Source organism: Hemiscyllium ocellatum, chromosome 33 (genome assembly GCF_020745735.1).
Source record: "Hemiscyllium ocellatum isolate sHemOce1 chromosome 33, sHemOce1.pat.X.cur, whole genome shotgun sequence".
NCBI lineage: Eukaryota > Metazoa > Chordata > Chondrichthyes > Orectolobiformes > Hemiscylliidae > Hemiscyllium > Hemiscyllium ocellatum.
The window spans coordinates 7,662,148-7,889,789 of NC_083433.1; the positions used below are offsets into that span (position 1 = coordinate 7,662,148).

A 227,642-nucleotide genomic window follows, 5' to 3' on the forward strand; every position below is an offset into this window, starting at 1 on the left:
CATTTTTCAGTGAATAATGAGACTTGGAATCAGAGAACTCCATTAAGCCGAAAGCTCCAATTAATGTCATGGCATCAGAGAGATCAAAGCAATTTTCTGACTTGTCAATTCTTTTTCCAGCTCTGTAATAAGCCATGAAGACTAATTATACTGTCAATGTTCTCACCTTTCGGCAACACTTCAATTAGTGTGTGGGGAGCATGTCTTTCTTACTGTGAAATTTGTTCGTGCAGTGAAAAGATGAAAAAGAAACAAATGCCATCCTCAACCTCAGGCAGGATTATTGCCCTTTCTGTGCCCATGCCATCTGTAGGTGGAGGGGGCGTTTTGTGTGAATGGTAGAAACAAAAATCTGTGCATCTTTTAAATTGTCATTTTAACAACGCAAATAGAAATGGCAGAGCCTGCATTCCTACCCTGACAGGAGAAGATGTGATTGTAATCTCTGGTGTATAAGGTAGTCTTGCGTTGGAGTTTTTCACATCAATTGCAGGCTGGGAGAAGGATGGGAGTGGGAGAGGGAAACAGTTTCTCAGCTTTGGGAATTGAATCAACGAGACAGGAAATGGGAATGGCCAAAGAGCCTCAGGCAGAAATGGTGAAGGAAAGCCAAGTCACGGGGTCCCCAAAGGGTGGGGTAAACTGACAGAGAAAACTTATGAAGACAGTTCGTCAGACTGACAGTGAGAATAAATTGGTGTACGCAGCCTCTTGTGGGGGGTGGGGTGGTGGGAGAAATTTGTGAGCCCAATGTTGGAAAAAGGCTGATGCTGACCCTCACAACAATAATTTGTTATGGATCTAAAGTTTTTTAGTGATTCATTCGTTGGATGCAGTTGCCACTGACTCGGTCCCCCCATTTGTTGCCCACCACTAATTGTCCTTTTGAGAAGGAGGTGATAAACTGCTGAGTTCCAGGGGTTGTTATTAGGGAGGGATTTTAACCCAGTGACAGTGAAGGAATGGCGATATGTTTCCCAATCAGTTTGTTGTGTGACTTGTGGGTGACGGTGTCTTAATCAAAGTTCCAAGATTTGCAGACTGTGACCATTGTTAGAAAGTTAAATAAGTGAGATTTAATGTGAGAGAGGAGCTTAGTGAGTCCATATCTAACAAATCTGTAAATGAGTCTGGCACTGCCGTTAGGCTGATGTGAATCTGAACTGTGAGAAAGCTGTGTCAATGAGTGTGAGAGAAAGTTGTGTAAGTGAGTGTGTAAGAGTGCAAGAGAAAGCTGTGTCAGTGAGTATGAGACTGCGAGAGAAAGTTGTGTCAGTGAGTGTGGGAAAGCTGTGTTAGTGAGTGTGCAAGTGTGAGAAAGCTGTGTTAGTGAGTGTGAGAAAGCTGTGTTAGTGAGTGTTTGCGTGTGAGAAAGCTGTGTTAGTGAGTGTGTGAAAGCTGTGTTAGTGAGTGTGGGAAAGCTGTGGTAATGAGTGTGCAAGTGTGAGAAAGCTGTGTTAGTGAGTGTAGGAAAGCTGTGTTAGTGAGTGTTTGCGTGTGAGAGTGGTAATGAGTGTGCAAGTGTGAGAAAACTGTGTTAGTGAGTGTAGGAAAGCTGTGTTAGTGAGTGTGAGAGTTTGTGAGAAAGCTGTGTTAGTGAGTGTTTGCATGTGAGAAAGCTGTGTTAATGAGTGTGCAAGTGTGAGAAAGCTGTGTTAGTGAGTGTGAGAGTTTGTGAGAAAGCTGTGTTAGTGAGTGTTTGCATGTGAGAAAGCTGTGTTAATGAGTGTGCAAGTGTGAGAAAGCTGTGTTAGTGAGTGTGTGAAAGCTGTGTTAGTGAGTTTGAGAAAGCTGTGTTAACGAGTGTTTGCGTGTGAGAAAGCTGTGTTAGTGAGTGTGCGAGTGTGAGAAAGCTGTGTTAGTGAGTGTGGGAAAGCTGTGTTAGTGAGTTTGAGAAAGCTGTGTTAGTGAGTGTGAGAGATTGTGAGAAAGCTGTGTTAGTGAGTGTGAGAAAGCTGTGTTAGTGAGTTTGAGAAAGCTGTGTTAGTGAGTATGAGAAGGTTGTGTTAGTGAGTGTGAGAGTGTGTGAGAAAACTGTGTTAATGAGCATTTGTGTGTGGGAAAGCTGTGTTAGTGAGTGTGCGAGTGTGAGAAAGCTGTGTTAGTGAGTGTGAGAGTTTGTGAGAAAGCTGTGTTAGTGAGTGTGAGAAGACAATGTTAGCGAGTGTGAGAGTGTGTGAGAAAACTGTGTTAGTGAGCATTTGTGTGTGGGAAAGCTGTGTTAGTGAGTGTGAGAAAACTGTGTTACTGAGTTTGAAAAAGCTGTGTTAGTGAGTGTGAGAGTTTGTGAGAAAGCTGTGTTAGTGAGTGTGAGAAGGCAATGTTAGCGAGTGTGAGAGTGTGTGAGAAAACTGTGTTACTGAGTTTGAAAAAGCTGTGTTAGTGAGTGTGAGAGTTTGTGAGAAAGCTGTGTTAGTGAATGCGAGAATGTGTGAGAGAAAGCTGTGAGTGTGAGAAAGCTATGTTAGTGAGTGTGGGAAAGCTGTGTTAGTGAGTGTGCGAGTTTGTGAGAAAGCTGTGTTAGTGAGTGTGCGAGTTTGTGAGAAAGCTGTGTTAGTGAGTATGAGAGTTTGTGAGAAAGCTGTGTTAGTGAGTGTGCGAGTTTGTGAGAAAGCTGTGTTAGTGAGTGTGAGACGGCAGTGTTAGTGAGTGATGGAAAGCTGTGTTAGTGAGCATTTGTGTGTGAGAAAACTGTGTTAGTGAGTTTGAGAAAGCTGTGTTAGTGAGTGTGAGAAGGCTGTGTTTGTGAATGTGAGAGTGTGTGAGAGAAAGCTGTGAGTGTGAGAAAGCTATGTTAGTGAGTGTGGGAAAGCTGTGTTAGTGAATGTGAGAGTTTGTGAGAAAGCTGTGTTAGTGAGCGTTTGTGTGTGAGAAAGCTGTGTTAGTGAGTGTGAGAAGGCTGTGTTCGTGAGTGTGAGAGTGTGTGAGAAAGCTGTGTTAGTGAGCCTTTGTGTGTGGGAAAGCTGTGTTAGTGAGTGTGAGAAAGCTGTGTTAGTGTGTGTGTGGGAAACTGTGTTAGTGAGTGCACGAGTGTGAGAAAGCTGTGTTAGTGAGTGTGAGAAAACTGTTAGTCAATGTGAGAGTGTGAGAGAGAAAGCTGTGTTAGTGAGTGTGAGAAAGCAATGTTAGTGAGTGTGAGAGTGTGTGAGAAAGCTGTTAGTGAGTCTGAAAAAGTTGTGTTAGTGAGTGTGAGAAAGCTGTGTTAATGAGTGTGGGAAAGCTGTGTTAGTGAGTGTGAGAAAGCTGTGTTAATGTGTGTGAGAGTGTGTGAGAAAGCTGTATTGGTGACTGTGAGAAAGCTGTGTTAGTGAGTGTGCGAGTGTGAGAAAGCTGTGTTAGTGAGTGTGAGAGCATGTGATAAAGCTGTGTTTATGAGATTTCAAGCTGAATTCCTGAGCCCCAAAACCATACCGCTGGCACAGATGCAGCTCACCCTCAGTGCTGGGATTTTCCCACAGACCGTAGCAACTATTCAAGGCAGTGTCATTTCTTTCCTTCTGTTTATTTCTCAGTCAGTGGTAGTCACAATGTACAGATTACATATGGATATTACACTGGGAGGCCCTGACTAACATGGGACAGTGGGAACTCACAGTAATTTTGTTTCCTGTACAAAGGTGCAGGAAACACAGCTGCTTGCCATGTGGGACTGTCTTGCACAGCACAGACTAGATAAGAGTATAATCTCCCAAGTTCTGGTGCTCAGTTTGTAAGCAGCAGCTAAAGTCAGGCTGCACATTTGTTTCACCGTAGTGGAAAGCTGTGCATTTTAACAATACTTTCTCCCCTTCTCAGAAACGTCATAAGGCGAATTATTCTCCCAATGACAAAGATGAGGAAATATTTTATTTTCTCAGCGGTTTGAGACTCTTTGGAACTGCGTTCCATAAAAGATGGCAGCAATAAAGTCTTTGAGTATTGTCAAGGCAGATGTAAGTGGTCTGACGAAACAAGGGTAGATGGGAAGGTGGACTAATCAAATCAGCCATGATCTTATTGAATGGCAGAGCAAGCTTGAGGGGCTGAATGGCCTACATCTGCTCTGAACAAGCCTGATTACAAGTTTCAGCCACTTTTATGCTTGGAGCGACTTAGAGTCATTGAGTTGTTTAGCATGGGAACAGACCCTTTGGTCCAACCAGTCCATGCTGAAAATAATCCCAAGCTAAACTAGTCCCACCTACATGCTCCTAGCCCATATCCCTTCAAAGTTTTGCTATTTTGAACTTATCCAAATGTCTTTTAAGTTGTAACTTGACCTGCATCCACCTTTTCCTCTGGAAGTTCATTCTGTGTAAAAAGGTTGCCCCCATGTCATTTTTAAATCTTTCGCCTCTCAGCTTAAAAATATGCCCCCTAGTTTTGAACTCCCCCATCCTACGGAAAGACCCTTGTCATTCACTTTATCGACACCTGTTATGATTTTATAAACCTAAATAAGGTCACCCCTCAACCTCCTAGTTAAAAAAGGCCCAATCTTTCCAGTCTGTTTTTATATCTCAAACCCTCCATTCCTGACAACATCCTGATAAATTCTTTCCTTCCTATTCCAGGGCACCAGAACAGTACATAGTACTCCAGAAGATGCCTCACCAATGTCCTGTAAGACATCAACATGATATCCCAACTGCTATACTCAAAGGTATAGGACTTACACAACAAGGTCTTGAAGGAAACAAAGATATAAATTGAGAATAAAAAGTCTTATTTGAAGCTTTTTACTTTTAACAAAATCAGGCACCTCCCACCCAATGGATTACATTTGAAGTGCAGTTCTGTGACAATGTAGGAAAGCCAGCTGCCACAGGCGACAATTGAGAAAATGACAGATATTCTGGTTTATTGATGTTGTCTGAGGGTTAATTATCAGCCAGGCCACCAGCAAGAACTCTCTTACCCTTCCGGGGGTTCTGTAACTCCCAGTGGAGAGGGCAGAGAGTGTCTTATTCTATTCTTTCATTTGAAAAATAGCATTTCTAACATGGAAGCACTGACTTGTCAGACCTAGATTTGGTGTTTGAATCTGTAGAAAGTGAAACTTTCTGACTTGAGTGAGAATGCTACCTGCTGATCATGAGCCAACATGGTGACCAAATAACCTGCATTGTAATATTGGTCAAATAATTAATGTTGGCAAGGTTGTAAAGAGAAATGTCTGAGTTTTCAAAAAATGGCATTAATAGTTAAAATCCACCCAAGTCATCTGTCAGTTCTTCAGTTTAACAGCTCACTCCAGGGTAACACTAATGAGGAAACAGAACTGCATGAAGGTCACATTCAACTTGCTTTTTACCTTTATTCATTCAAGAGATGAGGGCATCACTGGCTAGGCAGCATTTATTGCCTATTCCTAATTGCCCAGAGGGCAGTTAAGAGTCAACCATATTGCTGTGGGTCTGGAGTCACATGTAAGCCAGACCAGATTTCCTTCCCTAGAGGACATTAGTGAACCAGATAGATTTATGCTGACAATTGACAATGAATCACAGTCGTCATTAGACCCTTAATTCCAGATTTTGTTTTGTAAAGTTGAACTCAAATTCTGCTGTGACAGGATTCAAGCCCTGGGACCCCAGAAAATTACCTGGTTTCTGGATTAACAGTGCAGCGCTAATACCACTAGGCCATCGCTCCCCCCCCCCTCCCCCCTCCCCCCCCCACGATGTGCGATTTAAATCCATGCATTCTGGCTTAAAAGTGTGTTCGCAACCACTGAGCAAAGTTGTCACCAGTTGGTGTCATCTATGTGCAATGATTTTGGCAACCTGGGAAAACCACAGCAGAATTCACCATAATAACCAGAGGATTATTTTGTACTAATGTTCTAATCACGATCTTATCATTTTCAGTAAATATTTAGATTTGTAGGTTCAGCAGGTTGCTATTCTGAGTGAATTAAAGCTTTCTCTGCCTTGTACATCCAGAACAGATACAAAAATTCCAAATTTTAAAAGGAATAACAATTTTTGCTGCTTTACAATCGGGGTGCTGACTGGTTAGCATGTGAACTTTGATTGGTCAAAGTGCAGAATAGAGAACACATCAGGGCCCCATGTAAGAATGTACATCATTCATTTTCAACTATACACTGTAGTTCTGTAATATTGAGTCACTATAGCTGTGCTCAATATTGGCAAATTATTTTGATTGGCATATGTTTTGTTGGTTCAGCTGCTAGTATTCGTAATACGTTTCTCTAAGTAAGGAGACTCTTGTGATACAGTGGTAATGTCCCTATCTCTGAGGCAGGAGACCTGGGTTTAGCTCCCATCTGCTCCAGAGATGCATAACAACATCCCTTTGAACAAGTTGATTAAGCAAGTAGGTCTGTCTTCTGAGTCTAGACAATTATTAACCAAAATAACATTATCTAAATGTTTAACATCTGCATTTGAATTTCATACATCAGGAAAATGTACCTCTAAATGTTTCAGGGAACTTTTGCACTTGCTGTTTTTTCCCCCAGTGTTGGTGTTTCCCATTCAGGCAAAACTGTGGTAATGTACATTGCCAACAGTACTCCATGGATGCATGTGAATTTCAATGCAGCAAGTGTCAGTTTCAAAGGGACAAGTGTGAGTCTCAAAAGAGGAAGTGTGAGGTTCAAAGGGGCAAGTGTGAGTTTCAAGTGTGAGCTCCCAAGAAGCATGTGTGAATTTCAGAAGAGCAAGTGTGAATATCAAAGAAGAAAACAAGCAATTCAGAGGAGCAAATTGTGAGCTGAAGAGGCAACTTTCAGAAGGACATGTGTGTGAATTCCAGAGTAGCCTGTGATGCATTTGCAAAGGAGTGTGTGCTCCAGGAGGGTTCACACTGCTCCTGTTTTACTGGTTATAAAGCAACGTTGGAGAAGATCTGGAATGTGTAGCTTACCCATTCCCTTAACCAGGAGCTGGTGTAAAGTAAGTGAAGGGAGGAAACAGCAATCATGGCTAATTCAGCTGCATCTCTGCTCTCTGGAGCTTCATCTGGATATTAGTCAGGTTTTTTTAGAAGAGGAACATCCACTGGGGAAACAGTTCTAACCCATTCGGAAAAAAGAAATTTGAGGGGTGACCTGATAGCGATCTTTGGGTTTATGAAAGGTTTTGCTCAGGTAAATGAAGAGATATTTTCACTTGTGGGCCTAGAACTAGGGACCACACATGTAAGGCAATGAACTTAGTAAAAAATTCAGAAGAAACTACTTTGCTTCAAGAGCAGTGATGGATTTGCTACATTTGGGGCAAATAGCATGGATTCAATGGGAAGATGGATAAATAAATGCTGGAGAAGGTTGAGGAAAGATACATTGACAAGCTTACATTGAACATAAAGATAGTCAGAGGGTTAGATAGGGTGGTGAAAATGTGTTTCTGGAAAAGCGCAGCAGGTCAGGCAGCATCCAAGGAACAAAAGAATCGACGTTTCGGGCATGAGCCCTTCTTCAGGAATGGTTCCGGTTAGATAGGGTGGACAGAGAGAGCCTTTTTCTAAGAATGGGGACGGCAAACACGAGGAGACACAACTTTAAAGTGAGGGGAGATAGGTATAAGACAGATGTCAGAGGTAGTTTCTTTACTCGGAGAATAGTAAGGGTATGGAATGCTTTGCCTGCATCGGTAGTAGATTTGCCAAGTCTAAGTGCATTTAAGTCGTCATTGGACCGGCAAATGGACGTACATGGAATAGTGTCGGTGGGATGGGCTTCAGATTAGTATGACAGGGCGGCGCAACATCGAGGGCCGAAGGGCCTGAACTGCACTGTAATGTTCTATGTTCTAGAAAATAAAAGTCAAAAAAAAACTGGCATTCTGAGGAAGGCTAACTGGGCACGAAACGTAAACTCTGATTTTTCTTCACGGACGTTGTCAGACCTTGTTCCTAAGCTTTTTCAGAAGCTTCTGTTTTTGTCTCTGATTTACAGCATCTGCATTGCTTTTGGTTTTTATAAATACTGACATAATTGGCTCAAAAGATGTCCTTCTGGATTATATATTCCAGTTTGAATCAACCTGTTTTGACATATTTCCAGCACAGGTGGGACTTGAACCCAGATATTCTGGCCTGGAGGATTGGGTACCAATCATGCCAATGTAGTTTCTTTAATTAATCTGTTTGGAAATGTTATAACAAATCCCTGATACAGGTGTAACTTAAATATGGACCAGAGGCAGGGACACTACCATTGTGCTACAAGAAAAGTAGTGGCATTATGACTCTCAGAATTAGGGACCTCTATTTGATTCCAGCCTCGGGCGACTGTCTGTGTGGAGTCTGCACATTCCCCCTGTGTGTGCATGGGTTTCCTCTGGGTGCTCCGGTTTCACCCCGCAGTCCAAGGATATGCAGATTAGGTGGATTATGGGAAATGCAGGGTTGTAGGATAGGTAGGTGGGATGCTCTTTGGAGGGACAGTGTGGACTTGATGGGTCAAATGGCCTATTTCCATGGATCAGGAATTTTATGATTCTTTCTGACATCTTATGACACATCCTTGAGATGATGGGTCTTGAACCCGATCCTCCTGGTCCAAATTAAGGGACGTTACAACTACATCTCAAGAGTTTTTAAAGCAACATCCAGACAGGGATTTGAACCCTGGCCCCTCAGTTTAAAATGCTGATGGTCTACCAAATGAGCTACTTAGGCTCCTACCTTCCAGGGTAATTCTATTTAGTTTCAATCAACTGTTCAAAGATGTGGTGTGATTACAAAGGGAGGTGTGTGTATGGAATGAGCTGCCAGAGGGAGTGTTAGAGACTGGCACAATTACAACATTTAAAAGGTATCTGGATGGGCATATAAAAAGGAAGGGTTTAGAGCGATACAGGACTAATGCTGGCAAATGGGACTAGATTTACTTAGGATATCTGGTTGGCAGCCCTTCCAGTGTAATTCCAAGTAAAACAATCTCCTGACAGGAGTCAGAAGCAATTAAAAAGTTAAAATGCTCCAGCAAAAATCAATCAATTTGCCTGAAGCAATACCATATGTTTGATCTTACATGTTAGCTTAGGTGATTTTTTTCTCTTACTAATTATAGTGAGAATGATCTCTGTTTTTTGCGCGCGTGAGTGTGTGTGTGTCTGAGAGAGAGAGAGGGAGAGAGATTACAGAGGTTAGTGTTTAAATGGGCGAATGTTTACACATTTCAATGGACAAGTGTTTTCAAAGTGACTATTTGAAAATGCAGAGCACAGCTGTAATTAATTGTTCCGGTAATTTCCACAATACTGTTTGTGTGTTCGACTGCTTTATACTTGATTGAATTCCAGGGTGTTGATGTGACACACAACTGCTTGGAAGATTATCGCATGTAGCTCGATCATTAATTATCTTGTTTCATTAGTTCCCGCCTGTGGCACACAATGAACTAACTGAAAGTAAAATCCAAACTGCCCAATTTAATCCTTAATTCATCAAGGACAGATTTGGTACAAAATGGGTAAGTATCTATCATGCACTGATTGGAAATGGTAGTAATTTAAACTGAAGTGGTTTTACTGGTGCAGCCAAAAGCACCTTGGAGCCTCATTGTTATTATGAATAAGTTAAAATTGCATTAATGGCAGAGATTATGTATCATTACTAAAAGGCTCCTCCACAACCTGATTTCTTTATTTAAAAGCTTAATATAAAGATTGTGCACTTTTTAAATAAGAGGAATGTATATTGAGGGATCAGTAACATTTTGGTTGTGTTACTCAATGAGCAATCCAGATAGCCAATCTAAAGATCTGGAGGTGAGAGTCTGAATTGTATATTGGAAATTTATATTCAGGTCATGGCATAAATCTAGAATAAAAATAGCTAGCATCAGGAAAGATGATCAAATGGGATTATTGTAAAAACATCTCCCTACTATAGGAAGGATGTTGTGAAACTTGAAAGGGTTCAGAAAGGACTTACAAGAATGTTGCCAGAGCTGGAGGGTTTGAGCTCCAGGGAGAGGCTGAATGGGCAGGGGCTATTCTCTCTGGAGTGTCAGTCATTGAGGGGGTGACCTTATAGAAGTTTATAAAATCATGAGGGGCATGGATAAGGTGACTAGCCAAGGTCTTTCCCCAGATTAGGGAGTCCAAAACTAGAGGGCATGGATTTAAGGTGAGAGGGGAAAGATTTAAAAGGGACCCAAGGGGCAATGTTTTCATGCAGAGGGCGGTACGTGTATGGAATGAGCTGCCAGAGGAAGTATTGGAGGCTGGTACAATTTCAGCATTTATAAGGCATCTGGATGGGTATATGAAAAGAAAGGGTTTAGAGGGATATGGGTCTAATGTTGGCAAATGAGACTAGATTAATTTAGAATATCTGTTCAGTAAGGATGAGTTGGACTGAAGGGTCTGTTTATATGCTGTACAGCTCTGTGACTCTATCACTGATCTTTTTCATTGATGGAAAGAAATTGCTGTCATTTTCTAATCTGTAATGTATTGTATGTGACTCCACACCCTCAGCGATGTCTCTTCCTCTATACTGTTCTTTGATGTGGCCTAACAAACCATTTCTATTGCATTCAAGAAGGTGTCATATTCTTCCCCCACCCTACCCGTCCCACCTCCTAATTCTTGCACCCCCACCAACCCTGTTAAAGATAGGCATCACTATCAAGGCCACCATTGATTGCCTATGTCCTGTGAATGGACAAAAAAATTAAAGAGATCTCTAATCTGGTCTAAACAGAGCAGAATTCCTGGGAGCCTCTACCAATAGTCACAGAGGTTTGTGCATTTCAAGTTACATATTACTTGAGTAATCTCCTGTTTTTTCTGGGATGCTTGACACTCCAATCGATCTGCTGCTGCGGTGGTGAGTGTGTTACAATAGAAGGGCTATGCTATGTGATTATTTAGTACAGTTCACAAGATAGGAGGCAACTTTAATAGCAAGAAAGTCGAAGCCTATTGGGGATGTTTACAGCACCCTAGCAAACATACTGCACATTCCCCCATTGCAAACCAAGTGGTAAACACTTCGAGTTTTGTTCAATAGGCTTTATTGTACATCTCTGATCTGTGCTAATCAGGGATCTTGGATTGTTATAAATAAATTCAACAGGAATTCAAGAGGAATTCGGCACAAAGTGTTGAGCATGTGACATTCACTGTCACTAGGAGTTGAGGAAAATAGCATAGAGTCATACAGCATTGAAACAGACCCTTTGGTCCAACTGGTCCAAATATGCATTTGAGCGGGATGCTAGACTAATACGTTCTCTCCATAGGTCACTACCTTGTTATGGTGGAGGGACCAGTGAACCCCAAGGCCTGAGTGGGATCACGTGCTCCTGCTGGACTCTGTGATTACAGCATCAAACAGAAGCTGGTACTGATGTGAAGGCATTAGGGTGGAGTTGGTTTTCATGGCCTTTTGGAAGATGTTTAAGTCATATTTGTTGGCATACAGCCTGATTTTCTTTAGCTTAATCTTGCCACTGATTGTTCTTGATCTCTGAGAGGACAGAGATTTAAAAAAGACGAGGGGCAATTTTTTTCACACAGAGGGTGGTTCACGTGTGGAATGAACCTTCTGAGGAACTGAAGGTGGATGTGGTTACGATTACAATGTTTAAACGACATTTAGATAGGAATGGTTTGGATGGAAATGGGCCAGGAACAGGAAGTGGGACTAGTTTAGTTTGGCATTTAGTTCGGCATGGACTGGTTGGACCGAAGGGTCTGTTTCCGTGCTGCATGACTCTGTGCTTCTTTGGGAGAAGCTGAGCTTTATGTAACATAACTGTACTCTGCATTGCAGGTGCAATTCTTACCAGTGTACTACTGAAGTGTCCATTTCCAATCCCAGAAACCATTCTCCCAGAATCCCAATGTGGTTTCAGAGCACCATGAAACTCAATGGATTCAATCTTTGACATATGGCAGGTTCAAGAGCAATGCTTTGAAGAAGTCAAAGCTCCATTTGACCTCCATTGATTTAGTGAGAGCTGTCAATTCAGTCAAGCAGGAAACTCTCTGGAAGGTCGTGGGACCATCAGCTGTTTGCAGAAATGCATCATACCTTCTTCATGATGAAAAATGACTGCCCATGATTCTCCAGCACTCCAACTGGATCCTGATGCCTTTCTCATCAGATCTGGTGTCAAGTTGGGTTGTGTTTGCAGCCACCCTTTTCTCCATTTTCCTAGTGGCCATCACTAATGTGGCCCAAGAACACCCTTTCTGCCAGGTTCAAGTTGAGTACAGGTCTGATGGGAAGCTAAAGACTCAATGTGAAGACCAAAGGCATCCAGTGTGTGGATGGCTATTATTCTGGTGCACACTGAAAAAGACCCAGCTGGTCTGTGAAGGAACAGTCAACATCAACATTGTAATACTAATTTGAGTTGATTTGATTAATTGTAGTCCTATGTACCTACATACAGTGAAAAGTTTCATTTTGCGAGCAGTACAGGTAAATCATTGCAAACAAAAGCTTACAGATTATAGGGTGCTTAGACAAAGCAAGCCATACAAGGTCACACTGCACAGGAGGTGCACAAAACAAGATCAACATTATTTGAAGTTAGAGAGGTCCATTCTGCAGTCGAATAACAGCAGAGAAGAAGCTGTTCTTGAACCGTTGGAGCATGTGGTTAAACTTCTGTATCTTCTGCCTGACAGAAGAGCTCGGAAGAGTGCATTACTGGGGTGGGAGAAGTTTTTGATAATTTTGGCAACTTTTCTACAACAATAAGAGGTGTATATGGAGTTCGTGGATGGGAGGTTGGCTTTCATGATGGACTCAGCTGTCCAAACAACTCTCTGTAGTTTCTTCTGGTCCTGGGGCAGAGCAGTTGTTGTACCAAGTTTGTATGCACCCAGATAGAATGCTTTCTATGGTGTATCTGTAAAGGCTACTGCAGAGGCTAGCTACCTTTTGAAGTTTTCCCTTTGGATATTTGATTTGGATGCCATATCTGAAATCCCTCTTTCCCATACCCTTGAGTGTTCCTCAATTTACCAATATTCAGATCCTTTGTTATAAGAACAGAATGTAAAGAGAAACTTCCATCTCTGTGTTTTGAATTATTTTAGCTGTCTTCCAATCATATCCTTTAACTTTTGAAATTGATAGAATAATAGGACCATAGCTTAGCTTATAAACTTCCAAACAAATCTACTGACAAATAAAGTGATAAGTAACAGGAACAATTATATATTGTATATTATCAAGATTAACGATCTCTCTTTGGGAGACATAAAAACAAGAGAGATCTGCTGCACTAAAATGCAATATAAATTGGACTAGACACAAGGAGCTTGAATATTAACATTTACATGGTAATTTATTTTCAATCAGTAACAGAATGTATCTGGCTTAAAACTCTCTGATGGTTTCAGACAAGCTACGTAGTTTGAAGAGTAGTGAGAAATAGTTTGACAAAGGAATTTTATATATCTGTCTCTTAACTCCTAATAAACTGTCAATTCAATGTTTATTCAAATTAAATCCATAAGATGTTTGTATTTGAATCAGACAGCTTTGTCTCTGTTTGGCTTCTTGACCCCATCACCCAGAGTTTGGTACATAAGAGCAAACTGCTCCATTTTCTGGAATGAAGATTTTTAACTCCAGACTTTCAGCCATGCTTCAGTTGGTAACGCTCTGATCTCTGTGTCAGGAGATCATGACTCAAGTCCCATTACAGAGACTTGAGCACATAATCTAAGCTGACAATTCATAGTGCTGAGGGCATCTGCACTGTGAGGGAGGGGTGCTGTCTTTTGTCACGCTAAAGCAATGGTGCTCTTTTACATTGCCACAAAAGAACCTCCTCCGTATTTGAATGAGGGCAAGAGAGTTATCGTAAATGTCCTGGTTAATTCCTCAAGTTATATTAGAGCATTTTTATAGTTGCCATGGGAGCTTGCTCTGTGCAAATTGGCTGCCTTATTCCCTTTCCTTATATTAATTATAATAATTTAAGTGCTTCACTACCTATAACATGTTTTAGAGTGCCCTGATGTTGAGAAAAGTGCTAGCTATATGCTTTAATGCAGCATGGCCATTAATACATAGATACACACATATGTCAGGAACACACTCAAATACAATACAAGTATTCATAGGCACTCCACATTCAGGTTAGCAAATGTTTCTAATGTGTTTTGACCATATTGGAGAATGATAGAAGAGAGATAATGTTACTAGACTAACAATCGAATGGTTTACACCAGTATTCTCATGACATAAATTCAAACCCACTCACAGCACATGAGAGAATTTAGATTCAATCTGCAGATCTGTAAAATGTCATTCACAATGATCATGAAACTATTGGATTGTTGTGGGTTATTACGTGGATCATTGATGGAACTAAGGAAGCAAACTTTATGAAAAGAACTGTGGATGCTGTAAATAGAAACAAAAACAGAAATTGTTAGAAAAGCTCAGCAGGTCTGGAAGCATTTGTGGAGAGAAATCAGAGTCAGCATTTTGGGTCAAGTGACCTTTCTTCAGAACTGTATTCCTTTCCTAGTCTGGAGTACATGAAACTCTAGATGTACGCCAAAGTGGCTGACTCTAAACTGCCCTCAGAAATGGACTAGCAAACCACGTAACTGTATCAAACCATTACAGAAATTTTGCACTGAGGGTGTAATTGTACCACATGGATTGCAGCAGTTCAAAAAAGCACTCCACCACCACCTGCTCAAGGGCTGTGAAGGATTGGTGACCAATGTTTGGCTGTCAAGTGTCTACCTCAGAAATGAACAAAGAAACCTGAGCCACTGATGACACCATGTTTTGGTGACTGTATCCTTTCTTTTTTCTGATAGGTCAGGAGATTAAGTATGATGGCAGAGACTATGACTGAAAAACATGACAATATTTATAAGGTTGGACTGAATAGCTTTCTCTTTTCATCTCGTTTGTTCCATGTTAACAATTCTGCACAAAATTCTGGTTGATAAGTGTGACTAATTCCAGATGATCTGAAATTGGAAATCTGAACTGAGATAATGAAATCACTGCCAAAGTATAGCAGATCAATCAGTGAAAGGGGTAAGACAGGATGATATTTTAGGAGGAGGCAGGTGTTCTGTGGAAGAGGCTGCTTTCGTAGTAAGAACCTGCCCTTTCTCTTTCAGGTTCTGTTGTAACTATTTCTGATTATTTAAGTGTCTTCATCTTTTAGAGGAATAGATTTTCAAGTGGGGAGGATATCAAACTTCAGTTTTATAATCTCTTCATGTGCATCATTGGCAAACCAATGGCAATAATTCCAGCAATTGTATTCTGAAAGGAAAGAAAATAAAAAGCACTGGTTAACTGTGCTTGATCTCTATAACATTATGTAATGCCATCTCTTGGAAGTTGATGTGCTTCAGAAAACAGGTTGCTGCCTTGGCAAGCTGTGAAGAGGGCTGGAGCATCTTTGACAGTCAAAAGGGGGTGGCTTGGCTGTTCACTTTCATTTTTGTTGGCATCGTGAGTTCTTTCCTCCTCCCTTTTCCACCCTCAAGAGGATGGTATGGTCGAAAGGATGAGCTGTGTACACGCTGTCTCCTCCTGGGCTCCCTGCACCACCCTCGAAGGTGATTATTTCTCTGGACGGTACCGTGCCCCACCAAGCGGAATATTTCAGCACCACTCAGCGCTGGACAGCTCCCGCTGAGTGAGCCTCCGCTCAACAGCAGGGGGGAAAGGAGGCATCCTACCTGTAGCGCCAGCCGAGACCGAACAATTCTTTCTAAAGAATTTGTGGCAAGGGCGAGGTGTTTTTTTTTGCTGGGGAGGAGAAAGAACTTCACAGGACCAACCAAGGTAAGAGAAATGGCCCTTCTGTGTTAAATAGCTGCCTAGCAACCTAATTATTAGCAGCTTGTTGTTGGAGCAAACAAGCTCTCATCTCCTGAGGAAGCTTGTCAATGATGCTGTTTGATGGCTTCCACGGGGATACCTTATTTTAAAAGGTGCTTTTTAATCGCCACTCCCTCAACTCAAGAGTCCTTTGTGAGGGGTTTACTTGCCAAAATTGCACGGTCTTCGTGAATCCTGTTACATACCGAGATTTCCCAACGCGACACCGCCCTGCCTCTCCCACTGCTCCTCGTGTCGATTAAGAGATACAATTATTTTAAAAAGAACAGATTTACGCTGAGTGCAATTGTTTTAGGATTCGCTTCCTACCGCATGGGTGGAGCTCTGGTGTACGCACCCTGGGCATTGTTCAGTTTTACTCAAAGTCAAGGCAGCGGCGGAGTAAACTGTTGCGAAAGGTTCAGGTAGAAGGCTGGCCGAGTGGGGAAGCCGGTGGCAGAAACAACAACAACAACTTGCATTCAACTAGCACCTTGCACGCAGTCCCAAAGGGTGCCAAGCTGGATGAGGGCGGTGCTGCTGGCGCGGAAGTGCCCTCAAATAAAAGCTGGAAACCTGGAATTTAGAATAAGATGCTGGAGATTACTGGGGCAGGAGTTGCGCTGGACTGGGGCACTGACTGGGTGGAGGGGAGGGCTGGGGTGCTTTTAGAATCACGTTTTTTTATACTGAAAAAAATCAGAATCATTCGTTAAATAATTCAGTGCCTAATGGTTCGCAGACTCATATTTCTGCTGTCTATAAACTTTGGGACTGAAAGATTAGTGCAACAGGGAAAACTGTGGCTTGAAACACCCCCTGATTCATGGTAGCTTTAATGAATTTTACTAGACAGCAAGTGTCAAGGAGATGGGGTTGTTCAAAGAATTTACTGTCTGGGTTTCTCGATGCCGGGCAGCGCCGCTTCACTCCGGCTTCTGCGTTTTGTCCCTGCATGAAAGGTTTAACCCTTTTGTTGCCGGACTTGTCTTGTACTTTGACAAAGTTTCCTGTCCGCTCTGAATTCACCGCAACAGACCTCTGGAAGGTGAGTGAGCACCGGGCGCCGAGAGAGGGCGAGCAGCAAGGCTGGGACATGAACCTCCCCCCCGCAGTTGAATAGCCTGGACTTCGTGTGATGTCCGGCCACTCAGGGGAGAGGTGATGGAGTGAGACCGAAGCCTCCGGATGGATTGGAGCCTCCAACAGCAGGGAAACACACCCTTCGGTCCAACTGGTCTGTGCCGACCGGATATCCGAAATTAATCTCGTCCCTAACAAAAACAGAAGTGGCTGGAAAAGCTCAGCAGGTCCGGCAGCATCTGAGGGAGCTCAGTGGTTGTTGCACTCATGCCTTACAGCAAAAGGGTCCCAGATTCGATTCAAGCCTCGGGAAACTATCGGTGTGGAGTTTGCTCTGGTTTCCTCCTACAGTCAGATCAGGTGAATCGGCCATTCTAAATTGCCCATAGTGTTAGGTGCATTTGTCAAAGGGAAATGGGTCTGAGTAGGTTACTCTTCAGAGGGTCAGTGTGGACTTTTTGGGCCGAAGGGCCTGTTTCCACATTGTAGGGAATCTAATTTAATCTGTGGAGAGAAAGCAGAGCTAATCGGCGTTCTGAGGAAGAGTAACTGGACCCGAAAGTTAACTCTGATTTCTTTCCACAGATGCTGCCAGACCTGCTGAGCTTTTCCAGCAATTTCTATCTTTGTTTCTGATTTCCACCATCTAGTCCCATTTACCAGCATTTGGCCCATATCCTTCTAAGCTCTTCCTATTCATATACCCATCCATGTGCCTTTTAAATGTTGTAATTGTACTAGCCTCCACCATTTCCTGTAACAGCTTACTCCATACACGCACAATCGTCTGCATGAAACAGTTGCCCTTCAGTCCCTTTTGTATCTTTCCCTTCTCACCGTTAACCTATGCCTTCTAGTTTTGGACTCCCCCATCCTGGGAAAAAATTCACCCTACCCATGCCCCTCGTCCTTTTATAAATCTCTATAAGGTCTCCCCTCAGCCTCAGACGCTGCGGGGAAAACAGCCCCAGCCTATTCAGAGTCTGTCTATAGCTCAAATCCTCCAACTCTAGCAACGTCCTTGTCAATCTTTTCTGCACCATTTCAAGTTTCGCAACATTTTTCCTATAACAGGGAAACCAGAATTGAATGCAGTATTCTAAAAGTGGCCCACTTAAAATGGGAGCACTTACTACATGGTTAAAAACAATAACTGCTGGAAACCAGATTCTGGATCAGTGGTGCTGGAAGAGCACAGCAGTTCAGGCAGCATCCGAGGAGCAGCGAAATCGACGTTTCGGGCAAAAGCCCTTCATCAGGAAGCCCTGATGAAGGGCTTTTGCCCAAATGTCGATTTTGCTACTTGTTGGATGCTGCCTGAACTGCTGTGCTCATCCAGCACTGACTACATGTTTGTCAGAGATCAAGATTCCAGTGTCTTTACAACACAAAAGTCTCTATAGTGATTACAGAAAACCTCAAAAATAATTTTTAAAAGTGTGAACGGAATTAACAAAGAGATAACTGACAATGTAATTCTATTCTTTTCACCTGTAACCAAAACCTGAACAATGTATGTGAATTATTGGGGTCATCCTATGTGTTTGTGATGCAAATGATTGCTTGGTGACCTCGGAGAAAGTGAGGACTGCAGATGCTGGAGATCGGAGTAAAAAGTGTGGCGCTGGAAAAGCGCAGCAGGCCAGGCAGCATCCGAAGAGCAGGAGAGGTGACATTTCGAGCAGAAGTACTTCAGGAATGTGGGGGAGCCCAACGAGCATGAGAGATAAATAGGAGGGGGCTGGGGATGGGGGGAGGTAGCTCGGAAGGCGGTAGGTAGATGAAGGTAATGGTGTTAGTTCGAAGAGGAGAGTGGAGCAGTTAAGTAGGAAGGAAGATGGGCAGGTAGGACAGTTCAAGAGAGTGATGCTGGGTTGAAGGGGTGGAGGGGAGATGAGAAATCTGATGAAATTGACATTGATGCCATGTGGATGGAGGATCTCAAGATGGAAGAGGAGATGTTCTTCCTCCAGGCATCAGGTGGATTGGATTTGGTGTGGAGACTTGCATGTCCTTGGCGGAGTGGGAGGGGGAGTTGAAGTGGTTGGCCACAGGTTGTTTGGTGTTTGTATCCCAGAGATGTTCTCTGAAATGTTCCGCAAGTTGGCATCCTGTTTCCCCAATGTAGAGGAGACCACATCAAGAGCAACAGATGCAGACCTGCCTCTGTGTTCAAGTCCATAGCTTTGACATGTCCCAGCCCTGTATCTCTGAATTTTTTAAAAATTACTTAGATTAGATTACTTACAGTGTGGAAACAGGCCCTTCGGCTCAACAAGTCCACACTGACCCTCTGAAGAGCAACCCACCCATTCCCCTACATTTACCCCTTCACCTAACGCTATGGGCAGTTTAGCATGCCAGTGTATTACCTTGCCCAGGATCTCTGCATTTTTCAATTCTGGTCTGTTCCTCACTGCCATCACTCTATCATTGGTAGCTGCAATTTCAACTCTTTAGGCATCAATCTCTGGAATTTCTTCTCCATCTTCATACCTCTCTCTTAAGTCTCTTAAGAATTAGAATTAAGAATTAGCTCTCTCTCTCTCTACACTCAGAACAAGCACAGTGCACATTGCAGCTCAATGCCTGCCGTGGTATATGTTGAGTGTTCAGGAGATATTAGGAAGTACTTCTACACCAGATGGTAGTGGCTGTTTGGAACTCTCTTTCACAAATGGCAGTGGATGCTGGTTCAGGTATTAATTTTTAAATCTGAGACAGATAAATGTTTGTTGAGCAAAGGTATTAAGGGATGTGCGCCAAAGCAGACATGGAGTTAGGCCACAGATCAGCCATGATCTCATTAAATGGTGGAACAGATTCAAGGGGCTGAATGGCCTACTCCTGTTCCTATGTTTGTTCCTAAATTAATCCAAAACATCAACCTTAATTGACAAGATAGATAAGGTGAAACTGTTTCCACTTGTAAAAGAAACAAGAATGAGAGGGCGTAGATTTTGAAATGATGTGTAAACAAAGCAAGGGTGATGAAAGAAAACATATTTTCACACAGTGAGTAGTTAGGGCATGGAAATGTGGCAGAGGAATGTTCAATTTGAGAGTGTTGCGTTGTTATTTGGTTAGAAATGGGATGTAGAGAAAAAACAGAAGATTGGCACTAGATAACAGAATTGGTGTAGGTACGATGGGCCAAATGGTCTCCATCTGCATAGTAATAATTCTGTGTTTTGTCACAGAATTTAGTCATCAGCTCTAATATCGTATTGGGTGAGCTGATGTCAAATTTGGCCTGATTACATTTTTGTGAAGTCCCTTTGTATATTAGGATTAGTCAGGGTAAACACTGGAAGGACGATGACTGTGGAGCCCAGAACCAGAGCTCACAGTGTAAGGATACAGCGTAGATCATTTAGGACTGAGATGAAGAGAAATCTCAATGCCTAGAGAGTGGGGAGCCTGTGGCATTCTCTATCACAGAAAGCGGTTGAGACCAAAACATTGAATGTTTTCAAGAAGAAGTTAAATATGATTCTTAGGAACAAAGCCATGGGGAGAAGGTGGGAACAGGGCTGTGATTTGGATGATCATCTGTGATCATATTGAATGGTGGAGCAAGCTCAAAGGGCCGAATGGCCTCCTCTTGCTCCTATTTGCTATGATTTGTCTGTTCCTATTATTCAAATATATAAGTGCAAGTTGTTGTTGTTGTCAATGTGCCCATAATATTGTAACTGTATCTCAGACACTTACCCTATTCTTAGAGTTATCCCTATTTGTCCAGCAAGTAATACTATCACCTTGCTTTGCCAATCATAGTAACATGCCCATATTCGAAAGAAAGCTCCTGTGACAAACAGAGCAGTTTGGAGCATGAACCTTCTTACAGAGAGGGTGAAAACTGCAGGGTGAATTACTTCAAGCTACTGTCCCTCTCTTCCTGGGAGTTGGTATCAGGGCAACACTGTTGGAAGTCCTACAATCTGGGGTAAATAAGTGGCACACACAAACCAAAAACAAAAGATGAATCGGCATTGTTAAAAATGGAATCCTAGTCCTAAAATAATTCAAACGGGTGGCACGGTGGTTAGCCCTGCTGCCTCACAATACCAGGACCCTGATTCGATTCCACCCTTGGGTGACTGTCTCTGAGGAGTTTGAACATTCCCTGTAAGTGTGTGGGTTTTTTCTGGGTGCCCTGGTTTACCTCCCACAGTCCAAAGATGTGCAGGTTAGATGGATTGGCCATTGGAAATGCAGGTTTTGAGTATGGATGAAAAATGATAAAGGTAAGGAATCAGTCGTGGGAGTGGTTTATAGGCTTTCCAATACAGTAATATATCTGGTATTATGAACTGAGAAAGGATTAATAAATGAACAAATAAAAGCAGAAAACTGTTGGTAATAAAGACAGAAATTGCTGGAAAAGCACAGCAGGTCTGGCAGCATCTCTGGAGAGAAATCAGCGTTAACGGTTTGGGTCCAGTGACCCTTACCCAGAGCTCAAATTCTGAGGAGGAGCCACTGACCCAGACCTGCTGAGCTTTTCCAGTAATTTCTGTTCTTGTTTCTGATTTCTAGAATCTGTCTTTCTTTGTTTTTTCACTAAAATAACCAATCATTATCACCTCGCACTTGTCGATGGAAACTGGCTGAATCAGAGCTGTGTGATAGTGATTACACTTCAAAAAGTACTTCATTGGAGTTAAAGCAGTTTGGAGGCAGCTTATCATTGTAAATGTCGTAAATAATCAAAAGTTTTTCTTTTCCTTCACTATACACAGTGAATTACACTCATTATAATTAGCTGAATAATTATACAATACTACTCCCTAAAGATCTGTTTCATCTGTAATGAAAATGCTGCATGCTTAATCATTTTAGAATCCCTACGGTATGGAAGTAGGTCATTTGGCCCATTGAATCCACACCAACCCTCTGAACAGAATCCCATGCAGACCCATGCCCCTAGCTTATCCCTGTAATCCTGCATTTCCAGTGGCTAATTCACTTAGTGTACATATCCCTGGACACTACATGTGATTTAGCATAGCCAATCCACCCTAACCTGCACATCTTGGGTCTGTGGGAGGAAACTGGAGCAACCCGGAAAAAACCCATGCAGACTCTGGGAGAATATGCAGACTCCACACAGACTAGGATGGATGGACTTGAGTTTGACGGATTGTGGAGATACTTTGTTTTTCTTTAAATTAAAGGTCAATGAGAAGACACATTGGAACATGTTTTTAACAAGACATTTCTTGGTAGTCACATGTCTTATGAGAACTGTTTGTTTGCAAATGTCCCCCTGTCTATGGTTAGGACAGTCCAATTGCAACTTCTGCTTTGGAGAGTGTTTGTAGCTTTTCAGTATGTGGCCCAGTCCAGTTCTCCTGTTTCTGAAAACCTTCCAGTTGAGGGCCCAGTGTGATACCGAGAGCCCTGGTCACCAGTCTGAGCCCTGAATGTCCTCTTGAAGAGGACCTGGAAAGATCTTCAATATGTGTTACTTGATTCAGCTGTGATGGCAATGATCCTAGGGACATCTCTTTGTTATTGATGATAGCTGTCTTTGTATGCCAGAACATCAGACTGGCAGCCATCTGAACATTCCACACTTTGCCTTCAAGAACTATGACCTATTGGCCGAACTGTTGCTTTTTTCCCAAAGTGAGTCTCCACAGAGAGAAATCCATCTTTCCCCCTCTAGCCTCATGTATGCATATGAATGCTTGTTTGTATGATTGTTTTGGGTTATTTAGAGGGTAAACATTTATATTTTCACATTAAAAAATATGTGTTAATCAATTTTGCATCAACATAGCAGAAGTTTTATTTCATAATGAATCAATGATTTTGTGTTTCTTAAAGAAATCTCATTGATGGATCTTCTTGTTTTAAGACTAATATGGAGAAATATCAGGAACTGTGAAGAACAATTTCATTAATCAGTGACCTGTGGAACAGTGGAAATATAGAAGCAGACAGTGCACTCCTCCCATTACAATCCGAACAGTAATACCAATGAAATACATTATATTTATCACACTTTTTTTGCTGTTCTTTTCCCTTTCCGGTGAAATTTTATGTAATGGATTCAAATCCTGCCATGGCAGGTGGTGGAATTTGAATTCAAGAAAAATCTGGAATTAAAAATCTAATGATGACCATGAATCCATTCTCAATTGTTGGGAAAACCTATCTGGTTCACTAACATCCTTTAGGGAAGGAATCTACTGTCCTTACCTGGTCTGGCCTACATGTGACTCCAATCCCACAGCAATGTAGTTAACTTTTAACTGCCCCTCCTGGGCAATTAGGGATGGGTAACAAATTCTGGCCTGGTCAGTGATGCCCTCATCCTGTGAGTGAATTTTTTAAAAATGGCACTTAGCTGTGAAGATTTGACTTTCAACTATTGGATTAATTTCTAATCTATGCATGTGACAGATCAAGTTATTCACTGGATGTGAGGATGTAGAAATGGCCACCTATTGTCTTCACTTTCAATGCTGGTAGTATCTAAAGATCATAAGAAGATATGATTTTATAGTCAGACAAGGATATGCTTTATTTTGTCACACTTTTGACTCTCCTTCCCCCTCAACTATAAACAGAAATACTGAGCAGATTGTAACAATACAGATGCTTCCACCTCAACGTTGACAAGCCTCAAATCTCCTTGTTTGGCTCCATTTGGAACCACCAGATTAGATTTCAATTCCATTCCCCTTTCAGATGTCCATTGTTCCAGGTAAATCTAACCATTTAGAGCTTGATGACCTTTAACTCAAGGTGTAGCTCATCACCATTACTGCTCTTTTCAAAGATCAGCACATCACCTGTCTGCTGAAACATTAGCCATTCCAATTACCATTTAGTTCCAGCCTCAACATTTCCATTTCTGTATTCCTGAACTGCATCTTATATGAACTCTAGACCTAGCTGGTTGCTTTGGCTCAGCAATAGAAACCTTGTCACTGAGCCAGAATTTTATATGTTTTGGGGGAGATGGTGGCCTAGTGGTATTAATGCTGACATGTTAATCCAGAAACCCAGGTAATGCCCTGGGAGCACAAGTTTGAGTCTGGCAGATAGTGGAATTTGAGTCTAAAAGAAGTCTGGAATCAAGAGTCTAATGACAACCATGAATCCATTGTTAATTGTCAGGAAAATCCATCTGGGTCATTATGTCCATTCAGGATGGAAAATGCCATCCTCATTTGGTCTGGCCTACGTGTGACCCCAGAAATATGGTTGAAACGTAACAGCCCTGTGGGCAATTAGGGATGGGCAACAAATGGTGGGCCTGGCCAGCCATGCCCTCATCCCCTGAATGAATAAAAAAAGTCTCCCTTTCAGGAACTTTGTTCAGAATTTGAAACTTCTGTGCAGGACTGAGGAAGTGCTACACTGTTGGAGCTTTCCTATCATTCGTGAGGTTTTATCTAGAGGTCTTTTTCACTTTCTCAGGCGGATGCAAAGATCACAAGGTGTCCTGAGCAAAGTTAATGCTGCAATCAATCGCATGTCAGAAAAAAACAAGCTTTTGGCCATTTATGACATTGCTACTTACGGGACTATGCTGCGTCTGGATTTATTGTCACACTCCCCCATCTTATCGCAGTGATAGTATTTTTTTAAAAGGTGCTTCTTGGGTTTTAAACTCGAGATTTCAAAATTGCTGGGACTATGAAAGATGTTATGTCATTGCAAATTCTTTCTTGTGTCTTAACCAGATTTCTGCAATCCATGTTCTATCCTGAACAAAATCCTGTTCTCCTCAATTCTTGCTCATTTCCATCAGCTTCCTGTTGTTTACCACATTGATTTTAAAATCTTCATCAGTTTTCAATTAGCCATTAGAGCTTTGCTTTTCCTACATCTGCAACTTGGTCACATTCCTGCCTGCATTCCTCCCACTCTAATCAATTGCACATATCTATCCCACAACTTCCCTACCAACCACTGCACATTTCCATCTCCTTCAGTTATTCAAATTTGCATTGTGTTGTCCCATATTCTGAAATCTCTCAGACCTCTTGATCTGCCCACATCTACCTCCATCATCAATACCATCCTTAAAATCTCATTGACTGCACATTTGGGCCCATCGTCAGACCCTCTCATGCTTCCCTGCTCTTGTTGGTATCCAAGTGGGGATATTTCACTGTATTAAAGACACTGTTTGAACACAAATGGTCATGTGTGAAAATACTTTGGGTGCAACTAACATGTTGGGAAACACTTACTTCAAGTTTGAAATACAAATTACAACCTATCTGGTAGGTGTTCTCCTAACCAACTTGTTATGGTACACATCTAGAGCAAATGGGATTTGAACCCAGACCTCCTGATTCACAGGCAGAGACACTACCATTATACCAGAGGAGTCCTAACTTGGCTACATCTACTGACATCCCCATTCTCTGTTATTTAATTAGCTCTGTTATTTGTAGCCCTTTTTTTCACCACTGTCTCTCCAGAGCACAAAATTGTATCTTCATTGTATTACATGCAGCAGGTTCTGCTTCTCCATAATTACTCGTTACATTTGCCAGTGTACAACAGAGTCATTCTGTCCCTGGGTCATTTGCATAGTAGAAGGTCTGTTTATTATGTGTGAACATATTGTTATCCTGACTTCTCTAGCAAGATCAGTGACGCCTTTAGTCTATGACCTTCCTTTCAACCCATCTGGGTTGGGAATGAGTCATACTTCCTTCAGTACAGTTCTCAGGATCATAATCTTCCCGTTATCTACAGTCCCTTGGGATACTTGTCTCACTGGACACAGCGAAGGTTGCTTAGGAGATACTTGAATATTATGGACGAGCTTAATTCCCCGGAAAGTTATGTCACCAGGGATTTAATTTAGAGAATTTTTCAAAGGGATTCAGAGAAATGGAAGTAATGAGTTAAGGAACAGACAGGATTGACAGATACCTAAACATGAAAAGTTTCAATGAACTGGGTGCTGATTAGCTGGACCTCTCATTGGGTAAAGAGTCACTGACAGGGAAGTTGAAAAAAAATCGCTGAAGCGAAAACAGAGAATGCTGGAGATGCTCAGCGGGTCTGGCAGCATCCGTGGAGAGAGATACAGAGTTAACGCTTCCAATCCAGTATGATTTTTCTTCAGAGCAGTGCATTGTGTGTTCTGAAAAAGAATCATGGATTGGAAACAATGATCCTGTTTCTCCCTCCACAGATTTTGCCTCCTGAGTTTCTCCAGCATCCTCTGTGCTTGTTTCTGATTTCCAGCTTCCGCAGTATTTTGCATTTATTTAAAATAAGTGCTGATTGCCTCTTGGAGTCATCAGTTACATCTGTTTATTTTGATCTATTATAACTCACCGGAAATATTGTCGGAATCCTACTCAAGAGGTTGCTGTTGGTAATTATATTGATCAGATGTTTAATACATTTGTAAGACATTTCACTCTCTGCTATTTTAGAGAAGGCATTAATCCATTTAGAGTATATAGATCCATGTTTGTTTTAGAAACAGGAAATAGATAGTTGCTGTAACTGGAGACTCTTGAAGTAGAAAGTAGCGACAATTAAGGTACCCCAGGAAGGAAAACAGAAAAAATGCTGGAAAAGCTTGGCAGGTCAGGCAGCACCTGTGGAGTGAGAAAACCAGAGTTAGCATTTCAGATCAATAACCTTTCATCACAATGTCAATCAGAACCATTAACACTGACTCCCATATGACAGATGGAACCTGACCTGTAATGCTTTTCCCAGCATTTTCTGTTTTTATTTCAGATATCCAGCATTATTTTGTGTGAATGTACCCCAGGAAATTAGATTAGATTAGACTTAGATTAGACTTACAGTGTGGAAACAGGCCCTTCGGCCCAACAAGTCCACACCGACCCGCCGAAGCGCAACCCACCCATACCCCTACATTTACCCCTTACCTAACACTACGGGCAATTTAGCTTGGCCAATTCACCTGACCCGCACATCTTTGTGACTGTGGGAGGAAACCGGAGCACCCGGAGGAAACCCACGCAGACACGGGGAGAACGTGCAAACTCCACACAGTCAGTCGCCTGAGTCGGGAATTGAACCCGGGTCTACAGGCGCTGTGAGGCAGCAGTGCTAACCACTGTGCCACCGTGCCGAAATTGTGTATCTTCCCCCCAACCCCTATAATTCAATTATTTACATAAATGCTATTTCCATTCAATAATAAATTCTCAGCATCTACGCTGGAACTGGAGGTAGTGGGTCCTGTTTTAACTCTTTAAGAGAATAGGTTTTGAGTGAGTTAAAATCCCACTCATTCTGTTCAATGCTATTGAGGCCAGTTCATTAGATATATTCAACAGGGATTCTGGATCAGCGGTGCTAGAAATGCACAGCAGCTCAGGCAGCATCCAACAAGCAGCGAAATCGATGTTTCAGGCAAAAGTCCTTCATCAGGAATAAAGGCCTTTTATTCCTGATGAAGGGCTTTTGCCCGAAACATCGATTTCGCTGCTCGTTGGATGCTGCCTGAACTGCTGTGCACTTCCAGCACCACTGATCCAGAATCTGGTTTCCAGCATCTGCAGTAATTGTTTTTGCCATATTCAACAGGGAGCTGAATGTGGCCCTTGCGACTAAAAGGATTAAGGAGTATGGGGAGAAAGCAGGAGTGGGAGTCTGAAATTGCATGGTCAGCCATGATCGTATTGAATGGTGGTGCAGACTCAAAGGGTTGAATAGTCTACTCCTGCACTTATTTTCGAAATTTCTAAATTACAAAATGTTTGCTTGATACTGCTTTGGTCTCACTTTCTTTTGATATTTAATGTTGGTGATAAATTTGCAAGCTGAGCAAATAGTAGGAAATGGCTCCAGCAGGATATTTGAGAACAATGTGCTTGTAGATGCAAATATTGTTCAGACTGGGCGGCTTTAAAGCAAAGTAAGTATTGGATTAAATTGAGGAACTGGTGTAGAATAGAGCAGCCACATAGTGTTTTGAGTGAGTAGAATCTACAATACACTGCCTGAGAGTCTGTTAGATGCAGATTCAAAGGTAGCTTTCAACAAGGAATTGGGTAATTACATGAAGAGATTGGAGCTGCAGAGTTATGGAGACAGGGCAAGGAATAGTTGGGCTGCCTTTGTAGAGAGCCAGCAGGGATACAAATGGCCGAGTCACCTCTTTCTGTGTTGTAACCATTGTATAATTCTTTGGTTCTATATTGACCAGAGAAGGTGCTGAATGGGAAAAAAGTCACAAACCTCCAGCCCAGCACGTAGGCACAGTGATAGGCAGACAAACAAAGTACAGACTACGAGCAATTTATCTGATTCGTGACTCCAGCAACTTAAGTTATTCTGCTTTACACACTTTCAATTTTTCCTTTATGTCTTTCGCACTTTACTAACCCATTTATTCGTATTTCTTGTTTGTTGCTTTATTCATCAATTATTGAGTAATTTCCTTTTGATGTTTAACATTGTCATTGTTTTATGCAAATACTGATGTAAATAGAAATTAAGAACTCCAAGCCATTTTCTGTCCTGTAAGTAAACCTGTCTAGATTCACTTCAGGTCCACACCAGCCCCCTCTTACTCTCCTCTTTCATGTGTCAATCTCCACCTACTGTCACTTTTGTACAATCTTCCTGTGCATCTGTGCTGTCATATCAAGGCTTCTTGTAGATCAAGAGACAGAAATAGGGTTTTGTAAAGGAAATTCATTTTCATACAGTTAATTCTTGCTAATTAGGGATTATCACATTTCACTGATTGCTCTGAGAGCTATACTGCCTTTGAAGGCAGAACATTTACAAAAGAGGAGCTCATTGAGATGCCGCACAATGTGCCTCATGTGGGAGCTCCCATCTCTGTTGCTCCTTCATTAATTCATATTATCCTGTGTAGGGTTATTCATTTTATTTAGAACTAGTTGTTCTATCACTCTCTGCTTTCTCTTGTTACTTGGGGAAGTAATGGTCTAGCAGTATTATTGCTTGACTATTAATCCGGAAGTTCAGCTAATGTCCTGGGGACCTGGGTTCGAATCCTGCTGTGGCAGATGGAATTTGAATTCAATAAAAAAAATCTATAATTAAGAATCTACTGATGACAATGAAACCATTGTTGGGAAAAACCCATCTAACTCACTAATCTCCTTCAAGGAAATTAAACAGAGGGATTAAACCAAAGTGTTTATGTGTTTTTTGGTGGATTGGTTTTTAAATGCTTAAAGAAATGGCAACACAAATAGTGGACAATATTTCCCAGAATCAAGTTTAACAATCTATTGACATTATTGTTAGACTATTAATCCAGAGACCCCAGGTAATGTTCTCCCCATGTCTATGTGGGTTTCCCCGCGCGCTCTGGCTTCCTCCCTCAGTCCAAAGCTTTGCAGTTTAAGTGGAATGGCCATGTGAAATTGTCCCATTGTGTCCAGAGATGTGCAGGCTAGGTGGGGTAGCTATGGGAAATGCAAGGTTACAGGGATATGATAGTGCGGTGAGTCTGGTGGCCTGTTGTTTGGAGGGTCGGTGTTAATTGAAGGGACCCGGGCTTGAAGCTCTGCCATGGCTTGGCAGAATTTGAAATCAATAAAAGTCTGGAATTAAGAGTCTAATAATGACCATAAAACCATTGCCAATTGTTTGAAAAAAAACATTTGATTCACTGATGCCCTTTAGGGAAGGAAACTGCCAACCTTATCCAGTCTGACCTACATATGACTCAAAGAGGTTGACTCTCAACTGCCCTCTGGCCAATTAAGGATGGGCAATGAATGCTGGCTTAGCCAGTGATGCCCACATCCTGTGAACGAATAATAAAAAAACACTAAGCATCATTCATTGCTTTGTTGGTCACTGTTGACGATAAAGCCCATAATTAAGAGGGCGCAGCTACCATGGGGCACAAATCCCTTCTGTCCACAACTTCTTTTTTCTTGAGGAAGCCTCCATGTTGGAGTAGAACTTGGTAACTGTATGTTCATGTTCATCTCTTTATCTGGCAGATTGAAGGTGGCACTAAAGGCATGGTCACTTTAAACATCTCACTATTCAATATATCTTGTATTCTGCAATTGACTTTGGCAATTGAATACTGTTTATAGATCCTCAATTAATTTATTCTTGTTCATTTATTTTGTGGCTTGTGTGCTAATCTACTCACTTCCTTTGGATTACAGTCAATGTTCATAAACCAATAATGAGGAAAGTACATGATCAACAGCACAGAGAGGAGATAGCCTTGTGGTCTGGCCTAAATGTGACTCCAGAACCACAGCAATGTGATTGACTCTCAACTTCCCCATAGGAAATGAGGGCTGAACAATAAAAGCTGGCCTAGCCAGTGATACCCACATCCTGTCAATGAGTTAAAAAAAACCCTCAGTGGCTATATGGGAGGGTGAGTAGAGGGGTGCTATATTAAACTCAGGAGTTAAAATATGGGCCGTGTGTTGTCCAGACACTAGATTGTTCCAGGATTACCATTGACCCCAATTAAGTTAGAGCCCAGATGCATTTTCTTTCTTCAGGTTCTGTGAAAGGAGCCTGGAGTCACAAAATCAGCAGTAATTCTGAATTCTGATGACATAAACAAGTTCTCTTTCAACTTGTGAAGCATTCCCACCTTTAGGTTAGCTGCATGCTATTGTAATGTTCAATGTTGACGTTACTTGACAATGTCTGAGATTGACAGGCAACACGGTGGCTTAGCAGTTAGCACTGCCACTTCACAGCGCCAGGGACCCTGGTTTGATTTCAATCTCAGGCAACTGTGTGTGGAGTTTGCATGTTCTCCCCATGCCTATGTGGGTTTCCCCACGCGCTCTGGCTTCCTCCCTCAGTCCAAAGCTTTGCAGTTTAAGTGGAATGGCCATGTGAAATTGTCCCATTGTGTCCAGAGATGTGCAGGCTAGGTGGGGTAGCTATGGGAAATGCAGGGTTACAGGGATATGATAGTGCGGTGAGTCTGGTGGCCTGTTGTTCAGAGGGTCGGTGTTAATTGAAGGGCCGAATGTCCTGTTCCCACACAATAGGGATTCTATGATTAATGTGGGTGCCACTGGCATTTATTGCCCATCCCTAATTGCTCAGAGGGTGGTTAAGTCAACCACATTGCTGTGGGTCTGGAGTCACATGTAGGCCAGACCGGATAAGGATGGCAGTTTCCTTCCCTGAAGGACATTAGTAAATCAGATGTTTTCTTTCAAACAATCAGTTGTCCTCATTAGATTCTTAATTCCAGATTTTTATTCAAATTGTAACAACTGCCACGGCAGGATTCGAACCCAGGGCCATGGACATTATCTGGGACTCTGGATTAATATTTTGAATCATGAAGGGCTTTTGCCCGAAATGTCGATTTTCCAGCTCGTCGGATGCTGCCTGACCAGCTGTGCTTTTCCAGCACCACCCTCTCGACTCCCTGGATTAATAGTCTAGCGATAATATACCAGGTTGTTAAAACTGATTCTGTGAAATATTGTCCATTATTTGTGTTGCCATTTCTTTCAGCATTTAAAAAACAATCCATCGAAAACCCCATAAACACTTTGGTTTAATCCCTCTCCCTGTGGGATGCCAAGAAAGGAAAACGAACAAAAGAAACCAAGAGAAAATGAAAGAGAGCGTTCCTTAAAAGCTTTATCCTAATTGGAGCCACATCCCTGCTGTGAAATAGGATTCAATCTTTCACCCACTTATTGAAGTAATAATGGTGGAAGTTGAGCGGGGGTGCATGGCAGCTGAAGCTGACAGCACCTGGGAGCAGCTTTATTGGAACTGCCTGATGTTCTGTCTCATACCCACCCGTCTAAATGTGACACAAAACAAATTTACACTGAGGAAGCAGATCACTTATCAGCTAAGCAAGCGCTCAATTAGGATGGGAGACAGTGCAGCCAGAAGTATTGGATTATGTAGTGTCTGTTCTATATATCTCTGTTTAATTTCCTTTTCCCACAGAGACGCTGAGGGCTGAAACCTTGTCTGGACAGTCATAGAGTCAAACAGCACAGAAACAGACCCTTCGGTCCAACTCAATCAATATTATCTGTTGTTAAGTATCTACTGTGAATCCATTGCCAATTGTCAGGAAAAGCCCATCTAACTCATGAGTGTCTTTGAGTGAAGGAAGTCTGTCATGCTCTCCTGGTCTGAGACAGAAAAACTGCAGATGCTGGAATCCAAGATAGACAGGCAGGAGGCTGGAAGAACACAGCAAGCCAGGCAACTCAGGAGGTGTAGAAGTCGATATTTCAGGTGTAACTCTTCTTCAGGACTGGGGGTGGGTGTGGGAGGATAAAGGGAGTGGCGGGGGGGGGGAGGGTGATGAAGTGGAGATAGGTAAATACAGGGAGAGGGTACGACCTGGTTGGTCAATGGGAGGAATGAATCCAATTGGTAGCAGGGAACAGTGGGAGGGAGGGGGAGGGGCTGGGAAGGGAGTCAGGGGATGAGAAGGGAGGTTATTTGAACTTGGAGAGTTAAATGTTGAGTCCTCCAGGTTGTAGGGTGGCCACACGGAAGATAAGGTGTTATTCCTCCAATGTTGTTCTCCTGCGACAGTCTCCAGACGAGTGTCTTCTATAAACCTACGACTCCCATAACTACCTGGTGTACACCTCCTCCCACCCAGTATCCTGCAAAAACTCCATCCCATTCTCACAATTCCTCTGCCTCTGAATCATCTGCTCGGACAAGGAGACATTCCACTCATGAGTATCCCAGATGTCCACCTATTTTGAACAACATGCTTTTCCTCTCTCCGTCATCCAGACAGGCCTCTGACAGACCTCTGTTACACCATCTCCATTCCCCACTCCACCACTCTAAATCCCACCCATTCAATAAAGACAGAGTCCCTCTTGTCCTCACCAGTCTCTGCATCCAACGCATCATCCTCAAACACTCCCACCAACTCCAAATACTGTAGACCACCACCAAGAACATCTTCCCCTCCCACCCCTCTTTGTGTTCCACAAGGACTGTTCTCTCCGTCAGTCCTTGTTTCACACCACCATCGCCACCAAACCCCCAGGTACCTTCCCCTACAACCAGAAAAGATGCAAAACCTGCTGGTGCACCACCCCCTCACCTCCATCCAGGGCCCCAAACCATCCTTCCAGGTAAGACAGAGGTTCGTCTGCCCCTCTTCCAACCCAGTTTACTGCATCAGTTGCTCCCATGTGGACTTCTCTACATTGGGGAGACTAAACGTAACCTTAGGGAATGGCTCACCAAGTATCGCAGCCGGGCCCACAGGGGTTGACCGGACCTCCCAGTCACTGCCCATTTTAATTCCCCTTCCCATTCCCTTTTTGACATAATCATCCTTGGCCTCCTCCATTGCCAAAACAAACCACAGCATCTATTGGTGGAATAACACCTTATCTTCCACCTCGGTACCCTACAACCCAGAGGAGTCAACATTGAATTCTCCAACTTCAAATAACCTCCCTTCCTCATCCCTTGACTCCCTTCCCAGCCCCTCCCTCTCCCTCCACTGCTCCCTGCCACCAACCAGATTCATTCCTCCCATTGACCATCCATGTCATACCCTCTCCCTGTTTTCACCTATCCCCACTTCACCATCCTGTCCCTGCCACCCGCTTTATCTGCAGCTCCTCCCACACCCACCCCTAGCCTTGAAGAAGGGTTACACCTGAAACGTCGACTTCTGCACCTCCTGATGCTGCCTGGCTTGCTGTGTTCTTCCAGCCTCCTGCCCATCTTTACCTGGTCTGGCCTCCATGTGACTCCAGACCCACAGCAAAGTGCTTGACTCTCAACTGCCCTCTGGACAATTAGGGATGGGCAATTAAGGCTGGCCTCACCTGTGAATGATTAATGAGAAAGAAAACTGCACTTTATTCATCAGGTTTCCTTAACTAACTAGTCCCATTTGCCTGCGTTTGGCCCATATCCCTCTAAACCTTTCCTGTCATGAACCTGTCCAAGTGTCTTCAAATATTGTAATTGTACTTGTATCAGTTCCTCTGGCAGTTCATTCCACATACAAACCACCCGGGTGAAAAAGTTGCCCCTCAGGTCCCTTTTCAATCTTTTCCCTTTTACCTTAAATCTATGCCATCTAGTTTTGATGTCATACTCTTGATTTTACAAATACCATTGTGGCCACAGATTTAGATTTTTAAGCTCTTAAGTTCTGAGGGTACCAGACAATTGTCCTGTAAACTCTGCATTTTGGGAATTGTAAGGAAATTGCTGAGTTGTTTTTTAAGGGGGAGTGGCAGCATGGGTAAATACCTCCTATTGGATTCAACGTGTGCTGAGTGAACCACAATAAAGGGCAGGGGTCACATTGTTTGTTTTCAGTCATTCAAAAGAATTGCTGGCTCGGGAGTCATTTATTGCCCATCTCTAATTGTTGTTGAGAAGTATGAACTACCTTCTCAATCTGCTAATGTCCCTGGGGTGTAGGAACGGCCACAGTGCTATTAGGAAGGCAGTACCAGGGTTCCATGCAGGCACAAATGGTTGATTTTGCAACTTTCAGGCTAATTTCACAAAGATTTGCTGAATTCAATGCTCAAGTCAGGAGTGTGATTCTATACTCCTCACTTGCCTGGACGGGTGCAGCTCCAACAATATTCGAAGCTTGACACCATCCAGGAGAAAGCATGCCCCTTGAATGACACCACATTACTCTCTTCGCCATTGATGGTAGCAGGGTATACCATCCAAGAAATGGACTGCAATAACTCACTAAAGCTTCCTTCAACAGCGCCTTCCAATCATGATCCATCATCGTACAGTCATAGAATCATACACACGAAAACAGACCCTCCGTTCCTACCAGTCCATGCCAAATATAATCCCCAATTAAACTAGTCCCACTTACCTGGTCCTGGCTTGCTCCTCGCCCATATCCCTCAGACCTTTCCTATTCATGTACCTATCCAAATGTCTTTTAAACATTGCAACTGTGCCCACAGGAGAAGGGATGCAAGGGGAACACCTCTAACTGCAAGTTTCCTTTCGAGCCATGTATCATCCTGGCCAACAAATTACACACCAATTAGCCTAACATTGGTTGTTGGTAAGATCCTGGAATCCATTGTGAGGGATGAGAATTCTGAATAATTGGAAGTGAATGGTAAAATAGGGCAATGTCAGCATGGTTTCGTCAAGGGGAGGTCATGCCTGACAAACCTGCTGAATCCTTTGAGAAAATAATAAGCAGGTCAGACCAAGGAGAGCTAATGGATGTTATCAACCTGGAGGTCCAGAAGGTCTTTGACAAGGTGCCACACAGGAGGCTACTGAGTAAGATAAGGCCCATGGTGTCAGAGGCAAGGTGCCAGCGTGGATAGAAGCTTGGTTGTCTTGCCGAAAGCAGGGAGTGGGGATAACAGGATTGTTCTCAGGATGGTAGCTGGTGACAAGTGGTGTCCCACAAGGGTCGGTGTTGGGATCACAACTTTTCACTTTATACATTAACAATCTAAATGAAGGAAAGTTTGTAGACAATACAAAGCTAGGTAGAGGGACAGGTAGCATTGAGGAAGTGGGGAGGCTGCAGAAGGATTTGGACAGGTTCGGAGAGTGGGCAAAGAAATGGCAGATGGAGTACAATGTGGGAAAGTGTGAGGTGATGCACTTTGGTGGGAAGAATAGAGGCGTGGACTGTTTTCTAAATGGGAAGAAAATTCAGAAGTCTGCAGTGCAAAGAGACTTGGGAGTTCTAGTCCAGGCTTCTCGCAAGGTAAATTTACAGGTTGAGTCAGCAGTTAGGAAGGCAAATGCAATGATGGCATTTATTTTGAGAGGACTTGAATATAAAAGCAGAGATGTACTTCTGGGGCTCTAAGGCTCTGGTCAGACCATATTTAGAGTATAGTGCGCAGGTTTGGGTCCCATATCCTAGGAAGGATGTACTGGCCCTGGAACGTGTTCAGAGAATGGTCCCAGGAATGAAAAGCTTAACATATGAGGAACATTTATACTCAATGGAATTTAGAAGGATTGGCAGGGGGGTGGGGGGTGGGGATGTAGATCTAATTGAAATATACAGAATACTGAATGGCCTGGACAGAGTAGATGTTGGAAAGATGTTTCCATTGGTAGGAGAGACTAGGACCTGAAAGCACAGTCTTAGAGTAAAGGGAAGACCTTTTAGAACGGAGATAAGGAGAAATGTCTTCACCCAGGCAGTGGTGAATCTATGAAATTCATTGCCACAGAAGGCAGTGGAGGCCAAGTCATTAGTATATTTAAGACTGAGATAGATAGGGTCTTGAGTATCAAGGGGATCAAGGGTTATGGGGAGAAAGCAGGAGAAAGGGGTTGAGAAACTTACCAGCCAATTAAGTATGCCAAGAGCAATCATTACTGGAACATAGGCAACTAGGCACCAAGTTCCCATTGAATGGCAGAGCAGACTGGATGGGATGAAGGACCTAATTTCTGCTTCTATGTCTTATGGCCGTATGGTCTTTCTCTAAGCTAATCACTGGGAAATCCCTGCTTGCTAATTGAAATACCAGCCCAATGTTTCTGCCTCCAGAAGCCACTGCCACACAAACCTCGGAGGTCAGTGCAGGAAATTACAGGGAATATTGATCCTGACAGGCCTCACTGTCGCTGGGTCAAAATCCTGGAGCTCTCTCTCTTATAGCACAGTGAGTGTCCTTGCACCACACGTACTGCAGTGGTCCAAGAATGCAGCTCGCCATTACTCTCTGCAGTACAGTTAAGGATGGGCAAAAAATGCCAAAATCCCTGAATGAATAAAAAAAATTTCAAATGAAGACCTGCTACAGTAGGATCTCAACCTGTGGCCTTTGAATATAAAAATATGATACGTACTGTTTTCTTTATTGACGGGTCAAAATCATTCCAAGACTTCTGTTTAGAGAATCAGGTTCATTAAATTTAAAATCTGATTGAAGATTTGTAGCTTGGGTATCCGTTGTTGTGGTTCTGCTCGCCGAGCTGGAAGTTTTTGCTGCAAACGTTTCGTTCCCTGGCTAGGGAACATCATCAGTTGGACCCTCGTGTGAAGCGCTGCTTTGATGTTTCTTCCGGTATTTATATTGGTTTGTTCTTGCCGCTTCCGGGTGTCAGTTTCAGCTGCAGTGATTTGTATGTGGGGTCCAGGTCGATGTGTCTGTTGATGGATGTTCATTAAATTTCCCAATGCAATGTTGTTTGTCTACATAACAACATCCTGTGCTTCAGGATGTAAATCATTACGCAATGGGGGTCAAAGAACTATTTACATAAAGAGTAATTTTTAACAGGTGGATCGAGACATGGGAAATGGGAAAACCCCTTCCTTGGAATGCTGTTGGATTGGAAATGTCTAATTGTGAAAACAGCTGAAAAACATCAACAGGAATAAACATCCCAGGGCAGTTTAGAGTCTAATTAAAAGAAAATTGCATCTTATGTTCTATTTGCGCTACAACCTTCCAAGATCCCTGTGCATCCATTAGTTGGTTTTTTACACGTTCCCAATCATCAGTGCTCCATTTTTGGATGGTTATGTCTTCATTTGCGAAGCTCCTAAGCTCTGAAATTTAGACTCTGACTTAACGTGTCTCACTCCCTTTAAAATGTCTCTTACTTGTTTGGCTGAGCCTTTTGTTCATGTGTCTGAATATTTCCCTGTGTGCCTGGATGTTACAAGCTGTTTGATAGTGTGTTTATCCATCATCTCGCAAGAACGCTAGAGGACCTCAAAATGTCTTTTTTTACTGTGTTAAGGGCACCATACAAATGTGAGCTGTTATTGTTTCCTGTCATCCTTGTAATTTAGAGTGCTGTATGTCCCATGGGAGGGTTTCCTCGAGTCACTAGACGTTCAATGATAAAATAAACATGTTCCGTTAGAAAGAATACTTTGCCCCGGCAAAGTAAAAGCTTTCCTCTCTGTATAAATAGAAGGCCAGGTGGTGTCTGCTGTGAATTGAGTGCTGACTCTGCAGCAACTTTGATTGAGGTAAAGAGCTGATGCTGAGATGTTGTGAGACATCATTCTGGTCATCCCTACGTTGGTGAAACGAAATGTAGGCCGGGCGATTGCTTCGCAGAACACCTACGTTCTGTCCACAAAGAAAGACCCTGAGCTTCAGTTGTCTGCCACTTCAACTCATCACCCAGTTCCCTGGCCAACTCAGGCTTGCTGCTGTTCTCCAGCAAAGCTCAGTGCAAATTGGAAGAACAACACCTCACTTTCCACTTGGGAACTCTACAGCTTTCTGGACTCAAGATTGAGTTAAACAATTTTCGGATTCAAAGCACCTTCTCCCATGTCCTTACCCATATCGCCAAACACCAGGCCTTATTATCACATGGTCTGTGATGACCCATACCCATTGTTAGCCACTGACAATCCCCATTAGTAACTATCCATCCTCTCGGAATGACTGCTATCCACTTCTTTGTCGGGGTGACTGTTTCTTCTTTTTCTTTGGGCTCTGTCTCCACCTATCGTTTACTCCTTAGCCCTGCCTTTACCCTATCTTCTAGATGAAAAACATCACTTTTCTAGCTGTCATCAGATCTGAGGAAGGGTCACTGGACTCGAGATGTTAACTCTGATTTCTCTCCATCAATGCTGCCAGACCTGCTTAGCTTTTCCAGAAATTTCTGTTTTTGTTTGTGATGTGTGCTATCACTTGGGCTAGTAATCCTGACATTCAGGCTAATGCTGTGGGCAAATGGGTTCAAATGCCACCCACTTCAATGGGTGGGATTTACAATCGATTTTAAAAATCTTGAATTAAAACTTTGACTGAGTCATGGTGACCATGAAGTTTTTATTTTTGTGTTTTAAAGCTTTATCTAGTTTACCATTTCTTTCAGGGAAGAAAATCTGCCTTCTCTACCTGGCCTAGGCTACAGGTGACTCCAGACCCACATAAGAAGTAGGAACAGGAGTAGACCATTCAGCCCCCTGAACCTGTTCTGCCATTCAACACGATCACGGCCTGATCTCAGTCTCAACTCCACTTTTCTGCCAGCTCTCCACAATCCTTCAACCCGTTACTAATTAAAAATCTGCCTATCTCCTTCTCAATGTCCCAGCATCCACCACACTCTGAGGGAGTGCGTTCTGCACAAACATGGCACTGGGGAGAAGTAATCCCTCCTCATAGGGCGGCATGGTGGTTCAATGGCTAACGCTGCTGCTTCACCGTACCAGGGACCCGGGTTCGATTCCAGCCTCAGGTGACTGTTTGTGTGGAGTTTGCACATTCTCCCTGTGTCTGCGTGGGTTTCCTCTGGATGCTCCAGTTTCCTCCCACTGTCCAAAGATGTGCAGGTTAGGTGAATTGGTCATGCTAAATTGCCCATAGTATTCAGGGATGTGTAGGTTAGATGCATTAGTCAGGAGAAATGTAAAGTAATAGGGTAGGGGAATGGGTCTGGATGGGACTCTTCAGAGAGTCAGTGTGGACTTGTCAGGCCAAATGCCCTGTTTCCACACTATAGGGATTCTACGATCTCTGTTTTAAATCTGCCGCCCCTTATCCTAAAACTGTGACCCCTCGTTCTAGGTTGGTCCTTAAGGGAAAATGTTCCCTCTATGTTTACTTCGTCCATCCCCTTCAGCAACTCCAATATCAATATGGTTGACTAACCCCTTCGTAAATGGCCAAGCCAACCATTTGCAGCAACAAATACCAGCCTTACCTTCAATACCTGCATCCCGTGAAGGAATAAAGAAATACCATGTGATTCATGGTATTGGCAGAAAAAATCTATTCCTAAACAAAGTGAATTATTACTAAATGGTTCTTTGATGTAGAATCCAAAATTAAAATTCTTCACCTCTTCTCCAACACTCAATATTGTCACAGTTTTCCTGCTGTAGTCACTCACGTGAGGCACTAATTGCAAGAGCGTTCATCCCGTTACAGCCTTCACTAATACCCTTATTATGTTCCCTTACTCTGATTAGCTGAGTGACCACAGATCAGGGTCAGAGCAGTAAATGGAAGAACTTATATTTCAACCATGTGACAGAGAGGAATTGATAAGATGAATGACAAAGAAATTCACCCACTCAGCCTTTCAGATGAAAAGACAAGGAAATGGGGCTGGGAAAGGGGTCAGTGAATGTGCTGTGCAAAGTGAGTTTGTTGTTGCAGCTTAATCCATTTTCAGTTAATCTGCAAGCCATGATTCTACATCAATATGCAGAGTCAGTTACAGCATTTAAAAGGTATCTCGTCTTTTAGATGAGATGTCATACTGAGACCACATTTGCTCTTTTAGTCAGATGTGAAAATTCCTGAGGCTCTACTTTGAAGAAGAGTTGGAGATTTTTTTCCCTGGTGTCCTGGCCAATATTTATCACTCAAACAACACTACCAAAGGCAGATGATCTGATCATTATAAAACTATCATTTGGTGGTACCCGCTGTGGAGAAAATTAGCTGCTACGTTTCCAACATTATAACAGGGACTACATTTCAAAGTGTGCCTCACTGGCCTTGAGATATCCTGAGTTTACCAAAGACCAGTACTTCGAGGAGAAAGTGAGGTCTGCAGATGCTGGAGTATCAGAGCTGAAAATGTGTTGCTGGAAAAGCGCAGCAGGTCAGGCAGCATCCAAGGAACAGGAAATTCGACGTTTCGGGCATAAGCCCTTCATCAGGAAGCCCTTCCTGATGAAGGGCTTATGCCCGAAACGTCGAATTTCCTGTTCCTTGGATGCTGCCTGACCTGCTGCATTTTTCCAGCAACACATTTGCAGCAAAGACCAGTACTTCCCTTTTTCACAGTTCATTCAGCTTGGTCTTTGATACAGTAGGCTCGGGTTAATGGAAGTAATGCTTCTTTGAAGAAGGACAGATGATTGTAGCTGACAATATTCAGAGACTGGGCCATGGATATCCCCAGAGTAAAGTGTGCCCGAGAAAGAGCATGTCACAGGCTTTCCTGCTGCAGTCACTCATGTGACGCACCAATTGCAAGAGCTTTCATCCCATTCCAGCCTTCACTAATACCCTTATTGTGTTCCCTGATTAGCTGAGTGCCCACAGGTCAGGGTCAGAACAGTAAATGGAAGAACTTACAATCGAAACCGAGAGGAATTGACAAGGCGAATGACAAAGGAATTCACCCACTCAGCCTTTCAGATGAAAGGACAAGGATATATAGTTGACAAAGGAGGCAGTGAATGTGTTGTGCAAAGTGAGTTTTGTAGCAGCTTAATCCATTTTAGGTTAATCCACAAGCCATGATTCTACATCAATATGCAAACTCACTTTGGGTTCTTGAATTTATTTCTGGCAAAAATCCCGGACAAGTATTTTTTTGAGAATGGGATTAAGATGCATTGTTGTAATGGCTTTTTCTTTCAATCTGTGGGAGACTTCTTCTAGTGACAAATGTCAGTGAAGCTGTGGCAAAGTGTTTAACGTTAGAGGATACTAAAAAGGAGGTGATAAGCTAAATATTGAGAGGGGTTGGTGGAGATTGAAGACAGATCCAAAGAAAAAGAGGAGGTAATTAATGACAGGGAATGAGTTGCTAAAACTGGACAGAGAGTCATAGAGTCATACAGACCCTTCAGTCCAACCAGTCCATAAGCTTATTATGGGGAGGTTGAGTGGGCAAGGAGATGCTGAAGGATGGAAGGAACATGCAAGGGCATGTGTCAGAGAGAGGTCATCAAGATAGGATGAGGGCAGGGCTAGGGAGAGTTCCAAAAGTAGGACAGTATTTTTAAATTGAACAGTTGAGGGCATAGGGAGCAAACAGAGCTTTAGGAGTGTGAGGAGTAGACACTTTGTGTAAATAACGGACAGTGTCAAATTTGAAAGTGGCAGCAAGACACCATATTAATGAGAAAATGGAACAGTCCTGGAACAGCCCTTAGACAGGGCACATCATAGATTCAACAGAATGCCAACAATCCCCCAAAGGTTCAGTTACCAGGAGAGATTCCAGTAGGTTTAGGGTTAGTTAAGGTTAGGTTATCCAATTGAATTTGTCAAGACATGAAGTAGAACAGATAGAGTAGACAGAGAGAAACTATTTCTGTTGCTTGCAGAATCCAGGACCAGGGGATGTGCTTTAAGAATTAGATTCTGGATTAGTGGTGCTGGAAGAACACAGCAGTTCAGGTAGCATCCGAGGAGTGTATAATCGAAATTTCGGGCAAAATGATGAAGGGCTTTTGCCCGAAACTTCGATTTTACTGCTCCTCGGATGCTGCCTGAATTGCTGTGCTCTTCCAGCACCACTAATCCAGAATCTGGTTTCCAGCATCTGCAGTCATTGTTTTTACCCCTTTAAGAATTTAAGAATCTTTTCAGGAGCGAAATTATGAAACACCCAAAGGATGGTATAAGTTTAAGAATCACTTCTACAGATAGTCACTGATTCCAAATCAGTTGTAAACTTTAAACCCAATATTGATGGGTTGTTGTTAATCATGGGATTTGTGGCAAAGGGAGGTGTATGAAATCGGATCACAGATCAGCCATAAACTTGTTGAACGGTGGTGCTGGCTCAAGATGTTGAATGTTTTCCTCTCATTCCTTCATTGCTTTGGAACAACAGCCGTCTAATGATTCACCAATGGGTACCTTCTGGAGGAGAGAATAAACCCAAGAAACAAGGGAGCTTTGTAGTGTCAGAAATCAGAGAAAAACTATCCCTTGTTTGATGGATAAAGTGAAAAGTCATTTGCCCTCTCATCCCAGAATGGTGGCTATGGACACCATGCATTGGGGTGGACATAATCCACTTTCCATCATCAATCTCCCTGATACATAACCTTGAGCATTAAAAAAATTCAAAAAAAAAGAGCAGTCTGTGGAGAATGGAAAATCATTTCACATTTCAGAAGCTTGCAAGGATGATGCCGGGGTTGAAGGGTTTGAGCTATAGGGAGAGGCTGAACAGGCTGGGGCTGTTTTGACTGGAGCGTTGGAGGCTGAGGGTGAACTTATAGAGGTTTATAAAATCATGAGAGGCCTGGATAGAGTGAGTAGTCAAAGTCTTTTCCCCAGGATAGGGGAGTCTAAAGCTAGAGGGCATAGGTTTAAGGTGAAGGGAAAAGATTTCAAAAGGACCAAAGGAGCAACTTTTTCACGCAGAAGGTGGTGCATGTCGGAAATGAGCTGCCTGAGGAAGTGGTAGAGGCTGGTACAATGATAGTATTTTGAAAGACATATGGATGAGTACATGAATTGGAAGGGTTCAGAGGAATATGGGCCAAATGCTGGCAAATAAGCATAGATTTATTTAGGATATCTGATCGGCATGAGTGAGTTGGACGGAAGGATCTGTTTCCATTTTTTATGACTGTATCATTTGTGTGAGAATTGCATTGGAAATCTACCTCCTTAATGAAGAGAAACTCCATTAGAAGCAAAGGGTCCAATCTTTGAAACACTGAAAATCAAAGCAACACCTTGATCATAGTATCTTTCCAATGTTAAGCAATTCCACAGATCAGAGCCAGTGCCGAGGGTGAACTGAGAGGTCTGCCTGGCTCCATTGTTCTGTAATTTCCCTTCCGCACTCTGTCGCCATGGTAATCTGTGAGCTGCCAACCCACGGCCATGGGGGTGGAATCGAAGCCTGTTATTAAACCCACCTGCTGGGACCAAATGTACCAAAGTGAAGAAATGTCGCTGTCAGCTCAGCTTCAGTGAGTGCCAGCCATCAGAGGAAGACAATCAGCTTCTGTCAGAAATGGAGACAAGAAATGTTGTATTTTGGAATGTCAAATAAATGTGACCACTTAGGTACTGCTACTGCAAAAAAAAAACAGGCCATTGGAAATCGACAGTTATGAGAGGCAAAAAAATTAGTATAAAATTGTTTAGATGACTGGTGATTGAAGTAGCATTCAGCAATCAGAGAGAAAGAGAGAGAGAGAGAGAGAGAAAAGAGACTTTTGCCAAACAGTGAGGGGACATACTTACCAAACTTCACTCACTAGCTAAAAGTAAAAAAACTCATCTGAAAGAGTACAGAAAGAACTTGAGAATCTCAGCAGATCTGGCAGCATCTGTGGAGAGAGAAACCAAGTTAACTCTCTTCAGAATGACATACCAGATATAAAATGTTAATTTTATTTCTCTCACAGATGCTGCCAAAACTACTGTTATCTTTACATTATTTGGAGGTTAATCAAACATATAAACTCAACTATAAAGAGAGCTCTTTGGTGCAGTGGTAATGTCACAACCTTTGAGTCAGGAGACCCAAGTTCTGATGTGAAGTAACTTTTTGAACAGTTTAACCTGAAACAGAAAGTGCTGGAGAAACACACCAAGTCTGGCAGTATCTGTAGACAGGGAAACAAAGTTAATGTTTCAAGTTCAAGATGACTTCTTTAGAACTTCACAGCAGACTCAAACCATTAACTCTGTTTCTCTTTCAACAGATGCTGTCAGATCCATTAGTTTCTTCAGCACTTTCTCTGTTTCATTCGTAGATTAAGTCCATTGATGAAACTGAATTCTCCTTTTTTTAACCAAAGAAACAGACTATCCCAAGTGATTTGTTCCAGTTTTCTTTTATGTAATAAACACATACACCCCTCACCTGGTTGTCCATTGTCCCAGTGCTCACTGACATACTTTGCCTCTCAATCCAGCAGCATCTTGATTTCAAAATTCTCATCTTTCAGATCCCTCCATTATCTTGCCCGCTTGCTTACTTGTGTAACCTCCTTCTTTGCTATAGCCACCTGGGATCTTTGTGGTTCCCCAGTTCTTGCATTTTGCACATTCCCCACTTTGATTGCTCCCACTATAGGTAGCAATGCCTTCAGCCTGCCTCAGTCCTAATCCCTGTCAACCATCTTCACTGCTCTCTCCTCCTTTAAGATTCCTATTAAAACCTATCCATTTAATCAAGTTTTTCCTCATCATCCTGATATCACTGTTCTAATCTCATTGGCCCCTATCCTTAACATCACAAATTCACATCTAAATTTGTTGTAGCACCAAAAATTGATTGATAGAGTTCCTGTAAAGCATCTTTTTACCAAGTAAAAGGTGCTAATAAATGGAATTGGGAGGTTTGATTATTGCTGGCATTAAAATTTGGATCAGGGCAGTCATCTGTGCAGTCAGCAGCACTGAGAGGGGCTGGTGAGTGGAGAACATTGAACCAGGCAGTCAGCAGCACAGAGAGGGGCTGGTGAGTGGAGAACATTGAACCAGGCAGTCAGCAGCACAGAGAAGGGCTGGTGAGTGGAGAACATTGAACCAGGCAGTCAGCAGCACCGAGAGGAGCTGGTGAGTGGAGAACATTGAACCAGGCAGTCAGCAGCACCGAGAGGAGCTAGTGAGTGGAGAACATTGAACCAGGCAGTCAGCAGCACCGAGAGGAGCTGGTGAGTGGAGAACATTGAACCAGGCAGTCAACAGCACTGAGAGGGGCTGGTGAGTGGAGAACATTGAACTAGGCAGTCAGCAGCACAGAGAGGTGTATGAGGACTCCTTGTGTTATGTGCAAATTGACTCAAGGGAAAAATAAGATTAGAGAAATGAATGGCTAGCTTAAAGACTGGTGCAGTAGCAGTGGGTTCCAGTTCATAGGGCACTGGCAACAATAATGAGGAAATTAGGGCTATATCATTGGGATGAGTCTTGACTTGAGCCATCCACGGAGCAGTTTTAAGTGAGCCACATAACTATTGAAGTAGAGAGTGTTTTAAACTAAATGCTGGGGGCAGAGAAGATGTGATAAACCAAACAGTACAGACCATGCCAGGAGTGATCAGAGTGCACTTATCTCAGCCACTCAACAGGTAAGTCTGGAGGTTACAAATATGTTCACTGGGCAAAATGAAAGGCTCTGTATCTGAACACGTGTAGCTCTTAAAAGCAGATGAAATGATTGCACAAATTGAAATATATGTGTACTTTCTGATAGTCAGCATGGCTGCAGGACAACACAGACTGAACATCGAAGGGTATATAACACTTAGGAAGGACAGGAAGCTCAGCATTAGTGGAGGGGTGGCTTTGTTAATAAATCCAGGTATTATCACAATTGAGACTGATGACCTCAGTTCAAGAAACCAGGATGAAGAATACGGTTTAAGTACAGATGAGAAATGATAAAGCCAAGGATCATGGGAGTGGTTTATAGGCTTCCCAATACAATAATAGCTCTGCTATTATGAACAGAGAATGGATTTATTAATGAAGAAATAAAAGCATAAAACTGTCAGTAATAAAAACAGAAAGTGTTGGAGAAACTCAGCAGGTCTGGCAGCATCTGTGGAGAAAACATTTTGGGTTGAAGACCCTTCCTCCAGCAATGTCTATGTTTGTCTCTGATTTACAGCATCTGCAGGACTTTTGATTTTTATTTCGGAGAAACTCAGCAGATCTGGCAGTGTCTGTGGAAAGAGAAACAATGTCCGATGTGACTTTTCAGAATTGTGAGGTTATCTCTTGAGGAAAGAGTGGACAGGCTAGTTTATATCTGCTGGAGTTTAGAAAAGTAAGAGATGACCAGACTGAAACCTACAGATCAATAAACATTTGGCGCATATGGAAAGGACAATCCTCTAGTGGGATAATCTTGAATTAGGGCTCACTGTTTAAAACTAAGCGTTGTCCATATAATGTAAACATTCAGAGGAACCTTTTACTCACAGAAGGCTTTGGAACAGTTTTCCTCAAAGGGCAATGGAAACAGATTCATAGAGATCTACAATTCAAAAAAGGCCTTTTGGGCCATTGCATTCACACCAGTCAGGAACGACCACCTAACTATTCTAATCTCATTGGCCCCTATCCTTAACATCACAAATTCACACCTGAATACTCCTTCAATGTTATGTAGGTTTTTATCTCTATCACCCTGACAGGCAGTCGGTTCCAGATCCCTACCATTCTATGGGTGAAAACGTTTTTCCTCATATCCCCTCAATATCTTCTTACCTTAAATCTATGCCTCCTTGACCATTAATCCCTTCATCAAGGGTAAAAATTCCTATCTGTCTACCCAGATACACCCCTCGTGATTTTATACATCACAATCATGTCCCTTCTCAATTTCCTCTGCTCCAAGGAAAACAATGCCAGTCTATTCAAGCTCTCTCTATAGCATGGAAACAGGCCCTTCAGCCCAACTTGTGCATGCTGTCCAGTTTTTAAAATTAATCTAGTCCCATTTGCCTGCATTTGGTCCATATCCTTCCATACCTATCCCATCCATTGGGTACCTGTCTAAACGTTTCTCAAATGACAAATTTTACTCACCTCCACCACTACCTTTGGTAACCCAATCCAGACACTCACCTCCCTTTGTGTGAAAGAATTGCCAACCTGGACCCTTTTGTATCTCTCCCTCTCACCTATGTCGTCTAGTTGTAGACTCCCCATATCATGGAGAAAAGCTGTTGGCTATCTTCCTCCTGTATGCCTCTCATGATTTTACGGACCTCTATAAGGTCATCCCTCAGACTCCTACATGGCAGGGAAAGAAATCCCAGCCTATGCAACCTCTTCTTATTGACTCAAACCTTCCAGTCCAAGTAGCATCCTAGTAAATCTTTTCTGCACTCTTTCTAGTTTAATAATATCCTTTCTATAATAGGGTGACCAGAACTGCACGCAGTACTCCAAATGTGGCCTTACCAATGTCTTGTAAAGCTGCAACAAGACATCTCAGCTCCTATACTCAATGACTCCTGCTCCTAATTCATATGTTCCTCTATTCATATTGTTTGTTTACCGATCCACTTATCAGGGCATTGTGCGATGGATTGAGAAATGTTTTGTTACCAGTGGCAACTGACTTTATCCATCAATCGTTTACATGCATACGAGATCCCCCCTCGATTTGCAAGTCTATTTTAATACACTGTCCTTGGCTGGACAGGTTGAACTGTTGTATTTGTGTCCCTGTGTTTGATGTGTTAATCTCATCCCCATATAGTGGCAGGTTTTAGGGGCTTTTCGTTTAACTTGCCTCTAATTTGTTGCCATTTGGAAAAAAACTGAAGGTCACGTGCAAAGTTGCTCCTGGGATCCTGCAAAAACTAAGTTGAGCAGAACTGCAGAATGTCTCTCTCATGTTACAACTCACACTATTCAGCTGAAACTTGTTGCCTTCTTTGGTCGTGACATTTCTATGGCTTCAGCAGCCCAGGAACCATCTGTTCCACTTGGCATTTGATTATCAATTTGTATTTATTCGTTATTAGCTGTGATTTTTCTCCTAACCAGATATTCATCTGGCTCTTTGTAAAGGTGCTAAGTAGGATGATAGTCATCACTTTAACATCAAAGTTCAGTTTCTCATATCCAAATTGCAAAGAGATAAAAAGCCCCTGTGAAATTTCTTCTGTTGCCTGAGGCTTGTTCCTTTGACACTCAACTCCTTTAGCTCAATGTTTGCAGCTCCCAGTTAGATAAAATACTTATGCCCTCTCAATCCTGATCTATTCATGAGCAGTTTCTCCCTCTCTATGCTGTCCAGACTCCTCTTGGTTTTATATACCAATATCAAATCTTCTCTCCTTCAAGGGCATCAGTCCAAACTTCGAATCCCTCTAGTGTGGAAGCAGGCCATTCAGCCCATCAAATCTGCACCAACTCTCTGAAGATCATCCCACCCAAACCCCCAACCCTATAACCCTACATTTCCCCTGGTTAAACCACCTAGCCTATACATCCATGGACAATTTAATCCACCTAAACTGCACACCTTTGGACTGTGAGAGGAAACCCACGTAGACTGGGAGAAAATGTGCAAACTTCATGTCGACAGTTACCCAAGGATCAAACCCTGGCCCTTGGTGCTGTGAGGCAGTAGTGCTAACCACTAGCCACTGTGCCCCACTTTTCCAGTATAGGTATATCTCCAAAACTGAAGTTCCTCATCCTTGGAATCATTCTTGTAAAGTTTTTTTTCAATTATCCCCAATGCTTTCACATACTTCTTAAATTTTAGCTCCCTGAACGGGATGCAGTATTCCATCTGAGGTTAAACTTATGTCTTATACAGGTTCAACATAACTTCCTTACTCTTCCAATCTATGCCCTTTGAAGTAAGATTAGAATCCTAAGGTAAAGTCTTACCAGACCTGAGCTGCTCTCTCATCAGAGAGAGATGACTAGTGGTGGTTCAACCTGAGGGTCACCCACACCTCAGGCAAGGGGAGACATTGAGAAGGAGAGTTCTTCATCGCACACTCACCTGAACCCACACTGTTAGTGGTACCCTGCATTGCAACTCAGCTGTCCAGTCAACTGAACTAACCAACCCTCGTCTCAAATGTTATATGCTTTGTTCACCATGCTCTCGTCCTGCCTTTTCATAGAGATATAGAGTCATACAGCATAGAAACAAACCCCTCGGTCAAACCAATCCGTGTCAAACATAATCCCAAACTAAACTAGTCCTACTTGCCCTCTCCTGGCCCATATCTCTCCAAACCATTCCTATTCATGTACTAATCCAAATGTCTTCTGTTTGATGATATATGCAAATATACACCCAGGTCCCTCAGCCCTACTTCTGTCTCTGAATTAAATGCTATTGCCATTCACTTCACTTGGTTTCAAATCCATTTTGATTTCACCATCTATTTCACATTCATTGTTTGGCCACACATTGTTATTAAATCTTACTATTTGCTCAACTACTGCCAATGAAAAGAAATGTCTCACATCTCACAGGCTCGTGCTCCCTCAAGCAAACTTTGTGTCCCACTTGAGTATCTCAATTGTAATTGTTCTAAAATAATGTGCTCAGGAGCAGGCTTGTTGTGATGAAGCACTGAAATCTTTTGTGAGCATAGCATATGGATTATGTATTATATGTTGTGTGTATAGATAAGGAGACCAGAGCAGGGCTCTGTGTTTGCTGACCAGTGTTGATTTTCAGTCTGGCAACACCTTGATTTCAAAAAGCTTAAATAATAAAACAAATAACTGCAGATGCTGGAAATCAGAAACAAAAACAGAAATTGCTAGAGAAACTCAACAGGTCTGGCAGCACCTTGGAGAGGGAGAGAGATACGGAGTTAATGTTTCAAATCCAGTTCTGTAGAAGAGTCATAATGAACTCAAAACGTTAACTATTTTCCTCTCCATAGATGCTGCCAAACCCGCTGAGTATCTCCAGCAAATTCTGTTCAAGCATCTTATCCTTAGTTTCAAATCCTTCCATGCTCCCCCATTCCCTGTCTTTGTGGCTTGCTCCAGCTCTCCGAGATCTCTGCACTTCTCCAGTAATGGTTGCTGGTCACAACAAATTCGTCAGCCATCGAAAGAACAAAGAAAGTTTACAGCCCAGGAACAGGCCCTTCGGCCCTCCAAGCCTGAGCTAATCCAAATGTACTGTCTAAACCTGTCACTCAATTCCTAAGCATCTGTATCTCTCTACTCCCCACCTACTCATGCATTTATCCAGACGCATCTTAAATGAATCTACCATGCCTGCCTCTACCACCTCTGCTGGCAACGCGTTCCAGATGCCCACCACCCTTGGACATGTTTCCAGCAGTCTCAACCTTCTGCATGACCGTTCTTTCCCTCAAACTCTCTGCCTTGCTCTCTCCCTTCAAGATATTCCTCAAAACCCAAATCCATGACCAAGATTCCAGTCACCTAAGATGTCACATTTTAATAGCTAACGCCCCTGTAAAGGATGTCGGTGTCTTTCACTATGTTAAAGGCACTTTACAAATGGAGGTGGTTGTTGTTATTGTGTACTGTCCTTTTTCTATTACTGTGGCATTGACAAGGTTAAAGTGCCGTTGTGAACAAAATCTTGTTCATTTAATATATAGCACACTGGTAATGGGTTTATAAAAATACACTAGCCTGAGGATTGCAAACTTTAATTCACCAGGACCTGACATTTTATGATGTGTTATCTGTGTTATGAGGAGACAGTGACTGACCTCCATGTCTCTAGGCTTAGATTACATATGAATTAGAAGGATCAGTCTCACCGACAGCTGCCCTGAGCACGATTATAGACAAGGAGATGTGTTTGTTTTCCATGCAGCAATGACGTAAAGCCTGGGGGAGGCAGGGGGAGCCAGCTGTGGTTCAACTTGGTCACAGTGATTATGTGATGGGACCCAGAGCCTGTCAGAGACATGTATCTGTGCTCCGGCAGATCTGTCACTGCGTTGACACACAAACTCACAAATTCATGATCAGGGATAGACTGTTGGACTCATACAACTGCATGGAATCCCATCACCTCTGACTCCATTGACTCAGCAGCTTTGAACAAGATCCAAGGTTCAATCTATAAAATGAATTGACTGCTGTGCCCCCATGCTACAGTGTAGTTGGGCATGGTATCACTCCTGATTGTTCTCCAGTGCTTGTTAGTATTGATGAAGGTAAAGTCGCCATAGTCCTACCAGACCATAATCCTGCTCTCTCATTACGGAGAGGGATAACTGGTGGTGGTTTGACCTAAGGGACACCATGCCTCAGGTGAGGGGAGAGGTTGAGAAGGAGAGTCCTTCAAGGCAACCTCAGTCCATGCTGTGGATTTCACGCCTTACTGCAAACCAAAGCATACAGCCGGCCAGCTGAGCTAACACACAGCCTGCTTGTTAGTATAAGCGCTCATGAAATGAGGGGATGACTATTTCAGCTTGTATATCACTGGGAAGGCAATGGTGTAGTGGTTATGCCACTAGCCTAGTAGTCCAGATTACTAATGATCTAACCTAATGATCCCAGGGTATGGCTTCAAGTCCCACCGGGGTTGATAGTGAAATTTGATTTCAATAAAAATTTGGGTTTAAAAGCAAGTCTAATGGCAACCACTGTGACTTTTTACTTAATTCATTCAAGGAATTTGAGCATTGCTGCCTGGATCAGCATTTATTGCCTGTCTCTAGTTGCCCCTTGAGAAGATGGGTGCCTTCCTGAACCGGTGCAGTCCATGTGCTGTAAGTAGATCCACAATGCCCTTAGGGAGGAAATTCTAACATTTTGACCCAATGATTGAAGGATTAGTGTTAAAGTCGTTTGGTTCACTAATGACCTTTAGAGAGAAAAATTGGCCCTGGTATACCTGGTCTGGCCTACATGTGACTCCAGGCCTGCATTAGGATTGGGCAATAAATGCTGGTTTGGTCAGTGCTGCCCATGTCCCATGAAAAGCAATCATAAAAACTTGTAAGAGACTGTGGAAGGCAATGGCTCCTTTGGAACTACACCTGAACAAGGAATCAAAGAGACTGAGGGAAGGTAAAATACTGATGAGGGAAAAAATACTGGTCCCATACTACCACAGTGCAGAAGGAGGCCATTCAGCCCATTGGGCCTGCACTGACCCTCTGAAGCACATACCTCCCCAGACCTAGCTCATCGCCCCATCCCTATAACCATACATGGGTTTTTTTTACCATGGCTAACCCCATCTAACCTGCAAACTATAGGCAATTTTAGCATGGCCAGGCCATCTAACCTACACATTTCTGGACTGTGGGAGGAAGCCAGAGTACCATGAGGAAGCCTACGCAGATATAGGGAGAATGTGCAAACTCCATACAGTCAGTCACCCATTGCTGGAATTGAACTCAGGTCCCTTGTCCTATGAGGCAGCAATGTTAACCACTATGCCACCTACTAGATGCCCATTCCAATCCGCCTGAAGAGGGTATTTGGTATGCTTTCCTTTATTGGTCAGAGCACTGAGTACAGGAGTTGGAAGGTAATGTTGCAGCTGTACAGAACATTGGTTAGGCCACTTTTGGACTATTGTGTGCTATTCCTTCTAAGAGAAGGATGTTGTGAAACTTGAAAGGATTCAGAAAAGATTTACAAGGATGTTGCCAAGGTCAGAGGATTTGGGCTATAGGGAGAGGTTGCATTGGCTGGGGCTGTTATCCCTGGAGCATCGGAGGCTGAGGGGTGACCTTATAGAGTTTTATAAAATCATGAGGGGCATGGATAGGGTAAATAGACAAGGTCTTTTCCCTGGGGTGGGAGAGTCCAGAACTAAAGGGCATAGGTTTAGGGTAAGAAGGGAAAGATTTAAAAAGGAGCTAAGGGGCAACTTTTTCACATAGAGGGTGGTGCATGTATGGAATGAGCTGCCAGAGGAAGTGGTGGAGGCTGGTACAATTGCAGCATTTAAAAGGCATCAGGATGGGTACTTGAATGGGAAGGGATATGGACCAAGTGCTGGTAGGTGGGACTAGATTAGACTGAGATATCTGGTTGGCATGGACAAGCTGGACCAGTCTGTTTCCATGCTGAACGACTCAATGACTTTATGACAGGGCAGTGGGAGCAGCATTAATTGTAACTTTCAAAAGGAAAATGGATAAATACTCAAAAGAGAAAAAAAGTTGAAGAGCTGGGGAGAATAAGCATTGGTGTAGGACTCATTAGGTAGAGCCAGAACAGACTGAGGAGCATTGTTCTGGGCTGTGCAATTTGGCAAGTATCTAACCAGCCACCATAGTAATCATAATGAAATGATAATATATTGGAGGTGGTAGAAGATGTATTTGGCTGCCACAACGCATCGTAACTTTCAATTACCACATTGTCATGTAAGTCTAAATCATTCTGTATTCTGATAGCCAACGTGAACATCAAGCTTGGCAGCATCTTTGGAAAGAGAAACAGAATTAACATTTCTTTTAAAATTTACATCATGTAAATGTCACTGGCTAGATCACCCACAGGGCAGTTAAGGGTCAACCACTTTGCTGTGGGTCTGGAGCCAGGTAAGGATGGCAGATTTCCTTCCCTTAAGGACATCAGTGAATCAAGTGGATTTTTTTCCCCAACAAACAATTGACAATAGTTTCATGGTCATCATTAGACTTTTATCTCCAGATTATTATTGAATTCAAGTTGCCCCATCTACCAATGCAAGATTCAAACTCAGGTCCCCAGAACATTATCTAGATTTCTGGATTAACAGTCCAGTAATAATATTACTGGGCCATCACCTCCCCTTCAAGTCCACTGATCCTTCTTCAGGATGGTAGCTCTGTTTCTCTCTCCACAGACACTGCCAGACCTGATGAGTTTCTCCAGCGATTCTTGTTTTCGCTTGTTTCAGATCTCCAGTATCCATAGGTCTTTGTTTTATTTGGCCATTGAGTATGCTGTTCAAGGTGATAATATATAACTGATTAGAGGTGCCATTGACCAACTGTATTTGCATTGTTGTCATCATAGCATTCAAAATATATCTGCGCATTCTGTATTAAATAATTGTTGGAGTTCCTGAGGTGTATTCCTTTAGCGCTGTACTCTTAACCAACACCTCTCCAAAGACCTGCTCACAGATAAACATGACACCACATTCATACTTTTCTCATTGTTAATCATTTTACAAATTGAAATGTTGAAGGAAGGTGTAACAGACTCTGCAAAGAACAAACTGAAGAAAAACACCCAGCAAACTAACCCTACTCTAACTCTGTGCTGATGAAAAGCAAAATAGAATTGTGTAGAGAGCAGAGGGAGGCCATTCAGCCCATTGAAAGTGCTATCCAATTCCTACTAATTGTCCTGCTACGTTCTTATGGCTGAATGCATTTCTTTTTCTTTTCAACACCCTTTTGAAAAAGATGCTTGAATCTGCATCCTCCAGTCTTTCAGGAACTGAATTTCAGCTCGTGACAAGTGGCTGAGTAACAACTTCCTTCCTTGTCACCTCAGTTGCTTTTTCTCCATCGCATTTGATGCACTGTAGAGGCACTGAGGTGACAGCACCGAAAGAGGCCCTTCGGCCCATCAAGTCTGCACTAGTCACTAAGCACCTATCTACTTGAGCAGGCAAAAGTGAGGATTGCAGATGCTGGAGATCAGAGTCTAGATTAGAGTGGTGCTGGAAAAGCGCAGCAGGTCAGGCAGCATCCGACAAGCAGGAACATCAACATTTAGGGCAAAAGCCCTTCATCAGGAATGGAGGCAGGGAGCCTCCAGGGTGGAGAGATAAATGGGGGAGTGGGGCTGGGGAGAAGGTAGCAAAGATTTGTGAGAAGATTTGTAGCTCAGATACTCGTTGTTGTGGTTCTGTTCGCCGAGCTGGGAATTTGTGTTGCAGATGTTTCGTCCCCTGTCTAGGTGACATCCTCAGTGCTTGGGAGCCTCCTGTGAAGCACTTCTGTGATCTTTCCTCCAGCATTTGTAGTAGTTTGAATCTGCCGCTTCCGGTTGTCAGTTCCAGCTGTCCGTTGCAGTGCCCGGTATATTGGGTCCAGGTCGATGTGCTTATTGATTGAATCTGTGGATGAGTGCCATGCCTCTAGGAATTCCCTGGCTGTTCCCTGTTTGGCTTGTCCTATAATAGTAGTGTTGTCCCAGTCGAATTCATGTTGCTTGTCATCTGCGTGTGTGGCTACTAAGAATAGCTGGTCATGTCGTTTCGTTGGTGTTCATGGATGTGGATCGTTAGCTGTCTTCCTGTTTGTCCTATGTAGTGTTTTGTGCAGTCCTTGCATGGGATTTTGTACACTACATTGGTTTTACTCATGCTGGGTATCGGGTCCTTCGTTCTGGTGAGTTGTTGTCTGAGAGTGGCTGTTGGTTTGTGTGCTGTTATGAGTCCTAGTGTTCGCAGTAGTCTGGCTGTCAGTTCGGAAATTCTCTTGATCGATGGTAGTGTGGCTAGTCCTTTGGGTTGTGGCATGTCCTCATTCCGTTGTCTTTCCCTTAGGCATCTGTTGATGAAATTGCGCGGGTATCCGTTTTTGGCGTATACATTGTATAAGTGTTCTTCTTCCTCTTTTTGCAGTCCTGGTGTGTGCAGTGTGTTGTGGCCCTTTTGAATAGTGTCTTGATGCAATTTCTTTTGTGTGTGTTGGGATGGTTGCTTTCGTAGTTCAGGACTTGGTCTGTGTGAGTGGCTTTCCTGTATACCTTTGTGGTGAATTCTCCGTTAGGTGCTCTCTGTACCATCACGTATAGGAATGGGAGTTGGTTGTCCTTTTCTTCCTCTCTAGTGAATCGGATTCCTGTGAGTGTGGCGTTGATGATCCGGTGTGTATTCTCTACTTCTGTGTTTTTAATGATTACAAAGATGTCATCCACATATCTGAGCCAGAGTTTGGATTGAATTTGCGGTAAGACTGTTTGTTCTAATCCTTGCATTACTGCTTCTGCTATGAGTCCAGAGATGGGTGAGCCCATGGGTGTGCCGTTGATTTGTTCATATATTTGGTTGTTGAATGTGAAGTGTGTTGTGAGGCACAGGTCCAGTAGTTTAAGTATGCCGTCTTTGTTAATAGGTTCAACGTCCTGTTGTCTGTTCTGTATGTCCAGCAGGTTGTTTCTCTGGCTAGGGTTTTGTCAATAGAGGTGAACAGTGCCATTACATCGAATGAGACCATGGTTTCTTCGTTGTCTATGTGTATATGCTGGAGGAAAGATCACAGAGGCACTTCACAGGAGATTCCCAAGCACTGAGGATGTCACCTAGACAGGGGAAGAAAAGTCTGCAACACAAATTCCCAGCTCGGCGAACAGATCCACAATAACGAGCACCCGAGCTACAAATCTTCTCACAAACTTTGAACACCTACGGGCGAGAGACGCTAAGACAAGCCAGGAAAAGGGAATCCTGTGCCAGCTGCCTAAGCACCACATATGAACAACTCCGGTCCCTGCATGAATGCCGAAAGAATCGAATCCTTCCACCATGTGTCAGATACAGACCACCAGTCAACAACCCACAAGCCAGGGACACAGCCAGACAGAACGGATTCAGGATGATCCAGGTAATGATTATAGTTGCTCACAACAGACTTCAAAAATACAGACAAGAAATTGCGCGCCAAAAATCGTTAATTTCAAAAACCACCAATCAGGAATGGACCCGAACCATAGAACATGCCGTCACCATAGGACAGAACAGGACCACACACCACAAAAAAAAGCACTAAAAGAAAAAATGGCTAAACTAACACACAACAGAGAGGACACCACAACACACACCTGAGTTAGAAACCTCTCCCACAGACAGAGGAGGGTGGGGGAAGGTAGCAAAGAGAACAATAGGTGAATGGGGGTGGGGATGGAGGTGATAGGTCAGAGGGGAGGGTGGAGCGGATGGGTGGGAAGGGAGATTGGCAGGTAGGACAGGTCATGGGGACAGTGCTGAGCTGGAAGGTTGGAACTGGGGTAAGGTGGGGGGAGGGGAAATGAGGAAACTGGTGAAGTCCACATTGATGCCCTGAGGTTGAAGTGTTCCGAGGCAGAAGATGAGGTGTTCTTTCTCCAGGCGTCGGGTGGTGAGGGAGCGGTGGTGAAGGAGGCCCAGGACCTGCATATCCTCGGCAGAGATGGAGGGGGAGTTGAAATGTTGGGCCACGGGGTGGTGTGGTTGATTGGTGCAGGGTGTCCCAGAGATGTTCCCTAAAGTGCTCTGCGAGGAGGTGTCCAGACTCCCCAATGTAGAGGAGACCGCATCAGGAGCTACTTGAGTCTCACTGTCCCACTTTTCAGCACTTAGCTTGTAGCTGTTTATGCTGTCGTGTTTCAAGTGTTTGTCGGAATATTTCTTAAACATTGTGAGGGTTCTTACATCTCCATCCTTTCAGATACCCACCTGACCCCCAGATGAAAAAAGTCTCCATAAACCTCCTCTAAGCCTCTTGTCCCCTGATTATTGATTCCTGTACTAAGTTAAAAAGCTTCTTTCTATCTACCCTATCTATACCCTTCATAATTAGGTCCACCTCAATTAGATCTCCCTCAGCCCTCTCTGCTCTAAGGAAAACAATTGCGGCCTATCTAGACTTTCTTAACAGCTCAATTACTCCATCCCAAGGCAACATCCTGGTGAATATCCTTTGTACTCTCTTGAGTGCAATTACGTCTCTCCCATAGTGTTGTAACCGAAAGTACACACTGTAGTCAAGCTGTGACCTAAGTAGGAACATAAGAACATAGGAGTTAAGAGCAGGAGTAGACAATTTAGCCCTTCAACCCGTTCCACTATTTGACATGATCTTATTCTGTTCTCAACTCCACTTTCTTGTCTGCTCCCCTTATTCCGCTTTTCATCAGAAACGTATCTATTTCTTTCTTGAATCTGTTGATTGATTCTGCCTCCACTGCTCTCTGAGGCAGTGAGTTCCTCAGATTCCCAACCCTCTGAGTGAAGTGGTACCTCCTCATCTCAGTTTTGAACCGACCTCCTCTCACTATCAATGCTTTCTTGTTTCAGACTGTCCCACAAAGAGGAACATCTGTTCAACATCCACCTTATCAATCCCCATTAGAATTTATGTACCTCAAACAGATCCCCCCACTTCTTTATTTAAACTAACATCAATCTTATTTATATAATTCCATTATAATCTCTTGCTTTTTTTTAATATAAATTAAGGAAAGTATCCCAAATGGCCTTCTTAATCACCTTATCCAGCCATTCTATGGCTTTCAAGGATCTATGGACATCAACACCAAGATCCCTCTGATCCTCTGTACTTTCTAGTCTTCTACCATTCATGTATTTTTTCAAAAGGCAGCATGGTGGTTAGTGGTTCAGTGGTTAGCATTGCTGCCTCACAGCGCCAGGGACCTGTATTTGATTCCAGCCTTGGATGACTGTGTAGAGTTTGCACTTTCTCCCTGTGAAAGTGTGTGATTTTCCTCTGGGTGCTGTGGTTTCCTCCCACAGTTCAAACATGTGCAGGCCAGATGGATTGACTGTGCTAAATTGCCCTGTAGTCTTCAGGGATGTGCTGGCTAGGTGGGCTAGCTGCAGAAATTGCAGGATAAGGTAGAGGGCTGGGTCTGGATGGGATGCTCTTGGGAGGGTCGGTGTAGACTTGATGGGCCAAATGGTTTGCTTTATGTTGTAGGAATTTCTATGATTCCATTTACAACTGCAAAGCAATATAGCACCACCCATTCCGACACTAGTGTCTTACCCAAAGCCATTCATATCTACCTCTGTGCATCACACATGAGGCTTCCCACCCATCTTGTTGCAATGACAGCCCAACCTTCGATCCCGAGAGACCCAGACCACCAGGCATCAGCTGTTGTCCCAGAGAGCTGACCAGACACAACAAGTCAGAAGGGACAATACTGTGACCAAGAACATGGCAGTGCTGAAGAAGGGTTACACCTGAAACATCAACATTTCCTCCTCCTGATGCTGCCTGGCTTGCTGTGTTCTTCCAGCCTCCTGCTTGTCTACTGGGACCAAGAACACCAGCAGAGATTGAAATTGCACAATGCAATTTACCAAAAAAACAACACACACAGCCAGGCTAATTAGAAAGTAAAAAGGGACTTGAATTAATAAAGCACCTTTAAATGACCACTGGATATCTCAAAGCCCTTTACCAGCAATTAAGAACTTTTGGAATGCAGACGCGATTGTAACATAGGAAACGCAACAGCTGATTCGCACTCAGTAAACTTCTACAAACAGTAATGTGATAATCACCCTGTTTTTGTTTTATGGTGTTGGTTGAGGGATAACTAGGAGACCAGGCAAAGATCTGAAACAGAAATTGTTGGAGAAACCCAATAGCTCTGGCAGCATCTGGGGGAAGAAAGCAGAGTTAATGCTTTGGGCACGGTGACTCTTCATCAGAACATGCTGATGCTGAGTTTCACCAGCGTTTTCTGTTTTCTTCCTTGCTATTCTTCACTGTCCCACCATGGGATTGTTCACATCCATCAATAGAGATAGACAGGGCATCGCATCCCCCCCACCAGTACAGCGGTCCCTCAGTAATACATAGGTGCATCAGCTCCATTTACTGTGCTCAAGATCTGGGAGTAGGCCTTGAATCTGGAACCTTTTGATTCAGAGGTGAGCATAACTGGGCCATAAAGGAAGAACAATTTGTATAAACAGGAGGAAAAATAATCAGTTTAGAAACAAAACGCCTTTACCAGACTGATTCCTGGGATGGCAGGACACATAGTGCAGATTAGGTGCACTGGCCATGTTAAATTGTCCATGGGGTCCAGGGATGTATAGGCTCGGTGGATTAGCCATGGGAAATGCAGGGTTTCAGGAATGGGGTAGAGGGTTGGGTCTGTGTGGGATGCTCTTCATTTGGGCGGCACGGTGGCACAGTGGTTAGCACTGCTGCCTCACAGCGCCAGAGACCCGGGTTCAATTCCCGCCTCAGGTGACTGACTGTGTGGAGTTTGCACATTCTCCCCGTGTCTGCGTGGGTTTGCTCTGGTTTCCTCCCACAGTCCAAAAATGTGCAGGTTAGGTGAATTGGCCATGCTAAATTGCCTGTAGTGTTAGGTATAGGGGAATGTGTCTGGGTGGGTGTGCTTCGGCGGGTCAGTGTGGACTTGTTGGGCTGAATGGCCTGTTTCCACACTGTAAGTAATCTAATCTAAAATATATTGGATTAATTAGGATTACATTCACTGGTGTTTAGAAGAATGGGGGGGTGGGGAATCTCACAGAAAGCTAGAAAATCCTACCAGGACTAGACAGGGTAACCCCGGGAAGGATGTTCCCAATGACCACGGGAGTCCAGAAGCAGGGGCTCACAGTCTAACGATACAGGGTGTGCCATTTAGGACTGAGATGAGGAGTGGGGAGCCTGTGAAATTCTCTGCCATATTTGATGCCAAAATATTTAACGTTTTCAAGAAGGAACTAGGTACAGTTTTAGGATTTTTTTAGAATCCTTACATTGTAGAAACAGACCATTTGGCCCATTAAGTCCACACTGACCCACTGAAAAAGTAACCCACCCAGACCTACTCCCCTACCACTCTACATTTACCCCTGATTAATACACTTAACCTACACATCCCTGAATACTATGGATACTTCAACTAAACTGCATATCTTTGGATTGTGGGAGGAAATCAGAGCACCCAGAGGAACGGGGAGAATGTGCAAACTCCACGCAGACAGCTGCCCGAGGCTGAGATTGAACCCAGGTCTCTGGCGTTGTGAGGCAGCAGTGCTAACCACTGCTGTGCTAACCCCGTTCTTAGGGGCCAAAGGGATCAAAAGGTATGGGGAGAAAACAGGAACAGGGGACTGATTTGTATGACCAGCCATGATCATATTAAATGATAGGGTAGGCTCAAAGGGCTGAATGGTCTACTCCTACTTTCTATGTTCCTAATTCCTTGCTATTCCCATAATGTGTAAGTGGTAACGCTGTTCTCTGTGTTGAGGGGGATCTTTAAGGGGCAGGTGAGTTCCTTGCTCAGGTGCACCAGTGGAAGCTACTCATTTGCATATCTGTGTGGGAGGCTGGATTGAATCGTTTTCCATGACTTCAATGGAAATAAAATCTGTAAGAGATGTACAGCAGCCAGCATCTTACAATATTAGTCAACATCAACATTAACCACCCCCCCAGAGCACCATAGAATGTTAACAAATATTCCAGCGCTGGCTCCGGTACAGCTCTCCTGTAAATTAGGTGAAATTTATTCCAATACTTTGTGAAGTTGATGAAGCTGTATGGGTGATTTGAGAAGCTGCTTTTCATTTCTGTCTCTCCCAGCAATGTGTAAATGCTGCCCTGCTTTCTGATACATACAGTGTCAACTGCTGTACAGTCACTGCACAGCGGGCACCTGATAATCCAGTTCCCTTAGAAATTGTTGTGCTCTATGTGAGTTGAAGCCTGCTTTGTTTAATGCTGCCAAAACACTCTAGGCCATTCTGGATTGGGGACAGTAGCTTAAAACTCTTTCTGAGGAGGACTGGCTCAGCTGTGTAATGTCAACAGTTTCTTAAGCAGCATTATCCGAAAGACAATATAAATAATCAGAGGACAATTACAATCATTATGGCTTGCATATAGAGTCATAGAGATGTACAGCATGGAAACAGACCCTTCGGTCCAACTTATCCACGCCGACCAGATATCCCAACCCAGTCTATCCCACCTGTCAGAGGACTGTTGCATCTTTTGTTCTCGTGTATCTATTGGATAATAGAATCCCAACAGTGTGGAAGCAGGCCATTTGGCCCATCAAATCCACACCTATCCTCCAAAGACCATCCCACCTTATCCCTGTAACTCTGCATTTTCTTTTATTTCAAAAATATACTTTATTCGTAAAATTATCATAAAATAATTTGATGGACTGTACATTAGGTAATGCCATACATATGTCAACATTTACATACACAGCTCAGAATTATCATTATTATATACAGGTCTGTGCATTCCTCGCTCATATGACCATATATTTAACTGAGGCGTCAGCAGAGCCCAAATGACTGCATGGGCCCCCTGTTCTTCTTTAGACAGGCAGATGTTAAACGGTGGTCTTTCCCCACCGCGCCTTGGCAGCAGCTGCCCCAAGCTTCAGCGCGTCCCTCAACACGTAGTCCTGGACCTTGGAATGTGCCAGTCTGCAACACTCAGTCGGGGTCAACTCCTTCAGCTGGAAGATCAACAGGTTTCGGACCACCCAGAGAGCGTCCTTCACCGAGTTGATGATCCTCTAGGCGCAGTTGATGTTCGTCTCAGTGTGCGTCCTGGGGAACAGGCCGTAGAGCACGGAGTCCCGCGTCACGGCGCTGCTCGGGACGAACCTCGACAAACACCACTGCATTCCTCTCCAGACTTCCTCTGCATAGGCACATTCCAGAAGGAGGTGTGTGACAGTCTCGTTCCCCCCCGCAGCCGCTTCGAGGGCAGCGTGCGGTGTGGGAGAGAGTCCGGGCGTGCATAAATGATCTCACAGGCAGAGCCCTTCTCACCACCAGCCAAGCCATGTCTTGGTGCTTGTTGGAAAGTTCTGGCGATGAGGCATTCTGCCAAATGGCTTTGACAGTCTGCTCAGGGAACCGCTTGATAGGATCCGCCCTCTCCTTTTCCCGAAGGGTCTTGAGGACACTACGTGCTGACCACTTCCTGATGGCCTTGTGGTCAAAGGTGTTTTTCTGTAACTCTGCATTTCCCATGGCTAACCCACCTAGCCTCCACATCCCTGGACTCTACAGAGCAATTTGGCATGGCCAATCTATCTAACCTGCACACCTTTGGAATGTGGGAGGAAGCCCACACAGGCATGGGGAAAACATGCACAAACACCCACACAGACAGTTACCAAGGATGGAATCAAACCCAGGACCCTGGTGCTGTGAGGTACAGTGCTAGCCACTGAGCCACCTGTGCCATTGTTGCTGTGTTTCCCATCATTACTTCCCATTTTCTGTGATCTTATGGCACTTGCATTTTATATAACAAGGACAGAAGTTGCTTAAGAAACCTAGCAGGTCTGGCAGCATCTGTGGAGAGGAAGTAGAGTTAACATTTCGAGTCCAATGACCATTCTTCAGAATAGTCAAGCCGCACTTCATGTAACTTACTTTCTCTCGCCCTTTCACTCACACAAGTACTCTTCTCCCCTCAATATTGTACTGTGGCAAAAGCAGGTTTTTGTTTATTATCGGATTGTTTTACAGAGTTTGGATTTAAAATGAACATTGCTACTTCGCAGAATGATGGATAGCAGTTGGCAAGAAAAGGAATTATTATCAGATTAGCAAATAACCAGTTTTCTGATCCTGCATCTAGGTGGGTTGGAACTCATTATTATAAAAGATCTCACCCAGTCTTTTTAGGCTCTTTTAAATTAATACCCACAAAGGGTCTTATGGATGGGCTGTGGGAAGAGAATGGTAGTGTGTTTATTTGCATCATTTGCAAAGTATTGGCACAAACATGATGGACCGAATGCTCTACTTCTGTCTTGTATGATTACAATGAAGCAAATACCAACAATCCTGTCCTCGTGACTAGATTCCCTCCAGCAATCATAGAACATTGGATTAGTACAGTGCAGAAAGAGGCCATTTGGATTATCAAGTTCTGAATGGCAATTTAGATGTCCCTACTTTTCCCCCATATCATCTGAACATTGAACCAATTCTGAGCATCCCTCTTCTTAGGGCTTGGTCCAACTCTCCGAACAAAGCTTGTTCCCATCTGGTTCTTAGTAACCCCAAGTGCAGTCTAGGCACAGAATGGTCCAAATGTAGTGGACCTTTCTCATGGCTGTCTCATGTCACTCTCAGAAGGAGCACTCCACACATTGTGATTATTTTTATCCCCTCTGTGAAAACCATTACACTTCCTCTGAAATTGATCCTTTCTCAACCAGTGGCAACCTTGCTGTGCTCCATATTCCTATTAAATGGTTAAATCTGGTGAGAGGCAGCAAACTGAAAGAATGTTTTTAGTGTGTCAAAAAAAAGCTCTTGATGTTTATTTCATGGTTTGAGGATGTTGCTGACCTTTATTGACTGTCCCATTCCCATGAAAATGTGATGGTAAGCTGCCTTCTTGAACAGTTGCAGTGTTTCAGATGTGGACACAGTGCTGTTAGGAAGGGAGGTTGCAAGATTTTGACCCAGCAACAGTGAAGGAATGGTGATATATTTCCAAGTCAGGACGGTGTGGAGGGAGAGGAACTTGTAGGTGGTGGTGTTTATATGCCCTTGTCCTTCGAGATGGTAGAGATCACAGGTTTGAAAAATGCTATTGAAAGAGTCTGGGTGAGTTACACAGTGCATCTTACTGATGGTACACACTACTGTGCATTGAGGGCGGAAAGAGTGAATGCTGAAGATTGTGGTTGGGCTGTTTGTTCTAGAGTGTGTTGGGCTTCTTGAATATTGTTGGAGCTGCACACATCCAGGGCTGGTGGGGAGTATTCCACTGCAATCCTGACTCATGGCTTGTAAATTGATTGTAGATTCAAAGAGAGAGTTATGGCAGGAAACACAAAATTACACAGTACAGAAAATGAGCAGAGGGTCAACATGTTTCTGAAATCCCAGTTCCAACTCACATCAGCACATTGTCTGTTGAAATTTGTACCCTCTAGTGCAGTTCCTGCCCATAATTGTTATTGCATGGAAGATGGATTTAGTCACAGAGCCATACAGCATAAAAACAGATCCTTCAGTCCAACCAGTCCATGCCGAACATAATCCCAAACTAAACTAGTCCCACCTGCCTGCACTTGGCTCATATCCCTCCAACCATTCCTCATTCATGCACTTATCTAAATGTCTTTCAAACATTGTACCCACATCCGACACTTCCTCTGAAAGTTCATTCCACACACGAACCGCTCTCTGTGTAAGAAAATTGCCCCTCATGCCTTTTTTCAATCTTTCTCCTCTCACCTTAAAAATATGTCCCCTAGTCTTGAAATCCCCCACCCAAGGGGAAAGACATCTACTGTTGACCTAATCTATGCCCCTCGTGATTTTATAAACCTCTATAAAATATACCCTTCTGCCTCCTACACGTCAGTGAAAAAACTCCCAGCCTATCCAGCCTCTCCTTATAACTTACACCCTCCACTCCCAGCAACAGCCTATTAAATCTCTTCTGAACTCTCTCTAGCTTAATAACATCCTTCTTACAGCAGGACAACCAGAGCTGGACACATAACTCGAGAAGAGGTATTTGGTGACGAGCTGGTGTAATAGGAAAAATCAGAAAAGAAATCGAATAATCAAGAATTATACTGAAACCGAGATGAATCATGCAGCACAGTCATTGGTTGATGGTGCCTGTGTCAGCTTATTCAAAGAGATATTCTGTAGTCGCACAGCCCTGCTCTTATGCTACAGCCTTGCAAATTATTCCTTTCAATTTCCTTTTGAACATCTCCACTGAATCCGTCTCCATCATGCAACGTTCAAGTCCTTCGGCAAGTCACTGAATAATTTACCTGTTGCGTTCCTCTGGCTTCCCTCCACCTAGCCCACAATGTCATGACTTGCCATTTTAGCATGCCACACAACAATACAGCTGGGGGCCCTTAGATTGGGTGAGCAAGGATGTAACTCTGGGTTATGCGCAGCAACTGATGCCGTTGGAGGTATAGGGACTGCATGAGGTTGTACCAGTTGCCATGTACTTAGCAATAAAATGAATTGTTTGAGATTGCATATGGCGCTATACAAATGCAAGCTATTTTCCTCTGGAGAAGCAGCAGCAGGCGAATATCTGGAATGAGCAGATTACCTTGTGAAGGATGGATTTGCTGGATCTGCCTTCTCTGGAGTTTAGAAGAGTCAGAGGTGACTGAACTGAAACATAGAAGCGTCTGGTTTGGTCATTTGGTAACTCCCTTATTGAGGAAGAAACCTGGTGGAAAAGCTAAATGCCTCTATTTGCTAGCTAGTCAAGTCAGTTGCCCAGTTGTTCCAAGGCTAGCAATCCAGGACTCTGTGCCAATGCTTTGAGAATGTGGGTACAGAGCCCACCTTGGCAGAGGGTGTAATTTGAATTCAGTGAAAGTCCGGAATGGAAAGCTTGCCTAATAGTGTCCTCTGTCGATTGTTACAAAAACCCACCTGGTTCACTCATGCGCTTCAGGGAAGGGTATCTGCCAACCCTACCCAGTCTATTCCACATGGGACTCCAGACTCACAGCAATGTGGTCGACTCTTATGGCAATCAGGTATGGGAAGTAAAAGCTGGTCCAGCCAGTGATGCACAAACCCCATAAAAAATTATAAAACAAAATTGCAGCAGAAACATTGAAACCAGGGACTTTGTCCATGAAACTTTCCATGGAGTTGGTTTTTAGATATGTCCTAATTTCATTGAGTTCTGAAAGGGTTCACTAACTAGAAATGTTAACTCTGCTTTCTCTCCACAGATGCTGCCAGACCCACTGAGTTTCTCCAATAATTTCTGTTTTTGTCCCTAATTCCATGTTGCCTCTTTGTCATTATGTCACTCCAACATATCTGATTGTTTCTTTCTTTTCTTTCTTATTCTGTGTTTCTCTTGTTCCCTCCACCAGTCTTATTTGACACTTCAATCCCTCCTCTTTATTTACCTCTGCCTGCTTTCTCTTCCTCTCTCTGTCTCTCTGTCGGTTCCTTAGATGCCTCTTCGTTTCCTGTTTTCTATTCTCACAGATTTACATTGCTACCATCCAAGACTATTTTAAAATCCTCTTTGAAGCACATTGGCTATGCTTTAATCTCTTTCATCTATACCAGGGAGAAGGAATTATTGGATACTTGTTGCTAGGCAATGTCTACTCCCTGCTTTCAATGATGTCATCACTAACCTTCACCCAGAATCGATTTGATTAAGCATCTGTGAGTTAACTCCCTATTAGGAAGACCTCAGTTGTGGTCCCTTTAGCCTTTTGTGGGGCAAAATGGCTGCCTCAGTAGCACAAGTCAACAGGTTTCTACAGCACTTATTCAGACACCAGAAAAATGAGCAGGAGTAGATCACACCTTGCACCTACTCTGCTATTCAACATCATCTTGTGGTACCTTTTATAATTCCCATATCCCTTGGTTCCCTGAAAGACAAAGACTCTCTATCCCAGCCTTAAATACACTCAATCATGAAGCAGCCACTATCCTTTAAAAGAAAGAAATTTCTTCTCATTCTGATACTATATGATCAATCCCTTATTCTGAGGCTGCATCTTATGTTTCAGCTCAAGCCAATTACTTCTCAGGTTCTATGTATTTTCTAGTCATCCTCTTCAGGAGTGTTATGAGACACCGCTGAAGAAGGTGGAACTTGTACCTGGATCTCCTGGTTCAGAGGTAGGGCCACTATGACTGTGCCACAAAAGCCCCCTACTCATCAGGTTTTATCCTGTCGCATCCCTTCAGAATCCTTCGGATTAGATAACCTCACTTTCGGCACTGCCTAATGGGCTCACTCTTTGTCACCATCTGATGCAGGGATCATTTTCTGGCACCAGCCAATAGAGGAACATAAGTAAGTACTAACAATGTGAGTAAGCTTTTTAAACTGGGTCAGGGCTGTCCTTCAACCACCACGTCACTTACCCTCACTATCCCCATTTCCTTTGACGGGACAGATCCTGATGATGGGGTCTGTATTGACCAGCATCATCTGATGAGGTTTATTGTTAGTGATATCCATCTCTTCACTATCACCTGATGAAGTTGGAGGTGGGCATCTCTAGCTAGGCAAAAATTAATGCCATCCCTAATTGCCCAGAGGGTAATTAGGAGGAGAAAGTGAGGTCTGCAGATGCTGGATATCAGAGCTGAAAATGTGTTGCTGGAAAAGTGCAGCAGGTCAGGCAGCATCCAAGGAACAGGAGATTTGACGTTTCGGGCATAAGCCCTTCTTCAGGAATGGAATTCTTCAGGTAATTAGGAGTTGACCACATTGTTGTGTGGTCTGGAATCACATATAGGCTGTCATGTACTGTGCATGTGTAAATTAAAGGTGACTGGGTGACAGGTTGCCAACCTTTGTGGAGTTATTTCATAGACCAGACCAAGTAAGGATGGCAGTTTTCTTCCCTAAAAGGCATTAGTGAACTAGATGAGTTTTTGACAAAGATTTCACAGTCATATTAGACTCCTAATTCCAGATTCAAATTCCACCGTCTGCCATGGCAAGATTATGAACCCAGTACCTGGAATGTGAGCTGAGTTTTTGGATTAATGAGGTCTAGTGATAATACCACTAGGCCGTAGCATTCCTGCAGAGAAATGTGGTCCTGGTGGTTGTGTGGGGACATTGAAAAATTCAGCAGGCCCAATGTGTGGTGGACTATCGCATTCATTATCAGGGTCTGTATTTGAGAGGGCATGAACCCACTTATTTCATGATGAGGTGTAAAGTTGCTTCCTCCCTGCAGATTTCCTCACATTCCACTTACAACAACGTGGCACAAAACAGAGATAGATGTAAATGTTGTAAATTGAACATTAACTGGGTGACTGGTCACAGAGCTAATGTTGTCTCACACAATTGTGTTCTTAAGCATTCACACATTTAGGAAAAAAAGAACCAGGAGCAGGAGTAGGCCATTCAGCCCGTCAAGCATGTTCTGTCATTTAATGTGACCATGGCTGATCTCATCTCAGCCTCAATTCCACTTTCCTGCCCATTCCCCATAGCCCAACAGCAGCTCACAGTGCCCAGAACCCGGGTTCAATTCCAGCCTCAGGTGACTGTCTGTGTGGAGTTTGCATGTTCTGCTCGTGTGTGCATGGGCTTCCTTTAGGTGCTCCTGTTTCCATCCACAATCCAAAGATGTGCAGGCTAGGTGGATGAGCTGTGGAAAATGCAGGGTTCTGGGGGTAGTTCTTGGTGGGATGCTGTTTGGAGGGTCACTGTGGGCTGAATGGCCTGCTTCCAAGCTGTAGGGATTCTGTGAACTATTCCTAAATAAATATCCATCAATCTCAACCTTAAATTATTCAATGTCATGGTATCTACTGCACTCTGAGGCAGTGAATTGCACAGATTCATGATCTTTTGAGAGAAGTAATTCCTCCTCATTTCTGTTTTAAATCTCCCTCCCCTTGGCCTAAAATGATGACCTCTCATTCTAGATTGTTCTCCAAGGGGAAACATCCTGTTAACAGGTCAAATTCAACCCTGACTTGAGAAGCTAGGAATCGGGATCTCAGTGCCTCCTCCCCCCACTTCGTCATTGAGGTTTAACATCCCCAATAACAATGGGGTTGAGCCACCTCTTTCAGCACAGTCCACTAAAGAGAAATGTGAACAGTTTCCTTTTCCAAAGGTGAAGCAGTGATGGGGGCAGGTGTGAAATAGACAATGTGGGATGGCCTTTCCAATACATTCTCTACCTGAGTGAAAGGAATGAAAAGGAGAAGCAGGCATAGTACATTGGGAAAGCTCGACACCTTTTGCCCATTTTATGCCTCATTCCTGTGCTGGCCTTACAGCCCTGTAGCCAGATACAGGCCCTTTGGCCCAAACTGGTCCACACTGACCACAATGTCTGTCTATGCTAACCCCATTTCACTACACTTGGCCCATATCCTTCTAATCCTTTCCTATCCACTTACAAAATGAGACTGTGTGTGTGTGTGTGTGTAAAATGGAGATTGGGGGTGTGGTAGGGAGTTGGGAGATGGCATTTCACCTGACTGCTTCCTCCTGTTTGGTAGTTGTGTTCATGCCCAGTTCTCCTTGGAGAGGCTGAAGGACTTAAATCAGCTTTACTTAGTTAATATACTCCATACTCAGCATGTTAGACACTTGTGAAAGATTCTAAGCCCTCGATGAAGTTAGGATCAATTATTAGGATTGAGCTCTGCATTACATTCCTCTCATGTGGGACCAAAGTAAGTAATATATAAACAGGATTAGGCCATTCAGCCCCTGAAACCTGTTCCTGCCATTCAGTAAGATCATGGCTAATCTGAGGCCTAACTCCATCTACTAACCTTTGGCTAATATTTCTTAATACCTTTGCCTAAAATCTATTTATCTCAGATTTAAAATTAATAACTGATTCTGCACCCACTGTCATTTGTGAAAGACAATTCCAAACATTGCTGAAAATGTGTTGCTGGTTAAAGCACAGCAGGTCAGGCAGCATCCAAGGAATAGGAAATTCGACGTTTCGGGCATAAGCCCTTCATTAGGAATTCCTGATGAAGGGCTTATGCCCGAAACGTCGAATTCCCTATTTCTTGGATGCTGCCTGACCTGCTGTGCTTTAACCAGCAACACATTTTCAGCTGTGATCTCCAGCATCTGCAGACCTCATTTTTTACCCGACAATTCCAAACATTGACCAGTCTAACTCCATCTACTAACCTTTGGCTAATATTTCTTAATACCTTTGCCTAAAATCTATTTATCTCAGATTTAAAATTAATAAGTGATCCTGCACCCACTCTCATTTGTGAAAGACAGTTCCAAACATTGACCAGTCTAACTCCATCTACTAACCTTTGGCTAATATTTCTTAATACCTTTGCCTAAAATCTATTTATCTCAGATTTAAAATTAATAACTGATTCTGCACCCACTGTCATTTGTGAAAGACAGTTCCAAACATTGACCAGTCCTGCATAAACATGATTGAAATCACAATTTATTCAACGCACTCTTGATATTTTAACTCAGTCAAAAAGAAGCAGTTTGTGTGTAGAATTATTCCTTCTGAATAGTCTGGACCAAATTTTCAGACCATGCCCCATAGTTACAATCATAGAATCCCTACAGTGCAGAAAGAGGCCATTTGGCCCATCAAGTCTGCACTGACCCTCCGAAGAGCATCCCACCAGACCCAGCCCACATTTATCATGACTAATCCATCTATCCTTGGTACTATGGACAATTTCACCATGACCAGTTCATCTAATCTACACATTTTTGGACTGTGGTAGGAAACTAGAGAACGTGCAAATTCCACACAGGCAGGTGCCCAAGGCTGGCATCAACCCTGGCACTGTGAGGCAGCTGTGATAGCCACTGAACCACCTAATAAACCCTGAATTAAAAACTAATCTAAGGCTGACCAAAGAAAAACTATGAGGGCAGCATGTGCTGTAAATCAGAAACAAAAACCAAAATTGCTGGAAAGTCTCAGCAGGTCTGGCAGCATCTGTGGTGAGAAACCAGAGCTAATGTTCCTAGAAGCTTGGTGATGTTACTGAGCAACGAGTAGAATTTTCCATTTCTTCCACTGACAAGGCATCTCCTGCAGAGACAGCATGCAAGGTGTATCTGACTAAATAACACTGGGTTTCCTGGGAGACAATTGCCTCTCCCAGGAATTCTGTCAGGTTGCATCCCTGTAATGTTGCAAATCCACTGAAGGGGTTGTTGCAAAGCAAGCCAATGGCACCGTGGCAGAAGTACCTGCGTGTGTGTTTAAACAGAAATAATGTAGTGCTGGATGGAATGCTAACACGATAGATTGCCTATATTTAAGAGTGATGAACTGTGAGTGTGTGCGGCAGAGAACCTGGGGAGAAATAAGCCATCTGGAGTCAGAATGAGGAAGAGCGAAAATAAATTGAATCTCAAAAGTACTTTGAGAGAAAAAGCAGAGAATGGAAATGTCAATTTCAGTCGCATAAGCAAGATTGAAATCACAATTTATTCAATGCACTCTTGATATTTTCACTCAGGCAGAGAGACAGAGCAGTTTGTGCAGAAGCCAGAAGTACTGGAGCCCACTTGAGGTAAAATATTGAAAAGCTGCTCTGATAATGCAGCCGCAAATAAGGTGTATTAACCATTTCTTAGAGTCATACAGCATGGAAACAGACCTGTCAGCCTAACTCGTCTATGCTGACGAGCTTTGTTAACCTGAACTAGATCCACTTGCCTATGTTTGGCCCACTATCCCTTCAAACCTTTCCTGTTCATGTACTTACCCTTCTCAGGACATGACATCACCACAATCTGAAAAACACCAGAGAAAGGCCATTCAACCAAACAGCATCATAAAAGCCAACTGCTTAGTTCTTCAGGCAATGGTTTTCCCCCAAGTTGCAAATAGAAAAATACCTCTATCCCATTTATTGCCATCTGACCGTCACACCTTACCCTTCTGACTATTGAAGTAAGATGCCAGCGCCTGACAAGATTGGATCTTTCTGTACAGCAATTGACAATCACATTTGATTCCATAACCGCAGCCATTACATTCCAGAGGAAGTCAGTTCTCTGGGGTGTATTTGGGATGATTCTCAAAGATATGGGATGCTGGAGTTTAATGTTAGGATAGAACTCCAAATTAGATGGAGTGACAAGTGGGGATTAGGCAGAGCCGGGCATGGGTTTTCAGAATCTGTAGGAGGCACTGAATACCAAGGGGCGGAAGGGATTCTGGGTGTTGCAATCCAGGGCGAGATTAGTTTGAGGGAGGAAACAGTGGGAGGAATTGATTCGAACATGGTGAGGATTCTGAAAGCAGAAGAGGGAAGTAAGAGGTATTTTGCAGTTAGGGAGACTGTTCAGCATCGACAGAAGCAGAGATTAACTGTGACACACATGGAAAGCGACTGGCCCGGTTGGAATTCCCAGCCGTGCACTCACATCCTGTGCGGAACAATTGTCAGGAGTTTCGTTGACATCTTTAACCTTCCTTACTATGTTCTGAAGGTCCCATCTGCTTTAAGAAGACTACCATCTTCCCGGTACCAAAGAAAAATCACACAGCATGCCTCAATGACCACCACCCGGTGGCTCTGACCTCCATAACTATAAATGGCTTCAAGAGGTTAGTCACGGCTCACATCAACTTCAGCCTACCAGACTACCTTGATCGTTTGCAATTCATTTACCCACGCAACAGGACCGTAGAAGATACTATCTCTTTGACCCTATACTCAGCCCTGGAACATTGGGAAAACAAGGATATTTACATCAGACTCTGTTGAAGCTCTGTCTTCAACACCATAATTCCAAACAAAATCATCTCTAAACTCCAACACCTCGGTCTCAGCTCCCCACTCCGTAACTGGATCATGAGTTCCTGACCCATTGACCACAATCGGTTTTCCAAGATGGCAGCGACAAGGTCAGCTCCTGAGTGCACAGCTTGGCCGCCCATGGCTCATGCGGCTGGTTCTGCCTCATTCACATGGCTCACATGTTATCATTCCTGCTTGAAAACATTGTTTTTTGTTTAGGTTACCCTCAGGCCCCTTCCAGATGGTCTCCTGCAGGAGGCTGGGCCCTGTGTATCTTCAACCCAGCTCCATCTCAGCTGGTGGCATTGGAAGGCAAGCCAGGACACCTTTGGTCTACTTGGAACAAGGACCCTATTGGTCAACTCAGAGTCAGGACCCTGTCAGTCTACTTGGAGCCAGGACCCCATTGGTCTACTCGGAGCCAGGACCCTGTCAGTGTACTCGAAGCCAGGACCCTGTTGGTCAACTCAGAGCCAGGACCTTGTTTGTGTACTCAGTGCCAGGGCCCCATTTGTCTACTCGAAGCCAGGTTCATGTTGGTCAACTCGGAGCTAGGACCACGTCCGTCTACTCAGAGTCAGAACCCTGTTGATCTACTCAGAGCCAGGACCCTGTTGATCTACTCAGAGTCAGGACCCCGTTGGTCAACTTGGAGCCAGGACCCCATTAGTCTACTCAGAGTCAGAACCCCATCAGTCAATGATCAACATCAGGGGAGGTGTGGGACTCACGCTGTGCTACTGTCTGCAGCTCAGAGGCAATGGAAGCGATAGTTCCAATGGCAGCAGGAAAGGACCCCAATGCCAGCATCCCAGGGACGATGTCAGATAGTGACAACGGGGGAAGGAGAGAGGGTGAAGTCTACGCAGAGGGAAAGATGAACTTTTGAATCTGTTTCAGGTTTCGTAATACTAATTTAATGTTAATTTATTCAGTATTTTACCAATTATACAATGTATTCAGTCATTTATCCTATAATCCAAGATGGTACTGGAATGTACCCACTTTTCACTGGCCCTAGGTACAAGCGACAATATTAAACAAATCTCAATAAATCTATAAAAAGTTGACAATACCTCTCCTACCATAATCCTGAACAACAGTGCCCCATAAGGCTGTGTACTCAGCCCCTATTGTATTCTTTATACACTCACGACTATGTGGCAAAATTCCACCCCATCTCTATTTGCAAGTTTGCCAATGATACCACAGTTGTAGGTCAAATCTCAAACAACAACAAGATGCAATTTGGAAAGAGACTGAGTGCTTAGCAGCATGGTGTAATGCTGAAAATGTGTTGCTGGAAAAGCGCAGCAGGTCAGGTAGCATCCAAGGAACAGGAGATTCGACGTTTCGGGCATAAGCCCTTCTTCAGCATGGTGTAATGACAACAATCGCTCCATCAATGTCAGCAAAAGGAGGGAGCTGGTCATTGACTTCAGGAAGTAGAGTGGAGGGCATGCCCCACCTGCATTAATAGTGCTGAGGTGGAGATGGTCAAGAGCATCAAGTTCCTGGGAGTGATGATCACCAGCAATCTGTCCTGACCCATCCACATCGATGGGATTATCAAAAAAGCACAACAACATCTCTACCTCCTCAGGGGGCTAAGGAAATTCAGCATGTCCACAAGGACTCTGACCAATTTTTATAGATACATCATAGACAGCATCCTGGCTGGATGCATCACAGTTTGGTATGGCAACTGCTCTACCCAAAACCACAAGAAACTACAGAGAGTCATAGAATCTCCAGAGAATCGTGAACACAGCCCAGATCATCACGCAAACCAGCCATCCATCTATTGACTCCATCTATACTTCCCACTGCCTTGAGAAAGCAACCAACATAATCAAAGACTCCTCCCACCCTTTTATACTTTCTTCCACCCTCTTCCATCATGCAGAAGATCTAAAAGTTTGAATACACGCATGAACAGATTCAAGAACAGCTTCTCCCCAGCTGTTAGCAGACTTTTGAACAGACCTCTCAAGTGTTAATTCTGATTTCTCTCTCACTGCTCCTTCTCTGCAGCTGTGATTTGGAGGTGCCAGTGTTAGACTGAGGTGTACAAAGTTCAAAATCACACAACGCCAGGTTATAGTCCAACAGATTTAATTGGAAGGACTAGCTTTCGGAGCGCCACTCCTTCATCACGTGGTTGTGGAGTAGCGCTCCAAAAGCTAGTGCTTCCAATTGAACCTGTTGGACTATAACCTGGTGTTGTGTGATATTTAATTCTGCAGCTGTAACACTGGATTCTGCACTCTGTTCTGTTACCCTGATGTACTTTGTATGGCAGCAAAATAACACTTTTCACAATATCTCAGCACCTGTGACAACACTAAATCAAACTCAAACTCAAATATATCCACATGTACTGCTCGGGCTGTAAGTAAACAAGGTCCTTATCTTGATTTGTGGTCCTTTCGCATATGTGCTATTTTATTCACTTTTGCAGCTTCTTAATAAAAAGAATACTTTACTTTGATTCCTCTTTATCCATTCCAAAGCCTTCGAATAATCCCCACCTGAGCGAGAGAACAGTTTTCCACATCTGGTATAATGCAGAACACCCAACAAGCAAGGAAACCAATTTTAATCGCCCATCAATTGCATCTTAATTGGCAAATAAAACAGAGGTTGAAGAATTAATCTCACTAATTATTGTTCCTCAATTCTAATCATTCCGTGTAACTAACGTCTGTTTTTTTGATCAATTTCCGTCCATCATTCTCTGTCCCTTTCACCCAGCCGTCTCCCTACATCTCCTTGTTTTATTAGCCTAGTCTCCTGGCATTGATTAAGGATTTCAGTATGGTATGTTCCAGAGCTTGCTGTAAGAACTATGCATGAGATACGCAGGAGTATGCTGCTGTACAAAATATAAATGAAATAATAATCAAGAACATCACCTTTATGAACAAGGATGGAAACATGTCTGGAAACTTGCTCATTGTGTCTCATGCTGACCCTATTTCTTTCAGTCCCTGTCGGTGAACATATCTTTCCATTACTATTGTTTCTTATAAGGTCATTTGCTTCGGCAACAAGGAGCTGGTCAGAAGCGGGGGTTGGGGCAGGATATTGGAGAGGAAGAGGTATCTCATGATAAAAGATTTCACTGTCCAAGGAAGGCAATCTCATGTGAAATCCTCTTTCTCCCACACTGTCAATTCCAGTCTGTCACCTGAGACTCCTTGGAGACGCTGATAGAAATTGTGTGTTTGAATATCTCTATTTCAACTCCTTATTCTGAGAATATGCTCTCTGGTCCCAGAATGTCCCACAGGCTGTATACAGACAGAAGCAAACATTGCTGTCTATTTTGGTTAAGCTTCTTTGTGCTCTTTCAATTCTGGCTTCTTGTGCATCCCTGATGCCCACTGCCCCTAACATTAATAGTTGTGTCAAAGGCTTTATATTATGGGGCAATAATGACCTGGAGACACAGTGGCTCAGTGGTTAGTACAATCAATAATACAATGACAACAATCAATAATACAATGACAACAATCAATAATACAATGACAACAATCAATCATAGCCCTTCTGAGGAAGGGTCACTGGACCCAAAAAGTTAACTGTGCTTTCTCTCCGTAGATACTGCCAGATTTGCTGAGTTTCTCCAGAGATTTGTTTTTATTTCTGATTTCCAGCATTTGCAGTTCTTTAGATTTTTTGTAGTAGTTGACACAGTCACTCGGATCACGGTGGCTCAGCGTTGCCTCACAGCGACAGGGACCTTGATACCTGCCTTGGGTGACTGTCTGTGTGGGATTTACACATTCTCCCCATGTCTGGGGGGGTTTCCTCCCAGTGCTCCAGTTTCCTCTCACAGTCCAAAGTTGTACAGGTTACATAGATTGGCCATGCAAGATTGCCCATAGTATCCAGGGATGTGCAGGCTAAATGGATTAGCATCGTGAATGTGGGGAGAAGGTCCCAGGGGGCTGGTCTGGATGAGATGCTCTTCAGAGGATCGGTGTGGACTTGTTTGGCTGAATCCCTCTTTTCGCACTATGGGGATTCTATGTTGATTCTAGGTATTCTGAGTTTTTGGAGAAGGATTGTAGCTCAGGTTGTGGATCAGGTTGTAAATTTGCTCACTGAACTGGTAGATTTGTTCTCAGCTAGACATAGAGTCTAGCAAAGAAACTGCATTGTAAACTGAAACACCTAGAAGACTCAATCCACTCCATCCACTCGACCCAGGAATTCCTTAACAAAGACACCAAGGTAGAGGACGATGAGGTCATTGTGCCCTTTGACACGACAGCCCTACTCACATCAATAAACATCAGCCTAGCCAAGGAAACACTGGCCTCCCTGCTAGATGAAGCAAGGACACAAACACCTGACAGCATCAACTCCATCAGCACAGACAGCATCCTCACACAAGTAGACCTATGCTTCACAACCCCCTTCACCTTCAACGATAAGCCCTACAAACAAGTCAATTGGACATCTATGGGATCACCAATTTCAGGACTTCTAGCAGAACTAGTTATGCAGAGGTTAGAACGCACAGCCCTTCCCACGATCCAGCCCAAGCTTTGGGTCCGCAATGTGGGTGACAACTTTGTCATCACAAAATGCCACAAATTAGAAGAAACCAACAAACATAAAACACAACATCCTTACCTGAAAAAGTTCACCAAAGAGGAAGAGAATAATAACACTTCCCCTTCCTAGACATCATGGTGGAACGCAAAGCCAATGGAGAGCTGCAGACCAGTGTTTACAGGAAAACCATTCACACACTGCCCAGACACTCAGCTACAGGAGCAATCATCCTAACACCCAGAAATGGAGTTGCACCAGGACATTATTTAAATGAGCCACAACACACTGCAGCACCCAGGAACTACGAGATGCCGCAGAAAACCACTTGTAGAACGTACTCAGGAACAATGGGTACTTAATAAGCACAGTCCACTGACTCCTGCGCAACAGACCTAAACAAGAAGACACAACACGCCCAGAGAACTCTAGCTACCCTACCATACATTAAAGACATCTCGGAGATAACCACCAGACTACTCCGGCCCCTAGGCATCACGGTAGCACACAAACCTACCACCACACTATAACACCTCCTGATGAATTTAAAGGACCCCGTATTATCAACAACCACCAAAATACCCTGCAAGGACTGCAACAAACATTACATTAGACAGACAGGCAGGAAACTATCCACCAGGATACATGAGGCACCAACTAGCTACCAAAAGACATGACCAACTATCACTGGTAACAACACACATAGACAGAGAAGGAGACCAGTTCGACTGGGACAATACATCCATCCTTGGACAGGCCAAACAAAGACATACTTGGGAATTCCTAGAGACTTAGCATTCAAACCGGAACTCCATTAACACATAGATTTGGACCCCACTTACCAACCTTTCAGAAACAGAACCGGAAATGATATCCCCGACCACAACAAACCGAGACAAATTAATGGCAAGCAGGACAGAGCACCAGCGCTTCGCCGGACGCTCACTGAAGACGTTACCTAACATGGTGAGGAAATGTCTGAGAACAAACCTACCAGCTCAGCAAGCAAATTTACAACCTGAACTAGGTATTCTTGCCAGGATGTTAATCCAGCGACCCTGGGTTCAAATCTTGCTGTGAAAAGAGTCTAATGGTGACTATGAAACAATTCTCAGGAAAAACACCCATTTGATTCACTGATTCCCATGAGGGGAAAGGAAATCTGCTGTCTTTGCCTGATCAGGCCGACAGCAACGTGGCTGACTCTTAACTGGCCTTGGAGGTGCATAAATGGGCATACATACAGGCTAAGCCAGTGACATCCACATTCGGTGAATGAACAAAGAAACGTTCTGGAACTGCTTCTAACTTTCAGCTCCCTTAAGTTCCTCCTTAAAACATATCTCATTGATTAGCTTTAATTTGCCCATTCTTATACTTTCTTATATGGCCCAGTCAAATTTACTTCGATGCCACTTCTATGAATCTATTTGGGACATTGGCAGTATTAAATGCCTTCATTAAATGCAATTTGTTGTGAATCATAAAATCGCTCGAGTGTGGAAGCAGCCTATTGAGTCTACACCAACCCTTCGAAGAGCATCCCACCCAGACCTATCCCCCTACCCTATCCCTGTAACCTTGCATTTACCATCGCTAATCCACCTGGACTGCACATCCCAAGACATTATGGGCAATTAACGTGACCGATCCACCTGACCTGCACAACTTTGGACTGTAGGAGGAAACCGGAGCACCCAGAGGGAACCTACGCAGAGACAGGGAGAATGTGCAAACTCCACACAGACAGTTGCCCAAGGATGGAATCGAACCCTAGTCCCTGGTGCTGTGAGGCAGCAGTGCTAACCACGGAGCCACTGTGCTGCCTATCTATCTTCTGATATACAACCATAAGATGTAGGAGCAGAAGTAGATCATTCAAGCCCATCTAGTCTGCTCTGTTATTCAATGGGATTGTGGCTGACTTGATAATCTTCAAATCCACTTTCCTGCCTTTTCCCAAAACCCTTGATACCCTTCCTGATTAAAACAAATATCTCAGCTTTGAATATCTTTAGTGACCCAGCCTTGGCAGCCTTTTCTGGTGAAGAATTCTACAGATTCAGTACCCTCTGAGAGAAGGTTTCCTCCTCATCTCTGCCTCAAATGGATGACTCCATATTCTGAGATTATGCCCTCTGGTGCTAGACTGTCCCCTGTGGGGCATATAAAACAGAGACAAACAGAGGTATAACAGTTGTGGCATGTATGATGAATGTGACTACATGGTATGTTCAACTTACATCCAGTTTTCAATGACACCAGCCTGTTCCTGTGTGAGGCTTAGCCTGTAACTGGGAGGCAGCCTGTGTAACCAGGAAGCTATCTTTGTAACCAGGAAACTTCCCATTAGGAATGTTTCTGACCCGCCACCCAATCATTGCAGTGACTGATAAAATAAGCGATTAGTGTGAAGCCACTATGTACTCCTTCATTCCTCTCTGAAAATTGTGTTGCTCTTTTACTCTGCCACATCTGCTACACGGAGTAATCTCAAGGAAACACTTTCGGGTGCCCTGCAAATGTTCACTGGGACAGCATTTAGGAGCGCCATTAGAGCTGCTGAGTACCCACTGATTCAGTGACTGGGACTTCGGTTACTGCAGTGAACAGTCATAGAAACTTTGGAAGATCTGTCTGTGGTGAGTTCTCACATTTTCAAAGTCCCTTCAAATCTTACTTGAAGGAGCAGTTGAGGGGTGATAGAGCATGCTTATTTGCTCAGATCTTTGAGTGTAGGAGTTGGGATGTCATGTTGAGGTTGTACAGGATGTTGGTGAGGTCTCTTCTGGAATACTGTATGCAGTTTTGGTCACAATGTTATAAGAAGGATATAATCATGCTGAAGAGAGTTCAAAAGCGATTTACCAGGATGTTGCTGGGGTTGGAAAGTTTGAGTTATGAGGAGAGGCTGGATGAGACTGGGACTTTTTTCACTGGAGCACAGGAGGTTGAGGTATGACGTTGTAGAGGTTTATAAAATAATGAGGGATACAGATAACATACATTTTCCCTAGAGTGGAGGATTTCAAGATTGGGGGGAATGTTTTTAAGCTGAGAGGAGATTTTAAAAAGGACATGAGGGGCAACGTTTTTACACAAAGAGTTGTTCGTTTGTTGAATGAGCTTTCAGGGGAAATGGTGATGCTGGTACAGTTACAATGTGTAAAAGATATTGGATAAGTACATGAATAAGAATAGTTTGGGTCAAGCAGAGCAGGTGGGACTAGTTTAGTTTGGGATTATGGTCGACATGGACTGGTTGGAGTAAAGGTCTGTTTCTGTGCTGTATGACTCATTCTATGACTCTGTGACTTTGGGTCTATACTGAATGGAGGTTAGAATGTTGAGACATTGAAACTTACCGAACCCTGAGGGGCCTGAATAGAGTGGATGTGGAGAAGATGTTTCCACTAGTAGGAGAGACTAGGATCTGAGGGCACGGTCTCAGAGTGAAGGGATGACCTTGTAGAACTGAGATGAAGAGAAATTTCTTCAGCCAGAGGGTGGTGAATCTGTGAAATTCATTATCAGAGAAGGCTGTGGAGGCCAAGTCAGTGTATTTAAGACAGAAATAGATATGTTCTTGATTAGTGAGGGGGTCAAGGGTTACGAGTAGAAGGCAGGAGGATGAGGATGAGAAACATATCAGCCATGATTGAATAATTGAGCTAACGTGATTGGCCGAATGGCCTAATTCTGCTCTTATATCTTATGGTCTTTATAAACCACTGATGCTTTGGCATAGTTTTGAGGCGATGTTCTGAAACTGACTCAGCATTTTGGGAGGATTAAAGACTGATGCTGGAGGTGGGATTACAATAATTCTATTAGTAATTGCAAGGGTAGTGTCCTAATTCCTTGAGAGTGGATTAGTTTCACATTATCAGTTAGACATGCTAACTCCTCTGAATAAACAGCAGCTCTGTCTCGCTTTCAGTATACTGTCCCCACTTGTTGATTATACACAATTTGCTGCCAGAATTGATTGTTGATGCAGTCAGATCATACAGGATGGTGTCTGCTGTGCCCCTAGCAACCCTAAATTTAAACTGACAATTTCCCCAGTCCAGGTAAAATATGAATTCAATGTATACCTTAACTTTGGAGTGGGTTTGTGCTGTCATTGTGATATTCTTTGATTCAGTGGCCCACTGCTTCCAATATAAAAGCAAATGAAAAATGAAAACGCCACATAAAAGAGACCTAAGGGGCTACATTTTCATGCAGAGGGTTGTGCATGTTTTGAATGAGCTGCCAGAGGAAGTGGTGGCAGCTGGTACAATTACAACATTTAAAAGGCATCTGGATAGGTACATGATTAGGAAGAGTTTTGAAGGATACGGGCCAAGTGCTGGCAAATGGGAATAAATCAATTTAGGATATCTGGTCGGCATGGATGAGTTGGACCGAAGGGTCTGTTTCCGTGCTGTACATTTCTATGACTCTATGTCATACAGCCACAGAGTTCTGCAGCACAGAAGAAACCACTTTGGCCCACTGGGTCTGTGCCCATCAACAACAACCAGCCAGTTCTTCTCACCTTGTTTTCCAGCACTTGGCCCCTAGTCTTGTATGTTTTGGCATTGCAGGAGCACATCTAAACATTTAAATTAGATTCCCTACATTGTGGAAAAGGCCATTTGGCCCAACAAGTCCAGACCAACCCTCCAAAGAGTAACCCACCCAGACCTATTCCCCTAACACTGTGGGCAATTTAGCATGGCCAATTCACCTGGCCTGCACATGTTTGGATTGTGGGAGGAAACTGGAGCACCCAGAGGAAACCCACGCAGATGCAGGGAGAATGTGCAAACTCCACACAGACAGTTGCCCAAGGCGGGAACTGAACCCGGGTCCCAGTGCTAATTACTGAGCCACCATGCCACCCCTTTCTTAAATGTGCTTTCTGCCTCTGCCTCGTAGACAGAGAGTCCCAGATTCGCAACCCCCTCTGAATGAGAAAAAAAATTCTTCACATCCTCCTCTAAGCCCCCTGCCCCTTCCCTAAATGTATGCCCCGATCATTGATCGTTTCATATAAAATTCCAACTTGGTCCCTAGTCTTGGGAAGGAGAAGGCTGGGGCACTACTTCCCTACTCTATGCCTTTGTTTCTCAGTGTTACTCCCAGAAATGTTTACTCACAGTTTGTTAATAACCCAAAAGCAGCCACAAACAGAAAGTCTAGAAATTTATACATAGAGTGTCTGATTTGGAGAATTTCAGGGATGTCCACACACGGCCAATCCTCTCGGTAGATTCTTCAAGTCTCTTCCTGGCCTCATACCCCTATATAAGCCATCCCTTGAATATTCATAGAATCCCTATAGCATTGGAGCAGGCCATTCAGCCCATCGAGTCCATACCGACCCTCCAAACAGCAACCTACCCAGACCTATGCCCTACCATAAAACCCTGCATTTCCCATGCTGATCCACCTAACTGTACATTCCTAGGTACTGTGGGCAATTTGGCATGGCCAATCCACCTTAACCTGCCATCTTTGGACTGTGGGAGGAAGCCAGCGCACCCAAAGGAAACCTATGCAGACACGGGGAGATTGTGCAAACTCCACACAGTCACCTGAGGCTGAAATCGAACCTGGGTTCCTGGCTTTATGGGGCAGCAGTGCTAACCACTGAGCCACCTGGCCAACCCAATGTTGCTCACACATTCTTCTTCTCACTCACAATCCTCTTGTACTCACTTGAGCTCAATCCTTTCTGTTGTACACCCACAAGCCTCTTGCTTGCCCCTTGCTCACTGAAACTCTGTTCACTTACAGTGAATAACACTCATTTACAATTCTCTGTCACTTCTTTCATACAAGCTCAAAGCCACTCTCACTTTGATATTGATGGGATATAGAGAAGTGGATCGGGGACTACAACAACAACAACTCAGGTTTACATAGCACCTTTAATGTAATAGAATGCTACATAGGAGCATTGTCAGCAAAATGTGTTACAGAATTAGTTAAGAGATATTAGGACGAGTTTTAGTTATAGAGAAAGCTGGGACTTCTTTCACTGGAGTGTTGGAAGTTGAGAGATGACCTTTTAGAGGTTATAAAATCATGAGGAGTATAGATAGAGTTAATGATAGGTGTCTTTTTCCCTAGGATAGGGGATTTCAAAATTTGGGGTCACATTTTTAAGGTGAGAGGAGAGAGATTTAAAAAAGACATGAGGGGCAAATGTTTAACATGGTGGATGGTTCATGTGTGAAATGAACTTCCTGAGGAAGTGTGGATGCGGGCACAGTGACAATGTTTAAAAGTCACTTAGATAAGCACATGAATAGAAAAGATTTGGAGGGATATGGGCCAAGATCAGGCAGGTGGGTCTGGTTTAGTTTGGGACGATATTTGACATGAACTGTTTGGAGTGAAAGGTCTGCTTCCATGCTGTAAGAGTTGGCAATGGGATCACTGAGGAAGCAAATGCCATGTTGCCCAGCAGGAATGTTCTGCAAGGATAAACTCAGATTATCAGGAGTTGGCAGTTCAGTCTGTGTGGTAAATTACAGTTAAAAGGCTTTTACAAAGGGATCCTGTGGTGCAGCGGTAGTATCCCTACCTTTTGTCCTACTTGCACTGGAAATATGTCATAAAATGTGTGATGAGGTTAACTGAAAATATCTATTGGGTTATAGATCATTTTATACAAGAATTACCGAAAATAAATAGGACAACTTGTTTTAAAATTGATACAAGCCAATTGCAGCTTGTCTGTCTCACTATAGTTTCTCAGACCTTAAATGAAACAATAGTCATTCCCCTGGCAACTGAATATTTACAAATAATAAAAGACAGATGTGTATTGGTTTAACAATTTCTGACAAGTAGCAATTCTCTGTCAACACTTGCTGTGAGAGAGATTTGTTAATTGTCAGTAATTAGCCTTGTAATGTTACTGTTCCACCCATCAGTTCTGCTTTGACTTCAAGTGACTAGCAGGTGTATCTCAGTATCTCCCACAGTTTGTCACCATTCCCTGACCCCGTGGAAAAACCTTGTTGTTCATTATCAACTCATTGCATCCTTAGAAGTACACAACTGCAATGCTCACTCTATGCTCAACTCCATTGTTACTGAGTATAAAGCAGTAAGAACAGGCCATTCAGCCCTTTGTGTATTGTGTGCAGTTTTGGGCCCCATATCTCAGGAAGGATGTACTGGCGCTGGAGCGTGTTCAGAGGAGGATCACGAGAATGGTCCCAGAAATGAAAAGCTTAACATATGAGGAACATTTGAGGATGCTGGGTTTGTACTCAATAGAGTTTAGAAGGATGAGGGGGGGATCTAACTGAAACTTACAGAATACTGAATGGCCTGGACTGATTGAATGTTGGGAAGATGTTTCCATTGGTAGGAGAGACTAGGACCTGAGGGCATAGCCTTAGAGTCAAGGGAAGACCTTTTGGAATGGAGATAAGAAGAAACTTCTTCAGTCAGAGAGTGGTGAATCAATGGAATTCATTGCCACAGAAGGCTGTGGAGGCCGGGTCATTGAATATATTGAAGACGGAGATAGATAGGTTCTTGAGTATCAAGGGCATCAGGGGTTATGGGGAGAGAGTGGGAGAATGGGGTTAAGAAACTGATCAGCCATGATTGAATGGTGGAGCAGACTCGATGGGCTGAATGGCCTAATTCATGCTCTTATATCTTATGGTCTTATGGTGTCCATCTCATTCAGACCGTAGTTGGCATGCACTTCAAATTCATAAAATGATCTTCATTCATGGAAACACAGAAAATCAGAACATGAATAGACCATTTGTCACATCCACAGTAATTACAACTGATCACATGGAGGCATTGGCCTAGTGGTATTATTGCTGCTTGGTTCTGGGGACCTGGGTTCAAAGGCTGTCATGGCTGATGATGGAATGTGAATTCAATAAAAATCTGGAATTAAAAGTCAAATGATGACTGTAAATCCATTATTGATTGTTTTGAGAAAAAAAACATCTGGTTCACTAATGTCCTTTAGGGAAGGAAACAGCCATCTTTACCCAGTCTGGCCTACATGTAACCTGAAGAAGGGCTCATGCCCGAAATGTCGATTCTCCTATTCCTTGGATGCTGCCTGACCTGCTGCGCTTTTCCAGCAACACATTTTCAGCTCTGATCTCCAACATATGCAGTCCTCACTTTCTCCTACATGTAACTAGGCCAACAGTAACCTGGTTGACTCTTAACTGCCCACTGGGTAATAAATGCTGGCCTAAGCCTTGAATTAATTTTTAAAAAGTCCAAGTCAATACTCTGTTTCCACTTTCTCCCCACACCCTTCTTGAAAATATTAAATATTTTAGCCTCTGTGGTTCACTGCTCCATATCTTGGTAACCTCCTCAATCCTTACAGATTTCAATGCTTGCACATCCCCAATTTTCAATGCCACTCACATCCCCCCTTCTTGCAGCTCCATCAGTGGCACTGATAACCAGAGGCTGACTATGCCCTTCCCAGAACGTCTCTGCCCCTCTCAACTCCTTAAAGATGTTCCTTCAAAACTACGTAATTTAGCAAGCTTTGCCTAAACATGTGTTACATTTTGGAGGAATATGCTCCTTTTACTGAGTTAAAAGTGCTAAAGGAATGCAGTCTGCTGTTGTATTAGCACATTTTCAAATCCCAGAAACACTCTCGGGGAGTGCTATTTAAATGTAATGTACCATCTGAATGTAACTTCTTGTGTTTTCACACTTTCAAATATCGTTTTCTGTGGCAGAAAATTCCACAGGCTCACTGCTCTCTGGGTGAACAGATTTCTCCTCATCTCAGTCCTAAGTGGCCTACTCCATATCCTTAAACTGCGATCCCTTGGTCATCGGGAACGTTCTTCTTGCCTTTACTCTGTCTAGTCCGCTTAGAATTTTATTGATTTCAAGTGAGATCTCCTTTCATTCTTCTAAACTTCAGTGAATATAGTCCTAACTGATCCAGATCCAATTCAATCTTTCTTGGTACCCTGACCCGATAACAATTTGCCAGCCTTGGTCTTGGGAATTTCCATGGGTCCCAGCCTCCACGACCTTTTGAAGGAGAGAGTTGCCAATAGGAGTGACAATCACCAACAATCCATCCTGGTCCACCCACCTAGATGCACAACAATGCCTCTTCTTCCTCACGTGGCTAAGGAAATTTGGTATGACCACAAGGACACTCATCAACGTTTGCAGATGCCCCATAGAAAGCATTCTATCCAGATGCATCATGGCTTGGTACAACAACTACTCTGCCCAGGACCGTAAGAAACTACAGAAATTTGTGAACACAGCCCAGTCCATCATGCAAGCCAACCTTCCATCCATCAACTCCATCTACACTTCCCACTGCCTCAGGAAGGCAGTCAACATCATCAAAGACCCGTCCCACCACGGTTATAATCTCTTCTAAACTCTTCCATCAGGCAGAAGATACAAAAGCTTAAACACACTTACTGATAGGTTCAAGAACAGTTTCTTCCCTTTTGTTATTAAACTTTTGAATGGACCTCTCAAATTTCAAATCTAATGTTGATCTTACATTGTGTGCACCTTCTTTGTAGCTATAACTTTGTTTTCCTCACTTTATTCTATCAACCTATGAACTTCATATCTTTGTATGTATCTGCCTGTACTGCACGCAAAACAAAACTTTTCATTGTGCTTAGGTACAGGTAACAATAATAAATCAAATCAAATTTCCATCACCCTTTGTGTGAAAGGTTTGCAGATGGAGACTGTCAGAACTTTATCAATTCAACCTGACTGAATGATTGAGACCTAACTTATTCTGCAGCAAAGTTTGAGGAAGGTTGATGCACTGAGAGTTAGAGTCTCATACTCCCTGCTGCCTTTTAATTCTCTGGGACTTTTCATCTATGTTGAACTCTCTCACCTTCTTGGAAGGTCCTTGGAGATCAGAATCTGTACCATTTATCTGCCTGCCAGCGTGTCGAAAGCGAATGGTTCCAGCAATGAGGCAAAGCCAGGTTGTGTTTCCTCAGTTTAATAATGCTTGTCATCTCTCATTAGTGAGAAAGACAGGCATGCCATCCACCTTCTGTCCCTTGTTAGTCTCAGGTCTTAGAATTTTTCTGATTTACTGAGCAATGGTGTTTTTCTCCAGTAGTAGCTTGGGAAGATCTGATCAGGCTTGTGCCCACTGACCAATGTTGGTTCACAGTCTGATGATACCTTGAGTTGAAAATTCTCACCCTGGCTTTTAAGTACCTCTGTGATTTACTGCTCTGTGTCTCTGTATCCTCCCCAAGTCTGATAATCCTCACAGATTTCGGTTCTCCACAAATTCTGATCTCTTACGCATCCCCAATTTTCAATGCCCCCTCCACCAATCCCTGCCTTCCCTTTGCTCATTTAGCAGCACTAACAGCCAGAGGCTGAATAATTCCCTCCCTGAACATCTCTGCCTCTCTTCTCTGTTAAGACATTGGCTTCAAACCTAGCTCTTTGACCAAGCTTTGCCTAACATTTCAAGTGGCTATCTTTCATTTTGTAGGATTATGTTCCTTTTACTATTTTCAAAGTGCTATATCAATGCAATCTGTTGTTGTATTAGCACATTTTCAAATCCCTGAGACACTCTTGGGGAAAGCTAAGTAAATGTAAAGAACCATCTGAATGTAACTTATTGTGTTTTCACACTTTTAAATACCACAGGCAGTCTCAGGGAGGGTTCTATAACGGTATGTTGCCATATAAACATACCTTGTTCTTGCATTAACACATTTTTAAATACCGCAGGCACTCTAGGGAGGGGCAAGGGGGGAGCATACAAAGTCAACCTTAACCTACAGAATAAAGGGAGGTACTTCAAGGCATTGGGTTCTGACATGCATCACTCCAACTACAACCTCAATCCAAACACATGATATCTTTCATTTCATTGTTGTTTGTGGCAGCTTTTTGCAGGTTGCTTATCCATTCAAAAGAACAGCAATTATCAAGTTTTGAGAAGATTTGTGGCTCAGGTTGAGGTTCGGGGTGTAGGTTCGCTTGCTAAGCTGGAAGGTTCCTTTTCAGACGTTTCGTCACCATACTAGTTAACATCATCAGTGAGCCTCTGAAGAGGCACAGGTGATATGGCCCACTTTCTATTTATGTGTTTAGGTTTCCTTGGGGTTGGTAATGTCATTTCCTATGGTGAAGACCATCCAAGACACCAAGATAGAAGAGAATGAAATACTGGTCTCCTTTGACGTAACAGCCCTGTTCACATCCTGGCCAAGGAAACACTAACTATACAGTTAGAAGAACCAAAACATATACACCAAAACAGCACCGACTTCATCAGCAAGGACAACATTGTCAAGCCAGTGGACCTATGCCTTACCACCCACTTCACCTTCAACAACAAAACCTACAGCCAAATCAACAGAACACCCATGGGATCTCCGATATCAGGGTTCTTAAATGAGGCTGTAATGCAGAGACTGGAACAAACAGCTCTGACAACTATCCAACCCAAACTTTGGGTCCGCTACGTGGATGACACCTTTGTCATCACTAAATGATACAAATAGAAGGAAACCTTAAAGACCATCAATAATTCCCTGACTGGCATAAAATTCACTAAAGAGGAGGAAAACAACAACAAACTGTCATTCCTAGATGTCACAGTAGAGTGAACAGCCAATGGGGAACTTCAAACCAGCATCTACAGGAAAACAACACATTCTGACCAAATACTGAACAACAGAAGCAACCATCCCAACATCCACAAACAGAGCTGCATTAGAACATTATTTCAATGAGATACCACACACTGCAGCACAGACGAACCACAAAGACCAGAGGAAAATCACCTATACAATATATTCAAAAAGAATGGGTACTGAATGAACATGGTCCACCAACCTCTCAGCAACAAATCCAAACAAACAGACAAAATGTGCCCAGAAACCCGAGCCACTCTTCCCTACATCAAAGATATCTTGGAAATGACTGTCAGACTACTCAACCTCTTGGCATCATGGTAGCCCACAAACCCACCAACGCACGAAAACAGCAGTTGATGAACTTGAAAGATCCTAAACAGGCAACAAGCAAAATGAAGGTCATTTACAAAATACCTTGCAAGAATTGTGGGCGGCACGGTGACACAGTGGTTAGCACTGCTGCCTCACAGCGCCTGAGACCTGGGTTCAATTCCCGACTCAGGCGACTGCCTGTGTGGAGTTTGCACGTTCTCCCCGTGTCTGCGTGGGTTTCCTCCGGGTGCTCCGGTTTCCTCCCACAGTCCAAAGATGTGCGGGTCAGGTGAATTGGCCATGCTAAATTGCCCGTAGTGTTAGGTAAGGGGTACATGTGGGGGTATGGGTGGGTTGCGCTTCGGCGGGTCGGTGTGGGCTTGTTGGGCCGAAGGGCCTGCTTCCACATTGTAAGTAATCTAATCTAATCTAAACTGTAACAAACACTACTGTGGACAAACAGGCAGAAAACTAGTCACCAGGATACATAACATCAACTAGTCACAAAAAGACATGACCCACTAACACTACTATCTTTACATACAGATGAGGAAGGACACCACTTCGACTGGAACAACACATCCACCATAGGACAAGCCAAACAGAAACACGTGTGCGAATTCCTGGAGGCATGGCATTCCAACTGGAACTCTATCAACAAACACCTTGACTTAGATCCCATTTACCACTCACAGAAAAAAGAATGGGAAATGACATCACCAAGGAAACCTAAACACATAAATAAAAAGCAGACTATACCACCAGAGGCTCACTGATGATATTACCTAGTATGGTGATGAAACACCTGAAAATGAACTGTCCAGCTCAGTGAACCGACTTATATCCAGAACAGTAGTTATATTTCAAATAAAGCATTCCAAGAATAAAATCACAACAGAGTAGAAAGAGGCTAGTCAGCCCATTGAGTCTGCACCAACCCTCCAAAATGCAAGCCACCCTATTTCCTGCATTTCCCATGGCTAATCCACCTAGCCTACAAATCTCCAGACACTTTGGGCAATTTAGCATGGCCACTGCACCCTAACTTGCATATTTTTGGATTGTGGGATGAAACCCACACAGGCATGGAGAGAACATAGAAATAAATAGCACAGGAACAGGCCCTTCAGCTCACGATGTCGTGCTAAACATGACACCAAATTAAACTAATCCCTTCTGCCTGCCCTTGCTCCATATTCCTCAGATATTCATTTAAAAGTCTCTTAAATACCTCATCTCATCTGCTTCCATTACCAGCCCTGGCAGCAGCTTCTAGGCTCCTACCACACTTTGTGTGAAAGCATGCAAGTTCCACACAGGTAGTCACCCAAGGCTGGAATTGAACCCAGGTCCCCAGCACTGTAGTTGTGCTAACCACTGAGCCACCATGCCACTCACATTATAGTTGGCTATTGCATTGGCTGAACAGCACCTAGTCATCCTGAGAACATGAAAGCTGTCATTTGCAAATATATAAACAAGAGGAAGACAATGAACCTACAGAATCATAGAATCATAGAGTCTTACAGCCCAGAATGATGCCATTTGGCCTGTTGTGTCTATACCGGCTCCCAAAAGAGTTACTCAGCTGGTCCAATTCTCCAGCCCTATCTCCATAGCCCTCTACCTTCATCCCTTTCGGATATATATATGTGTGTGTATATATATATATATATGTATGTATATATACAGATCTCTGTTGAAACCTCCCATGGAATCCGCCTCCACCATCTCCCAGGCAGCGCTTTCCAAATCCTAACATTCCTAACAAGACAGGTTGATGAGGGTCGAGTGGTGGATACCGTGTATATGGACTTCAGTAAGGCATTTGATAAAGTTCCCCATGGTAGGCTCATTCAGAAGGTCAGGAGGAATGGGATACAGGGAAGTTTGGCTGTCTGGATGCAGATATGGATGGTCGACAGAAGACAGCGAGTGGTAGTGGAAGAAGAATATTCTGCCTAGAAGTCAGTGGTGAGTGGTGTTCCACAGGGCTGTGTTCTTGGGCTTCTACTCTTTGTAATTTTTATTAATGACTCGGATGAGGAGATTGAAGGATGGGTCAGCAAGTTTGCAGACGACACAAAGGTTGGAGGTGTCGTCGACAGTATAGAGGACTGTCATAGGCTGCAGCGTGACATTGACAGGATGCAGAGATGGGCTGAGGGGTGGCAGGTGGAGTTCAACCTGGATAAATGCAAGGTGATGCATTTTGGATGGTCGAACTTGAAAGTTGAGTACAGGATTAAAGACAGGATTCTTGGCTGTGTGGAGGAACAGAGGGATCTTGGTGTGCAGGTACATAGATCCCTTAAAATTGCCACTCAGGTGGACAGGGTTGTTAAGAAAGCATATGGTATTTTGGCTTTCATTAACAGGGGGATTGAGTTTAAGAGCCGTGAGATCTTGTTGCAGCTCTATAAGACTTTGGTGAGACCGCACTTGGAATACTGCGTCCAGTTCTGGTCACCCTATTATAGGAAAGATGTGGATGCTTTGGAAAGGGTTCTGAGGAGGTTTATCAGGATGCTGCCTGGACTGGAGGCTTATCTTTCGAAGAGAGGTTGACTGTGCTCTGATCTTTTTCATTGGAAAAAAGAAGGAAGAGAGGGGACCTAATTGAGGTGTACAAGATAATGAGAGGCATAGATAGAGTTGATAGCCAGAAACTTTTTCCCAGGGCAGAAATTGTTAACAAGAGGGGTCATAGTTTTAAGCTGATTGGCGGAAAGTATAGAGGGGATGTCAGAGGCGGGTTCTTTACACAGAGAGTTGTGGGAGCACGGAATGTGTTGCCAGCAGCAGTTGTGGAAGCGAGGTCATTGGGGACATTTAAGAGACTGCTGGACATGCATATGGTCACAGAAATTTGAAAGTTCATACATTAGGTTTACCTTACATGAGGATCAATGGTCGGCACAACATCGTGGGCTGAAGGGCCTGTTCTGTACTGTACTGTTCTATGTCCTATGTTCTCTGAGTCAAGACTTTTCATGAGCCTGTTCCACTGTTCGGTTAGATTGTGGCTTATCTTCACTTCCATTTCATTCATCCAACTTTTCACCATAACCCTGAATCCAATCTATGTCTATTGATCTCAGTCAGGTGATTCCCAATTGTCCATCTCTGAGAGTAAGTAGCTATTAGATTTCCACTGTGCTTTACATTAAACATTCCTTCCTGAAAGTTGCAGCTCTGACCTTTAGCTTGCTTTTTGCTGTTCTGGATCAGTAAAGGGAATTGTTTCTCTGCAGGGAATCTTCTGGAGGTTTCAGCAATCTGGGCTGTGGCAGAATCTGAGGGTTTGGTGATGCCACTCCCGAGGTGGGGAGAAATTTGCTGTACCTTTTGTGCTTTTCTCATTCAGTATGGTGACTGTCTCACTGAGCATCGGCAAGTTGCTAATTGGTGGCAACTGTTGCTTCTAAAAGGCAAATCCCTTGAATTAAATCCAGCTTCCCGTATTACCAAACAAGCCCAATGTCAAACAAACACAGAGCGGTACCTAGAACTTTACATAAAGGGCACAAGGTTTAGGGTGAGAAGGGAAAGATTTAAAAAGGACCTAAGGGGTAACTTTTTCATGCAGAGTGTGGTGCGTGTATGCAATGAGCTGTTAGAGGAAGTGGTGGAGACCGGTACAATTACGACATTTAAAAGGTGTCTGGTTGGGTATATGAATAGGAAGGGTTTAGAGGGATTTGGGCCAAATGCTGGCAAATGGGACTCGATTTATTTAGGATCTCTGGTTGGAGTTGATTCGAAGGGTCTGTTTCTGTGCTGTACATCTCTATGATGTACAACTTGACATTGTTCTGAACCGTTTAGCAGGGGTAGGGATGGGTTCAGGTCAGGCCGTCGTTTTTGCACTCTGTCCAATGTTTAACCTCCAGGAGGATTTGTTAAGCTACACAATCAATGTGGGGCATTGGCAAGTGAGACCTACCGGTGAACTTCTCGCTGACCAGATTTCCACTGAGTGGGCAGTTTCAAAAATGCTTCTATTATGTACACATCAAAACACAGGCGTAGAAGGCAGAGATTGCAAGTTGTAGTAGTTCAGGCTGTCATCGGAGCTTGTCAATTTGAACTCAGTGCTGCAACAATGTATGCAGTAAGTTATTAGGCTGTGGCTCATACCATTCAAGTACATTTATCTTGCCAGTGACAGTGTTGCTGCCAGTGATTTTGATCAATGCCATGATTTTTTTGTGTAATAAACAAGTTAATAATTGCTTGTCCCATCTGTTACCGTGAATTACTCTGTCACGGACTGATTGAAGAGGACAGCCGCAATCAAATCAGTGTGACAGATGGACAGCACCTACTTGTGTGCACTGTCACAGCCCCTTCTGTGTCATTGCGAATTATCCTGCTGAATTAAAGGGCGCTGTAAATTGATATTTGCATCATTAAATGGTCAGGTCCGATTCCAGTCATCCAGGGCTTTGCAACAAATCAATGAGAAGTAAACTGTGAGAAGGAACCAGACTTTTAATCAATAGAACATCTGCTGAGAGAACTGTTTACCAAGTGAATAAACAATTGCAAAGTTCCGTGCAGAAAGAAACACACAAAGGATGCACGTTTTCTGCTCTCGTGGTAATTGACATTTTCTATCGAGTGTATGTCAGGGCTGAGTTGTCCCCATCCTGTTAAAGCCTGAGTGGTAGCAATGTGACTGGGATTGGTATTCAGGAAAGGTGCTGGAGAATGACTGTAGCAGATTGCCAAAGTCAGGATGCAAGGGCTATTCGGGGATGGGACATGAAGCAAAGTGGGGTTGAGGGATGCTGGTAATATCTGTCGACTAGCAATCCAGAGCCCCATGTTAATGGGCTGGGGACATACGTCTGAACCCCACCATGGTAAATAGTCATTTCAATAAAAACTGAATTTTGGGGTGGCATGGTGGCTCAGTGGTTAGCACTGCTGCCTCACAGCACCAGGGACCCACGTTCAATTCCAGCCTTGGGCAACTGTCTATGTGGAGTTTGCACATTCTCCCTATGTCTGCGTGGGTTTCCTCCCACAGTCACAAAGATGTGCAGGTTAGGTGAACTGACCATGGGAAATTGCTCATAGTGTTAGGTGTTAGTGTTAGCATTTGTCAGAGGGAAATTGGTCTGGGTGGGTTACTCTTTGGAGGACTGGTTGGGCTGAAGGGCCTGTTTCGACACTCTAGGGGATCTAATCTTAAAAAAAAGAGCTAGCCTAATAGTGACCATTTGACCACTATTGATTGTTGTTAAACAAAACATTTGGTTCACTTGGATGTGGACACAACTACAACATTTAAAAGACATTTGGATAAGTACATGACAGGAAGTGTTTGGAGGGATATAGGCCACGAGCAGGCAGGTGGGACCAGTTTAGTTTGGGATTATGTTTGGCATGAACTGATTCAACTGAAGGCTCTGTTTCTGTGTTCTACGACTCTATGGCTCTAAGACAAATGCCGTTTAGGGAAGGAAATCTGCCATCACTAACTGGTCTGGTCAAATGTAGGGTCACCTGTGACTCCAGTCCTCACATCAATTTGTTTGACACTTTACTGCCATCAGGGTAATTAAGGGTGGGCAATAAATGTTGACCAGCTAGTGATGCACACATCCTGTGGTTGAATTAAAAAAAAACAAAGCCAATCTTATTAACTGGTCTCAAAACGCAGAATGGAGTAATTCTCTCCTGTAAGATATAGGAGCAGAATTAGGCTATTCAGCCCATCAAGCCAGCTCCATCATTTGATCATGGCTGATGTTTCTCAATTTTCCTGCCTTCTCCCTGTAATCCTTGATCCCCTTAACTAATCAGGAACTTCAATGACCTGGTCTCCACAACTTTCTGTTTCTCTTTGTTCCTATATTAATACAGGGATATCCACCAACCGGTCAACGGAGGCATGTAATGTTCCAATTAACAGCCACTTCCACCTCCAATGTTTCCTTTGAACCTGTTAACTCGGGGCTGGGCACATTTCTGAGTGACACCAACAGTGTAGGTTCAATCCACACACCAGCTGAGGTTACCATGAAGTCTCCACTTTCTCAACCTCATCTGTTGCCTAAGGTGTGGAGATCCTTAGGTAGTCACCTTTCTCTCTAATGAGAGAGAAAGCAATGTGGGACAACAGTGACTTTTACACATTTTCACAGAATGTGCCTTCATTGCTCAGACCTTTGCGTACAGGAGTTGGGACATCAGGTTGAGGTTTTACAGGATATTAATGAGGCCTCTTCTGGAGTACTGTGTCCAGTTCTGGTGATTCAGTTATAGGAAAGATATTATTAAGCTGGAGAGGATTCGGAAGAGATTTACCAGCATGTTGCCAGGAATGGAGGGTGTGGGTTGTAAGGAGAAGCTGGATAGGCTGGGATGCTTTTCACTGGAGCATAGGAGGTTGAGGGGTGACCTTATAGAGGTTTCTAAAATCATGAGGAGAATGGGTAAGGTCAACGGCTGATGTCTTTTCCCGAAGGTGGGGAATTTCAAGCAAGGGGACATCTTTTTTTAAGGTGAGAGGAGCGAGAATAAAAATGGCATGAGGAACAACATTTTTACACAAAAGGTGGTTCGCGTGTGGAATGAACTTCCAGAGGAAGTGATAGACATAGGTATAGTTACTGTGTCTAAAAGACATTTGGGTAAGCACATGAGTAAGAAATGTTTGGAGGGATATGGACCAAACGCAGGCGGGTGAGACTAGTTTAATTTGGGATTATGTTCGGCATGGTCTAGTTGGACTGAAGGGTCTGTTTCCATGTTGTGTGCCTCTATGACTCTATGGAAGAAGTGCAAATTGTGATGTTTATTATGGCTCACTGTGTGTTCCTGCAACAGTTACTCGATGATTTTATGTGCAGTTTACACAGTCAACACACATTACAATAGAGTGGGCTAAATTAAATCACAGTCTTTGATATTTGTAACTGGTTCACAGTTCTGGTATTGTCATGCAAATGTTCAAATCCAGTAGCAGATGTACAAATTTGCAAAACTGTCGCAGAAACAGATTGAGCAATACAAACTTTTGGGGAATACTGCAAAATAAAAACACATGGGAATTTAAGTGTATGTGGATCTTCATCGGTAGATCCACATCTTTCATTCCCACTGCTGAAGCCTGGTAGTTGACATTAACTGTTTGAGGAATAGTTCATTCTGTGTTTTTCAGCCCACCCTCATAAATGGTTTGCTCCAGGTAATCATTTAGTGGTTGCCCTGACCTTGGGTACAATATAAATGTAATTTCTTTCTTTACATAAGTAACTGAGTTGAGAGAAAGTGTGGCTTCTGATGGTAGCCTTTGTATAGTATGCAAAGGGAAATTGGACACCAAAGCAACAGTAGTTTTATATTCCAAGTTAGTGAAAGCATATGGGCAGGAGCTGACTACATTTGAAAAAATTGAACTATTTATAATCGCTGAAAATCTACAGGCTAGCTGCATTTGTACTTGGTTCCTTTCGGAATATCTGGCTTTTCAGAGTTGTACTGACCAACTCCAGCAAGGATACCAGACCTATCACTCTAATGCAGTCTGTACAGGGTGACCTATTGCTATTGTTGCTAATCTATTAATCCAGACACCTCAGTAATATTCAGGGAACCTGGGTTTGAATCCTGTTATGGCAGATGTTGGAATTCGAATTTAATAAGTCAAGAGTTTGATGATAACTATAAAACTGTTGTTGATTGTTGGCAAAACTTACCTAGTTTACTAATCTTTTTTAGGAAAGGAAACTGCCAACCTTACCTGGTCTGGCCTACATGTGACTCCACACCCACAGCGATGTGGTTGACTTTCAACTGCTCTCTGGGCAATTAGGGATGGGCAATAAATACTGGTCTAGCCTGTGATGCCCTCATCCCGTGAATGAGTTAAAGAAAAAGTTCTCACTGAGGAATTGCAACAATTTTCAAACCTCATGATGGGGATCACAGTGTGAAAAAGTTTGGGAAGGACTGGACCAGACTCCCAATACTCTTTCCCCACAGACATATAAGTTACAAGCTTTAAAGAAGTGCCATACATTAACACTGTTTCTCCCTCCACAGATGCTGCCAGACTTGCTGAGTTTCTCCAGCATTATCTGTGTTTGTTCAAGTTATTCCCTTTCAGGGATATACCCAACTCCCTATGAAAGGAATGATTGAATCTACTTCAGGGGTCACAGTCTAAGGAAATGGATAGGCCATTGAGGAGAAATGTCTTCACCTAGAGTGTAGTGAGCCTGTAGATTTCTCTGCCTCAGAGACTGGTTAAGGCCAAAACATTGAATCTTTTCAAGGAGTTAGATGTAGTTGTTGGGGCTAAATGGATCAAAGGATAGCGGGGAAAGTGGAAGAGGGAATTGAGTTGAATATACTTAATGATGGAGGAGGCTTGAAGGCTGAATGGCCTATTCCTGTTTTCTATATATCTGTGTTTCACATAGCACATTTGAGATCATAAGCTATATATGTGTAAAAGAAAATTCTCTCCATCTCTCCTGTGGTATCATTACCAATTATCTTAAATCTGTGTCCTTAACAAACCCCCACCCCCCGCAACTGGAAATGATTTTGTTTCATTTATCTGTCAAAGCTCTTAATGATTCTAAGCACTGCACTAAATCGCCCTTTAGCCCTCCTGCTCAATCAGGCTTCTCCCATTTGAACATAAATGGTCACAGTGGTACAGTGGTTAGCTCTACTGCCTCACAGTGCCAGGGATCCAGGTTCAATTCCACCCTAGGGTAACTGTCTGTGTGGAGTTTGTACATTCTTCCTGTGTCTGCGTGGGTTTCCTCTGGGTGCTCCATTTTCCTCCCACAGTCCAAAGATGTGCAGGTGAGGTGGATTGGCTATGGGAAAGAGGGGATTTGATAGAGACATACAAGATGATCGGAGGATTGGATAGAGTAGACAGTGAAAGTCTTTTGCCTAAGATGATGACGTCAGCTTGTACAAGGGGGCATAACTACAAATTGAGGGGTGATAGATTTCAGACAGATGTCAGAGGCAGGTTCTTCACTCAGAGAGTGGTAAGGGTGTGGAATGCCCTGCCTGCCAATGTAGTTAACTCAGCCACATTAGGGAGATTTAAACAATCCTTGAATAAGCACATGGATGATGATGGGAAAGTGTAGGGGGATAAGCTGAGAATAGTTCACAGGTCGGCGCAACATTGAGGGCTGAAGGGCCTGTTCTGCACTGTGTTGTTCTATGTTCTATGAAATTGCCTTTGTAACCCTGCCTTTCCCCAGGCTAGGTGGGGATAGCCGGGGAAATGCAGTGTTACAGGGAAAGATTGTGGGATGCTCTTTGGAGAGTTGGTCTGGATTGATGGGACAAATGATCTACATCCACACAATGGGGGTTCTATGACCACATAATTGCAGGCCCATTTCTCTGCTACCCTCTGGGGTATCTTAAATCTATGTCCCCTAATTAACAACCTCCCTGCAACTGGAAATGAATAAATTTCAGCTGTGATCCTTGATATTCTTCCAAAAGGTGTGGTGCCCAGAATGGGACAGAATTCTCCCGATGAGCTCCAGCCTGAGATTTCTACTTGTGAAAGATTCCTCAAAATTTTCTTAGTACATAAACCTGTGTCCGCAATTTTTCTGGTTCTGCTTCTTACGGCATCCACAGTTGGTAAAGTAGTTTTCTGGGTCAATGGGGAAGGAATGAGTATACTTGAAGGGTGGATTATTTACTCCTGTTGCTGTTAGAGAGGAACACGGTTTGTAGAGAGGGTATAAACCGATTTCTTGAGTGAAGTTCCTATGGAGGCTGTAGGATTTCCTTGACATTCGCAGAATCTGACATCCAAGTGAGTCATCTCCTTTATAATTCATAACTAACTGTACAAATGTATTCAGGGCTTATTAAAGAACACAGAGCCCATATTTTCTCTTCATCGAGATATCTTCGTACCAGGTAAGTGCATGCAATGTCTGTAACTTTGCCATTTCAAATCTCCTCATGTAAACGATTTGGAAATTATCGACAGGATTATGCTGAAATGCTAACATTTTTTCTGGGTAGCTTTGTGCAACCTCTCAAATCTCCCCCCACCACGGCTTCCTCAGAGAAATGAGGATAAGGGCGAGAATTGTTTACCTGTCATTTACCCACCTTGTCTCATGACCTTAAGTGGAAAAGTGCATCATTTATGACCATTTTGCCTTTGAATGATAAGCTAGTGGAAGGAGACTAACATTAGCGTGTAGCTTAAAATAGCCTTTAAAAGGCATAAATCAATTCATATGTATTAAGATTTAGCAGCATAAGCCTGTATAACCCCTTTACAGTGGCAATTACATCGCAATATGAACAGGAATAACTTCAAAACTCACTCATTTGTACTGTCGTGAATTTCTTTTTATCACGTCTCATTCTTTAAGATGAGAGGAAAAGAAATTTAGAATCCTTACAGTGTGGAAGCAGACCATTCAGCCCATCAAGTCCACACTGACCCTCCAAAGAGCATCCCTCCCAGACCCCGCACCCCCCAACCCTGTCCCATGGCCAATCCCATCTAGCCTACATGTCCCTGGACATTGTAGCCAAGTTAGCATGGCCATTCCACCTAACCTGCACATCCTTGGACTGTAAGAGGAAACCCACACAGACACAAGGGAGAATGTGCAAACTCCACACCAACACTCAGACGATGTTGGAATTGAACTGGGGGCACTATGAGGCAGCAGTGCTTACCACTGAGCCCCCATACCACCCTTTAAAAAGGACATGAGGGGTAATTATTTTACACAGAGAGTAGTTCATGTGTGGAATGAACTTCCAAAGGAAGTTGCTTCATCTGACGATGGAGCAACGCTCTGAAAGCTTATGATTTCAAATAAACCTGTTGGATTATAATCTGATGTCATGTGACTTCTGATAGTTGACTTTACCAAATGAGGCTATGATGACTGCAAAACTCTAAATTTGCAGATGACACTAAGCTAGAGAGAATGGTGCAATGTGAAAATAATGCTGAGTGACTTCAGAGGGACATTGACGGGTTGGCCATTTGAGCAGACACCTTACAGATGCAATTCAATGCAGAGTCATGAGGTAATGCATTTGGTAGAAGAAACACAGAGAGACAATTCAGCAACAATGGTACAATTTTGAGGGGAGTACAGGAGCAGAGGGACTTTGGGGATCATGTACACGATTCTCTGCAGGTGGCCAGGCAAATTGAAACAGTTGTTAAGAAAGCTAATATGATCTTTGGATTTATAAGTAGAGGCATTGAGTATAAAAGCAAAGAAGTGATGCTACATCTCTAGAAATCATTGATCAGATCCCATGTAGACTATTATGTTCAGTTCTGGGCACCTTCTTTAAGGAAGGATGTTAAGTCCCTGGATAGAGTTCAAATGAGATTTACTGGAATGATACCAGGCATGAAAGATGTTAGATACAAGGTAAGATTAGAGAGATTGGTCTTGTTCTCCTTAGAGGAGAGGAGATTAAGTGTTGACCTTATTGAGGTGTTTCAAAATTAAGAACAATTTTGACAGGGTAAAGAAGGATGCTCTATTTCTACTGGCTAGTATGTCAGCGCAGGTTAGTAGGCAGCACTGTGGCTCAGTGGTTTAGCACTGCTGCCTCACAACACCAGGGACCCAGGTTTGATTCCCACCTCCGGTGACTGCCCATGTGGAGTTTATGCATTCTCCCTGTGTCTGTATAGGTTACCTCCCACAATCCAAAGATCAGGTGAATTGGCCATGCTAAATTGATCATAGTGTTAGGTGCATTAGTCAGGGGTAAAAATAGAATAGGGGAGTGAATCTGGGTGGGTTACTCTTTGGAAAGTTGGTATGGACTTGTTGGTCCCAAGCGCCTGTTTCCATACTGTAGGTGATCTAAACTAAGGTTCACAAGTTCAAGATTGCCAGCAAGACAGCTCAGAGTGAGATGAGGAAAAACTGCTTCACACAGAGAGCTGTTAGGATTTGGCACTGCCCAGGAGAGTGGGGGAGGTGGATTCCATCGGAAGTTTCCAAAGAGAGCTGGATTATATATTTGAAAGTGATGCAGTTGGAGGGTTACAGAGATAGGGCTTGGGAGTGGGACTAGATGGGTAGTTCTTTTGGGAGCTGATACAGACATGGTGTGTCAAATGGCCCCCTTCCGTACTGAACAATTCTGCGATTCTATGAATTTAAACCGTGACCCAAGAAAGTTAATTCTGAATGTGGCTGATGAAAAGCTTTCCAATCCTCAATTTCCACATTGAGAAGAGCACAAAATTAACTTTAATTATTTTCAAAAATTATCAGAAATGTTCTCTCAGCTATTGGCTTAGCAACTAACGAAGAACCATTGCTAAGTAAAGTTAAATATGCCTGAAGTTTTCATTGCTTGAAGTCATATGGATCTGTATACAACCTCCCTGGGACTGTTTCAGTCTCTTTTAATTTTTCTCGCATTGTCCCAAATTAACAGAGTGATTTCATTTTGAATCAGTTGTGGTGCGTTGTTCAACTCCATTTTTAGGATGTCAAATTAAAATAGTACACAAAGGATCTCTTTAGGTTGAAATCAGAATCCTGATTGTTTATGCATTAGATTACTTACAGTATGGAAACAGGCCCTTCGGCCCAACAAGTCCACACCAACCCTCTGAAGAGCAACCCATTCCCCTACCCCTAACACTGTGGACGATTTAGCATGGCCAATTCACCTGACCTGCACATTTTTGGATTGTGGGAGGAAACCGGAGCACCCGGAGGAAACCCACGCAGACACAGGGAGAATGTGCAAACTCCACACAGACAGTTGCCTGAGACGGGAATTGAACCCAGGCAGCAGTGCTAACCACTGTGCCACCATGCTGCCCAATCATGATTGTCATATATTTATATACATGCACACACAAGCATAGAAGGAAGAAAAGGGAAATAAAATATTGGTAGTTAAGAATAACTTTAAAAACTATGACATCTAGACGGGCATGGAAAGGATAAATAGACAAAGTCTTTTCCCTGGGGTCGGGGAGTCCAGAACTAGAGGGCATAGGTTTAGGATGAGAGGGGAAAGATATAAAAGAGACCTAAGGGGCAATTTTTTCACACAGAGGGTGGTGATTGTATGGAATGCGCTGCCAGAGGAAGTGGTGGAGGCTGGTACAATTGCAACACTTAAGAGGCATTTGGATGAGTAAATGAATAAGAAGGGTTTGGAGGGATATGGGCTGGGTGCTGGTGGGTGGGACTAGATTGGGTTGGGATATCTGGTTGGCATGGACGGGTTGGACCGAAGGGTCTGTTTCCATGCTGTATATCTCTATGACTCTATGTATATTACTTCATTGTCAGAGTTCAGAAATGTAATGTCCAGTTAGCTGAGGCAGTGTTTGCAGTATTTCTTCAAAGTTGGTGATGCTATAAGAGGATGACATTTGTAGTCAAGGAATTAGTCCAATTTGAAGGTGAATACAAGGATTTCTTTTCCAGAGAAATGGACTTGGAAGACTTTTACCATGGTCTTGAGACAAATATGGCTGTGTGTCTGGATTATTGCTTGCTATTCTCAACCCCAGTGCTAAAACCAGATTACAATGTGCCTGGGGTCTCACTGTTGTGTTACTTATGGGCTAGATGCTTGACACATTCAAATGAAGGTTCAAAGACCACGGGAGATTTGGTGATGTAACAGGTCCATTAGTCGATTAGGAGAAAGTGAGGAGTGTAGATGCTGCAGGTCAGAATCAAAACATGTGGCGCTGGAAAAGTACGGCCAGTCAGGCAGCATCCGAGGAGCAAGAGAGTCAGTGTTTCGGGCATAAGCTCTTCAGCATTAGTCCATTAGGTCCATCAATTAGTTTTCTATCCTTCTGGTCAAAGATCCATGAAGAAATAGATGGGACTATTTGCACCTCCCTAAGTATAACTCTCTCCCCACTGGGGAGACATTCCATCTGCTTCTCTTCTGTGTTTACTGACTGCATTGGCCACACAATGTGAGATTCCAGAAGTCTACCTTTGTAATTATTGTTTGACCTTTCTAGAATTATAGTCTGTTTGCATCATGCAATCTGCAGAAAAGCAAAATGATGTGGATACTGTAAAGCTGAACTAAAAACAAAAGTCAAAAATCAGAAATTGCCAGCACATCAGACAGCATCCATGGAGAGAGGTACAGAATTAATGTTTCAACGATTCTTTGAAAGGACAAGAGTTGAGTCGTGAGGTTAACCACCATGTTAGCATCAGCTGAAGTACTGTTGGCAACTAAAACAAAGAACTGTAGATGTTGGGGATCTGAGAAAAGACAGAAATTTCTGGAGAAACTCAGCAGATCTGGCAGCATTTGTGGAGAAAGCAAAATAGAGTTATCACTTTGATTCCATTAACCCTACTGGATAACTGAAGAAAACCCTTCCTCTTGCTGCATCTCCCAGCTCTTTATAGAGTCATAGAGTCATGGAGCATAGAAACAGACCCTCAGTCCAACTAGTCCAGGCCGACCAAGTTTCCCAAACTCAACTCGTCCCATTTGCCTGTGTTTGGCTAATATCCCTCTAAACCGTTCCTATTCATGTACCTGTCCAAATGTATTGTAACTGTTGTAACTGTACTGCATCTACCACTTCCCCGACAGTCCATTCCGCACACAAGCCACCCGCTGTGTGAAAAGGTTGCCCCTCAGGTCCCTTTTAAATCTTTCCCCTCTCACCTTAAACCTATGCCCTCCAGTTTTTAACTTCCCTACCTTTGGGAAAAGACCTTTGCTATTTACCTTCTCATGGTCCCTCATGAATTTTTATATCTCTATCAGGTCACCCTCAACCTCCTGTGCTCCAGTGAAAAAAGTCCTAGCCTATCTAGCCTCTCCTTATAACTCAAATCCTCCAGTCATGGTAACATCCTTGCAAATCTTTTCTGCACCTTTTCCAATTTAATAATATCCTTTCTACAGCAGTGTGACCAGAATTGAATGCAGTATTCTGAAAGTGGCCTCACCAATGTCCTGAACAGCCCCAACATGACGTCCCAACTCCTGTACTCAATGCTCTGAGCAATGAATCCCAGCATGCCAAGTGCCTTCTTCACCACCCTGACTGCAAGTGACGCCATTTTGAGGGAACTATGTACCTGCACTCCTTATGTAACTCTGTTTGACAACACTCCCCTGGGCCCTAGAAAGTCCTGCCCTTTCTCATCTTAACCAAATGCAGTACCTTGCATTTATCTAAATTAAACTCCATCTGCCATTCCTATTTTCATGTTCGCTGAGGGCATTACAACTTTCTTGATTAAGAATAAATTTATTTCTTGACCCTCTTTCCTGATTAATTTAACCAGTTCTGAACTATCATCCACACTTGTGCACTTTCTGATGGAATTGGGGCCAGCAGTCTGGGTGGGAGATGGGGTGCAGATAAGTGTTCCCTTCACTGCAGACAGTGACAAACCCAGCCAGTGTTAAGGGAAGGCTAAGAATAAAGATAGAAGCAGGTGAGGCGAGTTTTGTTAAATCTCCCCAGCAAACGGCAGCTTGCCTGATATCCACTATCCACAGAAATGTGGTGTAAATGAATTGGGAAATGTAACAGTTACCACGAAGCTGTGTGATCGACACATCCAGTGGTTACCATGGAAGCCACACCACCTCTGACTGTTTGTGAAAGATTTCAACATGAAATATAAATATGAATGGAAAGGTTACATGGGCTGATAATACCGTGGTGACATTTTCATTTCTGTTTGAGTTCTTCCTGCTCAACCTTTCCCAACCAGTCAAGGTATATGCTGGAGCTCCTGGGATGAAAGGGTTGCAGGGGTGGAATCCTCTGAGCTGTACATTGGGGGTTGCTGAAGGAGCGCTGTGCAATGCCAGGCGATGACAAGGGAGCTGAGCTTCCTACAGGCAACAGGGAATGGATAAATAGAGTTGTCAGTAAAATGTCTGCTACTGTGTTGAATGCCAAAGGAGTCAGAGTTAAATACATTAGTGTCATTGGACACGGCTTTCACTTCCATTGGAATAGATGTAATTTTATTATTTACCGCAACTATGATCCTATTCTGCCTTTCCACATGGAAAAATTACTTTACATTAGTTTAGTGGTTATGATACTAAATTAGAAATCTTAGTGGACACAAAACAAAAACAGAAATTGCTGGAAGATCTCAGCAAGTCTGGCAGCATAGAGTCATACAGCAGGGAAACAGACCCTTCGGCAACCAGTCCACGCCGACCATAATGCCAATCTAAACCAGTCCCACCTGCCTGCTCCTGGCCTGTATCCCTCCAAGTCTTTCCTATTCATGTACTTACCCAAATGTTTTAAAAGTTGTAATCATACCCACATCCGTCATTTCATCAGGAAGTTCATTCTACACGCGAACCACCCTCCATGTAAAAAAATTGTCCTTCATGTCTTATTTAAATCTCTCTCCTCTCAGCTTAAAAATGTGCTCCTTGGTCTTGAAATCCCCCATTCTAGGAAAAAGACAACTATCATTAACTATACCTATAGCATTCGTTGAGAGAAATCAGAGTTAATGTTTCAGATTGAGTGATCCTTCCTCAGAACGGGAATGTTGTTTAGTCCATTTTTCAGGAACCAAATGGACACAATGGACTTTTTCAATCCCAAAATATTTCCCAGACAATAATCTGTTTCTAGGAGAAAGTGAGGACTGCAGATGCTGGAGACCAGAGTTGGAAAATGTGGTGCTGGAAAAACACAACAGGCCAGGGAGCATCCGAGGAGCAGGAGAATCGACGTTTCGGGCATAAGCCCTTCTTCAGGAATCCTGAAGAAGGGCTTATGCCCGAAACGTCGATTCTCCTGCTCCTCGGATACTGCCTGGCCTGCTGTGTTTTTCCAGCACTACATTTTACAACAATAATCTGTTTCTGACAATGATAAATGACTGATAACAGTTGTCAGGAAACAGGGCAGACCCCCCCGCTCTCCTTCTTAGAAGTAGCACTAAGCGAACTCTCATGTTGAGCTGGGATTGTATCAAAAGAAATGGCAGTCATCCCACTCCCCCATTAGAGAGACAGACAATCGGTTGTCTCCACACTTCAAGAAAGGAGCTAGGTTGAGAAGGTGGAACCTTCATATTAACCTCAGCTGGCGTGGGGATTGAACCTGCACTGTTGGCATCACAGAACTAATTCTACAAAGCAGGTTCCCTCTACAAAGCAGTCTCTCTCTGTAATGTCAGCTTCAAAGTTGAGGTCATTGTTCATGTTTTCACATCTTAAGGTGAGAGGGTTTACCTTGAGGCATGGCTGACACTACGTTAACTCTACAGTCTCTAAAGAGACAGTTAATGAAGAACAACTCACATTTATATGACCCTTTCCACACCTTAAACGCATACACAGCTCACAGAGAACAAACTGCCTCTTGAAGTGTAGTCACTGCGTGAAAATAAGTATGATTTGGAGATGCTGATGTTGGACTGGGGTGTACAAAGTTAAAAATCACACAACACCAGGTTTTAGTCCAACAGGTTTAATTGGAAGCACACTCGCTTTCAGAGCGACGCTCTTTCATCAGGTGATAGTGATGAAGGAGCGACGCTCCAAAAGCTAGTGTGCTTCCAATTAAACCTGTTGGACTATAACCTGGTGTTCTGTGATTTTTAACTTTGAAAATAAGTAAGCTATCTTGGTTCTGCTGTGATCTTTGCAACAAAAAGACATCTTCTGTTAAGAATGAGTACATTCCTAATTCACCTTGTCCTCCAGGTCCTGACCTAAGAACAAAATTATTATTTCTCTAAATTATGTTAATATCCTTCCACATATCATAGGATCAAGAGTTAATCCAACTTCTCTTGAAAGGTTAAGTCAATGTTTAAGAATGTTAGATAGCTAATTCTTCCAAATGTCAACTACTCCTGGTTTGGAGAAGATTTGTGCATTAAATGTTATGGATCCAAAATTAAATTGGCTGTCGATCAGTTGCACAGGTCTGGATGCTCCAATTCCTCACCTGAATTCCATTTGGGTTCTACATACAACTGGGTGTTAGGCTCTTGTTGCAGAATTGTAGTGTCATTTTTTTGGGGGTTGTCAGTTGGTTGGTTGGTCGGTTTGTGATGCCAACAACAGCGTGGGTTCCATTTCCCCACCTGCTGAAGTTACCATGAAGGACTCTCCTTCTCAATCTCTCACTGTGCCTGAGGCATGGATGACCCTCAGGTTAAACCACCACCAGTTCTCTCTTTCTAATGATAGAGCAGCTCTACAGTCCCGTAGGACAATGACAATTTGACCTTGACCATTAAGCCTGAAGACCCAGGTTCAATGCTGACCTACTCCAGAGGTGTGTCATGAGACACCTGAAAATGTTGCTTAAAAATATTAACTTGTGAACTGTACCCTTAAGTTAGTTTTAGGAATTAACTTCATACTGTGTTTTTATTCATTTTTCTCAAGTGACATATTGCCATTCATATGGTTAGCTTCTGCTTATTTCCAGATTGGAAAAACATTCAGGAGTTAAAGACAAATGAGATAGACAATTCACCCCACACCACGGAGTAATCCTCATTCAGGCATCAAAGTTCCAGAGTTTTTTGCCTCTGATGGTCTACTCCAAGGTCTCTCCAACCACTCATTGAGTTAAAACAACCTCCTAACATCAGTTCTATTTTGTCCTCTAACTGATTGAAATCTGTTTCCTTTTAAACTGTCTCCAATAAACATGGGCTTAGACTTGGCTCAATGTTCATATTTCAATAACTTTCACATTGAGTTTGCATGTCCATAGTATCTTTTGGAACTGTCCCTGGAAGTTGTGATTGAGAAGGTAAAGGAATGTTTTGGATTTCCCCCAATATCTTTGCTCTGACTAATGTTCATCACAGTTTGTCTTAGCTGCAATTTCTGCATTGTTCATCTTCCCCAGTGCCTTCAGCATCTAAAGTCACTGCTAGAGATTCAAAAGGTTAATTGAATCAAACCTTGGAAAATTGATGTGCATCGGCCCTTTCACCTCAACATTGCAGTGCTTCCAAAGATCTAAATATTGCAACAATGCTCACAACCCCACTTAACCAAGCACCTCCCTGATAATGTAAAGTTGTGCAGGAACTAGATAACTCAACACTAATTCTAACACCAAAACTTCTGCTTAACTAAAAATTGTCAGCATCAGTCATAGTCATAGAGCGCAGAATCAGGCCTGTCGGACTAACCAGTCCAGGCCAACCATGTTCCCGAACTAAGCTAGTCCCACCTGCCTGAGCTTGGCCCATATCCCTGCAAACATTTCTTATTCATGTACTTATCCAAATGTCTTTTAAATGTTGTAACTATACCCGCATCCACCACTTCCTCTGAAGGTTCATTCTACACACGAACCACTCTCTGTGTAAAGCAAACTGCCCCTCATGTCTTTTGAAAATCTTTCTCCTCTCACTTTAAAAATATGCTCCCCTCCCCCAGTCTTGAAATCCTCCACCCTAGGGAAAAGACACCTGCCATTATCTATACTCCATATTATATTATAAATCTCTATAAGGTAATCCCTTGACCTCCTGAGCTACAGTGAAAGAAGTCCCAGCCTATCCAGCCTCTCCTTATAACACAAACCCTTCATTCCTGGCAACATCTTGGTAATTTTTTTCTGAATCCTTTCCAGTTTAATAATATCTTTCCTGGAACAGAGTGACCACAACGGCGTACAGTATTCGAAAAGAAGCCGTTTGGGTTTTTCTTCATATCGAGGTGTGGTGGTGACTTTGCAGTAACGTCACTGGGCTAGAAATCCAATGGCTCTTGCTTTTGGGCCATAGGTTCAAATCTCACCATGGCAGCTACTGGAATTTAAATTCAATTAATGAAGACAGAGTTCTGGTAAATTCTAGCATTTTCCCCACTACTGATGTATACCATATGGGGCTATCATTCCCTTTTATTTCCTTACTCCTTTCTTAAATAGTGAGGTGATATTTGAGAACTTTCAATCTGCAGGAATCATTCCAAAACCTATGAAGTTAAAAATCACACAACACCAGGTTATAGTCCAACAGGAGTTTATTTGGAAGCACTAGCTTTCAGAGCACTGCTCCTTCATCACGTGGTTGTGGTCCACCTGATGAAGGGGCGGCGCTCCGAAAGCTAGTGCTTCCAATAAACCTGCTGGGCTGTAACTTGGTGTTGTGTGTGATATTTAACTTTGTACACCCCAGTCCAACATCCATGTCTCCAAATCCAAAATCTATGCTATTTTGAAAGATAATTGCCAATGCTTCAGCAATCTTTATAGCCACCTTCTTCAACACGCAGGTGTGAGTGCTCAGATCCTGGGACTCATCAATATTCAGAGCTGAAAATGTGTTGCTGGTTAAAGCGCAGCAGGTCAGGCAGCATCCAAGGAACAGGAAATTCGACGTTTCGGGCTAAAGCCCTTTATCAGGAATGGCTTCATCCTTCCTGATGAAGGGCTTTAGCCCGAAACGTCGAATTTCCTGTTCCTTGGATGCTGCCTGACCTGCTGCGCTTTAACCAGCAACACATTTTCAGTTCTGATCTCCAGCATCTGCAGACCTCACTTTTTACTCATCAATATTCAGTCACAGGGGTTTTTCCAGTACAAACATTCTTGTGTAACTTTCCTTCATCTACTCATTCTCTCCAGTCACTTGAATCTTTCATTCTGGGACATTTCTTGGATCTGAAAGTAGAACAAAGTAATCATTTGATTATCTGTCATTTCTCTATTCCCCGTTATAAATTTTCCTAACTCTGCTTTCAAGTGGACCCACAGGCACCATAACCAAACAGCTTTTTACATAAATAGTGTCATAGACATGTACAACATAGAAACAGAGTCTAGATTAGAGTGGTGCTGGAAAAGCACAGCAGGTCAGGCAGCATCCGAGGACATAGAAACAGACCCTTCAGTCCAACTCATCCATGCCAACCAGATATCTTAAATTAATCTTGTCCCATTTGCCAGCATTTGGCCCATATCCCTCTAAACCCGTCCTATTCAGATACCCATCCAGATGCCTTTTAAAAGTGCCTCCACCACTTCCTGTGGCAGCTCATTCCAGGCATGCACTACCCTCTGCATGAAAAAGTTGCAAATTCGGTCCCTTTTAAACCTTTCCCCTCTCACCTTAAACCTATACCCTCTATAGGACCCCTCTACCCTGGGCAAAAGACCTTGATTATTCACCCTTTCCTTGCCCCTCATGATTTTATAACCTTCTATAGGGTCACCCCTCAGCATCAGACACTCCAGAGAAAATAAGCCCAGTCTATTCAGTCTGTCACTATACCTCAAACCCTTCAATCCTTGTAAATCTTTTCTGCACCCTTTCAAGTTTAACAACCTCTTTCCCATAGCAGGGAACTAGAATTTGCAGTATTCCAGAAGTGACCTAATCAATGTACTGTACAGCTGCAACATGGCCTCCCAACTCCTATACTGAATGCACTGACCAAAACGTCAAATATACCAAATGCCTTCTTCACTATCCTCCCGACCTGTGACTCTGCTTTCAAGGAACTATGAGCCTGCACTCCAAGAACTCTTTATTTGGCAACAATCAAGAAGCTTTTAGAGTGCATTTTGATCCACAAAAACATCAGAGGTGACATGAGAATGAACTTTCTTCTGCAAATTATGGTTAGGATTTGGAATGCACTGTCTGATGGAGAAATGAAAGCAAATTCAATGGAAGTTTTCCACTGAAAACTGGGATAAATAGATAAGTATGGTAGGACATTGAAGAAAGAGCCATGGAGTGATGCTAGCTGGATTGCACTTCAGAAGAACCATCATAGTCTTATTAAGCCAAATATTATCCTTTTGTGACATACTGCTCAATGATATTATAATTGTTTCCATTATCAATGGGCTACCAACGATGCAGTACCAATTTAAGACAATCATTAAAGGAACTAAAGGTGGGCTAGGCAAAAATTCTTTCACACAGAAGATGGTTATTATTTTAGGATGTTTTATTTTGTCCTGAGGCTTCTTGCTTAGTGGCTTGTTGTCTCAACTCAAGCTACCATTTTGGATGTTTTGCTTTTGCACCTTTGTCAATGTATTTTCTTCTTGGCATTTTCTAGCCTCCTTCTAATCAAATAACCCGGTCATTCCAACATCTTTAGGATCACCAGCCAGCTGTCTGGTTGAAGGCTGAAACATGAATCCAGCACGTAGAGAAGCCGTGATGGTATCTACCACCGCAACTCCAGAACCAGAGACAGAGCACAATGCCACAGATTCACCGAGTAAACATGACGTGTTCTCACACATGAAGAACAAATTCATGAATGAACTGAGCAAAATACCAAGTAAGTAATAATAGCCAAAGTTCTAACATTAGATTAACAAATGTTTCAGTGAAATAAATCTGATTGAAGATTTGTAGCTCGGGTATCCGTTGTTGTGGTTCTGCTCGCCGAGCTGAAAGTTTTTGCTGCAAACGTTTCGTTCCCTGGCTAGGAAACATCATCAGTGCTGTTGGAGCCTCATGTGAAGCGCTGCTTTGATGTTTCTTCCGGTATTTATATTGGTTTGTTCTTGCCGCTTCCGGGTGTCAGTTTCAGTGAAATTGCCAGGTCTTCACAATGGAAATTAGGTTCTTATGGCAATAATATTGGGAATGTAAAGTTTGTGTACGAGTCAGATTAGATTAGATTACTTACAGTGTGGAAACAGGCCCTTCGGCCCAACAAGTCCACACCGACCCACAACCCACCCATTCCACTACATTTACCCCTTTACCTAACACTTACAGGCAATTTAGCACGGCCACTTCACCTGACCTGCACATCTTTGGACTGTGGGAGGAAACCGGAGCACCCCCACACAGACACGGGGAGAATATGCAAACTCCACACAGTCAGTCGCCTGAGGCGAGAACTGAACCCGGATCTCTGGCGCTGTGAGGCAGCAGTGCTAACCACTGTGCCATCGTGCCACAATAAGAGATATATTAGTGTTACAATGAGGAGTGTGGAGTATATCAAGAGTGTCCCAGTAAGGTGTGTGGAGTATATCTGAGTGTTACAGTGAGGGGTGTGGGATATATCAGTGTCCCAGTGAGATGTGTGGGGATATCAGTGAGTGTTACAGTGAGGAGTCTGGGGTACATCAGAGTATTACAGTGAGGGGTGTGGGATATATCAGAGTGTTACAGTGAAGGGTGTGGGATATGTCAGAGTGTTACAGTGAAGGGTGTGGGATATATCAGAGTGTTACAGTGAGGGCTGTGGGATATATCAGAGTGTTACAGTGAAGGGTGTGGGATATATCAGAGTATAACAATGAGGGGTGTGGGGTATATCAGAGTGATACAGTGAGGGGTGTGGGATATATCAGAGTGTTACAGTGAGGGCTGTGGGATATATCAGAGTATAACAATGAGGGGTGTGGGGTATATCAGAGTGATACAGTGAGGGGTGTGGGATATATCAGAGTGTTACAGTGAGGGCTGTGGGATATATCAGAGTATAACAATGAGGGGTGTGGGGTATATCAGAATGTTACAGTGAGGGCTGTGGGATATATCAGAGTATAACAATGAGGGGTGTGGGGTATATCAGAGTGTTACAGTGAAGGGTGTGGGATATATCAGTGTTCCAGCGTGAGGTGCGGGGATATCAGTGAGTGTTACAGTGAGGAATGTGGGGTATATCAGATTGTTACAGTGAGAGGTGTGGGGTATATTAGAGTGTTACAGTGAAGGGTGTGGGATATATCAGAGTGTTACATTGAGGGCTGTGGGATATATCAGAGTGTCACAGTGAGGGGTGTGGGGTACATCAGAGTGTTCTAGTGAGGAGTGTGGAGTATATCATTGTGTAACAGTGAGGGGTGTGAGGTATATCAAAGTTATAGTGAGAAGTATGGGTAATTCAGAGAGTGTTACATTAAGGGGTGTGGGGTATATCAGAGCGTTACAGTGAGGAATGTGGGAAGTAGGAATTGCTACAGTAATGGATCAATGTATATCAAGGATTTATACAGTGGTGAGTATGGCTATGTCAAAGGGTATTTTACATCTGGATGTGAGACTTATCTGAATGTGGAGTAAGGGTGATTAACTCCTGATTAACTATAGTGATCACTGCATTCAATGAATTCTGCCAAAATCAGTTTACTTTAGCAGGTGAGTAGCTTTTATGAAAGCAATTGGTGGTTCCTCTATTTAAACGTTATTTCCATGTTAAGTGACTTTAGCAAATATTTTTCACCTCATTTCTCGAAGTGTGATATAACCTGAATGCTTATTGCCTCCCTGTGGAGTTTATGGGACAAATTTTACAAGCGAGCTCTCGAAGCTCAGGAGTGTGGTGACAGGAATACAAGTCAAAAAAATCAGTTTATGTCTGACATAATGTTAATTCTGGGCATGGAAAGCTGTGCAGCAGGAGCACAAGACTGTAAAATATACCTGCTAGCTTCTTTTTGCTTCATTTCTCATTGTTTTTCACTTCCTCCTTTATTTCACACTATTTCTTTTTCTTTCCTTGTTAACCCTTTCAGTGCATGCGAGGAAATGTAAGTAAGCATATGGCAAATTGCTGTTGTGGTCTAAGTATAAGCTTTCCTTAAGTATAATCTTTATATTAACCTTTTAATGTTGATGTTTGATGAGACTGAGAAATATCCTTGATTTGAGGACTTTGAGATATTGCAGTAGGATTTATCTCTGTCTGAATGGATGGATAGAAGAATATTTTTGCTCTTTTGGGAGGTGCATGACACTGACTGTGCCACATTAATTGTCCAAATCAGATGCCTTGAAGTGCATTAAAATTTATCCAACTGGGCTATGGAAGCTTAAGTCAAACTTAAGCATCAAAGTCACTTAAAGTGCACAAAGTAACCAAAATAGAGTCATAGAGTCACAGAGATATACAACACAGAAACAGACCCTTCGGTCCAACTCATCCATGCCAACCAGATATAATGAACTGAGAAAGAGAGACATAACGCTGTGCATCTACTTTCGGTGATTTAAAACTCCTTCCATGGGATATGCCAAGGCCAGCATTTGCAACCTGTACCTAATTGACTGACTGCCTTTACTGGGCCAGTATGTAGAATCCCTACAGTGGGGGGAGAAGCTGCTCGGCCCATCAAATCCACACCGCTCCTCCAAAGAGCATCCCATAAGACCATAAGACATAGGAGTGGAAGTAAGGCCATTCGGCCCATCGAGTCCACTCCGCCATTCAATCATGGCTGATGGGCATTTCAACTACACTTACCCGCATTCTCCCCGTAGCCCTCAATTCCTCAAGACAACAAGAATCTACCAATCTCGGCCTTGAAGACATTTAGCGTCCCGGCCTCCACTGCACTCCGTGGCAATGAATTCCACAGGCCCACCACCCTCTGGCTGAAGAAATGTCTCCGCATTTCTGTTCTGAATTGACCGCCTCTAACTCTAAGACTATGTCCACGGGTTCTAGTCTCCTCGCCTAACGGAAACAGTTTCCTAGTGTCCACCCTTTCCAAGCCATGTATTATCTTGTACGTCTCTATTAAGTCTCCCCTTAATCTTGTAAACTCCAACGAATATAATCCCAGGATCCTCAGCCATTCCTCGTATGTTAGACCTACCATTCCAGGGATCATCCATGTGAATCTCCGCTGGACATGCTCCAGTGCCAGTATGTCCTTCCTGAGGTGTGGGGACCAAAACTGGACACAGTACTCCAAATGGGGCCTAACCAGAGCTTTACAAAGTCTCAGTAGCACATCTCTGCTTTTATATTCCAACCCTCTTGAGATAAGAGACAACATTGCATTCGCTTTCTTAATCATGGACTCAACCTGCATGTTTACCTTAGAGAATCCTTGACTAGCACTCCCAGATCCCTTTGTACTTTGGCTTTACTAATTTTCTCACCATTTAGAAAGTAGTCTATGCTTTTATTCTTTTTGCCAAAGTGCAAGACCTCACACTTGCTCACGTTAAATTCCATCAGCCATTTCCTGGACCACTCTCCCAACCTGTCTAGATCCTTCTGTAGCCTCCCCACTTCCTCAGTACTACCTGCCTGTCCACCTAACTTCGTATCATTGGCAAACTTCACTAGAATGCCCCCAGTCCCCTCATCCAAATCACTAATATATAATGCGAATAGCTGTGGCCCCAACACTGAACCCTGCGGGACACCGCTCGTCACCGGCTGCCATTCTGAAAAAGAACCTTTTATCCCAACTCTCTGCCTTCTGTTAGACAGCCAATCCTCAATCCATCCCAGCAGCTCACCTCGAACACCATGGGCCCACACCTTGCTCAGCAGCTTCCCGTGTGGCACCTTATCAAAGGCCTTTTGAAAGTCTAGATAGACCACATCCACTGGATTTCCCTGGTCTAACCTACTTGTCACCTCTTCAAAGAATCCCACTCAGACCTCTCCACTATCCTATCCCTGTAACTCTGCATTTCACATGGCTACTCCATCTAATCTGCACATTTCTGGATGCCCAGGACAGCTTAACAAGGCCAATCCACATATCCTGCATGTCTTTGGGCTGTGGGAGGAAACCGGAGCATCCAGAGGAAACTCACACAGACGCAGGAAGAACGTGTAAATGCTACACAGACAGTCACCCAAGGGTAGAATCAAAGCCAAATCCCTGGCCTTGTGAGGCAGCAGTGTAATCATCATTACACTGGTGAATGGATATTTGAGAGTCAAAACTGCTATTGTGAGGCTGAAGTCACATGTAGGAAAAAGTGAGGTGCTGGAAAAGCACAGAGGAATCGATGTTTCGGGCATAAGCCCTTCATCAGGAATTAGCCCCTCATTCCTGATGAAGGGCTTTTGCCCGAAGCATCGATTTTCCTGCTCCTCAGATGCTGCCTGACCTGCTGTGCTTTCTCAGCACCACACTCTCGACTCTGAAGTCACGTGTAGGCCAGGCTGGGTAAGGATGGCAGATTTCCTCCTTAAAAGGAACCAAGTGGATTTTTGCAGTAGCTTCATGTTGGTCATTATTGAGACAGTTTTACATTTCAGAGGCATTTAATTGAACTTAAATTCCACCAGCTCTTATGCTGGGATTTGAACCAATGTCCTCAAAGCATTAGCCTTGGCCCCTAGGTTACTGTAAAGTGACATTACTACTGAGCCACCAAAACTTTCACTTCTTCAACCTGTTTGAAAGAAATGTTATGTGCATAATATGCAACGGTAATGTTGCAACGGCATAGTGGTTCAGTGGTTAGCACTGCTGCCTCACAGTGCCAGGGACCTGTGTTTAATTCAACCCTCAGGTGACTGTCATTGTGGTATCTTCACTTTCTCCCCGTGTCCACAAGGGTTCCCTCTGGGTGGTCCAGTTTCCTCCCACAGTCCAAGGATGTGTAAGTTGAGTAGATTGGCCATGGTCAATTGCCCTGTAGAGTCCAGGGATGTGTAGGTTAGATGGATTTGCAAAGAGAAATGCAGGGAAAGGGGGATTGGTCTGAATGGGTTGTCCTTTAGAGGGTCAGTGTGGACTTGATGGGCCGAATGGCCTGCTTCCACACTGTAGGCATTCTATGATTCCTCAGGTACTGGGGATTTCAGTGACATGGTACACAACTGGGAACCCTGTGCTATGCTCCACAATCTAAATAAGCCAGCCTCCAGACAGTCAGGACCATGTGCTATGGAGCCATTACCCAAACATGATATACGTATCTCTTTTAATGATGCCAACTTGAAACCTAATCTACACATGTTAGATCATAGCAAACTCAGGTGAACACTCCCATACAATATGCGATTAATGCTCTTCAGGTAATCAAGACGTGTTTTGTGAAAGGTATTGATCTGACTCCAGTGGTTGAGGAGTTTTGGAAGAGGGGTCAATTTAGAACTGTCATTAAGAAATGTCTTCAGACCAACAGTGTAAAAGCAATTACTGCTTTCCTATAGAGAGTGGCTGAAGCAGAGACTACTGCATTCATTCAGTGAATAAAAGTTTTGAAACAGGAAATTACAAAGAACAGAAAAATGGGATTTCTTTTCATTCTTCCAACAAAGTAGTGGAACAAACAAAAAGATCTGCTTCTTTGTCATAAATGTCTTGCTCTGATATATGCTTTCATCTTTTTCATTATCTCACCTCTACTGGACTGTCTTTACAGCTGTATTTGTTTTATGACTTTAACAACATATATATTGTGTGTCAAATGCACTCTAACAGCTGAATTGATGATTGTCTAAATTGAGTTTATCACTCCATTTAGGATATCCTCATGTTCTGGGAGGTTGGGATGAATTGGGTGCCCATAACTGGTTAAAGGAAGGTACTGTATTCTCCTGGTAATGCATCAGACCAGGGCAGGGAGAACGTAAATGACACAGACCATGAAGGCCTTATGATTAATTCTCTGGTCTGTACTGTTGTTGAGAACCCATGTGCCCAGGGGATTGTAGGTCAGTCAAAATTTTAACAGTGTCAAATTGGCAGAAGGAGATTAAAATTTAAGAGGTATGACAAATTTTCAGGCAGTCTAAGTCTCCAGACTTCCTGACAAAAACGCTGCCAATGTCAGAGCTACCAGAATAGCCCAATCAGCCCCATCAAGCTTGTTGTGCCATTGATCTGAGACCCAACTCCACATCACTGATTTATCCCCATATCACTTAGTACTTTTGGTTTGCAAAACTCTGTGCATCTCAGATTAAAACTACTAACTGATTGACCATCAAGTGTCAATGTGAGGGAGAATTCTAAACACATGTTTTCCTAACCTCACTCCTGAAAGATTTTATATTATTGATTCATGGTATTGCTGGCTAGTCTGGTATTTATTGCCAGAGGATAGTCAAGAGTCAACCGAATTGCTGTTGGCCTGGAGTCACATGTAGGCCAGACCAGGTAAGGGTGGCAGATTCCTTCTCTAAAGGACATTAATGATCCAGATGAGTTTTTCCCTCAACAACATATTCATGATCATTGGTAGATGCTTGATTCTAGATTTTTATTGGATTCAAATTTCACCATCTATTATGGTGGGATTTGAACATGAGTACCCAGAGTCTCTTGATTAGCAGGAGAAAGTGAGGACTGCAGATGCTGGAGATCAGAGCTGAAAATGTATTGCTGGAAAAGTGCAGCAGGTCAGGGCAGCATCCAAGGAGTGGGAGAATCGACGTTTTGGGCATGAGCCCTTCTTCAGGAATGAGGAAAGTGTGCCAAGCAGGCTAAGATAAAAGGTAGGGAGAAGGGACTTGGGGGAGGGGCGTTGGAAATGCGATAGGTGGAAGGAGGTTAAGGTGAGGGTGAGTCTCTCCTCCATGCCTTTTATCTTAGCCCGCTTGGCACACTTTCCTCATTCCTGAAGAAGGGCTCATGCCCGAAACGTCGATTCTCTTGATTAGTAGTCTTGCGATAATACCACCAGGTCATCACCTCCACTTACCTAGCAGTAGTCCAGATCTAGTTTTTAGACAATACCCCTTAGTCCTTTCTATTTAGTAGTTTCCTTGTAGTTGTAGTTTCCCTCAATCTACCAAAGGAGGAGTTGAATGGTCAGTGTTCATCAGGCAACACGTTATTACAATCTGTGTGGGGTGTGAAGTGCACTCTCTGAAAGGGCAGTTGAAATAAATTCAGTCATAATTTGAAAAGGGAAGTTGAAAATGTCTCTAATGGGAGAAAGACAGAAATGGAGGAAAGAGCATGGGAACAATTGAGTAGCTCTTTCAGAGATCTGTACCTTAAATCAATTTGTTCTCCTAATCCTGAATAAAACAATTGTGCAACATTGCATTGATTGATAATTACGTTAATTTCTTCTTTTTCATTTGTGTCCCCCCATCCCAAACCCTGCTCAACTTGCAATAGTCCCCCCCTGGGCCTTGGCTGCTATAATAATTGTCGTTTGCCTGCTCTTCCTGTGCTGCTGCTTCTGTGTCTGTAAGAAATGCTGCTCCAAGAAGAAGAAGCAAAAGAAAGGGAAAGACAAAGGTAAAGCTCAAATCAACATGAAGGAAGTGAAAGATCTGGGGAAGAGATACATTGACAAGGTAAGTGAACAACTGGGGACTGGAAGATTCTGAAATCAACTCACCTCCTCACTCCCCAAAGCCTGTACGCAAGGCACAAGTCAGGAGTGTGATTGAATGCTCCCCAGTTGCCTGGATGAGTGTAGCCCTCATAACATTCAAATAACTTGACACCATTCAGGCCAAAGCAGCCTGCTGGATTGAGATCATATCCACAAACATCCACTCCCTCTTTCACCGATGCTCAGTAGCAGCAGTGTGTACCATCTGCTGTAGAAATTCACCAATGCTCCTTCCAAACTCACGGCCAATTCCATCTGTAAGGACAAGAGCAGCAGATACATAGGAATACTATCACATGCACGTTCCCTTCCAAGCCACTCTCCTGATTTGGAATTATATTGCTGTTCCTTCAGTGTCGCTGAGTCAAACTCCTGGAATTCCCTCCCTAACAGCATTGTGGCTTTATCTACACCACATGGACTGTAGCAGTTCAAGAGGCTAGCTCTTTACCACCTTCTAAGGGCAATTAGGGAAGTGCAACAAATGCTGGCCCAACTAGTGATGCCCACGCTCCAAGGGAAAATAAATAATAAAAAAATTTATGCATGCCTCTGGAGTAGGTAGGAATTGAACTCAGGACATTGAGTACCCTCCCTTAGACCACTGGTATATGCCCAGCATTCCCTGCTTCTTTTTAAACGACACATGGATTATTGGAATGATTGGGATGAGAAAACACAGCAAACAGGATCTAGAACTATGGTGGCATATAGTGCCAAGGGAGGACATTCAGTCCATCGTGCCTGAGCCAGCCATCCAATTAACTGCTTGCTTTTTTTCATATCACTGCAATCATTTTCCTCTTCAAGCATTTATCTAATTTTCTTTCGAAGGTTACCATTTTAAAGTTACCATTGAGCCTGTATCTGCCACCATTTCAGGCATTCTAAATCCTAACTGCTTGGATTAAAATGTCTTTCCTTATGTTGCCTCATATTTTGCTGCATTAAAACGGTGCACTCTGCCCCTGAAAACAAATTTTCCTTAATTGCTGGTAATCTATCAAAAACCGTGTGCCCCTCTATCAAATCCCCTCTTAATCTTCTCTGCTTTACACTACGACTGAAGTCTGCGAGCACCATTCTCGTACATCTTTTCCCTCCCCTGTGAGACCTGAATATTCTTCTCAGGGTACGGTGCCCAGGTCTGAACATCCCAGCTGAGGCCTAAGACTGAGTAACAAATAAGGAGTAACAAAGAGTACATGTACAACCAGATTATGTCAAAGATTACCCATTGTCAGCACAAGTTAAAAAATAAGCAGAATTCTTTTCCCTGCAGGAATAAAGGAAGAATTGAGTTTTTTGGTGAGTCATAACATGAATGTCAGCAGGGATTAACTTCATGAGTGATCTGTGATGAAAATTTGAGTCTAATTTTCTAAACTTAATTGCCATCATTTTTTGATAGTTTCATAACATTAGGTGATCCATCATTGCTAGTGACACTTCAGACTTGCCTAGAAGCCATCACTACGTTTTGGCAATCTTATTCACCATGATCCAAACACTGTTCTATGTAATATTAAAGGAAGGAAATGGCCTCGTGGTATTATTGCTTAGATTTATTAATCTTAAAGAGCTAGGTGAACCTGGTTCAAATCCTGCTCAGTTAGATATTGGAAATTGAATCTAATAAAAATTAAGAGTTTAATGATAACCATGAAGCTGTTGTTGGAGGGGAAGAAAAAAACATCTGATCCTCCTTAAGGAAGGAAATCTGCCATCTTACCAGATCTAGACTACATGTGACTCCAGGCTTACAGCATGTGGTTGACCCTTAATTGCCCAATAGGCAATAATCGGTGGTCTAGTCAGTGACACCCACATCCAATGAATAAAAAAAGAACTCATGCTCTCTGTATTTCACAACAGTTTGACATAGAACAAGGAAACTATCACGTTCAAGAGATTTTTGACAAAGGAGGGAGAATCAGTTTTGGATGATCATGTGTACTGGCTGTAATACCACGCTGTTGCCTCTGATATGTGGAGGAATTTGGGTCCCTAAAAGAATACGGGTACAGCAAAACAATTCGGAAAGCTAATTGAATGTTATCATCCATTGTAAGAGGAATTAAACGCAAAAGTACATAAGTCATTGGTGAGACCACGTTTGGAGTTTTTTTTTATTCATTCACAGGATGAGGGCATCACTGGCTAGGTGAACATTTATTGCCCAGACAGCAGTTAAGATCAACCATATTGCTATGGGTTTGGAGTCACATAGAGGCCAGACCAGGTAAAGGTGGCAGTTTCCTTTCCTAAAGGATATTAGTGAAACAGATGGGTTTCTCCAACAATTGGCAATGGATTTATGGTCATCGTTTAACTCCTAATTCTGGATATTTATTGAAGTCATATTTCACCATCTGCCATGATGGGATTTGAACTCAGGCCATTTGAACATGAGCTGATATTCTGCATTACTCGGCCATCAGCTCCCCTGATTGCCTCATTTAAGGAAGGATGTAACTGCATCAACGTGTAGTTCAGACAGGGTTTTCCAGATTAATGTCTGGAATGGGACCATTGCCTTACAAGGCAAGATTAGTCAGATAAGATTTGTGTCTGCATGAGTTTCGAAGAGTAAGAAGCACCTTTATTGAACCAGATAAAATCCTGAGATAGCTTGACCAAGTGGAAATGGAAAGGATGTTTCCACCTGTAGGAGGATGTGGAACTAGGGATCACTGTTTGGAAATAAGGGGTCACACAGTTAAGAGAGAGGATCATGGGTCTTTGGAACTTTCTCAAAAGGCAATGGAAGCAAAGACTTTGAATATTTTTAAGGCAGAACTTGATGCATTCTTGATAAACAAGGGGGTGTGAGATCATCAGGGTTAGGCAGGAATGTAGAAGAATCAGATCAGCTATAATCTTCTTGAATGGAGGAGCAGGCTTGAAGGGCCAAGTGGCCTACTCTTCCTCCTAATTTGTCTGTTTGCATTTCCTCCCTCGAAGATGAATATCTCCCTTTATTTTGGTCAGTTTCCGTTCTTGAAAAGTTGTTTGAAATGAGGTTTCTCTCTGTTAACTCGCGTTTGCTTTCTGGTTTAGCACCAAAGGCTGCCAGATATCTCCATCAAGTGGGCAGTCTCCAATTCTGAGCCTTTTAAAAAAAATTCTGCAGCTCAGGAATACAGAAAACACCCCTAGCATCATCTGGGAGTGGTGGTGTAATGGTAATATCACTGAGCTAGTAAACCTGAGCCCTTGATATAATGCTTTGGGTTCAAGTCCCACCATAGCTACAACTGGAATTTAAACTTAACTAATGAATAAAGTGGTATCATGATGTAATAATCATGGTAATGGTAACCGTGAAGCTATCACTGATTATTGTAAAAGAGAATATCCACTCTCACAAGCAATTAATAATAAATTCCAAAAGAACTGTGGAAGCTGCAAACCAGAAATTGCTGAAAAAGCTCAGCAGGTCTGGCAGTATCTGTGGTGAGAAATCAGAGTTAACATTCTGGGTCCAGTGACCCTTCCTCAGCATTGGACCCAAAGAGTTAACAATGATAAATTCCAATTGTGCAGGCTGACTTCTGATTTTCTTTTGCATGCACAATATAAAAACATTTTTACTTTATTCAAGTTTTTGTTTCTTGCACATATCTATTTTTCTTTTCTTTTTTAAGGCTTCATTAGGTTTTTACCATTCTTTATGTAAGATTGTAATTGTATTGGAGGCAATTCAGAGAAGGTTCTCCAGAATAATTTCAGAGATGAAAGACTGGTTGTAAGAGGAGAGATTGAGCAGTTTCGGCTAATGCATGCTACAGTTTAGAAGAATGAGAGGAGTTCTAATCGAGATATATAGGATGCTAAAGGGGATTGACAAAGGAGACATAGAGAGGGTGTTTCCTCATTTGGGGAAATCTAGAAGGAGAGATCATTCACTTAGAATAAGGGGTGGCAGATTTAAAACAGAAATGAGGAGAAATTGTTTTTCTCAAATGGTTGCGAGTCTGTGGAACTCACTACCCCAGGGTGCAGTGGATGTTGGGACACTGAGTAAATTTAAGGAGGAGATAGACAGATTTTTAATTGGTAACATGTTGAAGGGTAATGGAGAGTTGGGAGGAAAGCAGAGCTGATACTGACATGAGATCAACTGCAATCGTATTAAATGACAGAACAGGCTCAAGGGACCAAATGGCCTACTTCTGTACCTAGTTCTTATAGAATAATGCCATATTTAATTTAATTTAATTCAGAGATTTCGCTGCTCCTACACATGCTTCAGCAAATACAGCCATTAGTTCAAGGAAGGAAATCTTTCCTGGTCTGACCTACATCTGTCTCCAGAGACACAGCAATGGTTTTGGCTCTTAACTTCCGCCTAAAATGGCCTAGTTGAAGGGTAATTAGGGATGGGCAACAATCGCTGGCTGGTGAGTGACACTGACCTCCGTGAAAGAATATATCCCCCAGACAGTCTTTCTGAAATTGGAGAAACCAGGGCAGAGCGTGTGACTGAATGAGACCTCAGCACCGCTGTGCTGTTTCTGTATCACTGCCGTGCTGCCATTTCCCCAGATCAAGCGCCTAGCTGCTGTAAACTATCAGTTTCTCCACCTCGAAATCCTTCCTGCCTCATTGTTAGCACTTTATTGAACAGCCTCACAAGCACAGAACACAAAACCAGGAAGACTCTGCTGTGATCAGGATGTGAAAGTGCCGGTGTTGGTCTGAATTCATTCCTGATGAAGGGCTTGTGCCTGAAATGTCGATTCTCCTGCTCCTCGGATGCTGCCTGACCTGCTGTGCTTTTCCAGCACCACTCTAATCTTGTCTCTAATCTCCAGCATCTGCAGTCCTCACTTTTGTCAAAGTCAGAACAGATGACACTAAATTATTGTCCATTATTTGAAATTAATTTCAAACAATGCCTGTTGGACTATAACCTGGTGTCGTCTGATTTCTGATGTGATCAGGGTGGACAATGGACCTGGAAGGGGGGGAAAGGGGGTCACTGGGTGAAAAAGGCAAACACAGAACCTTTTCCCTCACCAAACTGGTACGAGGTTTCAACATATATGTACTGGATAAATGTTCAGCCAGCTTTGCAAATTGTAAAACTCTGTGTGGAGATGTAACCGAGACCCTGGATTTTGCACGAACTGATGTGCCAAGAATTTTAATTGCACATGGGAATCACGTGTTGAAATTGTAGACCCATGCCCTTGAATTATCTGCTCTGATAAGATACGAGATTATCCCCAAGATCATAAGATCGCACCGGAGACAGGAGATTCTTTTAATTTCTTTGATCCCATCAGGGCAGTATGCAATCCTGTTGTCTTCCCCATTACAGCTGCTGCTCCTTAAATGAGGCCGGCATTCTGACCTCAGCCACTACTTCCAGGAAACCCCCCTCAGCTGTTGATCATTCTCTATGTAAAGAAATACTTCCTGGCATCCAGACTGACTTTGACCTTCACAATTCTGAACCAGCGTCCTCTTGCCATTCCTGAAAGTTTTGTTGCTGTTTTACTTTCACTCTTGCACGCTCAACCCCACTGATCCGGGGATACGATAAGTTGAGGTAATATCTTTAAAGTAACACAAAGTAAATTGTAAAGTTTATTCAGTAGTGTGCCATGTTTGGGGTATTCACAGAGACACAACCTATTCCTTGGTTCCTACTTGGTGATTAATGTGTGATAGTAAGTGGGAATGTTGGGCTTAGACCTTGTTTTCACCAATAGTCAAATTTATTTTTTAATTCACTCATGGGACATGGATATCACTGATTGGGCCAGCATTATAGCCTGTCCCTAGTTGCCCTTGAGAAGGTGGGGGGCGAGTTGCTTTCTTAAACCACTGCAGTCCATGTGCTGTAGGTTGACCCACAATTCCCTTGGGAGGGAATTCCAGGATTTTGACCCAGTGGCAATCAAGGAACAGTGATATATTTCCAAACCAGGATGGTGAGTGGCTTGAAGAGAAACTTGCAAAGGTTGGTTGAAATAGCTACCGATATCCCGTCACCAAGTCATACTTTATTTACAAGTGAACTTTGGTACTGCCTCATTCAGAGTCAGCAATCAGAGTGTTGGCATCTCTGACACTCCCCTTTTTGTATCTTAGCCAGGGATCCCTGGTTGAACTAGATTTAACGGGCCCAATCAGGGAACTCATATTCTCTGAGGCCGGCCTCGTTACAATCAGTACAGTAGTGTTCCCATGTATTTGATTCCCTTGTCCTTCTAAATGGGAGTGAGTTTGGAAGGTACTATCTAAGGCTCTTTGGTGAATTTCTGTAGTGCACCTTGTTGGTTGTATTCACTGCTGTTACTCATCATCAGTCATGGAGAGAGTCAATGTTTTATGATGTGGTGCTAATCAAGGATGCTGCTTTGTTCTGGATGGTGTTGAGCTTCTTGAGTGTTTTTGGAGCTGCTCCCATTCAGGCAAGTGGGGAGTGTTCCATCACACTCCTGACTTGTGTCCTGTAGATGGTGGACAGACAAATGGATGATAGCAAGTTGGTTTTCCATCTCATGCAATTTTTAATTTACATTGAAGTCAATCGGGAGTGATGTAAGGTATGTTGCTCACTCACTGTCACATGTTTTACACTGATGTGAAGATCTGTACCATTGTGACTAGACAAGTGCAGGGAGACATACTGTTTTAAAAATTGCAAACATGTAGATTATCCGAAAATGGACAAGTACAGATAGACATGATGAGAGTTTGGAGATAAAAGAATAGTTATTCCTAATGATGCTGGAATTGTAAAACTCCCTCCTTCACAAACTAAGTTCACTACACAATTCGTCAGCTTCTGTTTCCTTCCCGAATGGCTTGTTCCTAATTCTTATATTCCAATTTAAAATCTGACTACCAAATGCTGGTTCACTTCTATTTATTCTTCGGTCTTGACCAAACCCTCCTCTAAAAAGCTGAGGCAATGCCTTCGAATTGGGATGGTCACAGGGTCATAGAGATCTTCAGCACAGAAAAACACCCTTTGGCCCATCACATCCAAACTGGATGAATTAGATGAGATGGAATTGAAATTCAAGCGTGCCTACCCGACACAGTTGGGAAGTCCTGCCCATGGACACTGATAAGAATATCCAATATTTTGCCTTACAGCTTCATTTAAACTTGCAATTAAAAGCGTAAGTTAGATGCAAGAGTATTGTGTAAGGAAGGGTCAGTAAGTTCACATTTATTGACTGTGCATGAGTTTTAATCTTCTATCTACTTTGGAATTCAAGGTTCAGCCCGATGTGGAAGATCTGGATCCAAGTTTACTTGGAGATGAAAAGAAAGAGGAGGAAAAGCTTGGAAAGCTGCAATATTCCCTGGATTATGACTTCCAGAATGGACAGGTTTGTGTCTCAGGTCACTTTGTGTAACAGGACTGATATGTCTCGAATGTCTCACACTGTGAGTTAACAGATAGGATGTGATTGATTCCAGTTAAGTTGCCTTTGCACTAAAATGTTACTCACACATGTCTCATACATGTTTACATTGTACAGGTAAAAGGGGAACTTTCTTAATCATGACTATAATTGGCGATCCTCAATTCACCCAGAGACCGGTCTCCAGCAGGATGTAGATCCTGCAAACTCTAAGCCATGGCCCTACCAGGGTGAACTGAAGGTCTCCCTGACCCGGAGGGAGGGAAATCCTCATCCGTCATCCTGATGGCTCTTGCAGCAGTGTGCTGGAGTGCAGAGCTATTAGGTGATCAGTGGTTATCCTGTCTGAGAAACACTGACCACAGTGGGGTCATGGTGCATGAGTAAACAACAGGTTCAGGTTCTGCCATAACAATTTATAGGTTAGAATATACAGGGGTAGTTACAATCACTTATTTGAGGGCAGAAAAAGAATATCCTATTCCCGCTTTCTCCCTATATCCTTTGATCCCTAGGAACACTATATGCCTCCTCCACAGGCTCACTCCTGTCTAGGTGAAGAAATTTCACTTCACCTCCATCCCAAGTAGCCTGCCCTGCATCCACACACTGTGATCCCTGGGTCAGGACTCCCTGGTCATTGGGAACATCCTTCAATAACAAGTCAATGATGAACGTGCTGCTGAAACATGCCCATGATCCCTCACAGTTGCCACCCAGGTTGATAGGATTGTTAAGAAGGCATACGGTGTGTTAACTTTTATTAGTAGAGGGACTGAGTTTCGGAACCATGAGGTCATGTTGCAGCTGTACAAAACTCTGGTGCGGCCGCACTTGGAGTTTTTCGTGCAGTTATGGTCACTGCATTATAGGAAGGATGTGGAAGATTTGGAAAGGGTTCAGAGAAGATTTATTAGGATGCTGCCTGGTATGGAGGGAAGGTCTTACGAGGAAAGGTTGAGGGACTTGAGGCTGTTTTCGTTAGAGAGAAGGTTGAGAGGCAACTTAATTGAGACAGATAAGGTAATTAGATCGGTTGGACAGTGAGAACCTTTTTCCTCGGACGGTGATGGATAACACAAGGGGACATAGCTTCAAATTGAGGGGTGATAGATATAGGACAGATGTCAGAGGTAGTTTCTTTACTCAGAGAGTAGATTAGATTAGATTACTTACAGTGTGGAAATAGGCCCTTCGGCCCAACAAGTCCACACTGACCCGCCGAAGTGCAACCCACCCATACCCCTACATTTACCCTCTACCTAACACTACGGGCAATTTAGCATGGCCAATTCACCTGACCCGCACATCTTTGGACTGTGGGAGGAAACCGGAGCACCCGGAGTAAACCCACACAGACACGGGGAGAACGTGCAAACTCCACACAGTCTGTCGCCTGAGTCGGGAATTGAACCCGGGTCTCAGGCGCTGTGAGGCAGCAGTGCTAACCACTGTGCCACTGTGCCGCCCACGGGGTGTAGAATGCACTGCCTGCAACAGTTGAAGAATTGCCAACTTTATGGGCATTTACATGGTCATTGAATAGGCATATGGACAAGAATGGAATAGTGTAGGTTAGATGGGCTTCAGATTGGTTTCACAGGGCAGTGCAACATTGAGAGCCAAAGGGCCTGTACTGCGCTGTAATGTTCTAATGCTCTATGTTCTATGAAACCTGTGGGGTGGCAGACTCGATGGAGTGAATGGCCTCCTCTTGTGCCTGTGTTCCTCTGAGTTCCCATGAACTGTAAGTTAAAATTCAGCCCCTCATCACTACACAGTGAAGTGGCTGAACAGCATGTTCAGTTGTCAGGGGAGCAAGAATGAACAATAAATAGAGTCCTAGAGTGGTACAGCATGGAACAGATCCTTCGATCCAACTCGTCCATGCCACCCAGTTATCCTAAATTAATCTAGTCCCATTTGCCAGCATTTGGCCCATATCCCTCTAAACCCTTCCTCTTCCTATCCAGACGCCTTTTAAATGTTGTAATTGTACCAGTCTCCACCATTTCCTCTGGCAACTCATACCATATACTCACCACCCTCTGTGTGAAAAGTTGCCCCTTAGGTCCATTTTAAATCTTGCCCCCTCACCTTAAACTTATGCCCTTTAGTTTTGCACTCCCCTAGCCTGCGGAAAAGACCTTGACTATTACCCTATCCATGCCCCTCATGATTTTATAAACTTCTTTAAGGTCACCACTCCAGCCTCCTGAGCTCCAGCGAAAACAGCCCTAGCCTATTCAACCTCTCCCTAAAGGTCAAGTCCGGGAACATCCTTGTAAATCTTTTCTGAGTCCTTTCAAGTTTCACAGCATCCTTCCAATAGCAGAGAGGCCAGAATTGAAAGCAGCATTCCAAAATTGGTCTAACCAATGTCCTGTACAGTTGCAACATGACCTCCCAATGCCTATGCTCAATGCACTGACCAATACAGGGACAAGTTTCTCAGGATTGATCAGAGGACAATATTTTTAAGAAATCACCAAAGTGAAAAAGAGCAGCAGTTACTCCTGGTAAGTGTACCTTTTAGGATTTTGTAGGTAATGCACAAGTGGCTAACATCTCAGAATTCAACAGCTTCTGACATCCTGCCCTTTTGCTGATAATCTTTCTCCTCATTGGGCTCCATTGCCCTCCAGCACCTTTCAGTTTGTGTCTCAGAGCCAATATTTTTGGCTTTTAAAAACAACCTTTTAAACTGGGAAGCTGAGCCTGGCACTTTCCCTCACCCAGTCTCCATACCATGGGGCATGCAGCAACAGGAGGCCCTTTTCGGATCATGTTCAGGGAGTCAATTTTCCTCAACCTTCTCTGGCCCAGGAGCACTGGGATGAGTCGTAATCCCTTCACTGCCTCCTCAGCTAAACTCAGTGCCAAGCCAGGAATCAGACATCCCACTTCCTTGGTCCATATGGATCAGTCACCTGAAGACAAAGAGTGCTGGAGATCACAGCATCCATGGAGAGAGAGCAAGCTAACCTTTCAAGTCTAGATGACTCTTCATCAGAGCTGAAGTGAAGTGTGGAAGGGGCAGCATTTATGCAATGGTTGGGGTGGGGGGAGGGTCAGGTGGAGTGCAAGAGGAGAAAGGATGTTGATGGTTCAGATTAATTGATTGGAATGTGAGAATGGCAGAACAATGGTGCGTCTAACAACCAGACTAGAAAGAACAGACAGTCCCATGGTGTGTGTGTGTGTGTGTGTGTGTGTGTGTGTGTGTGTGTGTGTGTGTGTGTGACAGAGAGAGAGAAAGGGAGTGAATTCACAATTTGAAGGAGTTGACCTCAAAATTGAGCCCAGAAGGTTGTAAAGTGCCTAGTCTGAACGCGAGATTTTGTTCCTCCAGTTTGCGCTGGGATTCACTGGAGCACTGCAGCATGCTGATGACAGACAAGTGGGCATGCAAGGAGTCTGCGATAAAATGACCAGTTACGGGAAGGTCAGGGTCATGCTCACTCACAGACCGGAGGTGTTTGGCAAAGCAGTCACCCAGTCACCTGGTTTTTGCCAAAAGACTGAGCTGCCGGGAACTTGGGGATCCCAGTATCTGTGCCTGCTCAGGGCTTGTTGACTCTATCATTGTAAGCCAGTGTGTGTTGGTTAGATGCTAATGGTTTATTCTGTGTGTTTTCAGCTCATTGTTGGGATTATCCAGGCAGCTGAATTGGCTGCTTTGGATATTGGTGGAACATCTGATCCCTACGTGAAAGTTTACCTCCTGCCAGATAAGAAGAAAAAATTTGAGACCAAAGTTCATCGCAAAACTCTCAACCCCACTTTTAATGAATCCTTTACCTTTAAGGTAGGACCATGAAATTATAGCTAATGGTTAAATGTCTACATTTTATGTGTTTGCTACTGAGGTTGCCAGGGATAAAATGTGGCGACTGGATTTTATTAGGCACTGAGAGTGCTCTACTTGTTACCATGACAGTGACTTCACACCAGAAGTTTAGTTTCAGTGTAATGGTGGGCGTGTGAAAGTTTCACACCCTGATCACATATTGTGAAAAACACCAAGCAGTACAATTGCATGTTTCGTCTTTCCAAACTTGGGTTGCTTTTGCAGAGAGGATATGTTAAATTATGTAACAATTGTGTGAAGTTTCAGTCGTGACAGTGGTGGGAGCAATTTGAAGTGATAAATCATGAGTTGTTACTGTGCATTGTTAAATGTGACTCGCACAAACCACAATTCTCTGTTAATGTCAGCATAGGTTCAGTGCATGTCTCTTTTATCTCTGAGTCAGAAGGCCATTAATTCAATTGCCACTTCTGAAATTTATAAGCGTAATCCATGCTGGCATATCAGTGGTGTGCTGAATCTTTGGAGGCTTGTCTCTAGGAAGATACATTAAACCCATCCCTGTTTACCCTCTCTGGTAGATGGGTAAGGTCCTATGACACTGTTCAAGAAAGAACAGGGGCGTTCTCCCAGAGACCAGGACCAATATTTATATCTCAGTCACCATCACTTAACACAGAATATGTAGTCACACAACACTTTGTGTCCGAGGATGAAGGTGGGAACCGGGAAGGGAGGATGGCTGGGGCCTGGAAAAGGAAAATTTAAAAAAATTGGTGTAGCGCGGTGGCTCAGTGATTAGCACTGCTATCTCACAGCGCCAGGTACCTGGGTTTGATTCCACCCTTGGACAACTATCTGTGTGGAGTTTGCATATTCTCCCTGTGTCTGCGTGGGTTTCCTCCTGCAGTCCAAAGATATGCAGGTGAGGTGGATTGGCCATGCTAAATTGCCCATAGTGGCCTGGGATGAACAGGCTAGGTGGGTTAGCCATGGGAAATGCAGGGTTCCAGGGATGGGTTGGAGTGGGATGCTCTTTAGACAGTTGGGATGGAGTGAATAGCCTGCTTCCACTCTGTAAGTATTCTATTCTTAAAGGCCAACAGAGGTATTCCACATGCAATTCTTGATTATCACCTCCACATTTACCTTACTGTCGCCTGAAACGTCGAATTTCCTGTTCCTTGTATGCTGCCTGACCTGCTGCGCTTTTCCAGCAACACGTTTTCAGCTCTGATACTCCAGCATCTGTAGACCTCACTTTCTCCTCGTTTTAGCAACAAGCAGAAATTAGACTGTGGAATGGAAATATGCATGAGTTGGTGCAATCATTAAAATGCTTACAATGTAAACAACAATTTTGACACTGTATCATCTCATGAAATTTGGAACATAATTATATTTCTTGGCTCTGAACTTGGGTGGACATTCACCAATCAGAATCATAGCGGCTATCTGAGCATCTCAGACAATCAACCCTTCAATTTCTTCTCCAGTATACTGTCTGTCTACTTCATAAATCAGCTTCTCCCAATTTATTGGCAATTGGCTGTCTGAGCTCTGGTGCCACACGGTGTAGGTGTGGAAGTGATCTGAATGAGACTTTCTAATCAATCCCCATTGTGGATGTCCCCTCCAATACTGCACTGCTGCAGGGCTGAGGTTCAGATGTCCCCTGCAAACCGTGTGAGATCACAGACAATCTGGGCGGGTGATTAATGCGTCTCCTGCTGGTTCCCAAACAGCAGATGATTAAAAACTGACTTGGGCAGCTGTCATTTGGCTGCAGTAACCTGAGAAGTGACAGATTGGAGCAGTTAGGAAGAGCAAGATCTTGACTGTAATAAACTGGAAGAAGCTGATTTATGGAGTAGACAGATAGTGTACTGGAGGAGAAATTGAAGGGTTGAGCATTTGAGATGCTCAGATAGCTGCTAAGATTCTGATTGGTGAATTGCCATTGAAGATTAGAGCCAAGAAATATAATTATGTTCTATCATTTTTCTCAGTGTCTGTACTGACATTGAGCCATGGGTCACAACTACATGTGAAGTCAATGGTTGCTCACATATCAATTATATTGGATCACATTTCAGACATTAGAGTCTCACTAAGAACAGACTAAACAGGTGAATAGCAATTGCAAATCTTATCAAGTTTTTGAAACAAATACTGATTAGCTGCAATTTCTCAGTGTGTTTCTCTTTGAATTCATTCTGTGTTTCAATCCTCTGTTATCCAGCAGGCAAGGTCGGGTGTCGTATGTCACTAAGCCACGCAATCTATGAGGTAGTAGGCTAGGTTCACAGGTTAGGCAGAGTTAAGTCAATTGGATCAGTAACTGGAACTTTACTTCTGACATCTGTGGCCTACTGACTAAGAAAGGAAACAAACAGTTTATTTCTGTTTACAGTACCACTCAAACGTTTCTGCAGGAAATAATTCCAGATGAAGACATGAACAGGATTGCTCTAATGCCTTTTTTGATTTGATTTGATTTGATTTGATTTATTATTGTCACATGTACCGAGAGACCGTGAGAAGTGATGTTTTGCATGCTATCCAGGCAAATCATACCTTGCCTAAGTACATCATGGTAATAGAACAGAATGCAGAATATAATCTTACAGCTACAGAGAAGGTGCAGAGAAAGATCAACTCTAGTTTACGAAAGGTCTGTTCGTAAGTCTAATAACAGCAGGGAAGGAGATGTTCTTGAATATGTTGGTATATGTTTTCAAATGTTTGGACCTTCTGCTCAATGAAAGAGAGTATAACTGGGGTGGGATAGGACTTTGATTATGTTTTTAATTAACTCTGCTGCTTTCTGGAGGCAGTGGAGCTAATAGACAGAGTCAATGGATGGGAAGTGATTTTCGTGATGAGCCAGGCTGCATTCACAACTCTCTGTAGTTTCTTGTGGTCTTGGGTAGAGCTGTTGCCATACCAAGCTGTGATGCATTAGAAAGGGTGCTTTCTACGGTCCATCGATAAAAATTGGTAAGAGTCCTTGTGGACATGCCGAAATCCCATTGCCTTCTGAGGAAGTAAAGGTGTTGTTGTGCTTTCCTGACTGTAACATCAATGTGGATAGACCTGGACAGATTGTTGGTGATACTTACTCCTAGGAAGTTGAAGCACTTGACCATCTCCCATCTCCACCTCAGCACAGACAGGGGTGTGTCCTCCACTCAGCTTCCTGAAACTGATGACCAACTCCTTCATTTTTCTGACATTGAGGAAGAGATTATTGTCTTTACACTTTCTCACTAAGTTGTCTATCTCTTTCCTGTACTCTGTCTCATCGCTGTTCGAGATCTCACCCGCTGCAGTAGTGTCATCAGAAAATTTGTAAATGGAGTTAGCGCTGAATTTTTGAGTGTATGAGGAGTATAGCAAGGGGTTGAATACACAGCCTTACGGTCACCAGTGTTGAGGCCAGTTGTGGAGGTGGGGATGTCACCTATTCTCACTGATTGCAGTCTATGGATCAGGGAGTTGAGGATCCAGTTGCAGATGGCAGTACATAGTTCTAGGTCTCAGAGTTTGGAGATGGATTTGGTTGGAACTATGGTGTCGAAGGCAGAGCTAAAGTCAATAAATAGGAGTCAGACATTGGAGTCCTCATTATTCAGATGCTCCAAGGATGAATGTAAAAGAGGGAAATGGCATCTGCTGTGGACCTGTTGCGATGGTTGGAGAATTGTAGTGGATCAAGGCAATCTGGGAGGCTGGAGATGACGTGTACCATTACTAACCTCTCAAAGTACTCCATTATGATGGATGTCAGAGCCACCGGGTAGTAGTCATTAATGCAGGGTGCCTAACCCTTCTTTGGCAGCAGGATGATAATGGTCTTTTTGAAGCAAGTAGGAACTTCACATCATAGCATGGAGAGGTTAAAGCTGTCTGCAAATAATTCCACCAGCTGGTCCACACAGGATCTGAGTGCACAGCCGGAAACTCTATCTAGGCCAGTTGCTTTCTGTGGGTTCACTCTCAAGAAGGCCAATCTAATGTCTGCGGCAGTGACCGTGGACCCGAGGCAGTTGGGGCAGGTGACATCATTTCACTGACTTCCTGTTCAATACAAGCATAGAATGCATTGAGCTCATTGGGTAGGGATGCATTGTCGTCAGGAATTCTACTCGACTTTGCTTTGTAGTCCAGTATATTGTGTAAGCCTTGCCACAGTTGACATGTGTTCATCTGTGACTTGTTCAGTTGACAAGCCTGCTGAGAATCATGGTCTACGTTTAATGTACTAAATGGAGGCCAACATCTGTGGAACCACATTCTAGAAGCTTAGCCATGCTTTCAGGGGAGTAAGGGAAACTGGCTCAAAGAAATTTGGTGCATATAATTACAAAAGGATTGTGGAAAAGGAAATTTATTTCAAACTTTATGGGCAAAACCAGAGTGGTGTCTTTGAAATGAGTCATTGAACATTACAGCTGTAGAGTCTTAGAGATCTACAACACAGAAAAGGGCCCAATTGTCTATTTAACTGGTCATTGGATAGGCATATCGACTTGAGGGCAGTTTGGGTTTTTTTAGCTTTTTTTGGTGTTCTTTCTTGGTATTGTTTTGTATTTATTGTAATATTAAAAAATCTATTTTTCAATAAAAATATATTTTCAAAAAGTGTGTGTGAGAGTGACTGTGTGAGTGAGTGAGTGTGTGTTTGTGTGTGTGTGTGAGTGAGTGTGTGTGTGTGTTTGTGTGCATGAGTGAGTGTGTGTGTGTTTGTATGTATGTGTGCTTGTAAGTCTTGTTTTGGTAAGCCTGGTTGATAGATTTTATTTTGATTAGATCCTGATACAGATAATGCATTTAACTGGTCACATTGGTAACTGGAAAAAGTACTTCCATTTTATCTTGTGACCTGTGGAGTTGCAAGGCTAGAGTTTTTTTTAAATTCATTCATGGGAAAAGGATGCCGCAGGTAAGGCCCAGCATTTATTGGCCATCCCAGAGGGCAGTTAAGAGTCAACCACATTGATGTGGGTCTGGAGTCACATGTGGGCCAGACCAGGTAAGGATGGTAGATTCCCTCTCTAAAAGTCATTAGTGAACTGCATGGGTTTTCTGACAATGGATTCATGGTCATCATTAAACACTTAATTTTAGATATTTATTGAATTTAAATTCCACCATCTGTCATGGCAGGATTTGAGCCCAGGTCCCCAGAACATTAGCTGGGCACCTGAATTAACAGTCCAGCAACAATATCACTTGGCCATCACTTCCCTCTAAAGCAGTGACAGTGCTTTCCTCCAGCCTGGATCATAACAAGATATGTCAAGAGAATTACATTGCTAAACTGCATGGCAACTAACAGTGATGGGTTTAGGTGGAATGTGTATCAACCTTTTCTTGCCAATAGCAACACTTAATCCTCTCAGCAGCCACAAGTTGAACCATTCTGACTCGCATGTCTTATGTAAATGAACAGAATCACAGCTGAAAAATCTTTCAATCTCAAAAGGACGGAGCTATATTCACAGCATCATGCAAAATAGTAGGAGGCCATTTCACCCATTGTATTTCTGCCGTTCCTTTAGTTAAGCAATTCAATTAGTCCCACATGCTTCCTCATTCCCCACAGCCTTGCTCTCTTTTATTCTCTCTCTTTTAAGGATATATCCAATCTCCTTTTGAAAGCTCCTCTTGTATCCTGCTTGCCCTGCCTTTTCAAGTTCCCAGTTCCCATCAACCAAATGCGTAATGAAAATCTTATCTCCCCTCTTTTGCCAATTATCTTATTTTTGCCAAATATCTTGTTTGTGTGGAGTACGTGCTAGCAGTTTCCTCCATCAACACCTTCCAGCCATTGACCTCCACCACCCAGAAGGGCAAGGGCAACAGATACATGGGAACACCACTACTTACAAACTCCCCTCCAAGCCATCTGACTTGGAAATACATCATCATTCCTGGGTCAGAACACTGTAATGCACTGTGGCTGTCCCTACAACCTCAATGACTGCAGTGGTTCAAGAGGGCAGTTCACTATCACCTTCATCATGGCCAGTACGGGGAGGGCAGAAAACACTCACCCAGCCAGAGATGCTTACATCATCTCGTGGATGAATAAAAATGAGTTTGAATTATTTAATTTATATGAATGAAATAACTAAAATAATCACACATTCTGATGAATATAATTGTGCCTGGCTTATGCAAGAAGTGCCCAGCAGCCCACTTGATTCAAGTTAATAAGGACCATACCAACACACACCCACCTATTCAAGCACTGTTTTATTGTATTCTTCCCAATGAAAAATAATTTCCAACGCTTGAGAATGAGAAATTAACTTGATAATTATATTACTTATACAAAGAAAAAATCCACACAGTGAATGAGGGAGCATTTTCTCTCTGTCAATTTCATAAATGCAATTATATACAGGATTTGAGATCTGCAGCAGCAAAGATTCAATTATCATTATACTCTCCGTTATCATGTGCTTTCATGCCACACTCTGAGAAGGGGTTCTTTGCAGACTGATAGAGGAAAAGGCACTTACGTTTAGACCATCAAAGTAACACTATTCATATGTACATTAATGAGAAATAGTACTGTATGCAATAATCATAAAAAAAAGCTTCTGCCTCACATTAGATAAGGATTAATCTATCTTCTTCATTTGTTCATGTCCTTATGTTCTCAAGACTCTCTTCAGCATTGTAATCAGGGAGGGAATGGCCGAGTGGTATTATTGCTTGAAGATTAATCCAGAAACCAAGGTGATGCTCTGAGGACTTGGGTTCAAATCCCATTACAGCAGATGGTGAAGTCTGAATTCAATTAAAAGAAATCAGGAATTCAGAATCTACTAATGACCATGAAGTGATTGAGGGGAAAAATCCATCTGATTCACTAATGCCCTTCAAGAAGTCTGCCATCCTCACCTGGTCTGGCTTACTTGTGACTCCAGGCCTACAGCAATGTGGTTGACTCTCGGTCACTCTCTGCAATGGTCCAGTAAGCCATTCCATTTTATCAATTGCTACAAAATATCAAAGAAATGAAGTCAGATGGATCACCTGGCATTGACCTAGGTACTGGAAAAGACAATGTCAGAAAGAGCCTTGGTAATCCTGCAAAACCCTCCTGAGGGCAAGGGTCAAAACTGGAAGAGCTGTCTCACAGACTAGTCAAGCAACTGCCTAACAAAGTCATGCACATACCTTACAGACACTGCCCCAGAGACCATCATCACCATCCTTGGATATGTCCTGTCTCACTGGCAGGATAGACCCTGCAGAGGTGACAGCTCAGTGATATGAGTCAGGAGGGAGTTGCCTTGGAAGTACTCAACATTGACTCCGGACTCCATGAAGTCTCACGTCCTCAGGTGAAACATGGGTGAAGAAACCTCCTGCTAATTACCTTGTACCGTCCTCCCTCAGCTGATAAATTTGTACTCCTCCATGCTGAACAACACTCAGAGGAAGCACTGAAGGTGGGAAGTTTATAAAATGTACTCTAGATGGTGGATTTCAATGTCCACCACCATGAGTGGCTTGGCAACAGCTCTACTGATCAAGCTAGTAGAGCCTTAAAGGCCATGCTTACTAAATTGGGTCTGCAGTAGGTGGTGAGGGAACCAATAAGTGATTGATCTCAGCCTTACTAATCTGTCGGCTGCAGATGCATTCGTCCATGACAGTATCAGTAAGAGTGATCACCGCACAGTTGTCGTAGAAATGAAGTCCCACCTACACATTGAGAATACCCTCCATCGTGTTGTGTGGTACTATCATCATGCTAAATAGGACAGACTTCAAACAGATCCAGCAACACAAGACTGGGCATCCATGAGGTGCTGTGGGGTATCAACAGCAGCAGAATTGTACTCCAGCACAATCTGTAACCTCATGGAACAGAATATCCCCTACTCAACCATGACTATCAAACCAGGGGATCAACCCTGGTACAATATAGAGTGCAGGAGGCACCAGGTATGCCTGAAAATGAGGTGACAACCTGATGAAGCCACCAAACCAGACTACTTGCATGCCAAACAGCATTTGCAGCAAGTGATACACAGAGCTAAACGATTCCACAACCAACAGATCAGATCTTAGCTCTTCCATCCTGCCACATCCAGTCGTGAATGGTGGTGGCAAGTTAAACCATTCACTGGAGGAGAAGACTCCATAAATATCCCCATCCTCCAAGATAGAGGAGCCCAGCGCATCTGTGCAAACGATAAGGCTGAAGTGTTTGCAGCAATCTTCAGCCAAAAGTGCCAAGTAAATGATTCATCTTGGCCTCCTTCACTGGTCCCCAGCATCACATGTACCAGTCTTCAGTCAATTCGATTCACTCCATGTGATATCCAGAAATGGTTGGAGACACTGGATACGGCAAAGGCTATGGGCTCTAACAACATTTCGGCAACATTACTTCAGGATTCGCTGTTCCGCTATCCAAGGTTTTCCAGTACGCCTACAACACTGATATCTACCTGACAACATGGAAAATTGTCCTGTACATAAAAAGCAGGAGAAATCCAACCCAGCAATTACTGCCCCATCCGTCTACTTTCAATCATCAGTAACGTAATGGAAGGTATCATTAACAATGCTATCTAGCAGCATCTGCTCGGCAATAACCTGCTCAGTGATGCCCAGTTCGGGTTCCGCCAGGGCCACTCAGCTCCTGACACCATTACAGTTTTTGTTCAAACATGGAGAAAAGAGCTGGATTCCAGAGGTGAGATGAGATTGACAGCCCTTGACATCAAGGCTGCATTCGACTGTGTGTGGCATCATAGAGCCCTAACAATACTGAATCAGAATGTATCAGGGAGCAAACTCTCCACTGGCTGAAGTCACACGTGGCACAAAGGAAGATGGTTGCGGTTGTTGGAGGTCAGTCGTCTCAGCTCCAGGACATCTCTGCAGGAGTTCCTCAGGGTAGTGTCCTAGGCCCAACCATCTTCAGCTGCTTCACCAATGACCTTCCCTCCATCATAAGGTCAGAAATGGGGATCTGACTGATGATTATATAATGTTCAGCACCATTCACAACTCCTCAGATACTGAAGCAGTCCATGTTCAAATACAAGATCTGGATCATATCCAGGTTTGGGCTGACAAATAGCAAGTAACTTTTATGCCACAAATGCCAACCTATGACCATTATCAACCACAGACAATCTAACCACCGCTCCTGAACATTCAATGGTGTTAGCATAACTGAATCGTCCACTATCAACATCATCATGGTTACCATTGACCAGAAACTCACTGGACTCACCACATAAACATAGCAGCTACAAAAGCAGGTCAGCAGCTAGGAATACTGCCCTGAGTAACTCACCCTCTGACTCCTCAAAGCCTGTCTGCCATCTACAGGGCACAAGTCAAGAGTGTAATAGAATATTCATGACTTGTCTGGATGGGTGTAGCCCCAACAACACTCAAGAAGCTTGAAACCATCCAGGACAAAGCAGCCCCTGCATGATTGGCACCACATTCACAAACATTCACTCCCTACACCACAAAGGCACCAGTCTGTACCATCTACAAGATGCACTACAGAAATTCACCAAAGATCCTCAGGCAGCACCTTCCAAACCCACATTCACTTCCATCTAGTAGGACAAGAGCTGCAGTTACATGGGAACACCACCACCTTCAAGTTCCCTTCCAAGCCACTCATATCCTGACTCGGAATTATATTGCAATTCCTTCACTGTTGCTGGGTCAACATCTTGGAATTCCCTCCCAAATGGTATTTTGGGTTAACCCAGAGCAGGTGGACCGCAGCAGTTTAAGAAGGCAGCTCCCCACCACCTTCTTAAGACAAACTAGGGACAGCAGTAAATGCTGGCCCAGACAGTGACACCTATGTCTCACAAATGAATATTGAAAAACATGTGGTGGAGCACTTCTTGCATGTTCTAACGCTGCCCATTCTATGGCATTTATATTGAGCACTGTGCAGGTCAGTTACATCATTTTAGTGTAGCTCTAGGACCCTAATGCCTTCATACAAGAGACTCAACACCAATGTTAATGAGAAAAAAAATGATTCGATGACAATCAACACTAAAGCTTAAAGGGAACAATTGGGAGGGGTGACCAAATGCTAAGTTGAAGATAAGTTTTGAAATGAGGAGAATAAGGTAAAAAGAAAAGTGGAGGCAGTTTAAGGAGGGAATTCTGAAGACTGGAGTCTGGACATGGCTTCTTGTTGCAGAACAAAAGCAAAATGGACAATAAATAAATGAGAGGAAGAGAATGCCTGATGACGAATACATAGGGCAGGAGGAGATTATAAAGGTCAGATTTATTCAGAGATAGAGGGATAAAATTTTTTGATTCATAGGACATGGGAATCTCTGGCTTGGGCCAACATTATTGTCCATTGTCAGTTAGCCTGGAGAAGGTGGTGGAGGAACTGCCTTCTTGAAACACGGCAGTCCACATACTGTAGGTAGACCCATAATGCCTTTGTGGGAGTGCCAGGATTTCGATCCAACAACACTGAAAGAACAGCGATATATTTCCAATACAGATTGTGTGTGGCTTTGAGGGGAACTTGCAGGTGGTGGTGTTGCCATGTATCTGCTGCCTTTGTCCTTCTAGATGGAAGAGGTTGTAAGTTTGGAAGGTTCTGACTAAGGATCTTTGGTGAATTACTGTAGTGCATCTTGTAGATAGTATACATTGCTGCTACGGAGTGTTAGTGGTGGAGTGAGTGGATGTCTGTGGAAATAAAGTGATGGAGTCATAGGGGTGTATAGCAGTAGAAATAGACCCTTTGGTCCAACTCGTCCATGCCGACCAGATATCCTAAATTAATCTTGTCCAATTTGCCAGTGCTTAGCCCATATCCCTCTAAACACTTCTTATTCATATACCCATCCAGATGCCTCTTACATTATGCCAGTCTTCACCACTTCCTCTGGCAGCTCATTCCATATTCGCAACACCAGATGCATGACAAGTTGCCCCTTAGGTCCCTTGTAAATCTTCGCTTTCTTACCCTAAACCAACATGGTGCCAATAAAGGGGGCAGCTTTGTCCTTCTTGATAGTTTTTGGAGCTGTGTCCATCCAGGCAAGTGAGGAGTATTCCATCACACTCCTGACTTGTGCCTTGTAGATGATGGAGAGGTTTTGGGAAGCCAGTAGGTGAGTTATTCGCTGCAGGATTCCCAGCCTGTGACCTGCTCTTGTAGTTACAATACCGATCCGTTTAATCCAATTCAGTTTCTGCTGCCACAAGATTGCTTGGGGAATCTCAGCAATAGCAATGCCATTGAATGTCATGGGCAATGGTTAAATTCTCTCTGGTTGAGTTGGTCATTGCGTGGCATTTGTGTGGCATGAATGTTACTTGCCACTTGTCAGCCAAAACCCGCATATTGCCCAGGGTCTTGCAGCATTTGGACATGGATTACTTCAGTATCTGAGGAGTCTTGAATGGCGCTGAACATAGTGCAATCATCGGCAAGCATTCTCACTTCTGATCTTATGATCGAAGGAAGACCATTGATAAAACAGCTCAAGATGGTTGGGTCTAGGTCATTACCTTGAGGAGCTTGTGCAGAGATCACCTGGAGCTGAGATAACTGACAAACCAACAATCACAATCATTTTCCTGTGTGCCAGATATGACTCCAACCGGTGGAGAGTTTTCCCCCTGGTTTCCATTGCCTCTGGTTTGGCTCAGACTCCTTGGTACCACAAATCTGTCAAATGATGCCTTGTTGTCAAGAGCAGTCACCTCATTTATGAAGTTCAGCTCTTTTTTTCTTGTTTGATTTAATTTGATTTATTGTAGTCACATGTACCTGAGTACAATGAAAAGTTTTGTTTTGTGAGCAGTATGGGTAGATCATAGCAAACAAGGACATACAGATCATAGGGTGCCTAACCAAAGCGAGGTATACAAGGTCACACTGCATAGGAGGTGCCCAAAGCAAGATCAACATTATTTGAAGTTAGAGATGTCCATTCAGAGGTCTAATAACAGCGGGGATGAAGCTGTTTTTGAACCAGTTGGTGCATGTGTTCAAGCTTCTGTATGTTTTGCCTGACAGAAGAGGTTGAAGGAGAGCATTACCAGGATGGGAGGGGTCTTTGATGATGTTGACAGCCTTTCCACAGCAGTGGGAAGTGTAAGTGGAATCCATGGATGGGAGGTTAGCTTCCGTGATGGTCTGGGCTGTGCACACCACCTTCTGTAGTTTCTTACCACGTTTGGACCATGTCATGAGGACAGGAGCTGAGTGGCCCCGGTGAAACCCAAGCTGCATGTTGGTGAGCAAGGAAATGCTAAGCAAGACAATGGACAACTGCATTTTCAAATTTAACATGTTGGGGAGACAATACAGAGAGTGATGGAGCACTTAGATTCGTTTGGGGTAGGATGAGAAGGGAAAGTGTGTTGGAGAAAATACCTTGAAATAGTGTCTTGCATTTGCCTGCTCTGTTGTAATAACACAGCAGTGTTTAAGGGCCTTTTAAATACTCGTGTAACCTAATTTATGACGGGATATTGGTTTTAATGCCATACTTAAACTGCTATGATTTCATGAGCAAATATATTCCTCAGCTATTATAGCACCAGCAGCTATTTAACCACTGACAAAAAGCGTGGGGGAGGATGAGTGCATTGCAAAGCATAGATTGAATGTAAGCAACGCAGTTAAAGTAAGGAAGTCATGGCATAATGTGCCAGTGTCCCAAGGGCATAAGCAGCACATGGTACCCCAGTGCTAAATAGACACAGCATCATACCACAGTGCACCAGAGACCGTGGTATTGCCCGCTGCACCAAGCACATTTTATTTTTAGGCTGTGTGGTGTATTCAAACATCAAACAAAGCCACGTGAGTGAGTCTCTGTTGATGCTCACTGAAGTTGACAGCACGAGGCAATCTGATTTGAATTCAGTCACTGCCTTATTCTGAGTTCACCATGTGGAATGGCCAAACAAAGAACTGTCTTAGATCAGCCCAAGGTGTTTTTCTATTCTCTGATCTCTGTTAGATAGATCGGATCACCTCATGCAATACCCAGCAACACAGAGCGTTGTTGTACCTGGAATCAATGCTTAGTACCTTTTAGCTGTGAGAACAAAAAAGAATTGTTTGTAGGATGTGACCAAAATTTAAAGCCTATCACTAGTTGTTCTAAAACCATGGGCTGTTCCTTCCCCAGGCTAAAGGAGCAAAGTCATCATAATCCCAGAGGACCACAGGGCTGTTCCCTCATTAGTGAGAAAGAGAGAGAGAGACAGAGAGCGAGAGACAACTGGTTGTGGTTTAATCTGAGGGTCACCATGCTTCTGGTGGGAGGCAATCTTGAGAAGATGGGACCTTCAGTCACCTTCTCCAGGAGATGGAGTTTGTAATAGCATCAGAATTGATAATATATAGTGATGGTGATGGTAAGACAATGACATCAACAGCTCTGTTGGGGTTGGGGGAAGGAGCTTTAGTATTGCAGTGGTAGTGTCCCTACCTCTGAGCCAAGAGGTTTGGGCTGAAGTTCCACTGCTCTGGTAGCAGGGAGATGTGTAGACCATCTCTAAACAAGTTGATTATAAACTATCCAAGTCAAGAATGCGGTGCTGGAAAAGCACAGCCAGTGGATGGTGCGGTGGCACAGTGGTTAGCCCTGCTGCCTCACAGCGCCAGAGACCCGGGTTCAATTCCCACCTCAGGAAACTATCTGTATGGAGTTTGCACATTCTCTCCAGTTGCTCCGGTTTCCTCCCACAGTCCAAAAATGTGCAGGTTAGGTGAATTGGCCATGCTAAGTTGTCTGTAGTGTTAGATGTAGGGGAATGTGTATGGGTTGCTCCTTGGAGGGTTGGTGTGGACTTGTTGGGCTGAAGGGCCTGCTTCCACACTGTAAGTAATCTAATCAGTTGAGGAGCAGGAGAATTGAGGTTTTGGGTCAAAGGCCTTCATCAGGAAGCCCTTCCTTTTGTTTTGATTTATTATCGTCACATACCAAAAGACAGTAAGAAATATTATTTTGTGTGCTATCCAGGCAAACCATACCTTGCATAAGTACACCAGGGTAATAGAACAGAATGCAGAATATAGTATTACAGCTGCAGAGAAGGTGCAGAGAAAGAATAACTCTAACATATGAGAGGTCTGTTCGCCCGTCTGGTAACAGTGGGGAAGGAGGTGTTCTTGAATCTATTGGTACATGTTTTCAAACTTTTGTATCTTCGGCCCAATGGAAGAGGGTGCAAGTGAGTATCACTGGGGTGAGAGGGGTCTTTAATTATATTGGCTGATTTCCCAAGGCATTGGAAAGTATAGACAGAGTAAATGGATGCAAGGCTGGTTTGTGGGATGGACTGGGATGCATTCACAACTCTTTGTAATTTTTTGTTGTCTTGGGCAGAGTAGTTGCCATACCAAGTTTTGATGCATCTGGATAGGATACTTTCTATGATGCATCCCTTCTTACATTAAAGACTGGGATGAATGATTGAAATTTTCAGTGTGAGTGAGAGACTTGAAGAGAACAGCATTATGCACAATGGGTTTAATAAAGGAATTTGCAGAAATTCCTAGGGCCAGACAGCAGTGACTCATGGGTTGGAGAAACCATTTCAGGCTACACACCTATAGGATTGACAAGAATAGCCATCCCTCCAATATAAGGAACAGCAATACATGTCTCCTGGAACACAAACCAGTGTTCCCCACAATGGGGTGCTAGGTAAATGGATCCAGCAGTTCAAGATGGCTTCTCACCATTGCCTCCTCAAGAGATAGACAATGAAAACAAAATGCTGGCCCAGCCAGCAGTACCCACATCCCATGAATGAATAAAAACAAAAATCTAAGCAATTCTAAAGTATTGAACCAATGAGCGTAAAGGACAGGGAATATATGTCTCCCTGGAAAGTGCGTGATGTGGAGGGGCTTTTAGAGATGTTCTGTTTCCATGACCACCATCAATGTTATTTTCACTCAATGTAGTCTGGCCAGATGTAAAAGTAATACAAGTCACGTAGCACAGTATCTGCTGGCTCTTTGACATAGCTGGTCTAAACTGCTCACTTAACAGAAATTTAAGCCTAAAGTTACTTATGCTGGTTCCAGTTACCCATATGAGACCTGACACCACTTGCTTCAGTGTAGTTCTCATTGGTGTGTGTGTGTGTGTGTGTGTGTGTGGGCAGTTGCACAATGTCACCTCCCAGCAGTTAAAATTTAATGGCTTGATGATTCTGTCAGACCCAGGATATGATAAGGATGTGAATGGTTATTGAAGTGAATTACCCTGCGATGACTGGAATTAAAGGCAGAACCTGGTATTCCTATCGCCCTGCAGGAGCCCCATACAAGGCTTTAATAGCTGAGTGCTGGAGAGTTCTAGTAAAAGGACTGCGTGACAGTGGTAATTGATCCTGGAGGAGATTGATTACTTTTGTAATTCCAGGAAATAGGCCCCCCCGAGTCTTGAGGATAATAAAAAATCTTTCCTTTATCTTCACCTTGGAAGGTTCCCAGTTGTCTCTCTGGTAAGTTGCCACTGGTCCACCTTGAAGTTGACAGGGCATGTGATCTTGACATGATTTCCCATAACATGCAATCTCTTCCTTTGGTTGAGGATGCTCCTCCCACCTCAGGACTTCCTATGGAGTGGCCTGATCAGAATTCCCATCAATTAGAGAGTACGGGAAGAACCATTGTGACTCCCTTAGCGACTTGCTTGGTTCACCAAGTGTCCAAATCAGACTCTCCCAAAGACTTTAGATGCGATTAATGTGTTAGAGTCAAGCTATGGAGGGATCGGTTGTGGAGGACATGGCAGGAAAAGCTTTGCAATCTGCATCAACCCAATAGGACTGGGATCAGCCAGTACCACAGTTGTTGTTGTCTAGTCTGTACTATTCCATTTTAAGGAATCTTGGTCTCATTCTCAAGGAACCTAGGGTCACACTCTAAGAGCAGGAAACCTTTCAGAACACGGTATCAACAAATGCTTTTGTTGGGTTTTTTTTCTATCTCTTAATTTAGCAAAGAACAATCAGGGTTGACATAAATTGAAATGAATAGAGTAATTTGAGTCAGTTGATTACTGTCAGTTGCCATATCCCTTTTGACTTTTGGAGATCTCCATCCCAAAGCCTGGCTGACTTGGAGAAGACGCATCCGCAAAGGTGCCAAGCCTTTTGAGTATCCCCGACAGACCTGAACAGATAACAAAGGCAAAGAGGGTGTGAAAACGTAAACATCCCACCCACCTACATCCCTGTCCCCTTTAAATATCACCCACCCCACCTGTGGCAGGACATATGGATGAGGAGTTGGACTCTTTAGTTACATTAGGACCTATAACACCAGACAGGAAGAACATCACCTTCAATCCCCAAGGGACTGCCTGAAAAGAAAATGTTGTTGATGCACATTTGCAAGAACTTGTGTTGCCCCATTTCCTCCTCTTTCTCCTCATCTGAATGTTCAGGCACTTGCTGAATCTTAGCGTCCAAAAATGGGTGAGATAGGATCATGTCAGAGGTGAAAGGTCAAAATGGTGTGGAACATGAACCAAAATCACCTCCAATGCACACCTTTTCAATTTTAACAGAGAGGGATGAAGGGACGGTACCACATTTACTCAGGGGGAGGAGAACAATTATTAAAATATTATAATGAGTCTGTCTGCCTTCATTTGAATGGCAGTTATATCTTTAGCTGTTGGCAGTTATAATTCTCCTTCCTCTGGAAACTCGGCAGCTGAACAAAAATACATAGGGCTGAAGCCGTGAGATGACTGTCTTTCTAGCTCTTTGTGTCAATCTGCGAGGAGCAGTAATGTGGTCCCCAGGACCAACAAGCTGACCAGTAAATCCCCGCTCTGTTTTCCTGCTCAGTCACCATTCGCTTACCAGCAGAACCTCCCCCAAGCAAAATGTGCTGCCCCCCCTTCAGTCACCATTGAAATCCCTGGGTTGCCACACTGCAAAGACAATCAACACATCCACCATCACCACCCTATTGCAATTCCTTTCCATCCTCTAATATCTCTTGGTTGATCTCTTGGACTTTGATCTCGTAAAGCAGCCTTCCCAGAGTAGACGAGGCCTCTGGCTTCGGATGCCTTTAGGTAGAAATTCCACAGAAGAGAAAATAATAAAACAGCCCTGCAGTTAAATTCTGCGGACAACACAAAATAAAGGCCCTTCAAAGTTCCTTTCAACCTTGTGCTAACCCCCTACAGAACTCCGGGCAAAACCGGATCATGGAACATGATTGTACATGTTGATGTATCACATGTGCGCCAAGGGTTGTCAGGAGACAGGCTATTTGACTATGTAGCAACCTATCCAGCCATTAAACATTTTAATTTGGCAATTATTAACAATTTAACTCGGGCATACTCTAAAATAGAATCATATGGTCACGCAAAATGGTGCTGGAAAAGCACAGCAGGTCAGGCAGCATCCGAGGAGCAGGAAAATCGACGTTTCGGGCCAGAGCCCTTCATCAGGAATCTGATTGCCTGAAACATCAATTTTCCTGCTCCTCAGATGCTGCCTGACCTGCAGTGCTTTTCCAGCACCACTCTAATCTTGACTCTAATCTCCAGTATCTGCAGTCCTCACTTTTGCCTCATATGGTCATGCAGCATGGAAACAGACCCTCAGACCAACCAGTCCATGTCGACCAGGTTTCCCAAACTAAACTAGTCCCATTTACCTGTGTTTGGTCCATATCCTTCGAAATCTTTCCTATCTGTGTACCTGTCTAAATAACTTTTAAATATTGTACCTTAGATTAGATTACCTATAGTGTGGAAACAGGCCCTTCGGCCCAACAAGTCCACACCGACCCGCCGAAGCGCAACCCACCCATACCCCTACATTTGCCCCTTACCTGACACTACGGGCAATTTAGCATGGCCATTTCATCTTACCCGCACATCTTTGGACTGTGGGAGGAAACCGGAGCACCCGGAGGAAACCCACGCAGACTCGGGGAGAACGTGCAAACTCCACACAGTCAGTCGCCTGAGGCAGGAATTGAACCCGGGTCTCTGGCGCTTTGAGTCAGCAGTACTAACCACTGTGCCCACCGTGCCGTGCCACCGTACCTGTATCTGCAGGTTTCTACCAGGAGACAGTGAGGTCTGCAGATGCTGGAGATCAGAGTTGAGAGTGTGTTGCTGGAAAAGCACAGCAGGTCAGGCAGATTACTGATGAAGGGCTGTGGCCCAAAATGTCAATTTTCCTGCCCCTAGGGTGCTGCTTGACCTGTTGTGCTTTTCCAGCAACACAATCTCAACTCTGCATCTACCACTTCCTTTGGAGCTCATTCTATACATGCATCAGAGTCTGTGTGAAAAAGTTGCCCTTCACGTCTCTTTCAAATCTTTCTTCTATCATCTTAAAACTATGCCTTCTGGTTTTTAACTCCTCTACCTTAAGGAAAAGACCTTTGCTAATCCTGCTATCTATGCCGCTCATGATTCTATAAACCTCTATAAGGTCATCCCTCAACCTCCTACGCTCCAGTGCAAAAGGTCCCAGCCTTTTCTTACAACTCAAAACCCTCAGTCCCGGCAACATCTTGTAATTTTTTTCTGCACTCTTTCCAATTTAATCCTATCCTTGTGGAAAGTAGTTGATACAATGGGGAGTGATCGTCTGAGTTGAGAGCAGAACACGATGATGTTCGGTGTTGTCCTGAAGGGAACTGACTTCCACCTGCAGGAAGAGTATTGCATTACCTACCTGACTTCTCACTTCCCTTTTCCAGATCCCATACTCAGAGCTTGGGGGCAAGATCCTCGTGATGGCGGTGTATGACTTTGACCGGTTCTCGAAGCATGATGCGATTGGTGAGATTCGGATTCCAATGAGCAGCATTGACCTCGCTCATGTGATTGAGGAGTGGCGAGATCTTGAGTCTGCTGAGAAGGAGGAGGTATGGGGTTACACCAGGGAAACTGGCTTATTAAGGACTCTTTAAAGGACAGGTTCTATTCGTGAAAAGGAAATTAACAAAGTATCATACAAGTTTTTTTTCTAAATTCATTTATGAGATGTTGGCATCTCTGTCTAGCCAACATTAATTGTCTAACTCTAATGGAGCAATTAAAAATCAATGACATCGCTGTGGGTCTGGAGTCAATGTAGGCCAGATCAGGTAAGAATGTCAGATTTCCTACCCTAAAGGCCATTAATGAACCAGATGGGCATTTTTACAACAATCAACAGCAATTATATGTACACAATTAATCTAGTTTTTTATTGTTGAATTCAAATTTCACCAGCTGCCATTGTTGGATTTGAACTCATGTCCTCAGACCATTACCAATAACAAAAGGAGAAATTGTTGGAAAAGCTGAGCAGGAGATGCTGCCAGATCTGCTGAGTTTTTCCAGCAATTTCTCTTTTTGTTTCTGATTTACAGCATCTGCAGTTTGTTCGGTTTTTATTTCCTCAGAACATTAACACAGGACTGTGGATTATTCGTCTATTGACCTTGTCACCAGGTCACTGCCTCCCTGATTGGTTGCAGACAAAGACCATTTGGTCCATCAAATTCATTCTGCCATTCAATAACATCTTGGCTGATCTTATTGTGGCTTCAACTCTACTTTTTTATTTAGCCCCCACCCCCCTCCAATACCCTTTGATTCCCTATGCAACAATAAATCTGTTGAACTCAGCCTCAACTGTCCTCTGGGATAGGGAAATCCACAGTAAAGAAAGTTTAAAAGCAAAAAAAAACTTTCTCAAAAAAAGGCCGAAGCAACAATCTGCTGTGAAAGAGGGGTGTATATGCAATGCAAGTTTGAGTTGGTTAGCACTGCTGCCTCACAGCACCAGGGACCCAGGTTCAATTTCAGCCTCAGGTGGCTGTCAGTGTGGAGTCTCTCCGTGACTGCGTGGGTTTTTCTCTAGGTGCTCTGGTTTCCTCCCGCAGTCCAAAGATGTGCAGGTTAAGTGGATTGGCCATGGTAAATTGCCCATAGTATCCACAGATTTACAGGCTACATAGATTAGCCTCGGTAAATGCAGGGTTACAAGAATAGAGTAGGTGGGTGGGTCTGAGTGGGATCTCTTCAGAGGAGGTAAAATCAACGACTGCAGATGTTGGAAACCAGAAATCTGGATCAGTGGTTTTCGCTGCTCGTTGGATGCTCCCTGAACTGCTGTGCTCTTCCAGCACCACTGATCCAGAATGCTCTTCAGAGGATCATTGCAGACTCGATGGGCCGAATGTCTTCCTTCTGCACTGTAGGGATTCTATGATTCTATTTGTTCTAGCTGCATGTCTGGTACACGCTCCCTTCAATCCCAGATGTCTGCTGGGAGCACTGGCTCACTGCGTCGACCTTTAGCTTAGCAACATGTTCTGAGACGCAAACAAGTAGAGGACTTTTTACACCACTGCCAACTGTGCATTAATTATCTGAGAATGCTTGATGGTGGGGCTGAGTGTTTGAAATGGAAATTACTCCATTTCCAAGCACCAAGAACCCTGAGCAAATAATAAGTTACAGTAACAGCTTAAAATATATTAAAAAAGCCTTAAACAAAGATCAATCAAAACTCTGAATACACATTGATTTAACCGAGTAATTTGTAACGTGAGGAATAATTTATTTATCATTTGATACTGCAATATTTTGTTGTTTTCTGTAATGTACGATACAGTGGTGCAGACACCAGACATTTGCACAAATGGGTAATGTACACAGAGCTGATATTATATCCATCAGGAAAGTTAATGCGGCGATTGAGAAGCCAACAGAAGCATGACTAATCTAAGGTTTATTTAAGGTTCAGCTCGAAGCTTTTTCACTTAGATTATATAGAAACATGAATATTTTTGTTGTTGTTGCTTATGCATGACGTGTTAACTTGTAAGGAGCCTTGGTTCCTGATTTCTGTTGTGAAATTTCCAAGAACTTTTTTGTCATTTATTAAAGCAAGAGAAACTGGGCGACATCTGCTTCTCTCTCCGCTATGTCCCGACAGCTGGGAAACTCACCGTCATTATCCTGGAGGCCAAAAACCTCAAGAAAATGGATGTAGGTGGACTATCAGGTAGGACCCAAAAGCATTGATGGTAGATTCCTGCTTGAAGTTGTCCATTTCTAAATGCCTTCTAAAAATTGGAGGAAGCCACTTTCTTGAACCACTGCAGTCCATAAGGTGTAGGGGCACCGACAGTGGGGGAGGGACGTCCAAGTTTTGGACCCATCAACAGGGAAGAAACGACAGTGCAATTCTGGGTCATGATATGGTGTGACTTGAAGGGGGACTTTCAGGTGATGATATTCCATGTGCCTACTACCCTTGTCCTTCGATATTGCAGAGGTCTTGGGTTTGGAAGGCACTGTCAAAGGAGTGGCTGTATAACATCTCATATGCGATACACACTGTGGTGGAAATGAATGTTTAAAATGGTAGATGGGGTTGCAATCAAATAATCCACTTTATCCTAGATGTTATCAAGTTTCCTGAGTGTTATTGGAGCCATTCTAAACCAGACAAATCACGCAAACTCCACTCAACCTGGATTGTGTTAAAAAGTGTGGTGCTGGAAAAGCGCAGCAGGCCAGGCAACATCCGAGGAGCAGGAGAATCGATGTTTCGGGCATAAGCCCTTCTTCAGGAATGAGGCTGGTGTGCCAAGCGGGCTGAGATAAAAGCTTTCATCTGAACCTGAATTGTTCCTTGTAGATGGTGCACTGTCTTTGGATAGGCAGGCGGTGAGTTATTCAGGAGCAACTTGCTTCAGATGCTGGAATCTGTACTGAAAACAACAAATTCTAGAGATCACAGTGGGACAGGCAGCATCCGTGGAGAAAGAGGAAGCTAACATTTTGAGTCTCGATCATTCTTCATCAGAGTTAATGACATTGGAACCCCCAGTCCCAGTCTTGTATATGTCGTTTCTGGCCCAGATGATCGAGATCTGGTCAGCAGTGCTTCCCACTAGTCTGGGTCAGTACAGCTGACAACAACACTCAAAGACTTGACACCACCGTCCAGTACAAATTAACCCTTTTGATTGGTACTAGGGCGGCACGGTGGCACAGTGGTTAGCACTGCTGCCTCACAGCGCCAGGGACCTGGGTTCAATTCCCGCCTCAGGCGACTGACTGTGTGGAGTTTGCACATTCTCCCTGTGTCTGCGTGGGTTTCCTCCGGGTGCTCCGGTTTCCTCCCACAGTCCAAAGGTGTGCGGGTCAGGTGAATTGGCCATGCTAAATTGCCCGTAGTGTAAGGTAAGGGCTATGTGTAGGGGTATGGGTGGGTTGCGCTTCGGCGGTTCGGTGTGGACTTGTTGGGCCGAAGGGCCTGTTTCCACACTGTAAGTAATCTATATCAACCCCTCTTAAACATCAGCTCCCTCCACCATCATCAAGGTGGAGAAATCAGAAAGCAGCACTTACCCCACCCCATGTACTCCACCTCCAAAGGGGTGCATGGGAACATCATCATCCCACACACCCAAACTGGACAAATATCTTTGCTCCTCCACCATCATTTGGCAAAAATCCTGGAACTTACTGCTGAAGAGTATGGACTGTTCTGCAGCAGGACCTCGATAGTTTGGGAAGTGCGCCGAGAAATGGCAAAAGGAGTTTAATATAGATAAGTGTGAGGTCTTGCATTTTGGAAAGTCAAATAAAGGTAGGAGTTTCTTGGTGAATGGTAGGGTCTCACGGAGTATAGGGGAACTGAAGGCTTGGAGTTCAGGTGTGTAGTTTTCTGAAAGTGCAGTCACAGGGAGACAGGGCAGGGAAGAACGCTTTTGGCAGACTGGCCTCCCATCAGTTAGAGCATTGATTGTAAAAGTTGGGAAGTTAAATTGTAGTTGTACAGAACATTGGTGAAGCTGCACTTGGAGTATTGTGTTCAATTTTGGTCACCTTATTATAGGAAGGATGTTTTTAAACTGGAGAGAGTGCAGAAGAAATTCACAAGAATGTTACCAGGACTTAATGGTCTGAGTTATAGGGAGAGGTTGGGCAAGGTAGGAATTTTGTTTTAGAGCAAAGAGGTTGAGGAGGAATCTTATGGAAGTGTATAATATCATGAGAGGCAGGGATAGGGTGAATGCACTCAGTCTTTTTCCCAGGGTTGGGGAATCGAGGACTAGAGGGCATCAGTTTAAGGGTCAAGGGGAAAGAATAAAAGAGAACCTGAAGGGCAACGTTTTTACATCCAGGGAAATGGAGTTGATGGACATTTTGGTCAGCATGGACCGGCTTGGGCCCAAGAGCCTGTCTCCATGCTGTAGGACTCTATGTGTCTATGACTACATGACTCAACCAGGACATGGGTTTGAACATGAGTTTGAGAAGGTGGCTCACCACCATCTGTGAAAGGCAATGATGAATGTATAGTAAATACCAACCTTATCAGCAAGGCCTACAGTATATATTTTTTTTTAAAATGCTTACTTCCTTTCAATTTCTCTTGTTCCCCACAGCTCTCTCCTCATCGTTCTGGCTTTATCCTATTTCCTTACCCATTTGACCCATCAGTCTCACCTTCAGCAGTCACTGTCTTTCTCTTTCTGTTTGTCTTCATTCTTCATATTCAGGATTTATGATGAGTCATTTCTCACGAGTCAGTATATGTTTGCAGAATATATTTTAGTCGTATGTGCACATCCCTCAGAAGACATGTAAACCTCATCGTCACGGCAGTCCCTTGCAGACAAGGATAACTCAAATAAGTAAACGGCAATGAACCAGTGAGCTCAAGTTAATGGTCAAACATGCTAACCGATTGCACCACATAGACTCAGCTATAGTCTAGCTGATATATAAGTACACATCAATATATTTTCCAATATATAATGGAGCTATAGTTTAAATCCATTCAGAAAAAAAATACATATGGCAGTAACCGAACCAATTTATTTCAAAAGAACTTTAGCCATCTCTATGTTAGGAGACTGATGAAGACATCAAGAGATTAAATTCACACCAGGGATGGTGTTTTGTGCAACTGTTATTGATCGTATATGGGGGAATGGGTAAGTTGGAGGATAGAGAGTGGGAAGGCATCCTGGAGTTTAATTTCCTTCAATTTGTGCCAGGTTTCCTTGGTTCTTGAACTGTGTCCGACCCCTTTGGTCCAAAAATAATGCAGTGAAAGTTCAGCTCAATGCCATTATAAAGTAATTTACTCAGCTTGCAAAACTCCATCTCCAGGGTGAATAAATGTAAGTGTACCTTGGGGTCTGAGATTCAACAGAGACCATAAGGTAAAGCCGTCTGAATTGAATTCAATCTTCTTATATGTGTGGTCTCATTCACATGTGTGATTCCTAATTGTATTTAGATTATTAATGCAGCTGTAATCTGGGTGAAAGTTGCCATAAGTCAGGTACTGGTTTGATTGGGATCATGTCCTGATAGACTGCTTCCTTAAACGATCTGTCGGAACGTGTGAATGAGATTCCTTATCATGTATTGTGAAAAGAACTGCGAATTATTTATTAATCATAGGAAATGCACACAGATGCTGGCCGTTTGGCCCCTTCTGACTGTACTTGGGATTCAGATGACACAGGCAAGCCTACATGTACGGCCCATATAACGTGTTCTGCAAGGCTAGTTCACAGATCCAGCTGAAGTCACATCCAGGTCAGATAAGATAGAAGTGATAAATGCTCCTGTTCAAACAAGAACAAGTGAAATGCTTTGCTCAACCTGAGGTTTTAACAGCAATCCAGTACAGAGGATCCCCAGATTGCGAACATTTGACTTAAGGATGTTTGTATGTACGAATGAGATCCCATATCATGATTAATTTTTAAGGATCTGACACACAAATGTTCGTTCATGCTTCCAAGTGGATATTTTATACAGTACTGTATTGTGTTCCAACTTTGTGTACAAATCAACTTAGGAACATACTCAGGAATTGAACCCGTCCCTAACCTGGGGTCCTGTAACGTGACCAGATTATCACTGGTAATTGAGTTTAATTTCACAATTTAGCCAAGATGGAATCACAAGTACTGTGCTGGTTGTCCGATATAGGAACATGTTATTGTGCTAAAGATGATTCAAAAGTGCAAGATATTGGTGGTGTCATTGCTTATAGCAAAGCACCTAAGGTGACTCATTTGAGTGGACAAGTTAGCATGTTTCACATTGACAGAATGAACCTAAGCTTCTGGTAACCTGGAGTTACGTGCTAAAAGAGAAGCTGGATATGATAGATCAGAAATTTACAGAAGTCAAGGCAATAGGAGGATGGTTCCTCTAACAAAGTACAGAGGTGGTAGAAAAAAATTATTGAGGGCAGCGTAACACAAGGAGCAAGGGAGGACTGAAACAATTGGTCATTTTGAAATCAGAATGTTATAAACAAGATAGTGCCAAATGTACAACTGAATCACTTTACTGAAAATATCCAACATCATTCTGAATGTTGTAGGTTTACCAGTTTGTTAATATAGAAGGCATTGGAAAGAAAGGCAGAGGCACTTTAAATGAGAGTACAGATGACAATTCCAGACTGTTGCAGTTTGTGAAATGCAATAAATGCGAAATTGTTCTGATTCCCTTGATATTTGAATATAAAAGCAGGAACAGTCAAACACAATGCTACCCCGGATCATGTACAAGGTGCTCTATTTAGACTCGACCCACTTAATCACCAAAGTGGAAGTCTGGTATAAATGTTTCCAATTCCCAAACTTAATGAGGCATCCCTCCAGGATGACAATCCATCAGTAAATATTTGATACTCAATTCCAGCACGCCATTTTCCACAGATGCCATTTGCTTAGCCAGTAAAACCGAAGGCTCATCTGTTTTTTTGGATGAGTTGAAATATCATTCTTGTCAATACAACAACAACTTGTGCTGGTACAATGGCACTAACAAAAGAAACTGTTTCCAAGGCATTTTGACATGGAAGATAACTGGCGTCAAATGACTGTAGGGAAGAGATTATCATAAGCACAGTTGAGAAGCTGTGATTTGCAGAAGCTTTGAAAGACAGGAGCAACACAGTTACAGGATGGTGAAATTTAAGAAAGGAACTCCAGCAAATTGTTCAAGATAAGTTGAGGGACAGCTGTGTACAGGCATAACTCTAGGTTATGTAAGTGTATGGAAGCAGTTCAGAGGACACTTACCAGACTAATACCTGGAATGAGTGGATTGCCTCATAAGGAAAGGTTGGACAACTTCTATCTACTGGCATTCAGATGAATAAGAGGGAACTCAACTGAAATATGCAAGAACCTGAGGAATCTTGACAAGGTGGATGTGGAGAGGCTGTTTCTTTTTATAGGACAATCATGAACCAGAGGTCACAGTTTAAAGACCAGAGGTCAGCCATTTAAAACAGAGAGGAAGCAAGGCTTTTTTTTCCTCTCTCAGGTTTAGATTAGATTACTTACAGTTTTGAAACAGGCCCTTCGGCCCAACAAGTCCACACCGACCCGCCACCCACCCATACATTTACCCCTTACCTAACACTACGGGCAATTTAGCATGGCCACTTCACCTGACCCGCACATCTTTGGACTGTGGGAGGAAACCGGAGCACCCGGAGGAAACCCACACAGACATGGGGAGAACGTGCAAACTCCACACAGTCAGTCGCCTGAGTCGGGAATTGAACCCGGGTCTCAGGCGCTGTGAGGCAGCAGTGCTAACCACTGTGCCACCGTGCTGTCCAGGTTCATGAGCTTTTGGAACTCTCTTCTGAAGAGGCATGAAAGCAGAGTATTTTTTAAGGCAGAGTGTGGATTCTTGGTCAGTGAGGGAGGGAAAACAGGTCTGGGGGAATGTGGTTACAATTGGATTAACCATGACCTTACTGAGTAATGAATCAAGCTCAAATCGCCTCCTCCTGCCCTTGAGTAGAGAATGCTATAGCTGTCAAAGTTGACCAAAACCTGGGTGCTGAGTGTCCATTCTCCTTTACCGAGTGCTCGTTTGCCTGCTAACACAGCTATTGCTGGCTCACTGCTCTTTATTTGCTTCATTTCATTTGGAAAAGCATCTCGTGCTTAAAAGCAGTCAGCATGACTTTGTGAGGTTCCAGGTCATGCCTCACAAATCTTATTCAATTCTTTGAGGGGACAGGTTGACGAAGATCATGCAAGGATTTAACAAGGCATTTTTTAAGGTCTCCCGTGGTAGGCTCATTCTTAAAGTCAGGAGGTATGGGATACAGGGAGATTTGGCTGTCTAGATTTAGAATCGGTTGGCTGACAGAGGGCAGAGAATGGTTGTAGATGGAAAGCATTCTGCCTGGAAGTCGGTGGTGAGTGGTGTCCCGCAGGACTCTGTCCTTGGGCCTATGCTCTTTGTAGTTTTTATAAAATGACTTGGATGAGAAGGCTGAGGGGTGGGTTAGTAAATTTGCCGATGACACAAAGGTTGGAGGTGTAATTGATAGTATCAAGGGCTGTTGAAGGCTGCAGAGCAACGTAGACAGGATGCAGAGCTGGGCTGAGAAATGGCAAATGGAGTTTAACCTGGATAAATGTGAAGTGATACATTTTGGAAGGTCAAACTTGAATGCTGAATATAGAATTAAAGATAGGATTCTTGGCAGTGTGGAGGAACAGTGGGATCTTGGTCTTCAAGTGCATAGATCCTCCAAAGTTGCCGCCCAAGTGGATAGAGTTATTAAGAAAGCATTTGATGTTTTGGCTTTCATTAACAGGGGAGTTGAGTTTAAGAGCGGTGAGGTTTTGCTGCAACTCTACAAAACCCTGATGAGACCACACTTGGAATATTGTGTCCAGTTCTGGTCACCCTATTATAGGAAAGATGTGGAGGCTTTGGACAGGGTGCAAAGAAGTTTACCAGGATGCTACCTGGACTGGAGGGATTGTCTTATGAAGAGAGGTTGACTTGGTGGCACGGTGGCCCAGTGGTTAGCACTGCTGCCACACAGACCAGGCACCTGGGTTCCATTCCCACATCAGGCCTTTGTCGGTGTGGAGTTTGCACATTCTCCCCGTGTCTGCATGGGGTTCCTCTGGGTGCTCTGGTTTCCTCACACAGTTCAACGATGTGCAGATCAGTGAATTAGCTAAATTGCCCATAGTGTGTGGGGTAGGTGCATTAGTCAGGGGTCAATGTAGGGGAATGGATCTGGGAGGGTTGCTCTTCAGAGGATTGCTATGGACTTGTTGGGCCAAATAGCCTGTTTCCACACTGTGGGGAATCTAATCTAAGCTCATACTGTTCTCTCTGGAGAGAAGGAGAACGAGAGGTGACCTGACTGAAATGTACAAGGAAATGAGAGGCATGAATAGAGATGATAGCCAGAGACTTTTCCCCAGGGCAGGATTGACTACTACAAGGGGTCATAATTTTAAGATGTTACGTGGAAGGTATAGAAGAGACGTCAGAAGTAGGTTCTTTACACAAAGAGGAAAAAGTGAGGACTGCAGATGCTGGAGATCAGAGCTGAACACGTGTTGCTGGAAAAGCGCAGCAGGTCAGGCAGCATCCAAGGAGCAGGAGAGTCGACATTTCGGGCATAAGCCCTTCTTCAGGAAAGGGCTCATGCCCGAAACGTCGACTCTCCTGCTCCTTGGATGTTGCCTGACTTGCTGCGCTTTTCAAGCAACAGATTTTCAGCTCTTTACACAAAGAGTTGTGAATGCATGGAATACGTTGCCAGCGATGGTGGTGGAAGCAGAGTCATTAGGTATATTTAAGTGACTGTTGGTCATGCACATGGACAGCAGTGAATTGAGGGGTGCATAGGCTAGGTTATTTTATTTTAGATTAGGATTAATTCTCGGCACAATATCGTGGGCCGAAGGGCATGTTCTGGGCTGTATTTTTTTATGGAGAAAGTGAGGTCTGCAGATGCTGGAGATCAGAGCTGAAAATGTGTTGCTGGAAAAGCGCAGCAGGTCAGGCAGCATCCAAGGAACAGGAAATTCGACGTTTTGGGCATAAGCCCTTCATCAGCAATTCCTGATGAAGGGTTTATGCCCAAAACGTCAAATTTCCTGTTCCTTGGATGCTGCCTGACCTGCTGCGCTTTTCCAGCAACACATTTTCAGCTCTGTACTTTTTTATATTCTATGTTCAGCTGGTAACCTCTCCATCTCTTTGAAAATTTAAATCCTAATTTCTTGACAAGCTGCTAGCAAGTTTTAAACATCTCAAACACAGATACTGGATTAGTTAGGATTATACTCACTGGAGTTGAGAAGAATGATGGGGTCTTCTTATGGAGATCCATACATCTCTAATAGGATAGACTGGGTAAATGGAGGAAGGATGTTCTGAATGACCAGGGAGCCCGGAACCAGGGTGTAGGGGTATGGATACGGGATAGGCCATTTACACCTGAGATGATGAAGATGTTCTTCTTGCAGAGAGCGGTGAGTTTGTGGAGTTCTCTACCATAGATTGAGACCAAAATGTTGAATTTTTTTCAAGTAGGAGTTGGATACAACTCTTGAGGCTAAAGTGACCTAAGGGATGGGCAGAAAGCAGGAATAGAATATTGAGTTGGATGATTAACCATGATCATATCAAATGGTGGAGCAGGCTCAAAGGGCCGAATGGCCTACTGCTGCTCCTATTTTCCTATACTCGGTGTTTCAAAACATTTTCAAGTAACATCAACTGAGAGGAGAGTGGGATTCCTTTTCCACTATCTCCCCAACCTCTTTCTGCACTCATGCAATTTAACATGTCCCAATCACTGCCCTCAGCTCTAACCCAATCTCATCCTCAATTCACCCCGAACCCATCCTCAACCACATCCCAAATCTGCCTTCAACCCACCCCTATCCCATCCTCAATCCCACTCCATCCCATCCTCAACCCCACTCCAATCCCATCCTCAGCCCCACCCTAATCTGCCCTCAACCCTATCTCTATCCTGTCCTCAACCCCACTTCATCCTCTCCTCAACCCTACCCCTATCCTCTCCTCAACCCCTCCTCAACCCTACCCCTATCCTCTCCTCAACCCCTCCTCAACCCTATCTCTATCCTGTCCTCAACCCCACTTCATCCTCTCCTCAACCCTACCCCTATCCTCTCCTCAACCCCACCTCATCCTCTCCTCAACCCTACCCCTATCCTCTCCTCAACCCCACCTCATCCTCTCCTCAACCCTACCCCTATCCTCTCCTCAACCCCACTTCATCCTCTCCTCAACCCTACCTCTATCCTGTCCTCAACCCCACCCCAATTGCCCTCAACTTCTCCCAAATCCCATCCTCAACCTCACGTCAGTCATATCCTCTAGCCTACCCCAATCCCACCCTCAACCCACAACAATCCCATCCTCAGCCCCATCCCAATGCCATCTCCAAACTTCAATCCCCTCTGTGCCTAACCTCAAAGGGGCCATGAGTATTCGGTTCGAGTTTTTAATCCAGAGTTTTGGAGCACAGGGACCGTTGGAATTGGGAAAGGACCTGGAAGGTGGGTGAACTGTGCTTTATTAGTGTCAGGGTCCACATTGTGTATTTGTGATTGAGTTGGAGCTTCTCCAAAATACCATTGAGAGGGCTAACAAGAAGGGAGCAAGAGAAGCCGAGTAACAGCAGGCTATGAATTAGAGGCAGATCTTCAACTAACCTTTATTCTGTCCCCTCGCTGCTCTAACTCTCTCAGAGTCAAAAAAGCAATGGAGTTAATGTACAAAAACTATTTTAAGCCCCTTTTGTTCATACTACCTAAGAAGACCTATTAGACCTCATCCAGCTTTCGTTCTTGACATATCCTTATGGTTTATAGCATTTCAGATGTCTTTCCAAGAGTGTTTGAGTACATTGAAACTTTCAGCCTCCCATTATCTTTCAGACAGAGTTTCAAACCCCATCACTCTGCAACTGAAAAGAAATTCACCCGAATCCTTCTGCCAATCTCTTTAACTCTATGTCCTCCTAATTTCAAATCTTTCTGTTAAGGAAACATGGTTCTGTCTATCCATTCTATGTCGGCCCCATATAATGGTATAAACAGCTTTTAAAACTTCTCTCAATTTCGTCTGTCTAAATGAAGCAACTTCACCCTAACCAATCTCTCTTTACTAAAATTTTCCAGTCCCCTTACTGACCTCTCCGCCCCCACCCCACTCCGGCCTATCACCCTCACCTTGACCTCCTTCCACCTATCCCACCTCCATCGCCCCTCCCCCAAGTCCCTCCTCCCTACCTTTTATCTTAGCCTGCTTGGCTACTCTCTCTCATTCCTGATGAAGGGCTTATGCTCGAAACGTCGAATTCCCTATCCCTGAGATGCTGCCTGACCTGCTGTGCTTTAACCAGCAACACATTTTCAGCTGTGATCTCCAGCATCTGCAGACCTCATTTTTTACAGTCCCAACAACAACCTCATAAATCTCCTCTATACCACGAAACAAATAAGTTCCATTTGATGCTAGCTCTAAAGGTTTCTCTTGAAAGCCAATTGGGCTTGCAAATTCTGAAGGTCAGACATAGCCACACCATAAACTTTGACCTGATTGCAATGCAATGTTTCTGAGTGAAGTAGCTTTGTTTATTCTCAGTACATTTATTACGAAGCAGGCACCAGTATAAAATTACAGTAAACTCCGGAATGGCCTAATGACCAGGTGGGATAGCTAAAGGCATGCTTTGCTTATGAACACCTGCAACCCAACAAGAGTCACAAAAACTGAAATTGCTGGGAAAACTCAGCAAGTCAGGCAGCATCTACGGAGAGAAAATAAAGTTAAAGTTTTGGGTCCAGTGACCCTTCTTCAGAACTGATTGTAGCTGGGAAAAGGTTGGTGTAAATGCTGAATTGGAGGGAGGGTGGAGTAAACGATAGGTGGAGATGAAGCTCAGAGAGAGAGAGAGAGAGAGAGAGAGAGATAATAAAGACAAAGGAATGGATAAAGCTCAGACTGGGAAAATCACTAGCTGCTAATTGAGACTGTTAGTGGCTTGTTTTAAACTCATTCACAGGATGAGGGTGTTGCTAGCTAGGTCATCATTTATTGCCCATAGGGCAGTTAAGAGTCAGTAGCATTGCTGTGGGTGTCTGGAGTCACATATAGGCCACACCAGGTAAGGATGGCAGTTTCCTTCCCTATAGGGCATTAGTGAACCAGATGGGATTTCCCCCCAACAATTGGCAGCAGAGTAATGATCTCTTAGACTCTTAATTCCAGATTTCAATTTACTTCAAATTCCACTATCTGCCGAGACAGGATTTGAACCCAGGTCCCCAGAGTGTTACTTAGGTGTCTGTATTAACTATCCAACAATAGTGCCACTAGGTCATCACCTTCTTGCTGACAATGGGATGGTTGTGGTAGCAGTCCATATGATGACGAAGCCTGGTATGTGGGGTGGGGGGGTAAGGATATGGAAGAAAGTGCTCAGGCCCTAAAATTATTGAACTCAATGCTGAGTCCCGAAGTTTGCAGAGTCACCGAGAGGAAAATGAAATGCTGTTCTTCTAGTTTGCACTGAGCTTCACTGGAGCACTACAGCAAGCCCGAGACAGAGACATTGGCCAGGGAACATGGCGGTGTGTTCAAATGGCAGGAAGCCACTAAAAGAGTTCAATACTCATTAAGAGATTTGTATTAAGCTTTTGAGTCACCTTCTACCTAACTTGGCAGTCATTCCATGTCTACCCTAGATCCATATGTGAAGATCCACCTCATGCAGAACGGCAAGAGACTGAAGAAAAAGAAGACCACCATTAAAAAGAACACTTTGAATCCATACTACAACGAATCGTTCAGCTTTGAAGTACCCTTTGAACAGATTCAGGTACGGTCAGGCATTTTATATTCAACTGCGAAAACCCCATCAGGTTTTAGTTGCACATTTCTGCCAACAGAGTACCAACTGAATATTGGAAGACAGATTTGAAAATATCTGACAAATACAGTATTTCTGGAACAGCCTTGAAATGAAGCTTGCAGCTCTGAATCTTACCATGTGTAAAATCAGTTCTTCGAATCCTGTGTTTTCACCTTTCATTTTTCTGAGTTTCCATGGTAACTCCTGAGGTCAACAATCCATTCCTATAATCTTTTATTTACTAGCATTTTTGATGTCGACACATTTTTGAAATTCTGGGACAGTCTCTTTGTTGTGCAGGCTGTGGTATTTCTGTGGGTCACTCTCAATTCTGACTGTTATTTCTAAGCAAGAGCTCCTGAGAAGCCAGTAAACCCTAACAACCTGACCCTGTTTTGTTAATTTTATTTTGAGCTGCATTTTGTCCTCGCAGGTTCCAAAGCTCCTGTATCCTTATGTCTGCCTACGTTTGTAACACAAATATCTACAAGCTGCTGGATTGCAGCTCCTTTGTATTGAGGCACTCAGTGGTAAAGACTTTCCATTGATCTTTATCTTTTATGCTGTCAGAAAAAATTCGCATTTCTGTCATGCGTTCACATTCTTCTGCATTTTTACATGAATGCCTAAGTATTTTTATTAATTCATGGATGTGGATGCTTTGGAGTGGGTGCAGAAGAGGTTTACCAGGATGCTGCCTGGATCAGAGCATATGAGCTCTAAGGAGAGGCTAGAAAATCTTGCTTCGTTTTCTCTGGAGCCACGGAGTCTAAGTGGAGACTTACTGTTATATAGTTTTGCCACAACTCCTACCTGGTTGAATAAATCAGGAATTTACTGTTACATGGTAAGTTGCTGAATAAAAGACAATTCTATTAATAAGATCATAAGACACAGGAGCAGAAGAAGGCTGTCCAATCCATTGAGTCTGCTCTGCCATTCAGTGAGGTCATGGCTGATCTGATAATCCTCAACTCCACTTTCTTGCCATTTCCCCATAACTCTTGATTCCCTTACTAATTATAAGTCTGTCTATCCCAGCCTTGATTATACTTAAAGACCCAGCTTCAACAACCCTCTGTGGCAAAGTATTCCACAGATTCACTCCCCTCTGAAAGATGAAATTTTTCCTGATCTCAGTCTTAAGTGGGTGACTCCCTATTCTGAGATGATGCCCTTTGGTCCTGGATTCTCCGACAAGGGGAAATAACTTTTCCACACAGAATCACAGAGATATACAGTATAGAAACAGACCCTTTGGTCCAAATCGTCCATGCTGACCAGATATCCTAAATTAATCAAGTCCCATTTGCCAGCATTTGGCCCATATCCCTCTAAGTCCTTCTTATTCTTGTACCCACCCAGATGTCTTTTAAATGCTGTATTTGTACCAGCCTACACCACCTCCTCTGGCAGCTCATTCTATACACACACCAAAACTCTGTGTAAAAAATTTGCCCCTTAGGTCCCTTTTAAATCTTTCCCCTCTCACCTTAAACCTATGCCTTCTAGTTTTGGACACCCCTGCCCTGGGAAAAAGGTCTGGACTATTCATTTTATCCACAGCCCTCATGATTTTATAAACCTCTATAAGGTCACCCATCAACCTCTGACACTCCAGGGAAAATAGCCCCAACCTATTCAGCCTCTCCTTATAGCTCAGACACCCCAAACCTGGTAACATCCTTATAAATGTTTTCTGAATTGTTTTAAGTTTCACAACATCCTTCCGGTAGCAGAGAGGCCTGAACTGAACACAGTATTCCAAAAGAGGCCTAACCAATGTCCTGTACAGCCACAATATGACCTTCCAACCCCTATACTTAGTCAAGTTCTCGAAAAATCTTGTATGTTTCAATAGTGTTACCTCATTCTTTGAAACTCCAATGAATACAGGTCCAACCTGCTGAACCTCTTCTCATATAATAGTCCCTTTACACCTGGTATTAGCCTGGTGAACCTTTCCCTGCACTGCCTCTAATGTAGTAAATCAAATGCATGGTGCGTAGCTGTTACCCACCTGTGGAATTCTGCACACTTCCGCACCTATCACCTCAGTTAATACAGCAATCGTGTGTGATGAGTAGCGTTCAGGTAAGCAGTAGCTCTGTTCAATTACGTTATGAGTAATTCCTACCTTGTAGATAGGAATTGTGCACTTGGACAGCATGTATTATTTTCTAGGACTGTTTTAATTCCATACCCATTTGCATTGTTATTTCGTTATCTGACATGTAGCTGAATAAGCAGTAACTCCCCACATTCTCAATATATATCCTAATAGTTAAAGAAGGAACAATACCTGACATGTTAATTCATGAATGAATTTGACAGATCAGTTCATTTTGGGCACAGAATTTACATCATATGTAATGGAACGGTTACCGGGGGGATGCTTTCGAGTAGAAGCCATAGTTCTCTCCTCTATGGCCAGATTCTGGAGATCCAAATGTTGCTTTGGGTGCTTTTTCCACCTACCCTCATTCTACCCCCCCTCCCCTCCCCCCCAATTAAGGTGTTATATTTTGGGGACAAGATTGGAAACCAGGCATATTGATTGCCCTCATGAAGCAGCCCATTATAACAAAGTCCTTGCACATTTGGGACATTTTGATGGGAATAGCCTCCACGATGGACCCAGTAATGTACCACGTTGTTACCTCTGTTGCCTGTTGTGTCAACAAGTACTTGTCATGGTGCTCCAAATAGCCCTGTTTCAGATTTCAATGGGCAGGCACTTCCTCCCACTGAGTATGACCAGCATTCTTGGTTGGGATCCTGCTCTTCCCAGCTAAGTATGGTTGAGGCTCATCTTTGCCAAACCTCCCATCACGATTTTCACTTTCTCGCCCGTTTGTCTTCCAGAAAGTGCAGGTGGTCATTACCGTGCTGGATTATGACAAGCTGGGGAAGAACGAAGCTATTGGCAAGTGTTTTGTGGGATGCAACGCCACCGGCGCTGAACTTCGACACTGGTCCGACATGCTGTCCAACCCTCGAAGGCCTATTGCTCAATGGCACACCCTACAGCCTGAAGAAGAAGTTGACATTGCCCTGGGAATTAAGACGTCGTGATATTGTGCTGAGGCCATTAGGAGTTGTAGTAGTTGACTAAGCTTTGAACAGCCGTTTGTTTTTCTTTGTGGCTATTTGTAAAATATATAACAAACAAGTTGTTGATGAGCCTACACGTGTACTTGTTTCAGGATGTCACAGTATGCTCAGAATAACCTTGAATAAGTCCAGGTGTTTCTCTATTTTACAGGCAGTCTGTGCTCAATGATAATATTCAAGGGACTGTTTTTATCCCAGACCTGATTGTATTGTTATTCCTATTATCTGATTGTGTAGCGTCATGCCTATGTTGTCAGGAAGGAGTTGGAAAGGAAGAGAACCTTGGAGTGAAGGGGGTGGGAGGGGGAAGAAATGATAGCAGAAAAATATATTGAGAGAAAAATAGAAGAAAAAAATAAAAACAATGAAAAGAAGCGCACAAAATGGAATGAAGGAAGGAAGAAACAAAGGGGACGGATTGTACACGTCTTCCGAAAAATGTGATTGCAGACTTCAGTGAACAGGCAGAATTCTATTTTGTGAACAGAAGTATGATCTGTTGAATAAAACTTGAGTTATTGTCCTCATGTTTCTGTAACTGATGGTGGTGTTTGGAACACTGTTTCTTCATGGTATTAATATATTTACACGTTCAGCACATCTACCGACCAACCATCGCTCTGTGACAACAACACACAATTCTGAAGCAACGCCAATATCAACTTGCATTTATATTTATAACATCGCATGAGGCTTCATAAGTGAACAAAATTTGACACCAAACCACACAAGATGACCAAATGTTTGGACAAAGATGTACATTTAATGGAGTGGACTTGATGGGGGGGGGAGCAAGGAAGATTGCTAGAAAGGGTTAGGGAAGGATTTTCAGAGCCTAGAGCCCCATCAGCTGAAGGAATAGCTAAAATAAACAAGTGATGCTCAGAGTTGGAGACATCCAGATATTTTGGAGGGTTGTATGAGGTCACTTGATGCGCAGTGACCCTCAGGTAAAACCAGTCCAAGCTATATCTCTAATAGGAGAGCAGCCTAATGATTCTCTGGGACTATGGTGACTTTACCTTTAGAGGAGAGGGGAATTCAAGATAAAATTGTCAAGTTCTTCTGGAAAATTGGGCTGCTCTCTCATTAGAGAGACAGAGAGAGAGAGAGAGAGATAGGGAGAGAGAGACGTCTGGTGGTGGTTTAACCTAAGGGTCACTCTGCCTCAGACGAGGGGAGAGGTTGAGAAAACTGTTCTTTATGGTAACCTCAGCTGACCCCCACACTGTTAGCATCACTCTGCATTGTAAAACAGCCATCTACCCAATCAATGTATCCACCCCGCACACCGAGATGGAAATTACAAAGATAAGAGATCAGATAGATAGAAACACCTTTACAAGGATAATTTAGGATCAAGAAACAACAAAGAACCATTTCCCTTCTTCTTTTCCATAAGAGCTCAAGAGATCTTTAAATGGAATGTCACAAATGTAATTTGAAATCTCTTCTGATTAATTCAGGAGCACAGGTTGAGAGCACTGCTGGCTGAACAGGAGCTTCAACAGAATGATTGCAAAAAGTTTAAAGTCAGGCGTAGGTTCAGGCTCTATGATTGATAGCTGCACCAAATGGTTGTGTAGCCCATTAAATGTTCAGTAAAAGACTTTAGTGTCTATTAAATGATCAGTAAATTGGAATTACAGATAAAAGACCTGCTGCTGTTGCAGATGTGTCCCTAAAGCCCATGAACGCTGTGGAAAATGGGCATGTGGGTCTGCAGCATAGAGAAAAATAACTAAATTTTTAGATTCATACAGGAGTCCCATCTGGGCCATTCCTAATTCTGAGCCAGCACATTGAGGAAGCGATCCAATTAGTCCAATCGCCCTCCCCTTCCTCTCTGCCCTTAGCCCCGCAATTGTTTCCTGTTTGAGCACTCATTCAACTTACGTTTAGGAGTTAACATTTCATCTGCCTTCACCATCTGTAAAGATAAAATTCTCATCTCACCATTCGCAATTCCCTTTAAATTTTCCTCCAATTGTTTTCTTTTGGACAACCAGTATTCCATTTCAAAACAAAAACAGAAAGTGCTGGAGACACTCAGCAGGTCTGGCAGCAACTGTCGAGAAAGAATCTTGATTTCATTGTTCTGACCTTTGAATATAGGAGTTGGGACGTTATGTTGATGTTGTACAGAATATTGGTGAGGCCTCTTCTGGAGAACTGTGTCCAGTTCTCGTCTCCTAGTTAAAACAAGTATATTATTACGCTGCAGAGGGTTCAGAAGAGATTTACCAGGATGTTGCCAGGAATTGAGTTTTAAGGAGAGGCTGGTTAGTCTGAGACTTTTTCACTGAAGCTTAGGAGGTTGAGAGATTTCAAGACTAGGGGGCATATTTTTAAGGTGAGAGAGCAAAGATTTGAGGGGAAATTTGTTTTAAACAAAGAGTGATTAATGTGTGGAATGAACTTCCAGAGGGAGCAGTGGATGCAGGTACAGTTACATCACTTCAAAGACATTTGGATAAGTTAATGAACAGAAAAGTTTGGGAGGGATATGGGCCAGGAGCAGGCAAGTGAAACTAGTTTAGTTTGGCATTACAGTTGGCATGGACTCGTTGGACCAAAGCATCTGTTTCTGTGCTGAATAACTCTATGACTCTAAGAGTACAGTGACTCTTCTTCAAAACTGAAAATAGCTGAGGAAGGGTTAGAGTGGATGGGGTGGGGTGGAGGGGGGGTGGTGAGGGGCAGTGCAGTGGTGAATAGAGTATTTGGAGAACCTGCCCAGAGAGACACAACAAAAGGGATAGGCAAACGAACAGCTTGCTGATGATTAGCGGAGAGTGTAATGAATGCTAAGTAGTGTGCTAACAAGAAATGTAAAAAATTGAAAATGGGTCAGCTATGCTGGGAGGAACTCAAGTAAGACAAGACCCCAGGGTTTTGGAGGGGTGGGGAGAAAGTAACAAACATGAGTCACAGTCATCGAGTCATAGAGATGTACATCACGGAAACAGACTCTTCGATGCAACTCGCCCATGCTGACGAAATATCCTAAATTAATCTAGTCCCATTTTCAGCATTTGGCCCATATCCCTCTAAACCCTTCTTATTCACATGCCCATCCAGATACCTTTTAAATGTTGTAATTGTATCATCCTCCACCAGTCTGTCTGGCAGCTCGTCCCATACACACCACCCTCTGTGTGAAAAAGTAGGACCCTTTTAAATCTTTGCCCTCTCACCTTAAACCTATGCCCTCTAGTTTTTGACTCTGTTCCCCTGAGGAAAACACCTCAGCTATACAACCTATCCATGCCCCTCATGATTTTATAAACTCTATCAGGTCACCCCTCAGCCTCCGACGCCCCGGGGAAAACAGCTCCAGCCTGTTCAGCCTCTCCCGATAACTCAAAACCCCCAAACCTAGCAACGTCCTTGTAAATCTTTTCTGAACCCTTTCAAGTTTCACAACATCTTTTCTATAGCAATCTCCTACAGAGTCCTGAAGGCTGTAAGGTACCAAGGTAGAAGATAAGGGTGTTATTCCTCCAGCAACTTTTGGTCATTTAGCTCCCACTTTGTGCAGGGGTGTCCCGCATATTTGGATGTGATAACGTGCAGTACAAGACCAGTATAAGGAGCACAGTATTGGTTTTGCCTGATGATGTTCGGATAATTCTCTCCATTATGAGGTAAAGTCAGTTCTTTTATAACACGATGGTTGTGTTCGTGCGCAACCCGCAAAAACATTGTGCTTTAGCTAATAGTTTTGGTGCTGTAATCACATTACAGCCAACGCATATTTTAAGAGTTTGAGCTGTTGAAACAGTGTTCCCCATGTATCAATTGCGTTACAGCAAATTCACGTTGACGAAATGCACATTATAGTGGGATAACGTGTATCGTGAAACAAATGTATTAACCACTGGAAGTGCAATTACTTGGTGAGATCATAGGGTCATCACTCAATCAATTCTTAAACATCTCTTGTGGGAATATGAATTTGTTCATTTTAACAGGCCAATCTGTGGTGTAATATAGTAGACAATGGAATGACACATAAGCATATTAATCAGTCACCCATTGATCTCACTAACAGCAATCTCAAGACTTGTACCTCTTGACAACGTTCCATTTCCAAACACCCGAAGGTGTAGTTCTGTAAACCCCATAGTGCTTCAGGTGGTTCCAAACCCTGCATGTCTATCGGCAGAACTGCGGGTTCGAAAGCAGAAGACTGTGATTAAGATGCCAGCTGGGTACCTATCACTCGATACTTTTGTGCAACTCAATAATATCACGAAAATTGCAATTTTTAATCTAGAAATTTTAGTGTGGTTTCCTGTTGTCACAGGATAATGAGCTAAGCTACAATTACGTGGTAGCTAATAGGGGACCTCATTATAGTGCATAAAATATTAAGCTGCGCAGATGAGGTGTACCCTGGATATTACTTCAAAGTAGGGCAAACTGATAGGACATACATAGAAAAGCAAAACCAGTTATAGGAAGAACTTTTGGCAAAAGGTGATAAATGTTTGGGATAATGCATTGGGTGGGTGTTGCAGAGATTAAAGTGGATATGCGGGTTGGAGAGTAAAGGTGCTCTAAATTTTTCATTGTGTTCAATGACCCTTTCTCTTCCTAATGTCTTATGTAAGATAAGCATTTGCTGAACAACTTTTAAAGTTGCTTCTTTTATTGTGTTAGGGCGCCCCTTTCATGAGAAAGTTAATCATTACAAGTACTATGTTCTTCCATTCTGATTTTAAACAGGTATTAAGTTCTCATTTCCTTGATCAAAATCATTATTTCTGCATTGTTAAATGTTTGTATTTAATTTTTTATTTATCCTCTGTTGTCCTGCGGGTGAAAAGATAGGCTGGAAGTCTTATTTCAACCTTAAAGATGGTCATTTAGAAAGTTTGCTTTCTGAATCTAACACAGCTCTTGACAGTCATAGTCCAACTGGTCACTAAGTTTCTGGAAGTTGAAGAAGGAATTACGTGAGTTATTCACACTGCAGCAGTGCAACGGTGCATCAACAATTTGTAGTTAGACAACACTTTTAAGGTTGTTTAGCTCAGTTGGCCGGACGGCTGGTTTGCAAAGCTAACAGTGAGAGTCAATTCCCACACTGCCTGAAGTTACTGTGAAGTTCCTGCCTTCTCAACCTCAACCTTTGGTGAGGTGACACGATGGTGGCTGTGTGGTTAGCACTGCTGCCTTACCAGCGCCAGGTTCCTGGGTTCAATTCTAGCCTCAGGCGACCGGCTGTATGGAGTTTTCACATTCTCCCTGTGTCTATGTGGATTTGCTCTGGTTCCCTCCCACAATCCAAAGATGTGCAGGTTAGGTGAATTGACCATGCTAAATTGCCCTCAGTGTTCAGGGATGTAGGCTAGGTGCATTAGTCAGGGGTAAATGTAGGGGAATGGGTCTTGGTGGGTTACACTTCAGAGGGTTGGTATGGACTTGTTGGGCCAAGTGGCCTGTTTCCACACTGTAGTGATTTTACAATTTAAAAAAACAAAGACATGGAATATAATCTGGTTGAAGGTCTTCACGTCCATCACCAAAAATAGTTTGCTAGCACCTTGATGTCAAAGCAACATTTGACAAAGTGCGGCATCAAGGAGTCCTGGCAAAAAGTTGAGTCAACCATTTTCAGCTGGTCTATCAATGACCTTCTCTCCTTCATGATGTCAAAAGTGGTGATGTTTGCTATTGATTCTAAGATGTTCAGAACCATTCTCAACTCCCCAGATATAGAAGCAGACTGTTGGTAATAAGCAGCAAGACCTGAATAACATTCAGGCTTGAGCTGCTAGCTGGTAAGTAACGTTCATGACAGGTAATGACCATCTCCAACAAGAGAGATCCTAACCATCATCCCTTGATGTTCAATGGCATTACCAATGATGAATGCTAATAGTCATGTAACATGATACCACCCAGACCAAACATCCACCTTGTTTGGCACCCCATGTACCATCTTCAATGGTCATTCATTTCATCACTGAGCACAATGGCAGCAATGAGAACTGTCTACAAGATGTTCTGCAGCAACTCCACAAGACTCCTTAGAAAGCACCCTCCAAACCAGTGACCTCTGCTATACCGAAGGCAAAGGCAACAGATACATGGAAACACCACCATGTGTAAACTCTCCTCCAAACCACACACCACTCTGACTTGGACTATATTGCCATTCCTTCACTGTCTGAATCAAAATTCCGGAACTCCATCCCTACAGCACATGGACTGCAATGGTCCTAGAAGGTAGCTCACCACTACCTTCTCAAGAGCAATTAGGGAGGGCAATGAATATTGGTCTTGCTAGTGACACCCACATCAGGTGATTTTTTTTTAAATCCTGCATTTTCCACTTCCTGCATTATATCTGAACTGGACAATGTTTCAGAATTCCAGTATCTGCCGTATTTTGCATTTGTACAGACAACAGCAAGGGGCTGAAAGACACAAAAACAGAAAGTGCTGGAGAAACTCAGAAGGTCTGTCAGTATCTGTAAAGAGAAATGCCATTAATGTTTCTAGTTCAGTGACCCTTGCTCAAGTTGAAGAACGAATCATATTAGACTTGAAATGTTAACTCTGTTTCTCTTTCCAGATATGCTGCTTTGTTTCTCTAGCAATTTATGTTTTTGTTTGTTTCAGTTCTCTCACATCCACTATTCTTTGTTCCATTTATATGACTCTCTCCATGTTACCCTTGGATTTCCATCTTCCTTTTTCTTTGCCTAATGCCTAACAACATTGACCTTATTGATCTGCTTAAAGAAGGGAGGATCGAAGGGACGTTTCATAATCATTCAGTTTTTAACAGCACAGAGAGAGAGGCCCTTTGGCCCATCATGTCTGCACTAGGAAATCACACCTCTATTCTAATCCCATTTTCCAGCACTGGATCCCTCGCCTTGTGAGAAAGAAAAATAAGAAAAATAATAAACACAAAAACCTTAGGCCATTTCTTTGATAGATGAGGAACCATAAGGTGACTCATCAAAGAATCACCAGTAGTCAAAAGTGAGGCCTGCAGATGTTTAAATTAGAGTGGTTCCGAAAAAGCACAGCAGGTCGGGCAGCATCCGAGGAGCAGGAAAATTGACATTTCAGGCAAAAGCCCTTCATCCTAATGAAAGGCTTTTGCCTGAAACGTCGATTCTCCTCCTCCTCAGATGCTGCCTGACATGCTGTGCTTTTCCAGCACCACTCTGATTTAAAAGAATTACCAGTCTCTGAGCTGTTTTTGGATGGTCCAGTTCAGTAACTGGTCCAGGAATTGGAAAGGGCAGGATTTTTTAAAAAATCATTCACATGGTGAGGATGTCACCATCAAGGTTGGTATTTGATACCCATCCCTAATTGTCCTTGAGAAGATGGTGGTGAACCTCTGCAATGTACGTGGTATAGGGAGTAAGTTCCAGGTTTTTTTGACCCACTGACAGTGAAGGAACAGCAATATAGTCCCAAATTTGTGATTTGGAGGGGAATGTCTTCTCTGCATTGATGCTGCCCAGATCTGCTGAGTTTCTCCAGCAATTTATTTTTTTCAGAATTTCACTTCCTGCAGTATTTTGCATTTGCGCAGACACCAGCAAGGGCTTGGAAAAGAAACAAAAACAGAAATTGATGGAGAAACTCAGCGGGTCTTGGTAACATTTGTTGACAGAGGGAAAAGCAAGAGGTTACAGTATCAAGTCCAGTGATCCCCTCTTCAGAACAGTACTGAAAGAGACGGTCCCAATGGCCTGGGCGCCAGCTGCTCAGCACTCTGAGTCACTACCCGCGATTGTCCTCACGGTGGTGCTGTTGATGGGCCCTCCGTACTGCCCCCTGCTGGCCGCCCCTTGGAATTTGTAACGGTCGCCGCGCGAGCTCCAGTTTCAAATCCGTTTTTCAGTTGGGAGCTCGTTGCCAGGGAGACCGCGTCCGCTCGTGCCTTCGGCCCTACCCGAGACCCCTGTGATTGGTCCCGCCGCCTTGGTAACAGGTTCGATACGGCAAAGGATTGGCGCTGCTCCCGTCCATCAAAGCTGGCGTAATTCCATCCGGTTGGAGTGTCTGACGACGCGCGGTGAGAACTTGACCAGTTTTAGTATCTTATTTTAAAAATCCCACGAAATGCAAAGCAGGGTGTCAGCAGCACTAGGAGAATTATTTTCTTGTATATTTTCCGGGCAAGCGGCAAGAGTAGGCAATCCGGAGTGGGCAGCCGCTGGGCGGGTCATGGGTTGGCATTAGGGTCATTAAAAGCTGATGGGGTCAAAGGCTGGCGTTGGGGTCATTGACAACTAATGGGGTCAAAGGTTGGCCATGGGTCATTGACAACTAATAGGGTCAAAGGTTGGCATTGAGGTCATTGAAAGCTGATGGGGGCATTGATAACTAATGGGGTCAAAGGTTAGCCATGGGTCATTGACAACTAATAGGGTCAATGGCTGGCATTGAGGTCATTGAAAGCTGATGGGGTCGAAGTCTGACATTGGGACCTTGCCAGCTGATGGGGTCAAAGATTGGCATTGGGGTCATTGACAGCTGATAGTGTCAAAGGCTGGCAGTGGTGTCATGGAAAGATGTTGGGGTCATGGGCTAGCCCTGAGGGCATCGACAGCTCATGGGATCATGACCTGCCAATGATGTCATTGCAAGGTGATATGGTCGTGGAATGGTGCCAAGGGCATTGAAAGGTGATGGAGTTATGGACTTTTAATGGGGTCATGCAATGGTGATAGGACATGGACTGACCTCAGGGTCATTGACAACAGATGGGGTCATGGGCTGGCATTGACGTAATGGAAAATTGATGGGTTTGTGAGGTGCCATCGGGGTTATTGAAGATAATGAATCATAAGCCATCAGTACAGTCATTAAAGGGTGATGGGTTGTCATTGGGATCATGGAAAGGTGATGCAGTCATTTAACTGTGATGGGTCAGGCAATGGGGTCATTGACAGGTGATGAAGTATCGGTCTTCCACTGAAGTTATGGAAAGATGACTGGGTCATGGGCTGGAATAGGGTTATTGAATGGTGATGGGGTCATGGGCTGCTATGTAGTCAGGGAAAAGTGATGGGGTCATGGACTATCAGTGGAGTTATTGAAATGTGATAGGGTCATGGGCTAATTTGGAGTCATTGAAAGGCGATGAGTTATGGGATGACATTGGGATTATTGAAAGGTGGTGGGGACATGGGTTTAAGTGGGATCATTGAAAAATAATGGGCAATAGGTTGACATGGTCATGGAATGATGTTGGGTCGTGGACTCACTTTATGATCATGGGTAGGTGATGGGATCATGGACTGTCAGGGGGTCATTGAAAGGTTGATAATGGAAGACACTTTGGATCACAAAGATCATATTCTGATGATGGGTTCATGGATACATATTACATGGTTATATACTGTAATGATTGACACGGTGTCTAGAGAAATTGAACTGACAATGAGAAGCTACAGTTTGGAGATTGACAGAGTGGTCTAATGGGGTTACAGTCCTGGCAGTGGAGCCCAGGTGCATTGAGATGTCTGTATAGTGCACTCTCGCTCCCTCTACATGCAGGCCTTATAAATGGTAGGCCGAAAATAGGAGGAAAGGAACTTTCCAGAAAATCAGACCATTGCAGGTTCTAGCATAACAGTATTGATAGCTACAGCTTTTAACAAAGGGCATCACAAGATATAGAAAATGTGAAAGCTGGATTCAAACTGCATCCTTCATGACTTCTGTATATTGTCAAGTACTTCAAAAGTGTCAGAACTGTTGAAATGGCATCAAACATTTTGGAGAAGAGCAAAGTTTGAAAGATTTTGTAAGGAAGCTAGTGTTTATTGACACTTTTTATATTTTTATCAAGGTTATTTGGAGTTGAGCTGAAAGCTGAAGCTGACCTTTGGACTGTGAGCAGCTGGTTATTTATAAACAGAAGAGATCGAACTGGTATGTGTTTATGAGGCCAGGCCTGAAAGTTAATTGCAGGCTGATTCCTGTTAAAAGTGCTCCATAAATGCTTCAACTCAGAAGAGGCATTATGCTCAATCAGATGGCAGAAATTTGAAGAGTAGCAGGGGTCTCATAGGGACACAAGTCTATCAGAGAGAAATCGAAGTTTGAACTGGTTTTTGAACTGTGTTTGGGTCAGAAGGATTTTGGCTGCAGCGGTTGCAGGTTGGAGGTTTAATTGCTCCCTGGTTGTCTTCTCATTATAAACCTTTGGAAGTTATAGAATCTCAGTTAGAAGATTTAAATGAATAAACATCAGAACCTGTTGGAAGTTATCGACATACAGTGGTATCATCAGAAAGCAAGCACTATGTAAGTCCAGGTACCTGTGAGATTATGGATCATGGAAACATCTTAAGTGAACTGGCCAGTTACATCTCATTTTTTTTTTCTTTTGATTTCTTTTTGACTTGGTCTTTGTGATGGTAGGGACTAGAATCAAAGAAGATTGGGTTTAAATCATAGACAATTAATGTGAATACCTTGTAGTTTACCGTTGCTCTACTAAAACTATGGTATTTTTAAGAAATTGTTAAATATTTTGTTTAAGATATAATCCTCCTGACTGGTATCAATTATTTATAAAGTCTGGTTCGACACCATTGGGGTCAATTTTGAGGATCTTTGAAGATATTAATTTTAGTGTTTTGCAACGAGAAAAATAGGGAAGCTGATTTGATTTGCCTATCTGTTTCTGTGTTGTAACAAGTGTCAGAGATGCCTTTAGGAAAGCTGAAGAGATCAGAAAGGGAAGACAAAGCATAATACTGAAAGATGGACAACAGAAAGCAACAGTACACAGGTGGAGAGCAGTGAGTCCATAGAGGAAGTGAAAAAAGAGTATATTACATTTAATGCATTGGCTAACAGGGAATGAGCAAGTATGGCAGTAATGGACAAGTTACAGTGCGAATAAAGAAAGGTTAGCACAGAAAGCTTTCAAATAATTGACTTTTGAAGCCACAGAAATACAGATAAAGTTGTTAACTGGGCAGCACATCTGGAATGAAGCCAAAATGTGGTTGTTATCATACCGCAGTGGAACACTTAGGCAATCCATAATGCTGCTAATAAAAATTCAATAACTATATTTTTGTAAATTTAGTACCAAAGGCTAAACAATGTCTTGTTCATTGACCATTTGCACAAATGTGGAGCCAATTAAATTCTAACTAGCTCCCTCACGACATTTTTATCCAAGATTGCTTTGGCGCAAATGTTGTACCTTTGTAAATTATTACAATAGGCTTGTTCATTTATAAACTTATTGAATGATTCCCCTGTTATTCATAGAAGGAAATTTCAGAATTCGTGGGAGCTGCTGGACTGCCTTATATTGCTGTCTCATCACTGACCCTCTGCTAGAGGGCTGGCATAATCTAAGTTAAATATTTGGGCTATGCCTTGTGGATTATGCTCATGAATCTCACATTGCAATTCATGTTCTAACAAAATGTTCTGAAATTATGAGAAGAAATCACCTTTTTTACACTCTTTTGAGTATCCAGGATATCACTACTTATTGCAGTTAGTTAAGTGATTTATAATATAGAAACAATATTTTATTTTAATTACAATGATAACATTGTGGCTAAGGAGGGAAACTTAAGACATGAATGCATTGAGTTAGCATCAGGGAGATAGTGTTGATGATTACTGAATAACATTTTTCATAGTTTATCAGAGGCAAATAACTGGAATTTGAATCTGGGAAATAACATTGGAAACTTTTATTTTATTTGAAGGAGTATTGCAATATATTTATTATTACCATTTACTTTCCTTATTCTAGTAACAAAAGATGACAGCCTGTGGTAGTGGGGAGGGATTCGGGGCAGTGACCTGGTGGGGATTCAGCCCAGCAATGGATTTCCAAGAAAAAGGTGAGAATGATTTGAAGATATTGGCGAAACTTTAAAAACCAGTTTGTATAGATTTATATATATATTTCAGGGTAATGCAGAGATACCACTTGCTTTTAAGTGTGGAATAGGCTTATTTAGTTTAAAACACCCTTTGTTTTAAAACATCTCCACAATTACAAGATCTCTGCACTCATGGTTACAGCTTTAACTAATTTCTGGATTTACATTTGTTCTGAATCCATACCAGGCTTAACTAATTAAGCAAAGTAAGCATAAATCAGTTACCAGTCTCACACAGTTGAACAGAGAATAATTAAACCATTAGCCATTATAGTAATGTATGTCTTTCTTTAGACTCTCTATAATTTTCTCATTGGTTGGAAATGATTTTACAATCAGTAGAGTTGAGTGGTGGGATTATGGTTATTTAAGTGTACCTGAAAAATGTGTTGCTGGAAAAGCACAGCAGGTCAGGCAGCATCAAAGGAGCAGGAGCATTGACGTTTCGGGCATAAGCCCTTCTTCAGGAATTTAAATGTGCCTACCTGGTTGTAGAGGTTTTACTTTGGGTCTGGTTGGCAAATCCTGAATGTAATAAAGGAACAGCTTACAACATGCAAGCAAAGCTCATTTCTTTAACTTCACTTTGACTTCAATTTTTAGCATTGTAAATTAATTTGTAATATGGAGCAGTCAGGAACAAAAAGGTGGCATTAAAAAAAATTAAATTAGTGTTTACTGCAATTTAGAGTAGAGTCTTGGGACAGAAGTACACCTTTGGTGGGTATCACAGACTTTGGGAAGGATTGAAGCATGGGATCAGGCTAGCAATATTTATATTTAAAATGAAATTCTTTGTCTAAAACTCAGAAAAATCTATATTACTGGCATCCAATAAAGGAAAGAAAAAGGAAATGAACTAGAAATTATGGTGCAGACCCATGGATAACCTCACTAGAATTGTTGACATAGCATTTTAAATTGGAGAGGTAACAATATAGTGATTAGTGATTTTAATAATAAATAGATGCTGTTTTAACTAGACATACTGCATGCTTTCCAGACAGTAGGGGCAAAAAAAGACAAACACCTGTCTTCCAAACTGTAATTTAAGGTTTACAGTATTTAAGTTGGAAATCCTCAATGTTTTCTTCTGCTTTTCACTATAATGACTATAATACCATGGTCACAAATGCTGCTAATTACTTATTTTTGAGTCAGCATGGGTAATACTGTCGTACATTCTGATGAAATGTAGTTAACAAGTTGAGCAATAGTCACAATGGAAGCAAATGTACATTATTACACAATTAGCAAAGCCTTCACACTTTACTTGGAGACTATTTTAAACTTTATATATCAAAAAACTATGCAGAAATGGCACTAATTTCTGTATGTAACAGGTTTTATCCAAAGTTATTCCAATTTGAAATGCCTACTCTATGCTTCTGCTGCAGCTATCAGCTCCTTCTCCAGTTTGCTTGCTTTTCTCTGAGTCCATACCCAGGCATAGCTAATCACAGTGACCATCATTCATAAACAGCCTCACATAATCAATCACAACATAGGTGGTAGTGGTTTATTTTGATCTAGATTTTGCTCATTGAGCTCCCATGGAACCATTATATTAGATAAATACTTTTCTAAATTCCTCATTCCACATCATTGTGATTTAATCATGATGAATGGTCTGTCTCTATGGGACATACTGAAATGTAAACTTATATTGCCTCAATAATTCTTCATCATTTGAGACTCAGAGCTTATGAAAGTATTTGAAATAGTGCAGGGAAAAGCCTGACACTAGTTTTGATTAACTGGCAGCAGTTGATTGTATTGTTATAATCAAGGGGCCAGAGAACAGTCTCTGCAGCAGCACTGAAAGGATATAGATATAACCTTTCGCCTTCATAGAACTCCCTATCTCAAATGCAGTGGAAAGTAAGGCCTGTATAATCAGAAATGATTTCAGCAATGTTTGCTAAAATTCCTTTTTGCCCAACTCTTCTCATTGCATTTTATGTAACCCTTTGCTCTTATTATTTCAGGTTTAACTGCTTCATTGGAAGCTCTGAGCTCAAAAGAAGACAGTGTTCCCGAACTTAATGTTCTCATGGTTGGTGCTGGAGATAGCCGACATGTCCTAACAACTATTTCCCGAAATCATCACTGGCCACGGAGAAAGATTAATGTAAGTCAAGAATGAGGGAACAGCATAATTTTTAAATATGCTAAAATGTTTCCTTCCTTTCTCTCCTGAAATGGTGATTCTATAAAAATCTCAGACCCTGGATTTTGACTGCTTGGTTAGTGTGTGTCATCAGGCTATTCAGCTCAAGAAGCTGAAGTGACCTTATGTCCATTTATGTCTGCATTTTTCACTAATTCATTTTCAATCATCACTAATAAGCACACAGGTCATTATTTTATCTCCCAAGGAACTGAGACCACTTGGAATTAATATGGGAGAATTACAATTACAATTACATTAAGATGGCCAGTTTTCCCTGTTGTCATCTCATTTCTTGCTCAACAGTCACAGTAGTCATGAAGAGGTTTGGAGCTCAGCATCTCTTATGGCTGAAGGAGACAGATTTAATAGTCATATATAAATAACCATAAATGAACAATTAGTAGCTAGGCTACGGTGACAAGCTCCAAGAAATCAATCTTTTCATTTAGTGTGGCTGTTTTTAAAACATTCAGCTGCTGGTATAGTCTTATACAATAATCACCATTTATCTATATCTATTTACATATTTTGCAATAGTATTCCCAGTTGGTTAACATTTTTTGTTTTCTTTCTTATGCTAGTTCTACATTGTTGAGAATAACTTGGAGCTTATAGGTCGACATCTTCTTTTTCTTACCATTGCTTTGGAACCTCCAGAACAGATGGGTTTACGAGGTATGCCTTTATCCACTGCCTGACAGTAAATTAAAACAAACTAGTTCAGTAGTAATGGTGCTTTCTTTCATTTTAAATTTTTCTAATAACAGTCTTGAATGTTTTTCCCTTTGCTGTTTTTATAGAAAAGTGTGAACTCCTGCTTGAGTTGTTTGGGAATAGTCTGATACGGAGTCAGACTGCAACCTACCTGCAGGACAAAGCTAACCTCTTCATTCACTATATAACAGATCTTGATTTCCTTCATAAGAAACTGCCAATGATTGACATGTCCGGCCTGAAGGTAGAAAGCTCATATTTTCTCTCACATACCCAAACCCTTCCCAAAGCCATACTATTTGCATGTGGAGGACAACACTTCTTTAAATGTTATGACAAATTTGCAATCTATTTGCAATTGGATGCTATTGTTGATATTTCATGGATCTGTAAGAATATTAATACTTTATTTTTAAACATTTCAGTTCACATTACTCTTACTTAAACATCATAAATAACATGTTTCTTTTTTCCTTATTAACTTATGGGATGTGGGCATTTATTGCCCATTTCCAATTTCGCTTGAAAAGGTGGTAGTGACCTGCCTTCTTGAACTGCTGTCTCTGTAACTTACTGAAATATGAGCCTCCCATTATGTTGCATTGATCAACTTTGATTAGTTTGGTTCTTTGAGATAATTTGTCTCCTTTCATATTTTCCATGGATAATATTTGAAAGAGTGAGCATATTGTTGAAACAGGTCAGAATCAGATTGTGTTTTACACAAATGTAGATGTACAACTCTTTCCTGACCAGACCTTCCATATCTCAGTAGCCATTCCAATAAATCTGGAGATTAGTATTATTTACTTTTCCTCTCATTCTCCTTCTCTTTTCTAACTCTAAGAAGGTTAATTTCATTGTGTTTCCCTCTGTTCTGTTCACAATTGTCTCTGTTCCACTATTGTATATAGGTTGATACTACAGTTAATTTATGCATCCACCCTCCTCTGTCTGGCTGCGAGCTTTCAATCTGGTAGTTTTCAGATTATTCCCATGGCTAGTCTTCCAAGGTTCTTGTGAACATTTGCAATTTGAACCCCATAATTAAAGTTTTTGTTCACATAAATTGAATAGGTTAGGTTGCTCTCTCCAGTAAAACGAGTTCTCTTCAGCTTCAAAGTTGTGTCTTTTGGATTCAACCCAAGCTTGAACATTATATGTAGAAGGAAGATTGCACCATAAGTCATCCAGGGATTTACTGGTTGCGTGTTACTATGGCTTCCATGAGCAACATGCTAAATGAATCTTTAGATGAGATCTTTAAAGTTTTATACCATGATAGATAAGCAATTTAACAAGAGTTTTTTTGAAATAAATGAAATGCCTGTAAGAATTTGATTTTCCATTTTAGGATTCTTTCTTGTACCTTTGCAGTTTAAAGAGCGAGATCAGTTGGAAGCAATTTTTAAATTCTGGAGGAATCCAGATCAGAAGCTCTTTCAGATCAATCGGTTGTGGGATATGCGAAACAGGCAATACCTGGGCAACCGATATGACTCTAGGATCGGTGTTTATGATTGGGACTTACATATGAAATTGTATGAGCGAGGGGTGAGTATTCAGTTCACAGGATGATGCACCACTTCAATATGTTCTCCATTTGTCATGGAGGAGAAAGTGAGGTCTGCAGATGCTGGAGATCAGAGCTGAAAATGTGTTGCTAGAAAAGCGCAGCAGGTCAGGCAGCATCCAAGGAACAGGAAATTCGACGTTTCGGGCATAAGCCTTCCTGAAGAAGGGCTTATGCCCGAAACGTCAAATTTCCTGTTCCTTGGATGCTGCCTGACCTGCTGTGCTTTTCCAGCAACACATTTTCAGCTCCATTTGTCATGCACTAAAACCAACTAAGATATTTGGTGCTCAGAAGACACAGAATTTTCTCATTCATTATAATAAATGTCTCATGTTTAAGATATGAATCTAATTCATATTTCAGTAGTTATAAATAGGAAGATGACCTGCAGCAGATTGATTGCCAAAATACATTCTGAATGAATTAACATTTTGAATGTTTTTTAGATATTTGGTGTAAACATGGCATTGCTGTAAACCTGCTGATCTGACTATCACTTTGCATTTGGACAATGATAGCAATGGTAATGACAGTTTAGGGCACTTTGGAAAGCAAGAAAATCGGCTTGGTGGGAACACTGACTTTCTTTGCAGTGCAGATTGAGATGTTGGGCTACACAAAACTGAGACATTGCAGGACCACCATTGGGAGGGAGTGAAATGAGAATGAACATTTACATTTTCCACTAAACATTTGAACTTAGGAAAGTTTCAAATGGGAAATGTTGATGCACAAAGTATGTGTAGAAATAAGATTTTTAATGTATTACTGATCAACTTGCTTTGATGTTTCACTGGGAAACCAAAGTCACTTATTATTTTCAGGTAAGGCAGTGTTAGAATCTGGGGAATAATTTAGTATGACACGCAAACACAGAAAGAGTCTCTTTTTTTTCAAATCGTTGATTTCATTCTTATACTTCCATTGTAAAATTCCTATTTGTGGCTGATCTTGCAGAGAGCTTTCATTTCCACTGGTTTTTATTTCATTTTATCAGAACTGAATCATAAACGACTACTGTTGTGTATTGTCTATAATAAGATTTGTAATAATTTTGTCATCTTACAGGCTCGTATAATAAACAATCGACAATACTATCAATGGAGAGATAAAGGGTTGGCATTTGAAGTTCGTGAGGGACTATATGATGTTCCAAACAAATCTCTGGCTTCTGGGCTGCTTATGAATTACGTATGTTCAACTATAAGTCCTATGTCTGCTTTGTAAATATAGTGGGCCAACTCCCAAAGTACTTAACTTTCAGGTTATCACGTTTCCACTCATTCCATGTCCAGGTGTCAGATGGTCTTTTTCTTCTTCCATGTCACTTACTTGATAGAAATGCACACATTGGTTGAGCTTTGGAAAAGGCAGATCAGGAAAGTACCCATCATGAAGGAAGGAAAATAATTTACTTGTAATTGACTGTATAATTTTTCTGAGGCAAGGAACTGCGTGAATAGAAAAGCTGATGTTCAGGATCATACAGAAAGGGAAGTAAAGATGGTGGGACCCACAGACAGTGAAATCATAAAAAGAAAAAGACAGGCCCAATGGAAGTAAAGGCTCATTGAGAGTGGAAATAAGATGATGCCATAAACAGAAGATCAGAGTACAATGATAGCCATGAGGATACTATTAGGAAGAGAAAAGACAAAATTAAAAACTAGGAAAAAAAACAAAGATACAATGATAGGAAGTAACAGAATGTTACTTTTATCCACCACACCACTAGCAGAAATTAATTATTTTTTTCTAAACTCCTCAACAATATTACATTGTCTTTTTCCAGAAAGGGGAGAAAGTTCCTGCGCGTGGCTACTGGGGAGATATTGTCACAAGCCCATACATCGCATTTGGAATTGAAACAGAAGAGCAATCCCTTCTAAAGACAGCAAATGGTGTCCATGTAAAGGTGACAAATCAATCATTCTACTTTACTGCCATTATGAAAGGTTTCTCACTTTAGGAATCCCATTAGAGCATAAAGGAGCTTGATATCTACGTAATATCTCAGTGTTTAGAGACCCTGCTCTTGGAGTTATAGTGAATTGAATGCGAGTCTCAATTCCACACACCAGAGTGATATTTGTTTCCGAGGAGCCAACGTGTCCCTCAACCTATCATAATGCCACACTAAGGGCATGTTTATGCCATTGGTCCATGCCCCATAGAAACTGAGATGTCAGTGAATTTCAGCTACCTAGTGACAGAAAAAGGATCATGTCCCCAAATGATTTCTACATATATCAAACTTTTAAGTACAACAAAAACAATATTGCTGGTAAAGCTCAGCAGGTCTGGCAACATCTGTGAGGAGAAATCAAAGTTCACGTTTCAGGTATGGTGACCCCTCCTCAGAACGGGTTTTGAGGATCACTTGACTTTGATTTCTCTTCACAACTGTTGCCAGACCTGCTGAACTTTTACAGCAACTTCTGTTTTTGTTTCTGATTTATGCATCGAGAGTTCTATAGTTTTTTTTTAAGAACAACATGTTTTCTAAAATGAACACATGAAGACTGAGGATCTAAACTCAGTGGCTCTCTGAAATCCTTATGTGAATATTGAATGTTATACCTGAAGAATTTTGATGGAACTTTACAGCAACACTTCAAAGGGAGAGTGTGATTCAAAAAATGTAACTGCAACCTTGACTGTAGACATGACATGAATCAAAAGCAAGGCAGTTATGGGTAAAAGGCATATTTGTGTTTTGCTCTTTCATGAAAACACAAGAAAGGACGTTAAAATCCAACTACAAACCTTGATCCCTGTATGCTACAGAGCAAGAGTGCTACTTTGTGGTTCAACTGTGTTAAAGGGGCACAGCTGACAATTCTCACTAGGTACACTCTCATATCTAGATAAAAAGAGAACAAATGCATAGTAAACCCTTCTTAAATGAAACTGAACAAACTCCTTCATGTAGAAACCACTATTCAACTGCCAAAATCAGCAGTACCAGAATCATACACCTTAACAGCTGCAATATTTGTCAATTCAAAAGGACAAACCAAACACAGATCTAGATATTCTTTTTATATTTTACATTTTGGGCTCATTTATACTCAGTGTATGTCTGTCACATATCATTATTACTGACTCATACCTTAGTAGATAATAAACTCAATCTTAACTCAAAAATCTGGTTAAATTGATTCCTTTTAAAACATAAATACATTTGAGCTAGGCGAATGTATACATGAGGCAAGGAATCATTTCGAAATTAATCTTGTTGCAAGGGGGGGCGTTGAATAAAAAATGGTATATGGTTTGGCCATCCTCACCCAGACTCATAATGAATTGACGAGGCATAAGCCGAGCATCAAAATAATAACTGCTCATGGCACATCTCCACATGTGCATAATTATATCATTTAGTGTGTAATAATGGGAATACATTTTTAAAATGATCATATTTCTGTTCTGTAGACAGCACAGGATGTCTCTCAGTATAACATAACAGCCTTACTCCATGAACTGGTTGCCAAGGAGAAATATGCACTGCCAACAGAAAAGGCCACCTTGCATGAGATTACAGAAGAGGAGGAAGGTGGAATGGAGAATGACTCTTCTAACATAAAAAATGAATCGACTCATACACGTCAACATCCAGAGATTGTGACAGAAGAAGGAACAATGAAGCAAAGCAATGATTTGGACGGCACAAACTCCAGTGGAGGCCACTGTGCAGCTGAATACGGTATGGTTTACACAAAAGCTCAGGAACATAACCCACAACATTAAGTTTATGATTTATTCCTGTTAATAACTACATATGTCATAAAATTAACTGTTATCTTTGATTTAGACAAGTTACATATTGAAGAAATGAAATAAAGATTCCTTATATGTTGACTTCTATTATATATCTCTGGGTTAGTTCAAGACATCAGTAGACTAACAGTGTCAAAAACCTATTTTGCTCCCATAACTTATTTCAGATTTCATGGTGTAAGAGTATAGGTTGAAGAAGGCAACGTTAACACTCACCTTGTTTCCACAATCATTGTAAAATTTTTTTTTTATGATTAGTTCAACTGTGGTTCTGATAGCATCTGTATTCTACATTTGTTGCCTTGGGTAGATCTAAGAACATTCTAGTTACTCAACTCTTTTTTTTCTTTCTGTCCTCAGATTACGTCCCCTTGCCTGATGTAAAGATTCATTTCCTACCAATGAACTGTGTAACAGAGCTTCATAAGAAGAGCAATTACTGTGAGAGGTTTAATGTGATCTACTTTTCTTGCAGGTAAACTGGAGATGGTGGGCCAGAGTTTTGCTATTCAGAAAGGTACTATAGCACAAACAGGAAATTTTCTTACTTAGTACACTTATCTCCTTTTAAAAAGGGCTTCCCACGCCATATCTTTCATTCTGGCAGCCATTGAGGTGGAGGAGTGCCAGGCAGCTGGGTTAGAAAATCAGCCTTGCTCCTCAGAGACATCAGCTTATTTGTGTAAAAGGCTGTCAAACCCACTAATCCTCACCTCACCCCTTGTGTCTGCATCTCCATAATACTCTTATGCCTTCACAATACCCCACATTGATATGTACTTCTGTGCCCTCTAGGGAGATGGCAGTGTAGTGACAATGTCATTTCACAAGGACTACAGAATACCAAATTAATGGTGTTTAATGGGATGTAGGTTCAAATCACACCATGGCAGATTCAATAAAAAGCTGGAATAAAAGTTGTGGTCTAATGGTGACCATGTAACCACTGTTTATGGGTAGCCAACCATTAATGCCTTTTAGAGAAGGTAACCTGCTGACCTCAGGTGGTCTCAGCTACAGCAATGTGATTGACTCTTAACTGCCTTCTCTATGTTTAGGGGTGGGCAATAAATGCTGACCTAGCCACCAATGCTCACATCCGATGATTGAATTTTTAAAAATCCGATGCACCATCACACCCCCATGCCTCCTCCGTAGTCATTCACCCAATGTCAACTTGACAGATCCCAGGAATGAAGGTGAGTTTGGTAAAAAGAAATGTCATATCCAAGCCACCCCAACGACTGGAGGAAGAATGCCTCATCTTCTGCCTTGGGATTCTTCAACCATACAACATCAACATTGACTTCATTCGTTTCCAAATTTCCCCTTCCCCCAACCTCATCCCAGATCCAACCCTCCAACTCGGCACTGCCCTCTTGACCTGTCTTACCTTTCCATCTTCCTCCCCACCTGTCCGCTCCATCTTCCCCTCCGACCTAACACAATTACCCCACCTGCATCAACCTATCACCTTCCCAGCTACCTTCCCCTCAGTCCCATTCCCCATTTAACTCTCAGCTCCCTACCCCCTCCACATTTCTGATGAAGGGCTTATGCCCGCAAAGTCAACTCTCGTGCTCCTCGGATGCTGCCTGACCTGTTGAGCTTTTCTAGCCCCACACTTTTCAAATCGAAGAGAGCTCTCTATTTTTACTTGACACAGGAAATAAACTCTCATTCACAAAATCCAGTCAAGAAATTTAATCTCCTCAAGTATTCAATCAGATTTTAAAACTACCAAATTTTTATTTACTCACCACATCAGAGACATGTAATCTTTTAATACCTGCTCGAAACTGTCAACCAAATGTGTACTTGGCTGTCTGGTTAGATAATTGATTTGGGAGCTTTTGAAATTCAGCCAAGCATTCACAATGAGCTCAGCTGTAGTAACAGTCTTTGGGAAATATCAACAATGAAGTCTATTGAAACTGCAGAATGGGATGGTTATTTTTTTCTGAAGGTACAGCAGATGGCCTATCAATAAATGTTGCCCCAAGAAGGTTTTTTTTCCCCTCCAACAGATGCATGCATGAGTTTGTTTTTCATTTTTAATGGGCTAGAGATTGAATTCACTTCAGATCCTTTCCATCCCTGAAGACCATTTATACCACTTCCAGAAAATGATCATTCCCTCACTGTGGGATAAGGACTGTGAATCAGTAAAATAAGGTCTAATGAAATTCAACAATAATTTTAAATGGCCAAGTGGCCACATGGTTTCCCACCTGTGTGATAACTTCACACCCGCCTTTGTAAACAGAAATAGAATCTGTTGGAAATGGGACTACAATATCTGGGTTCTGCCCATCATCTTTGAAGACTCTAAGTGTATGACCCTTTGTGTTTAATTTCTCTGGACATGTATGTTGTAAATAGTTAGTTAGCGTCATAGAGAAGTACAGAATGGAAAAAAAGACCCTTCAGTCTAACTTGTCCATGCCCACCAGATATCCCAACCTAATCTCGTCCCATTTGCCAGGTCTTGGCCCATATCCCTCCAAACCCTTCCTATTCATATACCCATCCAGATGCCTTTTAAATAATGCAATTGTATCAGCCTTCACCACTTCCTCTGGCAGCTCATTCCATACACGCACCACCCTTTGAGTGAAAACGTAGCCCCTTAGGTCCCTGTTATAGCTTTCCCCTCTCACCCCAAACTTATGCCCTCTAGTTCAGGACTCCCCCACCCCACAGAAAAGACTTTGTCAATTTATCCTATTCATGACCCTCATGATTTTACAAAGCTCTATGAGGTCACCCCTCAGCCTTTGATGCTCCAGGGAAAACAGCCCCAGTCTGTTCAGCCTCTCCCTATAGCTCAAATCCTTCAATGCTGGCAACATCCTTGTAAGTCTTTTCTGAACCCTTTCAAGTTTCACAACATCCTTCTGATAGGAAGGAGACCAGAATTGCACACAATATTCAAAAGTGACCTAACCAATGACCTGTACAGCTGCAACATGGCTTTCCAACGTCTATACGCAATGCTCTGACCAATTAATGAAAGCATACCAAATGCCTTCTTCACTATACTATCTTCCTGCGACTCTGCTTTCAAGGAGCTATGAACCTGCACTCCAAGGTCTCTTTGTTCAGCAACACTCCCTAGGACCTTACCATTAAGTGTATAAGATTTGCTTTCCCAAACTGCAGCACCTCACATTTATCTAAATTAAACTCCATCTGCCACTCCTCAGCCCATTGGCCCATCTGATAAAGATCCCATTGTATCCTGAGGTAACCTCCTTCACTGCCCACTACACCTCCAAACTTGGTCTCATCTGCAAACTTCCTAAGTATACCTCCTATATTCATATCCAAATCATTTATATAATTGACAAAAAGTAGTGGACCCAGCACCAATCCTTGTGGCACTCCACTGGTCACAGGCCACCAGTCTGAAATACCATACCCTCTGTCTTCTACCTTCAAGCCAGTTCTGTATCCTAATGGCTAGTTCTCCCTGTATTCCATGAGATCTAACCAGTCTCCGATGGGGAATCTTGTCGAACGCCTTACTGAAATCTAAATAGGTCACCTCAATGGCCCTGTCCTCATCAATCCTCTTTGCTACTTTTTCAAAAGTTCATGAGACATGATATCCACGCACAAAGCCATGTTGACTATCCCTAATCAGTCCTTGCCTTTCCAAATACGTGTAAATCCTGTCCCTTAGGATTTCCTCCAACAACGTGCTCTCCACCAACACCAGGCTCACCGGTCTATAGTTCCCTGGCTTATCCTTACCACCTTGTTCAATAACGGTACCACGTTAGCCAATTTGCAGTCTTCTGGCACCTCATCTGTGACTATCGATAATTGAAATATCTCAACATGGGGCCCAGCAATCACTTCCCTAGCTTCCCACAGAGTTCAAGGGTACACCTGATCAAGTCCTGGGGATTTATCCACTTTTAGGCAAAAATGAAGACTGCAGATGCTGGAAACCAGAATTTAGATCAGAGTGTTGCTGGAAAAGCACAGCAGGTCAGGCAGCATCCGAGGAGCGGGAAAATCAATGTTTTGAGCAAAAGCCCTTCAAATTTTCCTGCTCCTCGGATGCTGCCTGACCTGCTGTGCTTTTCCAGCACCACTCTTTATCCACCTTTATGCGTTTCAAGGCATCCAGCACTTCCTCCTCTGTAATATGGACATTTTTCAAGATGTCACCATCTATTTCCCTACATTCTATATCTTCCATGTCCTTGACCACAGTAAACACTGATGCAAAATACTTGTTTAGTATCTCCCCCATCTCCTGTAGCTCCACACAGAGGCTGCCTTGCTGATCTTTGAGAGGCCCTATTCGCACCCTGAATAGCTTAGCTCCATTAGTGCATATTTTTGCAAACATTCTGATTTCCTTTTATGAGCCCTTTATTTCCTATATTCTTCCATGACACTTCATGTGGAGTCAACTCTCTCTGCATTTATGATGTTGCATTTTCATCAGCCCACTCAGATCCCCGAAATCCCACATCTACTTTGGCTAACCCACAAAGCCTACACATCCCTGGACACCATGGGCCAGTCCACCTACCTGCACATCTTTAGACCGTGAGAGGAAGCCTGAGCACCCAGTAGAAAACCACACAGTTGCAAGGAGAACATGCAAACTCCACACAGTCACCTAAGGTTGGACTCAAACCTGGGTACCTGATGCTGTGAGGCAGCAACGCTAGCCACAGAATCACTGCACTACCTTCATTATCTTGAGTTTCCTGTTGATATTCTACTTTCTGTTTGTTTTTTTTATTTAGTGCAACGTGATATCACTGGCTAAGCTATCCCTAAAAGGCCAGATTCCTCCTCAGTCTGGAGTAACATATGTGCCGGAGCAGGCAATAGTGAACCAGATGGGTTTTATGACAATAGTGACATTACCACTATACCACCATTCATTCATACTGTTACTGGTGATTTCTCTCTTTCTATTACCATTCAATAATCTCTCTCTAATATTTTCTCCCCCAGTATGCTTCACCAGTTAAAACCAGAGTTGAAGCAGATTGCTGCACCACGAGCAACTCTCATAGTGGAACTACCAAAGTAAGTTTTTTTGTGGCTTCTGATATTTTTCTTAAACGGTCCTTACTCTGATGGCTGACAAGATTTTTAATCATTTTCGACGTCCTTACCATGCTTTGGTACCTTTCATAGAGTCATAGAGGTGTACAGCACGGAAATAGACCCTTTGGTCCAACTCGTCCATGCCAACCAGATTTCTAAATTAATCTAGTCCCATTTGCCAACACTTGGCCCATATCCTTCTAAACCCTTCCTATTCATATACCCATCCAGATGCCTTTTTTAATTGTCCCAACCTCCACCATTTCCTCTGGCAGCTCATTCCATACATGCACCACCCTCTGTGTGAAAAGTTGCCCCTTAGGACCCTTTTAAATCTTTCCTCTCTCACCCTAAACCTATGCCCTCTAGTTTTGGACTCCCCCATCCCAGGAAAAAGACCTTGTCTATTTCCACTATCCATGCCCCTCATGATTTTATAAACCTCTTTAAAAAAAAAATCACCTCTCAGCCTCTGATGGTCCAGGGAAAACAGCCCCAGCCTATTCAGCCTCTCCCTATAACTCAAACCCTCCAATTCTGGCAAAGTCCTTGTAAATTTTTTCTGAATCTTTCAAGTTTCACAACATCCTTCCTCCAGGAGAGAGACCAGAATTGTACACAATATTCACATGAAGTTTTTTTTCAGTAAAATTGGTGGCTACCCTTCCAGGATGGAGATGAGAATTTATTTTTCTCTCCAAGATTTTTGCAGCTCTGGAACCTCTGTGAGAATGTAAACAGTCAAAATTAAGCAGTCAGCCAATGTAGAGCTTCTACTGCTCATTCAGCACTAATCACCCTGTTGTAGTATTGGTGTCAAAGATTACTTGCAGCAGCTAGTAAAACTTCATGCTTCCAAGTGCTGGAAAATCCAGTTGGCTTTGCTGAATATCTGTACTGTGAAATCAGGTAAATATTGTCAATACGCATGTACTGTACGCCCTCCACCTCCTCCATGACTTTCACTTCCCTGGCACCCAACCCTCATCCTCACCATGGACATCCACTCCCCATCTCTATTGCTATGATGAAGGCCTCCAAGCCCTCTGTCTCTTTCTGTCCCGACGTCCCTACCAGTACCCTTCTTCCTGAAGAAGGGCTTATGTCCGAAACGTCGATTCTCCTGTTCCTTTGATGCTACCTGACCTGCTGTGCTTTTCCAGCAACACATTTTTAAACTCTGATCTCCAGCATCTGCAGTCCGCACTTTTTCCCTTCAACCGACACTCTCATTTGTTTGGCTGAACTGGTCCTCACTCTCAATAATTTCTCCTTTTGAATCATCGCACTTCCTCCAGACCAAAGGGGTAACCATGGGCACTGCATGGGCCACAGCAATGCCTGTCTCTTTGTTGGGTACATGGAACAGTCCATCTTCCGCAGCTACACTGGCAACATTCCCCACCTTTTCCTCCGCTACATTGATGACTGTATTGGTGCCACCATGTGCTCCCACAAGAAAGTTGAACAGTTCAATAATTTCATCAACCTTAAGTTCACCTGAACCATCTCAGACACCTCCCTCCCCTTCCTGGACCTCTCCATCTCCATCAGTGGTGACCGACTCAACACGGAACATCTGCAAACCCACCAACTCCCACAGTCCTACCTGGACTACACCTCCTCTCGCCCTGCCTCCTGTAAAAACGTTATCTCTTATTCCCAATTTCTCTGCCTCCGCTGCATCTGCTCCCACAAGGATCTATTCCACCGCAGAATATACCAGATGGTCTTCTTCTTCGAAGACTGCAATTTCCCCTCGCACATGGTCGATGATGCAATCCAGCATATCTCATCCACTTCCTGCGCCTTAGCCCCCAAACCCCACCCCTCCAACCACAACAAGGACAGAACCCCCTGGTCTTCACCTTCCACCCCATCAACCCATGGATACATTGCATCATCCTTTGCCACCCCTATCTGCATTCTGTAAAGACCATTCCCTCCGTGACTCTCTTGTCAGGTCCACAGCCCCACCTCCCCTCCCGGCACCTTCCCCTGCCATCACAAGAATTGCAAAATCTGCGCCCACACCTCCCCCCTCACCTCCATTCAAAGTCCAAAAGGAGCATTCCACATCCATCAGAAATTTACCTGCACTTCCACAAAAGGCATTTACTGTATCCATTGCTCCCAATGCAGTCTTCCCTACATTGGGCTCAGGACGCCTACTTGTAGAATGCTTCAGAGAACATCTCCGGGGCACAAGTCCGAAGCAAAACACCTGTGGCCAAGCACTTTAGCTCTCCTTCCACTCCACCAAGGACATGCAGGTGCTGGGTCTCCTCCATTGCCAAACCCTAACTACCCAAAGCCTGGAGGAAGAACACCAAATCTTGTGCTTTGGCACCCTCCAGCCACATAGGATTAATGTGAATTTCACCAGTTTCCTCATTTCCCCTCCCCCTACCTTATCCCAGATCCAATTTTCTAACTTGGCACTGCCCTCATGACCTGTCCTACCTGTCCATCTTCCTTCCCATCTATCCACTCCACCCTCCACTCCAACCTATCAGCATTACCCCCAACGTTATCTACCTATCGCACTCTGAGCTACCTTCCCTCAGCCCCACCCTGCCTCCGATTTATCTCTCCACCCCCAGCTCACAAGCCTCATTCCTGATGAAAGGCTTATGCCCGAAACGTCGATTCTCCTGCTCCTTGGATGCTGCCTGACCTGCTGTGCTTTTCCAGCTCCACACTCTCAACTCTGATCTCCAGCGTCTGCAAACCCTCACATTCTCCTGCTTTTCAAATAAAATTGCTCATGATGAGCTACAAGTATCTGACCGACCCTTAATCAGGTTTCAGAATAAATACCTCAAATAAAAAAAGTTTGCTATGAACCACTACCAGATGTATGAAAACATTAGACTTACCTATATTAGTACGACATTAACAAATACTTTTCTCAACAACTTTTATGGAGACTTTGAAATGTTCCTCCTGTACAGGAACAAGTTCCTGCTTCTGTGACTGTGATTTACTTTGGTTGGAGAGGAGATGTGGAAAATTAAGTGTCATGTTTTTGTCTCACCAGGTTTATGCTAGATCTGCGCAAAGAAGTGATGACTAAGTTTGCCAGCAGTGCAACTGAAATGGCAAAGAAGGCAGGCTTTGTGCCTTTTGGGAACATAGATGAGGAGAAGGATTCCTTTGCACGTTTTGAATTAAAGGATGGTCCATAACTTTGATTTAGCCAATGTGAGGCTGGTGTTAGCTGAGCAAAACAGAAGTAGCAAACAATTCTGTTATCACGGACTGATCTTTCCTATTGCTTTTAAAAATGGAGATGATAATGGCACATTCTGAAGAGAGCACATCAGATTTTAGCACATGAACTTCATCATAAAACAGCCAGCTGAATGATTATCAATTTAAGCTTGTGGTGCTGTGATTATTGTTTATTACAATTTCTGCACCAATGGACAAAGTCTGACAGTAACTGTATAGTCTGAAAACATTTAATTCTAGTTGAATGTTTCCCAGTTATTCCACCAAAGTTGACTAAAGTTATTTAGGACTAAGTCAGGCTTCTCCTAGGAAAGAAATAAGCCCAACATCAGGGACTTCTGCCTGCCCTCAGCTTTTCATCTTTATTTTACTTCCCAACCTTGTGTTCTTAATTCCCTTCCTCTCTCTCTCTCTCCTGTGTTATGTCTTTTATTTGATCCCTGCCTGTGAATTTCTCTTGGGACGTCTTGCTAAGCTTGAGGAGAGCCAGAGAAATTAAACTTAATGCTCCAAGAATGTGGTGTCTCCATTCTGTAGTGCCTACTGTGCTACTTTTAAGTACAATTGGAAATATTGCCAGAATCCATACATCCTGTCAGATTCTTTGGGGACAGTTGACTGAATGGCTGGTTTGCAATGCAGAGTGACACCAACAAGATGGCTTTAATTTCTTCACTGACTGAGGTTACCACGAAGGACTCTCCTTCTCAACCTCTCTCTTCACCTGAAGTGTGGTGATCTCCAGGTTAAACTATCATCAGTTCTCTCTCTCTCTAATGAAAGCGCAGCTTTATGGTCCTCTAGGGTGATGGTGATTTCATTTACCCTTCATTTATTCAATTAGATTATTATTTGTTTATCTTAATTTCTTATTACCTTTATTTAAGGCAAAATAGGCTTTACAAAAGTGTTCGTACTTAGTGGTATAGACTTGTATTGTTTTGAAAGGTTGACAGGTTTCTTCATTTAAGATTTATACAGGATGAGGTGACCAGACAGCCGAACTTCTATGTCATCACTTTCTCAGAGTATTCAGAGTGGAAACAATATTTACATGTCGATGCATGGGTGTAATCATTTGGTCTTTATATTTCTGTTTCCTCTTGTGAGCATTGTAAGTGACTCTGCTACTTATTTATCAGCTATCTGTACTGTATCTTTAACATAGCAGCTATGTCCAATGTGTCTCATAGGAGACACAGAGCAATCAGAGAAGATTTAGGGAAGTATTTGAAGACTTGGTCAAAGTTTTCTTTTAGGAAGGATTTGGAGGATAAATGAAGTGCTAATCTCAGAGACAGAGTACTAGACAGTAGAACTAGGATGGTTGAAAGCTCTCAGTGATTGGCAAGTAAATGGTGAATTGTAACCCAATTTGCTGGGAAGTATGTACTAGTTGTAAGCCATTACAGTCAAGAAAGATCTTGAAAGAAAGACCTCTTCAGTTAAGACAAACGGATATATGATGAACTTTTGGTGAAGGGTTAACATGGAGGATACTATATCAGGTTTCCATTATATCTCTTTCTCTCAATTACCCTTTGTATTGAAGTCAGTTGGAGGTATATTTTCATAAATAGTTGGAAGTGGAAGTGAAAGTTGGGCAACTTGATTGAGCTACATGTTTAACTGTTGGCTAATCCAACATTGCCCATTTTATACTGTTGCATTCACTGTTCGATTACACCTAAATCAAATGAACTTAGCTTGGTAGCATCACGGTGTGTGTGACAGGAGAATTTTCAGCTGAATTGTTAAGCGATATAACTTTCACCATTTCTTATCAGATGGACCATGCTGTAACATCACTGAAGCAAATCAATGAACATAGATAGGGCAATATTATTCATGAATAGATACATTGCTCACTGTTTTGTATCTTTACGAAGCAGCATCCAGATGTACAGTGTGGCAAATACAGACAGTGGAAACCAGGCATGCTTGAATCTGGACTTGGGAAAATAAACTCTGTGTGCAATACTTTAACATATGCATCAAGTTCGTTCATTGGCCTCCAATTGCAAATCTGATTTTTTTCTGAATGGTTGATCGCAGCTAAGACAGTCAGCACTACTTAAAATTAAGATGCACCTGAGCTTTTTTTAAACCTTTTATTTTAAGAAGAGGAGAAATTTACATAAAGCTTTAAGAGAACATGAAAAGTGTACATTAAGGGTTGAGGACAAATGGGTAGCTCTTTCAAGGTGCTAGAATGGCAGTGGGCTGCATTGTCACTGGGGGGAGTGTTACTCAATTAATAATCCAGATGTCCGCGCTCATAGTCTGATGATGTGGGTTTGAATTCCACCAGATGATGAAAGTGGAATTCAATAAAACTGGGAATTAGAAACCAGCCAAATGGCAATGATGTAACTGTTATCATTAAAAAAAACTATCTGCATCAGGAAGGAAATCTGTCTTTTTTATCAGGTCTGGCCTTCATATGACACCAAACCCACAGCAATATGGTAGACCCATAGCTGCCCTCTAGGTACAAGCCACTCAATTGTAGCAAAGCTGCTACAAAACTGAAAAAAACGGCAGACAAACTTCTACATGAGCACTTGAAACAAATACATCAACCAACAAGAGGGTAAATGTACACTACCTCAGCCTCACCTATCCACCTATCACAAATGAAATTGTCCATGACAGTGTCAGCTGAGTTGACCACTGCAGGCTACATAATCTTTGGCAGATCAAACATCTCAAAAGTAGGCATCCACTAGGTGCTGTGGATCATCAACAGCAGTAGATTTGTGCTGAACCACAATCAGTAAATTCATGCTGGAAAAGCGCAGCAGGTCAGGCAGCATCTAAGGAACAGGAGAATCGACGTTTCGGACATAAGCCCTTCTTCAGGAGTCTGAAGGTTCCTGAAGAAGGGCTTATGCCCGAAACGTCGATTCTCCTGTTCCTTGGATGCTGCCTGACCTGCTGCGCTTTTCCAGCAACACATTTTCAGCTCTGATCTGCAGTCCTCACTTTCTCCTTAGTAAATTCATGGTCTTGTATATGCCCCAATCCATCATAATAATCAAAGCAGAAGATCAAGCCAGGTTCAATGAAGAGTGCAGGAGTGCACGCCAACAGCAGCATCAGGCGTACCTAAAAATGAATAAAAACAAAATACTGCTGATGTTTGAAATCTGAAATAAAAGCAGAAAATGCTGGAGAAACCCAGCAGACTTGGTAACATAGGGGGAGAGAAACCGTTAGCTTTTCAGAGTCCAGTGATGCTTCGCCTGAATATAGACAGTTCAGCTTTGATGCACAACTCATTAGTAGGAGTAGGAACCTGCATCTTGTCTGTAAAAAAAAAATTGCAGAGTTTCGGAATTACAGCTCTCACTCAAAATGCGCTAAATCAAAATAATTTTGCCACAAGAAAGCATTGCCCACTAACTACCTTCTTTCTTGCTTACTGCAACTGCACATACTTGCCTGAGATTTTAAAAATGTCGGAGTTGAGTGTAAATGCATCTTTAAAACTGACAAAACTAGCTGAACATGCGGCAGGGTTGGACTTTGCAATTCCCCACTACCAAAAATAAAATGCAAAGATCAGAGTCTGACAGTAAGTGCTAATTGATACAGAAAAAGCAAAATGTGACGCGCACTCAAGCTGGATGCACCGTGTTTGCAGCCTCCCCGCCTTTTACAAAATAAGTCGTTGTGAAAGCTGAAGACTTTCACGTTTCAAATTCTGGCGCCTTTCTGCAGTGTAATAATTTAGTAACTAGATTTAATACGAAACAATCAGAAATTGAGGTGCGATTTCATACAGTCTTCCCTGTTTTTAAACTTTACCTAAAATGAAAGTGCGTTATCGCTAATGACTCCAAATGGGAGATACCTGGATGAGAGGGTTCCTGGACCAGAATGTATTACCACCCTACACCTTTTAGTGGTGCTGCTGTACATCATCGCTATGTTATAATGACAATCTTGTTACCTTAAGCTCAGTGTTAGAGATTGCTTGTGGCCTGAACATTTAACATATGTTCTGCAAATGATTTGTTAAACTGAACGCATCAAGATGACTGACTTCAATAAAGCAGATTTTGACCTCTGCCTCCCTCTGTTCTTTTTACAGGTGAAAAGAGATAATAGGGAGGGTTATACCTGTCCAGTAAACAATTGCCACTTTGTTTGAATGGCTACAGGGAGCATTGAGAGCTCAAGAGCATCCTGCATTGACTGCAAAAGACAGATATAATGTGGAGGTGCCTGTGTTGGACTGGGATGGACAATGCCAGAAGTCACACAGCACCAGGTTATAGTCCAACAGGTTTATTTGAAATCACAAGCTTTTGGAGCGCTGTATCTTCGTCAGGTGAAGTGGCACTTCTAGTAGAAACTTACACGATAATGCATGGATTAAAAAGGGTGGAACTAGGAAGTTGTTTCCGTTAGGTTGGGAGACTAGGACATGTGGGCCTTAGAATTAGAGGGAGTCAATTTAGAATGGAAATTTATTCAGCCAGAGAGTGGTGGGCCTGTGCAATTCATTGCCACGGAGCGCAGTCAAGGCCAGGACATTGAATGTCTTCAAGGCAGAGATTAATAAATTATTGATCCCGCAAGGAATTAAGGCTATGAGCAGAGTGCGGGTAAGTGGAGTTGAAATGCCCATCAGCTATGATTAAACGGTGGAGTGGACTTGATGGGCCGAAAGGCCTTACTTCCACTCCTATAATCTTATGGTCGTATGACACTTCGATACAGAGAATGCTGGAGAAACTCAATAGATCTGGCAGCATTTGTGGAGAGAGAAACAGAGCTAACATTTTAAGTCTGGCATGACTCCTCAAAACTGAATAGATGCTGCCAGACCTATAGCATTTTCTGTGTTTATTTTGGATTTCCAGCTTCTGCAGTATTTTGCCTTTACTATCTTCTTTCAATAGTTTTTGATGATTTTGACAAGATCTATAAAATGCTTGTATTCTTTTACCCGTAGGTATCAGCCTAAGTTGAGTCAAAAGGTTAAGAGTCTCACTTTAAATGTTTGCATAAATAATTGAGACTGATTCTTTCGATGTTGGACAGAGCACTAGATTGGCAGAAGATAACACGTTAAATCATAGCCTTGTTTTCCCTCTCTGGCAGTGGGTGTAAAGGATCCTGCCACTCTCCAGGGAAGGAAGGGTGAGGTCTCTAGAATGTTTATCTTCCACAAATCATTGCAAAAGAAACTACTATGCTGCAGCTGCCAGAGAGCTGAAATAAAGTCAGGGGCTGGATAAACTCAGCAGGTCATACAGTCAATCAGATCTATAGCACGGAAACAGACCCTTTGGTCCAACTCGACTGTGCCAACCAGATATCCTAAATTAATCTAATCCCATTTGCCATCATTTGGGTTCTATCCTTCTAAACCCTTCCTATGCATGTACCCATCCAGATGCCATTTAAATGTTGTAACTGTACATGCCTCCACCATTTCCTCTGGCAGTTCATTCCATACATGCACCCCCCTCTGTGTGAAAGCATCCATTAGATCCCTTTTAAATCTTTCTCCTCTCATCTTGAACATATTCTCCCTAGTTTCAGACTTCTCTAACCTGGGGAAAAGACCTTGGCTATTCACCCTATCTGTGCCCCTCATGATTTTATAAACATCTATAAAGTCACCCCTCAGTCTCTGATGCTCCAGAGAAAATAGCCCTAGCCTATTCAACCTCCTTAAAGCTCAAATCCTCCAACCCTGGCAACATCCTTGTAAATTTTTCTGAACCCTTTCAAGTTTAACATCATTCTCCTGTAGCAGGGAGACCAAAATTGAACATCGTATTCTAATAGTGGCCTAACTAACGTTCTGTAGAGCTGTGAAATGACCTCCCAATTCCTATTCTCAATGGACTGACCAATAATGGCTGGGATACCAAATGCCTTCTTCACTACCCTGTATACCCGCAACTCACCTTTCAAGAAACTATCAAACTGTACTCCAGGGTCCCTTCGTTCAGCAAGACTCCCCAGGACCTTACCATTAAGTGTGTAGTCATGCCCTGATTTGCTCTATCAAAATGTATCACCTCACATTTATCTGGATTAAATTCCATTTGTCACACCTTCTACAGAGAAAGATCTGGGTGCCACACTTTAGCAAGAACATGAAGGTTTAATGTGTTGACTGATGGTGACCAATAGAATGGGTCCAGTGGATCTTCAGGGAAGCTGTGGCAATTCTCCCTGAAGCAGAGAGACTAAGAAGTGAGATGATAGAAGTATTTAAAATGGATGAAAGATTAAGCTCGAGGAAGAAAAACATTTTCAATGTCTGAAGGGCCAATCAACATGGAGCACAGATTTAAATGACTTTCAAAAGAACCAGTAGAACCATGAGGTAAATTGTTTTTACACAAGTTAGTGGCTATTTTTAGATGGATAGGAGGGTGAATGCAAGTTCAATCACAGCCTCACAAGGGAAAGTGAATAAATAGAAGGAAAAAGAAGGTTCCAAAAGAATGAAGCAATAAAAAGGTGTTATTTTAATAAAATATATCTTCATGTAAATACTTTTTCACTACCCTTTCAGGGAAGGAGGATGTGTTCCCAAATTGATTAGCCAATTAGTCTGCAATATGAATAAAGGCAAGGTACTGCAAATGCTGGAAATCTGAAACAAACGCTGGAGAGACTCAACACTCCCATTCTGTCTGTAGGAATGAACCTGACCTTCCAGTTGCTCACTATTTCAGTAAGCCATATTTCAATGTCTCAACATTGAATTCAGTAACTTCGGAAACTGAACCCTTTATGTCTGTTGTTCATTTTTCTTACAATCTCTTCCCCACTTCCCCCACAGTCATGTCATATTTACATCTTGTTTGCTTTGCATTTAGTACCAAGGACTAAATTTCTCCCTTTCACACCTTAGTTTACAACCATTTTTTCTCTTCCTCCACTGTTAACAACCCTGTTGTCTTTTGCACTGGGTCTCTATACCATCCTCCTCCTTCTCTTCCTCTGCCTCTGTCAAAAGTATAAAAAGTATATATTTTCCAAGGCCTTTCAGTTATGAAGAAGGGTCATACCAGGCTCAAAACATTAACTATGTTTTTCTCTCTCCACGGATGTGCCACACCAGCAGCATGAATACTCCTTCCATGGCCAGTTTTGGCAGGGACTTGAGCCCAGAGTTTTTAGACTTGAGGTAGGAACTCTACAATTGCACAACAAAACCTCCAGTGGAGAACACCAAAATGCTTTCTCTTCAAACAAGCTGGATTAGACTGAGAGGACGAACGGCTGCTCCGTGATTCTATGAGAGATTTAGATTTCTGAGCTGTAGCGGTATGTGGGCCATCAAAATACCCCTGAAGGAAGGAAGGGGTGGGTAATCTCATCATCATCATCCATGGTGGCTCAGTGGTTAGCACTGCTGCCTCACAGCACCAGGGACCCAGGTTCGATTCCAGCCTCAGGTGACTGTCTATGTGAAGTTTGCACATTCTCCCCGTGTCTGTGTGGGTTTCCTCCGGGTGCTCCGGTTTCCTCCCATAATCCAAAGATGTGCAGGTCAGGTGAATTGGCCATAATAAATTGCCTGTAGTGTTAGGTGTATTAGTTAGGGGAAAGGGTCCGGGTGGGTTGCTCTTTGGAGGGTCGGTGTGGACTTGTTGAACCCAAGGGCCTGTTTCCACACTGTAAGTAATCTAATCCACTGACTTGAATAGGAAGGGTTTAGAACGATATGGGCCAAATCCTGGCAAATCGGACTAAATTAATTTAGGATATTGGTCAGGATGGACATGTTGGACCGAAGGGTCTTTTTCCCTGCTGTCCAGCTCTATGACTTCTCAAATCGCATGCAAATGGGTGTCAAACTCTGCTGTGATGCCTTTTACAGCCTAGCAACCAGTAAGCCATCACAGTCTAAATTCACACATTGAATGACAGCGATTGAATGTGTCATGGAGGTCTGCTGAAGCCAACGATGCCCTACCATATCAGGAGTTGTGAACTTTAAGGCAGGCAAGGTGAAAATTGGGCAGAGGAGTAGGGCAAGGCACCTGAGGGGAGTTCTACCATGAAACCTGTAGCTGATTTGCGCATCAACATGAAGCCAGGTTGACAAGAAAATTTAGAACAGGTGTGACGCACATTTGATCGTAAGACAAATGCCCACTCAACGCGAACTTTTCTCACCCATTGCATCTAATCCTTTATAATCCATTGTGTGGTGTTTTGTCCAGTTTCAGCTCGAGTCTGTCAGGCCACATTTAATCCATTAGTTGTCCTATTATAAAAATACCCTGCACCTGTTCAAAATATTCATGATCCAACTCATTGGCCAAAAATAAAATCTTATTGTATTAACCAAGAAGCAGAGCTGACTCTGACTTCTTTTTAAGATGAAACCTCAAAGAGGACTATTTCTATCAGACCCCTGGGAGAGGGATATCATCACATCCAGTTCAAGTTATGACACAAGGCTCCCTCAATGGCCAGATATTCGAATGTATGGGCAGCATTAACCATTGCATTTTCCCGGGTTTATATTTTGTTCTGTGCTGAGTCCTTTTGGGGTTACAATTAGCCTCAGCACCTCTGGGTTAGGGAGAGGGGAAATCATGACTGCTCAGACTATACTTAATTACCATTGTTCAGTCTATATTACTTACTTCCAGTGCCCACTTGGTACCAGGCTACTGCCACTGTCCCATCTAGATCATCCTACCATGGGCGGCAGGTGGCACAGTGGTTAGCACTGCTGCCTCACAGCGCCAGAGACCCGGGTTCAATTCCTACCTCAGGCGACTGACTATGTGGAGTTTGCACATTCTCCCCGTGTCTGTGTAGGTTTCCTCTTGGGTCTCTGGTTTCCTCCCATAGTCCAAAAATGTGCAGGTTAGGTGAATGCTAAATTGCCCGTAGTGTTAGGTGAAGGGGTAAATGGGTCTGGGTGGGTTGCGCTTTGGCGGGTCGGTGTGGACTTGTTGGGCCTGGTTCCACACTAATCTAATCTACAGACATCACCAGGATATCTCAGAACCCAGTTGCAAATGTGTTCTTGCATTTAGAACTGTGTATATGTAGATGACTGCCATCATGGTTAATGCATAAATGCTCCCTTTCATTCTGGCATGTGTTTTTTCCTGAAGGAGGTATCATAATAGTGAGCGAAAGTGGTGCTGTTCAATATACGTCACCCCTTCGCACTACCCACGAACATATCTGTCGGTTTCTCAGCAATTGAGTCAGTTGTGAAAATTTGTTGTTTGACACCCAGCTGCTGTCATACTGTCTGCTCAGCCCCATATGTTTTCAGTTTAACTGCAAGAATGTTCTCTCTGGACCAAGTATTTTATGCATGTTCAGAGGCAAGGAAACAGTACCTCATTGTTAATTGACAAATTTCAGAATCTCACTGCAGGGATTTGAACGAATAATCTGGGTTGATATTCCCAGTGCATTACTGAGAGATTATATTTGGGTTGGTTAGCTCAATTGGCTGGATGGCTGGTTTGCAATGCAGAGCGACACCAACAATGTGAATTGGAGATTTCCGCGTTGAACTAGGGTGTACAAAGTTAAAAATCACACAACATCGGGTTATAGTCCAATGGTTTATTTGAAAGCATTAGCTTTCGGAGCGCTGCTCCTTCATCAGGTGGTTGTGAAGTATAAGATCGTAAAACACAGATTTTATAGCAAAAGTTTACAGTGTGATGTAACTGAAATTATATATTGAAAAAGACTGGATTGTTTGTTAAGTCTCTCATCTTTTAGAATGAACATGTTGATTTCAGTTCTTTCATACATAAATAGCAGAACTTTTTTAGTTACATTCTCAAGTTACCTTTAACAATTTGTATCGTGTCGGCCCAAATAATGCATTGAAGGTGTGAGGTGCCCTGTGTGAGGCTGTCTGTGCCCCAATGTTCGGACTGACTCTAATCTGAAAAAAGGATCTACAGAATCTTACATGGATTCATGCAGTTTATGAGCAAAATAAAATGTAATTCTGCAAGTACAGATTCACCCCACAAACTTATTTGTGTGTGTGTACGTGTAGGTGTGTGTGTGTGAAGGGGGATTTATGAGTGCCTGTGAGAGAGTGTGTGTATGTGTTTGTGGGGGGCTATAAATCTGCGTGAGTGTGGGACTGTATGTGTGAGCGAATGAGAGAGAGCTTGTGTATGAGAGCGCGTGTGCTTGAGTGTATAGGGGTGTGTGTGTGTGTGTGTGTGTGTGTGTGTGTGTGTGTGTGTGTGTGTGTGTGTGTGTGTGTGTGTGTGTGTAACCCACGGTGCCAGTTGAGGCCATCCCCATGAGTACTGACCACAGACACAGACATACACACACAAACACACTTACAAAGTTAAAAATCACACAACACCAGGTTATAGTCCAACAGGTTTAATTGGAAGCATGAGCTTTTGGAGCGCTGCTCCTTCATCAGGTAGACACACACACACACACACACACACTCCTATACACACACACTCCTAGAGACTTATACACTCAAGCAGACCCTCTCTCTTACAGACAGACACACTCCTACAGACACACAGACACTCCTACACAAACACACTCCCACACATAAACTTCTATAGACACATGTACACTCCTGCAGGCCCATACACACATGCAGACCCTCTCTCATACACAAGCTCTCTCTTCATGCGTTCATTTATACACTCCCACACTCAGACTTCACACACGCACCCTCTCACAGACTTATACCATTTACTCTCATACTCACACATATACACACACTGTCACACAGACACTCATAACACCCCCCCACCCCCCCCCCCCCACACACACACACACACACACACACACACACTCACACATACACACACCTACATACACATATATGTTTGTGGGGTGCATTTGTATTTGTAGAAATACATTTTATTATGCTCATAAACTGCATGAATCCATGTAAGATTCTGTAAATCCACTTTTTAGGCTAGAATCAGTCTGAACATTGTGGCACAGACAGCCTCACACAGGGCACCTCACACTTTAAATGCATTATTTGGGTCGACATGACACCAATTGTTAAAATTCACTTGAGAATGTAACTTTTAAAAGTTCTGCAATTTACATATGAAAGAACTGAAACCAACATGTTCATTCTAAAAGATGAGAGACTTAACAAACAATCCAGGTCTTTTTCAATATATAATTTCAGTTACGTCACACTGTAAACTTTTGCTATAAATTTTGTGTCTTATGATCTTATACTCCACACCCACCTGATGAAGGAGCAGCGCTCCGAAAGCTAGTACTTCCAAATAAACCATTGGACTATTGCCTGGTGTTGTGTGATTTTCAACTAACAATGTGGGTTTAATTCCTGCACTGGCTGGGGTTGTCATGATGAACTCTCCTTCTCAATCTCTCCCCTTTGCCTGAGGCATGGGTAACCCTTATTTTAAATCACCACCCATCACCTCTTTTTAATGACAGAGCAGCCCTCTGGTCTGATAAGATTACAGTGAATGTACCTTTTACTGAGAAATTGCTGTGCTGTTGGAGGTGTCATCTCAGGAATGAGATGTTTCACTGAGGGCACACACACACACACACACACACACACACACACAAACACACACACCCCAACCCGCTCAGGTGGGTGTGAAACAATCCCACACCATTATTTGTCAGTGAGCCAAAGTCAATGATGTCCTGCAAAATATTCAACTCTGTAAAAGAGTTTTGCATCAGTTTTGACCTGGTTGGTAGCTAGCTTGTCTCTGAAAACATAAGGTTCTTTGTCCAGGTCCCACTCTGCAGTTACCCACTCTTCTCAGGCTCTCCCCTCTCCCAAGGCACAAGTTAAACTTACCACCAGGTGTCTCTTTTTCTAATGAGAGAGGAGCCCTATGGTTCAGGAGGGTTATGGCAACTTAACTAATTTTAACTTTGCTCCAGGGCTTGAGTAGATAAGCCAAGACAGATGCTCTAGTGCTATACTGAGGAGTATTATAGAAACATAGAAGAATCATAGGTCTCCTTCGGTGTGAAAACAGCCATTCAGCCCATCATGTCCACTCAATCCTCCAAAAAACATCTCATCCAGACCCACCCCATCCCTGCATTTGCCAAGGTCAATCCACCTAACCTGCACATCTTTGGACTGTGGGAGGAAACCCACGCAGACACGGGGAGAATGTGCAAACCCCACACAGACAGTCACACAAGGGTGTAATCGATCTTGGATCCCTAGTGATGTGAGGCAGCAGTGCTAACCACTGAGCCACCATGCCATCATTATGTCAGATCTCCTGTCTTTTTGATGAGAGTAAAGCTGAGGCCCCACCCACCTATTTCAGAGGGAAAAAGACTCCATGTCTGTCATGTCCTGGCCAATATTTATCCCACATTCAACATTGCAGAGAAACAAAAACCAATTGTCAGCTTATTATTGTACTGCTATTTGTGGGAGATTATGAGCACAAGCTGCCACATTTCCTACATTACAATAGGAACTACACTTCAAAGGTTGTGAAGCACATTGCGACATCCGTTGGCCATGAATGGCAGTAAATCAATGCGAGTCTTTTGTTTTCCTTTCATATCACCTTTCTGTTTGTGGGATCAAGCTGTGTTCAAATGCTCTGCTGCCCTTCCTACATTACACTGGTGAGTACACCTCAGGCGAGCAGCTCACTCTGTGAAATACTTCACTTCATTCTGAACTCATAAGAGGTGCTTTATCAATGCAGGTTTTCCTTGCTCTTTTCAAAACTGGTGACTGAAAGATAAATGAGCACTAGAGGAAGGAAGGATGGTGACAATTGTCAGAAATGCCAGATCGTATGTGGGAAAGGAGGGGTGTTGTGTGATGCATATAGTGCAAATTGCCAGAACTTGGCCAGCGACACTGAAGGAATGGTAATATATTTCCAAGTCAGGGTGGTGAGTGGCTTGGAGGGTGTTCCCATGTATCTGCTAACTGCCTGCCCTTGTTCTTCTAGATGGAAAGGGTTGTGGGTTTGGAAAGTGCTGTCTGAGGATCTTTGGTGAATGTATAGATAATACACACTCCTGCTACTGAGTATCAGTGGTAAGGGGAGTGGACGTTTGTGGATATAATGCCAATCAAGCGGGCTGCTTTGTCCTAGATGGTCATAGAGTCATAGAGATGTACAGCATGGAAACAAACCCGTCGGTCCAACCTGTCCATGCCAACCAGATATCCCAACCCAATCTAGTCCCACCTGCCAGCACATGGCCCATATCCCTCCAAACCCTTCCTATTCATATACCCATCCAAAAGCCTCTTAAATGTTGTAATTATACCAGCCTCCACCACATCCTCTGGCAGCTCATTCCATACATGTACCACCCTCTGTGTGAAAAAGTTGCCCATTAGGTCTCTTTTATATCTTTCCCCTCTTTTATATCTAGTTCTGGACTCCCCGACCCCAGGGAAAAGACTTTGTCTATTTATCCTATCCATGCCCCTCATAACTTTGTAAACCTCTATAAGGTCACATCTCAGTCTCCGACACTCCAGGGAAAACAGACCCAGCCTGTTCAGCCTCTCCCTATAGCTTAAATCCTCCAACCCTAGCAACGTCCTTGTAAATCCTTTCTGAACCCTTTCAAGTTTCACATCATCTTTCCTATAGGAAGGAGACCAGAATTGCATGCAATATTCCAGCAGTGGCCTCACCAATGTCCTGTACAGCTGCAACATGACCTCCCAACTCCTGTACTCAATACTCTGACCACTAAAGGAAAGCATATCAAATGCCTTCTTCACTATCCTATCTACCTGCGACTCTAATTTCAAGGAGCAATGAACCTGCACTCCAAGGTCTCTTTGTTCAGCAACACTCCGTTGGACCTTACCATTAAGTGTATGTGTCCTGCTAAGATTTGCTTTCCCAAAATGCAGCACCTCACATTTATCTACATTAAACTACATCTGTCACTTCCCTGCCCATTGGCCCATCAGGTCCAGATCTTGTTGTAATCTGAGGTAACCCTCTTCGCTGTCCACTACACCTCCAATTTTAGTGTCATCTGCAAACTTACTAACTGTCCCTCTTATGCTCGTTTCCAAATCATTTATGTACATGACAAAAAGTAGAGGGCTCCTTGTGGCACTCCACTGGTCACAGGCCTCCAGTCTGAAAAACAACCCTCCACCACCACTCTCTGTCTTCTATCTTTGAGCCAGTTCTGTATCCAAATGGCTAGTTCTCCCTGTATTCCATGAGATCTAACCATGCTAACCAGTCTCCCATGGGGAACCTTGTCGAACGCCTTACTGAAGTCCATAGAGATCACATCTACTGCTCTGCCCTCATCAATCTTCTTTCCAAACATCGACAAGGACTGCCTTGGTGTTAAAGGTTTAGATGGAGAGGAATTTCTTAAGTGTGTGCAAAAAATTTTCTGATTCAGTATGTGGATGTACCTACTACAGAAGGTGCAAAACTTGACCTTCAAGTTACTTCTTCAAAAAACTCAATCAAGTTTGTGAGACATGATTTCTCATGCACAAAGCCATTTTGACTATCCCTAATCAATCCTTACCTTTCCAATACATATACATCCTGTCCCTCAGGATTCCCTCCAACAACTTGCCCACCACTATGGTCAGGTTCATTGGTCTATAGTTCCCTGGCTTGTCTTTACTGCCCTTCTTAAACAGTGGCACCGCGTTTGCCAACCTCCAGTCTTCCGGCACCTCACCTGTGACTATCAATGATACAAATATCTCAGCAAGATATCCCAGCAATCACTTCTCTAGCTTCCCACAGAGTTCTCGGGTACACCTGATCTGATCCTGGGGATTTATCCATCTTTACCCGTTTCAAGACATCCAGCACTTCCTCCTCTGTAATCTGGATATTTTGCAAGATGTCACCATCTATTTCCCTACAGTCTATATCTTCCATATCCTTTTCCACAGTAAATACTGATGCAAAATATTCATTTAGTATCTCCCCCATTTTCTGTGGCTCCACACAAAGGCCGCCTTGCTGACCTTTGAGGAGCCCTAATCTCTCCCTAGTTACCCTTTTGTCCTTAATATATTTGTAAAAACCCTTTGGATTCTCCTTAATTCTATTTGCCAAAGCTACCTCATGTACACTTTTTGCCGTTCTGATTTCCCTCTTAAGTATACTCCTACTTTCTTTATACTCTTCTAAGGATTCACTCGATCTATTCTGTCTATACCTTACAAATGCTTCCTTCTTTTTCTTAACCAAACCCTCAATTTCATTAGTCATCCAGCATTCCCTATACCTATCAGCCTTCCCTTTCACCCTGACAGGAATATACTTTCTCTGGATTCTTGTTATCTCATTTCTGAAGGCTTCCCATTTTCCAGCCATCCCTTTACCTGCAAACATCTGCCTCCAAGCAGCTTTCAAAAGTTCTTGCCTATTACCATCAAAATTGATCTTTCTCCAATTTAGAACTTCAACTTTTAGATCTCGTCTATCCTTTTCCATCACTATTTTAAGACAAATAGAATTATGGTCGCTGGCCCCAAAGTGCTCCCCCACTGACACCTCAGTCACCTGCCCTGCCTTATTTCCCAAGAGTAGGTCAAGATTTGTACCTTCTCTAGTAGGTACATCCACATACTGAATCAGAAAATTGTCTTGTATGCATTTAAGAAATTCCTCTCCATCTAAATCTTTAACACTATGGCAGTCCCAGTCGATGTTTGGAAAGTTAAAATCCCCTACCATAACCACCCTATTATCTTACAGATCGCTAAGAGTTCCTAACAAGTTTTTTTTCTCAATTTCCCTCTGACTATTGAGGGGTCTATAATACAATTCCAATAAGGTGATGGTGTCAAGCTTCTTGGGTGTTGTTGGAGCTGCACCTATCCCAGCAAGTGGGAATATTCCATCACACTCCTGACTGACTTATCCCTTGTAGATGGTGGGTTGGGCTTTGGGGAGTCAGGAGGTGAGTTAGTCACCTCAGTATTCCTCAACTCTGATATGTTCTTGGAGCCACTGTGTTTATGTGGCAAATCCAATTGAGTTTCTGGTCAATGGTAAACCCCAGAAATTTGATAGTGGGGCACTCAATGATAGTTACACCATTGAATGTCAAGAGACAGTGGTTAGATTGTCTCTTATTGCCTGGCATTTTTGTGGCATGAATGTTACTTTCCACATGTCAGCCCAAACTGACAGTAGTCAATGCAATAGTCATCCATTTTCTGAGGACAGATCATTTGATTTTTTCCAAATACTTTGGATGGTGTGATGACATTAATGTTTGCATTAAGATTGACGATGTGAAACTCATGTTCACCAATCTTTGATTCTTCGTCAGATTCTGATCTGTCGATCACTTCAGGTATGTGACTCCAATGACTGATCAGACTGACGCCAGAGGCAGTCCAGAGAAAGTTCACTAGACTGATCCTGGGTATGAAGGGACTACTTTATGAGGAGAGGTTGAGTAGGCTGAGCCTGTATCCATTAGAATATAAAAGAATGGGTTGAGTTTATTGAAACATACAAGATGTTTAGTGGACTCAACGGGGTAGGTGTGGAAAGGTTGTTTCCAGTTGTGGAAAAGTCCAGGACTAGAGAGCATAATCTCAAAGTAAGGATTTAAGTCAGAGCTGAGGAGGAATTTCTTCTCTGAGGGGAGTCCTCTGTGGAATTCTTTACCACAGCGAACTGTTGAGGCTGGGTCATTAAGTGTATTCAAAGCTGAGATAGACAGATGTTTAACCAGCAAGGGAATCAGGGGCATGGGGACAAAGTAGGAAAGTGGAATTCAGGGTTATCGGATCAGCCATAGTTTCACTGAATGGTAGAACAAACTCACTGAGCTGGATGGCCTACCACTGATCCAAACCCTTATGGTCCTTCCTGTAACTTGAATGTCCTCCTTGTGCATAGGCTGCTTGAGTTGGTGCATGGCTCTCTGTAGCTGCCTTAGCCTTTGCGTGGGTGTGCTATCTTTGATTTGGCCTTTTCTGCTGCATGCCTTGAAAATTGATCATTTCATGGATGCGTGCCCAAGGCCACACCTTCCACAGGTCTCGCTATGTTTGGGTGTTGGCATGATTGTGCCAGCCATCTACTTAGGACCAGTAAGTTTCATCGGCCTATGATTCATCGATCAGTCAGCTTTGCATGGTCAGGAAGGAGAGATCACAACTGGAGTGAGACACAGCCAAGACAAATTGAAGCCCAGGATCAGTGTTCAGTGGCTGCAGGCCAAAGTCCCTTTGCTTGGCAAGGACATGCCCGTTAAGTTTATAAGTCCTGCCCTACTAAAATATAGCACCTCACATTTATCTAAATTAAACTCCATCTGCCAGTCCTCAGCTCATCAACCCATCTGATCAAAATCCTTAAATGGATGCAGTATACAAAACAAGGTAAATGAGCTTATAGTGCAGGTTGAGATTGGCAGGTACGATATTGTGGGCATCACAGAGGCATTTCTGTAAGGTGATCAAGGCTGGGAACTAAATATATAAGGATGGATGTACTGGCCTTGGAGGAGACCAGAGAAGGTTTACAAGGATGATCCCAGGAGTAAAGGACTTGTCATTTGAGGAACAGTAGAGGACTCTGGTCTGTACATTTTGGAGTTTAAAAGGATGAGGGGAACCTGATTGAAACTTGCCCAGTACTGAAAGTGGATGCGGACAAAATGTTTCCACTAGCTGGAGAGACTAGCACCCAAGAGCACAACCTCAGAGTGAAGGGAAGACTCTTTAGAACTGAGATGAGGAGGAATTTCTTCAGCCCAACAGTGATGAATCTCTGGAACTCATTGCCACAGAAATCTGTGGAGGCCAAGTCATTGAATGTATTTAAGACAGAAATAGATAAGAGTTTGATTAGTAATGGGATTGAAAGTTATGCAGATAAGAAAATGGGGTTGAGAAACATATCAACCATGATCAAATGGCAAAGCAGACCCAATGGGCCGAATGGCCTAATTCTGCTCCTATATCTTATTTAACTTGTCTGTGGATGCTATAAGTCTTCGATTTGTCCAGCAAGTCTTTCTGGAAAGTTTCTGTGAATTGGATACAATCACTGAATCAATAATTCTGTCTGAAAGCTCTCATCTGAAAAATCACATTGTGAGCCCTTTCACCTGTATCTGCTCACAAAATGATCCGTGGATTCTGTAGGTTGATGTTTAAATGACATGAATTCCAGTGAAGACTATATAAGTTTAATCTGACACGGAATTCACTTTTTAACATGATCCATGATTTTCAGAAGATCATTTAGCTCCTCAGCTGTTCATCCAGACGTGTTAAATCTGTGTTGACCTTTGTCCTCAATTATAGATTCAGAGAGATGTACAGCATGGAAACAGGCCCTTTGGTCCAACCTGTCCATGCCGACCAGATATCCCAACCCAATCTAGTCCCACCTGCCAGCACCTGGCCCATATCCCTCTAAACCCTTCCTATTCATATACCCACCCAAAAGCCTTTTAAATGTTGCACCAGCCTCCACCACTTCTTCTGGCAGCTCATTCCATACACGTACCACCCACTGAGTGAAAAAGTTGCCCCTTAGGTCTCTTTTATATCTTTCCCCTCTCACCCTAAACCTATGCCCACTCGTTCTGGACTCCCCAACCCCAAGGAAAAGACTTTGTCTATCTACCCTATCCATGCCCCTCAAAATTTTGTAAACCACTATGAAGTTTCCCCTCAGCCTCCGACGCTCCAGGGAAAACAGCCCCGGCCTGTTCAGCCTCTCCATGTAGCTCAAATCCTCCAACCCTGGCAGCATCCTTGTAGATCTTTTAAGAACCGCTTCAAGTTTCACAACGTCATTCCGATAGGAAGGAGACCAGAATTGCATGCAGTATTCCAACAGTGGCCTAACCAATGACCTGTACAGCCGCAATATGACCTCCCAACTCTTGTACTCAATACTCTGACCAATAAAGAAAAGCATACCAAACGCCTTCTTCACTATCCTATCTACATGCAACTCCACTTTTAAGGAGCTATGAACCTGCACTCCAAGGTCTCTTTGTTCAGCAACACTCCCGAGGACCTTAACATTAAGTGTATAAGTCCTGCTAAGATTTGCTTTCCCAAAATGCAGCACCTCGCTTTTATCTGAATTAAACTCCATCTGCCACTCCTCAGCCCATTGGCCCATCTGGTCAAGATCCTGTTGAAGGCTTGGTTTTCAACACATCTCGTCTGGAAAGCATAGCTCTGAAAGTTGTTTGTACACTCTAAATTCTGTTAGGAGATCTGCTGTGTCTCAATTTAAACTAGGGAAAATTGTGGACATTCCGACAATATGCCTTTGGCTTTTCCTTACGTGCTGTCAATTTAGTACCATGTGCCTTTCTCAAGTGAATTAAAAGGGCCTTTTTATAGGAATTGTATGCTTACTCGTGAATGGTGTTAACAACACTCTCTCCAACGTTCAGCTGTAATAGAAAGGGCTTTTGTGGCACAGTGGAAGTGCTCCTAGCTCTGAGCCAGGAGTCGCAAGTTCAAATCCCACCAGAGATTGTCATAACATATCTTGAGAAGTTGATCTAAAAATATCCACTATGTGTTGTATGGACAGTACCTAAGGACATATGGAGACAAGCATCAACAGATGCTGGAGGTCCGTCACTTCATGGAAAGATATCCTTTCACTCGGTGGTCTTCCAGCGCAAAGACCTGTCAGCACCTGATTGTTGCAGACAGGCACATTCCAAAGTCCAGGGCTGCATGCTAAGGGGACTGTCAAAGTTTGGGCCTTATCATTCAATGGGGAAAGGCCACTCTGTAAGGTGGCTTGCTGTAATACACCAATGGGCTGGAAAACATGTAAAACCCCATTGGGCTGTGTGCACAAGAGAACCTTTGATATGAGCTACATTCTGTAAATATAACATGTAAATGTGAGTGCAGTGTGTGCAATTTGCAGTGTCACATCTTCCTTTGATCTGCATTGCATGTCAAATTTGCATTGTATGCAAGTTTATAAGTTTAATAAGTAAAATTTTGAGAAAACCTATTTTAGAACAATGCACAAAGTACTGTTTCAGACAGAGAAATGGTGTGGGAAGAGGTAAATATTGAAAATATAAGCTGCAGTAGGCCATTCAGCCCTTTGGGTCTATTCCATCATTCAGTATAACCATAACTTTTTATTTATTCATTCACAACATGTGGACATTGAGAGCCAGGCAAGTATTTATTGCCCAGAAGGCAGTTGAGAATCAACTACATTGCTGTGGGTCTGGAGTCGCATGTGGACCAGACCAGGTAAGGAAGGTGGATTTCCTTCCCTAAAGGAATGGCATCAGAATTAGAATTAGCTTCATTGTCACATGTACACAAATGAGTACAGTAAAAAGTTTATAAGTTGCCTCTTACAGTGCCATCTTAGTTTGAAAGGTACTTGGGACAGCTTCTTCAGTTACAAGATCTTACAAAAATATAGGAATAAAGCGTCCAGTGTTGAAGAAATAAAAGTTCAGAGCAACGGTCTTCCAAAACAGATCATCGGACCTTAGCTTCCAGTCCAGGCTGGGCCTTGGTTCCAGACCGTGCCTAGGCATCACCTCGAGGTTCATGCGGCTAGAAGATCTTTCTGGAATCATGTCAAGACTAGGACGAAATGCCAGGCCGAGAGACCACCACACTGGGAGGTCACCACACCAGGTGGAGAGAACCCCTCATCCTGTCCGTGCTGAGGCCAGGAGTTGAATCAGTGAACCAGATGGGTTTTTTCAACTATCAACAATAGTATCATGGTTGTCATCAGGTTTCTTTTTCCATTGAATTCAAATTCCACCATCTGCTATGGCAGGATTGAACCTGGGGCCTTAGGACACTGACCTATGACTCTGGATTAATAGTTCAATAATACCAGCAGGCTATCATCTCCCCCTTTGATCCCATCAGACCTAAGAACTATATCCAACTCCTTCTTGAAAACGTTCAATGCTTTGTCCTCAACTGTTTTCTGTAGTAGTGAACTCCTCAGGCTCACTTTCTTCCCATATCAGTTCTAAATGGCCTACCCCATATCCTTACTACATGTTCCCTGGTTCTCGATTCTCCAGTCATCAGGAAAGATCTTCCTGCATTTACCGTGGAAAAGTAGGCAATTGTTCAAACTGCTTTGGTTGCAGGTCAGGTTGGAAAGACAACAAGGTTATTCTGAAAAACAGGACAGCTTAAGATGCAGTGCTCCAAAAGCTTGTGATTTCAAATAAATTTGGACAATAACCTGATTTCGTGTGACTTCTGATGATGATAATATCAACAGCAGGAATTTTGTGCTTGCTTCACACCTCTCCAACACCAGTTTGTTCACTTTATTGTTGGGCTCGGTAGGCTATCAGGAATAATCTTAGCCCTCTATCTTCTGTTCTCAAATATTTCCAGAGATGCATACCAGTTGCAAAGAAGCAGATAGAGTTGCACAGTCCACACTCTCTCCTCATATATAAATGCCCCTGCCTACGTAAAGATACCTTCCCTCTTTATCCTTTTTATTTATTCATTCACAACACGTGGACATTGAGAGCCAGACAAGTATTTATTGCCCAGAAGGCAGTTGAGAGTCAATTACATTGCTGTGGGTCTGGAGTCGCATGTGGACCAGACCAGGTAAGGAAGGCGGATTTCTCTTCTCATTTAAATGCTACCCATCTCTCTCTTTGTATAGATGCTACCCCCTTCCTCTTATTTGTATGGATGCTCACCTTCTGAGGAAGGGTCACTACACCCAAAACATTAACTCTGATTTCTCTCCATAGATGCTTCCAGACCTGAAGAGCTTTTCCTGTGATTTCTGTTTTTGTCTCTGGATACCTATCTTGTTCCCACTTTGTAGAGGTGCCATCTCTCTTTATCTCATTGTGCAGAAAATACTTATAGAATCATAGAATGTTACAGAACAGAAGGAGCCCATTCAGCCCATTGGGTCTGTACCAGCTCCCAAAAAAGCTACCCAGTTAATCCCACTCTCCAGCCCTATCTCCATAGCTTTCTAACTTTATCCCTTTCAAGTATATATCCAACTATCTTTTGAAGCCTCCTATGGAGTCCACCTCCCTCACTCTCCCATGCAGGGCATCCCAAATCCTGACAACTCTCTGAGTAAAGAAGTTTCTCCACATCTCACTCCTAGCTCTCTTGTTGACAATCTTGAAATTGTGACCCCAAGTTGCTAACATATTAACTAATGGAAGCAGAATATCCATAGAACTCCCTCATACCCCCATACAAAGCCCCACCCTCTATCAGAAAGGGCTGGAACCTCACTTTGTCCAAGCATTTTGTGAAACCATCCACAAGTATATTTTGAGACAACAGAGTCATACAACATAGAAACAGACTTTTCAGTCCAACTGTCCATGCTGACCACATATCCAACTTTAATCAAGTCCCATTTGCCAGCAGTTGGCCCACATCCCTCTAGGACCTTCTTATTCATATACCCATCCAGATGCTTTTTAAATGTTGTAATTGTACCACCCTCCATCATCTCCTCCGACAGCTCATTCCATACACGCACCATCCTCTGCCTGAAAAAAAATCCTTCAGGTCCCTTTTAAATCTTTTCCCTCTGACCTTAAACCTATGCCCTCTAGTTTTGGACTCCCCTTCCCTGGGAGAAGACCTTGACTATTCACCCTATCCATGCCCCTCATGATTTTATAAACCTCTGTAAGGTCATCCCTCCTCCTCCAATGCTCCAGGGAAAACAGCCCTAGCCTATTCAGCCTCTCCCTAAAGCTCAAACCCGCCAACCCTGGGTAAATCTTTTCTGAACCCTTTCAAGTTTCACAACATCTTTCCTATACCATTGAGATCAAAATTGAACACAATATTCCAAAAGTGCCCTAAGCGATAAAAATTCCACATGCGATGGATTTTTTGTTTGCCTTCTTCAGGTCCCGTATACTGTATTATCAAACTTTCCCCTTCAGTCTCCATCCGCGCCCAGCATCATTTATTTTTCTCTAACATGTAATTCTATTTAAAGGAACATACCAAATTTCCTCTTTGTTCTCCTATCCAAAGAGACCAGCCAAATAAAGACGGAGTGTCAGATTTCCCAGGCTAGTCTGTCTTGTAATTTCTGCCCTCTCCTCACTCTTTAACAGACACAGGAGGTAGTCACATCCATCTCTCTCTCTCTCTCTCTTTTCCTTTCTCCAACAGCCTTTCAGGTAAGGCAAAGCTGTTTGTTTAATAGAGTTACCTCAACCTGACTTCTATAGTTACAGTACTGCTTTCCAATTTTCCCTCCCTTTTTTGTGGTTTCCATTTAGGAGCCAAGTGGAAACCAAGGAGTGAAATCTAGTGGTGTTGGGTCCTGGATCTGAAGATTAGATACTGAAATATTTCTTATTGATAACAAGGCTGGCCATTATCAGGGATTATCTTGATTGCGGATTATGTTTGATGCAGATGATTCGAAAGGCCTCAATTTAATTTAATCACATGGAACTCCCTTTATTTTAAAGTAGAGTGAGTCAAAGTTGACCATAGCAATAGAGTTTTACTCCACAGGTTTGATCATTAGAAGGAGTTTTTTGTCAGTGACTACGATCACTTAATAAGGACAATAAGTAGCTCAGCCGTTCTCAGTATAGCATTAACTAACTAATGCCAAGTTGCTTGGTTTCAACCAGTTCTGAAGCTGCAAATATCCACTTAGTTAGAAATATCAAAACAGATCACAAACTCCTGATTGCAATAGGCTTCCTGCTCCCACTTTGGGCAGATAGGGGTTCTGCAGGTATTGAGTGAGGATTGGGCTGCACTGTGATGTGTCAAATAGTATACTGACACTTGCTGTCTGAGCTCATTCATAAAGAACAGCAATTCAGATGAGGCATCAGAGCTCTTCTAGCTGAAGCCAATGGCAACAGGAGAACAGATCAGTGCAGAAGAAATGAGGTTTGCAATACAGGGAAGGGACAGCACCAGAAATAACTTTCATCATCCACTTGGAAATAAAACAATTGCTAAGCTCAATTTTTGCATCACTTTAATATCTAGCATGCTTCCTATTTTAAGTATCTGTATTTGCCCAACATCTGAGATTGTAGTCATTAGTTATAAATGTTGAGTTCATGTTGGTGACTTATTCTAAAGTATTCTAATATTTGATAACACTCCCCTTCTTCCTCAATATGTTGTTGAGATTATCTGAGATTCTACACAGATGACATTACACATATGGAATGGGCTGTGCAGTGGAAGTGAATGAGACAAGTACATTAACAACATTGTATTGGCATTTGGACAAATACGTGGATAAGAAAGCTTTAGAAGGATATGCGCCAAGTGCAGGGAAATGGGGTTAGCATGGATGGACATTTTGGTCGGCATGGACCAGTTTGGGCTGAAGGGTCTCTCTCTGTGCTGTTGGACTTTGGTGGGCAAGTTGTTGGAAGGAATCCCGAGGGACAGGATGTGCATGTATTTGGAAAGACCAAGACTGATTAGGGCTAGTCAACATGGCTTTCTGCGTGGAAATCATATCTCACAAACTCGATTGAGTTTTTTGAAGAAGTAACAAAGAGGAGTGATGAGGGCAGAGCTGTTGAGGTGGACTTCAGTAAAGCATTCGACAAGGTTCGCCATGGGAGACTGGTTAGCAAGGTTAGATTTCATGGAGTACAGGGAGAACTAGCCATTTGGATACAGAACTGGCTCAAAGGTAGAAGACAGAGGGTGGTGGTAAGGGTTGTTTTTCAGACTGGTGGCCTGTGACCAATGGAATGCCACAAGGATCAGTGCTGGGTCCACTAAATCTCGTCATTTTTATAAATGATTTGGATGCGAGCATAAGAGGTATAGTTTGAAAGTTTGCAGATGACACCAAAATTAGAGGTGTAGTGGAAGCGAAGAAGGTTACCTCAGATTACAACGGGATCTTGATCAGATGGGCCAATGGGCTGAGGAGTGGCAGATGGAGTTTAAGTCAGATAAATGTGAGGTGCTGCATTTTGGGAAAGTAAATCTTAGCAGGACTTATACACTTAATGTTAAGGTCCTCGGGAGTGTTGCTGAACAAAGAGACCTTGGAGTGCAGGATCATAGCTCCTTGAAATTAGAGTCGCAGGTAGATAGGATAGTGAAGAAAGCGTTGGGTATGCTTTCCTTTATTGGTCAGAGTATTGAGTACAGGAGTTGAGAGGTCATGTTGTGGCTGGACAGGACATTGGTTAGGCCACTTTTGGAATATTGCATGCAATTCTGGCCTCCTTCCTATTGGAATGATGTTATGAAACTTGAAAAGGTTCAGAAAGGATTTACAAGGATGTCTCCAGGGTTGGAGGATTTGAGCTATAGGGAGAGGTTGAATAGACCGGGGCTGTTTTCCCTGGAGCGTCGGAGGCTGAGGGGTGACCTCATAGAGGTTTATAAAATCATGGTGTATGGGTAGGATAAATAGGCAAAGTTTTTTCCCTGGAATCTGGGAGTCTAGAACTAGGGGGCATAGGTTTAGGGTGAGAGGGAAAATATACAGAAGAGACATAAGGGGCACCTTTTTCATGCAGAGGGTGGTGTGTGTATGGAATGAGCTGCCAGAGGAAGTGGTGGAGGCTGGTATAACTGCAACATTTAAAAGGCATCTGGATGGGTATATGAATAGGATGAGTTTAGAGGGATATGGGATGATTGCTGGCCAGTGGGCCTAGTTTGGGTTTGAGTATCTGGTCAGCATGGACAAGTTGGACCAAAGGGTCTTTTTTCCGTGCTGTATATCTCTATGACTCTATGACTTTGTAATAATCTTGATGAGGGAACTGGAAACCCAAGATAGTTACCATATATGTGAAAGGTACACGAATGTAAGAGTGTGACTGTTTAGGTGGCAAGAAGTTGCACTGATATAGCCCCTCAGAGTCCCAAGGTGGTTTACAGGAATGTAATCAGACAAAGGTTGGCACCGATCCAAAGAAGAAAGACAAATTGTCCAAAAATTGATCAAAGACATCAGCTTTCAGAAATATCTTGGAGGAAGAGAAGCAGCTGGAGGCCCTGGGATGTATAGGGAGGTGATTTCAGAAGTTAGTACTGTGACTACTGAAGGTAAGGCTGGCAAGCATGGGGCAAAGGAAGTGAGTGATGTAAAAGTAGCCAGAGTAGAAGGAATTGCAGGTTTATCTCAGCGTACCACGGATTTGGGTGGCACGGTGGCTCAGTGGCGGTTTCCTCCCACAGTCCAAAGATGTGCAGGTCAGGTGAATTGGCCACGCTAACTTGCCCATAGTGTTAGGTGCATTAGTCAGGGGTAAATGTAGGGGAATGGGTCTGGGTGGGTTGCTTTTCGGATGGTCGGTGTGGACTTGTTGGGCTGAAGGGCCTGTTTCCACACTCTAGGGAACCTAATCTCAAAAAAAAGGAGAGGCAAAGTCATACAGAGCTTTGTACGTAAGGAATTTGTGTCTTATGAATTATCTGCTTCTGTGAGTGTCATCAAACTCAGATTAGAAACCATGTGGGAAATCTATCTCTTTTTCCCTTTTGAACATGTGAGATTTTCACTTTATTTCTCCCATATTCTCACCGGTGTGAATAATCAGATTCAGTGACAGAAGTACGTGCTTCAAATGATTAGGAAGTAAGTGTTGAATTTTGTTTTCTTGTCTGAAGACAATTGTCAGAAGTCACCAGGTTATAGTCCAACAGGTTTATTTGAAATCACAAGCTGTCGGAGCGCTGCTCCTTCTCGGGTGAAGTTCCATGTCTGCCCTCAGTATGCTGTAACGCTGCAGTGAATCCCAATGTAAACTGGAGGAACAACATCCCATCCTCAGACCAGCACTTTACAACCTTCTGGACTTCATATTGAGCTCAACACTTTCAAATTGTGAGCTAACTCCCAATCCTTCCCTTTCTTGTAGCTTTATCTGCTACATTCTCTGTCAGCATGTTCTCTCCCCGTACCCCAGTGGGAGTGTCTGTTCTTTCCAGTCTGGCAGATAGACACACCATTGTTCTCACTTTCCAGTCACTTAATCTGAACTATCAACATCCTTTCTCCCCAGCACTCCAACCACCCCACCACTGTAACAGAAATGCTGCCTCCTCCACCCTTCACTTTAGCTCTGAGGAGTCGTCTAGACTCGAAACGTTAGCTCGCTCTCTCTCTCTCTGTGAACACTGCCTAACCCACTGTGATCTCCAGAATTTATTGCTTTCAGTACAGATTCCAGCATCTGTTGTAATTGGCTCCTCAAATATTGTGCATTCATTATCTGTGTTGACAAATCCCCTATAGTTTATTATTCCAGACACATAAATGTTGCACAGCTGCACAGACCAGACTGTATTCCCATGAGTCTAGAAGACTGAGAGGTAATCTAATTGAGGTGTTCAAAATTATTAAAGGACATTGTGGGATCGTGAGAGGAACTATGTCATCTGGTAAGGAAAAACAGGGCAAGATCTTAAAATGAGACCCAATTAGGAATTGATTAGGAAACAATACTTCATTCAAAGATTATTGGGAATCTGGAACATTCGACAATGTTTGAGGCTAAGGTGTCAATTGAAATTTCAAAAGTGACATTTTCTCTGGACGATGATGTTACAGTTCACAGAGCCCTGGCAAGACCACAAAATGAAGATAGAGGTGGCCTATTTGAATTGTAGAACAGTCACCAAGGGCTAAGAGACCTCCTCCTATTCCTTTCCTCCTATGAACGCAGAATTTTATAAATTTCTTTGTGCGTTGTTGCACAGGTTAGTAAATTGTCAATGTCACCATGTGGAATAATTGGCTGGATATTATTTGCTTCTGTCATATTTAGTGGGTGAGGGGCATATAAAATATAACAGATGCCCATCCTATCACAGACCCACCCACCCCCGAGCTCACCCCTAGGAGGTGGGAAACGGCAGAGGCTGGAATCAATAGCCCTACCACTGACGTAAATCAATATTCCAGGGTCAACCTGAGCCTATTAAAAGTTCTAAGAGAAAGTGAGGACTCCAGATGCTGGGTACAGGAGTCAAGAGTGTGGTGCTGGAAAAGCACAGCAGGTCAGGCAACATCCGAGGAGCAGGAGAATCGACGTTTCGGACATAAGCCCTGTGCTTTTTCAGCACCATGCAGTTAAAATTTCAGCTGACCCCAATGTCATCCGGCCCACACTACAATATTGTGGGCAAGGGCAGGATGGTGGGAGTGAGCAATCTTTTTTAAAAAATGTTTGTAAAATAGTGGGGAGGAAGTGGGTTACTATCTTTGGACTGCAGTGCCGTCAGCAGTGTAGGAGATTCAGTAGTTCCCTTCATTCCTACTGACTCAGACCTGGCGCTACTAGGGTCAGACATCCTACCACTAGGAGGCAGGAGACGCAGCCTGCATCGTTTCATAGAATCCCTCATGTGTGGAAGCATCTGAAGGGCATCCCACTCAGACTCACCCCCAACACTATCCCTGTAACTCTACATTTCCCATGGCTAACCCACCTAACCTGGATATGTTTGGACTGTCGGAGGAAACACACACACACAATGTGCAAACTCAGCACAGACAGTTGCCTGAGGCTAGAATCGAACCCAGGTCCCTGGCGCTGTGAGGTAGCAGTGCTAACCACTGAACTACTGTTTCTGGCAGAGCAGAGATGTTTTACAAGTTAATTATCATGTGCCACATTAGACTAGATCATAATTAACCATGTAGAGCTATAATCTATACTTCGTAACATTGATGTCTTCATTCACATGAGGACAAAGCAAAACTGGTGAAAATATATCTTGAAAAATCTCTTGGTTCATAAGAAATAAAGGCAAAGATAGTCCTCTTGGCCCATTAAAAAGGTCACTCATTTTCCTACCTGACCCCATAACCCTTAAATTGCCTTTTGATTGAAAACCTGTCTGTCAGTTTTGAATATTATTCAATAGACTAACCTTCACTATACTCTGTAGAAGAAAATTCTAAAGATTAATTTCCCTTTGAGAATATAAGTTTTCCTTATTGCTTATTTAAGTGGGGACCTTGTATTTTGAACCTTCATTGTGCCCTAGTTCTAGATTCTCGTACAAGAGAAAACATCCTCAGCATCTACTCTGTTGCACCCCCTCAAAATCTGATTTGTTTCATAGAATCAATACAAAGTGGAAGCAGGCCATTTGGCCCATCAACTCACAGCAACCCTCCAAAGAGCAGCCCACACAATCATTGTAGCCCTGCATTTCCCATGGCTAATCCATCTAACCTGCACATCTCTTTACACTATGGGCAATTTAGCATGGCCAGTCCACCCAACCTGTACATTTTTGGATTGCAGAAGGAAACCAGAGCACCCAGAGGAAACCCAAGCAGACACAAGAAGAATGTGCAAACTCCACACAGACAGTCGCTTGAGGATGGAATCAAACCTGGATCCCTGGCAGCCGTGAGGCAGCAGTGCTAACCACTGAGCTACCATGCCACCTTTCGATATGATAACCTCTCATTTTTCTGTACCCCATGAGTAGACCCAATCTGTATAACCTTTCCTCATAAGACAAACACCTTCATCCCAGGAATCAGCTGAGTTCTGTACTGCTCTGTACTGCTTCCAATGAGAAAATGGCTTACCAGCACCTTCTCAAAGGCGTTTGGGAATGGAAAAAGATACTGGCCCGGCCAGCGAAGCTCACATTCTATGAACAAATTTTCAAAAAGTATGACCCTCCTCAAGTAATGAGACCAAAACTCTGCACAGTACCCCAGATATAATCACAGCAATGCCCTTTACAGTTGTAGCAATTGCTACATTTGAGGAAACAGAGGATGGTGGGAGTCTGAAATGGACTGACGAAAAGGGTAATAGAGGCAGGAAACCTCACATCCTTTATGTGGATGAGCATTTGAAATGCCATATTAGTCAAGGCTATGGGTCAGGTGCTGAAAAGCACCTTCTGTCCTTTGTGACTTCACCATTTTTATATTCCATTCCCCTTGCATAAAGCTAACACTCCATTTGTCTTCCTAATTACTTGCTGTATGTGCATGCTCACCTTTTGTGATTCATGTACAAGGTCACCCAGATCCCTTAGTGTATGCTGCACCATTTTACAGTTTCTACCATTTTAAATAACATTCTGAATTTCTACTTTTCCTGCCAAAGTGGGGAATATTTCATCTTCCCACAATATGTTTCATCTGCTGCTGAATCTAGCAATGAAACAGCAACTGATGCTGTGTATGGGCAGAGTTTGATGTCAATCTTGTCCTGGTTCAGTCTAAGTGTGCGCATGGAGGAATAGAAAGAGAAACTTTTGTTTTCTGATACACGTCCTTGCAGGTTAAGTGCACAACTATACTTGTGTCATTCTGATACAGGGTGATGTTGAATCCAGCTCAATGTTTCATAATATGCTGGAAACAGTGTGCATTATGGAGTGTTATCTGGTGCCTCCAACTATAAGCTTAATGAAGAAAAACTTGCATTTATTTAACATCTTTCATGAGCTCAAGATGTGCCAAAGTGCCTTACATCAATAAAGGACTTTAGCATTGTAGAAATTGTTTTAATGTAGGAATCATGGCAACCAAAATCCCACAATCCGAAATGTAATAATGACCAGATTTGGGTCTTTAGTACCCTTAAAGTCAAAGTTCTGGAATTACCTCCCTAAGGGCATTGTGTGTCAACCCGCAGCAGGTGGACTGTGGCAGTTGAAGAAGGCTGCTCACCATCACCTTCTCAAGGGGCAATTAGGGACGGGCAATCAATGCTGACCCAACCAGTGACACCCACATCCCACAAATGAATATTTTAAAAATTGACAAATAAATATTGTGTGGGATACCAGAGAGCAGTCCCTTCTTTTTCATTGCCTCGAAAGAAGTGCACAGAAGACCTTGTCTGACCTCACCAATGTTGCATTTTCAACATCTCTCACAGACAGACGAATGCCAAATGACCCAAAAGGAGGACCTTCTAGCTCAGCATCTTCTGACTGAAAGGTGAAGGTGCTACCAGCTGAAAATTATCACATCACTGTTTCTAGGAATTTGCTGTGTGCATTCTGACCACAATATGTCTTGCCATGTACTTCAAACGTACTTAATTGACTATAAAGCACTTTGTGTAGGTTCTACCAGATGTCATTCAAATGAATACCCTAGGCATACTGCTGTAGTTGTTGCAACAGCGTGCGTAGTGCACTGTTCTCTTTCGAATCTTATCCCATGGTGTTTTCAACAGATAAAGCTAGTTGAGATAGCAATTGAAGGTTTTTTGGGTGGTCAATTTGAGATGCATTTGGAAGGTTTAAAGACTTGATCAGTAACATGTTATTCCAAAGTGTCAGCTTGAATCTTAAACGGCAGTCACACAAGCTCAGGAGTGCTTCTTACAGGTAACGGTCTTGGGACAATAGGACACATTTCTCCAGGGTGCCACCAAAATATCCGAGACTGTCTTTTCTTTATTCATTCTTGGGATGTGGGAGTCGCTGGCTGGGAAGCATTTGTTGCCTGCCCCATTTGCCCTTGAGAAGGTGGTGGTGAGCTGCCTTCTTGAACCACAGCAGTCCATGTGCTGTAGGGACACCCCACTGCAGTTACGGAGGGAATTGCAGGGTTTTGACCCAGCGACACTGAAGGAACAGCAAAATATTTCCAAGTCAGGATGGTATGTGGTTTGGAGAGGAACAGCAGTCTTATAAGGAATGCAGATGTGAACGTGAAGTCCTTATTTCATTGTATAGTAGACAGTGCACATTGGATCATGGAGATGATAAAGTACTTCTTTTCTATTATATATGCATTCGGATTGTACAGAGCCATGCAGATCACCTTTGGTCATCTGTGCAGCAGCCAATGTACATCTTTTGAATAGTGTAGAAGGTCAAAAGACAAAGGCATTCCAGATTCTGTCTCATCCCCAAAATAGTTACAAGGATTCCAGGAATGAAATATCAGTATTGCTTACAACTGTCTGAAACTTTGGGCAGCAGCACTAAACTCGAGTTACCCATTGGAAATTGTGAGAAATTCTTGAAATCTATCATCCTGACAAACATGAAGGAGCCATTTTACAGATCCAAGTTCATGCGGCAAATCCTGGTACAAGCAAAGGATACAGAATAAGCTCCTGAACCCCTGAATTCTTCCAAAAGCTATGTCATTTATTCTATTGGAATAATTCCATTTAATTAACGGCAACCTAAAACTATACAAAGCATTGGCCAAATCAGGTTGGAAAACTGTGATCAGTTTTGCTCCCTTGTCTATGGAAAGATATATTTGCATTAGAAGCAATCCAGAGAAGACAGGTCCTGGGAATGGAAGAACTGTCGTTTGCAAGAGGTTGAGTAAGTTGGCCTTGTACTTATTGGAGTTAAGGAAAAATGAGACATTACCTTGTTAAAACACACAAGATTATTAGGGAACTTAACAGGGTAGATATAGAAAGGTTATTTCCCCTTATGGGAGAGTCTAGGACCAGAGGGTATAATAACAAAATGAGGCATCTACACAGAGATGATTAGATTAGATTCCCTACAGTGTGGAAACAGGCCCTTTGGCCCAACAAGTCCACACTGACCCTCTGAAGTGTAACCCACCCAGACTTATTTCCCTCTGACTAATGCACCAAGCACTACAAGCAATTTAGCATGGCCAACCCACCTGACCTGCTCACCTTTGGATTGTGGGAGGAAAC

At 42.9% G+C, this 227,642-nt stretch overlaps 2 protein-coding genes across 4 annotated transcripts; both read left to right on the plus strand.

Annotated features, from left to right (window-relative positions):
• The first annotated feature begins 15,636 nt into the window (after positions 1 to 15,636).
• LOC132831508 (synaptotagmin-1-like) lies at positions 15,637 to 167,064 on the plus strand. 2 transcript variants are annotated; one of them, XM_060849698.1, is made up of 9 exons: positions 15,637 to 15,750; positions 111,573 to 111,758; positions 119,269 to 119,450; positions 126,733 to 126,846; positions 130,523 to 130,690; positions 149,454 to 149,621; positions 151,636 to 151,753; positions 163,299 to 163,432; positions 166,331 to 167,064. In XM_060849698.1, the coding sequence occupies exons 2-9, from the start codon at positions 111,608 to 111,610 to the stop codon at positions 166,538 to 166,540; spliced, it is 1,245 nt and encodes a 414-aa protein (XP_060705681.1). In that variant the 5' UTR covers positions 15,637 to 15,750; positions 111,573 to 111,607; the 3' UTR covers positions 166,541 to 167,064. The 2 variants fall into 2 exon arrangements, with proteins under 2 accessions (XP_060705681.1, XP_060705680.1); XM_060849697.1 differs by lacking the exon at positions 15,637 to 15,750 and adding an exon at positions 79,912 to 80,126.
• Positions 167,065 to 178,361: 11,297 nt separating this feature from the next.
• On the plus strand, positions 178,362 to 197,416 carry LOC132831338 (dynein axonemal assembly factor 3-like). 2 transcript variants are annotated; one of them, XM_060849425.1, is made up of 12 exons: positions 178,362 to 178,443; positions 180,474 to 180,616; positions 181,240 to 181,333; positions 181,459 to 181,616; positions 182,750 to 182,926; positions 184,017 to 184,139; positions 184,741 to 184,863; positions 186,384 to 186,654; positions 187,089 to 187,108; positions 187,204 to 187,245; positions 191,712 to 191,786; positions 194,848 to 194,971. In XM_060849425.1, exons 1-12 carry the CDS (start codon positions 178,362 to 178,364, stop codon positions 194,881 to 194,883), a joined length of 1,344 nt encoding a protein of 447 aa, XP_060705408.1. In that variant the 3' UTR covers positions 194,884 to 194,971. The 2 variants fall into 2 exon arrangements, with proteins under 2 accessions (XP_060705408.1, XP_060705407.1); XM_060849424.1 differs by lacking the exon at positions 187,204 to 187,245 and having other exon boundaries at positions 187,089 to 187,203; positions 194,848 to 197,416.
• The last annotated feature ends 30,226 nt before the right edge of the window (positions 197,417 to 227,642 follow it).

Excerpts from the sequence above, each read along its gene's own strand:
- LOC132831508 (XM_060849698.1), top strand. The coding sequence starts at position 111,608 with ATGAATCCAGCACGTAGAGAAGCCGTGATGGTATCTACCACCGCAACT. Across the intron at positions 149,622-151,635 it reads AGTCTGCTGAGAAGGAGGAG|CAAGAGAAACTGGGCGACAT; the intron begins GTATGGGGTTAC and ends CATTTATTAAAG. Across the intron at positions 151,754-163,298 it reads GGATGTAGGTGGACTATCAG|ATCCATATGTGAAGATCCAC; the intron begins GTAGGACCCAAA and ends TGTCTACCCTAG.
- LOC132831338 (XM_060849424.1), top strand. The coding sequence starts at position 178,362 with ATGACAGCCTGTGGTAGTGGGGAGGGATTCGGGGCAGTGACCTGGTGG. Across the intron at positions 180,617-181,239 it reads GGCCACGGAGAAAGATTAAT|TTCTACATTGTTGAGAATAA; the intron begins GTAAGTCAAGAA and ends TTCTTATGCTAG. Across the intron at positions 181,334-181,458 it reads AGAACAGATGGGTTTACGAG|AAAAGTGTGAACTCCTGCTT; the intron begins GTATGCCTTTAT and ends CTGTTTTTATAG.